The sequence below is a fragment of the Suillus paluster genome (assembly GCF_016628075.1).
Source record: "Suillus paluster strain FC165 chromosome Unknown EDB91scaffold_54, whole genome shotgun sequence".
In the NCBI taxonomy this organism is placed as follows: domain Eukaryota; kingdom Fungi; phylum Basidiomycota; class Agaricomycetes; order Boletales; family Suillaceae; genus Suillus; species Suillus paluster.
The window spans coordinates 79,013-281,604 of NW_024537614.1; the positions used below are offsets into that span (position 1 = coordinate 79,013).

At 46.5% G+C, this 202,592-nt stretch overlaps 50 protein-coding genes across 50 annotated transcripts; 24 read left to right on the plus strand and 26 right to left on the minus strand.

The window, feature by feature from the left end:
* Positions 1 to 2,398: 2,398 nt before the first annotated feature.
* Positions 2,399 to 4,828, minus strand: EDB91DRAFT_1300720 (laccase; the record flags this gene model as incomplete). Its single annotated transcript, XM_041324979.1, has 12 exons — positions 2,399 to 2,706; positions 2,758 to 2,822; positions 2,875 to 2,898; positions 2,956 to 3,104; positions 3,156 to 3,176; positions 3,229 to 3,961; positions 4,014 to 4,041; positions 4,094 to 4,167; positions 4,224 to 4,384; positions 4,438 to 4,506; positions 4,558 to 4,609; positions 4,659 to 4,828. 12 exons carry the CDS (start codon positions 4,826 to 4,828, stop codon positions 2,591 to 2,593), a joined length of 1,662 nt encoding a protein of 553 aa, XP_041174226.1. The 3' UTR covers positions 2,399 to 2,590.
* Positions 4,829 to 14,436: 9,608 nt separating this feature from the next.
* On the minus strand, positions 14,437 to 16,628 carry EDB91DRAFT_1251446 (uncharacterized protein; the record flags this gene model as incomplete). The annotated part of the gene is made up of 10 exons (XM_041323382.1): positions 14,437 to 14,579; positions 14,632 to 14,791; positions 15,104 to 15,263; positions 15,318 to 15,466; positions 15,517 to 15,552; positions 15,610 to 15,682; positions 15,733 to 15,840; positions 15,916 to 15,926; positions 15,975 to 16,346; positions 16,398 to 16,628. The coding sequence occupies 10 exons, from the start codon at positions 16,626 to 16,628 to the stop codon at positions 14,437 to 14,439; spliced, it is 1,443 nt and encodes a 480-aa protein (XP_041174227.1).
* A 1,588-nt stretch (positions 16,629 to 18,216) lies between these two features.
* EDB91DRAFT_1251447 (uncharacterized protein) lies at positions 18,217 to 19,017 on the minus strand (the record flags this gene model as incomplete). The annotated part of the gene is made up of 4 exons (XM_041323383.1): positions 18,217 to 18,346; positions 18,398 to 18,740; positions 18,796 to 18,910; positions 18,982 to 19,017. 4 exons carry the CDS (start codon positions 19,015 to 19,017, stop codon positions 18,217 to 18,219), a joined length of 624 nt encoding a protein of 207 aa, XP_041174228.1.
* A 1,054-nt stretch (positions 19,018 to 20,071) lies between these two features.
* EDB91DRAFT_1084484 (uncharacterized protein) lies at positions 20,072 to 22,353 on the plus strand (the record flags this gene model as incomplete). The annotated part of the gene is made up of 7 exons (XM_041315772.1): positions 20,072 to 20,276; positions 20,472 to 20,715; positions 20,770 to 20,898; positions 20,948 to 21,054; positions 21,104 to 21,525; positions 21,730 to 22,180; positions 22,343 to 22,353. The coding sequence occupies 7 exons, from the start codon at positions 20,072 to 20,074 to the stop codon at positions 22,351 to 22,353; spliced, it is 1,569 nt and encodes a 522-aa protein (XP_041174229.1).
* A 735-nt stretch (positions 22,354 to 23,088) lies between these two features.
* On the plus strand, positions 23,089 to 23,743 carry EDB91DRAFT_1084485 (uncharacterized protein; the record flags this gene model as incomplete). Its single annotated transcript, XM_041315773.1, is given in 4 exon segments — positions 23,089 to 23,160; positions 23,300 to 23,401; positions 23,431 to 23,460; positions 23,480 to 23,743. The coding sequence occupies 4 exon segments, from the start codon at positions 23,089 to 23,091 to the stop codon at positions 23,741 to 23,743; spliced, it is 468 nt and encodes a 155-aa protein (XP_041174230.1).
* Positions 23,744 to 31,911: 8,168 nt separating this feature from the next.
* Positions 31,912 to 32,505, minus strand: EDB91DRAFT_1084486 (uncharacterized protein; the record flags this gene model as incomplete). Its single annotated transcript, XM_041315774.1, has 1 exon — positions 31,912 to 32,505. One exon carries the CDS (start codon positions 32,503 to 32,505, stop codon positions 31,912 to 31,914), a length of 594 nt encoding a protein of 197 aa, XP_041174231.1.
* A 425-nt stretch (positions 32,506 to 32,930) lies between these two features.
* On the minus strand, positions 32,931 to 33,475 carry EDB91DRAFT_1251452 (uncharacterized protein; the record flags this gene model as incomplete). The annotated part of the gene is made up of 2 exons (XM_041323384.1): positions 32,931 to 33,172; positions 33,361 to 33,475. The coding sequence occupies 2 exons, from the start codon at positions 33,473 to 33,475 to the stop codon at positions 32,931 to 32,933; spliced, it is 357 nt and encodes a 118-aa protein (XP_041174232.1).
* A 303-nt stretch (positions 33,476 to 33,778) lies between these two features.
* On the plus strand, positions 33,779 to 34,787 carry EDB91DRAFT_1084488 (uncharacterized protein; the record flags this gene model as incomplete). Its single annotated transcript, XM_041315775.1, has 5 exons — positions 33,779 to 33,848; positions 33,885 to 34,048; positions 34,233 to 34,513; positions 34,565 to 34,677; positions 34,756 to 34,787. The coding sequence occupies 5 exons, from the start codon at positions 33,779 to 33,781 to the stop codon at positions 34,785 to 34,787; spliced, it is 660 nt and encodes a 219-aa protein (XP_041174233.1).
* Positions 34,788 to 34,875: 88 nt separating this feature from the next.
* Positions 34,876 to 36,237, minus strand: EDB91DRAFT_1084489 (uncharacterized protein; the record flags this gene model as incomplete). Its single annotated transcript, XM_041315776.1, has 4 exons — positions 34,876 to 34,977; positions 35,037 to 35,096; positions 35,362 to 35,910; positions 36,169 to 36,237. The coding sequence occupies 4 exons, from the start codon at positions 36,235 to 36,237 to the stop codon at positions 34,876 to 34,878; spliced, it is 780 nt and encodes a 259-aa protein (XP_041174234.1).
* A 10,131-nt stretch (positions 36,238 to 46,368) lies between these two features.
* EDB91DRAFT_1149479 (uncharacterized protein) lies at positions 46,369 to 47,135 on the minus strand. The gene is made up of 3 exons (XM_041319369.1): positions 47,068 to 47,135; positions 46,745 to 47,011; positions 46,369 to 46,698 (listed from the first exon to the last, which is right to left on the minus strand). The coding sequence occupies exons 2-3, from the start codon at positions 46,869 to 46,871 to the stop codon at positions 46,526 to 46,528; spliced, it is 300 nt and encodes a 99-aa protein (XP_041174235.1). The 5' UTR covers positions 46,872 to 47,011; positions 47,068 to 47,135; the 3' UTR covers positions 46,369 to 46,525.
* Positions 47,136 to 47,683: 548 nt separating this feature from the next.
* On the minus strand, positions 47,684 to 49,920 carry EDB91DRAFT_1057636 (laccase; the record flags this gene model as incomplete). Its single annotated transcript, XM_041314095.1, has 12 exons — positions 47,684 to 47,799; positions 47,851 to 47,915; positions 47,968 to 47,991; positions 48,049 to 48,197; positions 48,249 to 48,269; positions 48,322 to 49,054; positions 49,107 to 49,134; positions 49,187 to 49,260; positions 49,316 to 49,476; positions 49,530 to 49,598; positions 49,650 to 49,701; positions 49,751 to 49,920. 12 exons carry the CDS (start codon positions 49,918 to 49,920, stop codon positions 47,684 to 47,686), a joined length of 1,662 nt encoding a protein of 553 aa, XP_041174236.1.
* Positions 49,921 to 52,670: 2,750 nt separating this feature from the next.
* On the plus strand, positions 52,671 to 53,195 carry EDB91DRAFT_1149511 (uncharacterized protein). The gene has a single exon (XM_041319370.1). The coding sequence runs from the start codon at positions 52,756 to 52,758 to the stop codon at positions 53,113 to 53,115; it is 360 nt and encodes a 119-aa protein (XP_041174237.1). The 5' UTR covers positions 52,671 to 52,755; the 3' UTR covers positions 53,116 to 53,195.
* A 2,726-nt stretch (positions 53,196 to 55,921) lies between these two features.
* Positions 55,922 to 57,413, plus strand: EDB91DRAFT_646522 (uncharacterized protein). The gene is made up of 4 exons (XM_041327979.1): positions 55,922 to 55,955; positions 56,012 to 56,179; positions 56,270 to 57,324; positions 57,390 to 57,413. The coding sequence occupies exons 2-3, from the start codon at positions 56,133 to 56,135 to the stop codon at positions 57,117 to 57,119; spliced, it is 897 nt and encodes a 298-aa protein (XP_041174238.1). The 5' UTR covers positions 55,922 to 55,955; positions 56,012 to 56,132; the 3' UTR covers positions 57,120 to 57,324; positions 57,390 to 57,413.
* On the minus strand, positions 57,331 to 61,674 carry EDB91DRAFT_1149532 (kinase-like domain-containing protein). Its single transcript, XM_041319371.1, has 23 exons — positions 61,496 to 61,674; positions 61,027 to 61,439; positions 60,787 to 60,966; positions 60,706 to 60,736; positions 60,611 to 60,648; positions 60,509 to 60,557; positions 60,362 to 60,450; positions 59,953 to 60,300; positions 59,848 to 59,904; positions 59,601 to 59,786; positions 59,520 to 59,550; positions 59,433 to 59,470; positions 59,168 to 59,386; positions 59,022 to 59,117; positions 58,860 to 58,969; positions 58,646 to 58,805; positions 58,541 to 58,597; positions 58,304 to 58,489; positions 58,222 to 58,252; positions 58,133 to 58,170; positions 57,865 to 58,083; positions 57,537 to 57,748; positions 57,331 to 57,474 (listed from the first exon to the last, which is right to left on the minus strand). Exons 2-23 carry the CDS (start codon positions 61,174 to 61,176, stop codon positions 57,450 to 57,452), a joined length of 2,550 nt encoding a protein of 849 aa, XP_041174239.1. The 5' UTR covers positions 61,177 to 61,439; positions 61,496 to 61,674; the 3' UTR covers positions 57,331 to 57,449.
* A 595-nt stretch (positions 61,675 to 62,269) lies between these two features.
* EDB91DRAFT_1149546 (uncharacterized protein) lies at positions 62,270 to 64,081 on the plus strand. The gene is made up of 3 exons (XM_041319372.1): positions 62,270 to 62,498; positions 62,551 to 62,762; positions 62,871 to 64,081. Exons 1-3 carry the CDS (start codon positions 62,489 to 62,491, stop codon positions 63,978 to 63,980), a joined length of 1,332 nt encoding a protein of 443 aa, XP_041174240.1. The 5' UTR covers positions 62,270 to 62,488; the 3' UTR covers positions 63,981 to 64,081.
* Positions 64,063 to 65,385, minus strand: EDB91DRAFT_646646 (UbiE/COQ5 family methyltransferase). Its single transcript, XM_041327980.1, has 2 exons — positions 65,095 to 65,385; positions 64,063 to 65,036 (listed from the first exon to the last, which is right to left on the minus strand). Exon 2 carries the CDS (start codon positions 64,974 to 64,976, stop codon positions 64,146 to 64,148), a length of 831 nt encoding a protein of 276 aa, XP_041174241.1. The 5' UTR covers positions 64,977 to 65,036; positions 65,095 to 65,385; the 3' UTR covers positions 64,063 to 64,145.
* Positions 65,386 to 66,325: 940 nt separating this feature from the next.
* Positions 66,326 to 66,733, plus strand: EDB91DRAFT_1251463 (uncharacterized protein; the record flags this gene model as incomplete). The annotated part of the gene is made up of 2 exons (XM_041323385.1): positions 66,326 to 66,459; positions 66,517 to 66,733. 2 exons carry the CDS (start codon positions 66,326 to 66,328, stop codon positions 66,731 to 66,733), a joined length of 351 nt encoding a protein of 116 aa, XP_041174242.1.
* A 361-nt stretch (positions 66,734 to 67,094) lies between these two features.
* On the plus strand, positions 67,095 to 68,944 carry EDB91DRAFT_1251464 (uncharacterized protein; the record flags this gene model as incomplete). The annotated part of the gene is made up of 4 exons (XM_041323386.1): positions 67,095 to 67,326; positions 67,386 to 67,616; positions 67,673 to 68,311; positions 68,367 to 68,944. 4 exons carry the CDS (start codon positions 67,095 to 67,097, stop codon positions 68,942 to 68,944), a joined length of 1,680 nt encoding a protein of 559 aa, XP_041174243.1.
* Positions 68,945 to 70,888: 1,944 nt separating this feature from the next.
* On the plus strand, positions 70,889 to 71,872 carry EDB91DRAFT_646737 (uncharacterized protein). The gene is made up of 2 exons (XM_041327981.1): positions 70,889 to 71,760; positions 71,810 to 71,872. The coding sequence occupies exon 1, from the start codon at positions 71,182 to 71,184 to the stop codon at positions 71,698 to 71,700; it is 519 nt and encodes a 172-aa protein (XP_041174244.1). The 5' UTR covers positions 70,889 to 71,181; the 3' UTR covers positions 71,701 to 71,760; positions 71,810 to 71,872.
* Positions 71,873 to 79,255: 7,383 nt separating this feature from the next.
* EDB91DRAFT_1057566 (uncharacterized protein) lies at positions 79,256 to 79,662 on the minus strand (the record flags this gene model as incomplete). Its single annotated transcript, XM_041314087.1, has 2 exons — positions 79,256 to 79,432; positions 79,480 to 79,662. Coding segments are annotated over 2 exons (360 nt in total), but the record flags the coding sequence as incomplete, so codon positions are not given.
* A 2,332-nt stretch (positions 79,663 to 81,994) lies between these two features.
* EDB91DRAFT_1084500 (uncharacterized protein) lies at positions 81,995 to 82,685 on the plus strand (the record flags this gene model as incomplete). The annotated part of the gene is made up of 3 exons (XM_041315777.1): positions 81,995 to 82,252; positions 82,306 to 82,395; positions 82,533 to 82,685. 3 exons carry the CDS (start codon positions 81,995 to 81,997, stop codon positions 82,683 to 82,685), a joined length of 501 nt encoding a protein of 166 aa, XP_041174246.1.
* An 808-nt stretch (positions 82,686 to 83,493) lies between these two features.
* On the plus strand, positions 83,494 to 84,179 carry EDB91DRAFT_1084501 (uncharacterized protein; the record flags this gene model as incomplete). Its single annotated transcript, XM_041315778.1, has 4 exons — positions 83,494 to 83,551; positions 83,646 to 83,797; positions 83,827 to 83,977; positions 84,064 to 84,179. 4 exons carry the CDS (start codon positions 83,494 to 83,496, stop codon positions 84,177 to 84,179), a joined length of 477 nt encoding a protein of 158 aa, XP_041174247.1.
* Positions 84,180 to 84,588: 409 nt separating this feature from the next.
* EDB91DRAFT_1031608 (uncharacterized protein) lies at positions 84,589 to 85,118 on the minus strand (the record flags this gene model as incomplete). Its single annotated transcript, XM_041312734.1, has 2 exons — positions 84,589 to 84,799; positions 84,847 to 85,118. Coding segments are annotated over 2 exons (483 nt in total), but the record flags the coding sequence as incomplete, so codon positions are not given.
* Positions 85,119 to 91,358: 6,240 nt separating this feature from the next.
* Positions 91,359 to 92,502, minus strand: EDB91DRAFT_1251470 (uncharacterized protein; the record flags this gene model as incomplete). Its single annotated transcript, XM_041323387.1, has 3 exons — positions 91,359 to 91,424; positions 91,475 to 91,790; positions 91,901 to 92,502. 3 exons carry the CDS (start codon positions 92,500 to 92,502, stop codon positions 91,359 to 91,361), a joined length of 984 nt encoding a protein of 327 aa, XP_041174249.1.
* Positions 92,503 to 93,706: 1,204 nt separating this feature from the next.
* EDB91DRAFT_1348868 (uncharacterized protein) lies at positions 93,707 to 94,055 on the minus strand (the record flags this gene model as incomplete). Its single annotated transcript, XM_041325992.1, has 2 exons — positions 93,707 to 93,865; positions 93,927 to 94,055. 2 exons carry the CDS (start codon positions 94,053 to 94,055, stop codon positions 93,707 to 93,709), a joined length of 288 nt encoding a protein of 95 aa, XP_041174250.1.
* Positions 94,056 to 99,901: 5,846 nt separating this feature from the next.
* On the minus strand, positions 99,902 to 101,814 carry EDB91DRAFT_1084504 (uncharacterized protein; the record flags this gene model as incomplete). Its single annotated transcript, XM_041315779.1, has 8 exons — positions 99,902 to 100,347; positions 100,400 to 100,474; positions 100,529 to 100,582; positions 100,636 to 100,827; positions 100,885 to 101,260; positions 101,322 to 101,387; positions 101,449 to 101,582; positions 101,625 to 101,814. 8 exons carry the CDS (start codon positions 101,812 to 101,814, stop codon positions 99,902 to 99,904), a joined length of 1,533 nt encoding a protein of 510 aa, XP_041174251.1.
* A 114-nt stretch (positions 101,815 to 101,928) lies between these two features.
* EDB91DRAFT_1057609 (uncharacterized protein) lies at positions 101,929 to 102,792 on the minus strand (the record flags this gene model as incomplete). The annotated part of the gene is made up of 2 exons (XM_041314091.1): positions 101,929 to 102,420; positions 102,481 to 102,792. 2 exons carry the CDS (start codon positions 102,790 to 102,792, stop codon positions 101,929 to 101,931), a joined length of 804 nt encoding a protein of 267 aa, XP_041174252.1.
* A 153-nt stretch (positions 102,793 to 102,945) lies between these two features.
* Positions 102,946 to 103,122, minus strand: EDB91DRAFT_1057653 (uncharacterized protein; the record flags this gene model as incomplete). The annotated part of the gene is made up of 1 exon (XM_041314096.1): positions 102,946 to 103,122. A coding segment is annotated over one exon (177 nt), but the record flags the coding sequence as incomplete, so codon positions are not given.
* Positions 103,123 to 103,209: 87 nt separating this feature from the next.
* Positions 103,210 to 103,398, minus strand: EDB91DRAFT_1016673 (uncharacterized protein; the record flags this gene model as incomplete). The annotated part of the gene is made up of 1 exon (XM_041312494.1): positions 103,210 to 103,398. A coding segment is annotated over one exon (189 nt), but the record flags the coding sequence as incomplete, so codon positions are not given.
* A 4,653-nt stretch (positions 103,399 to 108,051) lies between these two features.
* EDB91DRAFT_1238630 (uncharacterized protein) lies at positions 108,052 to 111,516 on the plus strand (the record flags this gene model as incomplete). The annotated part of the gene is made up of 12 exons (XM_041321747.1): positions 108,052 to 108,391; positions 108,445 to 108,959; positions 109,014 to 109,215; positions 109,265 to 109,410; positions 109,460 to 109,503; positions 109,551 to 109,683; positions 109,733 to 109,908; positions 109,985 to 110,045; positions 110,107 to 110,563; positions 110,734 to 110,774; positions 110,837 to 111,209; positions 111,233 to 111,516. 12 exons carry the CDS (start codon positions 108,052 to 108,054, stop codon positions 111,514 to 111,516), a joined length of 2,772 nt encoding a protein of 923 aa, XP_041174255.1.
* Positions 111,517 to 115,798: 4,282 nt separating this feature from the next.
* EDB91DRAFT_1057617 (uncharacterized protein) lies at positions 115,799 to 116,669 on the plus strand (the record flags this gene model as incomplete). The annotated part of the gene is made up of 2 exons (XM_041314093.1): positions 115,799 to 115,988; positions 116,047 to 116,669. Coding segments are annotated over 2 exons (813 nt in total), but the record flags the coding sequence as incomplete, so codon positions are not given.
* Positions 116,670 to 117,313: 644 nt separating this feature from the next.
* Positions 117,314 to 119,929, minus strand: EDB91DRAFT_1251479 (uncharacterized protein; the record flags this gene model as incomplete). Its single annotated transcript, XM_041323388.1, has 6 exons — positions 117,314 to 117,891; positions 117,947 to 118,585; positions 118,642 to 118,872; positions 118,932 to 119,467; positions 119,519 to 119,737; positions 119,796 to 119,929. 6 exons carry the CDS (start codon positions 119,927 to 119,929, stop codon positions 117,314 to 117,316), a joined length of 2,337 nt encoding a protein of 778 aa, XP_041174257.1.
* Positions 119,930 to 122,107: 2,178 nt separating this feature from the next.
* On the plus strand, positions 122,108 to 122,647 carry EDB91DRAFT_1226207 (uncharacterized protein; the record flags this gene model as incomplete). Its single annotated transcript, XM_041320982.1, has 3 exons — positions 122,108 to 122,248; positions 122,311 to 122,544; positions 122,594 to 122,647. 3 exons carry the CDS (start codon positions 122,108 to 122,110, stop codon positions 122,645 to 122,647), a joined length of 429 nt encoding a protein of 142 aa, XP_041174258.1.
* A 3,773-nt stretch (positions 122,648 to 126,420) lies between these two features.
* EDB91DRAFT_1057620 (uncharacterized protein) lies at positions 126,421 to 128,245 on the plus strand (the record flags this gene model as incomplete). Its single annotated transcript, XM_041314094.1, has 4 exons — positions 126,421 to 127,031; positions 127,079 to 127,724; positions 127,779 to 127,894; positions 127,942 to 128,245. 4 exons carry the CDS (start codon positions 126,421 to 126,423, stop codon positions 128,243 to 128,245), a joined length of 1,677 nt encoding a protein of 558 aa, XP_041174259.1.
* EDB91DRAFT_1300774 (glycoside hydrolase family 92 protein) lies at positions 128,207 to 131,648 on the minus strand (the record flags this gene model as incomplete). Its single annotated transcript, XM_041324980.1, has 16 exons — positions 128,207 to 128,816; positions 128,868 to 128,962; positions 129,015 to 129,131; positions 129,183 to 129,205; positions 129,264 to 129,551; positions 129,618 to 129,726; positions 129,775 to 129,793; positions 129,849 to 129,979; positions 130,036 to 130,049; positions 130,108 to 130,141; positions 130,195 to 130,287; positions 130,336 to 130,428; positions 130,482 to 130,958; positions 130,996 to 131,054; positions 131,112 to 131,467; positions 131,527 to 131,648. The coding sequence occupies 16 exons, from the start codon at positions 131,646 to 131,648 to the stop codon at positions 128,540 to 128,542; spliced, it is 2,307 nt and encodes a 768-aa protein (XP_041174260.1). The 3' UTR covers positions 128,207 to 128,539.
* A 1,463-nt stretch (positions 131,649 to 133,111) lies between these two features.
* Positions 133,112 to 133,963, plus strand: EDB91DRAFT_1149640 (uncharacterized protein). Its single transcript, XM_041319373.1, has 4 exons — positions 133,112 to 133,287; positions 133,355 to 133,724; positions 133,778 to 133,892; positions 133,941 to 133,963. The coding sequence occupies exons 2-3, from the start codon at positions 133,595 to 133,597 to the stop codon at positions 133,846 to 133,848; spliced, it is 201 nt and encodes a 66-aa protein (XP_041174261.1). The 5' UTR covers positions 133,112 to 133,287; positions 133,355 to 133,594; the 3' UTR covers positions 133,849 to 133,892; positions 133,941 to 133,963.
* Positions 133,964 to 134,759: 796 nt separating this feature from the next.
* On the minus strand, positions 134,760 to 136,051 carry EDB91DRAFT_647618 (Chloroperoxidase). The gene is made up of 2 exons (XM_041327982.1): positions 135,671 to 136,051; positions 134,760 to 135,614 (listed from the first exon to the last, which is right to left on the minus strand). Exons 1-2 carry the CDS (start codon positions 135,862 to 135,864, stop codon positions 135,005 to 135,007), a joined length of 804 nt encoding a protein of 267 aa, XP_041174262.1. The 5' UTR covers positions 135,865 to 136,051; the 3' UTR covers positions 134,760 to 135,004.
* A 2,051-nt stretch (positions 136,052 to 138,102) lies between these two features.
* EDB91DRAFT_1149657 (uncharacterized protein) lies at positions 138,103 to 139,209 on the minus strand. Its single transcript, XM_041319374.1, has 3 exons — positions 138,577 to 139,209; positions 138,292 to 138,525; positions 138,103 to 138,239 (listed from the first exon to the last, which is right to left on the minus strand). The coding sequence occupies exons 1-2, from the start codon at positions 139,149 to 139,151 to the stop codon at positions 138,453 to 138,455; spliced, it is 648 nt and encodes a 215-aa protein (XP_041174263.1). The 5' UTR covers positions 139,152 to 139,209; the 3' UTR covers positions 138,103 to 138,239; positions 138,292 to 138,452.
* Positions 139,210 to 139,242: 33 nt separating this feature from the next.
* EDB91DRAFT_1149658 (uncharacterized protein) lies at positions 139,243 to 140,791 on the plus strand. Its single transcript, XM_041319375.1, has 7 exons — positions 139,243 to 139,408; positions 139,465 to 139,547; positions 139,605 to 139,738; positions 139,790 to 139,864; positions 139,924 to 140,114; positions 140,175 to 140,376; positions 140,427 to 140,791. The coding sequence occupies exons 1-7, from the start codon at positions 139,347 to 139,349 to the stop codon at positions 140,607 to 140,609; spliced, it is 930 nt and encodes a 309-aa protein (XP_041174264.1). The 5' UTR covers positions 139,243 to 139,346; the 3' UTR covers positions 140,610 to 140,791.
* On the plus strand, positions 140,792 to 142,241 carry EDB91DRAFT_1149669 (HAD-like domain-containing protein). The gene is made up of 3 exons (XM_041319376.1): positions 140,792 to 141,141; positions 141,202 to 141,675; positions 141,729 to 142,241. Exons 1-3 carry the CDS (start codon positions 140,868 to 140,870, stop codon positions 141,860 to 141,862), a joined length of 882 nt encoding a protein of 293 aa, XP_041174265.1. The 5' UTR covers positions 140,792 to 140,867; the 3' UTR covers positions 141,863 to 142,241.
* A 1,429-nt stretch (positions 142,242 to 143,670) lies between these two features.
* Positions 143,671 to 145,410, plus strand: EDB91DRAFT_1348877 (uncharacterized protein; the record flags this gene model as incomplete). Its single annotated transcript, XM_041325993.1, has 5 exons — positions 143,671 to 143,824; positions 143,883 to 143,938; positions 144,002 to 144,728; positions 144,853 to 145,103; positions 145,159 to 145,410. The coding sequence occupies 5 exons, from the start codon at positions 143,671 to 143,673 to the stop codon at positions 145,408 to 145,410; spliced, it is 1,440 nt and encodes a 479-aa protein (XP_041174266.1).
* A 123-nt stretch (positions 145,411 to 145,533) lies between these two features.
* On the minus strand, positions 145,534 to 150,061 carry EDB91DRAFT_1149677 (uncharacterized protein). The gene is made up of 7 exons (XM_041319377.1): positions 149,450 to 150,061; positions 148,738 to 149,163; positions 148,494 to 148,682; positions 148,316 to 148,436; positions 147,157 to 148,263; positions 146,522 to 147,102; positions 145,534 to 146,470 (listed from the first exon to the last, which is right to left on the minus strand). Exons 1-7 carry the CDS (start codon positions 149,815 to 149,817, stop codon positions 145,645 to 145,647), a joined length of 3,618 nt encoding a protein of 1,205 aa, XP_041174267.1. The 5' UTR covers positions 149,818 to 150,061; the 3' UTR covers positions 145,534 to 145,644.
* Positions 150,062 to 150,188: 127 nt separating this feature from the next.
* EDB91DRAFT_1149688 (uncharacterized protein) lies at positions 150,189 to 152,079 on the plus strand. Its single transcript, XM_041319378.1, has 6 exons — positions 150,189 to 150,347; positions 150,401 to 150,626; positions 150,658 to 151,108; positions 151,169 to 151,300; positions 151,350 to 151,726; positions 151,785 to 152,079. The coding sequence occupies exons 1-6, from the start codon at positions 150,238 to 150,240 to the stop codon at positions 151,944 to 151,946; spliced, it is 1,458 nt and encodes a 485-aa protein (XP_041174268.1). The 5' UTR covers positions 150,189 to 150,237; the 3' UTR covers positions 151,947 to 152,079.
* Positions 152,080 to 155,741: 3,662 nt separating this feature from the next.
* EDB91DRAFT_1149692 (uncharacterized protein) lies at positions 155,742 to 156,082 on the minus strand (the record flags this gene model as incomplete). Its single annotated transcript, XM_041319379.1, has 1 exon — positions 155,742 to 156,082. A coding segment is annotated over exon 1 (251 nt), but the record flags the coding sequence as incomplete, so codon positions are not given.
* A 1,443-nt stretch (positions 156,083 to 157,525) lies between these two features.
* Positions 157,526 to 160,167, plus strand: EDB91DRAFT_1348880 (uncharacterized protein). Its single transcript, XM_041325994.1, has 5 exons — positions 157,526 to 158,436; positions 158,484 to 158,706; positions 158,759 to 158,884; positions 158,938 to 159,510; positions 159,564 to 160,167. Exons 1-5 carry the CDS (start codon positions 157,711 to 157,713, stop codon positions 159,737 to 159,739), a joined length of 1,824 nt encoding a protein of 607 aa, XP_041174270.1. The 5' UTR covers positions 157,526 to 157,710; the 3' UTR covers positions 159,740 to 160,167.
* Positions 160,168 to 165,220: 5,053 nt separating this feature from the next.
* Positions 165,221 to 166,483, plus strand: EDB91DRAFT_1084521 (uncharacterized protein; the record flags this gene model as incomplete). The annotated part of the gene is made up of 6 exons (XM_041315780.1): positions 165,221 to 165,281; positions 165,358 to 165,470; positions 165,519 to 165,729; positions 165,780 to 165,973; positions 166,364 to 166,381; positions 166,409 to 166,483. 6 exons carry the CDS (start codon positions 165,221 to 165,223, stop codon positions 166,481 to 166,483), a joined length of 672 nt encoding a protein of 223 aa, XP_041174271.1.
* Positions 166,484 to 174,378: 7,895 nt separating this feature from the next.
* Positions 174,379 to 175,057, minus strand: EDB91DRAFT_1084523 (uncharacterized protein; the record flags this gene model as incomplete). The annotated part of the gene is made up of 4 exons (XM_041315781.1): positions 174,379 to 174,534; positions 174,674 to 174,736; positions 174,823 to 174,862; positions 174,897 to 175,057. 4 exons carry the CDS (start codon positions 175,055 to 175,057, stop codon positions 174,379 to 174,381), a joined length of 420 nt encoding a protein of 139 aa, XP_041174272.1.
* A 238-nt stretch (positions 175,058 to 175,295) lies between these two features.
* Positions 175,296 to 176,105, plus strand: EDB91DRAFT_1057582 (uncharacterized protein; the record flags this gene model as incomplete). The annotated part of the gene is made up of 2 exons (XM_041314088.1): positions 175,296 to 175,377; positions 175,906 to 176,105. Coding segments are annotated over 2 exons (282 nt in total), but the record flags the coding sequence as incomplete, so codon positions are not given.
* Positions 176,106 to 181,806: 5,701 nt separating this feature from the next.
* Positions 181,807 to 182,258, plus strand: EDB91DRAFT_1251494 (uncharacterized protein; the record flags this gene model as incomplete). Its single annotated transcript, XM_041323389.1, has 2 exons — positions 181,807 to 182,046; positions 182,133 to 182,258. The coding sequence occupies 2 exons, from the start codon at positions 181,807 to 181,809 to the stop codon at positions 182,256 to 182,258; spliced, it is 366 nt and encodes a 121-aa protein (XP_041174274.1).
* A 5,784-nt stretch (positions 182,259 to 188,042) lies between these two features.
* On the minus strand, positions 188,043 to 188,779 carry EDB91DRAFT_1084525 (uncharacterized protein; the record flags this gene model as incomplete). Its single annotated transcript, XM_041315782.1, has 3 exons — positions 188,043 to 188,207; positions 188,258 to 188,513; positions 188,751 to 188,779. The coding sequence occupies 3 exons, from the start codon at positions 188,777 to 188,779 to the stop codon at positions 188,043 to 188,045; spliced, it is 450 nt and encodes a 149-aa protein (XP_041174275.1).
* Positions 188,780 to 202,592: the final 13,813 nt, after the last annotated feature.

Consider the following 202,592-nt stretch of genomic DNA (forward strand, 5'->3'; position numbering starts at 1 on the left):
AGGCACAGATGAAAGACGGTTGGTTCATCGATGCTGGTGAACAAAAGGTTATGCAGTCCATGGTGTTTCCCTCTGATCACTGCGATCACCCAAATGAACCCAAGGGCATCAAGGTTGTTCTCGAAGAACGTGGTCTTCTGGAGGCGAGACATTGAGGCAGGTGCCAAGTAAAGTGTGCCGACGAAGCAACAAACTGCTGCCTCAAGCGCATTCTTGAACATCAACCAGATTTCGTGGAACAGAACCACTCATGCAAGAAATCATCGAGGCCGCTGGTCACTTGTGCATCTTCTTGCCCAAATACCACTGTGAACTCAACTTTATCGAGTTTTTCTGGGATGCAGTAAAGAGATATCTACGCGAGAACTGTGATTATACCTTCGAAACACTCAAGACCAACTTGCTGTGGGCTATAGCTCTGGTACGTCTCAGTACAATCTGCTTATGTGTAGGTACGGGGCTCCAGAATCCACACCATACCCGTACCTGCCACACCCGTCAGCGATACACCGCGGTTTTACCCGTACGCGTGCTCTATCCTAGCAGCCTGCCCTTATCCCTTAGCCACGCAGAGGTGAACAAGCCGTGCAAAATTTGAAGATAACACGCTGAAGTGTGTGCGCCATTGGCGGGAGACGTTGAAAGCCGTTGGAAGTTGTGGCGTAATCATGTGGGTGTAGTTCATAGTGAAGTTCGAGTGCAAGTGCGAGGTATTGAAAGAAGGTGAGAGGAATATAAAGGATCCCCCATTTGGGGAATTTCCGGAGGGGCGCTGCGATGCAGATGGCACCCGCGTGTTTTCAACATCATATTGTGTTGAGTCGGATGCCGCAAATAGCGTTCATTAGCTAAGAACAAATTTAAGGATGTGAAGTTTAGGCCCAGTGTGCGTAGCAGCGTACCATGGAGTCCGGCAAGACTCAATATGCTGTGGAAAGAACATGCGTAGATTCCTTGTTGTTCTTATACCAAAGGAGGAACCACAAGGAATCTACTCGAGTTTAATCTTTTTTACACAAGTCTAATTGGTTGATACTTACGACTAAGCTTTCACGTGCGGGCTTACCTTAGGGCCAGTTCCCTTTGCCTTTGCGGCACGCGCTCTGGGCGCTCTCGGCTTGTCGATGATGCCGAGCGATCTCAATGATCTCGACCTCTACCTGACATGACTGAGCAATTAGGAGGCAGCCCCACTTCTCATCTGCTCGTCGTCGTGTCAGGTACGTCGCTGGTATCAGTCTTTAGTTAGCGACTCTTCTCATCTGCTCGTCGTCGTGTCAGTACTTAACTTTTCGGCTACCCTCCCTATTTCCCACCCTTTCATTTGTGTGCACTCTCCACGCACAAATTCTGCACGTCTGAGATTCAAGTCTCGTTTTTTTCTCATATTCCGAGTTTCCCGTCGGTTGCTGCTTTGTACTTATTTACTTCGTTCAATTTTTCATAGGGTCCTTCGCTGCCCTCGCACGAGGGACCCTCTTCCTGGCTAATCCTCGCCGCCTGCGTTTCCGCGAGGCTAAGTGAGACCATTGCACGGTGATCGAACGAACACTGAGAGGAAGGTTCATATCTCGGTGGTTCGTGACGTCGACGACATATACAGGACCAGAACATGTACGGTCATCAGGCGAGAGACACGGTGCACGCAAGTGTTGGTACATACGAGCCTAACTTATCTGGTTTCTGAAGAATAGCCATCAGTTTTTTGTGGTCACATGAGCGAGAGGGAGGCGGTGAGATGACAGATCAGATATGCCAAAACAGAAATGATATCCACAAATCACAGGCAAAACTGGTTACTCGGAAGAACGAAGGTTAAATTCATCCGGCAAAGACTCGACGCCAGTGAAATGTATGACGGCACCATGAAGTAGCAGAATCGATCTTCCGGGAAGCATGAGGAAGTCTTTATAAATGAATTCGCCACCATTGGACGCGGGAGTCCACGAGGGCCTTGACGGAAAAAATTGGTAAGATGTGAGTCAGAGGGAGAGAGGACACCTGCTTTCGATGGGGAGGATCGAAATCAGTTTTGACCGAGGCTTGAAATGCTCTTGCTCTCGCACCTCATGTTCACTACTCATCATTGTGACTAAAGTGATTTCTACACCTCGAGCGCTGGCTGTTCTCGAAATATACTAGTTTTAAAAACCCCCAGTTGGTCAACCCCACATGGAGGTGTTTAAAGCTGCTTATTTTGCATGATATCCGCGTCAACGTTGACACTAGGTTATTGTGCATGTTAGCATGCAAAGTGTAATACTGTCTCAGTGCGTCCATCTGAAACTATTTATATGAGAATGCCCATGGATTGTTCGAACCAGTTCTACTCTGGAGATCTTCTCTCGCATCTCGTGTTCGTTGTAGCACTCGTTTGATCAACGACTTCTAATTGAGGAATCGAGTGTCTTACATCGAGCACAGGCTGTCCGCGACATGCTAACTTTGAAGCTTCGTTCGTCGTTTCACTCACTTAATTTCACTAGGAGCACTAGCCGAGGAAGTCGAGGAGTCCTTTAACAAGCCCAAGCTAACCTCCTTCTCAAAACACGCCAGTTTCGAAGGTTCCCGTCGAGGACTTCCATGAACACTACGTGGGGGGAAATAAGGATGTACTGATATTCTGTGCTTCCTGATAAGAATTCTCCGCTCCAATCTGGGCTGGGGTCAACGAGTCGAATGTCGGGCAAAGATCGTCCCATGCATCTATGTATACCATCAGTTCAAGAATATAAGACGGACATCGAAGATAATTACTAGGTATGTAGCCCAGATGCTGCTGAGTCTCCGATGGACTTTCGGCCATGACTACAGCGAAACCACTGGCAACATAGTCAGATTACTGCAGAATTTCAGAGAACTTGCAAAACGCACGCATCAAGATGCCAGTCGACGTGACTAGGTGGACGATAAGATTAGTGCTAGTGCTGAATCCATAAATGTCGCGGTGCTCACCAGTGAAGGAACCATGGACCGGAATTATCTGTGACAAATCTAATCACCATCTGTTGGTTTCGGAGCCCTCCGGATACTACATCCCTGCGGACGGGATTGACGTAATTGAAAGAGCTATTTCCGGCGCTCTGCACGACATCAAAGTCATGCTATCATTACAGTGAGCAATGAGGCGCAAAGGCGTATCCAGAAATACTCACACCGTGAAGATGAATCGGATGCTGGGAGATGCTATGAGATGTATGTAACGTTGCGAATGTGCGTGAAACTTACAGGACCACCAAAGGTACTAGTCAACATCGTCAGTTCGACGACCTTGTTGGCTTCTAAAACATAAACACTTCCATTCGGAAGGAGTTCGGTTGCATCTTGCGCGCCGCTGAGGATCTGGAGCAGCACGGGCACCGTGGGAGGTTTGTATGCTACGTTGTTGATGGAATATATTCCACCTGTGTTGCCGACCACCATCATCAAGTTGATGTCTGCCTGTCCGTACTCTGGAATCCCGGGTGCTCCGGGATTGATGAGCGCGTGCAAGTTGGTCTCGACTAACGGCATGGTACTTGTGGTCTGGTTCGTATTCGGATCTGCAACGGGTGCACCATTGTATCGCAAGATAGCAGAGTTCTGGCCATTAACGAAGCTTGAGCTTGGAGTGTCTGGGACTGCGCGTATCCAGTAGTTGTCGACTGGCTGAATCGCATTGAGCACAAAAGAGTATCGCTGTCCAGCGAGTATCTGGAGCGAGTCCACGAGAAGGGGCTCTGTCAGCTCACCGTCCGCTTCAATGATCGTCATGTTATGGTCATCGATAGAGAATATAAAGTTGGAATGGCAAGACATTGCTATCATGCGTAGGCGGTATCGTTTCCCGTACTCGACGTTGACCACCGCAAGGTCGCTGTTGGGTCCCCCTTGATATCGGCCGAGACCGTTGATGAGTGTCGCATCGCCATTGATGGCACCAATATTTAGATGGCTCAAGACAGGGGCAACCACATGGTACCTATGATCAATTAGTAACGCGGATTTAAGTCGCAAATAGTTCTGAGATGTACCAGTCAGCGAGGGTGATTACGGTGGTCTCTGTGAATGGTTTAAATGAGTGGATTAATTATTATGGCATCGATCACTATACCATCGTCAACATCGTACAAATAAGATAAAGGATCTTCAGGATCATAGATAATCAAAGGCCCACGAAGGCCATCGCTAAACCGTTTCGGGTCATTTATTGCAAAGTTAAAAACACTTGCATATGAACAAACCATTGTTGTACCGCATAGTGGCTATGATACCAGTAGGTTCCGGTCTGTTGCCCAGCATCGAAGGAGTGCAGAAAGGAGTGATTTTGCGCAATGGGACACTGTGTGACGAACGAGACTCCATCTACCTCGTTGGTCCCGTTCTGATGGATTCCATGCCAGTGCTAAACAGAGCGGGTAAGCCTGGCTTATGAGTGCTGAACATATATATACCCACCACACTGGTGCTTTTGAGCATTTCATCATCAGTGAGGCTGTTCACGACGTTGATCGCGAAATTATCTCCCTTCAACTATAGTCAGTTCCCGAAGGCTCGATCGAATGGGCAAAAAGAAACCTTTATGGCTGCGATAATTGGACCCGGGAATGTCCCTCCAGCGAGCGTTGCACTATAACAATAGTTAAGGTGCAGACAAGACATCAGACACAAACACTAACGAGCGCAGGAAACCGTCTGGAGATATGACTTGATTAGAAATTGTTAGATTGGTTATAGGACCTATGGTATTCGAACGAGCGTTGAGTGGATAGGAAGTGGATCGCGAGATGATGGATGCTCCATGTGCTAGATGAAGGCAAAGAAGAAAAATGACATTAAGGGAGAGCATTGTACGAGAAGAAGTAGATGCTGATACCAGCACTCAATAACGAGTACTCACCCCATCATGGTTGCTCTTATAGGTATCCGGCACCTGCTCTTGATCCCGACTTCCGCTACAAGGAACACGCTGAGATGTCACAGAAGTACAGTCCAGTATAGTCCATGTCAGGTCCCAAGCCCCGACGGGTTGGGTAGCATCTGCTGCAGAAGCTCACAACGTCAAGCGCTTGGCTATAATACCAACAAGGGAACAATGAAATGCTGAGAACGCACTTAAGTTCGGAAATGAGGCCGATAGAGGGGCGCAACGACCGCTTTCATGTTGGTAAGTTCTGGCCTGGAAGTTCGGGATTTGCCCGTAATCATTGTTCGACGGATTAAAATACTCGCCTGCCATCAGCCGGTTTGCAAGAATCCACACACACCGGTTCAAACCAGTGGTAGATCTCGGTAAAATCCTTGGAGCCAGGCTTAATCGTTCGATCTGGCTGCTCGAAGCTAACTGTGCGTGTCCGACAGGCCCTGATAAGTGTCTCCCTGAAGACCGTTCCCTGACCATTAGTATGAAACCCGGAATTTCAAAATGAGTCTTCTTTGGTTACCTTGTGATTGAAGGCATGATTTGATTGATTTTGCTCAGCTTGGGTCAACTAGTACACAGACCTTCGGGTTGGGCGAACATTAGGCTTTACAACCGACACCTGAGGATGCAACATGTCCATGTTACACAAGTCTACACAATGCGCCACACTGCTAAATGCATCAATAGTCATTATACAGTAAACCAAATACGGGCACCTGTGAACACAGCTGCCAGATGCCAGGAACTGCAATCTAGTGCAATGAAATGGATGGAACCAAGTGCTTAGGGCTGTACTCCCAGTGGCTTCCCAAGGTGGTGATAGTTGTGCAATAAGGTTTGAGATTTATGGCTATGCTCAAAAAGGAACTTCAGTAAGTGCTGCCCTTGGCCCCGCAGGGTTGAACGTGCCGTGCAAACTTTGAAGATAACCGCTGAAGTGTGTGCGCCATTGGCAGGGGACGTTGAAAGCCGTTGAAAGTTGTAGCGCAAAACCGTGGGTCTCGAGTTTATAATTCAGCGAAGCTCGAGCGCGAGGTATTGAAAGAAGATGAGAGGAATACAAAGAATCCCCCGTTCGGGGGATTTACGGAGGAGCTGCGATGCACATCAGTGTTTGGACCCGTCGAAAAGCTATCGTTGAACGACCCCTGTTTGGTATAGTCTCGGACTTCTAGTCCTCTCCACCAATGAGAGCGCTAGCTTAAGCTAGGGAAAGCTTCAAATTGTCAACGTAAAGAGAGGCCTCTCACAGATGCAGGCACCCGCGTATTTTTAACATCATCTTCGGCTAAGCTAGATGGCGCAAATAGTGTTCATTAGCTAAGAACAAATTTAAAGATGCAAAGTTTAGGCCCAGTGTGCGTGGCAGCGTAACATGAAGCTCGAGTCGACAGTGACTTCCGGCAAGACCAGAAGAACATTTGTAGATTCCTTGTGGTTCTTGTACAGGCAAAAACTCATGAGGAATCTATACAGATCCTTTGCGCACGGTGATTGAACAAACACTGAGAGGAAGGTCGGTACCTCGGTGGTCCATGAAGTTAATATTAACGACACATTATAGGAACAGAACACAATCGATCTATGTACAGCCATCTGGCAAGAGGCACGGTGCACACGAGTGCCGAAATGGTTTTCGTACATGCCTCGCCTTCGACAAGGGGGAAATACACTCAATAGGGAAGGAACTCAAGTGGAGTTCGCACACGCGGTCACGCAAATCGCCTCTGCAGAACCAAACACACCGTCCGTCCGTAAGATTAGTTAATTTGTGCTGATTTGGCGGGTGGGTTGCACGTACCATGGACAAGGAATGGCAAATGGCGGAGTATGATCAGAATGAGGACGAGATCGTATGAGATGCTGTAGTACGCAAGCGACATGGGGAAATGTTTCAGGGGGCTGGAACTGCACGTCGCGTGAGGCGACAAGCTTAGCTCCCCAGTATCCGGTCTCTGAAGAACAAGTATCAGTTTTGTGACCACGTAAGGGAGGCGATGAGATGAAAAATCAGATGTGCCAAAAGAGAAACGATATCCGCAAATCACAGGTGAAACCTGTTACTCAGAAGAACGAAGGTTATTGGTAAAGAGATACATCCGTCAAGCATGACGGAAGTGGAATGTATGACGCACCGTGATCACATCAGAAGCGGGAAAATCGATCTTTCCAGGAAGCATGAGACATTATTAATATCATAAGTGAGTCCGCAATGGACGCGGGAGTCCATCCTTATAATTAATGGAGAGACCATCTATGCATTGATAAGATGCGATATGGGAGACGGCGTCGGCCACGGAGGGAAAGAGGACAAGTAATTTTGATGGGCGAAGAAATTTTGCCATTGATTAATATTGTTTCGATCGGAGCTTCAAATGCTCTCCCTCTCGCATCCCAATATTATGTAATGATATGTTCGTAGGCGAAGGCCTGGTCGGAGGAGCCGAGCGAGTCCTACTTTTTTGTTTTTTTTTGTTTTTTTTTTTGTTTTTTTTTTTTAATTCATATTTATTGTCCGTTGGGGTCGTAGACCCTATGTTGGACATAGCCCTATTCGAGTGCGGGGGGCTTGCTCCCAGCTACCTATTGTAGGTGTATGTAATCTATCCCATGTGATGCAACACGTACTCTGTTGGCATAGTGTTGGGCAAAGGCCAACGCCGACTTTGTACAGTGGGAGGTGCTGCGGTATGAGGTGTATGTTAGGTAGGTTAGTTTCTAAGCAGGCGGTGGTTGTTGTCGTGCTCTCTTATGTTCATGAAACTGTCTCTTTCCTCGTCCTCTTTTCCCGCAGTGATTCTCGGCCTGTGAGTATCGGTTTCCCACTTGATGTACAGAGTGTTGGTTTGGTGTGGTGGGTGGTTTTAGTTTATCTGTTTGTTTTTGCGTGAATGATGTGAATTCTTTTTAATCTAGTGTAGTCTCACCGAATATTAACTTGAATCTACCGGTGCTGTTAATGTACCGCATCAGTGGTTGGGTGGCCTTTTTGGAGGAGAGGAGGTGAGCTATGGACATTGCTTGACGACGCAGGGTATTGGAGATGATATGGCATTCACGATTGTATTGGGGACAGTTGAATAGGAAGTGGTGAACGGTTTCGTTTGTCCCGGGACATAATGGACAGTGTGGCGTGTCGCTTTTCCCAATGTGATGAAGATGATGGTTGAGCGGGATGTGACAGGTGCAAAGTTGTGTAAGGATGCTGGTTTGGCATTTTGGGAGGGTGGAGACAAGTTTGAGATAGCAGTTCAAGGGCATACTAGAGTCTACGGTCTTGGCTCTTGCGTAGTGCGGCGATCTTTTCCACACTTCTGTCCATCGCTTGTTCAGTGCGTCTTGATGCCATTGTTTAAGTGCTGACATGCTGTCTGGTAGGGGTCCGTCTTGAAGGTAGCGAGGCAGCTTCCTTCTTAGGCTTGACTTGTTTTGACCTTTCACTGCTTCCTTTGCTTCTGCATCAGCTAGCTCGTTTCCCACTACTCCTTTGTGCCCCGGGATCCACCGAATTGTGAGATCAAAGTTGCGTTCTTGCTCTAGACACCTTTTTTCGAGGTGTCTTGTCATTCTGCAGAAATTTTCTACTAAGTAGCTGCCTGGCTTCGTGTTATTGCTCTCACCGGATTTGATTGCTGCCTGGTTGTCGATGAATATGGTGGCTGGGTACTCCATGTCTCGCTCCGTAGCTAGGAGTTTCGTGGCCAGCGTCAGGCCGACTACTTTTACTTTGTATACTGTGTGCGTCTTGTCCTCCCCCAGGTGATATCTGAGGGTGCGTGGTTCTCTTCCTTCCCGTATTAACACTGCGGCTGCGCCTATTCCTCCATCATGACCTGAGCTGTCCGTGAAGATCTGGACAGTGTGTTTGAGCTCTTCCTGTTCCTTAATCACTTGTTTCTCCTTTAGGGCTATGTGCGTTTTGTAGATGTTTTTGTGTTGTGCGTTTGATCTACGGATTGGGTCTAGTGTCTTGATATTGTCTGGGAAGGCTTCGAAGGTGGCAATTAGATTGTGGAGGGATGAGTGGTGACGATGGATGTTGTGGTGCTTAACAATGTGCTGTAGGTGCTTGTGCAGGGGGTGACATTGTGGGAGGGTGGCGTGTCTGAGTGCTGTCCAGTGGCAGATCTTTTGTAAGAGTAGGGAGACGGGGAGGAGGTTGGCATGGGCATCTAGCGTGTCTGTTGCCATGGTTATCATGGCTCTGGTGATGCTAAGGGTGGCGATTCTCTGTACTTTCGCTAACTTCTTGGCTACGCCTATTGATCCACGCTGCCCTTCTTCTGAATCTCCTTTGAAGGTCGGTTTGAACCAGAGACTGGCACCGTATGTGAACTTTGGGACGGCGACAGTGAGATATAGTTGGCGCATTAACTTGGCTGATACTCCGTTAGCTGGTTTTGATAGGCGTCTGAGTTGGAGCATGTATTCCGTGCCCTTAGCAATTGCGTGACCTGTTTGATATTTCCATGTTAATTCTTGGTTGACTAGTAGACATAGGAAGCGGTGATACTCAGCAGGGTTGATGGTGGTGTTGTTGATTATGAGGGGAGGTCGACAATGTGTCTTGCTGCGTGTGAAGTCTATCAGAGTGAATTTGTTGACTTCAAACTTTGAGTTATGTTCTTTTGACCAGTGCAGTGCACCATCTGGTCTCTCCATCATATCTTTGAGGGTGCTGTGAGTGTCTTCGAAACTGGGGCCTATTGCAATGTATGCTGTGTCATCAATGAAAGCTAGCGTGGTCTCATTGTATCTTGGTCCTTTAGCTATATCAATAAGGTCAGCGTTGTAAATTAAGTATGCGATCATAGATAGTGGGTCTCCTTGGCCTATACTGTTTTTGACATCGATCCACCCGGATATGGAGTTGTTGAATTTCAACTGGGTTTTGCGTCTTTCTAGCATTCGTACTGTAAAGTTGACGATCTCCAGTGGGAGGTGGTATTTGCGCATGTTGTGGGCGAGATGGTCGGTGACGGCGTTAGGAAATGCTCCTTCTATGTCTAGAAAGAGTATCAATGCTACCTTCCCGTTTCGCCGAGCATTCTTTACGGTGCTTTCTAGTATATGCAGTGAATCGGTTGTGGTCCGTCCTGGGCGTCCTCCAAAATGATGGTCTGGTAGGAGGTTATGGTGTTCCATTATTGTTGTAACTTGTTCGGCTATGATTGCGGTTAGTAGTTTACAGGTTGTGTTGATGAGAGCGATGGGTCGGTATGCCTTGGGTATTGAGTAGTCGGCCTTGCCTGGTTTGCACAGAACCACCGTGGTGAATTCACACCACGGATCGTAATAGGTTTTCAGCGTGAACACTGCATTGAAAAGTTGGAGAAAATACGGTACGAGTATTTCTGAAGCACACTTGAGGACTATATTGCATATGCTGTCTGGCCCCGGGGCCTTGTAGGAGCTGGTGTTAGCGATTGTTCTCTCGATTTGCTCCTCGGTAATGGGAGTAAATGGCATTGCTGGATCTGGATACTCGAAGTCTTGAGGGACTGAGCTTGTCGCTGGTGGGGGAGGGAAGAATGTTTCGGCGAGAACAATACTCTTTTCCTCATTGGTGATGGCTTCACGGGCGTTTCCATTTATCGTTGTAGTTTTGAGTACTGGGATGCTCATCCTTCCTCCATCCCCATAGGGCGTAGTGACATATCTGTTTGCCTTGTAGACTTCTTGTTGATCTAGTTCCTCCAGGTATGTGGTCCAATGTTCTTGCTTCGTCTTGTGGATGGTTTCGGTGACTTGGTTTCGATATTTGTGATGTTCCTCATGTACAGGGTGAGTGGGTAGTCCTCTCATTTTAAATGACTTGTCACTTAGCTCATCTTTCTTATCTATCATTTGCGTTAGTTCCCGGGTCCACCACCTTTTCGCATGCGGGCTTGGTTTCATTTGTGGAACCTTTTCCTCGATAGTTGATTTTAGGGCTGCACTAAGGTTGGCCACAGCTGTCTGAAACTGATCTATTGAGGTGATGGGCACTGGTCCGGGTAGTCTGCTAAGGTGATCATTTAGACTTCCGCGAAAGGCCTCCCAGTCCACGTCTTGAAAGTTGAAGGTTGTGGTGGTTGAGGAGCACGGTAGGTCTAGATCTAGGGTACTGAGTATTGGTACATGGTCTGTACAGGGGGGACGGCATCTCGGTGCTGTGGTACATGATGTGAAGGCATCTAGGGCATGCATTGTACAAAAGACATTGTCGGGTCTCGTCTAATTGCTGCTGCTGGTGGATTGGAGTGTTGGGTTGTCCCTCGGTAGCACCATCTGCAGATTGTTATCCGCTAGAAGCTCAATGATCTGTTGGGATGCTTCTTGTGGGTCGGGTGGGGTGCATAGGTGTGTGTTTCTGGCTTCTTCCCACAGAGGGTGGTGAGCATTGAAGTCGCCTAGCAGTATTATATGGTCAGAGGTTTGCAGGCAGATCTTCCTTGATTCATTGTCTAGATAGTCGGCTAGGACGGGTATGGTCTGTCGCTTCTTGCTATCATTGTAAACATTGAATATGGTGATATTCCCGAATTCCCTGTTGAGCTGGACCACCACTACGTCTGCTGATGGGAATGGGAGTTGGCGCCAGTTGTTCATATTGATGCGCTTATTGATGAGAGTTACTGCGTGTGAACGGTTCTGGTTGGTAAACTTGTATGAGGGGTATATTACGTTCCAATCCGCAGTCGCTTTCGTGTTGCCTAGAAAGTCGATACAGGGTTTCTGGATGGCGACCAGATCGTAGTCTTTCGCTGTGAATGGGCTGCTGAGTATACAATGTTGTGCCGTGCTAGATTTGTTGAGATTTTCTTGCCAGATTCGTAATCTTACAGCCTGATTGTCGGGTGTATTATACATATTGAGATGAGAGGGGGAGGTTGTCTGGCGTTGGTGAGCAGTATTGGAGACTGGGAGATTGTCGAGCTGAGAATCCCACGTTGCGGGGGAGGTGAGATGTGCCTCTTGCTGGTCTAGTTCCTCTTGGAGCGAAGTGATGTTCGAGGGTGTCCTGGGTCTGTCTTAATGGTTCTTGCTGAGGGGGGTTAGGACAGTGTACTGGGCATGTTTGCCTTTTCTAAGACTAAGTTCTTACCAAAGTTTCACTGTGAACTCAATCCTTTGGAGATGGTATGGGGGTATGGAAAGTATTGTAAGTCAGCTATCAATATTATTGAAACATCTATTGATGAAAGCTTAGGTTTTTGTAATGCATCGGATGGTAAATTCCCAACTGCAAAAAATTCTTGTTCCTCAATGGCTCGATCTTTGTGGTACCTTGACTATCTGGCATTTTTCCGCAAATCTTGGTGCTATATGGATGCCTACAGGTGCACTACTGCTTTCTCGTCAAATAACATATTTGTTGAACTCTTAAATTAGAAAAGGACTTGATGCTCGACAAGCTGCATTTGCTGTGAGGAAGTACAAGTCTCATTGATGCATTGGTATGACAGCTGAAGTCCTTGCATGTGTTAGCAATGCTGCAGGGGCACACATCAACCTCCTGTAGCTCTGTAGTATCATTTCTAGTCACCAGGTATGCCTCCTAGGCCTACAAACACTGATTTTCTTACCATGTTTCAAATTTTTGTGACAAAAATTTTGAATTTTGGTTTTTTGAATTTCTGACCAGCAAGCATCAAAGTACACATGAAATGGAGTAGATCTATGCTACTTTCAACAAAAATAAGTGAGTTTTCATGGTGCAGTAGTAGTTGCGCGTCAGCATTACCCAAGGCATCGAAAACCTTCTTCACACACTGTACAACGAACACATGTGTTGAAACACATAATACTAGGTTCTTGCAGGGAACTTCTAAGCTGCTTATTTTGCATGATGAGCATGCAAAGTATATACTCTCTCAGTGCATCCGACATCTGAGAATGGCCGTCAATCATTTACACGCTACCACCACACCCTGGCAGGTGTATAAATACTTACTGGCTATAGTAACAAGCCATGAATGCATACTTCTCGGTGCTGACCAGTGGCTTCTTGTATCAGTACTCTCCCTGCAGTACTGCCCCCTGGTGCCCTGTATTAATACACTCCCTGTAGTACTGTATCCATACTCTCCTGGGCACTTATCCCCAGTGTGCCCTGCGATGTGCACTGACTAAGATCATTCAAGATTGCAGATCTCTAGTAGATCACCTTCTGTCCATCCCTTCTTGACCATCAGGCTTCGCGATCCGTGCCCTAGCAGATCTCGTATCTGAACGACATGTTTTTTGACTTGTATTGATACTTATGACAGTTCAAAATTGCAGATCTCTGGTAGATCACCTTCTGTCCATCCATCAGGCTTCACAGTCCGTGCCCTAGCAGATCTTGTATCTGAACAACATGTTTTTTTTTTGTATCCATAAATGGAAATAATGGAAGTCACACAAATTTGTTTTCTACTGGCCAAAATGTGCAAATGTACACGTTCTCTCAGAAAACAAGTTGAATGCAATGATAATAATCAAGATTTAGCCATCAAATACAAGAAGTATATGAAAAAAACATAAAAGCATTGAAAAACATATTATGCAGTATAGGATGTTGTTGACTGAGCGAGGAGGCCAGGAACCACTCTCCACAAAGAAAGACAGTAGGTTCACGTCAAACATTGGATATTAGCTTGCCATGAAGCATATGCAATGAGTGCCTCGTTCTCCTGCACTGCAAAATCAACCCTGGCAACTGCACGTTCGTCCCACCACCTTCCTTGCCAATCAAAATAGGCAAGCACATGCTGCATCTCCTCCTGCACGAGATCAACTTCCTCAGCCCACCTGTTAGCACATGCGCGTGCTTTGCACCATTCAACACGCATGGCTGTGGAAAGCTCTTCCTCACCCGCACCATGGTGTTGCTTCCAAATCCAAGAAACCGAAACTAATCTTCGACCCTCTGTTTCAGCTTCTCCTCCTGCCTGTCCCTCTGTCATCCCTCGGATATCATCATCATTGAGTCTCGGGAACTCGACCTGCCAGGTGAGCTTCGAGAGCTTAACCCTGAGGGAAGCTAAGGCAGCCCAAGCTGTGCGATACTTTGTAGCGGCAGCATCTATCTTCAGCTGTATGGTATCGATAACTGCCCGTGATCTCATATGCGCCTGCTGTCTTCTAATCCAATCCCTCTTGAAGCCAGTGAGATGCCGTTTGAGTCGTAGATGTTTACGGAGTTCTTGGAGAGCATCATGTGCCTGGGCACAACGCAGTTTCCACTCGATGTCATAGAGGTTGATATCACAAGTCATACCCAAATTCGCCACAGCAGAAGGCATCCATAACTTTATACAGTGGACTGCCTCTTCACACGCGTTGGGCATATCAGGGGTGTCACTTTGCAGGCGGGCAACACATGGCATGTACAGTGTTTGTATCTGTACCCATTGTTCGATATGGCGGCACAGACCATTCGTTCATTGTTGTAGCAGAGAAAGCTGATTATCCGTGGTGTGAGTGCCAACATTGGTACTATCTATAGCTAGGCGCCATCTGAGAAATAAAATATTAATGAATGGTCAGCAGCCAGCGCCATGAAAGACTTACTGCAGAGATTTGAGATCAATTTCTACGGCTACTAACACACTCGGAGATATGTCTGGATGCAGGGAGGTGTTGACACCATGGCTAAGCTGTTGCCCTTCGAGTTGCGAGAGTTCAAGCCTCACAGAAGCTTGTGTGGCGACTGTGACAAGTGTGTCAGACCTCAATACACAACATGAACTTGAAATATGTACCCGATGCCTCCAACTCGAAAGGGTTTGGCTTTGATCGGTCCTGTTCCCATTCAGTGATCATGACCTGCCAGGCTGCAAGACTTGCTGGAGGAATTGCTTCTTCGAAGTCTTGGAGGTCAAAGATATGTTGGTCACACTCAGGAATTGCCTCTTTAAGTTTCTGTAAAAGTAAAGGACCTAAAGGTGACAAGTGAGTGCACAAGAGACAATTTGAAGAGAGATATAGTACATACCCAAGTTACATACTTTGCACCAGTTCCAATCACCAAAATGATCGTCCAGGATGTCGCATCATGATCCTGGACCCATTTCCCATGTACTCATAGCAATCAGATTGATATTAGACCAGCCACGTTCGATGGCCTTGCCATCAGTCCTTGCCATACCCTTGATGAGGTTGAGGGAATATGTGGTTTGGCAAGAAAGGATGTGTGCCAGCAGATGAAATTTCGGAACTACAAATGTGACTGACTTTGTTGTCGGGCTGCAAGTGGATCCTGGAAGGGTACCGCGACATCTGCATCCAAAGATGCTTGCTCCATTGGCACACGATATCATAAGAGATGTTGAGGACATGGATGTCACTCGCATGCTGTAAAGTTGAGAAGAAAAGATAATCCATATTGACATATCTAACCAAATATCTATCAGGATTCACATTGAGACAGAATAGAAAATATATTTACTTTTCACCTTTCTGTAGGTCACCGACCATGGATGGATGAGTCAGGTTATGCCGTGCACAAACTATGGCACCAACACCTGTGGCCGCCATCCCACGTGCATTTTTAGTGTCAGCAAGATTGATGGCATTATGACCTGCACAGGAACTTTTCTAAACAACAAAATCAACTCATCACACGTCACTAATTGACAGACACTCACCTCTTGTAGCTGCCTACTGGAAGCATCCAGTACCTCCTTGAATCTGGTTCATTCCACAAAATATGACCAGCCATTACTTAAACCTGGATCCACTTGGTCAGAAGACTTGTTGCAATGGCATAACCGAAAGTTTGTGTCAATAGCCAGAAATAATCCATAGAGCCACCTGTCAAAATGTAAGTATGAATGTTAAATAAATGAGAATATGAAACATACTTGACATTCGGTGGAGCATTTTCCCAGTCTTGTGGCAAATTTCTGCCTGGCTGAGGACAAGCTGGACAAAGTACCGCGAGCTCCCCTTCCTTTGTGCTGAGAATACCACTTGGATCGTGGCCATGTCCAGCTCATAAAAGAGATGTGAGGTGACGATGTTGGCGACTCATCCTTAAGAAAGACTCATAATGGTCCTAAATATATGTCAGTATCCCAACCACACCATAAAATCAGCTCAGTACCTTCGGTTGACGTGTCCCTGTATTGTCTGTCAGACGCGACAGTGATTGATAATACTCAAATGCAGATCCTTTGGATTCAAAGGTATACATCTGGAAATGGTCTAGAAGGTGGAAAGTAGCAGTCGTCCGTGGATTGGTAGTGGTAGCTGGGTACAAGCGTGCGTGCAACAGTTGAATATCATGTGTTTGTGCTGTAGTGCAGTTACAGAAATTCAGGGTGACACTATGTATGCCGTTGATCTCAAGAATGGTGAAATCATCGTCGAACGCAGAGGCTGGGTTACAACACATGACTCCTGAAGGATGGCCAAGTTGAACACATAGGCCAAGGTCATGGAGTGAAATACAGTGGAAATAGGTACCTGTCCATATCTGAGCAGGGTGAACAATGCAAACCAAAAATACAAATATAAAAAAACTTACCTCCATGTGATACAAAGGCGTCACAGTGTGCTGCATGACTGTGCATCCTTGACAGTATAGCTGAAGCCCTTCACAGTCCCTACAGCACACGACAGCTTCGTTCGGGCACCCGGGTAAACCTTGGCATGTTTGATACAACATAGTGTCTCCATGTCCTTTGAGTCTGATGAACTCCTTGAGGAATTTTTCTCGCTCAGGAATCCACAGCTTCTGAGGTTCATCCTTGAGCATGGTGAGCAAGATACGAACAGAGAAAAGATGACAAAATAGTTACCCCTGCTGTGCATTTCCTTTTGGCTTTAATAGGCTCCATGTCTGTGATAGTATCCGCGAGGAATTCTACATAAGATTCATTGACCACATCAAAATCAAAAGCCTCTGAAAGTCCTGAATTACTAGCTGATGGGGTTGCTGCAGGTAAAACAACATGTGGCAATGATATTGCTTGTGGTGCCCGAAAATATGAAGTCTTGACTGAGTGGCGGTCCCTTTGTGTGATGTCTATAGATGTGTGTGCATGAAACACACTTCCTGGTGGTGTGCCATCTTGAGTGTCATCATTATGTCGGTGCTTTGCCTCGGCAGCGTATCGAGCAGTGTTCTCCACAATGAACTGGCGGTCATACTTGTTGAGTTTTCAACAATAACCTTTACACTTAGTTTCTGAGACCATGATTTATGGTTGGTTACCTAGATCAAAATTCAACAATGTACATTTCATCACATGATGTAATCAAAGCACGGTATAGGGTATAGTAATCAAACATGCTGCCATACTAGCCCATCATTGAACAGGGCATGCTCCAGAGCTCCTGGCTCTTGATCCATCAGAGATAAAATTTGCTCCTCAGCTGCAAGCCAGAGACGTGCTGTATGAAGAAGACGTGAACATTCAGTTTTAAGATATGTGGTGCATGGACCCTCTAAATTTGCAACAAATGTCGACAGATCTTTTGCATCATTGAGCAAAGTGGTAGCCTCTGATACTTGCTCCAGAAACTCTGGTCTCACAACGCTCCACCCTCATGCATCTATATCCTGCAGAACAACACCAACACGGTCTTGGCAACCACTGTGATTGTGGCTGCCACTGGTATATGTCCTGCTCGATATCTCATCTAAGGTTTCAAAAGCACCAAGCATGGCCTGCAATAAAATTAGTATTATACATCAATAGATCTAGTTAGCATACATTGTTGGCTCCCTGTCTCTGCCTCCACCTGCATTGCGCTTTATTGTGTTCCCAACCGATATGCCTGATGAACAAGTTCCTTCCCAATAAACTATTTAACATATACAAATACTCACCACAAGTAATGTGTATGCTTTGTCTTCTGACGTGCTTCTCGTCGGTCTGGTGATGATTTGCGACAGTGTCCCATGAGTATTGAGAAATAGGTGTGCAATTGTGTGTGTGATGTGTGTAAGGAATGGGGCAAGTTTGTATATACTTGTTACCACTTACCAGTCTGTGATTGGTCGACTTACCCATAGACACAGCCACAACTTCGGGACACTTATCATCCTACACACAACTGACTCGGATGCTCCATGTATTATATATATACAATCATCTAAACAGATCCAGGACTATTGAATATTATTATTATGAACCAGAACTTCAATGGTTCCTGAAGCGGCTATGGTGCAACAGTTGTCATATCAAAATATTTAGTGTCAGCATTGGCAATCCCTGTCAAACTTGATTGAAATTCGCACACACAAGAGTGATAACTGAACAAGACGATATGGTATACATTGACGCAAGAACTTCAAGACATGCAAATTACATTGGTATCTAGTCTAGCTATGTAGCTACTCAAAACAGCAAGTGCGAGACAGAACCATCGTTCAACGCCTGTGCATATGCAGCCTGGGCAGCACTAAGAGAGGAGTGGCAGGCAAAACAGGCACCTGGCACGCCAATAACAAGAATGTGAACATTATGCCTAGCAAAAAAAGATATATGAAAAAACAAGATCAACGAGTGAGATACATACCACCCTTGAAATACACCAGTCTTGCGTCCAGCGGTAACTACATACCAGCACTGGGACACAGACATATTAGTGTGGAAGTTAGGTGCAGCTTGGGTGGCGGCAGCCATAATATGAGGGGCAGGAGCAATCAGAGCCACATTATTAATATTAGGTGCAGCTTGGGTGGCGGCAGTGATGACATGAGGGACAGGAGTGATCGGAGCCACATTATTGACAGGAGTAGTAGTAACAGCAGTGGTGGCAGTGATGCTAGGGATGGGAGCCACATTGTTGACAAGAGAAGAGATGGTAACAGCTGAGGAGTTGTTACTCTCGGTATTGGTATTGTCCGCTACATTGTTGGCTGCTGATCAAAAATTCAATGTTGGACTAACGAAGATCACATAATGAAGACTCACCATTAGTATTCGCTGTAGGGAGAGTGTACTCTTGCACACAATGAGAACATGCTGGGCAGTAACCAGACCAAAGGTCATCCGCAGCAGGTGTGTCTTTGTCAGCTTGTTGGTCAGCCTGCATGATAGCTAACAAAAGGGATCAGCACAGTAACATGCAAAGGTTACACAACCTGTCATATCCCATACCTCTGGATCCACTTCATTAAAGTCCAGTTCCTCCATCTTACTATTCCGCCCGGCGCTCCGCCTTCATCTCCGCACTCACCCCTAACTCCTTTTAGATTAGCTATTGCTCTGGTTACCGGTTATGTCCTATTCCGCTATGCTTACTGATCCATCCATTCTTACTTCATTTCCAACTTCACTGCTTTGATCTGTTATACTTAGTAATAGACTTTCCACATGCTTCGTACATAGCCCTTACCTTTGCTGACTGATTTACTTACATGATACCTACAGTATATAAACCCCTGTAATACTCCGGAACTCCTTAGTTTGAATATCATCTTAGTTCTGCTCATTCCTGCAATCTCCGGACTTGAGTCTCACCTCTTGTCCACCTCCGAGTCTTAGGAGTTAAACCTTAGGGCTACTTCTCCGGCTCTACCTTAGGGTAGTCTAACCTCTGTTCTGTTTCTACTCCAGACTTCCATAGTAGCCTTACTCCGTCCCTGCATAAACCTTCCAGAGTTCCGCCGAACTCCACCAACACTAAGTCCTCCAGAACTCCCCGGACTTCCGTTGGACTTCCCCTCTGTCCCCGGAAATTAAGGGCACATACTCAGGTAAGGGGCACAGCGCACGAGCTGAAGCCAAAGCCCTTTGAGCAACCTCTCCCTTGAGCACAACCTTAACACAACCTTACCATGTTGGCTGCATACCAGCTCCAAAGCACTAGCGAGCTCAGACAAACTGAAAGTTTCGTCCTTCGCTAAGGTGGGAAAAACTTTCATTTTGATCAAACAAGTGTGGCAGTGACAGCGGTAAGGGCAGTGGCGCAGAGTGGAAAACGTGTTAGGTGGGTAAAAAAAACCCAAGTCCAGCCTGGCTATTATAAGCTGTCAGCAAACTCCAGCTCTCTCAAGCTCTCATTTGTTGATATGAAAAAAATTCAGATTCTGTTGGCTAAATGGAGTATCTATACTGTTTACACAGCTCCAAGCATACTAATGCCGAGTCAAATGACCAGAAAAACACAAGGTATGTGTCACCATCAACCGGAATTATGACATTCATTTAGCCTTCCGCCGGTTGATAGATACCTGGAACGTCATGGATGACCCATGAGCAGTCTGACTTCCTGAAAAGTAAGGTGGATGGCTTTTGCCTCAGTCAGCTGCAAGGGGAAGTGGCTGAATACTGTACTAACGCCTACCAAGAGTGGTTTGAAAAATGGCCAGAAATAGCAGAGCATTTCAAAGATGATGTTGGTATTATGCTCATGGAAAGTCAGTTGATGAATGAGCAAATGAAGCAGTTGGGTGTGTACACCAAACAATGACACTCCGTATGTGTCATATTTCAATTTCATTTTGGTTCACTAATCGTAATTATACTAAATAGCAAATACGATCTTATTTGTACCATGCAGTTCACAAAGACCATCACCAAAATCATGGGTACAACTACCAATCACACTTGAGGTCCATCAGCTGTCGAACACTTTATTCAAACAGAGTACAAGGCCAATCCTGAAGTTAAGGCCGAGATCGTGACTCAGATGAAGACCAACAATGACCACAAGGACAAACCTTGTATCTCCGTCCTTCGTTCAGAAGCTGTGAAGTCCATGGCTGCTCGCAGTGAGGAGTTCATACATCACATGGAGATGGAGGCAAAGATCGAGTGTGCTCATCGTGCAGATCAGGTGAAGGCTAATCTTGAGGCTATCCACACACCCACTGAGGCCCTGAAAACGCAGTAAGTACTTCTTCATATGGTGAATGTTGAATCAGACACTGAAACTTATTGAAGATGTCTTGAAGGCCTTGGTGGAGTGGTTTGGCAACTCTTAGATGCTATTCACAAGATGACTGGATGGCACAGAAGTGTCTACCTTGGGGGACCTGATCCTCGCATGAATGGGGAGGTTCGTGTCTTCAGGTATGTGCACACAGATACTTTCTGGCCCTTGTTCTAATATATGGTACAGTTTCCATCATGGAAAGGGCTTTTCCAGTTTCAATTTTCGCGACACGCTGCCTGATCACCATGGATGCATTGTTGAGCCATTCACTGCCTTTTTGAAAGGCGCATTCAGTAAGTAAATGCTCTTCTGCCTCAGACATTGATACTGATAGTGCTACAGCTGTTAACACCTCCCATCTTTCGACAAATTCAAGCATGACTCCACCTGCAGGAGAATCATTGGTCAATGTGACTTTGGGCAGTGACGGCCCTGATATCACAGCTGTTAATGCTTCCCATCCTTCGACGAACTCAAGCATGACTCCACCTGTGGGAGAATCATTGGTCAATGAGACTTCGGGCAGTGTTGGCCCTGATATCACCGCACTAGTCGCTCCACAGAGTTTTACTTCCATCCTACAAGGCCTGAGTCATGATGGCATGCTTCTGGATGGGATCCACCACACCCCATCTGTGCCATTGTTGAATCCCTCGCTGTTGTTGGAGCACTTGCTGTCTCTGGATCCTGAGTCATCAGATTTTTCACAGGTGGATTTGGATTCATTCAATCTACCAAGGTTTCCCTCCCTATCTCCTTCACCTGTGAGTCGGGGTCTACTGATTCTTCCCATGGCACCTGCGAATGATCAGGATTTTCCCATCTCATCCTGGAATAGGGATGTTGCGCTTGGTCTGATCTCACCTCCGTGCCTTCGCAGAATTTAATCTAAGAGTCTGGAAAAATCTTGCCCACCTTGCCCACGTCCTGTGACCAAAGGGATGAGAATCACTTCTGTGTATGATCAGTTTGACCTTTGTCCAGTCGCCACATCTGTGGCACCTTCAGTGTCTGCTGAGGCACCTGGTGCTTCTCACCTTCCTGCAACTCCAATGGACCCGGAACCTCTGATGTCTGCTGTTACTTTCATGGACACAGCGCCTCTGACGTCTGCTATTACTTCTGCAGATGCAGTGCCTCTGATGTCTGCTGTTACTTCCACCGACGCAGCACCTGTTATTTCTCATCTGGAATCTTCTTCTGACCACCTGGCATCTCCCATGCATGTTCCTCTTCCAGCTGCTGTGGGAACTCCTGCCCAGATGGACATAGATGACATTATGGAGCTGCTTGATGATATTGTGAATCAACCACAGTGTCGCAGTACGCGTTCCCATGTGCCATCAACACACTTGGATGAAGCCAACCGCATTGGTGGTGATGTGCATGTTTCAAAGAAAGGGCAAAATTCTAGGGCTTGTAAGTCAGTCGCTTAGATGGACTCATTGGCGCTTCATGATACACTCATTTTTCTTATGATATCTTGCTGATCTTTTGTGGTATATTGCTTTTGCTTTTGCTGTATTACTTTGCTTTGTGCTGTCATAAAACAATCAAGTTTTTGAACATATTCATTGATAGTGGGGACTTAGAATGAATTTTTGCTTCTCCATCCAGGCACCAAATGGTAGGGTACAAGTCAATGTATTGATACAAGAAATATCTCAAAAATCCAGAAATACTAGGCTGCCATCTGTGTTTGAACTCGTCTTGAGAGACACTTGAGAGCGATACTTTTGGGATAGTTCAGGGACACTGTCGCCTAAATACCTCTCCACCAATGAGAGCGTGCACTTATGGCTGAAGAAAGTTCAAATGTGAACGTAAACTAGGCCGTCTCTCAGATCTAGTAGTAGGTATGAGTGAGTGTATTGATATAACTTGAAGGAAGTATCCCGACTCCTGAGGAAGGCAGAGGAAGGCACAAGTCAATGTATTGATATGAGGAAGCATCCCCAGGAAGCCCGAAATAGACACAAATCAATGTATTGATACAAGGAAGCATCCTGGGAAGCAAAAGGAAGCCAGAAATAAGTACGAGCCAGTGTATTGATACAACGAAGCATCCTGGGAAGCCAGAAATAGGTACGAGCTATTGTATTGATACAAGGAAGCATGAGGATCCTCGCAGGAAGCATTTATGCATACATTTGTGGGGGCTGAGGATCCTTGCTAAGTATGCATTCATGGTTTGTTACAATACCAGGACTTGTATTAATACTTATGACAGTATAGCCTCACGCTACTGCATCTTCTAAGTCAGACTCTTCAAATTGGTGTTTGGTGGGTGAATGCAGAATCATATAGTAAACAGAAGAAGCTGCAAGATGACCACTGGATTCTGCCTTGAAGCTGGTGTGTTTGCGCTGCTGTTCCTGGCAAGTTGGTTGTGGAGTATTGTTTGTCTCATTCCTCATTGCTCTTCCTGCAGCATCACTATGAGCAAAGACATTCCGCTGGAATTTCTGGAGTGCTCGCTGTTTTTGACTAGTAACCATAGTTGACAATGGTGTTGAATCAAATGGCAGATTTTTCCAGATGGGTGTTACTTCTAAGCAGAGTCCAGACTCCAATTTGAATGTGACTACACGCAGTAAAATAACCAACGCACGACTCATTCAGATGGCATTTGCAAGCCAAGTAAACCTGCTAACATAATGTCATCATAGGCTTCAGTACCACCCCAATCTATAAGAGTGGTGAGTTTCCTTTCTGCAGCAAGCCGTTGTGTTGTCAAACAGAGCAATTCCTCACACTGCTGCAATAGAGTATTGTGTCCGATACCCAGTGCACATAGCTGTCAGTCTCTGGCAGCAAGGTAACACGCTGGTGCAAATTGTGCATATAAGCACACACATCTTTGAGCTCAGGGGATATGACATCCCATCCTTCTGTGTCAATGCATTGGAGTACTGCGAGAAAGCGATTCTGGAGGGTATTATGCTCAGGAACTCCTGCTTTGTAGCCAAGCTCAATGTATAACATGTCGAGGCTGTGAAAGTTTGAGATGATGGACTTCACAAATCAGCAAAGATGTGCACCATGACCATCTTGAGAAAGACATACATCGCTCATATGAGACTCCCTTCACCAACGATTTCATGACTTGGCTTGCTCTGTAGTCTTGTTTCTAGAGCACAATGAATACAATGACCATTGATTCTAGAGATAGTGATTAAACCTAACCTTGCATAGTGAGCTTGTTTGCTTTGCAATCTAGCATTACAACAATCTTTCTTGGACTTGTATTTTGGTGGCATTAATGATATGGGTAAGTAAGGTCAGTGTTCACATACAGTTCACCATATCAAACACATCAGGAGCCACACTTCGGGACAGATGGATTTGATTTGTATATACTATATGATACCATGTACTCAACAACAAATAATCTCAATGTGCAGAATACTTGTACTGCTTGCTGTACTTACCTATATGTCAACCAGTCACGTCAATCATTTGGATGAACGAGAAAAAATGCACATTCACCAGACATTGTAGGGTGTCTCAGAGAGTTGTGTGTTTTGCACCGTGATATATCATGCTGCGCCCATGTCAATCACTCTTGGCATGCTGAAATACCTTTTTTTGTTTTAAAAAAAAATCCAAATTTTTTGTCTTTGAGAGCATAACTCTATGTAAGACAGTACTATCTAGTCATGGGGGCCCCTGTGCCCCCCGCGCTGAAATACCTTGGTACCAAGTGCACCAATATTATGGAGCATATCCGGGTTGAGTGCAAATGTTACCGGGATCAATCAATCAATGATTGCCTGTTCGGTGTTATAAGACTCACATCCAACTCATGCATGAAGGCTGATCGGATGCCAGATCTAGCAGCAACACACTGGAAAAAGGGTATATAAAGCTCATTGAGCACATCACATGATATTTTTAGTATACACGAATGACAGAGTATCTACAGTGCAGAGATATCAAGCTGCCTCACCGCACCATACATTGAAAACATCCTCGAAGTGTGCCTGGGCTTCATGGAGTGTAGTAAAATAATGCACTGATGTGCCAGCGGAGCAGAGTTTACATGCAGTATAGCTTAATAGGTATTGTTAGAGACAGTACAGATCAAATAAATGAAGGAGCCTACATGTCACTGAACAATCCAACTCCATAATGACTAACAGTTATGAACCACTTAAACTGATTGGCAGGGTCAATGTTGATGAGTGTTGGAGTGGTCTATACCACTCTCTATGGGACGGACAGGAAGACGTGCCGAACTACTCTACTACATCTGAGCTCTATGCCTTTGCCGTAAACACTGTTAAACACTGGCAAACACTGCCTGCTGCTCGACCCTCTGCCTAGGGGCTCCCCACTCCACGTGCCCCCCTTTAAAAAACAGCAATGCCCTCATCGCTACATCTCCCTTCTGTCTGCCATTTCTTGTTCTCGCCTCCTCTTTTTTACTCCTCTTGATTCTGCTTTTCTTCTTCCTCTTCCTGTTTGTCGGCTGACTCTTCATTGTCCATTTCTTCCTTGTCTGTGTTCTTGAACCATTCACTTGGGTTTCTGTCCGCTGTACTTCCTTCTTCTTCCTCGATCATCTGTCCTTCCGTACTTTCTGCCTCTTTTTGTTCCTGCTGCTTCGCTAACTGAGTGCCTGGTCTAGGTATGAAGCTTCTAAGACGGCGTGCGTGGAACTCTCCGTTCATGGGTGTGCCCTCTAACGTTTCGAGCCTGTATGAGTTGCGCAGTCGTTCTTCAATGCGGCATGGGGGTGACCAGCGTGGTAGGATCTTGCATTTCGCTTCGAATGTCGTATTGAGGCTGCTGTGAAAGAATTGAACTAGCTGTCTTTTTGAAAATACGACTTTCCTTGGTGACCTCGTGAGGACTCATTTATCAAACACTGCTTTCCATTTGAAGGCATGTCTCACTATCACATTGTAGCCATCTAGTTGCTGTTGGGCTACATAGGCCATATGGGTGCTTGTATCTGTAAGTCGTACTGCTAATGCACTATTGGCCAAGTCCATATGTGGTGTGTTAACGATTTGACCTAACAACAGTTCTTTCGGTGAGAACTTGAGAGCTGGTAGGATGCAATAGTTGAGTGCTGTCATATACCTGATCTGACCGCTCCGATATTGATATCCGCTCCACTTTCCAACCCCCTCTGCTCCATCCATCCTCCGCTCCGTCCAATCACAAGTCTGCATTCCGCCCTATGCTTCCGCTCAACCGCTCAACTGGTCCCCTTCCATAACCTCTCCATTCAACTGGATCTCTTTCCCCTTTTAGATAAATACTTTCCCCTTCAGTACATAGACCCTTACTTCCGGATCACCGGTAATTCCTATTACCACCCAATCGCTGATCCGACACGTACATATTGATATCCACTCCGACTTATGTCTTCGCCTGTGTAAAGTACTTACAAACTATATCCTTGGTACATAGCTTTACAACATAGTTATCCTGGTCACTGCCTCATACATAGTAGTATATAACATATCATGTACTTAGATATTTTCCTCAGTCTTAATATTACTTGTCTTCTTGCAGTTACATCTTGTGAGAATTCTCAGTAGGACCTTGCCTCCTCTGGACACAAGTCTCAACTTGTTGTCACCTCTGACCCTCCGACCCTCCACTCTGACTTAGAGCTGTGCTCTAAGTCTTTCCCTCATACTCCGCCCCTATCAAATTCTCCCTTGTCCCTCCGCATTATCCTCCACCTCCCCCGCCTCTACCAAACATTCCCCCTGCTCCTATCCACCCTCTGCATCACTCCCCACCTTCTCCGCTCCGCTCCTAGTCGGCCCGCCACTAGCAGCTCTTACTTCCTGACCCTCAAAGCGGACCAAAGCGGTCCACTCGTCCTATCGTCGGACAACGTTGGACCCACTCCAAATTCGGGGCACATACTCAGCTAAGGGCGCAGCGCAAGAGCTGAAGCCAAGCCCCGACCCCTCTGCTTCCTGAGTCGGCACGGTACCTAACAAGTGCCATGACTGCCTCGTCTAAGTGGTCGGGCCAACTCTTTGGCAACTTATCCCATGTTATGGTGCTGTAGTCGTCTTTGCCTAGATCTGGGGCGCATAGACATTTCAGTATGTGTAACAGGATTTTGTTGGTTCCCTCTACGAGGCTGTTAACCCACAGAGCATACACTGCAATGACGTGTTGTTTGCATGCCCATTTCATGCAGAAATCTTTGACTCCCTGGTTGTTGAAGTGTTGTCCGCCATCTGTCATGAAGGTTTCCACCAGTACAAAGTTGTGGAAAATGTTCCATAGGCTGTCGATGGTTGTTTTCGCTGTCCCTGCCGTCTTGTACTTGAAGACCCAGACGTGTTGGGAAAACATGTCGAGGTATATGCCTAGCATATGGTACCCTTTCGCTTTTGGTAGTGTGAGGTAGTCTCCTACTAATAATTCAAACGGGTGCCTGCGGGTAATTGGTTCTAACAGTGAGTGTAGGTGGGCTGCACCAAAGTTTTTACACTTAGCGCAATCTCCTATAGCTATCATGATGGACTCGTCAAGTCTTGGGCTATAAATTTTATCTGTTAGTGCAATTTGATCGCATCCCTACCCCAATGTCCCCCTTCAGCATGCTGCATTCTCGCTAACTCCTTTGCCTCTTCCCTAGTGATACATTCGACTCTGCTTCGTGCTCTTACCGTTGTTCCTCCTCTCAATCTCCAAAGTTTTGCATTGTCGACCATATATTGCGACACTTGGTGTTTTGCTTTCTTTCGGTCTTTGAGTGGTGCGTCTGATTTCATTTGTGTTATCGCTTTTACAACTTCTAAAAAAACTGGTTTGTTAGCGAATCTCTCCAGTAGACTTACCGTTGCTTCCGTGTTTTCTGTTGTTATTAACAAGATATCATTGGTTAGTCCCGATGTTACTTCCCAATCCTCACTGACTGTCCAGTCGCTGCCGTCTTGTAGATTGGCGTCTCGTGGTTGCCCCTCCCATTGTCTGCTCAAGCCGTCTGCAACTACATTGAGCTTGCCCGGGACATGACGAACGTCGACGATATTGTGCGCTAATATACTGTCGCGCCATCATGTGTGGGCTGCGTTAAGGTGGTCGTTTATGAGTATGTCTTGTAATGCTTGGCAGTCTGTTTTGATTTCTACCGGGAATCCCCAAATGATATCTGAGAACTTATCTAGACCAAATTTTAGTGCTGCGAATTCAAGTAAAAATAGTTTATATTTGTGCTCAGCTGCTGATGTGCGCTTCGAGGTGAATGCTATTGGGAGAAGTCTTTCTATGAATTTCCCTGACTGTTTCTCTGCTTGAACCCTTTGCGATAAGACTGCTGCGAGACCTTCCTGGCAACTGTCGGAGGTTACTATGAATGGTGAGCCATCGTACCGTGGGGCTTGTAGGATGGGTCTTGACACTAATGCTGTCTTTAGGTCTAGGAAAGCTTTGTTGTGTTCTTCGCCCCATCGTTCTGCCATTTTGAAGTCCCGGAGTATGCGGCGATACGTGGTTTTTGAGTATGGTGGTTTCAATGGTGCTGACTTCACCAAATCTCTTAACAGCCCTTCTCTTTTCGCATAACCTTGCACGAGGTCTCTGAAGTGGCTTGTGAGTCCTAAAAATGATTCTAAGTTCAGTGCATCTGCTGGCTTCTCCCAATTCATGATAGCGGTTAACTTCTCTAGATCTGGTTGTACTCCCCATGGTCCTACTGTAGCTCCTGCAAATGTCATTTCGGTCATGAACAGCCTGCACTTTAACAGTGACAGTGAAAGCTTCCTTTCTCTGCAGTGCTGGAATATTCGAGTGAGTTTCTCCATTATGTCTTGGAATGTGTCCGCTGAGCAGCCTCCATCATCTACGAATAGTTCTGTCATATCCCGTACCTCTGGATCCGGAATTCTGGATCTACTTCATTAAAGTCCAGTCCTCTGTCCTGCTACTCCACCTGGCCCTCTGCCTTCATCTCCACACTCACCCTTAACTCCTTTTAGATTAGCTATTGCTCCGGTTACCGGTTATGTCCTATTCCACTATGCTTACTGATCCATCCATTCTTACTTCATTTCCAACTTCACTGCTTTGATCTGTTATACTTAGTAATAGACTTTCCACATGCTTCGTACATAGCCCTTACCTTTGCTGACTGATTTACTTACATGATACTTACAGTATATAAACCCCTGTAATACTCCGGAACTCCTTAGTTCAAATATCATCTTAGTTCTGCTCATTCCTGCAATCTCTGGACTTGAGTCTCATCTCTTGTCCACCTCCGAGTCTTAGGGGTTAAACCTTAGGACTAATCCTCCAGCTCTACCTTAGGGTAGTCTAACCTCTGTTCTGTTTCTCCTCCGGACTTCCATAGTAGCCTTACTCCATCCCCACATAAGTCTTCCGGAGTTCCACTGAACTCCACTGACGTTTGTCCTCCAGAACTCCCCAGACTTCCGTCGGACTTCCCCTCTGCCCACTGGAAATTAAGGGCACGTACTTGGGTAAGGGGCACAGCGCATGAGCTGAAGCCGAAGCCCTTTGAGTAACCTCCCCCTTGAGCACGACCTTAACAAGTTCCATGGTTCTGTCTGCTATCATATTGTGTAGATGTGTTGCTGTCATGTCTGCAAATGTGGAGGGTGCACCGGTGAGTCCCATTGGCATTCTTTTGTACCAGAACCACCCTCTTCCTTCTACATAGAACACCATAAATGGTCGCGATTCTTCTGGTACTTCAACCGCATAGAATCCAGATGCGAAATCGAATACTGAGATGTATTTGTGTCCGCTGAGGCGTTGTTGCTTGGCTCTGATGTCGCCTTGTGGCATTGGGGCTATGATGGTATGTCTGTTGACTTCATTGAAATTCTGACAGATTCTCCATTTTTGTGGTTTTTCAGGTTGCGGTGGTGCCATATTGTTCTGTACTTCCCATTCTGGTAGTGTGAACACTAGTGGGAATCCATCTTGCTGGCATTGTTCATTGACTCTCTGCCTTAGCTCTTCCAATGTGAGTCTGCCCTGTTTGTGTGCTTTCTTCACTAATACAGTTGTAGCCGCGCATTTGACAAGGTCTGGTGGCACCTTTTCTATGATCCTGGCCTCTAGCATTTCGTCTATCCTGCCATGTAAGAATCTGAGTTGCGGTGGGGTGAGTGCTCACTGATGGACTCTTAGGTTGAACATTGTGCCCTCCGGGATGTTGAGTGTATGCTTTGCTCCCAGTACTGGGAGCACTTCTGATAGTGACCCTGCGAAAACGTCCGCAAACGATGTGACTAGTGCTTCTGCTTGCCTGCGTTCATCGACTGTTAAGTCATCGCCATAGTGGACTTTCTTTACAACGAATGCGACTTGGTTCAGATTCATTGGGTCCGTGAGGCGCGTGAATATGACTGCTTCATTTTCCAAGAAGTCGGCTGGTATTTCATTGAGAAGAGTTTTCAGTGGGTCGCTGGGTATGTTGCCTTCCTCTGTTAACACGCAGATTGATATCTCTTGTTCTGTAGGTATCGTTTGGTCAATTGCGGGAATTTGTGGGTTTTCCCCAGAAGGCAGTTTGACTTCCCTCAGGGGGAGCTCATTGCTCCCCCTTATGCGTCTTCGCTGTCTCTCTCCTATTAGGGCTTGACCCTTGCACCTCTTTGTCCCCACTTGTTTCGCAATTCCGTGCTTTGCCAGGTATACGCTGTTTTTGACTCTTTATGTTCTTCGTTGTTCACAATTCTTTCTTGCCTGACTTTGCGTCGATTGTGTAGGTTTTGATTCTTGTTCATCATTGATCTTCTCTTCCTCCTGGGCTTCTTCAATGGTCAACCGCGTGGCTTTGCTTTGGTTGGTTAATGTCTTGTCGCCCCCGATGCCTCTGATGTGTACTTGATCGGTCTCATAGTTGTGTATGGCCTTGAAACTTTGTAACATTGGTTTTCTGAATAAGAAGTTCCATCCTCCTGCGCTGTCGAAGACTTTGAATTCGCCCTCTGCTTGGACGCCTGTGATTGTGACTTTCCCTTTCCACACTGCTAATGACGGTACAATTGTGCTGTTTGCCATTCGTAACCGCTTGCTTGATGGTTCCCAGTCTCCTAGTCGATGTTTGACTTTGTGGAAAATTGATGTACTCATTGCGCTGATCATTGTGCCTTCGTCAAATAGGGCTTTAACTCAAACAACTTCTCCTTTTGGTCCTGCAAATGAGATATTTTGCAGGAAGGGGAGACATTTGGTTTTAGGCTGTTCTTCCTCCGCTGAATACAGGTTCACGATGTCATATTTCTCTCTATCAAGATGGCTGATGACATGGTTGGTACTGGAAGCAGTTTCGGCGGGATTGTTGTATTGGTCCTCGTGTGGTTCCTCTTCACACACGAGGACTGGTTGCTCGTTCTTGTGAGGTATAGCATTCTGTTGGGTTGTCACGTGGTCCTCTACACTGATGACCCTTCCCCTTTTCCCTGCTCTTCTGATTCCATCAAGTACGAGTTGTCGAACATGACATTGACTTGGGGCACTGTGGCCTGATTGAATGTTCCTAGGGTTCATGAGCACATTCCTCTCCAGATTGTTTTGTTCTTCGTCAGCTGTGCATCCTGCGGTACTTGACATTCTGGACTTATATGCTCATGTGCTCCGCATCTGAAGCACTCCCCTGAACATATTTGCGCTGTCCCCGGGGTTAGTGGGACTGGGGTATGCTCGCTACATCTCGCTCCATTTCCCCACTTGGCTCTCCACTGTTGGAGCTGCTCCTTGTATGCCGCTTGCCCTGCTGCTGTGTCCGGGTGATGGGGCAACTCATTGACCCTTGTATGCATCACGTCTCTTTCTTCTTGCATTGGTGGTTGACCTGCCCCTGGTTGGTTCCCTGTTACGTAGTGTATTTGTTGGCGAGCTGGATTGTGGAATGCGGTGGTGTTTTGTGGGTTCTGCAGCTGTGGTACATTGTATGGTACGGTTTGGTTGACTGGTGTTCCAATGACTGTTCGCTGCATCTGCAGATGAAGGATCTCTACTGGGTCATTTTGCCTGGTCTCGAATCGAGCGATACAGGTGTTTTGTGCTTTTTCTACTTCTTTTCTCTCCTTAGCTTGCTTCACTTTCTCTAGTAGATTGTCAATGTTGGCGTCTTTGATCTTATTGAGAAATGTTTCCCAATTTGGTGGTGCTGGGGATGTCACGTCTCTCAGCGTTCACAGAAGCGCGTCGCAAACTGGCTGGATCAGGATTGGTGCACTATCGACTCCTGCATCCTGTACCAGTTTCTTCAGTGTTCTGTGGAAGTGTACGTGTGACCATGTTTCAATTCCTGCAACTGTGACGTGTTCTCCTACTTCTTCCTCTTTTATGCGTAGCGCTAATAACTCTTTCTGGTACTCTAGTTTGGTTTTATCCGCTGCGACTATCACCAGCCATTTGTCGATAAATGCTGTACTGACCGTTGACCAGTTGGCCTTGTGCTTCACATCGAGGTTTGTCCACCATAGATCCGCCTGAGAGCCCGCTGAGATGAGGGTGCTGAATAGTGCCACTTTCACTGCTTTGTCTTTGATTCCGTTGATTAGAATGTACATTTCTGTACCCTGCAGGAAGTTCTGTGCATTTTCATCGCCTCGACTGTGGAATAGCGCTGGTGGGCCTGCGGCATTGGCCATGCGTGGTGTGGTGATGGGCGTTGGGAGCAATGAGGTCAGTTTATGCGGTGGTACTGTAGCTTGTGTTGCTCTTGGCTTCACCAGTGTTAGTACTGGTGTGTCAAGGGGTGATGAATCTGAGGAAGGTGTCATGGTGTCTGAATGTTCTTCATTGCTGCGTGTTCTCTTTATAAATTGGCTGTTCTTGTCTCTAAGCAGGGGTTCTCATAGAGGATGCAGTTTGGCTGTAATGTGGGTTTCAGCGTGAGAACTGTTATTGTACTGATTAAATGCTATGCTTGGTGCTCTTTCCTCGTGTTCTGACACGAGGCTCAACATTGTTCTAGATTTCAATTTCACTTTCTAGAAGCTCTGGATTCTGCTCTGGGCTCTGCTCTGGGCTCTGCTCTGGACTCTGCTCTAGGCTCTGAGGGGGAACCAAGGTAATGCTTGGTTAAAAAACGATCTTGCTCTGTTCACCAGTTGGAGTGGTCTATACCACTCTCTATGGGATGGACAGGAAGACATGCCGAACTACTCTACTACATCCGAGCTCTATGCCTTTGCTGTAAACACTGTTAAACACCGGCAAACACCGCCTGCTGCTTGACCCTCTGCCTATGAGCTCCCCACTCCAGTGTCTTGGCACTTGCATTGGCAGCCTCCAATTCTTCCCCCTCACTAGAATGATACTCGGGCTGGGAACCAGGCAGAACATCGTTGGTGGCATCATTGGTGGCACCAATCCAAATGTCTTCAATGGAGGTGTCAACATCTGTGGGGTTGTCACCTGGACTGTCCATCACATCCCGGTGAGAGCCTATAAGTAGTGTGAGTGGGAAAAAAAATGCAGTAGATACACTGTATGTACCAGATTGTGTGTGAAGTATGCATTCTTCACCTTCTGGTCGATAGGGCCAAGCAAATGGTTGTGGAGATGATGGAGGAATTTTGCAAAAGTGTGTCAGTACCAGCAAACCTTACAAAGAACCAAAGAAAATAGCTTACAGTGGTCACACTGAACCAACCGAATGGCCTCAATGAACTGTTTGAGTGTGAAACAAGGATGGGGTAGCATTTGGACACGGCGATTGCGGAGGCACTGAATATCTGGCTGGGACATGTTCACAAGTCTGAACAAAGTGGCAAGGTCAAGTTGCAGGGAAGAGAATAGTATTTATACTGCTTGCCGTTTGATAGGTATTGATTGGTCAACTCTGAAAAAAAAACTCGTGCTTAATAATGCTAAGGTGAAAAAATTTGTGCTTGGTCTAGAACCTGAAAGGAACCTGCTACAAAAGTGCACTGGACAAATGTGAGTGAAAAAAACATACAGATGAACATCACACTAACATTGCAAGTACAGATGGCCCCTCCGAGATGAACAAGTGCCAAACAGCTTACATGGCTGCAAAATGAGGTTCCAATGTACCTACAGATGCAAAAAGAGAAAAAGTTGGTTCGGTTTTTTGAGCTGCTATACCCCAAGTGGTTCAGTGAGTTCCCAAAACATATGAGAGTTTGGCCCATAGGATCAGAAAACTCACCTGATGACAATGATGCCAACATTGACCAATCTAGTCTTGACTCAGATGCGGCCATCAACGAGATCATTGCCAAGCTGGACCATGAAAATGCTATAATTCTTATCAGTGATGTTGAAAAACAGAGTAACTTGGATGCAGAACTTGCCAAGGTACTCAAGGACACCATAAAACATTGACATAAAGTGTGTTTCTTGATGCTGAGCTAATTATAGGTCGGAATACTGATTAGCCATTACACAGAAATTGCAGGAGTGGTTTTGAAACAACACCAAAGGAAAGACTAGACCAGGCAGGACTTTGACAAGCAAAGTCCTATTTACATTGCTTGGACAGCACACACAAGGCACTCAAAACCTGAAAGAAGTCGAGGTGTACTCACAACTTCACTATGAATCAAAAGTCAAGCCCTTGGTTTCAGATGACATCAGGGAAAACAAGCTTGCATTACCTGACCAGAGGCTTCGTGCTGTCTGGCACCACACGAGTGAATGTTTTGCAAAGGAGTCGGAAGATGTGAAGGATGGAGTTCACATTGAGACTCAACATATTAATACTGCCAGAAAGTTAGGTTCTGTCGCAGCAGGGAATGATCGAACAAAAGAGGAGATTTACCAGTAACTAATTCCTCAGGATTTGTTAGACTTCAACTGATTTCTTCTTGGAAGCACAATTCAAGAGCTGCCAATTGTCCTTGGTCAGATATTCAAGGAACTCTTGACTTTGACTGGTGGATGGCATTACTCACTCATCATGGGTGGACCAGATCCTTTGTGTGAAGGTAATATCATGACATTAAGGCATGTAGTCTTCCTTACATATTAGTCATATGGTTGATCTTATTTGCACAACTTGTCAGTTATCACCATGGCAAAACCCCAGATAGTCTAAGCTTCAAGGCATAAACACCTAACTTCCATGAACAGTATTTATTACCATTCAAAAGACATCTGGATTGCATCTATGGTACATACAATTTTTAGTTGGTTTGTAGGTCTACAACTGATATGTGAATAGGTGGGTCTTCAAAGGGAATTTCAGTTCCCACATCTATACCCAGTACACCTCCATCAACCACTGACTACATTTCAACATCTGGATGCAGTTCTCCTCCTTTATTTGCCACAGACCTCATCTCACTAGATGATCTGTTAGATCAGCAGCATGCATCCAATGTCGGCCTGCCACTACCTCAGAGGCCTGTACATTTCAAGGACATCGACTTCAACATCGCGCCACAATTGAACAGATGGCAAGGTTGCCTGCATCCCGACCTGTATTCTTATGATCCAGCAGCTCCAGTGCACCCAGACTCACCAATCACTGCCTGGCAAAAGGAGTTTGTGTCTGGTGAAAATCTGACTATGTCTACTGCACTCCCTCAAGCACAGGAACCATTCACACTGCCGCAATTTTCATTTTCAAATAATGCTAATTTGTTGCCCACATGCGATCTGTCACTTACCGGTACAACTCCACTACTCCATCTTTGCCAGCCTTCCCTGGTAGTTTCTTCACCACAACCCTCTCTGCCACTCTCTTTACTCCTGCTTTCCTTGCCACTCCCTTCACCTGAGCCTTCCTTGCCACTCGCTATGCCTGAGCCTTCCTTACCACTTGCTACACCCGAGCCTTCCTTACCACTCACTATGCCCAAGCCTTCCTTACTGCTCACTACACCAAAGCCTTTCTTACCACTTGCTTCACCCAAGCTTTCCTTGCCACTTGGCCCACTCTCCTTGCCTGAGCTTTCCGTGCTGCTCTCTTTGCCCAAGCCTTCCTTGCCACTTGAAGCTGACCAGGGCACATTGGCACCTGATTTGGAGCCATCAACACCTTTGGAACAGACAGTCACAACTAAGGCTAGGTGCTTGGGATGTGAGGGACATCCTTCAACCCAAGCAAAGGAAGCCAACGAAATTGGCAATGCCAGCCCACAGCAAGTAACAAAAGCAGTGCTCAAGAGGAAGCAGAACTCGGTGCAGCCTAGTGCTTCAGAGTCAAGGAAAAAATCCTATAAATGATGTTGATATGGGTCTCGTACTCATGCCTGCCTGCCTACTATACTAGTATACCCATAACCCTGTCCAAGCTGTTAATATTGAGATCGTCGTTGTGTCCCTGTGAACCCTGCCTACATCAATGAACTTTGACATGTATTGTCTACTGCTAACAGTCGGTATTATTAACATTTCACTGACATACAGTGATATATCATGCAAGCCTAGTGAGAGAAAACAGGAGAACCAGGAATTCAATGGAGGTGGCACACATATGAATGCAGGTGTTCTGTGTGCTGTGTGCTGGAGAGGAAGAAGGAGGACAACAGGGGGGAAAGCATTGTGCATCATTGAAGATGCGTTGTTCAGACTCCGAGCACACTAATTCCATGGGTCAGAAAGGTACTTGTGATATATCACCTCCTAGCATGCGGATGCATCCACGTGCTAGGAGGTGATATATTCACTGGCTAGAGTGCCGAGTAGGATGTTAAGACTAGATACAATGTTAGCCCTCAGTCATGATGGAACAGACTATATTAAGTACCTAGATACAATGTTAGCCTAAGTGATCGTCAGTATCTAGCAGTGGTTCAAGTAATCAAAAAGGCTTACCCTCAATTGCGATGGAACAGACTGAGGGAAGGTGAGAACATGAAAAGGTATATGTATGGTGGTTTGAATTCCAAACTTCAACTCCACTTATTGCATCAGCATGCTTAGCATCAACACTCCTCCTCGACACAATAAGCAACACTCCTCCTCAATTTCTCACTGTCAACCCAGGCAAATGCGCAAATGTTTGAAGTCTTTCCTTGGCAGGGCCTTAGTGAAGATATTGGCGGCATTGTTCAGGGATCTGACATATAGGAGTTTGAGTTGACCACAGGTGACACATTCATGGATGGAGTGAACGGCAATATTGATATGTTTAACTTTTGAATGATAAGACGCATCTTTGGAGAGGGTAATGCCACCAGTATTGTCACAAAGGAGAGGTGTTGCGGAAGGTTGCATGAAGTCAAGTTCAAGAAGTAATGTGCATAGCCAGGTGAGTTCCTTGGCTGCATCAGACACGGCGACGTACTCTGCCTCGCAAGTCAAGAGGGATACCATCTTCTGCTGCCTAGCACTCCAGGTGACCATGCCGCTGCCCATAGTGAAGCAGTAACCGCTGACAGAACATCTAGTATCAGGGCAGTTAGCGAAATCGCTATCAGTGAAGCCGAGTAAGCATGTGGGGTGCTCACCACCGAGGACGAGTTTGAGGGTACGGGTACCTTTGAGATACCGAGCGACACATTTAGCAGCCTCCCAATGAACAGGGCCATAACAATTGAGATGTCAACAGAATTGTTGTATGGCGTGAGCAATATCAGGACAAGTGCCAATAGCAAGGTACATGAGGGAGCCAACAAGCAATTGGTAAGGAGTACAAACCATAAGGTCACATTGGGCATCTGTAGTAGGGGAGTGTGTATGGCATGAAAGGTGAAGGCTTGTTTCCATTGGAGTGGAGACCAGGACAGTGTCGGTTAAGCCGACTTGAGTGACAATGCGATCAATAAGGGCAGTTTGGGAAAGGCTGATGGTTCGGTTGGCACAGTCACAATCGAGAGCAATACCTAAACAGAAACACGCTTCCCCAAGGTCGGAGACCATCCACTTAGTGCAAAGCTGGGATTTGAAGTCTGTGATAACAGCCTTTGTACTGCCAACAGTGAGGAAATCGTCAACATGAACAGCGATGAGGAGAATTCCTGCGTCAGTCTTGCAATAATAGATGCAATGTTCACACTTGAGACGAGTGAACCCCCAGGAAATCATAGTGTCATTCATAGTGCGATTCCAGACAAGTCTGCCCTGTTTCATACCATAGAGGCCCTTTTGTAGTTCCCAGACCCAGTCCTCCTTTCCTGGCTCAAGGAAGCCCTCCAGCTGGTGCATGTAGCACACTTTGTCAGATTCAAGCAAGCTATGAAGGAACACTGTCTTAATATTGAGCTGATCAATCTCCCAGTCCAAAGTGGCACCTAGGTGAGTGAGAATACAAAAAGACTCAAGTCGTGCAGTAGGCGCCAAAGTTTTGGTGTAGTCCTGTCCCCATACAGCTGAATATCCGCAGCAGATGTATTGTGCCTTAAAGTGGGCAGGTTGGCTGTGTTGGTTGTGTTTAAGCTTGAAGACAGGGCGTCCGTGCATGATCTTTTGGCCAGCAGGAATGGAGGACCGAGGGACAAGTTTGTAGACACTGAGGTCCTGTAAGGAGTCGAATTCATCCTTCAGAGTGGCGGTTCATTGAGGGGCATGCTTGGAGGCCATAGCTTCGGCGTAAGTGGAAGGGTCATCAGGAAGCTCATGTTCTAAATTGTCAGACATAGCAGCAAAGACATTGATGAGGGCTGCGAGCTCCTCCTCAGTAAAGACAGCTGCCAAGGTGTCTTCATCAGGAGGATGGTCCAGCGACAAGGCACGCAGGCGATCCACCACCGAGAGTGATTCTAGAACAGCGTGCTGAGTGGATGACACATATGGCTTACCATCCATGGCACAATGATGTTCAGAGGGTATGGAAGTTTGTGGGGAGCGCCATGATGGTTCAGGTATGAGAGACAGAGCGTGTGCAGCGCTTGGTGAGGGAGCATCAACGTCCAGAACTTCCTTGATGGAGATGGACATGCGGTGAGGTGCAGAGGGTGCAGAGGTGGCTGTTGTGATAGCTGACGAAGAGGTGGGCGTACTGTTCTGATGTGACTCTATGAATGAGACATGGTAAGAAACAAAGACTTTATGAGATTGTTGATGGTAACACTGATAAGCTTTGGAATCAAGCACATAGCCTATCAGAACACACTCAATGGAGCGACTATACACTTTAGGGTTGTGGCGATTCTGGACAAGGACAAAAGCTCTACATCCGATTTCACGCAAGTGAGATAGATCTGGTTTATGACCATACCAACATTCAAACAGCGTGTGACCATCTTGTGAGACCACAGGGGTGCGGTTAGATAGGTAGCAGGCAGTCAGCACAAATTTGTCCCAATGATTGACGGGAACATTGCAGGCGGAGTGCATTGCACGAGCCTTACCCATCAAAGTGTGATGTAGGTGTTCAATGCGGCTGTTGTGCACAGAGGTATGTGGCGCAGTGAATTGATGTTGAGTACCATGAGAGAGGAGCCACTCTTGCATGGACTCAGTCTTCAATTCGCCATTATCAGAGTGATATATGCCGACCTTGGTGCCAGATTTGACTTTGCAAGCGAGTGCCCAGGCTTGTAGGGCTGAGAATGCATCAGACTTAGCTGCGAGAGGGATAACCCAGGTGTAGGATGAATGATCATCGATAATATCCATGATGTATTTATTGCCGCCAGCAGACACAGTATCAGGGTGCTCCATTAAGTTCACATGAACAATGCCCAGCTTTCTGTTTGCTCTAACCCCCTGATGAGCCTTCGGAATGCTAGTCTGTGTCTGCTTACCAAGAATGCAATCGTCACACTTCAGTGGGATGGTAGAGAGAACAATGGGCATACCGATTGCATTACCAGAGCAAGCGAGATCATAGACAGTGCGGTAGTTGGCGTGTCCAAGATGACAGTGCCAGGATTGGAGAGTAGGCTTCTGGTGGGCCATGTAGGCATGTTCGGCAGAGAGCTGTCCCCCGGAGAGTGCATAGAGACGACAGGAAGTGAGAGTGCCGGAGAGCATGTGATTGCCATTGCGAGATTGGACCCAGCAGTTGGTAGTGTCAAATGATGCGATGCAGCGGTATGCTGCACAGAGAGCAGATACTGAGATAAGACGCACCATCGCACCAGGGATGAACAGGACATTCTTGAGCGTGATATGGATGCCTCTAGTGACAACGAGACACAGCGTGCCCACACCAACAACTTGAATGGACAAGCCACCAATGCCATTGACAGAGCGAGGGGGGATAGGATGGAGCCTAAAGAAGTCAGCCTCATCAATGCTGATGTGCACTGAGGCACCACTGTCGAGGAATAGAGGGACAACAGATGGGTCCATGATGGTGCTCTAACGTTGGTTGGGGGCCCCACAGGTGATACCGGCAAAGTCAACAGGGCGTGTGTTGGAGCGCCAGTCGAGACTAGTGGTGAGGGAATCAACAGAGGCAAGTAGAGTAGTATACTCATCCTCCCCGGCATCAGATAGCTCACGAATGAAGGCAGGCATGATAGAGTCACTGGCAAGGCCCACAAATTCGGTAGAGGTGATGGGGGGGTCAGTTGATTCAGGTGCTGAGGCGACATAGATGACCTGGTGGCTCTCACTATTGAGTAAGTACACACGTCCGCTAGTGTCATATTGCAGACCACCCTGTTTGCCAGTGGCAGCCATAGGCTTAGGAGCTGTGCCTTTTCCAGCAGTAGAGGTGCCTTTAGCCTCACGAGCTGTGCACTTACGGGCAAGAACCTCATCTTGTTTGCCTTCCATAGCACCACCTTTGCCAAAGCAGTCCTTTGTGGGATGGCTGGTGTTGCCACAGGTGCCACAAGGCATGCGATCACGGTGAGTACTGCCCCCCTTGCTTGTGGCAGCCAGTGCAACGTCCCCACCCTTAGATTTCTCAGTGTTGATAAGCTGTTGCTCAACGTCGAGGCGCGAGTGGATGTTAGATGGACCATAGGGATTGTTGGACATGCTGATGATGAGGGCATCAGCAATGTGGTTGTGCACATGGGGAAGATCTTCAGCCATAGCGTTAAGCATCATGATGGTGAGGAAGTCTTCTTCCTTGGGGATACCGATGGTGTAAATACGCCAAATGAGTTCGTTGAGGAGGGTGCTCATGGTAGAGAGTCGTTCAGAATGAAGGTATTTGACCACTAAGGTCTGTTGAATATGTAGGATCTGGGCGATTGGACCGACTTTTTCATGGCGAGATTTGAGAGCATCCCATGTGAGGTAAGTGTCAGTGTACCTGCAAAGGAACTTGTTCTCCTCAGAACTGGAGCGTGTGTGCAAGGCAGCCATGATACACCGGTTGTTGAGGTCCCAGTGACTTGCACTGGAGGGGTCCAGCAATGGATCAGGGCAAGTAACAAGGCCCAAAATATAACCACCTCCATGCTTGAGGAGAAGGTAGTTCTGCATGCGGTCTGACCAGACACCCCAGTTGTTCTTACTGCGGTCAAGGACTTTGATTTTATCTAAGTCAGTTTGACTAAGTGTGATGGCTGTAACAGATGCCTGTAGTGAGGGCATAGTAGCTGTAGGCGTTTGGCGGGCTGAGTGTCATGCTTTTAGCACCTGAGCTCCAAGAGCGGGTATGTGCAGTGGGAGGCATGAGGAAAAGAGGTGGGAGATGAATAAGTATCGACTTGCAGGTATATATACCTGCAGGCGACTGCGATTGATTCTCCTCAACCAAAGAAGGAAAGATTAAACATTACGATGATGTCAATAGAAGTTGATAAGATCCCCAAGAGTTTAATAACCTGGCGGGGTCGTTCCTAAGGCCCGCTGGTGTATCTAGTTTGGTAATTCTGCTCCTTGTTTTATGAGAGAGCAGGGCTCATAACCTGTTAAGACTAGATACAATGTTAGCCCTCAGTCGTGATGGAACAGACTACAGTGGCTAAAAAAAACTATCCACATGTTTGTGCTATTTTCACTATTTACATTATTGTATATGAATGGACAGGTAGACCAAGGATATGCCAGTGGGGTACTCTGTAGTACTCCTTTGGGGCATGAAGTTGAGCCCTTGCCCATGGGAATTCATGGTAATCTGGTGGCACTATAAGCCTTACAAAATGATGACTCATGTGGACAGTTTTTTGACCCTAGATTAAAATGATATAAATCATTAGTTATGATACCATAAAGTCATGCCACTATTAAATAAATTATGAAGTGGTGTCATTATGACATTATTAAACCTATCTCTAAGTATATAATGAAGTGTGTCCCATATATCATAGTCATAATCACCATGAAAACCATCTCCTCTACTCAAAGGGATAATATCCTTTCTCTGTCTACTGCTGGCCTCTCTACTTGTCAAATAGCCTCTAGAACTAGTGTATGCAAGTCTACTGTAGCTAAGCTCATCAAAGAATGTCACCCAGACAAGGAAAACTCCAGTGGAGGTCATCCATCCAAACTCACCTCTACTGATAGGAGGGTCATTATCCAACATATCACCACAGGAAAGACTAATAATGCTGTCCAAGTCATTCATCATATCAATTCCATCATTACTACTCCAGTTTCTTCACAAACAGTGAGAAATGTCCTCAAGGAAGCCAATCTTAGGGCTGTAACAAAGAAGAAAAAACCTCTTCTTTCCATCACTCATAGGAAGAGAAGACTTGCCTTTGCCCTAGCCCATCAAAACTGGACTGTAGAGGACTGGAAGCGAACCATATGGTCAGATGAGACTAAAATCAATAGAATTGGGTCAGATGGGAAGGTATATGTGTGGAAAAAGAAGGGGGGCCCTCTTACAGACAGAGAGATTAATGGAAATCTCAAGTTTGGAGGAGGTTCTCTAATGGTATGGGGAAGTATGGGGTAGAATGGTGTGAGAATGCTTGCAGAAGTTGAGGGGAGGATGGATGCTGAGCAGTATGTGGATATCCTCAACCACCACTTGCTGCCTAGCATGGCAGAATCAGGATTTGATGAAGAAGACATTATTTTCCAACAGGATAATGATCCCAAGCATACATCCAGAAGAGCCAGAGAATGGTTTGAAGAGCACAATATTCACCTCCTTGACTGGCCAGCACAATCCCCTGATGTTAATGTCATTGAACATCTCTGGGGAGTACTCAAGAAGAAGCTTTTAGCCTATGAACACCCTCTGGGAGAGAGTTACAGTGGAGTGGGGAAAGATTACAGCAGAGGATTGTCAGAAGTTGATTGAAAGTATGCCTAGAAGGATAGAGGTAGTAATTAAGGCCAAGGGAGGTCACATAAAATACTAGAACACCTAATTATCTATATAAAATACTTGGGTCAAAAAACTGTCCACATGAGTCATCATTTTGTAAGGCTTATAGTGCCACCAGATTACCATGAATTCCCACGGGCAAGGGCTCAACTTCATGCCCCAAAGGAGTACTACAGAGTACCCCACTGGCATATCCTTGGTCTACCTGTCCATTCATATACAATAATGTAAATAGTGAAAATAGCACAAACATGCGGACAGTTTTTTGAGCCACTGTATATTAAGTACCTAGATACAATGTTAGCCTAAGTGATCGTCAGTATCTAGCAGCAGTTCAAGTAATTAAAAAGGCTTACCCTCAGTCATGATGGAACAGACTGAGGGAAGGTGAGAACATGAAAAGGTATATGCATGGTGGTTCGAATTCCAAACTTCAACTCCACTTATCGTGTCGGCATGCTTAGCATCAACATAGGAGTACTATCATAGCAGGTTATATATCATAATCTCAGAAATGGGCCCACTTCTACTAGGGCTGATAATATATCATTCACATGGTAGTATGATGTATAGTGGCTCAAAAAACTGTCCACATGTTTTCACATTTTTCACTATCTATGATATTGTGTGATAATATCCAAAGACCTCAAGGACATGCTGGTACCATATTGTAGTACTACTTCAGGGCTTTCAATTGAGCACTATGCCGTGGGAATTGGTGAAGATAAGGTGGAGATATGAGGCTTACAAAATGATGACTCATGCGGACAGTTTTTTGACTCAAGTATTTTACAGTGATAATCAGGTATTCTAGTACTTTGTGTGACCTCCCTTGGCTTTAATTACTACCTCTATCCTTCTAGGCATACTCTTGAAACTATATCTAACTATATAAACCAGAATGTCTCTTGTGTCATAGTCAGAATCACCATAAAAGCCATCTCCTCTGCTTAAAGAGATAATATCCTCTCCCTGTCCTATTCTGGCCTCTCTGCTCATCAAATTTCCTCTAGAACTGGAGTATGCAAGTATACTGTGACCAATTTTATCAAAGAAAGCCACCTGGACAAGGAAAACTCTTGTGGAGGACATCCATCTCTACTCATAAGAGGGCTATCATCCAACATATCACTACAGGAAAGGCTGATAATGCTGTCCAAGCCACCCATTATATCAATTCCACCATTACCACCACTGTCTCTTCACAAACTGTGAGGAATGTTCTCAAGGTGGCTCATCTCAAGGCAGTAACAAAGCAGACATACCTACCTATTCTCTCTATTATACATAGGCAGAGAAGACTAGCCTTTGGCTTGGCCCATCAAAACTGGACTATAGAGGACTGGAAGCATGTTATATGGTCAGATGAGACCAAAATCAATAGGATTGGGTCAGATGGGAAGGTATATGTATGGAAAAAGAAGGGTAATTCTCTAACAGACAGAGAGGTTAGTGGGACTGTCACATTTGGAGGAGGTTCTCTAATGGTATGGGGCTGTATGGGATGGAATTGTGTGTGTATGCTTGCTGAAGTTGAGGGGAGGGTAGATGCTAAGCAGTATGTGGACATTCTAAATGACCACTTGCTGCCTAGCATAGCTGAATCAGGGATTGAGGGAGAAGACATCATTTTCCAACAGGATAATCATCCCAAGAATACATTTAGGAGAGCCAGACAATGGTTTTAAGAATATAATATCAATGTTCTTGACTGGCAAGCACAGTCCCCTGATGTCAATGTCATTGAACATCTCTGGGGAACACTCAAGATGAAGCTTCAAGCCTATGAAACCCCCCTAAAGGAGTATGGGAGCTATGGGAGAGAGTAGTAGTGGAATGGTGAAATATTACAGCAGAATATTGCCAGAAATTGATTGAGAGTATGCCTAGAAGGATAGTGGGAGTAATTAAAGCCAGGGGAGGTCACGCAAAGTACTAGAATACCTGATTATCACTGTAAAATACTTGAGTCAAAAAACTGTCCGCATGAGTCATCATTTTGTAAGCCTCATATCTCCACCTTATCTTCACCAATTCCCACGGCATAGTGCTCAATTGAAAGCCCTGAAGTAGTACTACAATATGGTACCAGCATGTCCTTGAGGTCTTTGGATATTATCACACAATATCATAGATAGTGAAAAATGTGAAAACATGTGGACAGTTTTTTGAGCCACTGTATCATAAAATTCAATATACCAATCTCTGGTGGTAGGTGATGTATCACCCCCTGTGACTGATAGTATCAGTGATGTATCATAGAATTCAATATATTGATCTTTGGCGGTAGGTAATGTATCACCCTCTGTGACTGATGTATCATCGTCTTACAGTTTCACTCAAAGGCCAGGATGTATTGTGTACCTTCTACAATGATAGGTAATTAATAGATCATAATGACACTATCGCCTGGGAGTCCATGAGGTCCATGATGGAAAGAATTGGTAAGATGTGAATCAGAGGGAGGGAGGACACCTGCTTTCGATGGGGAGGATCAAAATCAATTTTGACCGAAGCTTGAAATGCTCTTGCTCTCGCACCTCATGTTCACTACTCATCATTGTGACTAAAGTGATTTCTACACCTCGAGTGCTGGCTGTTCTCAAAATATACTAGTTTTAAAAACCCCCAGTTGGTCAACCCTACATGGAGGTGTTTAAAGCTGCTTATTTTGCATGATATCTGCGTCAACATTGACACTAGGTTATTGTGCATGTTAGCATGCAAAGTGTAATACTGTCTCAGTGTGTCCATCTGAAACTATTTATATGAGAATACCCATGGATTGTTCAAACCAGTTCTACTCTGGAGATCTTCTCTCGCATCTCGTGTTTGTTGTAGCACTTGTTTGATCAACAACTTCTAATTGAGGAATCGAGTGTCTTACATCAAGCACAGGCTGTCCGCGACATGCTAACTTTGAAGCTTTGTTCTGTTGAGCTCTGACAAATCGGGAGGATTGGAAGATGAACTGAAGAGGCAGTTAGCGATGTCAGAGTGAGACATGTCGAGCACAACCAAGCTGTATGATGAGGCGATGCAATGACGTCGGCCGAGGCTCATCATTATTGGACTACTTTATTTCTATGACATCCGTTATTTAGTGTATCCATACTAACTATGTATAAAGCTACGAGTCTGGCATTCAAGCATCTCAGTTTCTAACAGATACTGAGATGTAAGCCGTTATATTTTCCCTTATTATACAGAGTGCTAACGAGACGTAGAATACATTCTCTTATCAGGTACTATAGCTGTGCTACAAGTTTCTAACAGATACTGAGATAATACATTCTCTTATCAGCTCTTACCCCATTCCCACTCGCCTGTGATAACCACATGTTTGTCATTTCACTCACTTAATTTCACTAGGAGCACTAGTCGAGGAAGTCGAGGAGTCCTTTAACAAGCCCAAGCTAACCTCCTTCTCAAAACACGCCAGTTTTCCATTGAGGACTTCCACGCTGCTCATTTTGCACCATGACCGAGGAATCGTGATGATGACCATGCAAAATACAAAGTCCATATCATAGAAAATACCCTTGGATCTAGTACTGCAGAAACCAATACTCAGACCCTAACTGTACCCTAGGGATTAAATCTATATGTCCTCCAGTATGGACAGGGTATAAATCGGGACTAGATTGAGTCTGGATAGGGTATACAACAAAATTTATATGGTAGATCCTTCTACGTAGCTACCCCTCAACAAACTCTGCAGATGCTCCTAATCGAACCTCCATGTCGTGCACGTCCTCTCGCTTGTACCGATAACAGCGCCAGCCAGATGGTGCCAGTGCGGTGGGAAAAGAAATGTAAGCATTCCAGCTGACGTTGCTCTTGGAGTGCGAGTGTTGATCCCTGAACAGAGCTGTAAAGAATTGAGTAAGGGGTGTACCAAATGACTGAAAACGTACGTGATAAAAATATGGCAACCGACTGATAGACAAGTTTATAAGTGCGAAGACCGTCACAATCAAGTTCGCCAAAACCTGCAGTGAATAATGTGAGCAACGCCGCGAAGGAAAGGCACATAGCACACATAGTACGCAATAGTAAAGTAGATCAATCAGTCTCTAGATACTATGAGCTCAATAGGTTGGAGGGAATGTCGGTCGCGAGCACAAGTTTCCGGCCCATTAGACAGAAGACTGCAGTCACTCGCCATGCCAGAGTAAATGAAACTGATAGAATGTTGTTGTCCGTGCGCATTTTCATGTAGTTGGTTGAGTATACCCACAAATAAGCAATGTGTTCGTCTTCGAACGTGCGGTTGTGTGCTTGGATCAGACTAAAGAGTAGACTACGATCAAGTCGTGTTTCGATCGGAGCTTGAATGACCCTTGGTATTAGCACGCGCTTAACTCTCTCGGGTTACCCTCACTAGTACTGTAGGTCTCATCGAGGAGTCAGGCGAGTCCTGCGACGAGCACAGGCTGTCCTCCTCCCTCTAACATGCTATTCCCTGTGAAAGATGGGGCAACGGGGAATGGTTTAATATTCACAGCATCGAATTATGGGCCCAGGCCCCCGGGTCAGAGTAACGACTCACTATCTTTGAGCGTTTCTGGGCCATCACAGCTACCCGGAGGACTGTATCGCGGAATTTTGGCGGAGTGCAGAGAAAAGTACACTAGTGTAGTAGGGTGTGCATGCTTTTTGTGTTCGACTAAGCCCTCCTCAGTTCACGGTGACTTGTTCACGTATGCACAACATCGAACGTAGCCTGAAGTATAAATTACACAGAAGGGTGGCATATGGGATAGGCTGCGTTATCACAGGTGCTACAGCGTAGTACAAATGGCCTCCGTTATAGGAGTTCCGGTAGCGCCATTTCTACAAGTTAACAGTGAACACTATGTGGGGGGAAATAAGGATGTACTGATATTCTGTGCTTCCTGATACGAATTCTCCGCTCCAATCTGGGCTGGGGTCAACGAGTCGAATGTCGGGCAAAGATCGTTCCATGCATCTGTGTATACCATCAGTTCAAGAATATAAGACAGACATCGAAGACAATTACTAGGTATGTAGCCCAGATGCTGCTGAGTCTCCGATGGACTTTCGGCCATGACTACAGCGAAACCACTGGCAACATAGTCAGATTACTGCAGAGTTTCAGAGAACTCGCAAAACGCACGCGTCAAGATGCCAGTCAATGTGACTAGGTGGACGATAATATCAGTGCTAGTGCTGGATCCATAAATGTCGCAGTGCTCACCAGTGGAGGAACCATGGGCCGGAATTATCTGTGACAAATCTAATCACCATCTGTTGGTTTCGGACCCCTCCGGATACTACATCCCTGCGCACGGGATTGACGTAGTTGAAAGAGCTATTTCCGGCGCTCTGCACGACATCAAAGTTATGCTATAATTACAGTGAGTAATTTAGCGCAAAGGCATATCCAGAAATACTCACACCGTGAAGATGAATCGGATGCTAGGAGATGCTATGAGATGTATGTAACGTTGCGAATGTGCGTGAACCTTACAGGACCACCAAAGGTACTAGTCAACATCGTCAGTTCGACGACCTTGTTGGCTTCTAAAACATACACACTTCCATTCGGAAGGAGTTCGGTTGCATCTTGTGCGCCACTGAGGATCTGGAGCAGCACGGGCACCGTGGGAGGTTTGTATGCTACGTTGTTGATGGAATATATTCCACCTGTGTTGCCGACCACCATCATCAAGTTGATGTCTGCCTGTCCGTACTCTGGAATCCCGGGTGCTCCGGGATTGATGAGCGCGTGCAAGTTGGTCTCGACTAACGGCATGGTACTTGTGGTCTGGTTCGTATTCGGATCTGCAACGGGTGCACCATTGTATCGCAAGATAGCAGAGTTCTGGCCATTAACGAAGCTTGAGCTTGGAGTGTCTGGGACTGCGCGTATCCAGTAGTTGTCGACTGGCTGAATCGCATTGAGCACAAAAGAGTATCGCTGTCCAGCGAGTATCTGGAGCGAGTCCACGAGAAGGGGTTCCGTCAGCTCACCGTCCGCTTCGATGATCGTCATGTTGTGGTTATCGATGGAGAATATAAAGTTGGAATTGCAAGACATTGCTATCATGCGTAGGCGGTATCGTTTCCCGTACTCGACGTTGACCACAGCAAGGTCGCTGTTAGGTCCCCCTTGATATCGGCCAAGACCATTGATGAGTGTCGCATCGCCATTGATGGCACCAATATTTAGATGGCTCAAGACAGGGGCAACCACATGGTACCTATGATCAATTAGTAACGCGGATTTAAGTCGCAAATAGTTCTGAGATGTACCAGTCAGCGAGGGTGATTACGGTGGTCTCTGTGAATGGTTTAAATGAGTGGATTAATTATTATGGCATCGATCACTATACCATCGTCAACATCGTACAAATAAGATAAAGGATCTTCAGGATCGTAGATAATCAAAGGCCCACGCAGGCCATCGCTAAACAGTTTCGGATTATTTATTGCAAAGTTAAAAACACTTCAAATGAACAAACCACTGTTGTACCGCATAGTGGCTATGATACCAGTAGGTTCCGGTCTGTTGCCCAGAATCGAAGGAGTGCAGAAAGGAGTGATTTTGCGCAATGGGACACTGTGTGACGAACGAGACTCCATCTACCTCGTTGGTCCCGTTCTGATGGATTCCATGCCAGTGCTAAACAGAGCGGGTAAGCCTGGCTTATGAGTGCTGAACATATATATACCCACCACACTGGTGCTTTTGAGCATTTCATCATCAGTGAGGCTGTTCACGACGTTGATCGCGAAATTATCTCCCTTCAACTATAGTCAGTTCCCGAAGGCTCGATCGAATGGGCAAAAAGAAACCTTTATGGCTGCGATAATTGGACCCGGGAATGTCCCTCCAGCGAGCGTTGCACTATAACAATAGTTAAGGTGCAGACAAGACATCAGACACAAACACTAACGAGCGCAGGAAACCGTCTGGAGATATGACTTGATTAGAAATTGTTAGATTGGTTATAGGACCTATGGTATTCGAACGAGCGTTGAGTGGATAGGAAGTGGATCGCGAGATGATGGATGCTCCATGTGCTAGATGAAGGCAAAGAAGAAAAATGACATTAAGGGAGAGCATTGTACGAGAAGAAGTAGATGCTGATACCAGCACTCAATAACGAGTACTCACCCCATCATGGTTGCTCTTATAGGTATCCGGCACCTGCTCTTGATCCCGACTTCCGCTACAAGGAACACGCTGAGATGTCACAGAAGTACAGTCCAGTATAGTCCATGTCAGGTCCCAAGCCCCGACGGGTTGGGTAGCATCTGCCGCAGAAACCCACAACGTCAAGCGCTTGGCTATAACACCAACAAGGGAACAATGAAATGCTGAGAGCGCACTTAAGTTCGGAAATGAGGCCGACAGAGGGGCGCTTTCATGTTGGTAAGTTCTGGTCTGGAAGTTCGGGATTTGCCCGTAATCATTGTTCGACGGATTAAAATACTCGCCTGCCATCAGCCGGTTTGCAAGAATCCACACACACCGGTTCAAACCAGCGGTAGATCTCGGTAAAATCCTTGGAGCACGCTTAATCGTTCGATCTGGCTGCTCGAAACTAACTGTGCGTGTCCGACAGGCCCTGATAAGTGTCTCCCTGAAGACCGTTCCCTGACCATTAGTATGAAACCCGGAATTTAAAAATGAGTCTTCCCTGGTTGCCTTGTGATTGGAGGCATGATTTGATTGATCTTGCTCAGCTTGGGTCAACTAGTACACAGACCTCTGGATTGGGCGAACATTGGGCGTTAAAGGTGATATTTCACAACCGACACCTTAGGATGCAACATGTCCATATTACACCAGTTTACACGATGCGCCACACTGCCAAATGCATCAATAGTCATTACAGTAAACTATCTTATTTGTAAACCAAATACGGGCACCTGTGAGCACAGCTGCCAGATGCCAGGAACTGCAATCTAGTGCAATGAAATGGATGGAACCAAGGGCTTAGGGCTGTACTGCCAGTGGGTTCCTAAGGTGGTGATGGTTGTGCAATAAGGTTTGAGATTTATGGCTGTACTCAAAAAGGAAATTCAGTAAGTGCTCTTGACCCTGAACGTGCCGTGCAAACTTTGAAGATAACGGTTGAAGTGTATGCGCCATTGGCAGGGGACGTTGAAAGCCGTTGAAAGCTGTAACGCAAAACCGTGGGTCTCGAGTTTATAATTCAGTGAAGCTCGAGCGCGAGGTATTGAAAGAAAGTGAGAGGAATACAAAGAATCCCCCCGTTTGGGGGATTTCCGGAGGAGCTGCGATGCAGGCACCCGCGCATTTTTAACATCATCTTCGGCTGAGCTGGATGGCGCAAATAGTGTTCATTAGCTAAGAACAAATTTAAATATGCGAAGTTTAGGCCCAGTGTGCGTGGGAGCGTACCATGGAGCTTGAGTCGATAGTGACGGCCGGCGAGACCAGGAGAAGAACATTTGTAGATTCCTTGTGGTTCTTGTACAGGCAAAAGCTCATGAGGAATCTATACAGATTCTTCGCGCATCGTGATTGAACAAACACGGAGAGGAAGGTCCGTACCTCGGTGGTCCATGAAGTCAATATTAATGACATATTATAGGAACAGAACATAATCGATCTATGTACAGCCATGTGGCAAGAGGCATGGTGCACACGGGTGCCGAAATGGTTTTCGCACATGCTTCGCCTTCGATAAGGGGGAAAGGCATTCAATAGGGACGGGGCTCAAGTGGAGTTCGCACACGCGGTCACGCAAATCGCCTCTGCGGAACCAAACAATCGTCCGTAAGATTAGTTAATTTGTGCTGATCGGCAGGTGGGTTGCGCGTACCATGAACAAGGAATGGCAAATGGCGGAGTATGATCAGAATGAGGACGAGATCGTATGAGATGCTGTAGTACGCAAGCGACATGGAGAAATGTTTCGGGCGGCTGGAACTGCACGTCGCGTGAGGCGACAAGCTCAGCTCCCAAGTATCTGGTCTCTGAAGAACAAGCATCAGTTTTGTGGTCATGTAAGGGAGGCGGTGAGATGAAAGATCAGATGTGCCAAAAGAGAGACGATATCCGCAAATCACAGGTGAAACCTGTTACTCAGAAGAACGAAGGTTATTGGTAGAGATTCATCCGTCAAGCATGACGGAAGTGGAATGTATGACGCACCGTGATCACATCAGAAGCGGGAAAATCGATCTTTCCAGGAAGCATAAGACGTTGTTAATATCATAAGTGAGTCCGCAATGGACGCGGGAGTCCATCCTTATAATTAATGGAGAGACCATCTATGCATTGATAAGATGCGATATGGGAGACGGCGTCGGCCGCGGAGGGAAAGAGGACAAGTAATTTCGATGGGCGAAGAAATTTTGCCATTGATTAATATTGTTTCGATCGGAGCTCCCTCTCGCATCCCAATATTATGTAATGATATGTTCGTAGGCGAAGGCCTGGTAGGAGGAGCCGAGCGAGTCCCACTTATAGCAAGCACAGGTTGTCCTCCTTTTCGCAACACATTAATTTTGAAGCTTTGTTCGTTGTTGCACTCATCTGCCCGCTAGAATACATGATTCGGGAGGCCCTGTAACGATCTTCTCGAAACACGCTAACTTTGAAGCTTCGTTCGTTGTACTTAGCATTCGACCGAGGGTGGGGGCGTTGGGCGGGTTCTACAACAAACAGATGTGTTGAAACACGTAATACTAGGTTCTCGTGGGGAACTTCTAAGCTGCTTATTTTGCATGATGAGCATGCAGAGTATATACTCTCTCAGCGCATCCGACATCTGAGAATGACCGTCGATCATTTACGCGCTACCTGGTCAGCCCCTTGGCAAATGGAGTCTAGACCACCGAGCCTTGCTCCCTTGGCTCGTCAGCCCATCCCGTCAGCCGTGCATTGCGATCGAGCTTCTGCTGTCCACCAGGTAATCTACATATTATGTTCTCTGCTCGCGCTTCTATCGCCGCACTTAGTAAAGCCTTCGTCACCGTCCTATTTTCACTACCCCTTCGACTATGCACGCCCACATCATGCATATCCGCACCGCATCTACCCTGCCCCATCGAACGCTCGTATCGAAGAAGACATCCTATCAACTGGAAAAGCGCGAACGCCAGGGTCGAAAGCAACTTTCGCCGACGCTCCGTACCCTCGCTTCCTGTACCTCAATACGGACGCATTCCCCAGGCACATAGACCTGCCGTACACGTCTTCCTCCTTCCTCGCCATTCCGAACAACACACCCTCTACCACCTCACTCCCTCCGCTCAGGTACGCTCAGCACGTCCAATGGCGTAGGATTGCACACGCAAACTCGGCCAGGACTTGTAGGTCTCTGTTTCGAAGGCCTAGAGGCAGAGACGGGGTATTTGGAAGGCTCAGCGACTGGGTTAGGTCATCCGATTCCTCATCTAGCAAGAGAATTCTCGCCGATCTAGCGATCCCCCACGCACAGGTCCAAAGCGGTTTAAACACGGCCCAAGAAGAGATATGACGTGTTCCTCCCGTGCCTGCACCACTTTAGGTCGTTATCGCCTGCATCGTTCCTAGCACAGGCGCTTCCCAACACTGCAACGGTGCAGTTCTGCATTCGCCGTCGTGTTGAGGCTGTATCACCTCCACATGCTCCTCCGTTGAAACTTCATTCGTTGTAGTACTCGGGTGAGTTCCAGGATCAAGAGTACAGGAGTCAAGCGCGTCCTACAACGAGCACAGGTTGTCCTCCTTTCGAAACACGCTAACTTTGAAGCTTCGTTCGTTGCTGCACTTGCCTGATTTCTCGGAGTACTAGTTCTAGTTGAGGAAGTCGAGCGAGTCCTGCCACGAACACAGGCTGGCCTCCTCAACGCACGCTAGCTTCGAAACTTTCCGTTGAGGATTCCTAAGTTGCTTATTTTACACAATGATCGGGTCAAAGTTGGCACTGTTATCGTGCAAGATGAGCACGCAAAGTCCAACACACCCTCAGTGCATACATCTGAACTATATCATAGATATCGCCCTTGGATCATCTGAACCAGTACTGTAGAAATGAGAAAATGACCATATTCAGACACGCTCGCACCTTAACTGTCCTCTAGCATGGGTTGCCAGACAGACCAGGGAATCAAAAATATATCATGATGTCCTGAAGTATCAATTAGTCCAGGGATAATGGATAATACCTAGTACTTATGGCATATCCTTCTACGCAGCCGCCCCTCGTGCACATCCTCTCGCTTTGTACCGGTAACAGCGCCAACCAGATGGAGCTAGTACAGCGGAAAAAGAGACGCGTGCATTTGAGCTGACATTGCTCTCGGAATGCAGGTGTCCGCCCCTGAGCAGAGCTTTACGAACACATAAAAGAATCAAGGGTTGTACACAAGAGACTGAAAAAAAGATGTCCCCTACCGCATGGACACATTTTATAGGCGTGAAGACCGTCGCAATCAAGTTCACCAAAACCTGCAGTGATTCAAATAATGTGAGCAACGCGAAGGAAAAATATACAGCATACACAATAGTAAAGCAGATAGACCAAGCAGTCTCCAAATACTATGAGCTCAATAGGTTTGGAGGGACTGTTAGCCGCGAGCACAACTTTCCGGTCCGTTAGCCAGAAGACTGAAGCCACTCCCCATGCCAGAGTAAACGAAACTCATAGGATGTTGTCGTCCGTGCACATCTTCAGTTGAACCATGTAGTTAATTGAGTATACCCACACACAAGCAATGTGTTCGTCTTCGGACGTGCAGTGTGTATGGCGTAAAACAGATCGGAGTAGACTATGCTAACCGTCTTTTTTTCTTCATTTGCAGATGAAATAGTACTTGAGGATGGTTTCGCACAATGCAAAGTGCCCTGCAGAGTTGAATATGCCGTGCAAGATACAACACACTGAAGTGTATGTGCCACCCGCAGGGGATATTGAAAGCCATTGCAAGGGCGTAATACTATGGGTTTCGACGAAAACTGTATGGATTCGCAGTGAAGCTCGAGGTATTGGAAGAAGGCCAGAGGGATACAAAGAATCCCCCATTTGGAGAATTTTCGGTCCAGAGCTGTGATGCGTGTTTTTAACATGTTTCGGTTGCGTTGGATGGCGCAAATAGTGTTCTTAGCTAACAATAAAGAAGGCCCGGTGTACGTGGCACCATGTCATGGGGCTCAGTGACGTTTAGCGAGACTCGATGCAGTGGGTAAAGGACATGTAAGATCTTTGTGAAAATTTGCTCTTCACACATTAACGCACATATTCTTTACACACGGCGATTGGACGACCACTGAGAGCAATCTCTATACCTCGATGTCGCTGTCCGTAGACCGTGAAGTCAATATCGTATACAGGAACAAGAGACGGAGATGTGACCTCATGGAGGAGTGTCTTGGGCGACTCGAACTGCACGTCGTGCGAGGTGACGATAGCGACAAGCCTTGCTCCCCAAGTATCCGGTTTCTGAAGAATAGGCATCAGTTCAACTTTGACGCGCCTTGGTTCCCAAGATCCGCCTCAACACCAAGGACATCTGAAACAGTGTGATGGAGAGAAGACGACAGGATCCGTGATGAAATTATTTTCGTGTCTTTTCACAGCTCCGTGGCTGCTTGAGATTCGGAGGACTGGTTGTGGTGAATAATACCAACACCCTACAGTGCGAAGCTGATGGCCATGTTGATCTTGGTGACGGTATCCATAGGACTACTCATGAACGGAGTTCTGAGAACGACATTACGAGTGACTCTAGGGACTATCTGGATTCTGCGATCACATCAGAAGCAGGGTTTAAGAGAATTTCAGTCGTGTTTCGATCGGAGCTTGAATGGCCCTTGGCACTCGCATGCCACGTTCGTTGTAGCACGCGCTCAATTCTCTCAGGTAGCCCTCAATGTAGGTCTCATCGAGGAGTCGAGCGAGTTCTGCAACGAGCGCAGGTTGTCCTCCTTTTCGCAACACGCTAACTTTTGAAGCTTTTGAAGCTTCGTTCGTTGAAGCACTCGCTTGAAGAGTCGAGCGAGTCCCACAACGAACACAAGTGTCCGAACACGCAGGTTCTCGGGGAGAATTTATAAGCTGCTTATTTTTCATCATGACTACGTCGAAGTTGGCACTGTCGTTGTGCATGATGAGCATGCAAAGTACGATGTCTATTCTCTCAGTACGTGAATCTAAGAATGCTCGTGGATTATTTGAATTGAATCTAGTTTGATCTAGGTCATCGCTATGATTTTGCTCACGTGATCTATACGCGCTTCCTGGTCAGCCCTCAAGAGTCTGGGTCACTGACCATCCTGTCAGCCTTGCTCACTTGTCTGGTCAGCCCATCCCGTCAGCCATGCATTACGGCCAATACATAAGAGCTGCGCTTCTGCTTTCGACCAGGTAAGCTACCTTTTTCTGTATCTTATGTTCCCTGCTCGCGCTTCTATCGCCGCACTTAAAGCCTTCGTCACCGTCCTCTTTCTGCCTCAGTTTCACTATCCATCGACCATGCACGCCCACACCATGCATATCCGTACCGCATCTACCTCGAGCTCTCTCTTGGCCCCACCGAACGCTCCTTGTATCAAAGAAGACATCCTATCAGCCGGAGAAAGCGCGAATGCCAGGGTCGACAGCTACCCCTCATCCGCGATCCATACCTTCGTTTCCTAAACCTCATTACAGGCGCGTTCCCCAAGCACCCAGACCTGACATTCACGTCTTCCTCCCTCCTCCGCCATACACCGAGTCTACATCCTTCCTCGCTGTTCCAAACAATACACCTGCTACCACCCCACCCCTCCCTCCACTCAGCAGTAGCAGCAGCTCCGACGACTCAGTTGCGCTCAGTACTCCCAACGGCGTGGGTTTGCACGCGCAAAGTCGGTCAGGACTAGTAGGCCTGGGTTTCGAAGGCCTAGAGAAAGGCCGAGGCGGGGTATTCGACGGGCTCGGAAGGCTCAGCGACGGATTCAGATTATCCGATTCCTCATCTAGCCAAGACTCTTCACACCGATCCAGCGATCCCCCGCGTACACAAATTCAGTCCAAAGCGGCTTCAACACGACCCAAGAAGAGACACGACGTGTTCTTCCCGTGCCCACACCACTCTAGGTCGTTGTCGCCTGTATCGTTCCTAGCACAGGCGCTTCCCAACACTGCGATGTTGCAGTTCCGTATTCGCCGTCGTGTCGAGGCTGGATCACCTACGCCTGCTCCTGATATGAAGTTTGATCCTAGTAGGAGCACGGTGTCGACTGAGCTGAAGCGAGCTGCGGGAATGGAACGTCGGGTATCATTGAGTCGGTATGGCAGTGGACGAGTTGCATGGCGGGTGTAGGATAGAGATGATAACACCTAAGGACAAATAAGCAAGTTGCAGTGTCACAGCCGGATTCATTTGAGCAGGCATAGTCTTTCAGGCAAAGCCGGTCTTCAAAAAACGACAAACGACGTCCAACGAGCACATACAACGTGCCGTGACTCATGAACCACCACGGCAGCCTGACAGACGGCGTTGCTGCAGATGGCGAATGTGCACAAAGGTAAACTCATTAGTTCATGCTTTACGTATACTGATAATATGCATATGCACTATTCCTATCCGCAGGGCAAGCACCCGTATTGTCTTGGTACCTGTTAGCATACGCACGACAAGAAGTCGGAACTGTTACTCCATTCGGGACTTTGCGCAGCTGAGCTAAGGAATTGAGAGGACTGCGTTTTCCCTGAAGAACACTTGCTACCAACTACTTACACGACAATCGTAGCCCGTTCCTCCATAAATGTAACAACTTCCGTGCTAGAGGGCCGAGACGCTGCATCTACCGACCAGCATCGCTGGATGAAATCCCAGTCGCCATCAATGATAACAGGTGTGTCTGGCCTTCGAGGCGTAATTCCTTGTAATATTTGGCGCATTACGCCACCGTTGGGGATGTAGTGGTATGGGACCTTTCCCTCCAATACCTGAAGCTGTGGGTGAGCATTTTGTGTAACCGTAGATTTGCACCTTTAAATGTGGGTGTGTGGAAACGGCATTTGGCGCAGGTGCAAATACACTCGGATGGCAATCGCACACGCACCTGAAGCATGATCCCCCCGAAAGAATACACATCGCTTGCCTTGAAGAACACAGACAGCATATCGCTCTCATCGGGCATCAGGTTTTCAGGTGCCATCCATCGCGGAGTGCCTCCAACAGCAGTAGGCAATAAAGCTTGGCTTGCTCTAGCTGAAAGGAAAGCAGAGAGACCAAAATCGGTGAGACGCGCTTTTCTATCATCATCGATAAGGACGTTGAACTAAAAGGCTTAAGTTAGGGAGTCACAAGTTTGTTGAAGGTGCACGTACGCCACTCAAGTCTCCATGGACAATCGATTGCGAATGAACTACCAGATCTTTGTCAGCTGTGTCGTGTTAATTGCAAACATTAGACTTACGATACTGAAGGCCACGAGCTACATCCCTAAGCTAAAGCATCATCAGTACTATGGTCGCTGCGGGGCGACGACTTCAACGTACCAGTGCAAACTTATCGCCACTGGAAAGCTTTTCGTGCTTATCCTCCAGATAGTCGGTCAAGGTGCCATTCCTTAACCACGGTGAAACCAAGGCCGGAAAAACTCCAAATTGACGTGTGACACCCCAGAGAGGAACAATATTGTCATGATTGAGTACGGACGATATTTTAATCTCCCTCAACAATCGCTGGTGAAGTAACAATCAGTGCAATGGGAGCACAAAATATTTTCAACCAACATTGATCATCCTGGGTGTCTCGGCAGCCCCCATCGGTCTTAGTGCCTTGACTGCGACCTAGACTACCGTTGGAAAAGTAGGAGGAATTGTTTGTTTAAGGCTCACGTCAACACAACCAAGAGTAACCTGGTAACTGGAAACAGCTTGCTGTATGAGCACGGTCGTCGAGTCCAAGGCAAGCCGGCACATGTGGATATCCGCATATCCCCCGCAGTTCTCGGGGTACTTGTTGTCCCGAATGATAAAGTTTGTCAAGTCAGTAGCACTGCGGAAAGTAAGCAGTGAGTATGAAAACAGATGTGCATGGGAGATGACCTACCCAACATTCTGGACTACGAAAAAGCAAAAGACATCCTCAATTGACGGACGAGCGTCGCTCTTAACTGACAGACATTGTTGTCCAAAAGTCAAATGCGTTTCATTGGTCTCCTATTCGTAGCCGGCGTCGGCGCTCCAGCACAAAATTCTGTAGGAAACGTACCTGTGTAAGGCGGAAGGGCTGTGTGCTTTTGACTCTTTCTGGAAGTACTTCGTTGGGATCATGAATCCACTCGTAAGGTATCTTTCCTGATAACACCTAGGGAACGTCAGACAAAATGGCTGGCTTCGAGTAGCGCAGGAACACACCTGGATCATGAGACAGCCAAATGAATAGATATCTCCAGCTCTACTTGGTCTCGAGGCTCCTGCATCTGCAATAGGCGCGAGCAATTCGGGCGCAATGTACCTTAATTCGAAGGCATTAGCTGAGCCAGACGTGGAAGTTTGTGTTTGCGCAAAAATCTTGGATAGGCGACCGAAGTAAGCAATGTAGACCCTACCAGAGCCGTCGAGGAACACATCATCCTGAGAATGTGGTCAGCGCATGACGAATAGAATCCACACGATTTACACTTGTCAAAGAACCATGAGTGATACCACCGCCGTGCACTAGACAACAACCTTGAGTCCATGGTTGACGTTCAGGAATACCACTTACAGTGCTTAAGCCCAGCTACCACTTGGTTTAGCTGTCATCAAGCTCAGAGACGATCATAATCATGCTACTTGATGGGCTTACGATATCCAGTTTCCTGGTTGAGGATAGACGGGAGAACTCCCGGCGTAGATAGTCGGACAACGAGCCATTGGCCATCCAGGGAGACATGAAGGCGGGAAGAGGTCTGAAATAAGGGATTGTGTCATACAGCGGCAATATATTATCGTGTGACGACTTGGCCCAGGCGAGAGCCTCTTGAGTAATCATCTATCAAATAAGAGGTATAGTAAACCCCGTTTTATCGAGCGCAACGCGCCAAAAAACTAACCTTAATTACTTCATCTCGATCGCCTGTGTGAGGAATTCTGACTGATTTGACTGCAACCTGAAATGAGTGAATTTTGGCTTCGGACATATAAAAGAGTACACTGACTTTAGTCTCCTCTGAGTTCTTGCACCAACTGCATTTCCAGATATCGCCGAGACCCCCTGCCGCAGTGCCGCGATGTTCATATGCTGTGATCACCTCGTTAGGGAGTTCACGAAGGCTGTAGAACGCAAGCCAGTCAGGAGCGCCTGGTAACATCTCATTAATGATCGCCGTAGTCTTTTCTACCGATGGGCGAATTTTGGGTTCGATTGACCAGCACCGTCGCATGCAATCCAGGTGATGTGCTTCAATCTTCACGCTGCTATCAATGGGCTCGAGGTCCTTGAACCTAGCTGAAACGACGTGAATGGGAGTCTTCAACCACCAATAGGGTTGTTTCCCGTACAACACCTGTTGCACCATGTCAGTGACACAAACAAGATAAATACGAGACTGACCTGAAGCATGATACCCCCAAAGAATATATGTCACTGGATTCGGTAGCGCATTGTATAGGCTGATCGTCCGGAGCGTTGAGAGCTCTGGAGCGGACCCAACGAACTGTACCAGGTGTGATAGGAGAATGCCGGATTGGACTGTACCATGATATTCGAGATACCGAAGTCTGCCAAGCGCGGGGATCCATCGGCAGCTACCAGGACATTGTACTACAACCACGATCAGAATGATAGATACACAGCGTAAGTATGTAAACTTACACTGGATCAGGATCACCGTGAATCACGTTGTTGTCATGGACTGTCCACAATACAACCATCAGTTACGTCGATTACTTCCCAGTCGATTACTACTCACGATACTTGAGCCCCTCGGCGATTTGTCGAAGCTATTGAAACATGGTAAGTTCTCGCAATCGGCTTCGTAAATAAAACTCACCATGGAAAGCCTGTCCATTTCCGTGAGATCCGCATGATTTAGGTAGGAGTCCAAAGTCCCGTTTGGCATCCAGGGGGTGACAAGAGCGCAGAATGGACCGAAATCTCGTACAGTGCCATACAAGCGTAATACATATGGATGCTCTAATACGGCCCAGATTCTGATTTCGCGGTCAAGGCTCTGCGTTCAAAGTCAACGAAGTTCAGACACTTGGTAGTTACAGACGCTATCCAAACACACCTTGTTGATTCTGACGACCATTTGACTATCAATTTGAGTTGGAGATCGTGGAGATTTGACTGCAACCTGAAGATAAAGGTGAGCACATGTACAGAGAATATGAATATCCGAAGTACTTCTTCCGACCCTGCACCACGGTTCCATGTACATTTGTAAACATCTCCAAGACCACCCGAAACGGTCGGGTAATTGGTTTGCCTGATGATATTACTTGATTCGATACAAAGGACGTCTGATGTCCGAAGAGTTGTTTTCTGAACTGAAGAAGCGACTGGCGATTTCTTTGCGACGGGGCTGCGTTCACTATGGTCATTGTCAGACGTAGAGGTCCTGCTTACAAAAGGTGGATCAATAGAAACTTCAGCAACAGATACTTGGCCTCCGCGCAACCGTAGCCAAAAATAAAATAACATCTGTCATTTATAAGGGTGAGTTGAGTCAATTGAACGGTGGATTAGACTCGACATACAAGAAATATCAAGCAGTTTTCAATCGTCGGCATCCTAATATATGACAAATGCAGAACCAACTAAAAGCTAGTTCAGAACTTAGGCCTGTAGTGTCTGAAGTGATGACAGTCGCACAGCAAGATTCAAGTGGGACCCACTCGAAGCTTACTCAGCTCCCTCAACGCATCACTGCCTGGTCATGCCAGGCTGCCATGAGGCGGCGACCTATCCAAGAAAGGCCATCATGTCGAATCACGTCATTCGAGCTTCAAATCGTACAAGCTCATCCTGTATATAATATATGTAGTATGTACTTATTGCACAACATGAGCATTGACGGTTTGCAACAAGTTACTTATTCGGAACGCTCGAGGATGCTAATCGGAGCTTGCTCGGTTCCCTCACTCATTGGAATACTGTTACGACATTCAATCTTTGGATGAAAGTCGTATGAGATCGTTGTTCCGCATCCTAAACTTCACTATAGACGAGCACCCAGACACGTCTCCCAGTCCACATCCTTCCTCACCATTCCAAAGAAGACGCCCGACCTCCCTCCACTCAGACTCAGCGACGGATTCAGATTAACCGATTCCTCATCCAGCCAATTCTGGCCGATCCACCGATCCCCCGCATCGGTCCAACACGGTCCAAGAAGAGTTCTTCCTGTGCCCGCACCACTCTAGGTCTGTATCGTAGGCGCTTTCATATTCGGCGTCATGTTGAGGCTGGGTCATATCCTTATATGAAGTTTAACTGCAAGGAGTGTAGTCTATAAACAAAGACAAACAATGGAGTTGTGTGTGGTTGTCATGGGAATTTGAATTCATTGCGTGGTGTACTTGAGTTGTTTCAACTCTTTCAAAGTCTTTTCGACTGTTTTCGTGTATTTTTTGCATTTTCATTGAGCAGGTCAGACAAAGCAGGTCTTTTGTCTGAAACGAACAAACCACGACCGACGAGTACTTATAGTCAAACCTTGCTACGACTCCTACGAAAGCATACACAACGAGATGGCGAGAGGTATGTAATGTACTTTATCCTGATGCAATAGTCATTTCCTAAATAACTGTAGATGCTTTGCGTTCTTCACCACCATTCCCTTCTCCAGGTTCTTCTTTTCTTCCCCCGCCCACTCCAGGGCCACATGAGTTCGCCCGCCCACCTTCAGCAGGCAGGAAATTATCAAAGAAAGACTTGAATGATTTGGCTGGCGTCGCTTCTCATACCGCTGCCAATGGCCATACCTGCAATGGTCAGGCTAATCCAACCACACCCAACGGCGCGGTAAGTCCCCCACGAGCGTCTCTGGCTTTCTTCCGCTCCTTCCTTCCCCGCTTTATCATTTCCATGCTGAACGTACCTCGCTCTCTCTTCCACGTCATCTCCTTTCAGGAATCACCACCGCCCATTCCTACCACCGATTCTTTCCCTGGAACTTACTTAGACCCCCGTTCTCTGGGCTTGCGAGAAGGTCCTTCTGCACCCGCAGATCCACCCCCACCTCCCCATAGACTCTTGATCAATCCAGAATCTCACGATGTAGATGATTCTAGAGTATCACCACAGCCTCCACACCGCCTTAGCACGCAGTCTGTCACATCACTCACATCTTCCCGTCCTGCACCCCCCTCCCCAGCAATCTCCCGCCGTGCCTCAGGCCTATCCCGCACATCCTCCAAATCCCGTTCTCGCCCAGTCTCAGGCGTCAATTCCCGCCCAGTCTCTAGTACAACTCGCCCCATATCAGGCGCACTCTCCCCCAATGCAGTTCTTAGCCGCACCCCGAGTGGACGTCGTGCAAAAGATGTCCTCGGTATGTCAGCGGTCGTAGAGAAAGAGCCAGAACCCGCACCTGCAGACTCCAAAGTCCTTATCAAAATTCGCGACTTTGCATTTGCACCTTCAGATGTCCGGTTCTCAGGTGAAGGTCCAAACGTACCTCGCCCCAATCGTCCCAAAGTTCTAGCCCGCCGTTTACGCGGGTCGTCCTCGTCGACGTCCTCAATGACCTCCAAGTCGTCGACAGAAGAGGAAGACGAGCAATGGGAGGACGAGAATGATAGTAATGGTTGGGGAGGATTCAAGTGGGGACTTCAGAAGTTGCAATCTGGTTGGGGATTCGCCTCAAGCTCCTCCTCTTCTACAGAGGATTTTCCCTCTCGGACTGATTTTGCAAGGAACTTTGGAAATGGTGTTGGAGATGATGATGAGAGTGAGGTGTATGACGAGCCGGATGATTTCTTCGAGAACCAAGAGGAGAATGAGGAGATGGGAGAGCCCACATTGCACCCTGGCCTATACCGTGCGCTGTATGCTTTCGAGCCAGAAGGAACGGCGGAGATGAAGCTCGAGGAGGACCAAGTGGTCCGTGTCGTCGGACGAGGAGGCGGGGTCGGATGGGCCGTAGTTGTGAAAGATGGCCTCAAGGATACAGGTGCGCATGCTCTCGTACCGGAGAGTTATCTCGAAGTCGTGAGACTCGATGGGGATGAAGAGGACTGAGTGTTCGTGCAGGCGCGGGCCACGTTGATTATCATCCTAGTTCTCGCTTTCTTACGCTTACTATTTCTGTTGTATGTGGAACTCCGTCATTTATCTGCTGTTGTTTGCATTACATTCCCCGCTCATATTCTGATAATGATAATCGAGTTCATGTATACGATGCCCTCAATCCACGCGACAGATGATTTCGCCGTTTAAGATCGCGAACCAGCCATCCTCTGATTTCCCCCACTCCATCCACGAAGCTGCGATTCTATTCAGCTTCTCCTCGTCCGCAAGCCCGCTCTTGAGCGCCGTCGTCTTGAAATTCGAAGAAAGCGTCCGATCAGCCCACAATTTACTCCACCACTCCCTCTCCTCCGGCGTACTAAAACACCACGTCCCAGCCGAAGTCATAATCTCATCCCTAGCAAACCCCGCCTTCAACGCCCAACTCACCAACCTCCTCCCCGCATCCGGTTCTCCCCCATTAGCACGCGCCACAAGCTGATACGTATCCCCCCACTCCTTCATCCCTTCTGAAACAGGAAACCAAGTCATAGCCGCGAAATCCACTTCCCTAGCTGCGATAATCCCTCCAGGTTTCGTAACAGCCCTCATCTGCATCAAAGCCTCAGCTACCCTCTCTCTATCAATATGCTGCAACACCTGATGCACATGCACGATATCAAACTTCCCAGTCCCAAACATCTCTCGCAGCTCAAAGATATCCCCTTCTTTGAACTCCACGTTCGAGATCCCTCGTTCTTGGGCTATTTGACGCGCTTGGGAGAGGACGGCTCCTGGGGAAGGTTCGATTCCTGTTATATGTCCTTCTGGGACGAGTTGCGCGAAATCGAGGGTGATGGTTCCGGGCCCGCAGCCTATGTCGAGGATGTGCATGTGCGGTTTGATGTATGGGAGGAGGTGGGGGGCTGAGTTTTGGGCGGTGCGCCAGCTGTGCGAGCGGAGGACGGATTCGTGGTGTCCGTGTGTGTAGATGGTGTTTGAGGACATGGCTGGTGGTCAGTGTGGTATACCTTGGTAGAGATACAGTAGCGTACAGGGGTTATGTACCTTTATTTTGGGCGGAGTTAACTACTTTCGTTGCCGCGTCAGCGCTACTTTTACTCACCGTCATGATTGGTTTTCGCCGATAGCGCCAACGCTAATCGGATTCAGGGATTAATATTCCGAAGATAATACTGCATGCAATTAGAGTTGGCGCGGGGTGCTCCGTAGTGCTCGCTCCTCAAAAATTCTTTGTAGCTTCTGTCCCTTCAACCCTCAGGTCATCGAGGACGGCTTCATCGAAGTCCTAGATAATGTCCTACAATATGAACTTATCTGGTGCTCGATGATGTCGGACTACTACCCTCCTGCCAACGTTGAAGCGGGTGGCACAGCTGGTTTTTGAAACGGTGAGTATGGCTCAAATGTGGCTCATCGCTGAGATCGATCTACGTCCGACAGGGGAGATAATGGAGGCCGGAGAATGTCGCAAGCGTCTTCGAGGTGATCATCAGGTATAAGCTACAGGGAACACTAGAAGACGCGAGGGTCAAAGAGGAAGAAATTGTCGAGCGGCTTGAAAGAGCTCAATAAGCGTACAGGAATCCGGGAACCTTCATCCGCCTATACAGACTGTGCCTCATTCAACGAGTTCGAGACCAGCGCCTTGTAATGAAGAAGGTTCCATTTGGAAGGCCCAGCGCTCTAGACCCTCCGCATGAGTGATGTCCCGAGGATCTCAATGAAGCCCAATTTACCAGACATTAATCTGCCAGCCATGACCCGTAGTAGCTCCGTCCAAGCACACCAACTTGCTGCATGGGCAGAATTCTTCTGCGAGATTGTTTTGCTCACGTTCCGCTGAGCGCAGAAACAACCAGTCCTTGTTCTGGCTGAATTCATTGAGCGATGCATGCAAAAATGAACAATGGCGCAATTTGGGAGATTGATGTCTGATGTCTGAATCAGTGAGAAATAATCGACTCACTCGTTGCAGAAATCACGGTGGGCGATCATGTGTGCGACATCGAAACTTGATGCATGATGGTAGTGATGCTGATAATCTACAGATGTGATTCTGTTAAGCATTCAACAAAAAGAGTACGATTAGAGACATCATTCACGACCGGCTCCGCGCGCTGAACAAAAAGAAGCTCGATGATCATGCTGGGCGTCCAAAAAAGTTAATGATAGTGGCTGTGATCATGATGGTTTGGTTCGAACCGTGACTGTGGCTCAACATCAACGTATCGATTGTGGCCTTGAAATGTCTAAACAATAGTACTATTGACCTGGCTTATAAGCAAGCCTCAATCTGCATTTGCTTGTCTTCAACGAGTTCGCAAAGATTTCTCATGGTCAATACTCCTGGCGCCACTGCGCCAAAGACGCCTCCCCACGGCGTCGACGCTGTCCCCCAGCTCAAGTCCACCCCAAATGCAGTTGGTTCTGCTGTTGTTAGCGAACATATCAGTACTCTAGGTGTCGAGTGCGTGCACTTTATCTAGTCACCATACACTGGTATTAAACTCTTTCATTCGCGCAGCGTCCACGATATCCGTCTATGGATTACGCGGGACGTTCAGGACTTCAGCAGATGCGAATTCGATGAAATGCTGCGGGAGCTCCTTTATCGCTGCAGAGATCCCTCAAAATCCCCTCCGACTGACAAGTCGACACTACTTAACGATTCCTTCCAAGCCGTCCTACCCCTCTGCCACCAGACCAGCGCCGCTCAGGACTATCAACAGACATTTGTCTGATTTGTGAGTCAAAAGTTCAAATCGTGCGAAAGGAGATTAACGCCATTGTCAAAGTGTCGAATGCACTACAGAAGTGCCCTCTTACGCGCCTTTTATCCGAGCTGCCAATCGTGCACTCCTTGAACTGAGTGACCTGGACGCGCCCGGATTACTTTCTTCCAAGACTCACGACGACTCTAATGATATCTTATTTCATGCTAAACGACCCGATGTTCATGAAACAAACGCACCAAGGCGCAGAGGCCAGACGTAAACCTGACGTCGTCATCGTCTCTCGCGAAAGCGCTCGGAACGTGCGGAAGAATGGAAAGGACTGCAGCAAGGAACAGATGTACACGTGAACAGGCGTGCCGCAAGCCCGATGTCAACTTTCAATGGACGGGCGTTCGATCGATACTGGAGTTCAAGCGGACGAAGACTCGTCTGCAAACGTCCGCCTTCGACTTACACAGTGAAGGATTACGATGCCTCTGACCAGAAGTATATGGAATATCACATTCGGAGTGAAACGAGCGACCCCGCTGAGCCAGCAGGTTCAACGCCTGCGCCTGCCGACGGTCCCACTCAGAGCTCACACGAAACATCGAATACACGTAAGTAGCTACTCCATATGTCTGGCTGCTACCTCCTTCCTTGCTGACATCCGCAGCAGAACCTCCGACTCAGTCTGGGCAATCTAAACGCAAAGGAGACAAGAAGCGTACTTCTGGTCATTTAGACTCCAGCGAGCCCAGCAGCAAGCGACCCAAGAGCAACAATGAGAACCAAGGCAATGAGAAGGAGCCGAAAAGAATTCATCCCATCGTCCAGAATGGTGTGTACGTCGCGGAGATGTTCGCGGCTCATGTTGCTCGGCAGCACGTCATCTCCTGTGTGGTGAATGGTGAGTTGATTGATGGGATGACGCAGACCTCACATAACATTGATCGCTCCTTTCAGACGACATGCTTTACCTCTGGTATTTTGATCGGCAAAATGCAATTCAATGCTCTGGCATCAACTTCGTTCAGGACCTTCCCCGCTTTATGGTCTTGCTGCTCGCCATGCAGCGAATGGCATACGCGCACTGGGGTTATAATCCGGTATTCGAGCCTGAGCCTGGATCTTCGGGCGAGATTCACCACGTCGAGGATCCAAAACATGGCCTAGTCGACCTCAAATTTGACTTGAAGTCAGACGATCGCACAACTCACTTCGGTCTGCGCGGACGCGCAACCACCGTCTTTCCAGTGGAGAGCATCAAGTTATCGAGTCTGCTATCGGATTCTCATAACACAAGCAGCGACCTGGTTGCCAAGCTGTATTGGCCAGAAGAGTCGCGTGAGAGCGAGCCCGAGATTCTCAAGAAGGTGTATAAGATTGCGGAACGCGAGATGAAGGTGAAGGGTCACGTCCCAGATATGGTTTGGTTCCACAAGTTTGAAGGAACATCCACGGCGAACATCCGGAAGGCGCTAGGAATGGACGATGCTGAACGAGGCAGTCGGGTCCTGTACATCATCGTATTCAGAAAGCTTATCCCGATCACGAAGTTGAGCGGGATGGAGTTCCTCACCGCATGGTGGCAAGTTGTTGTCTGTGGGTGTTGCTGCTTTTTGCGCTTCTTCTTGTCCATTCATATCCGCGACACCAGGCCATCATGTCCTTTGGGAAAACGGCGTCTACCACCGCGACGTCAGCCCTAGCAATCTCATGGTATACAAGACCTCAGATGGTCGATGGATTGGCGTCCTCAACGACTATGACCTATCATCGACCAAACACGATGGTCCCAGCGGCAACGAGCGTACAGGGACAGTACCTTTCATGGCGATCGACCTTCTCACCCCGGCTGCCATCAACGGCGAGGTTGAGCACCTCTACCGACACGATGCTGAATCGTTCATCTGGGTCCTTACCTGGGTCTCTCTGCGGTATGAAGGTGGCGAGCTCCTGAGCAAGGGCAGACCCCTTGATGACTGGCTGAAAGTGGACGCTACAGGATGCTCGAAGGAAAAGTCCCACTTTCTATTTGTGAGGCTCAGGGACAACACTCTGCGTCCGTCGGCATCGCACCAAGAGAACTGGACAGTTGCGCGATCTTGCCTTCTCAAATTCGCCTCGTTCTTCTTGGGCCAAACGCCCGCACTGGAAAATGAGTTTGTATTTCAGACGTGGCTGCTGGAAAAGATACCAGATGAGGCAAAGATACCACCGTCGTTCCAAGACTAAAGTCTACTTGTAATAGAAGCAATCTTATAGCAATGCTGAGATACTCAACTTTTTACATGTGCATGCGTGTATTCGAACCATTCCAATGTTCTTTCTTTACATCCAATTAGCCTAGAAGATCTCTTAACACACTAACAAGGCGTGTGCGTTATCTGAACAACTATGATGTGCAGTCGTAGTGATTGCATTGATGATGTTATCCAAGGGAACGAACGTCTTCCTTCTTCTATAGTTTAACTAATGACAAGCTTGTAGCTTGAAAGAGACCTGGTCAGGAATACTCGTTGAGAACGGGAAGGTGCGACCGACAACAACCGGCCCTAGTTTTCGCACCTCCCGTACGTCAAACAAGACATGCGAGCATCACCCTCCCAACCAATCCCAAAAGACACATCACAGGCATCAGTCCGCGCTGATAAATTGTCCACCTGCACTCGAACTCGAACTAGTCGTGAAACTGGCTAGTTGCAGTCGTGTTCGGGTTTAATTCGGCATTGGCGATGTTCTTGGGGGCATTGCCAGCGCTGGGACGCGGATGGTACTAAACATCAAAATGTCGAACATCCAAAATGACCAACGACTTCAATTTTAAGATGACCTCTAACTCGTCGGTGCTATGAGGGCAGCAGGTAGATAGGCGGGTGGAAAGGGCAGGTCCACGGTGAAGATTCAAGACTGTCCAGGCTTGAAGCCTTCGCTCATCGTCAGCGAAGGCTTCAACTCTGGAAAGTCCCAAACGGTGATGGGAAACGTGTCACACAAAGTAGCTATTGTGGTTTTTTTGATGCGGCGTAGCTCGACCTCAGCGGTCTGATCGCTCCGCAGTAACAAATCAGTCGCTCAGCCAGCGACGTTAGCCATTTCTAGCCAATAACCTTCAGTAAAATTAAGCATACCATAAGGTACAAATGGTGCGGGACTCACGCTCAGGCCATCACCAGGAGTGCTGAGCAGACGAAATGTATCATGGAAACTAGTGCAAACAATTAGCACCGTAGCAGAAATTGCTAGGTTTCACATCACCATGAATACAACTTATTCGCGAGGACGTTTAACGTAGCAATTTCTCAGGTGGATATCATTCGAAGTTACTCGTAGATCGATCTCAGCTATGGGCCACATTCGACCCATACTCACCGTTTCAAAAACCAGCTGTGCCACCCGTTTCAACGTTGGCAGGAGGGCAGCGATGGAGCCGTCCTTGATGACCCGAAGGTTGAAGGGACAGAAGCCACAAAGATTTTTTTGGGAGCGAGCACTACGGAGCACCCCGCGCTAACTCTAATTGCATGCAGTATTATCTTCAGAACCCCGAAGATATCACTGAATCTGATTAGAGTCGGCGCTGTCGGTGAAAACACAGCATGACGGTGAGTAAAAGGAAGTAGCGCTGACGCGGCAACGAAAGTAGTTAGCTCCGCCCAAAATAAAGGTACATAACCCATGTATGCTGCTGTATCTCTACCAAGGTACACAACTGGCCACCAGCCATGTCCTCAAACACCATCTACACACACGGACACCACGAATCCGTCCTCCGCTCGCACAGCTGGCGCACCGCCCAAAACTCAGCCCCCCACCTCCTCCCATACATCAAACCGCACATGCACATTCTCGACATAGGCTGCGGCCCCGGAACCATCACGCGTAACTCGTCCCAGAAGGACATATAACAGGAATCGAACCTTCCCCAGGAGCCGTCCTCTCCCAAGCGGGTCAAACAGCCCAAGAACGAGGGATCTCAAACGTGGAGTTCAAAGAAGGGGTCTTTCCAGTGGAGAGCGTCAAGCTATCGAGTATGCTATCGGATTCTCATAACACAAGCAGCGACTTGGTTGCCAAGCTTTATTGGCCGGAAGAGTCGCGTGAGAGTGAGCCCGAGATTCTCAAGAAGGTGTATAAGATTGCGGAACGCGAGATGAAGGTGAAGGGTCACGTCCCAGATATGGTTTGGTTCCACAAGTTTGAAGGAACATCCACGGCGAACATCCGGAAGGCGCTAGGAATGGACGATGCTGAACGAGGCAGTCGGGTCCTGTACATCATCGTATTCAGAAAGCTTATCCCAATCACGAAGTTGAGCGGGATGGAGTTCCTCACCGCATGGTGGCAAGTTGTTGTCTGTGGGTGTTGCTGCTTTTTGCGCTTCTTCTTGTCCATTCATACCCGCGACACCAGGCCATCATGTCCTTTGGGAAAACGGCGTCTACCACCGCGACGTCAGCCCTAGCAATCTCATGGTGTACAAGACTTCAGATGGTCGATGGATTGGCGTCCTCAACGACTACGACCTATCGTCGACTACACACGATGGTCCCAGCGGCAACGAGCGCACAGGGACAGTACCTTTCATGGCGATCGACCTTCTCACCCCGGCTGCCATCAACGGCGAGGTTGAGCACCTCTACCGACACGATGCTGAATCGTTCATCTGGGTCCTTACCTGGGTCTCTCTGCGGTATGAAGGTGGCGAGCTCCTGAGCAAGGGCAGACCCCTTGATGACTGGCTGAAAGTGGACGCTACAGGATGCTCGAAGGAAAAGTCCCACTTTCTATTTGTGAGGCTCAGGGACAACACTCTGCGTCCGTCGGCATCGCACCAAGAGAACTGGACAGTTGCGCGATCTTGCCTTCTCAAATTCGCCTCGTTCTTCTTGGGCCAAACGCCCGCACTGGAAAATGAGTTTGTATTTCAGACGTGGCTGCTGGAAAAGATACCAGATGAGGCAAAGATACCACCGTCGTTCCAAGACTAAAGTCTACTTGTAATAGAAGCAACCTTATAGCAATACTGAGATAATCAACTTTTTGCATGTGTATGCGTGTATTCCAATGTTCTTTCCTTACATCTGACTAACGTAGAAGATCTCTTAACGCCTTAACAAGGCGTGTGCGTTATCTGGGCAACCGTGACCATCATTCACTATGATGCGCAGTCGTAGTGATTGCATTGATGATGTTATCCAAGGGAACCAATGTCTTCTTTCTTCTATAGTTAAACTAATGGCAAGCTTGTAGCTTGAAAGAGACCTGGTCAGTGCCCTCAAGTACTACTCGTTGAGAGCGGGAAGGCGCGAATGACAACAACCGGCCCTAGTTACAGTTTCGCACCTCCCATACATCAAACAAGACATGCGAGCATCACCCTCCCAACCAATCCCAAAAGACACATCACAGGCATCAGTCTGCGCTGATAACTTAACCACCTGCACTCTGGTCATCAAAAGCAAGTATATATACTATGCTCATTATATATGAACAGGTTGGATTATGGATGCAAGGGTAAGATACTGAAAAACATCAAAAATGTCAAAATTGCAATTTGCTATGCTTTTGTTCCTGTAGAAGGGTCCTATGTGTGTCCTGGGCTGGCTATATGATATATCTGCTCCAAATATGCACAGGAACAGACCCCCTACTGTCCTTGAGGTCCGGTCCTACATGAAAAATTTCCACAGGGGGTAAACCACCAGGAGAGGGGGGTACACTATGCAATAAGGGATTCTCCTATGGTCCTGGGCTTCTGATACATTGTTTCTATTGCTGAATAGATGATGGGGATAAAATTTCAAAGTATGTTCACCTAGAAATAAACAAATGAGAACACATTTTGTATTTTTATGTATATATGCTATATCTATTGATGTAGGCCGCTTCAGGGGGTCAAATAAAGTTGGGAATCTCTTCATATATACTCCTAAACATGTTTTGAATGCCCTGGGACACTTCCTTGTCAAAGGAGCAAAAGTGCAAAAATGTTTTGTATCCTACATCATTTTGAATGGGTCCTGGAGGAGCAGGCATACAAATAGACGAAAAAGTTTTGAGATCACGATAGATACAATATTGATTGTTTGACAAGCAAGAATGAAAATATTAGACTTAGAGGCACATGACAGTGGGCACTAAGATTGCTCATTTTATTTGGATATGTCCATGCAGGTTATATATACTTTGTATTACCGCTGGGCTATGTAATCTCCGATATGGCTGACGTGTCCTAGGTTTGTTCAACCTCGACACTCCCCCTCAAACCTAGGACATCCCAAGTTCTCGTATATGTTGGTGATGTGCAGGTTTGGGTAGTGCCTTTGTGAAGATGTCTGCTGTCATTTGTGCAGTAGGACAATATTTCAGTTTTATTAGTCGACTTTTAACTTTGTTTCGGATATAGTGATGTTTCAAATCAAAATGCTTCGTTCTTTTATGATATTGTGGGTTTTGCGCAATCGCCAACAAGCCAGAGTTGTCACCGTATAACAATGTAGGTTCTTTTTGCTCGTATCCTAACTCCAAGTATAGGTTTTGGAGCCATACTGTTTCTCTCGCTGCATTGGAGAGGCAGATATATTCAGCTTCCGTTGTTGACAAGGAGATGGTGTTTTGTTTTTTTGATCCCCACATTATTGCCCCTTCATTCAATAAGAAGGTATACCCCGAGACAGAGGTGTGATCATCGTTATTTGCGAAGCTTGCATCTGAATATCCAATGAATCGGTTTTCGGTCTTTCCCAAGGGTTTAGTTGTTTTATAGGTTATTCCTATATCTTTGGTACCCTTGAGGTACCATAAAACACGTTTTGCAGCAGTCCAGTGAGTTATTCCGGGATTCACTGTATATGATGCTAACCGATATACAGCATATGCAATATCTGGACGTGTTGCCATGGCTGCATACATCAAGGACCCTATGAGGGATGCGTAGTTGTTGCTACGATTTCCTGTTTCAGGTGAGCTGTCTACTAGTTCAAGTTTGATACTTGGATCGAGAGGCATCCCCACTGAATTTGCGTCTGCAAGGCTGTACCTTGCAAGAATTGCCTCAATGTATTTGGTTTGGGAAATATGTAACTCCCCCTTTCCTTGATCCTGATCAATTTCGATACCAACAATTTTGCTTGGATCACCAAGGTCAGTGACTTCAAACATTGTTTGTAACTCATGTTTCAGCTTTTCAATTAGTGCCGTACTGTTCATAAACAGGAGTAGGTCATCAACCCACACAGTAATTATTTCTATTCCATCTCCCGTCTTTCTTATGTATGCGCATGGGTCGCTATACAGTCTATTGAATCCCTTTGCTTCGAGCTGTTTATTTAGCTTGATATTCCACTCACGACCTGATTGTTTAAGGCCATATAATGTTTTTATTAGACGGCATACTCTTGCTGTTCCATCTTTGAATCCTTCTGGTTGTCTCATGTAGAATTCTTCTTTTAGAATACTGTTTAGGTAAGCTCCTTTCACGTCCATTTGCTGTATGTCCCAATCTTCTGATACAGCCAATGCTAGTATTGCGCAGATTGTTTCAAGACATATGATGGGTGAGAATGTGTCATCATAATCCATCCTTGTGAGTACCCTTTTGCTACTAGTCGTGCTTTGTGTTTGACAAGCTCCCCATCTTTATTGTACTTCCGGACTAGAACCCATTTGTTTCCTATGGGTATTCGTTCTTCTGGAGGGTCTACTAACTCCCAGGTTCCCATAGTATTAAGTTGCTCTAGCTTGGTGTTCACAGCCTTCTCCCACTGCGGCCAATCTGGGGATATCATTTCGGCTGCTGATGATGTAACCTCCCCTTTGTCAGGGTCATCAACTAGTTCAGCTAGTTCTAGTGGCAGATCATTTAGCACTCAATAATCGTGCTTTATTTTTGTTCTGGTGCCTCTTCTTGGTTCATCAGGTACATTTTCATCCTGTTCTTGCTTCTGTTTGAGATTAACACTTGATTCACCAGTTTTACTGGTCTGCCTGCCATCAAATTGTCCAGTATCTTCATCAGATTGTGGTGTGTCAATCTCTCCCCACTCCCCCTCACACTGCATATCTGCCGCAATTTTTTCTTGGGGTTTGACTTGTAGGAAGTGATGATTCTGTGATGATTTAACTTGTTTTGTGCACGTGTCGTAATATTTTACAGCTTTCGGCCCATCTAGGAAGCTGACAAATGTATGTTTTTCAGATTTCGCTTCAAATTTTGATATATTCTGACCATCTCTCAATATCCATACAGGTACACCAAATTCCTGTAGGTGAGATACATTTGGTCGTGTTCCTGACCATTTTTCTTCAGGTGTATACTCTTCGAGTGCTCGTGTATGCGCTCGATTGCGTAAATATGCTGCATGAGTCACCGCTTTGGGCCATAGGAACTTAGGTAAGTCATGAGCTATTAGCATTGCTCATGCTAATTTGATTAATGTTCTATTGAAGTGTTCTGCCACCCCATTTTGTGAGGGCGAATATGGTGCAGTTGTTTCCAACTCTATCCCTTTTTGCTGACACCAGTCTTTTAGTGCATTATTTATATATTCTGTACCGTTATCGGTGCAAATATGTTTGGGGAGTTTTTCCCAGTGCCACTCAACATAGGATAGGTAATCTTTCACCTTTTCAGTAGTTTTGTCCTTCGTTTTCATATATTTGACGACACACCTTCTTGTGCAGTCATCGACAAAACTAATATAATATCTTGCACCTGTTATAGCTGTTGTTCGAGCTGGTCCCCAAACATCTGTGTGTGTTTGTTCACCTGGTACTCGAGCTCTATTTTCAGCTTGATTTGGGAATGGGTTTTGAGAGTGTTTGACTTCGATGCACGCCTCACACTCTGGAATAGGTGAACTTTGATCTACGTCAAAGCCATCTACTAACTGTTTTTTCGCTAGTTGTTGTAATCCTGTGACGCCGATATGTCCATAGCATTTATGCCACTCTTCCCAAGTAAGCGAGTCATTTGCTTTATTTGTTGACTCAATTTGGGGCTGAATGGTCTTGGCGTCTAGGATATATAATCTATTTATACGGCGTCTGGTTGCTATAGTCCATCAATTCTGATCAAGCAATGTGACTTGTCCATTGTCAAATTGGGCTCTTCCCCCTTGCTCGTCAAGCCAACTGATTGATATGAGATTATTTACTGCTGTTGGTACATGCAGTACATCTCTTAATTGTACCTTCTTAGTTTGTCCTTGACTTGTGTTTGTATTTTTACTGATCCATGGCCTAGTGCTTTGATTGGCACATTTACGATTCCAATTATGGTCCCGTCGCTTATTGGACGGTACTCTTCAAACACAGATCATTGGCTCACAATGTGGGAAGTAGTGGCTGTATCAGCCACCCACGAGTAAAAGGAAACACGCTCATTGGCATCTTCATTCATAGATACATTCTTGGTTACAAAAGCCTCATCTTCATTCATAGGCTCGTCTTCCTGCAGATCTCTCGCAATATTGGCACATTCTTTCTGCTGATGTGGCTTTTGGGATGATGATCCTGCTTTTCCCCAGCAGTCTTTGGTCTCGTGTCCAAACCTTCTGCAAGACATACACTTCGGCTTGCCCTTGAACTGGCAATCATCTGTGGTGTGATTATTATGTCCACACACATTACACTTTGCTTGGCTCTTAGGCATCTCCACATGCTTTTCAATCTTCCTTTTCTTTCCACTCCTCTCAGCCTTGGCATAGAACCCCTTTTCTTGGGTGTCCTCACCTTTACAATGTTTATACTTGTCGATGATGATGGAGATTAACTCCTGGGAAGTATATCCCTTTATTTTATTGGATTCGACTTTTTCGGCATGTGCCCCTAAATAGGATGCAGTCCAAGTTCCCCACGATTTTGGTAACAACATTATGAGAATGGCTTTGAACTCTGCGTCTGGTATCTTGCACCCCATGGTGTCGAGTTGGTTACGCTTATTCACCATCTCAGTAATGTGCTCCGTAATATTGCAGCCTTCTTTGGCTTGCATAGCATAAAAGGTGTGTTTCGCCATTAACGCACTCAACTGACTCCTCATCTCATGGATTGTCTTTATATTCTCCCATGCCTCCTTTATGGTCTTCACACGTGACACATGGACCACTTTATCATCCTTGATATTGTTCAAGATGAGTGTCCGCACCACATAGTCCTGTTTATCCCAGTATGCGATCTCATCCTCATCTGCCATGGGCCTTTTACAGGTCCCATTGATGTGCCCATGGACTCCATGAAGATTGAGGATAGTTTCAATCCTTTCCTTCCATGTGATCCAATTTATGTCATTTAGGGCCTTGATTTGTACGACGTGACAGGTCCGAGGTTAATAGCAGGATGCGAAGAGGCATGAGCATCAACATCCATGCTTGGGTTTGGGTTGTTAGGATCAGTCATTTTAGATAGGAGTATTTGTGCAGTGTGTTTTGATTATTTTTGATTTCTGAGGCTCGATATGCGATACAACAGGGCTCGTAACCTTTTGAGATCACGATAGATACAATATTGATTGTTTGACAAGCAAGAATGAAAATATTAGACTTAGAGGCACACGATGGTGGGCACTAAGATTGCTCATTTTATTCGGATATGTTCGTGCAGGTTATATATACTTTGTATTACCGCCAGGTTATGTAATCTCCGATATGGCTGACATGTCCTAGGTTTGTTCAACCTTGACAAAAAGCGATCTATTGTATTATCATCAGTGAACCAATGAACATATTAAAATGTCATAGTATACTATATATTCATAACAATCACGCCAATCCCCATAAATGTGGCAGTGGGGTTTGCATATAATTATTTGACCTTACTTGGGAACGATGCATTTTCATGGCATCCAAGCAAGTTCTCCTGTGCTTGATGTACCATCTTCTGCTTAGATCATCCTCCAAACAAATATATGAATGCAGGCCAATGAAGTGAAATGCAAGTCTGTAAGCGTCAGAGGGATGCAAAAAGTTGCAACCAAACATTCATGCAAGGTCCTTCTGTCTCGCAACAATCTGTAAATCAACATGCCTGGTGCGAGAGCTGGAATTTTTTATACTAGTCATGAATTGCTGGTGATAATATTGGACCGGATAATGAGAAAAAGCAAGGTTCACTTTTGACAACATGTTCACTTAGTAAGATACAGGGCACTTCACTCCTAAGCAGTAGGCACTTGCCTAGGCGGACTGAGATTTCCATCATATACATCACGCCCAGTCCTGCAACTGGTTCAGAACATATCCATCATTGAAGTATTGCGTCAATGATGCATTTGCGATGCTGCTCACAAGATTATGGCCCCCATACGATACCAGAGGTTTTAAATAATGTTGCTTGTGACAACCAAATGTCACAATCACAAGGTGGGTGATTATTTGTAACCTGGTTGATCTAGACTGCGTATTGGACGGGAAATTGCCAGCCTGCCACATCTAGCCAGATATTACAGTGTTGCTCAGCCATCTACTTAGCATTATAAAAGTCAATTATCCTTCATGTAGGAAGGAATCTGGACACTCTACCTCAAGGCGTTCAATGAGTGGGTGGAGGAACTGCAGTAGGTGTTTGCACATCAAAATACATACCAGATGATAGGACATTTGCCACCGAAAGTACATACTATGCGCAAGCCTGATGCTGGTACTTACTTTGGATAAAACATACAATATCAGCCTATTTCAAAAATAGGGCAAGTACTAAGCCCAAAGCCCTAAAGTACCAAATTCATGCCTGTTCTAAACATGACCAGAAAGTTCTTCTGCCAGTAAGCCTGGCAGAAATCCATATGAAGCCACATGGTTCTGGGATTGCGTTTGCAGAGCAAGTTGCTTGGTACTGATCAGCCTTGGCGAATAAAAATAATGGCAGCAACAATCATTCCTTTGTCCCACTGGTACACTGGATACATCAAATTGAGTGTGGCAGAATGGTTTACTGCTTGGAGACTGAACACTATGATGATACAATTACATGATCTGCTCAGGTGTAATTGGATATACCAATATCTGCATGAGTTCTGTCACCTACTAAAACCGCCTCTCATGTGTAGTATTTTCAACTGATAGTCTTTGGTTGGAGACTGCAGATGACCTCTCCCACCAGGGGCATTCTACATGGGCAACTTTCTGCCATATGAAGACAACATAATGTTGGTTGTAGCAGTCATGAATACAATGTTTACATACAAAACATCTCTTTGAATTGGTAGAATTGAATGGCATGACAAATCTTGCAGTAGATTACATGTTAAGGAGTATGTACTATGATCTCTGAAAATCATTCCTTCCAATGCACGATCTCAAAACATAATAATGAATGTGGCATTTATGATTGCATTAAAAACATGTATTGTAATACATTGGATAGATAAAACTAGGATCAGGTTAATCTGAGTCAAAAGCAGCATCCTCTAGCCTCTTTCTCTGCTTGGCTAGTGCTGTAACAGACATCTTGGATACAACTTCCGTGTTAGATCCTCTCGATGATTTTTTCCAAAAATCTTCCTAAACAACAATGTTAGATATGATACATAGCGGACCTCAATACTCAATACCTGGTCCACCATTCGAGCAGTTTGGTCACCCTACATCGCGCCACAGGTCCTGGGACATCCTCGAAGAAATCAACGATATTGATCCAAAATGCTTGATAATCGAAGTCACCATCAACAGTGTGCCAAGACAAGACACTGGATAGTGCAAAATGAACTTGGATGATTGTAAGCTAAACATCAATGGTGAATAATCATATGTATTCACTTGACAGACCACATAAGCAATGGAGTGAGGGGTAACTTTCTTCATGTTGATGATCAAGGCCACACATGTTTTAACCTTGAACTGGTTTAATGTGCGCTGGGCGCGCCAGTTATTCTTGAGGATGTTGGCTCCATCACCATCACCATCAACTTCTCTTGCAGAAGATGGAGACGTAAATATGGCTTTGAAAGCCTGGCGCCACAACAGGTTTGAGTAATGTTCCCATGACTAGTATGACTCCATCATGATGTACTGACCTGAACAAGGATCTTCAACATAAAAAGACCCCATTCCAGGTTGCTGTTGTCGAGAGAGTAGCTCTCATACTGTTAAGGTCATGCTCAAGGGGAAGACAACTCAAAGGGCTTCAGCTTCAGCTCATGCGCTGTGCCCCTTACCCGAGTACATGCCCTTAATTTCTGAGGGGCAGAGGGGAAGTCTGATAGAAGTCTGGGGAAGTCTGGAGGTCAGACGTGGGGGGAGTTCAGTGGAACTCCGCAAGACTATGAGAGAACAGGGTAAGGCTACTATGGACAAGTCTGGAGTAGAAGCAGAACAGAGTTTAGACTACCCTAAGGTAGAGCTGGAGATTTAGTCCTAAGGTTTAACCCTAAGACTTGGAGGTAGACAAGAGATGGGACTCAAGTCTGGAGAAGCAGGAATGAGCAGAACTAAGATGATATTTGAACTAAGGAGTTCTGGAGTATTACAGGAGTTTATATACTGTAGGTATCATGTGAGTAAATCAGTCAGCAAAGTAAGGGCTATGTACGAAGCATGTGGAAAGTCTATTAGTAAGTGTATAACAGATCAAAGCAGTGAGGTTGGAAATGAAGTACGAACAGATGGATCAGTAAGCATAGCAGAAAGGATATAACCAGTAGCCAGAGCAATAGCTATTCTAAAAGGAGCTAGGGGTGAGTACGGAGATGAAGGCGGAGCACTGGGTGGAATAACAGGGCGGAGAACCGGACTTTGAGTGGGGGAGATCTGGAACTGCGGATCTGGAGGTATAGGATATGACACATACACAAACAATGGCCAAGAGTTTTCTGATACGATGAAATCTGATGTTCTATTATGGATGCCAGCCTTCACACTGCCTAGGCTTCAGTGTCATGTAGTAGCTCCATGAAGGTAATGGCTTACCAGTCATCACTCCAGTCCCACTCAGCAGGGCAGAGCAACTTCCCACAAACATCATGTGCAAAGCCATGCAAGTGCTTGTCATTGGACCTAAGTAGAGAGGACGGATGAAAATCCTGATTAATCCAAGCGGCAATGAGGTCCTTGAGAGTGGAAGTATCGTCACCACAGGCTGCATTGGCTCCTCTTTTGATCTATAAAATTATGAGTATGCAGCAAAAGTATAAGTATTGAGAGCACAAACCTTTTTCAACATATCTTTGGATTCATCAGCATCAAATTCTGCAAGCTTAGAATGTAGCCATGGCAGAGCCTGTGCAAGCGCAAGGTAGCCATGCTGCAGGTGATCTTGTCTGAATAATAAAATTAAATGTGTCATGAAAAAAAAAGACCTACTTTGTGGTGGTGCCTTGCACCATGCTGTCCACCAAGCCTTCCTCGTACCTGTGATCGTTCTCAGCGATCAAATCTTCCAAGCTAGTATAAAGGACGGCCATTCGGTGAACCACCCTGCCTTGAGCGACATAGTAGGTCATCTTTCTGTGAGCATCTATGAGAAAGAGGCAGTGAGGAAAATGGTATGTGATGAACCTCTGCTTTGTTCCTCTTTCTTGCTTCATCATCTGTAATTCATCTTCCAATGCGGCGATGTGGCATTTGGCCCTGGCCTCTGTGGAGGTAGGTACTGCTCCAGAGAGGTCTGGAAGTGGGAGGGCATGTGTCCCATTTCCAGGCTAAGTCGCGGGACTGAGACTTATTGAGAAAAGTAGTGTTAATGAGTGAGTAGAGGCAGTGCTGGCAATTGCACAGGTACAGAGCATTGCCAGGGCCCAAAGAAGGTCCAACAGAGTCAGATAGTAAAACACTATTCCTTATAAATGACTAGAAATTATACTTGGTGAGTGGTGATTGAGGTCTTGACCCACTCTGCTGACGCGTACCTCATTTACCTTGAGATCTGGGAGTTGCATTATTAAAGTTAGGAATGGAGCAGGGTTGCAGAGTAATAAGGCTATGAGTTTCGGTGTCAGTGGTGAACAACAAAAACGAATGGAGAACCGAACTGCTTAGCTTTGTTCAGAGGGGAATTCAGTTCTCTAGTACTAGTGGAAGTTTGGTTAGAACTGCCAGTAAGGTCTGACAAAGATAATACTCTGGATCATCATCTTGACTTACAAAAGCATGGAGCAACCACAAGTGGCGAGTTGCAAGTCCAGGTCTGAAGAACTGTATATTGCAATGCAGCATCGAGAGGAAATTCTCAAAAGAATTTCTGTAGCGGAGCATTGTGGCATGGGAGTAACTTAGTCCTGACCTCATGGCATGATTTATATGCCCTTATCTTCCAACCCCTCTGCACAGTGGAATGGACACCATCATCATGAAAGCTAATATCGACCTCGAGGCTCCTGGAGCCAGCCCAGTGGATGGTAGCTCGTGGAGCTCAACTCCAGAAAGTCATGAGGCCTGCACTGGATATCATTCGCATGGACAAGGGGCCCCTGTGTATTCCTACGGATGTTATAATTTTGGGAAGGTCAGAAGGTTGGCGTGCACCAAACCTTCTACCCAAGACCCAGAGCAGACCTGTCAGCTTGCACATAACTTGGACACTGAACAATACAAACCACTGGAGCTGGTATGCAATCTGTAGAGTATAACCATTTGTTATTCTAACTGCCCTAATTCCAGGAATCAAAAGTTAGAAATGGCGACGAGAAAGGGGTTGATAAGTTGCTGTCCAATCCAAACTTGAAGAGAAAGGCATCTGACTCCAGTGATGTATGTGGACCTAGTTAGTTTTCTCAACATTAGTGCAACGTGCTCATGGCTGCAAAGACTGCATGAAACTTTGGCCAAGATATGACCAATGCAGGAGAGACATCAATGCCAGCAGTTGAAGCTCCATGGAAGCACAGGAAGCTAGAGAGAGAGAGTTCCAATCTGTAGCTAAGGTTGAGCTGGAAGTTGCTGCAATTCTTGAAGCTGTTCACAGGATGGAGGCAGCTGTTGAAAGACAAAGCAGAATTCTTGTGGAGGTCTGTAACACAATTGAAAACAACGGGATGTAAATGCAGCCTTGTACTGGATCTATATCAAGCGCGCCACAATGTAATAGTAGCCAGTTAGTAGCTGTTATATGCATCAACAAAAGTGTCCCTGGCGTGTAAGGCCTGTTGCTGCCTTGTATGCCTTACAAACCCCGAACAGAATTGTAGAGGGTATGCAAGGGCTTGTATTGCATATGCAAGTACTAACAGAGATTTATGGAATGTAAAGTTTGTACATGAATTGCGTTAAATGTAAAGGTCGTATGTGAAATGTGACAAATGTAAAGCTGGTACATGAAATGTGCGAAGATTGTAGCATGTGTGCAAGCAGTAGCAGAAATTTGTCAAAAACAGGTAATGCAGGTGGGATAGGAACAGTCAGTGGTCGGGGACTGTGCTTCTTGGGAGCATCAAGCATCATCTCAATGCTATCCTGGCTCTTGATGGTAACCTTGGATGTAGAGCATGCATCCGCCAGGAACAAAGTCATAAGTATTTGCATTAAGGTGAGGTGTGTTGGCAGTGGGGAAGATGCGGAGGGAGGTGGTTGAGGTGTATGAGGGGGGTGTGGGATAGCATGTGCCACAGCGGGTGTGCCAGGTAATTGGGGGGCTGTGGGACAAGGTGACGTGGGAAGAGGTCCAGGTTGATGGGGAGGAAAGACATGAGGGATGCGTTGCAGGTGAGGCTGTTGGCGCATATGTTGGGAGGGCATAGTGTAATATGCCTAAGGAGGTTGTGGTTGATATGGATCCATATACTTGGATCATGTAAAACACAGTCGATAAAGGTATTTAGAAAAATAGAGTACTGACGTAGTATCTGTCCCATGACTTGGGCTGCATGGGCACCTGCGGTGCTATACCTCCAGGATGCACTTGATGTGGGTGTGGAGCCATTCAGGGACTGGCAGGGATAGGTGAGCCGCCGGGACCCCCTGGGCCAGCTCCCTGTCAAGACTGGCCTTGCCGTTGGGCACAGTGCAAGAGAATGCAGAGAAACGTGGAGGGTGCCAGAAGGCTGCTATGGTGGGCGCATGCTATTTGGCACGAACTGCAGATATGAATGCATGCCGAGTTGCGAGGGTTGCTCTGGCTGTTGTGACAAAGTTGATGATGGCTGGTGATGTGGAGGTAAATTAGATGGCCAATTGGAAGGATAGGATGTGTCAGAAGATGACTGGGAAGACGACGACGAGGGATTATGGAAGGGCTTTGCAATGTCTGCTCTAGATGGTTTAGGCATAGATGTGGTTGATGTTGCAGCTGTTGAGGATAGTGCACTGGGGTTGAAGGGTGTTGATGATAGGGAAGGTCATGGAGGCTGCTTTGACGACCTTGTGGCTGAAGCAGAAGCTGAGGTTTTGCCATTTAGGCTATGTGGTTGGAAGATGTACCAGGTAAAGACTTTACGACTTCAGTTTTTACAGCAGGAATGGCAGTTGGTGATGAAGATAATGGGGCCAAAGCATCATCTATTGATCCAAATGCAACAGATGCTAAGAGCAACAGTTAGAACTAGAGATGGTTTTGGAGTAATAATAAAATCAAACCTGGTCGTATGGCTGATCCCGCATTATTTTGAGGGACTGAGATGCCATCTTTTATGGACGCACCCTGGCCTAACTCACTTGGACATCTTGAGTGAGAAGTAGCTATTGGAGATGCAATATGAGTAGGAGTAGGAGATTGCGATTGCGGAAAATGAGCTGCAGATGAATTGCTCTACAGTGGGCCCTTTATGCAAGTTAGCAGCCAAGGGGGCAACATTGGAGTCTTTCCAAATGTAGTGGAAACTTTGGTGATTCTACTATAAATGCAAGAAACACATGTAGAAGAGGCACATCCAAAACCAAAACTCAAGCAGCAATGGTTAGAAGACTGGATTAATGCGGATGCACTGTACTTCAACCAACTACTACTTATTATTCTGGCAGGGCCCCTCCAGCTGTTCTCTTCATCCAGCGGCGCCCCTGGTTCTTTAAGAAGTTAACAGAATGGGCAGGACTAAAGAAAACATTGCCCACGTGGCCAGGCATGATGCCTCCCTTAGTCACTCCACCCTCAGACTCCCAATTGCCAATTGAGTGGTATAAATCACCTGCGCGGAATATAAGAACATCTCCAGGGTGGTATCTAGCCACTGGTCAACTCCAATGTGCAGGAAATGGGGATGGTTATACCTGAGTTTGATTTGGAGGTCAGTTAAGTAGCATTCACCACCGCTATATTGACCCATGCAAAATATGGCCGCAGGCCCAGCATCCAACCCATTGCAGTGGGGAAGGACATTTAGTTTCCAAACAATGGCCCTACCCAGCCAAGGACTTGGGTCAGCCTCCAACCAAATGCCAGCCGCAAAGGCTTTGCAGTAAATCTCAAAATCCTTCGGAAATGCAGCTTTGTACATAGCGCTGATGGACATGGCAAGCTTCCGCATGCGCTGCATGTACCATTCCACTGCCATTGAGATCTGGGCATTTCTAATCATGTCAGAAGGGGGCTTAAAGGGACTCTGGCTGTGCTAGCGCCATCTTTAGAATGAAAGTTGGGATTGGGATGCAAAGAGTCACTTACATCACGGCCTTGGTGGCCCCTCATCTGCCATGAATGCATGAGGTGCAAGACTCCAGTCCATTCCGAGGTGTTATTTTCATCCACATACTCATATTCCAAGCCATCATAAGTAAATTGTAAGTGCCCACCATCATAGGATGGCAACTCTTCTGCTTCTTTCATTTTGCTCCCATCTCGAGAGTACCTCATTAGGAAATCATCCCAATTGTGACGGCCATCATTTGTGCTTTTCAATGGTTGGAGAAAGTGATGCAAAATTTGAGTTGCCCACAGTGCATCCTCAATCAACTCCGGCTGCCAAGCCATTAGATGCACCCCTAGTCAGTGCATCTAAACTTACCTTAAGGCCATCAAAGATTACAGCGGGGCCGCCTTCTTTCTCATCTTGTTGGGCCTTCTCGAGATCAGACACTGAGCGGCCAAGCTGCAATGGCATTTGCTCATGGCCTGCATATTCTGGAGCATGCTGTTCTTGCATCAGCCACAGTCAATGTGATGCCAAAAACGCGAGCGCACCTTGCACTCTTGCTCTTTCAACTCAGGCGAAAGCAGCACATTGTGAGTCACAATGTGGATGGAGAAGTATGCCGCCATCAGTGTGCCATCTGTATCACAAAACTTGGCAGAAAAGGCATTAGCTTCCCACTTCTTCATTCTATCCATGACCTCCTACGCCTGGTTCTTGTGAGCCTTGCAGGGCTTCTTTCCGGCAGCAAGTTGTGATAGGCAAACTCCGGGAATGCGGAAGGCGTGAAGCGTGACCAGTACTTTGCCCCAGTTTGGGCATTCTGCTTAAAGCCCTTCTCTTCTTGGTTGATGGGTAATGAGGTTTCGAATACACGTGTTGCATTTTCCAGCTGTGGAAGCGGGACAGAAGCCCCAGCCAGAACTGCACTCTTTTTGGACCCTTTGAGGTTTGCGGCTGAGGTCGCCACAAGCTTGGCATCCATGATGACTTCATCAGTTTTGGCCTTCTGGATGCTTGAAGAATCAGAGCGTGCTCGGTGATATACAAGGCACGCTTACCTTCTTAGCGCAAGAACGCATACTTGGAGCGCAATGAGAGTGTTTGGGCATGTTGAGGCAAGCAGTTGGAGAAAGCAATAGGGCAGGGGGGTTATCACCTCAGAATGCGCGAAGCTAGGATGTGCAGAATCCCCAGCTGATGTCTGGCCAGCTTTGAGTGCTGCCTCTGCAAGGAGTTGCCATGTCTTGGCTGTTAACTGTACATAGGGTTAGAATAGATTGTTAAAAGAAGAGTAGGTAGACATACAAATGTTGGCAACACATTGCTCTTCTTCAAATGCTAGCCAGTCCCTCTGTACTTGAGTCAGGGTTGCTCTAGTAGTCTTTGATGATCCTGTCTCGAGAACACGGGTCTCATGCACCCACATTATTGTAGAGAGGTGTTTCCATTTGCCAGTATTCATTGTCAAACACCTGCTATAGTGAGGGTTGAGAGGAAGGGACTGTGGGAACACTCACCTTGCACATCATGACCTATTGTTTGATGATAGCAGCAAGTAACAGAGTCATGGTTGAAGATGTGTAAGAGATTAGTCAGTAATATTTCATGATAGATGTTGTATATCATACATTACCACTGGTTTGAGGGTGCCATGACAATGGGAAAACAAGAGAGAACCATTAGAAAGAAGTCCAGAAAGAATCCACCAAGAAATGGGCAAGAACAAGGCATATGTTGAGCCTGTCATTGAGGACAATGAGCAGCTAAGTGGGTGATAAGTGGAAGCAGTGACAGCGGTGGGAAACAGTTGATGCTAACACTATTCAGGATTAGGCAGTGGTGACTCATTGTGGCCAAACAGCCATGACCACATTAAGTAAGACAAGGAGGATACTGAAGAGCTAAGGTACTGCTGGTTTACTGGTTTATTTCCTGGTACAGTATAACATAGCTACATGCTGCTAGTTGGTAACGGGATCAGGTACCTGACATAATTACTTATTAGTAAGATAGATAGTGCCACCCAGGTGCGAGCTCTTGAGCAAGCTCAATCAATGACCAAAAGTGGAACAAGGAAGGCAAGTAGCTTCTTATTGTTCTTCAAGCACAACCACAAGATAAAACTCTTGGCATTGCCCCAATCCAACTAGCAAATCACATTATCTTACCTCCACTCTGTTTAGGCTAGATGAGTCTACATTTCAGACCTAATTTAAGGTGAAGGCATTGTCAGATACTTGGAGATATGTAGAGTGGCAATGCTCACTGTGGGTCAATTGATGACAACTAAAGCATTCTAACGCTATTGAATGGGCCGAATACTATGCAACCAGCTGGAATGTAAGCTGCTGCACCAATGAATTACAAAAGGAGCTTCTATACTCTTATGTGCATAATTCATCTAGTCAGCAGTGTCCTTCAAGACAAAAATGTAATGGTTGCAATGAAGAGGCAATGCACCACACATCAGCAAATCACTTTGCCTCTGTGGGCTCCATACAGCTCTGTACAGAAGGGACCAAGCTGTGGCCAGCCATTTTTTTGTGGTGGGAAAAAAGTGTTTTGCTGATGCACAAGGTAGCTGCTGTGGTCTTGATACCACAGGCATAGTTCAGCATCACAGCTCCTCGTGGTGCAGGTTAGCTAGCCCAGTATGGAGTACCTCCAACCGCCAGGGTGAATGCTGGTGCAGACATTTCACACTGTAGCATAGCAGAAATTATTATGTTTCAGCATTACCGCCATGAACACATATATCCACAAGGATGCCAAACTAGCAATTTCTCAGGTGGATACCGGCCACACAAAACAAACAAATAACAACTCTAGTCTCTTCGAACAGAGTATGTGGTGCCCTGTTCCAACTCGGAGCCTCATTCAGTTTCAATATTTGGTAACATTCAAGTCCAAACATCCGGAGCCTGAAACCCCCCCAACACCATGCATTACCCAATGCATCTTTAATGCATCCCACCACCGCATTTTTTAGACTGTGGGAAATTTATTACTACACCCAAAATATAGCTACTTCTGGTCATCTCCTGGATCTCAACATTTCCCACACTCCTCCCCAGCACATTCCTGCCCACCACCATACCATATCCACCTATTTACTGTAGAGAAGTATCAGTGTATGCTATGTACATACAATAGGTCACAATAGAACACTTTTTTGTCTGTTTTTGTCCAGACCCCACAAACTGTGTCGGAGAAAGGCACCAATTTTTTTTTCATGTATTATCATCTTTATTGTCCTAATTAAATGTCTTTGTTGTCTTACTTGTCAAGCTTGTGGTCTTTGTGCACAGCGTCCTCTGCCTTTTTCTCCAATCTTAGTGCCCATGAATGCTGCCATCTCTCTGCATCCTACCTATAACCCTTGACACCAATCCTGCTCCTGCTCCTTCCTGCAGCCCAGCTATGCCGTCACTGCCGGTTGATTTTTTGGAACAGCACATCAAGACTGGGTGGCACTTCCGTGTCAAGATCCAATGCCAGATCACCATCATGCTCATAGTTGACATTTATTGTCTCTTCCCTTCAATCCTTGTCTGTGCCCACCAGTTACCACTACCTGGCATCTTTGCATTCTGTCTTCAGTGATTTCCACTTTTTTTCGTCCTCTCGTACCTTGCAGCTCCACCTGGTACATACTACCCTACTATGTATCAGTGCCTACATACATGTTCCTGTCATTGATAGTCATAATTTGAATATTGCAGCAAACCAAAGACACGGGGATTTAAGTTGGTTTATGATTAAAATTTGTGGTATGTAAAGAACAAAACACTGTCAAGGATATGCTACACTGCACACCCAAGTTCTGTATGGGAGATGGGGACACGAGGATGCTTGAAGAAGCCAAAAAGTGATACATGGAGATTCGAGAAGTGGTGGTTTTTGTTTGTGGCGTCAGAACTGGTAGTACCATGGAAGTTGAAGTCAGGGATGTCAATGTTGAGTATTGGAGTAGCTTGCTGATGTGATGCAGGAGTGGCACAAACACAGGAGAACAGGGCAGAACAGGTATGTGCAAGGGCGGCGACCTTCAACTTAAGAATGACCAGGAAATGGGTTTACCGAGCAGTGGTTGAGGTCTTTGCCACTGATGTAATTGATGCATTCGGGGACTTGTGTTTCCCACTCTGTTGGGAGCCTAAGTATTTCGGAATGGTAACAGGTCACCATATACTCTCAGATATGCACATCAAGATAGTCTGGCACAACATACTCCGATGAGGCTAAAGTGAGCAAGTCTAAGCTGTGCTTGCCTGGTAGCGAAGGATGCAGAGACTTGAACAGAGAAGTCCTGATATACATCAGTAAATTCTCACATTCCTTAATCAGCTTTTCTGGCACTTGCCATTAATTAATTTCCCACAAGAAGCAGATAAGTCCCTGGCAAGGACATGAAAAACCACTTGCCACAAGCCGCCACAAGTTCAACAAGTAGATCCCTCCTCTTGTTTTGCACTTTTTCGTTCTTGTCACAGACTTATTTTACACTTATTTTACACTTACTATTCAACAGAGTTATTTACAAGGGCTGGCAAGTACTTGACAAGCATGGCACTTATTTTCACTTGCTTTTACTTGTGCTCACTTAATTCATAAAAAAAACAGTGGCAAATACTGCATTTCAAACTTGGCAAGCGGACAAGTTGATATAATGTAACAATCAAGTGCTGGTAAGTGACAGGAAAAGTGGGATAGCGATGGTTCAGCTTGAAAATGTGTGAAATTAGTGCTGCTACTACTGCTATTAGATGATGAGAGATGGACAACAAGAGACGGACAACTTGAATGAGAGACTGATGACGAGAGAACAAGAGACGGATGGCGAAAGACAAAAGACAAAAGACGGACAATGAGAGAATGAGAGATGGATGACGAAAGACGGACAATGAGAGAACGAGAGATGGATGATGAAAGACGGACAATGAGAGAATGAGAGATGGATGATGAAAGACGGACAATGAGAGAATGAGAGATGGATGATGAAAGACGGACAATGAGAGAATGAGAGATGGATGATGAAAGACGGACAATGAGAGAATGAGAGATGGATGATGAAAGACGGACAATGAGAGAACGAGAGATGGATGATGAAAGACAGACAATGAGAGAACGAGAGATAGATGACGAAAGACGGGCGACGAGAGATGGACGACAAAGAGCAACAGAAAAATGAGTGAATGTCCTAATATCACAACACAAAATCATAATAGTCAGTTGCAAAACAAGTAACATAAAAAAGAACTGCACTGACTAGCAGATGAGGGCGTGCTCATCCTCTGATTCCTCGTCCAGATCCCTTCGCACACGGCTGGACATCCTCTTCTGAATCCGAAAGCATGATGAAGTCATCAGCATTGTTGTTTCCAATGACATCAAGCTCCTCAGCCATCAGAATTGCAGCGTGTTGTGCCGTTGTGGGTTTCGGTTGCTACTGCATTATCAGCACGACTGCGGCCGATTCAAGTGCGTTCGACCCTATAGGGGAAGCAGTGCAATGCAAACCACCAACAACAAGTTGTATTGTCCAACCTAATAGTTGATGCCAATGCCAATGCCAACTTGGCTGATTGAAGTTGAGCAAAGAGAGAGTGAAGTGGAGCGGTCCTGAGTGATAAATGAGTGAAATAGAGAAGGTGTGTGTGTAGTACGATGAGCGAACGTCTAAGAGAGTCAGCCGACGACTCAATGAGAAATCACACAAGAAATCGTTCCAAGTGAGAATTTGCTAGAGAAACTACTAAGAACATGGGCGGAATATATAGTAAATGAGACTAAGCGATGAAAGGGAACTTCGGGTCGCTTAAGATGCCTCATGGATCGCTAAATACTCGTTTCTCTGCGTCCATGTAATAAGGTGTGAGGTGGGGCGATAAAAGGCCGATAAGCGGTCCGATTATGCGAATGGGGATGGAAAGCGATGAAAGTAAGCGATATACGTACCAGTAGGCGACAGGCCAATGACATGAGATGATGGATAGTGACCAATTGCATGTGCAGACAATGTCCGACTTGGATCAAGTGCAACCGACTGGGCCAATCATCGGCTGACGTTGATGTGGAGTGGCAGCACGGGAAAGTGGGTCGGAGAGGATTGGAAAGATAGGGGATACTAGCTCAGTAGTGATCGGCTTCCTACACCATATTCTGTGGCTCCTCCTTGTCGTCGAGATTGATGGGGGTGATCTTGATGTTTGTACCCTGAGGCATTGGTGAATGTGTGAAATAAATTTACAAATAATTGAACTCACCGCGAAAGCCTTGACTTGTGCCCCACTAGAAAAGCCGTACTCGTTCGATTCATCATCGTCCTCCTCGTCTTCATATAGGTGCGAGTGTTGAATTATTGCGCCATCGTCAGGATCGGGAGTACCTTGAGGAGTGAGTGGGGGTGCACTATTATAGCTAACAGTGCTCCCCTTGGTAAGCCTAGAGGAGGGGGCGGAATTAGAAGTGATAGACCGCTGGACAGAAGATGCAGTAGAAGGTGCGGCCTTAGAAGTGGGAAGATTTGACCTCCAATCTGGAATACGCCCAGCGAGGTTGAACTTTCTGGCGGGTGTTTGGCTAGTAGTATCGATATCATTTATTGCAAGATTGAAAAAAAAAAAAAAAAGAATTGTTTCAGTCAGATGAAGTTTCATTGTTGTTGAACGTCGTTTAAACAAAAGACTTACGCCTTGGCGACAGACATCTGATGGATATCACCATCACATGCCTTTGTTGATGGATCGATAAGGCTCTCAGCGCCTGCTACCGCTCGAATTGCATCTCTCACTGGGGTCTTCAATGCTTTCTTATTGCTTTTGTCCTTCACAGGTTGTGCATCTAATTCCTCGTCGCTTGCAGGGTTATCAATGTTCGCACCGGCTGCCAACATACCTCCAGACCCGCCACACTTGCCCTTGGCGCCAACAACCTTATCAGCAGCGACCTCTGCACCTGCCTCCCCATTAGCCATACTCAATTCAGAGGTCGCTGAGGGCTTCGCTCCCTTTTTTATGGGGCGAGCGCAGGGACGTTTAGGCTTCGGTGCGTCGACACATGCAGCAGCTTGATCTGTTGCCATCTGTTCCTGGAGAGTTGCTATATGCTGATGCCCTTGCTGTATAGCTTGTTCACTTGCCTCTTCTTCCTCGAGCTTGCGCTGCCAGTCAGCAATTATTTGAGCTTTGCTGCGTCTTTTTGTACGACCTTTGGCCTCAAGCACAATGCGTCCTGGATGTTGGGTTGCATTTTTAGGACGAGTTCCGATACGCTGCGAAGCTGGCTGAGACATTGTATCACTGGAGGGCTTGAGACTGAAGGATATGGAGGCAGTGGTGACGAGTGAGTCTTGTAAAAATTTCTAGCCTAAGCTGACTCTGAATACATTGAACTTTATGTGTCCTAACGTACATTTGACCTTACTACCACAAGATTTCGGGCTACATCTTTCTGGAGCTCTCAATTGAAACACTGGGCGGTGCTTTTTTGGCCCGGCACTAGCGTTTTCCTTACAAGACTGTGATGCTGTTTGCCGAACCTTGTCTGAGGACTTCAAATCAGTGTTTCCCGGTTTTCTTCGACATACACTACATCGATGTTCACCAGTAGTACCTTTCCAGTGAGTTGGCCAACTTTTTGACCTTGACAACAGCAATAATCGGGTGCTCTCGTTAGGTCTAATATCGCTAAACCTTGTTAAGTGCCGAACACCGAACCTGGAATATTGAGCCATAAAGTTCTCATTCCAACAGCCTACTAGCCTGTGCTATGACTAACATCGCCCTCAACCCCTTCCAAATCCCAATTTGCATACTTCTAGTCCCTCCTCGCCCTTCACCGTCTCACCGCCTCGCCTCGTTGCGTCTCCCTCAGGTGTAGTAGACATCAGTGTCTACTATCTGTCGTCGACGATCTCCGAATCCGAATGGGACCAGATGCTATCGATTGCGTCAGCATCTGCACCCACACACATATGAGACGGTCCTTACCATGTTTGCAAGGTTCATATCCGAATGATCAAAGTAAGTGATGTACTAGCTAGTAGATGATATGATATAGTGCTGAAGACACTGTTTACAGGTGAATTGTTCAAATTAGTGAAAATTTCACACGCTCGTCGTTGTCCAGAACAGCGAGCGCAACCTGCCGCATCCCCGCTATTGGACTCGATACAAACAACCCGTTGGACATGACGTGAGTAATAGCATTTGTGCACACGTGTTTTTGACCTTATAAATTTGCAGACTGTTGTACAGAGGTGAGATTAAAGGAAAAGGCAGATCTAGTACTAGTAGTACTATACAATATTGCACTTACTCACTTTTTTGTGCTTGTGTGCCACGTGTTTAAATTGCCAGCTTTTTTGTCCTTGTCTACCTTGTTGGCTTTGGCAAATATTCAGTAGCTTGCGAAGGTCACAGCACAAGTGAGTAATTAAAAACAAGCGAAAATAAGTCTCTATTTTTGTGGCAAGTGCGGTTAAGGAGTTTGTGAATTTACTGATGTAGGTCGGATGCGTCCGAACCGAGCTGTGGATTGTATGGGCCTTCGTACAAGCCAGTTCCCATATCCTCACTGACGTTGTAACAGTACCCAGTTGGGCAAGACTGGATAGCAATTACGATCACTATCTCCTTGACGTTTGTGGGCACGATCTGGGAGTGCACGGGTCTTAATTGTCATGACGCTCTAAAGGATATGCGTTTGAAAGCTTACCGCCATGCCTATTTGCACAGTAAATTTGGTACTGGCAGTGATATTGGAGCCAGGCGCAGGCTGGTTAATGTTGGCAGATTGAGCACATGCAGACGCTACCATGAGAGTGGTAGCAATCAGCGCTTTCATTGGGAAGTACATTGCAACTGTAAGTACGGGTGAGTGACAATGCTTGTGCAGTTTCTGGAGGGATAGTGAATGTGCCAGAGGTGTCAAAATTTACATGTGCCGCGGGGGCGCTACATTTGGTGGTCCTTAGACTACGAGCAGCATCCATAAGTGCTGTATCAACGCCCCATGCAACCGTATAGCACTATAACAGGATGCAAATGCTGCGAGAATGAAGTGCTAGCTTATGGTTAACCTGTGAATCCTTGTCATGTTAGCGATGTACGGTTTTCATACTACTTACCTGCCCGACCCCGGTGTCCGCCATATGCAGCAATGAGGCTGAGTTACTACAGTCCATGTCATGAGCTGATCGAGGAAAGGGGAGGGCATTAGTACATGTCTGGAAAAAAATTGTTATGCAGGTGCTGCCTTGGCAAATTCAACACGAACATAAAAATTCGGTCAGGTACTTACCTCTATGGACTGATCAGAGCTGAATGAGTTTATGCTCCGCAGGCTGGTAAGCCACGCAGTCCCGGCGAACGACAACCGTAACACTATTTGGTTAGGCTCAAGAAAAGATGATTGTACATGCATCGCCCATTTCCGTGCATGCAATGAAGGAGTCCATTGTTCTACCTTAAAAAAATGCGATTCAGACGACGAGCGCTCTGTGTTCGGATTTGAGCATGAGTATGAAGCGATGTTACTTCTGATGGGCCATCGTCGGTGCACGTTCGTAATGGTACCCAGCATGATTAAGTGTCTAAAAACCACCTGAGTGACACCTATTCCCACACTTGTTAGTAACGTACATAGTATAACATATTTGTTACTAACGAGGGGGGCAAACCTACGCTGCAGTACTTCAGTGATAGCTGCAACAATCAGCAGTGACTTCAGGAATATTAAGAGGGCGGGTAAATAACATATATATAATATAAATAACATACATTATATAAATAACATATCAGGCTATTGATTTGTCATCTCCCTGGATATCTCCCTTACAACACTGCCGCTATGCCTTCTGATGGTTCCCACGCCCCTCTCTTTCCATCTCCACATCATCCTTGACGACGTGCTCGCTATCCCACTCATCCCTCTCCCAACTCTAGCCGATCTTTTGGTTTTCGGGATCCTATGGACCATCACTCGCTCTCTCAATGGATGCGATGACGTTCTCATGCCGCTCCTTTTGATTGCTCCAACCTCGTGTTGATCGGTCTTTGCCGGCGCTTGCTTTTACTCTTCATGCGACATGTCCCTTGCTCAGGTTCTACACTACCACCATCATGGTTCCCCCGAGAAAACGGATGTCAACATCGTCGAGAGTTACCATGACTCTTCTCAGTAGTTCCATGGATCTTTGTACTTCCAGATCATCACTCTCTCAAATACGAGAGTCGCGGCTTCGCAGGGAGTGAGAACAGCGCCAGATTCGAGGTATGTCACTTATTCTCATGATGGTCTCTTGCTCACTTTCATCAGATGATTCTAGATGCATGCAGGAGCTGCTCGCTGAAGCCGAGTTGGAGGCTGGGCAAGATTCCTTGGAGACCATGGACTTTGGAGGCGAGATTGTTGATGATAGCATAAATGAGTTCGCTGAGGACGAGCCTGTGGGTGGTCCGCTTTTGTCTGAATTTTTCAAGACATGCTCTCAAGAACGGTAAGCATTTTCCCCCCTCTACATAGGTATCTAACATTTATCTCTAGGGAACCTCCTATACGTGGGCGCATTGATGTGCGGACCCGAACAAAATGTCGCCAGCATGCCAATGCCGCTTGGAAGGAGCAGATGCCCACCCTTGTTGATGGCTACTTGGCATGGAGACATGAAGCGCCAACTGGTGAAGACAATACCATGGCGTCTAACATGTTTCACGTTGATGTTGTTGGAATTTCCGGTAAGGTTTCATTCCTTCAATACATGGCCCTTACTTACACTCAACCACATTCAAAGGTTTTGCACATGCCGTCCCGAACTCGTGCACTTGGGCCAGGTTCGGCTTCGCATGACGAACAATCTCATAGGGAGTAGTACCAGGGGTTGCATGGGAAGGGAGTCGGTTCTTTAGCCAAGTTGTGTAGCTGATCGCTTCCGCCCACAGGTACTTCGGCAGATCCTTGGCAATGAGCATTGCACGGGCATGCTCGACAAGTGTTCGATTGAGGTGTTCTGCAATGCTGTTCTGTTGGGGTGAGTTGTGTACCGTTAATTGGCGCTCGATCCCTTGCTGATGCAAGTACTTGTTGAACTCAGCGCTCAGATACTCTCCCCCTCGATCCGAACGGACTTTTGCTAGGCGGACTCCAGGCAATTGACGTGCTAGCCACGCTTCATAGCCTTTGAAGGCGGTGAGGGCTTCACTCTTGAGTTTCAAGAACTGAAGCTTCGTTTGGCGGCTGTAGTCGTCGGTAAAGCTAATGTAGTACAGGCAACCGCCTAGACTTGTCGTTTGTGCTGGTCCCCACAGATCCGTGTGCACCAATTCGCCGTAGGTGAGTGCACGGTTGCTACTCTCGTCCGGGAAAGGCTTGCGAACTGACTTCGCTTTGACACAAACATTGCAGAATTCGGGTTTAGAGCTACTATCGAGTTCTACCCCTGTGATCAAGCCCTTCTTGACCGCGTCTAGGACGGCAGTCTGGGATACATGACCTAGCATGCGATGGGCCTCATTAACAGTAAGCTTGGTCATTGCAACGTTTGCATGATGCTTCTGACAGCTGGTGACGATGCTATATAGCCCCTTGACCTGAGGGATTTCAGCAATGATGCAACGGGAGGGTCCCTTCAATAGGATCTTGCACATGCAGCCCTCGAATAGGACGGCTAGGCCACCTGCTGTGATGTGATTGGTCGAAATGAGGGTGAAGGCCATGGTGGGTGCATATAGGGCATTCTTAAGCGTTACTGTGGTACATCTATTGCCAAGTGGGAGGTCGATTTCGACGTCTCCTCGACCTATCACACTAAGAGTTGAACCGTCCGCGGTATGGACGTCTTGGGGAGCAATGCTGACGAAGTTGTTAAACTTTGATCGATCTGGGCAGAAGTGCGACATTGCACCCGAGTCCACAATCACTCCTCTCTTCTCAATGGGTAGGCCCAAATCCCTTGCTACACTTGCCAAGTCTGAGGTGACAAAGGTGTATTGGTCCTGCGGCTCGCTTTCTGCCGCTGAATTCGCCACCTGCTTAGGTTGCTTCTCCCCTCTCTTCCTCTGCTGGTTGGGGCCTTGACCCTCTTTTCCCCCTCCAGGCCTCCAACAGTCCATTTTATAGTGACCCTTGCGGTCGCAGTTAAAACAGGTGACATTGGGGTTCGTCTTATTGGTGGAGGAAGGTGAGGCACACCCTTTTCCTCTCATCTCCTTCGCAACGAGGGCAGCACTAGCTCCCTTCTTGCTGGGACGTCGATCGGTGAGTTGCCGATGTTCATACTCTTCGGTTATAATGGTGACTAACTCGTAGGAGGTGACAGGGGTTTTCGTGATCTTTGCAGCTGCAGTGATGGAGGATAGGAGTGGGCGGTATGATTCAGGGAGAGAGCCGAGGATAATGGCATGGAAATCAGTATCGGCAATCACTACACCCATGCCCACAAGTAATTCGCGGAGCCTCATGAGGTCGGCGAAGTGGGATCTAACATCTCCTCCCTCGTTGCACTTGGTCTCCTGCATTCAACGTCATAAGTCTATTTGCACAAGCTCCATCTTGCCCTCATGGATCTGACACATTTCTTCCCAGATCTTGGATGCGTCTTTCAGCTTCTGGACACATAACAGCAGCTGATCAGTGATGGTGCTGAATATTTGCTGTTTTACCAGCAAGTTCTTCTGGTGGTACTCATTGATTCTCTTATCGAGATCATCGTAGTCCGCCTGTGTTGGGGTCGTCCCATCTGGCTTCACAATGGCCTTCGTATCCGGGTGAATCGCGAAGGGTTTAGGTTCACTTGCTTGACCATCGGTATACCGCATCAGACCTCTTGCCCCTATGGCTGTTAACGTCCGTTCCTTGTAGGTTATCCAGTTCGAGCCATCTTCGGCAAGCTTCAGGACGTTAAGCAGGGTTGTGTTGGAGCTGGGGAGCGAAGTATCCATGGTCGAGACAGGGCTCATAACCTGTGGTGAGTTATAACGAGTGGGAGCTGACCGCACGCTAATAAAACAAGTATAATCTCAGTCTCTTGAAAGAAGCTCGGTATAACGAGCTATGTACATAATAAAACAAGTATACTAATGACTCGTTAGTTTAGTTTTCTAATCGATATAACGATACTAATAACTCACATCTCAGTCTCTTGAAAGAAGCTGAGATGCGCTCATGCTACTGCTGGCGTTTATATAGTAAGTTGTATAGAAACGGAATATATCAGAACAGAAAAGGAAAACATATTGTAGGACATGAGCTGATGTCAGTGTGTTGCTCGTCAAAGTCCCTTTTGGCTTGGGCTCGGACTTATCACTCTTTCTCTTCTACTATCTCGGATTGTTCGGTTTTCTTCGTCACTGATCCCTCGGATCGTTCGGACTCTAACAGCACCAGCTGTGCGAGCGGAGGACGGATTCGTGGTGTCCGTGTGTGTAGATGGTGTTTGAGGACATGGCTGGTGGCCAGTGGTATACCTTGGTAGAGATACAGTAGCGTACAGGGGTTATGTGCCTTTATTTTGGGCGGAGCTAACTACTTTCGTTGCCGCGTCAGCGCTGCTTTTACTCACTGTCATGCTATGCTTTCACCAATAGCGCCAACTCTAATCAGATTCAGTGATATCTTTGGGATTCTGAAGATAATACTGCATGCAATTAGCGTTGGCGCGGGTGCTCCATAGTGCTCACTCCCAAAAAATTCTTCGTGGCTTCTGTCCCTTCAGCCCTCGGGTCATCAAGGACGGCTTCATCGAGGTCCTAGATAATGTCCTACAATATGAACTTATCTGGTGCTCGATGATGTTGTACTACTACCCTCCTGCCAATGTTGAAGCAGATGGCGCAGCTGGTTTCTGAAACAGTGAGTATGGCTCAAATGTGGCCCATAGCTGAGATCGATCTACGAGTAGCTTCAAATGATATTTGCCTGAGAAATTGCCAGGTTAAACATTTTCACGAATAAGTTGTGTTCATGGTGATGTGAAACCTAGCAATTTCTGCTACAGTGCCAATTGTCTGCACTAGCTTCTGTGATACATTTCGTCTGCCCAGCACTCCTGGCGATGGCCTGAGCGTGAGTCCTGCACCATTTATAACTTGTGGTATGCTCAATTGCATTGGTCAGAAATGGCTAACGTCGCTGGCTTAGCGACTGATTTATTACTGAGCGATCAGACCGCTGAGGTCAAGCTACGCTGCATAAAGGAAAAAATCACAACAACTACCTTGTGTGGCACGTTTCCCCTTGAATATTCATCATAGACCTGCTCTTTCCACACCCGCCCATCTACCTGCTGCCCTCATAGCACCGACAAGTTAGGGGTCATCTTAAAATTGAAGTCGTTGGTCATTTTTTATCTTCGACATTTTGATGTTTAATACCATCCGTGTCTGAGCGCTGGCAATGAACATCACCAATATGGTGGGCCAAATGCACTATAATTAAATCACGTGCACGCACAATTTTCATGCACACGCATGCAGAACAAAATGCACGCAGACACTTCAACATTTTTCGTGTAACGCAGCAATGTATAATAGTTTGATGTAGAGTCAAATATAAAATAAGTGCTTGGGTAAAAACAGTCTAGAGGATTAGGATATAAAGGAAAAAGTGATCAATGTTCAATATTGTCATTTCCTATCCCAGGGATTGGCCTTTGGTTTGACGAGCATCCTGAATACCGATTGAGATAATGCGAGTCAGGGTACGTTGCCCAGTGCCTGCAGATTCCGTGGATGGCTGGAACCAAGATCCCCAGGCCCATGCGCTGCATGAGTCGAAAAAACTGAGATGGAAGCACTGGCAGTACTCATAGTTGTCGAGGTACTGCTGGACTCGGATGCGGAGGGTACTAGCATATATTCCCTGGGAGTACCAAAGCCAATAGTATGATCAGTGTAGTAATCATTGTAGTATTCGTCCGCTGGTGTGACACTGGCAGGCAGTGTGCTTGATTCTGAGTCATCCAGTGGCATGTTCAAAGTTGGTTTGTCTTCAGCTGGTGGGATCAAACCAACATCTCCCAACATCCCAGGCTCTGATTCCAGTTGTGTCACATCAATTTGTGCCACACTGCTCCTCTTGTCGCCATCCAAATTCTTCAAAGTGGACATTGCTGCAGGAACGTCTAACATGACAGGTGCCACTGAGGTTTGTGTTAAGTTAACACCGCGGAAAAAATAACGGATAAGACTTACATTCTATACCTGTGTCTGCCAGTGTAGTATTTCCCAAATCTGACGCTTCTAATTCCATCTGACGGTCAGAGATGACTTCAAAATAGGTAGTAAGAATGCAAAATAATAAACAGAGAACTTGTCACATACCTCGGCGGCGCTTTCTTTGCGGCCTTTTTGTCCTTTCATGCCCATGGCTATGATCTTCCACCAGTACAACATCGGAATCCAAGTCGGAATCAAGGAAAGTCACAAACAGCTTGGTACCACTGGATCGAGTTCATTTTTAAGATTAGGAGAGGGTGCGAAACCTTTTCCCTTTGGGAGCACCGGCGCCTCATTCTCGGACTCATCCATATCATCGCTTCCAACTGTGTCTATGTCCTCCGCCTCTACAACTTCGCTCATTGAATCATCGAAAGAATCCGGGTCCACTTCGAGCATTGTACCTGGACAATGGTTTACACATATACAACATGCCTGGGTAAGTTTCTATCAGGACTCACCGAAATAAATGAACTGATCAGTCCACTTTCGTCCAGCAGAATGGTGAGTCCTTAAAATGTCACTGCCTGTGAGTCCCTCCTGACTGCTCTTGACCATATTCTTGCCACTTTTGACAATCAAATACCAGCGAAACCCATCTGCACCTGCCAGTGTCGAGTTCGAGTTCTTTCTGTCATCATTGTGGTTCTCAAGGTAATCAAAGAGATGAGGGAAGAGAGTGCGCAGATATCCATCAACGTCGCTTTTTGTCATGCCTGGCGCAAACTGCAGATCATCGCCATCAGGTCCCTTGGATACAGCAAGTTTGAGCCTTCGTAGCTCTTCGATCTTGGCTGTGTCAGGTGCGATCTTTCGTTTCATGCAACCCTTTCTATTCTGACCCAAAATGCTTCATGTCAGTGCCCATTTGCCTCGAGGCAAATAATCAGATACTCACAACTCCAACAGTCACCATCACAATTGATCCAATACCCGTCTTTCGGAGGTTTGCTGCAGCCATCTTCTATACACGAATTCAATCAATGATTGATTAAGAGCAGCATTGATATACTAGAGGGTCTTACTACCTTGATAACATCCTTACTACCACTGGAGTGCACCCCAACCTTCGCTGTGCGATTTGTTGCAGCAGACAGGGCTAGGTCTTGCTTTCGGAACCCTACATTTGTCTCTCGATGGGCAATGTCTTCTGACACACCTGTTTTTGACAACAGGTGAGAATATTTGGACATAATTGAACCAAAGCTAGAAGATGTTGGTGGCTGTTGCGGAATGACTTCCTGTGGATGTGATGTGTCATAATGGCCACAGTTTACACATATTGCAGGCTCGTTGTCCTTTTGATCCTTCCTAAGCTTAGGGCGGAGGCATGGACACTGGGAACCATCATTGGTTTTGCCTCGGCATGTTTGTCCGTCAGCCGGAAGCATAGTGCTAGTGATGGTAAGTGATGAGGTGGTGGTTTTGTGTCAGACGAAATTGATTTTTAACTATTCCCTCAGCCACTTTATTTGGTACGTATTTTCAAAGATATTCAATAACTATCATAATTCTAGCAAGTAATGTAATACTGAAAGACCTTGTGCCCAAACGAGAGCCCGTGGCATCCATATTTCGGGTGGGAGGCCCATTGATAAAGTCTTTGTCTTTCGAAAGCCGACTGATATATCCTCGTGAGTTTCATAAGTATCAATAGCCCACTCCGATGCAGCAAAAAATGTGTTATCAGGCCTCAAACCCACAGACTGCACATCAGCAAGGGCTTGGCAAAATATGGCCTCCGCTTCAGGAGAGGGGAATGGATTTGAATGATCAGGGACCGGGACTGGCTGGTCATGAAGGTTTGATTGCACGTCAGCAGCAATCTCTTCTCGTAAGGGAGTCCAAGAATTGTCAGTGTCTTCTTCCGAGTCATTGATGTGAGACAGTGGTGGACCACTAGTACTGTAGTATCGGGTAAGTATATCAGGGTGTACATTGTGAAGAGGATCAGTGATATAAACACCGTTCTCAACTTCGGAGAGAAAACACATGTCCTGTGAGGTAAGCGATGGAGAGTTAATAGACAAAAATAAATAAAAGATTCCTCTACTTACTAGCGGAGATTGGTGGTTTGTTGTTGGACCAGAGATTGGATGATGATTCCATTCCTCCATAAATATTTCGCAATCTATGTTGATCGGATCAAGGAAAAGAAATTGCAGGAGCCACAAGTGGTGGGGATTCTTGCGATTTAGGCCATGAAGACATTCAAGGCGTGTGAAGAATGCCTTCCATCGTTGGGCAAATTGACGGCCAACCTCCACCCAAAGGCGTTCAATTTGGGTGTTATGTGTCGAGCTATCCAAATCATAAGTATCATGTCCAACTCCCACTGCTAGCTTACTAGTATCACTCACGATCCCCATAAAAACGAGCCTCTGTTTGGACCACGGTGCATCACCATCCAAACAGACACCTCGATGTTTTCACCCCCTCGATCCCCTCTCATCCGAAGAGGGACTCCATATATTTCTATTGTTTGGAGAAAGATGGTGAGGACTGTTGAAGCACGGTTGTTGTTACTTGCTCGAAGAGCTACAATCTAAATTTGAGATCAGCGAATTTATTAAATTGTTGAAAAAGTAACTTTCTGTTCGACAGTAACCGTCAATAAGCCCATCGATGACAATTCCCCAGAGGATAAGCTTGTGATGCCCATCCAAATGCCAGAGGTGGTTGGACCGTGGCACGGCATATTTCCATCATGCAATCACTTTTCGCCGCCGCAACATCTGACCAATAATGTCAACTCTATGCATCGAGCTTCTCATTCAATGCCGCGGAACACGAACACTATGGGCTCTTAGAAAGCCAACTAGGTAATGAAGGCCAGAATCTGGTTTATGTATCTTGAAGGTCTTAACAAGGATATCAAGATCAGCATTGGAGATTGCTGAGAATCGCTGATACACATTATGCTTTTTGAGATAGCACCGAAGAGTATTCTGATGCATGCCCAAAGCAGCCGCCAAGCGTTTGAAGGTAATTTTTCGATGAGGAGAGAGAGCATCTTCAAGCCAGTGACTGTCAATAACTTTGCGAGGACGTCCACGTGTCCGGTGAGGTGGTATCTCTGTACTGACAGGATTGACCTTTGCATATCTAGAATTTGTGCTAGACGAAAAGTTCATTAGATTGCTTTCATGTGACATTGTACTGGGAAGACCATTACAGTACACTTTTTCATAATGCATGGCCCCATAATGCATAATTTTGATAATGCATCACCTTTGGGTGGGTCCCGTTGTGGGACGTGGGCAATATGCATACAAAACGCATAACACATAACGCATAAGCCTCCGGGCTGATTTATGCATTATGAGGAGCCTTGGTAACATCAGGCCATGTTCGGGTCAGCATCAGTCACTGTCAGCACCTATGCTAATGTAGTTTAGACTATATAAAGTGCATAGCGGTGTCAAAATTTGTCTTTGTTCTCCTCTCGCATGCCCAATAAGACCCACAAACCATGGGAGAAGCCAGCTCCCTACAAGCAGCGCTCACAGACAGTCACAAATAATAAAGATGCACCCACTACCTCAGCCAAACCTCATAAGGTCACAACTCGAAAAAATCTCACCTTAAATGACTGGCTCGCTGTCTTCGCATACATTGATACCCATCCCCATCAGTCACAAGCCGAAATTGTTTTACATTGCCTTCAATTTGGTGAACTCGAGCTCTCATTTGATCTCTCAAAACAGCTGTGGGCATTTAGGGCTTGTGTGCGCAGAGAGGAAATTCGCGGAGCAAAGCAGACAACAATAGATTCGTACTTCGGCGGTAAATAGAAAATGATATGTTTTGTACCGCTCTCAGTTGTCACACTCTTGAGGGAGGTCACATGGCATCACAATGTGTCACATATGTCACACAACTTGGTTATGCATAAGGGGTGATAATGCATAGCCTGGGAGGGGTCCCGACATTATGCGTTATGAAAAAGTGTACTGTACTGACATATCTCCAGCAGTATCTGATGCCTGCCTCAGCTCGACTACTGTCATAGCCAGCGCCCGAGCACATTCGTCTGTCCATATAGCATCCTGAATTTCCGAGTCCAATGCTTCGAGCACAGGGAGTGAATCATTCAAAATCTTCTTGGCTATGGTCTGTAGTCGGAGTGGGTCATGGTCCTCCTGTCGAAGAATTCGGGTAGCATGATTGTAAGTATCAGAAACTATTTCATGTGCTTTTCTGATGTCATGAGACCAGTGTCCTTGTGCAGGTAGTTCCGGGAATTGTAGAGGATGGCCTTCAAGTTCTGACATGATGCTATTTGCCCAAGAGAATTTCTGAGGCTGAGTCAATTTACTATGACACATAAATGGTCAGTGGCATTTCAACCATGTGCCCATTTTCGTGTTCCTGAAACTGTTAATGCTAGATTTTTAACCTAGTACTGCTACCTAGACAATGAGTTCTAGGGCTCATGAAGGGATACTATGAAGGTACATGCCACTATGCTGCTTTTGCTTGTCATCTGAGTCGACTGTGCTGACTGCTGGTGGTACCACATCAGGAAAATCACAAGTTGCTTATATCACTTTTTTTGTCACTTAAAACACGAAAAGTGACTGATAAGTTGTTTGAGTGAAAAAGTGCAAGCCACTTAATAAAGCCCACTCAATTTCTGGAGATTCGCTTTTTTCACTCTTTTTTCACTTAAAAAAAGCAAACAAAGTGGCACAAGCCTGTCATTAAAAAGGGAGCACACACATAGAAAGCATAAAAAGTGTATATTAAGTAAACTCTGAGAAATGAAAGGCAGGCAAAAAACAGCAGTGGCATAGATGATGATGGCGATGGATATATACTGCAGGACAGCGGAGATGATGGTACAACAAATTGAAGACAAATCCTGCAGCGATACGTGATGTTAGCGGGATGGAATCTGGGTGAATAAAACTTACAAATCATGGCGCGCTCATCCTTGTCCTCGTCGTCCTCGATGAGTGAGCCCGGTGTTTCGATGACGTCCTGTAAGGCAGTGCGTGCCATCTTGACAGTAGCCTCTACATAGCCAGTGGGCTTGCTAAGAATTGACTTGATGTAGGAATTAGTTGCTTTGGACCAGCGAGCCACTGAAAATAAGAACGGCGCATTGGTCTTCTTCCCCGTAGCCTTGTTGAGAACTTTTGGTAGCTTGATCGTGAATTTTCCTCTCGATGCCGACAGCAGAATATCTTGAACTTTGAGTTCCTTGCGTGCGATCATTCCGAGAGCGCGCTCGAGCTAAAAAAAAAATGAGTTTGATTATGCCGTTTGAAAATAAACCTACCGCTGCAGCAGAAAGTGCAAGAACGCGTGACATCCCGATCATGTCAAGTGCTTGCATGTCGAAGGATGGAATCACTACATGACCGTTGATGGCGTTGAGGTGTGCTCTACCATACAGCTGTAGTATGAATGGCAAATGGTAAGCTGTGAGGGGATTGATATTGTCAGGATCCTCATATAAGAATGCCCAGTTGGCGAGAAGGAAGGATGCGAGTGTGCTGGAATCGCAGTCAGCATTGCATGACAAGAAGTCGATGATTATAACGATGCCCGTTGAACCGAAGTTACTGCGCCATTCCGATATACGCTGAGCAGTCTAGTTAAAGATGACATTAGTTAAAGCTAGATGTAAAAAAACGGACTTACAAGTAGATGTATCACACCACCGTGAACTATAACAAGCTTGAGTTCAGGATAGACCACATCAAAAACAAGCTGGACGTGATGGAGGAGGACGTCGTCCGGAATGCTCCAAATGTCGTCATAACTTCCAGCCCACATCATTATGGTAGGAATGAATTTTTTCGTCCAGCGCTGGTCTGCTTGCATCGCCGGAGGCAAGTCGGATGTGCGATATGCACCGCATGATTTCATGTGCTCTGGTGCAGTATCCACGTTCTGCCTGCGTTTTTTAGCAGGAGCCTGATCACCATGGGCACGCATGGTGCCGGAAAATTCAATCTTGACCTTTTTAGCAGCAGGTGGCTTTTTGTCGTCAGTGGTGGTGGTCGCAGATGTCTGCACAAATGTCAGAATGAACACTATTGAGTTTTTGAGGGTACTTACCGATGTCGTCAAACACTGCTTTTTCTCCTGCTTGACTATGATAGGGTCGGGCTGTGCTGGTTCGCTGTCAAAGTCCTCGATCAAGTCGTCAGAAACTTCCACCACATCATCACGATCGATGTCCATGGACCACTGGGTCTCGGCATCACTGTCTAAGACTGAATCTGCACTCGCTTTCCTCTTCAGGGGCGCTGTGGCCATGTGATCGTAGACCTGCTGCGTGAAGGAGGCCATAAGCTCATCGTCTGAGTCGAATTCAATTTGCAGTATCTGCGTGAAGGGAGCCTTGGGCCCTTCAAAGTCCGAGTCCTCTTCAAAAATTGAGGCTACCTAAGCAAATAGTTAGTGGACTGGACCAATTAATCACACTCAAATACCTTAGATTTCCCCTTATTTTGCTTGCTTTCCAGGCAAGCAGCCTCACGCTCCAAGGAATCATCAATCTCATCTGCAAAGCTACCAGTAAGGACATCATCTTCTGGGATGCCATCAGCAATTTTAGCTGGGGCTGTGGGAATCTGAATCTGAGGCTGAGCAGCCGAAGTTGCCGCAGAGGAAGCAGCATCATCTGAGAAAATTGATGTTGGAGGTGCCCAAGTTGAAGCACTGGATTGGCGGGATGTTGGCTCTGATTTTCCAGGCCTGACTCCTGAGACCCAATTGGTCACTCGCCCACCTAACACGAATTTGTGAGTGGTCGCATTGATGCTAGAAGTGAGATTGAGAAAATAAAGAGTTGATTCAGTGAGGAGCAGCATTGTGATGGTGGGAGAACTTAGTCATACGATGATGGCATGGAGCCTTTCCCATCAACACGTGCCTTATCGATATCGTTGGCATTATCACCTTCCGCATTCAATGATGACTCGCTGATCTTCTTTTGCACGTTACTGATAGCATCTCTGACCAACGTCTTTCCACTCTTCTTTGCAGCCTTCTTCCCTTTGCCCGAGGTTCCATGGTCCACAGCCTCAGCAGCATCCTCTGCCGCATCAGCCTCTGGTGCATCATCTAATGTGCTGTTAGTGTAATTGTCACCACTCTTTACAGCACACTTTCGAGCCTTTGGCTTGGGCCGAACGGGAGTCGCCTTGTTGGTGAGTAATTCCTTTTGTACCTTCTCCATCTCAACCTGCATACTAGCCAGGCACTCAACTCCCTTTTGCACTAGTGCTTCTTTAGCTTCTTTTGCTTCTTTGATGGCAAGATCGTCAGTGGCCTTCTGCGCCTTGGTGCACCTCTTGTTCTGCGCATCAAGCACTATTTTGCCAGGTCGTGCTGTTGCATTTGATGCACGGGTGCGGCGGGAAGCTTCTGTGGTGGACATTGCGACTAGGCAGATGAGGGACGGTACTTTTTCTGGAGCAAGAAGGAAGTGACGGAAGTTGGTTGAAAAAACTCATAAGTCTCACCCCCAACAGGCGCCGCCTGTGGCGCTCGCTCACTAATCGGGATCTGTTGCAACATCTCTGATTTGAACTTACTTTTAGTATTAAACACCCCCAGCGCCTCTCTACCAGCAATCGTTGAGTGCTCACATTGTTGATTTTACAGCTGGGATGTCTCAGCGCACTCGTAGGGACCACAACACACTTCAAATTCCATGCGGCTACTTACACTGTGCTCACTACTTCAAGACTCAGGGAGGGCGCAAAAAACACTGGAATGTTTCCCACCCAACATTCAGACAGGCCGCCGTCTCGCAAGATGAGCCCGAATTACTGGTTGACGATTATCCTGCAGGTGACAACAACCTTCCTGCAGGTGATGATGGGCTTCTGGCGGATTCTTTTGACCTGGGTCAGGCTTTCAACAAGCCCGACAATTCGGTTGACGCAGACACGGGATTTTTCGGGCCAGGTGATAGATTATACCGCAACTATCACCCCGGATTGAACGGTATGTTCGTTAGATTTTTCAAGCATGTTGAAACTAACAAGGATTGACATAAGCACGTCCATGTGATGCAACAGGACACTTCCTTGAAGATGGAGTACCTCCAGCGCCACCTCCAGACAAGTCACCTGATGACTGGACTCCATACCGGGATCATGTCGAGTTCGAGACTGTGGAGTTCCTGTACACACGCAACCAAATGTCCACCGGGGACATCAACATTTTGCTGGATCTTTGGGCCACAACCCTCCTAAAACACAACGACAAGCCACCGTTTGCAGACTGCCGCGACTTGCATAGGACTATCAACAGCACACCACTAGGCAACATCAAATGGCAGTCATTTAAGGTACGGTACACTGGGGAGAAGCCAGCAAATGCTGTACCACCCTGGATGGACCAGTCCCATGATGTGTGGTACCGCGACCCCCACGAGGTGATACGGAACATGCTGGGGAATCCAGACTACGAAAAGGAGATGGATTACCGTCCTTTCCGCGAGTACTCGGCTGACGACGACAAACGACAGTGGCAGGACTTTATGTCTGGTGACTGGGCCTGGACCCACGCAGTATGTTTTCTTTCGTTGTATTCTCTAGTGATACATACTAACAATCCTTGGTAGGATATAATTTGTCAAGATCCAGACACTCTCGGCTCGACGTTCGTGCCAGTTATACTCGGAAGCGACAAAACTACAGTATTGGTAGTGACAGGCGCGAATGATTACTACCCATTGTATGTATCGATTGGCAATGTTCAGAACAGTGTTCGGGGCGCACATCGTGATGCCGTTGCCATTATTGGCTTCCTTGACATGCCAAAAAGTAAGTTTCGTACTCCTACTGTTGTTCTGTGCTAATCACGATCGAGAAGCTACGAAGGAGCACGCCGCTGACGCAAAATATCGAAAATATCGCCGACAATTGTTTCATTTGTCTATTGCCAAGATCCTCGAGAACTTGAGACCGGGAATGACCAAACCAGAGGTCATTCGCTTTGGTGATGGCCACTATCGGCGCGTGTCGGCGCGTGATTTACGGGCTTGGACCGTATATCGCGGATTACGAGGAGCAAGTCCTTTTGGCTTGTATAGTGCGCAGCTGGTGCCCCAGGTGTGTTTTTATATTCTGCCTCAGTACTAACTACTAATGTACTACAGGTGTATGTCCAACCGCAACAATTTAGACGAGAAGTCGTTGTGTCGGTGCCGTGACCACACAGAAGCGCTAATCGAAGAGGTTGCAACCTCCCTCGCTCTGTGGGACGAATATGGGATTGTCAGCGACCTTGTTGTGAGTCCCTCATGCTTCTCTAATGCAGCCGAAGTTCAACCCTTTCTAGCCATTTACCAATGACTTTCCTCGTGCTGATATCTACGAATTGATCGCGCCAGATCTCCTTCACCAGCTGATAAAAGGAACCTTCAAGGATCACTTGGTCGAGTGGGTTGGTAAGTATTTGACGCACGTACATGGTAAGAAAGAGGCAGAGAAAATACAAGATGATATAGACCACAGGTGTGTCAATTTGCGCTGGTTTGATGTTTCAACGCTCACGTCAATCAAAGAATTTCTGTGGTTGCCTCCTTTGCAGGCCTTTGCAGGGTCGAGGCTTCAAGCAATGGACTGGCAATGATTCAAAGGCGCTGATGAAGGTAAGTTTTTATTTCTGTGCACTATTATGACGTCACTACCATCAGACTAACATTGATCTAGGTTTATCTACCCGCCATCGAAGGTCACTTCCCAACCGATGTGGTGCGCACCTTTCGTGCATTTCTCGAATTCTGCTATCTCGTATGGCGTAGCATCATTACAGAATCGACACCACTTCAAATTCAGGACACTCTCGACCGATTCCATCATTACAGGACTATCTTCGAGTCCACTGGCGTTATCTTCACATTCTCCCTCCCTTGCCAACACTCATGCTCCCATTACATCCTCCTTATTCGACTGTTTGGTGCGCCGAACGGCCTTTGCTCGTCAATCACCGAGACGAAGCACATCAAAGCGGTGAAGGAACCATGGAGGCGATCGAGTCACTACAAAGCGCTCGGTCAAATGCTGGTAACAAACCAGCGGCTAGATAAGCTTGCAGCAGCACGCGTGGATTTCAAGAGCCGTGGAATGTTGAATGGCACCTGTCTGTCTGCAATACTTCAGAGATTAAGTGAGTTTGTTTTATTGCGCTGTACATTTTCATTGTGTGCTAAATATTTGTGCTAGAGCATTTGCGCTTGAATAACGACCCTGCAGCCACCAATGAGCCCAACCCAACCAATGATAGTATCTTGGTGCTACCCTCCAACACTGACATTACGGTACTCGGCGACAACGAAGAGGGCGAAATTGATGACAGCCCAACGCTGGTGCAGGCTCACGTTCAGCTGGCAAAAACGATTCATAAGTTAGCTCACACTTTGCATTGAATCCTTTCTAATAGAATCCTCACCATTGCACAGAGCGCAAACGTGCACGCACTGTTCCCAATTTATCCACAGAACTCGCTATTCCCCATCTCTACACCCTCCTCTGCCAATTCTTATTCGAACAAGTGAACCCAGATGACCAGCGTGCTCCCTCCGATATCCCACTCACACAATGTCCTCGATTTGACGGCAAGATTCAATTGTTCAACTCGGCATCTTCGATGTTCTATGCTCCCAGTGACCGCAGCGGGATTGGAGGCATGTGTCAGGAACATATCCGTGCCTGTCCTGTTTGGAGAAACGAGGCACCCCGGTACGACTGCATGTTTGTTAACACAGATGCAGGTGTCGAAGGGATGAGGGGCATGGAGATAGCCTGTGTCATGTGTTTTTTTCATTCACATTTGAAGACACCGTGTACCCATGTGCTGTAGTACACTGGTTCGACAAAACCGGTGATGGGCCTGACGAGGACACAGGGATGTGGGTTGTCGAGCCCTTGTTTGATACTGACAGTTCACCATTTGTTGGAATCATTCACATTGATTCGATCTATCACGCCGCACACCTCGTCCCAATTTATGGAGTGCAGGTCATTTCGCGTGACCTCAAGCACTATGATTCATACGACGCTTTTCAAGTGTTCTACATGAACAAATTTGTGGACCATCACGCATTTGAGATTGCGTCTTAGGAATTTGGTGAGTACAACTGGACTGCCTTGCCTACCATCACTCACAAGCAAGTGATTGCAGGATTCAACGAGCATAACTGGACCCCACCTACCATCACTCACAAACAAGCGATCAAGGAATTCGGTCAGCGTAACTGCCAACTGGACCCCCCCCCACTACCACGGCTCACAAACGAGCAATCGAGGAATTCGGTGAGTGTAACTGGCCCACCTACCATCACTCACAAGCAAACAATTGAGGAATTCGGTGAGTGTAACTGCCGACTGGACCCCCCCACTACCACGGCTCACAAACAAGCGATTGAGGAATTCGGTGAGCATGACTGCCAACTCCCCTCCCCCCCACTACCACGGCTCACAAGCGAGTGATCAAGGAATTCAGTGAGCGTAACTGCCAAACGGACCCCCCCCCCCCCACTACCACGGTTCACAAACAAGCAATCGAGGAATTCGGTGAGCATAACTACCAACTGTACCACCTCACCTACCATCACTCACAAGCCAGCAATCATTTTCACTTGTCAGAACTCATCACCAAATCCCCCCGTTCACTCGATTTTCACTCATCAGAACTCATCACCAAATCCCCCGTTCACTCATTGGAACTCATCACTGAGTCCCCCCGAAAGCAGAATCCAGACCGGCCATGTAATACTTATTTGACTTAGAGCCAGTTCGTCAACGAGATGTTGACAAACATCTGGCAAAATAACATCACGTGTGAAGGTTGTCGGCTTGGGCTGTCCCGAGGGTCGGAACTTGAAATCTGAACCTTGCTTCATGTTTCACCTATACATTTTATCATCATGAATTCGTATCCCTTGGACGATCAACGTCGTAAACAGATCTGCACTTGGGCGGCCACTATTACCGCCATCTGTGCCCATTATACAACTGTTCTCATGGCCCAACCAGTTCAGGCTGCCAACAAGGCACAATGGAATGACCTCGAGATTAACACACTACTCGACTACCTGATCATAAATCGTGCAGAGGGTGGTGATGGAGGAAATTTTCCACAGGAAACTTTCAACAAAGGGGCAGCTTTCCTGAACGCTAATGAAAACCTTGAATCAGTGGGGCCGCTGAAGACTGGGAAGAAGGTGAGGACTAAGTGGACAACAGTAATATGTTATCTTGATCTTAATCTATTACGAACTGATGGTTGTTTTTAGCTCAAAAAAACATTCTCTAGCATTGAGACGTACCGCAACCAATCAGGTTGTCACTGGGACAACAACATGGGAGCATCGATCGAAGGTACAGACGCGGGAGTTGTGTGGAAGGCCTACGTTGATCAGCAGGTAAGCTATCATTATTGTACGTGTCTCATATACAGGGACTGATTACAATAGTGTCATGCTTCGGTGCGTCCCTTCCGGAACAAGGGCTGGGTGTTCTATGACAAGATGTTGGAGATCTTAGGGACGAACAGCGGCGCTTGTGGAAGGCATGCCTTCTACCCTACCTCTGCAGGTCCACCCCCCACCTCGTCAGCCAATGCACTTGAAGCCGAAGAAACAGGGCATATTATTCTAACAGCTGCCAGCATGGGTCCCATTGGGGACGCTGTCAGCACCGCCCCACATGCAAGTGATGACGTCATATTCCCACCTAGCACCATCGTCCATGAACCTCCTCTTTCCACTGTTACTACAACCTCTCAGTCCTCTGGCAACAAGCGCTTGCGCACCGACACTTTTCTATTCAACTCTACTGACTCAACATCTTATGCCTCCACGGCTGCTCCAACTAGTTACTCTGACAGTCCCCAGCTATTGTCCCTCCCGCTTTCCTCAACCCTGGTGTTGTCTGCACAACCAGCCATAAAGAAGGCCCGTGCGTCCAGACACAGTGGTCAGGAACTCATGAGCAGTGCTGCCAGGGCAGCCAAGATCACCCCTGCAGCCACTGTCATGGGTATGCAGGGTGCAATCAACCGCCTGACTGATGTTCTTGAGAAGTCATTGACTACCCCATCCACGTCTTCTGCACCATCACTCAACGCCAGCACAAACACCATGACCTGTGCCTTGGAGATTATGCATATCCAAGATGGACATCTGTCGGTCACAGAGAGAGCGACGTTGATGCAGATCTTCGGCTGTCAGGGAAATGAGAATACTCTTGCTGCTTACATTTCGCTTGATGGGGACTTTGAGACACGTTCTCAATATATCACCTTGCTCATGGCGAAGCCATAGATATCATGTACCGCTCGTGTTGTGTTTAACATGTCTCATACTCGTAACACCATGTAGTTCCTATATCATGTACCGCTCTCATATCATGTCGCTCGTACGCTCGTATCATGCCGCTCGTATCAATGCAATCGATTTCGCGCAAGTGCCAGTTACATGTACTTGATATCGTCTATTCTAGAACCAACCCAATCCATCCTCCTCATCCTCCGATAAAGCCTGGTCTGATAGATCATCGTCCGAACCACCTTCAAGAACACTTCTTTCTTGCAAAACTCGCTGATAATCTAACCACATCTGCTCCACAATGTGATCACGAGATGCATGAACATCTGCATCAGCAGGTTCATGGTCATCTGCTACTGCCAGTTGCTCCCAGTCTCCAGTGCGCACATCACCAAGGTCATTGTCTGCATCAACAGGGATGGGGCCTTCTGTAGGGTCATGGAAACGGATAAAGTTATGTAGGCTGCACAAAGCGGCAGGGATCTGTGCCTGAATCTCCATAGCATATGACGGCGATAGAAGGAGAATGCGGAAGCGCTGTTTCAAGACACCAAAGATGCGTTCGATGACGTTGCGTGCTGACGCATGACGCAAGTTGAATAGTTCTTTTTTGTTAGCTGGTCTGTAGGCAAAAATGAGTATGCTCCAGTGGCTGAAAAAAAAAATCTCACCTTATGCTCGCACAGCCCCATTCCGCGAGGTGGTAGCGGACACCACGATATGGTACAAGTAACTCAGGCCATAGAGGAAAGCCAGCATCTGCGAGAAAGTACTTTCCTGGAGGTATGCGAAGGTCATGAGCACGGGCATCCTCATAGATGCGGGCATCTGTGGCTGACCCTTCCCAGCCAGTAAGCACGTATGTAAAGTTCATCCCGAAGTCACAAGCAAAGAGGCAATTTTGAGATACAGATCCCTTGCGATTACGATAAGGCCCACGTTCAAACGCCCGAGGTGACGCGTGAATATGGCTTCCGTCAATGGCCCCAACGGTATCCTTGAAAAATGGCCAGAACTTGGGGTTCTTGCGAATTTTGCATGGGATAGATGCATCCGGCAAGTGAACATATTTTGAATAGAAGGGGGGGGACGAAAAGATAAAGAGCATCCTGCGAAAATAACTATGTACAATGAGATATAGCGCGCAATTAAAAATATCACCCTCACCGAGATATAGTCTCATTCGAGCGTTGAAATCTTTCACCGGTGTGTCTGATAGGTAAGCCCGTGACTACTGTGTAGAGGAAAATTGCTAGTTGTTCCTCTAGCGAGACGAACTTGGAGTCCGTGTGCCCAAGGGTACAAATCTCTGAGATGAGTTCTGCAAACACATGCACATGTACACCAAGCTCGCATTGTATACGCTCGGGGTGACCAGTTAATAGTTCTATGACCCACGCTTCTCCCGAGAGAGCAGATGTGTGATATGGTTCTGGATCTTTTGGATAGATTGAGTGTAAGATACTAGTTGTAGCGCTAATCAAGATGCTGATCAAAAGGATCGTGTATCGTATGAGACGTTGCTGAACTTTGGGACGATGGGGCATGAATAGTGGGACATCCAATCGAAGGTCGATGGGAGCAGGGACTGCTGGTAGAGCATCCATTGTCAGGAATATACAGTACATACATTGTACTAGTACTGCAACGGCTAGATAGTATGTTCAAGTTCCGACCCTCGGGACGGCCCAAGCCGACAACCTTCGCACGTGATGTTATTTTGCCAGATGTTTGTCAACATCTCGTTGACGAACTGGCTCTTAATAAACTTTTGCCGCTTTTTTGAATCATCGTGACTTGTGAGCTTGAGCGCACGCTGAATTGACTTTTGAGAAAGTCTATTAAGTGTAAAAAGCAACGCTTCGGTTTCATTTCTCAGAAATAAAGTGGCATTAAGTAATATAAGTCCAAAAAAGAAACCGGTGGTTTTCCTGATGCCACAAAAATAGATCAACTGTTCCACAACGCTCGGCAGCTCATTACTACAGTAGTGAATTTGTTGTTCTACAAGTAAGTTCAACATGCCATGGCATCGAACTGCACCCTACTAACTACATGGTGTTGGTTGTTGCTAGGTTCAGTCACAGCTCTATCATATTCCAGCTGACATTCTTGCAAGACGGTCCAATGTCTTTGCAAATCTATTTTCATTGCCTCGCACTGGAATCCGTCAGGATGAGGGCCGTTCGGATGAATCCCCAATCGTACTGGATGGACATTCCAGTGTAGATTTCGATTGTCTTCTCGATCACCTTTTTGGAAGGTGTGTCATTTTCTAGCTTCTACCTTACTACTAATTCCTTATAAGATTCAAGAATTCAAGCTGATACGGATGAACCTAGTCCTGCAAACACTGAATCTGTTCCCTTTCTGATCTCGCTCCTTCAAATGGGCACCATCTTCGACATCGAAGTCGCAAAGTCTCACGCAATCCGTCGCCTCGAAACCCATCCAGATCTTGAATTGACAACGAAACTCCAGCTTTGCCACCGCTTCAGAATCATTACGTGGCTTTCTCCGACGTTCAAGGCACTGGTGTCCCAACCCATCGAAAATCTTGATCCTTCAAGTTTGGGACGAATTCCTACTCATATCTTGCATGCTCTTATTCAAGTAAAGCATCAGATCATGACACACAGGTTAACACTAGCAGCCATCGCACCCCCTGCAATCGGAGGATTTTCTTGCCTCACGCCAGCAACATGTGCTCTTGAATGGGAGTCAGCTTGGAAGGAAGGGCCGGCAGAGATGTTGCGTCATCCAGACATCTTCTATGCGGGTCGTGATATCCTTGCTGAGCTTGTGTCTGCTGACCTGTCACCTGTTTGCCTAGATTGTGTGGAGATGTCCGTCTTTAATGTCAAGGACAGTGGCTGTCTGCTCATGGAGGAAAATTTTGTCGAAGACATGCTTGTAGTATTGACAACATGGTTAATGAATCAGTAGAGTAGGATCTACTTTTCGTTATCATGTCTGATATTATACATCGCTGCGTTACACGAAAAACGTTGAAGTGTCTGCGTGCGCGCGCGCAATTTGTGTGCGCGTGCGTGAAAATTGCGCGTGCACGTGATTTAATTATAGTGCATTTGGCCCACCATATCGCCAATGCCAAATTAAACGCGAACACGACTGCAACTGGCCAGTTTCACGACTAGTTCGAGTTCGAGTGCAGGTGGATAAATTATCAGCGCGGACTGATGTCTGTGATATGTCTTTCGGGATTGGTTGGGAGGGTGATGCTCGCATGTCTTGTTGGACGTACGGGAGGTGCGAAACTGTAACTAGGGCCGGTTGTTGTCGGTCGCGCCTTCCCGCTCTCAACGAGTATTACTTGGGGGCACTGACCAGGTCTCTTTCAAGCTACAAGCTTGCCATTAGTTTAACGATAGAAAAAGGAAGAGGTTCGTTCCCTTGGATAACACCATCAATGCAATCACTACGATTGCGCGCATCATAGTGAATGATGGTTGTTCAGATAACATCAGATGTAAGGAAAGTACATTGGAATGGTTCGAATACACGCATGCACATGGAAAAAGTTGATTATCGCAGCATTGTTATAAGGTTGTTTCTATTACAAGTAGACTTTAGTCTTGGAACGACGGTGGTATCTTTGCCTCTTCTGGTATCTTCTCCAGCAGCCACGTCTGAAATACAAACTCATTTTCCAGTGTGGGTGTTTGGCCCAAGAAGAACGAGGCGAATTTGAGAAGGCAAGATCGCGCAATTGTCCAGTTCTCTTGGTGTGATGTTGACGGACGCAGATTGTTGTCCCTGAGCCTCACAAACAGAAAGTCAGTCTTCTCCTTCCTGCACCGAATAGCGTCCACTCTCAGCCAGTCATCGAGCGGTCTGCCCTTGCTCAAGAGCTCGCCACCTTCATACCGAAGACAGACCCAGGCGAGGACCCACATGAGCGATTCAGCATCGTGCTGGTACAGATGCATAACATTGCCTTCAAGAGCATCTTCTGTGAGAAGGTCGATCGCCATGAAAGGTACTGTCCCTGTGCGCTCTCTGCCTCTGGGACCATCGTGTGTAGTCGACGATAGGTCGTAGTCGTTGAGGACGCCAATCCATCGACCATCCGAGGTCTTGTATACCATAAGATTGCTTGGACTGACATCGCGGTGGTAGACGTCGTTTTCCCAAAGGACATGATGGCCTGGTGTCGCGGGTATGAATGGACAAGAAGAAGCGTAAGAAGCAGGAACACCCACAGACAACAACTTGCCACCATGCGGTGAGGAACTCCATCCCGCTCAACTTCGTGATCGGGATAAGCTTTCTGAATACGATGATGTACAGGACCCGACTGCCTCGTTCAGCATCGTCCATTCCTAGCGCCTTCCGGATGTTCGCCGTGGATGTTCCTTCAAACTTGTGGAACCAAACCATATCTGGGACGTGACCCTTCACCTTCATCTCGCGTTCCGCAATCTTATACACCTTCTTGAGAATCTCGGGCTCGCTCTCACGCGACTCTTCTGGCCAATAGAGCTTGGCAACCAGGTCGCTGCTTGTGTTATGAGAACCCGATAGCAGACTCGATAACTTGATGCTCTCCACTGGAAAGACGGTGGTTGCGCGTCCGCGCAGACCGAAGTGAGTTGTGCGATCGTCTGACTTCAAGTCAAATTTGAGGTCGACTAGGCCATGTTTTGGATCCTCGACGTGGTGAATCTCGCCCGAAGATCCAGGCTCAGGCTCGAATACCGGATTATAACCCCAGTGCGCGTATGCCATTCGCTGCATGGCGAGCAGCAAGACCATAAAGCGGGGAAGGTCCTGAACGAAGTTGATGCCAGAGCATTGAATTGCATTTTGCCGATCAAAATACCAGAGGTAAAGCATGTCGTCTGAAAGGAGCGATCAATGTTATGTGAGGTCTGCGTCATCCCATCAATCAACTCACCATTCACCACACAGGAGATGACGTGCTGCCGAGCAACATGAGCCGCGAACATCTCCGCGACGTACACACCATTCTGGACGATGGGATGAATTCTTTTCGGCTCCTTCTCATTGCCTTGGTTCTCATTGTTGCTCTTGGGTCGCTTGCTGCTGGGCTCGCTGGAGTCTAAATGACCAGAAGTACGCTTCTTGTCTCCTTTGCGTTTAGATTGCCCAGACTGAGTCGGAGGTTCTGCTGCGGATGTCAGCAAGGAAGGAGGTAGCAGCCAGACATATGGAGTAGCTACTTACGTGTATTCGATGTTTCGTGTGAGCTCTGAGTGGGACCGTCGGCAGGCGCAGGCGTTGAACCTGCTGGCTCAGCGGGGTCGCTCGTTTCACTCCGAATGTGATATTCCATATACTTCTGGTCAGAGGCATCGTAATCCTTCACTGTGTAAGTCGAAGGCGGACTTTGCAGACGAGTCTTCGTCCGCTTGAACTCCAGTATCGATCGAACGCCCGTCCATTGAAAGTTGACATCGGGCTTGCGGCACGCCTGTTCAGTGTACATCTGTTCCTTGCTGCAGTCCTTTCCATTCTTCCGCACGTTCCGAGCGCTTTCGCGAGAGACGATGACGACGTCAGGTTTACGTCTGGCCTCTGCGCCTTGATGCGTTTGTTTCATGAACTTTGGGTCGTTTAGATGAAATAAGATATCTTTAGGGTCGTCGTGAGTCTTGGAAGAAAGTAATCCGGGCGCATCTAGGTCACTCAGTTCAAGGAGTACACGATTGGCAGCTCGGATGAAAGGCGCGTAAGAGGGCACTTCTGTAGTGCATTTGACACTGTGACAATGGCGTTAATCTCCTTTCGCACGATTTGAACTTTTGACTTACAAATCAGACAAATGTTCGTTGATGTCCTGAGCGGCGCTGGTCTGGTTGCAGAGGGGCAGGACGGCTTGTAAGGAATCGTTAAGTAGTGTCGACTTGTCAGTCGGAGGGGATTTTGAGGGATCTCTGCAGCGATAAAGGAGCTCCCGCAGCATTTCATCGAACTCGCATCTGCTGAAGTCCTGAACGTCCCGCGTAATCCATGGACGGATATCGTGGACGCTGCGCGAATGAAAGAGGTTAATACCAGTGTATGGTGATTAGAGGAAAGTGTACGCACTCGACACCTAGAGTACTGATATGTTCGCTGACAACAGCAGAACCGACTGCATTTGGGGTGGACTTGAGCTGGGGGACAGCGTTGACGCCGTGGGGAGGCGTCTTTGGCGCAGTGGCGCCAGGAGTATTGACCATGAGAAATCTGTTAGCGAACTCGTTGAAGACAAGCAAATGCAGATTGAGGCTTGCTTTTAAGCCAGGTCAATAGTACTATTGTTTAGACATTTCAAGGCCACAATCGATACGTTGATGTTGAGCCACAGTCACAGTTCGAACCAAACCATCATCATCACAGCCACTATCATCAACTTCTTTTGACGCCCAGCATGATCGCCGAGCTTCTTTTTGTTCAACGCCCGGAACCGGTTGTGAAATTTACATCATACGTCTCGGTGGATCATACGATATGACTCGCTGTGATGCATGATGCGTCTCGACGTCCCCCACCCTAGCTACCCATTGTGATTTCTCTAATCGTACTCTTTTTGTTGAACGCCCAACAAAATCAAATCTGTAGATTATCAGCATCACTACCATCATGCATCAAGTTTCGATGTCGCGCACATGATCGCCTACCGTGATTTCTCCAACGAGTGAGTCCATTGCTTCTCAGACATCAGACATCAATCTCCCAAATTACACCGTTGTTCATTTTTGCATGCATTGCTCAATGAATTCAGCAAGAACATGGACTGATTGATTCTGCGCTCAGCGGAACATGAGGACACAATCTCGCAGAAGAATTCTGCCCATGCAGCAAGTTGATGGTATTCCTAGACGGATGATTATTTCGTTACTATGGGCCATGGCTGGCAGATCGATGTCTGGTAATTTGGGCCTCATTGAGATCCTCGGGACATCACTCATGCGGAGGGTCTAGAGCGCTGGGCCTTCCAAATGGAACCCTCTTCATTACCAGGCGCTGGTCTCGAACTCGTTGAATGAGGCACAGTCTGTATAGGCGGATGAAGGTTCCCGGATTCCTGTACGCTTATTTTGAGCTCTTTCAAGCCGCTCAGCAATTTCGTCCTCTTTGACCCTCGTGTCTTCTAGTGTTCCCTGTATCTTATACCTGATGATCGCCTCGAAGACGCCTGCGACATTCTCCGGCCTCCATTATCTCCCCCGTCGGACCTGCATCTGAAAACGCATGGTGACATGTATGTCAAATATCGCTTTTGCCATGTTTCTCAGACCACTCTACCTCCCTGTGTCCTCCGTGTCATCTCATTCCTCATTGAAGGCGAAGTCAACCTCACAAGGATACGTTTTAACTCACTCAAAGCTAATTCATACTCATTTGATGGTGGCGTCGGTCCCAAAGTGACCTGACAACTGAATATTTGAATATGGACGAAACATACCTTGGGCGTCAATGCTCCATGGCGGGTTATTCAATCCCACGCGACGGGTGACGTTCAAACTCCAAGGGTACAGCCTTTGCCTCAAATTGCCGTGCCTGGTTTTATCGCAGATGATGGCTTCTGAGAGCCAGAGATGTGAGCGCTATTGCGCGCTCACTCCCCAGAAGAACAGGACATCGTTGCTCACCTCGTTTTCAGACACCTAATTATACTGGGCGCCATTACGAACGTACACCGACGATGGCCCATCAGAAGTAACATCGCTTCGTACTCACGCTCGAATCCGAACACAGCGCTCGTCGTCTGAATCGCATTTTTTTCAAGGACACGACGTTGGACTCCTTCATTGCATGCACGGAAACGGGCGACGCATGTACGATCGTCTTCTATTCCCTGGGCCTAACCAAATAGTGTTACGGTTGTCGTTCGCCGGGACTGCGTAGCTTACCAGCCTGTGGAGCATGAACTCGTTCAGCTCTGATCAGTCCATAGAGGTAAGTATCTGACCGAGTTTTCATATTCGTGCTGAATTTACCAAGGCAGCACCTGCATAACAATTATTTTCCAGACATGTACTAATGCCCTCCCCTTTCCCCGATCAGCTCATGACATGGACTGTAGTAACTCAGCCTCACCGCTGCGTATGGCGGACACCGGGGTAGGGCAGGTAAATAGTATGAAAACCGTACATCGCTAATTAAGTTTGCATGACAAGGATCCGCAGGTTAACCATGAGCTAGCACTTCATTCTCGCAGCATTTGCATTCCCGTTATAGTGCTATGCGGTTGCATGGGATGTTGATACAGCACCCTATGGATGCTGCTCGTAGTCTAAGGACCACCAAATGTAGCGCCCCCGCAGCGCATATAAATTTCGACACCTCTGGCACATTCACTATCCCTCCAGAAACTGCACAAGCATTGTCACTCGCCCGTACTCACAGTTACAATGTACTTCCCAACGAAAGCGCTGATTGCTACCACTCTCATGGTAGCGTCTGTATGTGCTCAATATGCCAACATTGACCAGCCTGCGCCTGGCTCCAATATCACTGCCGGTGCCAACTTTACTGTGCAAATAGGCATGGCGGTAAGCTTTCAAACAGCACATCCTTCAGAGCGTCATGACAATTAAGACCCGTGCACTCCCAGATCGCGCCCACAAACGTCGAGGAGATAGCGATCGTAATTGCTATCCAGTCTTGCCCAACTGGGTACTGTTACAACGTCAGTGAGGATATGGGAACTGTCTTGTACGAAGGCCCGTACAATCCACAGCTTGGTCCGGACGCATACGACCTATATCAGGACTTCTCTGTTCAAGTCCCTGCATCCTTCGCTACCGGGCAAGCACAGCTTGGACTTGCTCACTTTAGCCTCGTCGGAGTACGTTGTGCCTGACTGTCTTGATATGCATATCTGACGCACGTTGCAGGCGTCTTATCAGCCATACTTCCAACTTGCAAATCAGACTGTTTATGTTGTTTAATGGCCCTGCACCAAGTATTCTACGTGGTTGATGTAATGCATGATTCCGGAATCCCACTGCGTTTAAAGAGACTAGAGTTGTTGTTTGTTTGTTTTGTGCGGCCGGACGTTGCCGGCAGGTGGCACCATTGATGACTTGGACTTGTTGCTACGAGCAGCTGATATCCACCTGAGAAATTGCTAGTTTGGCATCCCTGTGGACATATATATACAGTGCGAAATGTCTGCACCAGCGTTCACCCTGGCGGTCGGAGGTACTCCATATTGGGCTAGCCAACTTGCACCACGAGGAGAGCATGAGTCCTTCATATCATTGACCAGAGATTACTTATTCGCGTAGTAGCAGCCTTAGCTGCTAGTCCGCCCAGCGATTGGTTCGTGACCGTAGAGTGATCAGACCGCGATGCCAAACTATGCCACAAGCATCGAGACCACAGCGGTTACCTTGTGCGGTGCGTTGCCTCTTCATTGCCACCGTTACATTTTTGTCTTGAAGGACACTGCTGACTAGATGGATATTATGCACGTAAGAGTATAGAAGCTCCTTTTTGTAATTCGTTGGCGCAGTAGCTTACATCTCAGCTGGTTGCATAGCATTCGGCCAATTCAATAGCGTTAGCACGCTCTGGTTATCATCGATTGACCCGCAGTGAGCATTGCCACTCCACATATCTCCGACTCCCGAGTATCTGACAATGCCTTCGCCTTAAACTAGGTCCGAAATGCAGACTCATCGTCTAGCCTAAATAGAGTGGAGGTAAGATAATGTGATTTTCCAGTTGGATTGGGGCAATGCCGAGGGTTTTATCTTGCGGTTGTGCTTGAAGAACAATAAGAAGCTACTTGCCTTCCTTGTTCCACTTTCGGTCATTGATCGAGCTTGCTCAAGAGCTCGCCTTCTTTACTTATATCGAAGACAAACCCAGACGAGATCGGGGATCCGAGCCCTATCCCGTAAAGCCCACGCAAAATCGGGACAACCAACTAAATATTTCGTGAGTTTCGGTACTCATAAATTACATCATCCCCTGCTGATCGTGAACCTTGGCATCCTACCACCGCCGCCGCAGCCGCCACCACCACACCTGACCAAGAAAAATGGATAGCCGTGCAGTAGCCAACCTTCCCGTTGACGCCGACTCACCGACGCTCGAACAAACCATGTTCTAACGTCTGATGCAAGTGTGTAAGTGTAAGTCGAAGTTCGACGCGTTTAATTCTTATATGGGTTGCGCATTACAGCTCTGTTCTCGAGGATGCCATCCACTAGGACACTATCCTTTCCAAAATTGGGGGATATGAAATTTCCCCTCATCGTGATTTCTCTCATTTTAGCACAAATGGAAGTATATTCAATCCTCGCTATATTGCTTCGAAGGTACACTTGCTTGGCTGCAGGGAACTGCGGCACCGCACGGCGCAACGGATAGTCTTACTTTATGAAAATAGAGTTTCTCCCTCACGCAGAACAGAGCATGCTTCAGAGGGTGCTTGATAACTACGCTGTCATCCATCGCTGCTGTGGCGGTGGCGTGCCGCATGTAGTCGACTACAGCTAGGGAGACTGGCTCTACATGGTCCTGCAAGACGTTAGGCCAGATCTAGCCACTCTTCAGCCTACGGGCACTCGACGAGTGGCTGAAAGTGGATGCTACAGGATGCACGGAGAAAAAGTCCTACTTTCTGTACAGGGTTCGGAAGGACGACGACGACATCAGACCCTCGTCGTCTCACCGGGCCCACTGGCTAATTGCGCTAGTTTGCCTTCGCACTATCTACTAGGCTACCGATGTGCCAGGCGATTTCGGACGTGGCTCTCGGCGAACGTATGGTCGTCACTTACGAACGCATTATCAGTAGTAGCAATCTTGGAGTTACTCTCTGGTGTGAACACGTCTTTTAGATCACACCTCGTGGATGTGCGTTTTGCCATAACGCTCATTACCGGTCAACACGTGAGTTTCGCCGATCATCAATATTTGCTCCTCGAACCTCCACCACGTCCACTTCTTTAGTATTTGCCCCTGTTGCACCGTCTCTCAGATACTCGGCGCAAAATGCAAGTCACACACCTGTATCATACCCACTTATCAGCATTTGACGAGGCTGCCGCCATTTATCCACCACCGTGTTCAGAAAATTTCTCCCGATCATGAAGTTGAGCAGGAAGGAGTTCCTCAGTACATGGTGGCTAGTATAGTCTGTGGGTTTTCTTTCATGCGTTCTCTATTGTCCATTAAATGCGGCAACAGGTCATCGTGTCCTCCGGAAAAATGGTGTCCTATCACGGCAACGTCAGCCCTAACAATATGATGGTAATTGGCGTCCTCAATAACTATGATTTATCTTCGACTCTCGAACGTCATGGCCAAGGACAATACCATTCATAGCGATAGAACCTCTCGCACCGAACGCCATCGAGGGCAAGTTCGGACACCTCTACAGACATGAGGCTGAATCATTTATCTGGGTCCTCGTCTAGGTTTTTCTTCGATTCTTGAGTAAGGTCAAACCGCTCGATGACTGGCTAAGAGTGGATGCTATTGGATACCACACGAAAGCATTCGAGGATAACCGCAAGATGACACTCGTCGTCGCATCAATCCAACTAGCAAATTGCGACATCTTGCCTTCGTTCTGTTCTCTTGTTATATGCGAAGGTTACACCTCCGCTAGACAATGAGTCTGTATGTCGGGCGTGGCATGAAGCGAAGGTATCATCTTCGCTTCTAGACTTGTGATAGTCACTTGACTTGCCCCCTTTGGGTTTGTCAGATACCTCATAGATATGTAGCAATGCTCACTGCCGGTCAATCGGTGACAAGTAGAACGTGTGTGGCGCTATTGAATAGGCCGAATTCTATGCAAGCGGTTGTGATCAAGCTACTGCGCCAATGAATTGAATTCTATATCCCCACGTGCATAATTCATCCATGGACTTTTTTCAGGTGGCAGTAGTCAGGTTCGTCAGCAAGCTTCAAGTCGAAGATGTGTGTCACAAAACGGCGACACTGCAGAGACAAAAGTGCCGCACCTTCATTGATGCGGCACAACTCGGCAGATGTCACGTTGGAGTTCATCCATTGTAATGAACCAGTCGCTAGGTAGACCAATATATATGCGAGAGACATCGAATCATCTCTCCTCATAATCCTTCAATTAAAATAAGCACGCTGCAAGGTACAGATGCATAGAAATTACGCTCTCCTCGCATTGAATGTTTACTGGCCCAATATGGAGTACCTAGGCTACCGCCAGGAGTGGGGTAGCGCTGGAGGAGGTCCAGCCCTATCATTGCAAGTCGATGACCCTGTAGCAGAAATCGCTCGGCTTCACGTCGCCCTGAATGTATCCTAAAAATGGATGTCTTGAAGCATTTGCAGCTGTTGTAGACACATGTCAGCAACGAGTCACATTCAAGCCGTCGATAGTCACCACTTCGCAAATCAGTTGCGCCTACCCACCTCAACTCAGGCAGCCTAAGGGCCGGTCCATGAGGGTGGTGATGTCGAATCTGACATCTTCAAGCACGAAGAATATCCATTCACCATCTTCGGTAGAGAATATTGTAGTCGCGTGCTTCTGTTGGGAGCACTCGCCTATCGTCGATCGAACAGGCTGCAGCGAGCAGATCGAAATGACTATATTTGGTCATCTTCGCGAGTCTAAACTCACGTGCATACTCACGTGATAGGCCTGGGATAGTGGACGTGGAACAAGTTGAAGTCCAAGATCTCTAGAGTCAGGCTCCTCTGACTCGCTCACTGTCTCGTTATGCGACTGCACCGTTTCGCTGGACTACTATTATTGTTCGCTGGTCCCGTTTTATCAGACAGCTCGTCATCCGGGCTCGCTCCACCAGGGCTTCATCCTCTCGTAGTCCGCGGTGACGCCTTGCTTTCTGCTGGTCAATTTAACGATGCAGCGAAAACATACACAGACGCCATCTTACTATCCCCTGCAGACTACTTACTGTTTTACAAGCGAGCTACAGCTTACTTTTCGTTAAGTCGCCATGCAAACGCGCTGGATGACTTCACCAAGGTTCTGGAGTTAACTGGCGGAGAATTCGACCGTGCTATTATGATGATGGCGAAGATCCATACCAAGGATGGAGACTGGGCTCGTGCCAAGGAATTGCTCGCAACATATAACATGAAAGTTGCTGGTGATGAAGCTGCGAACGACATGTTACATGACATCAAGGACGCCGAGACAGCAGCTTCCAAGGCTCTTAAGGCAAGACGCGCTCAGCTGTGGACAGTTTGCTCAGAAGCCGCAACTCAAGCTCTACGGGTAGCTAGCCATAGTTCCGAGCTCAGGCAGACAAAAGCAGACTGTAACTTAGCCAGTGGTGACGTGCAAGGAGCTGTGCTCGACTTGACGTGAGTTCTTGTTATGCATTCACGTACACATACTAACACGAACTTAGTCGACTTTCGTACTTATCCCGCCCTACTACCATCTCTCTTATGCGTATTTTCCGCCTCTCTTATTTCCTGCTCCCACCTTCACATTCGTCCTCACATCTTTCGCCTCTTAAACAATGCCTCCATCTGGACCCCGACTCCTCTTCGTGTTTACCCGCCCACAGACTCGCGAAATCTCTTGACAAGGGTTTCTCGAAATTGGCGAAGCTTATGGATGCCAATGATTGGAAAGGCGTTCTCAAGCATGTCGTTGGAAGTGCGAAAGACTTTCCTGGCAATGGCTTTGCCCGTACTTTCCAGGACGCACTAGTTGAGAATGGCGCTCCAGACTTGCTGGTACCATCTTCCTCCAAGCTCCCACTTCCCGATGTTCTCTCTTCAAGCCCACGTCGCGCTCTCATCCTTCGTGGAGCATGCAGTGCTTATTTGAGGCTCAACAATGCAAGGAAGGGCGAACCTTGGTGTGATGCTCTGCTTGCGATGTCTGAAGATACCCTCCGAGCCCTGAATGAAATGGGTGGCGATTCCAATGTGGAAGTCGACGCGTGGGTGGTGAAGGGTGAGGCATTGCTGATTCGCGAGGAGTGGGATGAAGCAGTGCGCTCTTTCGAACGGGCGTTCGAGAGTAGTGGTCGCAGCGACAGAGACGTGAGCTGCACCGCTTTTTCTAAATGTTCAGAACTCTGAATTGTCGCTCAACAGGTGCTAGGGCGCTTGCAGAAAGCCCAACGACTACTAAAGCAATCCAAACAGAAAGATTACTACAAGGTTCTTGGAGTCGCTAGGGACGCGGACCCGAAAACTATCAAGAAAGCCTTGTGAGCCTTGTGTTCTCTCTCTTGTTGCTTGTCAATAACTTTCCCAGCCGCAAAGCAGCTATGACAGCCCATCCTGACAAGGGAGGCTCAGAGTCAAAAATGGCAGAAGTGAATGAGGCGTACGAGGTGCTGAGTAAACCAGGCAAGCGACATGTCCAATCAACACATTTGCGCCCCTTACTCAATTTACGTGTAGAACTCCGTCAACGCTTCGACAATGGGGATGACCCAAACGATCCCAACTCTCACGGAAATTCTCACGGATTTGGTGGCTTCGGTGGTGGTGGAGAGCATCCATTTGCGCAGTTTTTCCAACAAGCTGGGCAGGGTTTCTCATTTAGAGGCCATTGAATTTAACTCGATACTTTCGCTGTCGCAGAGCACTGCAACTCCTCTGAATTGTACCAGTATTATATCCATAATGTTCTGCACGATGTACTTACCCGCTTTATTGCAATAATCCCACGCACAGGACTCTGTCGTGCGGAGGCAATGATGATTTCCCTTTTGTCGTTGATGGTGTCAGATAGCTCAACTTGTTGGACGTGTGATCGATATCATAGGGTGCCCTCAACACAGCTGTCTACTCAAGGTGTGCTCTGTAGTATGTACTCGTTGGTCGGTTACATCCTATCGTTAACTGCGTTAATGAACAGGCTGACGCACAACCTCGTGCGACCCGAATGAGTTGTTCTTCGGGAACAGTATGCTACTCCCCCAGGCCTGTGGTTGGCTGGACATTATGAACTCGAATCTGCTCCCGTCGAGTAATTGGTTGTGCGAGATAATAGGGCTGGATATATCCTCGCCATTGATGGTGAACGAATTTACGTATGGCTTTGAAGGTGCATCCTCTGAGATAATTCTAAGGTTGGTGACGTTTGATGACGGGAATCGGATCTCCACTTCATCGAAAAATGGACTGAAGGTTCCGAGATTAGTGGTAGAGCTTGAACAAACCCTACGTACTTACGACCCGACCACGTACAACCCCGACACAGGGTTCACAGGGTAAAATCCCAAAGCACTGAACAGATACCACGCGCTCATCTGGCCGCAATCTTCATTCTGTGATATACTAGTCAAATGGACTGAAAGAATGTTCAACAGCATAACGTACCCCAGATAGGCCATTGACGGAAGCGTTATAGTCTGACTCTGCAATCTGGCGGATACGTGATTGAGACCTTGATGCAGCTCCAGCGAGGGAATACAGATAGGGAATATGATGAGATGGCTACAAGAATGGGTTAGCAGCTTCGATACCACACGAGTAATAGGCACCGACCTCGTTGGTATGATCATTATGACCTAAAGCAACCAAAAAAATTAGTAAAAAAATACTATTCGGATCATAGCTAGAATTGACCTCCATCAAAATGCTCGTCCAAAAAGTTCACAAACGTCGCATTTCCGCCTTTGTGAGCAATTAGTCCCGGTACATCGTGTACCACGTCAAATGTATAGGCCCATTTATCGCCTTCCGTCCAGCCGTTATCAGGACCAGCCCATGCGCCGCTTGCGTTGCGCGCTTCCATAAAACCAGTCAAGGAGTTAAAGATCGTAAAGGGATTTTGCAGCGAGCGATTTCGGAAAAACTGTTCCTCGTCGCTTTTATTGAGGAGACCCGCGAGCACAGACACAGCAAAATCGTCATCTGAATGGATCAAACGAAGGGAAGTGGTAAGTGTTGACCATACAAAGAGTTAAACAAGAACGTCACAGGAATAATCTAATGTTCGAGATGCTGACTCGGAATGGATGTCGTCTGCAACCCAGCCCTTTTCCTCATAGACCGAGGTCAGGCCGGCACGAACTTCATAATCGACATTCTGTGACAATCAAAATCTCTGACATTGCAAGAGTTGAGGAATTCTCACCTCCTCACGATCAAAGTATCTATAAACATTTAATTCGGTCAATCATATAGCAGCAGAAACTTGTCAAAACTCACACAGTGGTCGTATCATTGACCGGAGGCACTGTTGCATCGCCATACACGGCATCCCATGCGGTCTCTAAATCAAACCCGGTTATTCCTTTCAAAACAGCCTCTGCGATGAGGGAATCCGCATGAGTCCCGACCTGTAGAGGCATGTTCACTGATCCGCGGAACAGCATAGTGCAACGAAAGGCGATACCATGATGTTTGTCTCTGACAAGAGAAGTCGATAAGTTTCATGACTGAGATCGAGATCAGCACCAAAACCTACCAATGATGTTCTTCCACATTGGAAGCCGACCGCCCTGTGCGCGCAGGTGAGAACAACTTTGATCGAACGAACCGTAATATAACCCACTTCTTTGTAGTCCTGCAACATACTCTGTACCATACCCGGTATCCTTTCGGGCGCAAATAAAATAAGCCACGCCCATTCGGCGCGATACGTGTCCTTGTGAAATACATCAGACCTCCGTCATGCCTAGAGCCTAATGCTTACCCAAATCGAGTATCCGGTATATGACACTCCCTGATGTACAGCATCATCGTATCCCGAGTAGTACTGACCATATTCACTCTGCTCGTAAGGATACTACAAGGAGATGTGAGCATTGTCCGTCCACGACGAATAATGAAATACTGTGCCTGCAATGTGTGATAAAACGCGGTATAGAAAGTTTGCATCTGATCCTTGGTGGCGCCTCTGATCTTGATTAGATCCAGTTTCTCGGCCCATGCTGATCGAGTCATCATCGCGGTGTCTTCTAGAGTATTCCCATCAGGTATTTCCATGTCCAAGTTCTTTCTAGCTTGCTCAATGGAAATGAATGAAACGCCGATCCTGACACTGACTTCCACCACTTCTGGAGAGAAGGTGGCATATCCTGATAGCAACGTGCCATTTCCGCTCGTCTGGCCATCGAAAAGAGTATTGTTTTGTGAGACGCCCCATGAAGCAAAGGGCTGGTCGAAACGCGCACAGAAATATCCACTCCAGTTTTTTGCAGGCGTTGAAACAGGCGCGATAATGAAGTCCTGGCGTTCAGGGTTGCTGCCCGAAATTTCGCGAGTGTCAGGATTAATGAATATGGACCCGTGAGGATAAGTCAATGTTATTGGGGTCTGAAGACCCAAGGACGGAAGCCCGAGTAGCCTCAACAAGAACGTAAGGTTGACGGGTATCCGTGAACGTGAAACGGAGGTGTCCGACGCGAGAAGCTCAACGCAACTCAGCATAATGGAGGGGCTGTCGATACATTTAAATAAATGACGTACTAGCACTTTGTTCAGCTAAGATTTGACCACCTTCGACGGCATTCAAGTCCACGCTGTAGTAACTAGCAGTGATAACTTCGTTCTCGTGAGTGAAGCTCATGCCTCGATCGCCGAATTTAGGTTGCACCTGGCCAGCGCCTGGAGATATTACCACCTGACCGCTCTCACCCATCCAAATGGCTGGTTGGTGAGTTGCTTGGAAGCCATGGATTGATGTCGCAGTGTAATTATACGGAGTGACAGATACGTAATTCTCGCGTGTTTGGGCAACCCAGCGTGTCATGGCAAACGGTGGAGCAGTTGAGGGAATCATGCCTCCGGATCCATTTGGGGAGTCCCCGCCATTGCCAATGAGCCTGAGAAGCATGAGTTGGTGAGACAGAGTAATGGGCATTGGGCAAGAGGTAATGCTGACGGATTAACATTGTCCACTGCTTCACTAGCCGGGCGTCTGAAGGCGTCTGGAACTTCTTTGTGTGTTGTGAATAAAAATTGGCCATAGAGAAGAAGAAGAAGCCATTGAATGCTACTAATCATACTCTGTATTCCTAGAAAGTGGAACAGGCAGACTCAGGATTTGGAGGTGCCAGTACTAGTCAGGACTCAGCTTATTCGACGAAATTTACGCGTCCATACGCCACAATGTGGTCACGTGAAGATCCTCCACGCGTGAAGCACACGTCGAAGTTCACCCTCACAAAAAGGATACGAGTCGCAGAACGACGCCTCACTCTCTCTTCTTCTCAACGCCCATCTCCTTTTACGCGTCGCTCACCAACTTTTGTCCACCCACTCACCTCCCTTCTTTCAATTCTAGTGTGTTTTAGTCTGGTTTCTTATTTCCTTCAGTCTGCGACTCTGCGCACGTCGATATATACTCCGAAAGTTTGCCTTTTTATCGATACCGAAATTTGTTCTCTCTGTCGAGAATCTGATGTTCTCGTACTGTCTGAGTGTGTGGGACGTATCCACAGACAGACTAAGTTTATTCACTCTGAGGAGGCGACCATCTTCTATTTCGGTAAGCTCCGCTCGTACTTTATGTATTACGTATAAATCCGATACTCAGATTCTCCGCTAGTCACTGCACGGGCCATGTCCACTGATTGGCCATTTGCCTCGGATCTCAACACTCCGGCTTTTTCGGGATCATGTTATCAGTTCACGTCCGTCTTAATGATCAGAGTTTTCTTTAGACTACGCGATCATACAAAGGTTACGAATAATTGTCTTCCCGAATCCTAGGTAAGTGTACCCAGGTTGGAATCGCTTGTGTATGCTAATATTCATCTCCAAGTATGGTGATGGTGAAGTTTTGTAGATTCAACGAGCCGTTGAGCAGGGTTATAAGCCTCCCAAGACGCCAGAAGAAACCTGTCAGACCGGTTTTGTGTCAGGGAGAGAGGTCAGACTGCGGATGGGCGTTTTCTGCCACACGAAACTTCGTCTAGTCAAGATCTCGCCGGGGATGCGCTGTCGATGCATCGTTTTCGCCGCATCCGATTCTTGCGAAGGCTTACCAACTAGCACGTCACCGGAGGAGGAATACAAGGCCATGAAGGAACTGCTGCAAAGGCTGGCCCGCCTCGCTGGTTCTGGGATACTTGAAGCTTCTGAAGCGCTACGTCATTAACTGTTCACATCGATGGAGGCAACTAATGGGTCTTTCGCCTACAAAAACAGATTCCTTTCCGTTTATCGTATTCTCATATATTGGTCTGAGCATGGGAATCCACAGCGCTGCTAGTTACCCTCCGTTGTTGTCATTGAAATGTCAGCATTGTCTCCACTGAGTACACCCGTTCAAAACGTGACGCACGATAGTGCAGATTCATATTTGCACCCTGACCTACACATTTACCGCAATCTCAATCGTGCATACGCCCTTTGAGTACTATAGCATGCATCTCGGACACGCTTACATATGCCACTAGATGAACACTGCGGGCCTGCGTATGCTGACCGTATTTACACGTCAAATATATCCTGTGATATTCAACTATTCGCCGACGGTTCCGACTGGACACTACCACCAGTTTCAACAGCATATACTCTCATCTCGTCCTGATCGAGGGCAGGATCTTCTCTACAAGAGGCCTAACGCTCCGAGTGAATGATTCCCGTTGAGAATGGTCGTGCAAGAGAAGGAGGCGTAGTCGGAAGTTGAGTACACACTGTATGCCTGTCTGGTCGCACTCGCTTTCAAATTCTAATGTGCAGCTGCGCTTGTTTTCACTACTTAGAATTCAGGGCGCATAAATATGACTGATCCGATCAACAATATGTGCCGTCAACTATCTCGTCAGTTGTCCCACGATATGTTTGTGCTGTCCTCACGTACCAGCACGTACCTCCATCATGCAGGGTAAGAGATCACAAAGCTAGAGGCATCTGGGCAGATATCTCGTACCGTGGGGGTAAAATATCTCCTCCTGTCATCATATATCCGGTAGCTCCGTGGCGAATTGGGGTTATAAGTTCCGATGCCCAGCTCCGTCGATCTATTTCACAATATCTGTCCTACGCGAGGGTGCCTAGCCAAAGTGACCCTTGAAAACAGTCTCAGGAAGAAGATGGGACCTGGAGGAACATATGCCTACCTCACATCACCAGGTTCGCATATTTACACGGATGTAGACTTGCATTCACTTAGCGATTTTTCCAAGATCATATTGTAAGAGCCGACATCGAATATGTCGATAAGAGCATCAAGATGAAATTACCCCAGGTTCTCTGAAAGCGAGTCAGACATTTTCACTGCAACATCGGTCTTTACCTCCTGTAGGTTGTCCGTATACGCTCCCGCCTCACAGACACAGGCTGCAATAGACCTTTACCAAATGGACAGAGAAGGCATGGCTCCTCCGGAGGACATAGGTAACGACCTTCCCTTGACCAGGATCTTGCACCTGTCTGTTCTCAGTCCGACAGTCTTTCTGTATGTGATAGGTTTTCACCTGAATTCCGATTACTGATGGTCTTCGAGCTCGGGGACATATAATATATATGAATATATACATAATACTTGAATGCACCTCTCCAATCGAGCCTAATTACCGAATTCCGAAATCCTTGGCAACATGCCAGCGGCGATCAACTTGATGGAGAGCCAGAAGCTTTGGTCCAATGTCTCAATGTTCTCCTTATTATCTCTGCAGCTCGAGAGTCGTCGGTGCTAGCCTTGTCATGAACGTTTTGCGTTTCGGTCACGAGACTCGTTGTGTACGCACGCTTGCTCATTGGTACTTAGTCAAAGTCAGTCGGATTCCTCCTTTTTCCTTTCCAACGTCGTGCTGGTCTTTTCTCTCAGGTACTATCTAGCATTAACGATGTATTAGTACTCATAAAGGTCTTTTCTCTCAGCATTCAGGTCATTGTTGGTTGTGTTTGAGTCGCGCTTCGATTCTGAGACGTCTGACAAGCCTTTGTCATGGTGGACGCCTGCGGGTACGAGAGGTGAAGGTTAACGTTGAACGTTGATGTAGCGAGATCATGTATTTGATTAGTGGCCATCACATATGACATGTCGAAGCCAAAGCCCGAATCTCCTTGATATTTGCGATGGAAATGAATCGATGACATTTCGGGCTTCAAGCTTTCAAGTCTTAGATCTTACTGTTCGTGATCCGGCAAGTACGATTGGCCAAGGTCGTCTGTAAAGTCGCTGAACCAATTGATCCTGTGAAAGCATAGCGATATATTGACAATGGTGTGAGTGTAACTGTGATGTAACCGAATGAAACAAGTATGGGATGATATTAACAACACTCATAATCCGTGATATAGTACCTTTGTATTGAACAACAGATATACCGATGGGTATAATAAATACGAATATTAATAAAGCCACAGAACATTGGACGAAGACAAGTGAAAGAGACAGGAAACCAACCCTATAGATGCGACTTCTCTGGCGTCTGAGATAGCTGTTGCGCTTTGACCTGTCTCATGTGGTCCCTGACATACTTCGTCATCTTGTACGTCTGGTACAAGCCCTGAGTGTGATCCGGCTTCCACCCTGCAGGTAGACGTTCATGACGCATCCACTCGTGTAATGCGCTCATGTTGACTCCGTTCGTCGCCGCGTCCTTGCCACCTAGGACTCCAATAGCAATGGCGATTTCACCCCGAGCTATCTCGGCATGTACAGCATCCAACTCTCCGCACTCTATTTCTCTCTTGATACGGATGCGCGCGGCATCCTCGAGAGTCATTCGGTTCGGGAGCACCTTTCCGCCCTCTGCACAAAGGGCTGCTAATAGCCTCTTGTCCACCCTGGTGGGCGCATATTCGGCACCGTTGGTGTCGTCTTTGTGTGCAAGTGATGCATTATGCTCGATCAGGTTATGCCGAGCGAGATCTGAGAGCGAAATGGATCTGTACTGCCCGAGTAGCAGCACACTGCCAAACGATAAGAGGCAGGCTAGCACTGTCGAGAGGTTGTAGCCGCTTTTTAGTCCGCGAACAAGGTCCATTACACCAATGTTCTTTCCATCTCGTGGCCTAGACGATAGATTATTAGTTCTGATGTGTCTTAGGTTCCGAAATGTAGTACTCACAAGTAGCCATGATTAGCTAGGGCATTCAGCGCCGGACATGGTGATCTTACGTCCCCAGTCTGCGCGGGACAGAATTCGTGCGTTTGGCCCGTGACTGGACACGAGCCTTGTGCGTGTTCATGATGCGAACTTGTAGAGGTTTGTGTGGTGGAAGATTTGGAAGACATGATGTGACTGCTCGTAACTGCTGCCATTGATGATCTGTGAGTGATTGGATTGATCTGTGGTCTGCTTGGCTTTATAGGTGTTAAACGAAGCAAGGGGAACGGTGGGATCGCAAGGGGCAAGGGAAATGGAAAGGGCAAGGGAAAAGGGGTGGGGGTAAACGAGTCTAGACTCTAGACAAGTTACAATCTTCAACGGGTGCAAGTAAGTAGCGACGTTTATCGGGCCCTGATAAACGCTATATATGTGTCTAGATGGCAGGGTTCCTGTAGTTCCTGTGTGACTTTGTGACTCTAACGTACGAGCACAGATAAGATGGCTTCCTCGGGGTTGATATGACGACTGGCCTGCAGGCTGTGGTTTTATACACTTGGCGAGGTGTAAAACATTTCGAGATCAACATATAGACTCACATTCTTCGGCGCGGTACCGCCAGTAGTAGACTTGATGACGTTGCAACTACAGCCACTGACCAGGGCGATGCGCGTGAAAATTGGTAGGAATGCAGCCACGCTTTGCTGTGAAAAGGGCTTCTTGAAGCCAAGACGCCCAGGCCTGGTAAAGCATATACACGAGCCTAGAGTCACAGAACTTCAAATGTCACAGCCTTCACTAATTTAGGCGACCGCCCATCGGCAGACTTTCGCCTCCACTGCCCAAGCGTTAACGGCCATGACTCATCTCCGTGATCAGTTGACCAAATTCCCCAGCCAATTGTATCGACCGTGGATGCATCGATGAGGTACGTATCGTGCAAATGAGAGAAAGTATCTACTATTGTGGAGGACTCGCGCGATACTCAAGGGAATACCTATGTGCTCTCTGTAGCACAGGGATTCGGCCCTGTTTCCGCGATATTCAATTGTTGTATGAGTGGTATGGAATGCTGTAACTTTGCAAATTTTGATGCGCTCAGCTAACGCCCGCATCGCCTCGCACCGCTTTTGTAGATCACAATCTCCTGGCCCTGCAGGCGCATCATTAATTATCAAAGGTCAAAGCCTCTGACAATCATGACGAGGCTTCATTCGGAGGCCACCATGTGGAGTAGGTTGTTAATTGAACCCCTTGATTGTCATACGTGTCCACACCGCCCTGTCTGCTTTCCCATGGCTGAATCTTGATTTGCGCTCATACTTATTAAACTTATTCTTACCCGCCCGGAAATAGCACCCTCCGATATCCTGATCTCACGCGATCAATCTTTGAAATGAATACTGACGGTGAGCAGCCTTCTCGAGAGCGGTGTTCTCTAGGCAGTGTAGGCAGCATATAACACTCTTGCTTCTTAGATACGGAAGTTTCCGATCGTTCTGTGGATTTTTACTTCGAACATGTCGAAGTTAATAAGTTTCTCGAATCTGGTACTTCTTTACGCACTAGAAAGTACTTATCGTCGCTTTATTTTGTGTGTGGTCAGTTCCCTGATCACTTCAGCTTTTGTCCAGCCTTGTTCCATGGCAACTCTGCTTCTCTTGCGCTAGATATCTGAACTCCCGGTTAGACTAGAGAAGGGAGAAATTTATGGAACTCGAACCCAAAACACAGACGTGATTCGATATTCACTTATCAGCTTGCGTCATGCGATGTTCGCATGCTCATAGATACTCATCCTTCAACATTTGACTGTCTGAATTAGTCTCCAGCTGGCCGCAGCAAGTCCAGATCCTGGTGTCATTGGGAAAGTCGAGTGTGATCTGAGAGATGCAAGCGCAAGGCGTAGTATGTCGACAATCCCCGATCATGGAATGGAAACTGGTGCACAAATCTTAAACATCATACATAATGAATGATTCTTGTGGGTGCCATCGTTGATACTGGGCGCAGATCTAGTGGTTCACCTAAGTATAACTTACGTAGCCGCAGTCAATGTTCAGTGCTGCTTCAAGCATCACAATCTCTCGTTGGAATATGTAGTCCTGAACATCGTTTGGGACCTGAGAATTTGTCATGTTCCTGTATAGGCTTGTTGGCACGGGGAACTACGAGGACGGGGTGCCCCGGATCTCGCATGAAAGATATGAACTTCGTTCACGTCTGGAGAGCGGCTCTTGCCGGTCTGATTCCCTTGATATGAATTTCGGTTTGAAATGCTTCTGCCCAATCATGCGCAATTCATATTCATAGTCAGGTATGCTAAAAGCAGTGTTAAAAGCGTGATTGGCAGGCCTTTAGGAGAAATCCCGGGGCTTGTTCTGCTGACAACCGAAACTATTGAGCTATGAAACACATCAGAAAGCATAGGGTATGTGAGGCGAAACACCGACATGGTAAATTAAAGCCCGACCAGAATATCCTGTCAATCTACGCACAGCTTGCGTATAGCAGCTGGTCCCCGGTAAAACATATTACTACTCTGTATCAGTCTCAACCACTGCCTTAGTCAAAACCCGGCGTCGTTTCTCTGGAGAAGGGTGTATAAGCAGGCTTCAGGTACGAGTAGGAAGTGTTCTCACTTGGTGGCCTTCGTATACGCACAGTGGGTTGCTGAAGAAAGGCGTCCTCGTGCCTTTCTGAGAATTCAGCCAAAATGGATGTACGAGATTCAATGCGCCCAATTCTTGACAAAGCTGACGGGCGGTGGTCAATATGAAACCGGAGAGAAACTTGAGAAATATTAAATACCGATATCAAGAGCCGTGGATGGGCCATATATTGAAGACAGGCGCTTGTGTGCTGCAGAGACGACGCTTGCGAAGAATTGTAAGTATCAGCGAGCCTCATGAAAGACGGTAGCTCACGATCTGTCTAGAGTCATGCCCGATATTAAGACTCTAAGGACCCCTTCCCAATTAAATGCCCACATCCTATTTTGCATACTATCTGCTACAGCTGGCCGCTGTTCGAGAATGGAGTCCAGAACGCATACCAGGACCTTGGTGGCTTGCCAGACCAGGGCTTGGAAGAGACTTGGTGACAAAGGATCCAATTCCTCGTCGTCAGCTTCCTCCGTATCATCATGAGATTCCGATTTGTAGATGCCATGTCCTCGAGATCGACACTTAGTTTTGAGCTGATGAGCGACCGTTTCGGCAATAGATTTAACTTCGTCTTCAACCCGCCATTCCGGAATGGAGCAATCTATCAAAGGCCAGGTAGTCCAAGTATCTCTTGATTTTGGCTTTCCCTTGCCTTGACGGGCATTTTCAAGATCGACACTGCGTTGAGCGTTACCATGGCTGTATAATTGGCGAGTGAGATTGAGGATGTGATTTGTGCGGATCGTCTTGATTAACATGGCGTGTTCTGTGAGTTCCGCATGGAGTGCAGCGGGGACGCGCCCCCTCTTCCGCGCACGCTGTGATTTGTTCTGCATATTTGCTGCATGCAACTGTCTCTATTTTTTAGACGTAATCACAGACAAGGCTTAAGTAGGTTGTTTTTCTATGTTTACCTTTAGCGCTCCTCGATGACATCACATCATTGATGCTTCCATGAACCACCGTTGTTTGCTTCTTGCAACCATCTACTGTCAACAACACAAGAGTTTTACAACGTTACATCCTGTGTCATGGATTCATTGCCTCTCGATATTTCTCATCCCGCAGTGAGGGATTACCTGTCCCTTGTGAGGTGTGTATCGTATCTCAGCCCCTCTGGACCACAATGGTAATGAATTAGTTGCACAGGCTGCAGGTCCTCACTCCTTTGTCACTTCTGATAAACATCGCGGCACTAGTTGTGTGCTCGGTTATTGTCAAGCCTTCAGTCGGCGAGCATCCTACTTATGCTTCGTTACTTTTGGAGTTCTCATTCCGTTGGTGTTTAGGGTCCATCATCAAGTTGCACCCTACATCAATATCTCCTTCACCAAGCCTCATCGCCGCTTATGTAGTCGCTATTTTTCTTGGACAAATAGGCTACTGCATATTGCTTGTCATGGCCAGGAAGCCGGAGACGAAGGTGAGCAACGCATTGTCTATGAGTGCTTGAGGCGTTCTTAGCATACTACAGACAACGCTTGTGAAGGGAGTTGGGCTTTCCCTCGTTTTTGCAAACTGGTTGATGGCTCTTTGGGTCATAACTTGGGTACGTTGTACATATACTTGATATAGAGAACCTTGAACCAATCCGCTATGCGCGAACAGGTCCTTGAGTTTTTCTTGCTCTCCACGATACTTCTTGGGTTTCTCGTTCTATGTTTATTGTATTCGAACATCACGCTTCTCATATATCATCCGCCCACGTACTCCCGCCCTCTTGACATGGCGCTGATTCACGCCCCACTACGTTTCTTCCTCGTTCTTCCTCTATCATTGCTGTTTCCCTATTCACTATTGTAGGCGTTTTGTCTTTGAAGGTGAGAGAAGTTGCATAACTGATTGTATATACCTTTCAGCATTACATTGGGGTTGTTCTACTCGCCCGGCAACCCCGAAGATTACGGAAGTTTTGCGTGGCCTGGGTTTGGAGTCACATTTGGTGCAAATCTCGTCGGCCTGATCGTAATACTGATGCACCGTGATGTTGTGTGGGCTGTCGCAGCTACTTGGATTTGTGCAAGTATATGGAGCGCGAGGCCAAAACCTGCACCTGTTTATGTGAGCCGAATTATATGACATTCTTGCTTGATTTTTGACTTTTTATTTAGATTACCGTTATTTTGTTCACGGTACTTCACCCCCTGGCCCTCCTTGGAACACTCCTCTACCGCCGACTTACCAATCGAGAAGGGAGAATTGCACTACCCAATGATGAAGAACATGATACAGCATCATCGGGTAGGCGTGGACCGCGAGAGGTGGATGCTGAAGTTCTCTGGGGTTCTAGCTGAGTAGTGAGTAGGACTTTTTTTTCTTCTTGGTCAGGACGCTATGTGATCGTTGCGTTTGGTTTCATTCCTGTTGGATTACATACATACTGCATACAAAGGGCAAACTGGTAGCGAGGCAATACTTACGAGAGCATTTGGCCGCACGTGATCGAGATGGTAGTCTAGACCGTCTGGCGTCACAACGTTGCTAGTCACCAACGTGAACCGCAGTTCTATCACCATCATTGATAACGATAAAGCAACGCGCCCACTTCCACCATGGCTGAAAAAGCAAGACCAATCATCCGTGCATTGCTCATAGACATTTCTGGCACACTGATGATTGGATCGATGCCCACGCATCGAGCTGTTCAAGCTCTTGCTGAGTTGCGGCGCGCTCGGTTCCCCTTCAGGTTTTGTAGCAACACCAGCAAAGAATCTACCTCAGTCCTTCAGAAGAAGATGCTAGATGCTGGATTTGACGTGCAAATAGGTGAATCGCAAGAACTGTGGACCAGCCTTAAGGCGGTACGGAATCTTATCCGGACAAGGGGTCTCAGAAGGTAGCGATCAATCCTGGTATGCAACTACTTGAAGCTGAAGCCGTTTCAAGGCCGTATTTCCTCTTGTCCTGAGTCCGCTAAAGATGAATGCATTTCCGCAGGACTGTACGATCCTAACGTCCCCTATGACGCGGTAATTGTTGGCTTGGCTCCTACGTTCTTCAACTATGATCATCTCAACTCCGTATTTCGCATCCTTGTTGGGGAACATGATTCGCAGAAGCGGTGCAATGAGGATCCGAAACCATCGATTCCCCTCATCGCCTTACACAAAGCCAGATTCATAGAATCCTCGGGCCGTGGGCTTGCGCTTGGTCCAGGACCATTTGTCGCCGCTCTGGAAAATGCTACTGGAAAAGAAGCCGAGGTGCTTGGAAAGCCGAGTAAAGCTTTCTTCCAAACGGTGATTGAGAGCCTCGATTGCGAGGTTGACGGTCCTGACGAATGCATTGCGGTGATCGGCGACGATATTCAAACAGACCTTGGGGGCGGCGCCATGGACCTACGTCTATGGAGGATCTTAGGTACTGACTTGAGCAAGTTGCCGTGCCAAGAGTTGATTAATGTGGATTCCCAGTGAAGACAGGAAAATACCGAGCAGGGGATGAATCCAAGGATGGTGTCCATCCTCCCGATGAAGTCTGTGATTCGTTCGCAGATTTTGTGGACAGCTTATTGTCTGCTCATGACGCAGGACCTTCGAAAGAGTAATTCTAGTGCTCTTTCCCTTTAAATAGAAAGTGTACCGCTCCTGCTTTGCTAACGCGGTACCGATGATGCCTAGATCAGAAGTGCTAAATGTGTTTCTAGTGTCAGTTACCAGGCCGAGCACATGGTCTCGCATGGTTCAATGATGGTTTTCCCACTGATTTTATTTTATTTTTTTGGGATGGGATTCTGCAAGGTTTTCATCGCTAGCTGTTGTCGGTATTGGCAACTGTTTGATCGATAACGCAATTAAAGACTTAATGCAGTGAAAATCCGGCCATCCAACCGGCGGCAAGCATGTGCCCTGTCGATCTCAACGGCGAGTTCCCACAATAGTAAGAGAATATTAAACATAGCAGGACTAAGAAGGAAAGCCACCGCGCCAATCCGAAAATCAGTGTCACAGTTGCGGGCATAGTTAATTTATAGACAAGCGGATCGGTTTATTTTCGGCGGTGGCCATCATCCTATTAATCCACCATGAATCCACCGTGCAACCCCCATGACCAAGAGTCCGCTTGGAGCGCTAGTAGATCGGAAGCTACGATTTTACATCCGACGTGTGCGTAGGACCGCGGATAAAATCCACTGGGGGACATCTACTTTGTTGTTGACACAGACTCTATCGTTAGTATTTACCCTGTGGTGTGCAAACTCTATGTCCACGGATGTAAGAGGACAGTATCACCTCGGAGAGGGTTGGCGCAAGTCATGTGGACGTAAATGGTGATGAAAGGTGACCACGATCTGTGGCCACTGTCAAATAAATGTATTAAGAGTGAGTCACTGTAGAACCGAAGGGGTGCAGGTGAGGACCAGTACCATCGTGCGAGAGTGGCCTGTATAGGTATAGCAGAAATGAAGACACGTACTGTAGAAAAATTGCGTTAGGTGTGCTGTGAGAAGGGGGAGGTATTAGCGGGCCATTTCAGGAATGAGAATCAGGATAGGTGTTGTACATTCTCAGCTGACGATAAGATCGGCGGATAAGTACATAAGTAAGGAGATTGAGAGAGAAGGTATATGCGGAGATCAGAGATCAAAAAGGGGAAAGGATCATCGTATATAATAATGCGGTAAGTAAGGTGCGGTAAGGCGGATTTACGAAATTAGCGACCGGCGGCCGATTTAATATGGAATGAACAAGTCTGAAAATGACAAGATTTTCAGGAGGGAATTGAAAGAGCTGAGACATGATATTTTCTCCTAGTAGTGGATGATATTGAACATCTATTAGTACTACCGAGTTGATGAGATCGGGAAATCCGAGGGACGTACCAAGCACGGTCACGGGAGGTTCCAGAGCTATGCAATACTATATGAAAAGTATGAGTCATGATACTAAAATCGGATGTAGTTGTACTACCACATGTAGACATGGTCAACCGCGCTTGCTAGTGAGCTGCCATCTCGTGGCCTATGCTAGTAGTACACGAGTACTTTGCGTGTGTTGGTTAGAATGTTCAGGGTAAAGTGTACGCGATATGTCGGAGGATGTAATCGGTTCGGTTCTATTTCCCTATTCTGTAGATGACAAGGCTAATCTTTCACTCCAGATCCCGTTCGCTTCAACGTTTCTTTATTATTATCTTATCGATATATACACAATATTTTATTGTAAACGGTATTTTCTATGAATCCCGAAAACTGATCCTGAATTCTAGGATTCACTATTCCTGCTGCGTCCACGGTGATGTCCATTACAACAAGCTAATCCTCGGCGCTCGCATCAAAGGGCGCTCGGCCCTTCTTTAGAACACCGCATTTCATCACCCATTTCAGGTTCTTCCCTCATTCGTTTATATATAAATATGGCCTCAAATCCTTTTAGCCCCCAAAGCCCACAGCAGGTGCAACCACCCTTGACTGCGCATCCGCTCGCCCTCGCAGTCTTTAAAGACCCTAACAATCAAATCATGTCCCACCAGAGTGTACCACTCCCTAGCATACGCGACATCTTCCCCGGTACCCCACTTTCTTATTCTCTAGTTTTATAACCCACTCACTCTTCTCCGATGTCTAGAAATTTCCATTCGGACACAGACTTTGTCTCAGGACTCTGATTTATCACTAACTTCTGTGAGGATACCGACCTTAGCTTTACACGGTCGATCTTAGCTCATACTCTTAATTATTCACCAGGATCAAATCCGCCGCGGCAGTATAGCTCGTCACCGCGGTCCAAAACCGTATCGTCCGGTTGATTCGGCACTAGAACATACATCCTCCGTCATTCGTAGTCTCCCATCTCCACCCCCATCTAGCTCCAGTTCAGAGTCTGCCCCGAATCGTCAATTATCATATCGTACACCACAGGGTTTAGACACTCTTCCAACTGCCGCTAGTTATTCCTTCAATGTCCTTCGTGCTGACCCTGTCACTTCCTCACTCGAGCATGTCGCTTCTAGCACTAAGTTGCGTAGTCGCGGATCATCATCCTCTCAGGGAAATCCAGGGGCGGGGATCGCTAATGGATCGACACCAGCTTTCCGCGTTTCTATGACTTCCTTTGTTCCCCCTCGGCAGTCACAACAACGCCATAAACACAGATCACCTGATGCTGTATATGCTCCCCAAAGCCCACGGAACGATGCCTTCAAGGTCCCTAGTCCAACCCAACATCTTCAAGACACCAGACCACAGCCTTCGTCTTCCGTCTTGTCCTTTTCTGTATCAGACCCTCCTAATTCTGCATCCACTGTCATGACAAATGACGGAAGGAGACCATACCTAAAATCATCTGACCACCTAAGCACGATGCTGCACGGAGAAGGGCGCGGTAAGAAGCACCAGTGTCCTCATTGCGGCAAGCGCTTCAATCGCCCCAGCAGTATGAAGATCCACGTAAACACGCACACGGGAGCAAAACGTACGTTTATATCTGATTATCTCGGCGTCGTCCGTCTTAAAGACAAATCGTGTTTGCCTCGTTGCATCACTTCTTCATTCGTCCGCAACGCCCCACGAAGACACAAGCTGACATCCACTTATAGCATATCAGTGCCCATATCCAGGCTGTGGCCGCGAATTTAATGTCAACTCCAACATGCGTCGCCATTGGCGAAATCACACGAGACTGTCTGCGGGCCATTTGGCTGACATGGATGGGCGTGGTCCATGTGACCAATCGCCGTTCCCTTCGGATAGGTTGGGGCACGGTCAATCGCTAGCCTCGCCACCCGCAACAGACTCGGAAGAATCAGATGACGATCTTTCTGACGACGATTCCCACTACGCAATGGATGTGTACGAGGGCTGCAGTAAAGAATTCAAGGAGGTTAATCATCGTGGTGGATCAGGGTCGCACAGAAACTCGTTTTGGTCGCGATCGCCTTCCCCAACCCGAAGAACTTCCACTTATAGTTATCCCCGCCCACGTCCGCCTTCTCATCTCGGCCCGTCGCCACCGCACGCCACAGAGTACCTTTATAGACCATCAAACCCAGCCTACGTTCGCTCTTGCACAGATTCACGGGTTTCCACAGCTCTACGACCTGCATTCCCGTGTGACACGTCGGGTCGCGCCGTCGGAAGGCACAATGGTGTCTTGACTCGTTCGTAATATTTTAGATTGGCATATTTCTTGTTTCTCGTTGGTCGCCGCCCATGCTCACTACATACCAACACGTGTATCACTTGATATCACCACCATCATGTAGCATTTATCTTGGATTGCAAACAAAGTTCACTAGTTTCATTTGACCGCGTGTTACATGACAGATAGTACACATTACAAACGTAGGTAGTAGTAAGCATCAGGAAGCGCAGCACCACCAACGTGGTAGCTACCAAAGCTGTTGCCTATTCGCCCTCCTTTGCTCCGCTTGGATTGCCGGTGTCTGCTCCTCGTCCAAAAATCCAACAACATCGTCAAACTGCTCTGCTTCGTCCACGGCGAGCTTGTCCTCTTCTGTCCAACCATGCCATAATTCCGTGCCTTCGTCGCACGGCTCATCATCGGTGGGAGGCGTATCGATCGAGGGGTCAGTGGCGTCTCCGCCCCTGGACGTACAGTCATCCACAACGTCATCATCTGGCTCCATTCCCGGGAACACCACATCTTCATCATGCTCATCAAACTCCAGAGGAACAGATGCCGAGACTCTACTTTCTGGTCGAGAAACAAGCTGTGGAGAACGAACTCGATTGATCTCCCTTCGGATGCGACCAAAGCTTTCCCCGACGCCCTCGGTGATGTTCGACGTCATGGCGCGGATGGGAATGGGGTTCTTGAAGGACCGTGGTTTCAGACCTGGCGCCCCGTTCGGAAGCATGGGGATAACAGACCGAGATGAACGTGGGTAGTCCATATCGGCAGATATAGCAGATGCGATTGGTTCGTCAAAGGAAGATGCCGTTCGTCCCATATCGCGGGGAGAGAACCCCTCGACAAAGGACTCTCCAGTGCCTGCAGAATATGCACTAACTTCGACCTCCTTGCGCACTTCGATCTTGGTCCCTGTCATGTCTAGTTGATGGCGGCGAATGAGAGCGTGGTAATCTTCACCCAAAGTGCAAAAGCTGAATTGGTGAGCGAGATAGATGCAACGAGGTACCAAACTCGGTGATCTGGAACATGTAGACAGCTCCGCGTGTGCAAGGGAGCTAACACTGATACAATCCGCGTTAGAATCTGAGTGACTTGTTGATAGAAGGGCATACTTGGCATTGTGCGTTCGTCCCGGAGATCTTGCGCTCAAATGTTGCACGTGTTTAACTTCGCTCCAATCTCGGTGCCGTCTGAGCTGCCAAGTAGCGATCATAGTGTCCCGCCCATGTAATTCGCTAGCTGCTTCCAACATCATCTGGGTTAGACCAGAAGTCTTTGTCGATGTGATGCCACGATTCTGTGGCGATGAGCTGAGACGACCAGTGGTGCCTGTTCCGGGAAGTGACATGCTCGTCGGCAAGTTGGCCAATGAATACGAAAACGTGCCCGCATCCCGAGGACGCTGTTCAAGCATGACACGTCTCAAAGATAGCACACCATCGGAAGGATCAAATAGAAGAAGATCCTGGAAGTTGGCTGTCTTTCGCGTCCGAAGCGGAGAAGGCAGGTCAGATCGACTTGAGGACGTGCTGGGAGATGAAGTAATGGCAGAAGGTGGAGGCTGAAGGCTGGTAGGCAGTGGCGTGTCACTTGGAAGGAACGTAAAGGTGATTCCCGGCCAGACGCCGCTATGAGCGGACAGCTTGACGGATCTGAGACGCACAAGCGATGACAATTCAACCGATAATGGCTGCTAATACAATTTATGGGCCAAACCGAACAGGTCAGGAAGAGAAAGATTGCTTACGGCTTCGTTTGTATTCCGAACCCTGTTCTCCATATGGCTGCGCAAGTCAGGCTTACCGCCATATGGATTGATAGCAAAGACGTGAACTGTCGGTCTCTTAGTCCCGACAGCAACCCACCGCCCGTCCGGCGAAACCTCTATCTCATCAATGATGGCGCTTGTTCGACCTCTGCGTAGATTGTACATGTGCCATGGTGAACTCGGTTCGGCATTGGACTGTCGACCGACGAGTGCGGTTTCACGCTCGCCAGAATACTTCTTGGAGTCGACAGGGAGTAAAACACTAGGCGTAGGCCGGATCTGGAAGGTGCGAACAACTTGACCATCCCTAGGAGATACGAGCAAGGAGTTCCCATCAGGAGTAAACTTGAGAGCAGAGAAGGGCTGGTGCTTAAATGCGATGAATTCGGAAATGGTGCGTACGGACGGATTGTCTCTGGCCAAGAGGGAAGCCAGATCCAGTACTGTAATATGATGGCCCGGGGATAGGGTCGACGAATCTGCCTCCTCTTGTCGGTCTTGGGTATTTGGAAACAGCGCCGCCGATGGAGACGTAACTTCGCTCGTGTCTGCATGACCGCTGGTTGCCGCAGGAGCACTCCGTGAAAAGAAGAGGTTACTGACGCCACTCATCACTGATGACTGCCCCTGAGCAACGCGCGACTGATCTCCTCCCGCGCCCGCGCGAGATTTCGCATACTCCGCAGCAGCGGAATATGCCATTCCACCAAGGGACTTCACCCCGCTGAGGACGGTTCCCCCGACCTTGAGCGCAGTGGCATGAGATATTCCTAGGGTACTTGACGGGGAGCGGAGGTGCGTACGAGGCTGAGAAACGGCTCCGGCATGAGAGTCTGCTCTAGGGGGTGGGGAAGCATATGCCAAGATGCGATGAGAAAGGGCAAAGATAGGGACGGGGTGATCGTGAGAAGCGTTGTTAGTGTTGATGGAGTCTATCGCTGATAATGATACAGTGTTATTGGTATTGGCTTTATATGGAATTGATGATTGGGTGTAAGAATGAATAATAGCGAGAGAAGAAATAGTATGTAGCTCTGTAAAGGATGCTGAAGAAAGAATGTGTAGAGTTGGTGGATTTGTGGTACTCTGTCGTTCGTTAGTGAGCAAAGTCCGGTCAGTAGACAAGGTAAACACTTACGATAACAATGAAGTGTACACTTGAAGCAAAGGTTGACACATTATGAAACGGAAGATGCTTGATGACCTTGTGGGCCCGCAATGAATAAATAGACATCGTTGACTGATCTTTCGACCTAGAGCTGCACGTTCCGTTGATCAGAGGTGTATGTTATGTACTTAGCAGAAACTTGACGCACACTACACCAATCAAGGACCCGGAACTGTCAGAGTCACGCTCCCTAGAGGAGTGCGGGGTTGCAAGCACACCAGCAAAGGCAATAGACCCAAAAGGATAATCAGTAAGATTCAGAATCTCGGACACTGATCCCAGGATTGTGCAGTCCCAAATCTGAAGACCATTGGTATAGCCAAGGATAAGTATACGCCTGAATGATGACACATCTGTTACAATACCGTCTTGGCCTGAGACAATTGACGTACCGAGGTCGCGAACCATTCTCAATGAGGGTGTCCCAACGGGACCACATAATGGAGTCGCCTTCGGCAGCCGTAGGATAAGTCGTCAGGGGCTGGTCCGAGAATGTAGTTTCAGAGTCCTCGTCCTCAGAACCGAATATAGCAGGTTCATTGACGTCAGCTGAATCAAGTTGACCACCTGTTCTCATTCTCCAGGTCGACCGATTTCCGTCTATGCCAGTACCAAGAGGTTTTCTGGCCGTTGGGGAAACGATGGGTATCTTGGGACCTGGTGGAGACAGACTTGAGGGACCAGGAGGGGCCATGAAGCTACCGAAAGAAACAGGTTTCGATACCCGCGGCGGAGAGGGAGCAGAGGCAGGAACAGGAATGGAAGTCGGCACATAATTGCGCACAGTACGGGAGAAGGTTTCAAGCATGGTTGGTTCTCTAGAAGTATACAATCTCAGCTCTTTTGCCTTTTGTGTCTAATGAAAGAAAGGAGTCGGGGAAAATGAATGAGAAGTCAATGTATGGAATATAGGCGCACGTGGGTGTTTGCTGTGCTTGTCGATGGAATGTGTTAGGACACAGGAAAGTTGATGGGGGCATTAAGCGAGGATATAGTGTGACATGAAAGACAACACTAGGCCACGCCTTGCATTTCCTTCAAGTATGAAAGAGCTGCGGTGCCCCAAAATGTTCCGGTACAGACAAAGAAAGTGAAAGGGCTCACCGGGCAAGCACAGGAGATCGCGTGTGGCCAAGCGTTACTTGCTGAGATGTAAAATTGTCTTCTATTGGGGGAAGCTTAATAACATCTGAGCGCACAGGCGAAGGACGAGACTCTGGGGTTGCCAGAAGAAGGCCACCCTCATGTTTGATGGGTGAAATTTCGTCTTCTAATGCTACCACTGGAGGAAGGTCGAGTTGAATTTGAATAGTAGGATCAGGTGGTTCGTCTAGTTCGAGAACTAGAGGAGACTGTTCTGGAGACCAACTTGAAGTTGGAGAAGGAGAGTCGATAGGGAGGAGAGCTGGAGAGTAATTAGCAGGAGGACGAGCTGATTGACGGGTTGCATTTCGGTTCTTCCTCGATGGCATTAAGAGATGTGAAAGAAATAGTCCTCAGAAATGCTTTAGAAGATAGATAAGCAATGAAGTATGGACGGAGGTGGCGGCTTGGATGTCTTCAATGTTCTTGTAAATGAATGCAAGAACTAAATCAAAGATATACCAGAGATATATGAAAGAATATAAGAAATGAGTATAGTTCGAGAAAGACACTTGTTGTTGTTGATGGTGGCTTCAATGTACAGGAGAAGCGGATACCCTTCTTACCCAGAACCTGACACGAGTCACTATACCTGACTTTGCCTTTTCTGGTTCTGACGCCATGTACTGGTCCCGGGACTACCCGTCATTTACATTCGGTCCACGCGTGACTAAGTACCCTTGCTCAGTCGATGAGCTCGTCTGTTACTCCAAGTCGTCGTTCTACCTTTTCACAGCTTCTGCGCTCGTATGCTTATACTCCAATTGATCCTTCACCAAAGAGGAAACGTGCTCTCACCTTACCTGGAGATAGTGATACCCTTCCAGCTACTAGCAAAAAGCCTCGGGCTTCGAAGAAGGTATCTGAGCAGCATGTCTCTCATCCAACAGCAGGCCAATCCAAGCGTCCCAGGAGTAAATCCGCAGCTACCGGTCAGCAGGTTCACGCAGGAGAGACTTCTATCTCAGGCAAGAGTGTTTCTGCCAGTGAACGCAGGCGCAGCGGTCCTCGCAAACTGCTTGATGCAGTAGAAATTGTTGTCAAGTCTGAGCATGCAGACCCACCGCTGTTGATGCGTGACGAATTAGTAAAGGTGCGGAAGAGGGCGAACAAGAAGCGCAAGCTCCAACCTACTTGTGTCCGTTGATGCTTCTCGTCAAACGCACCAGCCTCTCGCAAAGGACGATGTATGTGTCGAGCCACCAGACGTGGAGATGAAGATTCCAATCACCAGATGCTACCTGACGCCTATGCCTGGTGAAGTGCGGTCTACAATCCCTACCATGACACCCTCTTCCCAACCTCGAAAACGTCGCAAGGTCGAGACTCCTATCGTATCACTCCTCCAGTCTACCACTTTAACCAGTAAATCAAAGACGATAAAAAAGGTGTCTACGCAAACAGACGTCATCCATAGAACCAGCCCAGATACCACCACCCCGATAACTTCGAAATATTTTTCTAATGTCACACAACTTGGCAAGTCATGGGTGCCTTCTTTTTTTCCGTCGGAGGACCTCTTCACACACAAGAATATGTCCGCGTTTCCGACTTACCATCAAGATCTTTTCAACGATCTCATTGGATACATCGCAAATGCCAAGCCGATCTTGATACAAGGTGCTTCTTTCGCGATGTCTCTTACCAGTATTTTTGATCTGTCCTGACTTATCATTTCAGAAGCTGTTTCTGATAATCCATGGCAGCTCTTGATCGCCGTAAAGCTACTGAACGTGACTACTGGTCGATACGCTATTCCTGTCTTTTGGAAGCTCATAAACCATTGGCAAACTCCTCGGGACATGATCGAGGGTAGGCTCGATATTCCAAACTCTAGTATGAATTCTGAATTCGTAACAAGCTGATAATGACGAGCTCGTGAATATTCTACGTCCACTGGGCCTTTACAACAAACGGGCAGCATGGCTAAAGGAGATGTCCCAACGATATCTAGATGATCCTCCTACCGACGTTCTTCGTCCATCCAACTGTCGCGTAGAAATTCCTGCAAGACGTAAAATCACCGCTCCGACCTATGTGAATCCGAGAAAACGTAAAAGTCCTGGATCCGCGAAAAGGACCCGCAAAACGACCATACCATATCCGCCCACGCCCGTCTCACATTATCCAGGCGTGGGCCGGTACGCCCTGGATTCGTACCGAATATTCTGCACGAGCTACGAGAGCGAAGAGTGGAAAGAGGTCATGCCTGAAGACAAGGAACTGATCCGATATCTGGTGGGTCATCTTTCTATCACCACGTGGCTGACTTCACCTGATCTGTATTTATCTACAGCGATGGAAGTGGGCCTATGATGAGAGGAAGATATGGTATCCTGATGGCGTCGGCGTCGTTAAAGATGTCGACATCCCTTATCTGCTCATCCTGGTGGATGAGTTAATGGAAGAACTTGAGCCTGATGAATTTTGGGGCCCGAAAGATTTTATTAACGGCTGAATGAGTGATGGTGTGATAGAGATGAGTTGATTCGTTGCTGTATATTTTGCTTAATCTAGTGTATAGGGTACAGCTACTTATTGTATATTCACATAGTCTTCGGAACGCGAACAGGGATGATGATAAGGGATGATAGCAAGCGAAAGTAAAACGCAATACAGCCGTAAACGAATTTCTTCCGCAATGGCGCGATGTCGTATCTGGCCGAGTGGCGACACTGTCACGCTGCTGGCAAAGACAACACTGCCAAGCTGTCGCTGACAGCCGACGCCGCTGCCAGACCCTTCTCTGAGGACTCAAGAGCCCGACGAGCTCAGGGCCTTGTCACATCGGGATTACTTCGCCGAGGAAATAAAAAGGCGAGAGCGCATTTCAATTACAAATCGAACAGATAAGAACAAAATGAAAATCCACGACATCCCAATTAATCAACAAACTATCATTAATTTACGAATGAACGAGGATTGGTCGACTGATCTCGAGCCCCCCCTAATCCAAGCGTGAGTCGATTTTGCGAGTCGGAAGAGGGTACGCCAGTAATACACAGTTCGCTGGAAGATCGCCTGCCCGTTAAGTCTCGTCGATATGATCTCTCATTGGATATCTCAATTTAGGACCTAGGTTTCCCGGGAACTCTGCATTAGGAGTCCTTGGAAAGGAAATGGGTAGACGACGCTGCCTGAGATGTTCAGGGGGTGGTGGAAAGCACGAGGTAGTCCTGGGACGTGGCGCACAAACTTGCTAACACGCGCAGGACACGAGGCTCTTCGACACAGATTTGTCTCAGAGCGTGTAAGATCGAGGACATGCACGACGTGCGAGACGATGGCAGTGGAGCGCTCAGGACCGCAGTCATAACGGAAGCCTATCGCGGGGGGCCGGGGCCATCTGCTTGGGCTGCATATGCGTTGGCATGAAACTGCATGTCATGATTTTTCGCTGTTTGATTACTTCGTTCAGCTGAGCGTGACTCGTGATATCATAACATCGCATAGGGATGTCAAGGATACACGGAAATCTATCAGATCTCGTGATAATCCGAGTCATCGGCTGGAGCTTGATACTTTGCTTTGGAATCAAACTGCATTCGATAATCTTTTTAGCTGTTCACTTACTGCGTTCAGCGGTGTGGTACGACTTGTCAAATCCTGATTTCGTCAAAGAGGGATGACAAAGAACAGACATTGATGATATCAGTAGATCTTCTGATCGTCGTCATCATCATCATCATCATCATCATCATCCAAGAACCTGTGAACCAGACCAAAAAAACTAATCCAAAAATCGACTACCGCGCCCTTGACCTGGGGTTAATCAAAATTCAGCGACCGTAGAACAAACAAGCAACCGAAGAAACAACGACTAACCGAGAAGTACCCGCCTCGTAATTACGCCCTCCCGCGAATACGGCCTAAAATGGTGTTGCATCTAAACTGGCGGATATGCAGCGGCCGAATAATGAATCACGAGAACAAGAACAAGGCGCAAAAACGCCCCATCGAGGACAATAATGTCAAAACAATAGTCAAGTCAGGGAGAACCAAAGATGTAAAAGGAAGTTTCAATGGATGAAGTGGCCTATTAGGAGCGTTGCAACCGAGTACCAGTAAGGCAGGCGAAGGCGGGACGAGTCTCATCGCTAGGACTGCCATCACGGATCTCTGTCACTTGGCAAGGTTCGCGGCTAGCCGCTAGAGCCCCTTTCGCTTCGACAGGGGATGCTGTCTCTTTATGGCGTAGGTATGGCAGCTGAGATGTCCAGAAGTGACCTCTGGGAAAGCCAGTGACGAAATGCCAGCGAATACGATGATGCTAGGCGGGATACTCGGCTCGCATCCCTGTCGAAGTCCAACCCCTTTCCCATTCCACCATAGTTTGTTACAAAAAAACAACGGACAGTGGCGTTCCGTCACTCGAGACGTTAAAGTTCGAGTTCTGGAGAAGCAATCATATACGCCTCGATCGGGCAGGACTGACCTTCAGCCGAGCTTCTACATTCGGCGATGATCGTGTTAGAAAAACTATCGGGAGGACGGGTTCTTGACATCCGGAGGTCACTTGATGAGGGCTGTATTACTTGACGTTTCGATGTCTTCGGAGGTGTTCTATGTTCTCGAGTTCTGGTGAGAGACCAGTGGACAACTTGAAAACATGATGGATAGAATTAAATCTTGATCATTCGTAGAAAACTTGATGGAGCTCTGGATCCCATTTTCTTTAAAAACATTTCCTCGTTTCAGCCAAGCCAGCCAGATAAATCGTCCACGAATCGTCCAGCACCAACGCACCACACGCGCAGCCACAGTTGATCAGATAACACAGAAGCAGACGAGCGGTGGGAAGTAACACCGCACGAGCGCCCATCCCCACGGGCCACGGCCCAGGTGACGTACATGCGCCGAACACGAGGCAAACGACGTCACGCCGAAGTCCCAGCCCAGAACAAAATCCGCACGGTGGCAGGTCGGATTATAAATTCAACAAACCAAAAACAACGCCCGATGCGTGGTCTGATAACGAGTCCTTCCACAAGAAGTAATGAATCATTCTGAGCGTTGAATTATAAGAAGTCCGGTATGAAACGTGATACATGCGGTGTCTGGATTATGAACTTACTTATGTCATTGGCAGTGATGGGAGGCGTGAGTTAAGATGAAGCCTTGGGGTAGTTGCATATAGCTTGGGCTCCACGGCGCACCGAAAGCGGGCAAGCGTTGTCTCAGCGTTCTATTACTTTTGTGCAACGCGCGTGCGGCGATGCAGCAATGATGTGCGTGGCTGCCTGGGCTTGCCGAGATCGGAGAGAAAACGGGTTTGCTGTGAGGCAAACAGGATCGAAAAGGCGAGTCTGAGGTGTGTTGCGCAACTTGGATAGCTTGATGCTGTATGTAGATAGAAGGCACAGGAAGTGCAGCTGGGAGCGAGTGGATGGATTTGGTGAGCTCCGGGATCCTCGATCGAGCTTAGGGGTCATGTGCCGTGCCGTAGTGGGTCCACGATAATGTTCGCGGCTGAGATTGTTGTTTTTAGACGTAGAGGTTTGGGGGTGGAAGGTACGTATAACGTACACATAGTGAGACTACACATGGTCAACGCTATTGAATGTCATCAAGTCTGCCCCACAAAAAGTCTAAACGTCGAGATCAAAACTTTGGAGCAATAGCGACCGCTTCTAAAACCCTGCACTTCAAATTCCATTCGAGCTGGACACGCATCATATCGAGGCCTGTCAAGAGAAGCCCGGACAAATAGATTGGAGTGGGATAATACGTCGAGACGAGCGTGGCTGCTAGGCGTGCGACCCCAAGGTAACTCCACATGTCTCTAAATGAAATCATAACGTTTCGTAATTCCTCGGGTTGATTGAGCGCCAGAGTATCTCGAGGCACACAGTAGCAAAAATCAGAGAAGTAGCGACGACGTCGGAGGCTTGGTAGTACATCCAGTGCGTGCGCTTGCGCTCGGGGTGCACTGCCCATGAATAATCCAAGTCAGCTGAGAAACGCCTGTTTAAGTTATATTGTCATGCGCTCACATCGTGATTGTGGTGTGTTATTATCAGTGTTGAGGCGTCAAGATCGGCGAAGGCATTGTTATCAGAAAATCATCTAGGGCAGAGATCGGATACCGGTTGGCACTGTGCGTGTCGGTGTGTCATCAAGTTGTGGATGGTGTCCATGACCGCGGTGCCGTTGAGGTCGCGTATTTGAGTTCATTAGAGACGGGGTGTTGGAGGCCGCATCAACTATCGCCTAAATTCTGCTGTTCACATGCAGCACGCGCCCAAAATTACATTGGCATCTGAAAGCTGAACGTCCCTGAATTCTAGACAGTCTTCTGGCCTGGAGAGGTGGCAACTGCAAGATACAGCCGCTCATTCATCAGTATGCCATGCCACCAGAATCCAGTAAAATGGGGGTAAAAGCTGCGAGTGCAGGGTTGATTGAAAGTTCAGTGGAATGATCGTAAAAGCTGCAAGTGCAGTGTTAGTTGACGAGAAGTAGAAAATAACCCCATTTACTGCGGGAATCGATGCGACTCTAACTCGTTGGGTTTGTCTGCTGCATTCGGCTGCCGCTAGCCCCCTACACGTCGGGTGTAGCCATGGAATACAAAGCACATACGGCATTTCATATATTGAACGGAACGTAGATCGAAGGGCACAGTGAGATTCTATTGATTGTACTGAATGGCGTACATAGCGGAGAGAACGCAACGTCACCGGTATAATTCAGTGCAAGCTATGTAACTTGCCGAATCCGTAAAAAGGGATTAGAGCTGCGGGCTATGTAACCATCCTCGATGGCAGCACAAGTGATTGAATGTGTCGAGGAATACGTAACCCGAGGTTTGAGGACGGTGTACCGGCGAGAAAAAGAGTAGATGCAAATGTTATCGCCGACGAGCGGAGAATCGAAGCCAGAGTAAGTTCGGCGGCGTTGTATGTAGGGTATTACGGGGTGTCAAAATTACATGCGTTACGCAGGATCACCGTGACAGTAGAGTTACACAGCCGCCGATAAGTCGAGAACGGCATTCTGCAAAGAGGATGGTGAGCAACGTTCGTAGTTGAGGGAACCTCGAGGATGACACGAGCTATGAAAAATGAGTTTGGACATCATAGTTCTTGGCGTCTCGAGGACATGCGAATTAGGGAGGTTGTATGCTGTGCCGGTTGAAGGAAATGAAAATTCGGCTGAATATGAATGATGTCAACACTGGAAATTGAGCCCTGATGATGATGAAGTAGCATGCGGTGAAAACACTGGTAGAATCAAAAGTGGACATGAACGGACCGCTGAGGGTAGTAACGCTGGATACGACCCTGTACGAATGAGGATTGGAAAAGAATAACTTATTGATGAGACGCCAGGCACAGGATGTGACGAATTGGGAGTGAGGAAAAAGGAAGTTGAATGGGAAAGCGAAGAGGGGGGGGATAGCAGCAGGTCAAAAACAAAGTTTAAGTTATTGAAGGGAAGAACTTCTGGAATTCGTCGGGCACGCTGCAGTGGTGCGGTGTCAATGTGTGATTCTCTTCTTAGTGGGTGAGATGGGCGGATTGATTATATTGGAATAAACGGACCGAACATCAAGGGCGGGTGTAAACATAGAACATACGTGGAAGCGGGATGGGCGGTGCGGGGCCTCGTGTATTGCCTCGTGTCATTGCCGAGGAAAGGAGAGCGAAGATCGGTTAAGATGAGAGACCGACGAGTAGGGGCGGGAAGAATCGGGAGTAGTGAGACTTACACGAGGCGGGATAGTACCGAAGAGCGCGGGAGGTAAGAGTAAGTAAGTAGTTAGTTAGATAGATAGATAGATAGATATGCATAGATATAGATATGTATAAAAGTATACAGAAGAGGAGATACGGGGGAAAGATTTATAATGGGGGCCGCGGTCGTGAGGTTCAATGAGCGCCGACACGAGGCAAGACCCCAGAGGCGCACGAATCGGCGGGATGAAATAAGTGATCGGGGTCCATGGCGTTAAAACTGAATTAGGTAAATGGGTTTTACTTTAAAAGGAAATGATGTGCGTCGGCAACGTTTGTTCTGGGAGTTGAGCGGGGGCATGATGCTATACCTACGCAAGATTAACCCGGCCGAGACTGCTACCGGGATAACAACTGTGAGAGGTGACAAGTGACCGTAAGTGTGACAGGGAAGTCGTGTTCACCGACAGTCTCTTATCAACCCAACTCAAATCCAATAATATGAATCCCATCATGCCCCACTAACGCGACACCCACCCACTAGCTATGTCTGTCTCACCACAACCTCCAATGAACTCCCCCACTCTACCATCTCCAAATGGAATTATAAATAATCATTCCAACGCTCAACTAGCAAATCTACTTCATCAAAGTTACTGCGACAACGACAGGCTCACAAAAGAATTAAACAATACAAAGAAACGTTCCGAAAAAGCAGAACGTCTACTCTCAGAATTTCAAGCTGCCACCGTTAACGGTGCTCCACTCACAGCAGAGGCACGCCGTGTCATCGAAGATGCTGAGGCACGTGTTGCCCATGCTGACAGACAAAGAGACGAGGCAGAAGCACGCAGACGCGTTGTTCTCGAGTCTTACGAAGAACTTAACAAATATCTCGCAGCCATCGAATCTCGAGCTGCAGATGCACGGGCTGGCTTTCAACGAATTCTAAGGGATGCAGGTGGTCATCTCGTCTTAACCCCAATCCCAAATCAAATTCAACAAGAGCCCATTCACACACCCTACTCTGCCAATCCTAGCATCACCGTAGAACCCCCACCACGTCCATATCATCGATCTCATCGCTACACTTCATCACTTAGTTCAACTGCTCTTCCTCCAGGTCCACTCCCCCCTCCCCCCTCCACTCGAGGAGTACGTCCTCGATCAGGAAGCTTCGATGACCCTTCTTATCTCATCGCACAAGTTCAGCCCCCTTCCAAACGACCACGCAATGACCGTGGTGAATATGACCACAGGCCCCCTCTCTCCGTAAGTTCCCCTTCCCTAGCACCTATCTATCTCCTCATATTCCCCAGGCTATCTCCATGTCCCGCGGTCGCGTTTCCGACCTCGATCCCCACCCTCAACAGCTTCCCCACATACAGCACCCCCAACACCCTAATCACCACCTCACCATCCATCCCACTCATAAATCTCACTCTCGCTCCAGCAGCCGCTCTAGTGTCCGTGCTACTTCACAGGACATCGAGGATCTCCTCCTCGACGCTGCTACTGATGAAAGGAGCGCTCTCAACTCACGTGACCAACAGCCACAGTCTCCCCGCGCAGTATTGGCTGCTCATCAGTCCAGAGGTATCCCCTGTAGGTCCATTGGATCAACCTGGCGAACTCAGGACTTATCAGACCCATATTTTTGCGCCCCCTGTAACGGGTGCCCCCCAAAAGAAGGGCAAACCAGGTTCCAGCGCAAATATCGGTGCGTACCTTTTTTTAATGACCGGACATCTTCCGCTGATGACGCAGTGCCAGCTCACAACGGATCCCCACTAACACCCCCCAATGCGATCGTCCCTACCATCGCACCAGTACCCCCGCCCGCTATCCCACCCACTACCTCCTTTCCCCCCACCAACGCTGTCGGCCAACGCATCTGCCGCCAATGTGGTTTACCAGGGCGCTACAAAGATAGCAAGTGCGTCGAAAAATGGGGCCCAGGGCCAGAAGGCCCCGGTACCGTATGCGACCGCTGCAGAAAAAAAATGAAGCGGGTCGAACGGCGGGGAACGACCGATGCCAATGTGGGTGGCAGTGGCAGCAGCGCCAGTGCCGCGCGATTGCACCGTACGGATACCATTCCTGTCGGTCCGATTGGTGGAACACAGAGACAGACGCAGACGCAGTCGCAGATCTTTACAGGCTCAGCCTCATTTATGGCGCCTTCTGCGCCTTTACAGGACAAGAAACGCGGTGGTGGATCTGCAAAGGACCGTGAACGAGAGAGGGATCGGAACCGAGAACCGCCCTCTCCACCTGCGATCGCTACTCTACAGACCACGGACGACGAAGATCCGGGACGACGACGACGGGGTGCGGTGTCTTCTGGTGGGTGAAACCTACTCCCTTCTATCACCCCCTAGTTGACACACGCCTCTCAGCGCAACACCTCCCTTCTCCCCACTCCGACCCTAACCCCGACACAGATCCAGACGCAGACGGTGAAGGTGATGCAGATGTAGACGCGGAATTGAGAGAAGCAGCTGATGCTGCTGCTGACCACCGCAGTTCGTCTTCGAACGGCATGAAAGAGGAGGACATAGAAGTTGGCGAGTAAGCACATGTCCATAACAGCGGAGGCCGAGAGAACTCGAAACAATTCGTGAATGCTCGACGGCGAGAGGATGAATGCTGATCTATTCATGCGTGGCTTTTTTGGTTCAATGCTTCCTTGATCGGCGGCGCCTCCTCACTCCGTGGACTCCGCTGCCTTTGCTATCTCGCTGTGGGCTCTCGCTATTGATTATCGTCTCATCCAATCTCTTCACATCTAATGCAAACAATCGAATCGGATTACCCTACAATTCCAATTTTACGTTTTCCTCTCATGATCGTCTCGCTGTCTGCTTGCTGTGTATCTTTTGTTTTGGTGCTCCGTTTTTCTTTTTCATCTTTCGTTTTTCGTTCGTGCGGTTTATCGTTTCGTGCTATCTGTATCAATTAAACCAGACCGTGTGGAGTTGATCAGTCCGCGTCAAGGCGACCAGTCCGTGTCGAGTCAGTCAGTTCGTGTCGAGTCAACATATCTTCATCGATCGACGATCGTCAAACCAGCCTCAAATAACGCAACTCTTGCCCCCGTGCTTCATCGACGCTTATGTGCTACGCTCTCGACTGCTCTTGATAACTTCATCCACCGTGCCACATACGCGTAAAGTAAGAGATGTAAATGTTGTTTATTTGATGCGTACGTTCGTGCGACGTCTGAGGGTTATGCTTGAACTTGACTATGTTGCACTAGGTGTAGTTATGGACGTGCTTCACCCTGGACCTCGTGGGTCCTACGTCGTTTCGAATCTCGATGAACTGCGAGTGTGTATTGATCAAGGTGCAGCACAATTTACAAAGAAGACCCTAGTATGTAGTAGTGCGCTACTGTAACATCATGTATACGTCTATGGACTGATAGGTTGTGCTGATCTGGGTCGGGGGGAATATCGACCTCGACCTGTTCTTCGCCAGGCCTGTTCGTCACAGAAGCAGCAAATAGCAGGTCCAGGAACAAGGTCATTCGGTTTCGTGACAATGGGCTTGTGGGTGTATTGACGGTGCATTAGAAATCGCGAATGCCAAGAAGCTGTTGGTCGTAAGATTGGATCGTACTCACGCCGTGTCTCACCGAACAAGTCATCCCTGGCTGAATCAGTTGGTCCCGTCATCAGGCGCCCTACCTTGCGGTGGATCAGACACATCACCGTGGTGAAGGTTAAAGCCTAGGCGACAGGTTGCTGTAAGTCACTGGTCGTACTGTGGGAAGTAAATACCCTGAAAGTAAACGTGAGAAACCCTGAATGACAAATCCCAGTGACTACGTCACTGAAAAAAAAACCCGTTATTTTCAGTGTTCACGTGAGAGTCACGTCCATCAGTACTTGTGACACTGACTAATCGAATTGATTTTTCAGTGTTCCCTTGGCCAGTGCTGCAAGTACTGAATAATTTCTTAATGTTCAATGCACTGCATTTCTCTATACTGCACATTCCATTGCATTGTTACAGACTTGATCCGCTCTATCACAGATCCTGAGCATCCCAGCTGTCTCGAAGAGCTCATACTGTGTGTCCTCAGAGCTCTGCCCACCTTGCCGTGTAACTCCCTTTGGTGTGCTGGGGGGTGAAAAGCATAAAAGGCAGAGCTGGTTTACCTCAGTCAGTACCACTGGGATCCCGCTCATTCCAGCTTTTTATTTTGTTCTTATTTTTCATGTTTTTATTCTATTCTGTTGAATCGGTAAGTCTCAATCTAGTATTTGCTCCTTTGCCTCCCCTCCTTACCATGAGGCTGGTATGGCCTGTTTTGCCCCAAGCAGAATGGTGGAGTATCATGCTGTTGTTCCCTCACCCATCACCAATTTTTTTTAGTTATATTTATTCATTGCACTAACGCACTTGACTCAGGCCAAATTGCAACATGCATGCAGCTGAAGCTCTCTCTTCTGGCATCTCACACCTGTCAACAACCTCTCTGTATCACTGACTCTCCTGGCATCTGAATATTGTAGGATATAGACCTACCATCACACTGTTGACGTTGACTCTGTTTGGTGACATAGTCCATTGCCATCCAGCCCTTGTTATTGGGCCACATTTTCAAGGCCATTGCACTCTGCACCAACGAGCAGCTCTGGGATGTGACAGAAGCTTTTGATCTTGCTTTCATAATTTCTGATTGTGATCCAATGACCATCCATCTTTTATTATTGATCAAGGTACTCTCCTAACTGCTTTTATAGTCAGTCTGTCATACTAATACTTCAATGTCATCTTGTCCAGGCTGTTGTACTTTTCAATGCCGGTCGCCATGATGAGGCGATGCAGTGAGTTCAAGACCTTGCCACCGCTTGTCATCACTTGGATACACTTCCGTGCAGTGTTATCAATGTGAGCTTTATGCCATACCTGATGGATTTTCTTACTTTCGAACACACTCTCCAGTCATATCTACGCCTGCAGCTTGCAATAATTGCTTTTGATGACGGGCAGGTACAGTGAAGCTGTCGATCAACTGAATGATATCACACCTAGTATAACCGACGTGTCCTCTCACTGAATGCCCTTTGAACCTACATTGAAGGTATTCACAGTGGTACATCATTATGAAGCCCACAGGACACTTAATGATTTGCTGCTTTACAGCTCTTTGGCTGGGACTTGAATTCACTATGGCAAAGTGCCAAACAAAGGAGGTGCAATGCACTCCTTCACGCTGATTGAGTGATCGAAGCGGTCAAATCTCACCAATACACTATGCGCATGACTGATGAGGATGTGAAGGACAGCTACCTCGCATGGTCCACTGGTGGGTACTTTGGTCCAAGACTTGCAAGGATGTGGCTGCCATACCCTACAAGTTTGTTAAGGATCAGATGGTAGTAAGCATTTATGGTTTTGCGATCATGAGTCGAACATTTGACAGGCTGCTGGCATTGCTCTAACGTCTTCAATGGGCAATACAGCTAACTCAACCTCTGTCTCCCACCGATTATGCACACTCGGGGCATTCCATGTATACACGTCAGCCATTTTGGCAGCTATCGCTTGAAGGATTTTCATCAGGTGAGTACACTTTGAATACATCTGATGTTGTACTCATTTTGACTATCGGTTTGCTATCCTTTCAGCTTCCTTATTCCCCTCTGGTATATTACTATCTATTTACCTGGTACAATATGTATACTCCTTACCATGCAATAGATCTACTCGTTAAAAGCATCGGACCACCGGTGACTACATTTCTTTCTTTGCAACTTCCTTGAGGCTATGTGTACTTGACCTGGAGTCTTGACGAGTTCAAAATTTCGGTTGCAATGATCACGTGACCATTAACACAACCAAACATTGGCTTCAGTTGATGCAAACAACACATAAATAACCCCTACTGCTTACCACTAACCATGCCTCGCACATGCACTAACAAGAAGCCTACTCCAGGAACCAAGAAGAAGTTCCAACCACTACAGAGGCAAGTCAATGCCAATGAGCGGGAGGTACAACATGTGATGTTACGGCTGTGCTTATCTTGCTTCTTTTTCCCTCGATCCACGCTTACTACACATGTCTCTTATCATGCTATATTTAGTTTGGTATTACTCAGACGCCTCATTGCTTATGCATGTGCTTACTGATACATACCTATTATTACGTCACACCCTGTACCCTGTATACTATATAAACCCTGGCCAGGTGACACTGATTCTTCAGCTTAACCTACACTGGTTTTCCTCTGAACATTCTGACTTGATTCTAAGTTACCTCTTCGGTACTTAGTCTTTACTTGAACTTGGACGTTCTTTAGACAGTTGTCTAGAACGTAGCGACAGACCTTTGGTCTTATTGGTTATTGCTTGCCTGCGTTATACTTCTGCATAACACATGATGCATAAGTCATGTTAGCATTACTAGTCAAGTGTTCTAACTGCAAAAAATCTAGGTGAGAAAGAAGCCCGCAAGAAACTTAAGGCCTGTCAGAAGAAGGGCGCAATTACACGTCCCTGTTAAGGTTGTGCTCAAGGGAAAGACAACTCAAGGGGCTTCAGGCTTCAGCTCATGCGCTGCACCCCTTACCCGAGTACGTGCCCTTAATTTCTGAGAGGCAGAGGGGAAGTCCAGAGGTCAGACGTAGGGGGAGTTCGGCAGAACTCCAGAAGGCTAGGAATGAATAGAGCAAGGCTACTACGGACAAGTCCGGAGTAGAAGTGGAACAGAGTTAGACTACCCTAAAGTAGAGCCGGAGATTTAGTCCTAAGGTTTTAACCCTAAGACTCGGTGTTAAGGTTGTGCTCAAGGGGGAGGTTACTCAAAGGGCTTTGGCTTCAGCTCGTGCGCTGCGCCCCTTACCTGAGTATGTGCCCTTAATTTCTGAGAGGCAGAAGTCTGATGGAAGTCCAGGAAGTCTGGAGGTCAGACGTCGGGGGGAGTTCGGCAGAACTCTGGAAGACCATGAGGGAATGGAGTAAGGCTACTATGGACAAGTCCGGAGTAGAAACAGAACAGAGGTTAGACTACCCTAAGGTAGAGCCGGAGATTTAGTCCTAAGGTTTAACCCCTAAGACTCGGAGGTAGACAAGAGATGAGACTCAAGTCCAGAGAAGCAGGAATGAGCAGAACTAAGATGATATTCGAACTGAGGAGTTCTGGAGTACTACAGGAGTTTATATACTGTAGGTATCATGTAAGTAAGTCAGTCAGCAAAGTAAGGGCTATGTACGAAGCATGTGGAAAGTCTATTAGTAAGTGTATACGGATCAAAGCAGTGAGGTCGGAAATGAAGTATGAACGGACAGATCAGTAAGCATAGCGGAAAGGATATAACCAGTAGCCTGGAGCAATAGCTATTCTAAAAGGAGATAAGGGTGAGTCCGGAGATGAGAGTGGAGCGCCAGGTGAAATTACAGAGCGGAGAACATGGACTTTACTGGAGTGGATCCAGAATTCCGGATCTGGGGGTACAGGATATGACACTTGGAGGTAGACAAGAGATCAGACTCAAGTCCAGAGAGGCAGGAATGAGCAGAACTAAGATGATATTTGAACTGAGGAGTACCGGAGTACTACAGGAGTTTATATACTGTAGGTATCATGTAAGTAAATCAGCCAGCAAAGTAGAAGCTATGTACGAAGCATGTGGAAAGTCTATTAGTAAGTGTATAACATATCAAAGCAGTGAAGTCAGAAATGAAGTACCAATGGATGGATTAGTAAGCAAAGTGGAAAGGACATAACCGGTAGCTGGAGAAATAGTTATTCTAAAAGGAGATAGTTGAGAGTACGGAGATGAAGGTGGAGCACCGGGCGGACAAGAGGATGGAGGATCTGGACTTTAGTAGGAGAGATCCAGAATTCTGGATCCGGAGGTACAGGATATGACAGTCCCAATGGTACTGCCAGACGACATTTTAATTTGCAGCACGCTATGAATTTGGATGATAAGGATACTGTGTATAAGAAAATTTGGGTAAGCACATTTTTTCCTATCTATATGGAATCTCACAGATGTTCTGAAGTACAAGATAATTGAAATTGCCAAGGACAATGGTTTATGACTCAAGACCACCATCAGATACCAGCCACCAACACTACTGGGCACCATAATTACATTGGTACGTGTTTTTTGTGCATCATACATGCATATATGCGCTAATAATAGCTAGGCCATGCTCGAAATCCCATACCTAGCACACTTTAAGGATGGGTGGCCTGTCAAAGATTTTTTGCAACAATTCTTGAGAAATCATGCCAACTATAGGAGAAGGATAGGATACAACAAGCTGACTCAGAGCTCAAACAAGGTATGTGATGATGTCCCATCATTTGACCATTGACTATCTGATTTGTAGATCACGCTCTCAAAGTTGACCCAGGCACATATATCCACTAGCCATGCTAAGTTACCAGCTCCCGCAGCTCACTCTGACTCAGATGATAGTAGCGAAATGGACCCCAGGTCAGATAAAGACTCAGACTCGGAGGAGATTGGGCCAGGGAGTGAAGGAGGGCTGCCTGCTGATATTGCAGAGCTCTTCAAGAAGCAATTTGAGGATTATTTGAGTGAGTTTGCACTCCAATACACATTACCTGCACTAAATATTCACTTCCAGAATCCAAAGGACGTCTCACGCAAACCTCAGCACCTACTGACCCTAACCAGACCGCCAGAGTATCCAAGAAGAGTACTACACTGAAGTCGCAGACAGCAACAACTTCCAGCAAGAAGATCACCACCGCTGCCATCACACAAGTGTGTAGCAAGAGGGCCAAACCACCAACAGTTATGACACAACAACTGGAAAAGGTGAGTGTGGCACAGTGGCTGTGTCTGCTGGGGATGAACTGGAAGGCCCCATCAGAAGAAAATGCACCCGGCACTGACAGTACTGACCTTTTTTCTTCAACTTGTCTTGTCTCACGAATGGAGGCCACATGCACCTTGGATTGCTGGCAGCCTGCTATTTGATATGCTCTGGACTCATGTTCTTGCTGGACCCTCGATGCTTCGTTGTCTTTTTTTTGGACCGCATCATGTAACGCTTGCCCACTCCGAGTCTGATACCAATGTACTATTATTGCAATCATTATTGACATTGTGCACAGTGAATTTTCAGTGTCCTGAGAAGTGTCTGGAGTAGAGAATCTTCAGTACTACAGACTCTTAATTTGCAACGTCTCAAACACTGTTTTTCAGTACCGTGAACATCACAATGTCAGTGTTCTATCAACTGCTTTTCAGTGTGCTGTCAATCTCAGTTCAGGATTTATGACACTGAAAAATGTCACTTTCAAAATTCTAGACACTGAAATCTAGCCCATCCTATCTTCTGGCTCCGATGTTAACTGCAGTTGAAAGATGCAAAAGCCTGAAAGTCAGTATTTTGAACCCTGATTTTCAGTATTCTAGACACCTATTTTCAGTGTTTTTACTTCCCAGTGTCATGCACACACAGTTGGAAAACTCACACTGTTCCATCTTACCAAACAACTAATCTCTGGCTGAATGGGATCTTGTCACCAGCCACCCTATCTTGCAGTGGGATTGAATGCCAGACATATCATCGTAAAGGTTAAAGCCTAGGTGCCTGATCACGGCCAATATGTAGTATTTGCACTTGTATACTTCACTCTCACGCAGCACCATGGCAAAGCCTGGTCCTTTTATATTGCTTGGAGGTGGAGTGTGATGAAAAGAGCAGTCTGCCTTATTCTGGGACTAGCGGACCTTCAACATATGATTACTATTTGTCCGTTTGCAACTTTATTCCTTGCTTTCGTTCTTATCTGTTCTATCACCACAGTATAATCTACTTAGTTCCTTCCATCTGGAACTTCACCAGAACTCTCAGATCTAACTTAGGGTGTTGCTGACATTAGAACAAAAGCAACCTTCATCATTAAATCACCTCCGTATAACAGCCCCTATCATGTCTTCTACCAACAACTCACTTGATACCAACCAAAACATGGCCTCCCCTAATGGAGGCAATGCAGGACGGGAGTCTTGCTTTAGCAGCTTCTCATACAACTCATACAAGGACAACAGGACCTTGGGCAAGTGGTAGCTGTTAAGACCATGCTCAGGGGTAAGATGGAGTCTGAGGGGCTTGGCTTCAGCTCGTACGCTGCGCCCCTTACCCGAGTATGTGCCCCTAATTTTGGATTGTAAGTTCGACTTGAGTTCTACAAGCTCTGACAGGACGTTGGAGTGGAGGTCCTCTGAAGGAGGACCAACAGACTACTAGGTAAGCGCAGGAATGTTGGGTGGAGATTGGTCCGCCCTACAGGGGAGAGTCAGAGGGCTACTGCAGTCAGATCTAGCAGTAGGAATGGAGTGGAGGAGACTGCCTGGATGAAGTCCGAAGCAGAACAGAAACACAGAGGACAGAGGTACAAGAGTATTGGCTACAAGTCCAATGCACAGGAAAGGTGGCGGAGGCGCAGGAAGTTGGACAAGCGGAGAAGGTGGCCAACCTAGGGAGTCAATCCCCTAGGCCGGCAAACAGGAGTTGTCAGGGGTTTTGCCCAAGAACAGGGACAAGAGAGCAGGGCTTAGAAAACGTAATATTCAGACTAAAGATCTACAGACAGATGTAGATATGTTTATATACTCTAAGTAAGTAGCATAGCATAGCATAGCAGAAGGCTATGTGCTGAGTGTACAGAATTACTAGAAAGATGACTGAGACATATGAGAAAGGGCTCAGAGAACAGTATGTACGTGACAGATCAATAATTGCTTGGGTATATGGATTACTGGCGATCTGAAAGGAGGAACTATGATACTAAAAGGAGATAGGACCAGTTGAGTGGTTCTTAGTCTAGGAGTGGACCGGTGAGGTGGTTGGGTGGACTAATAGTTGGGTGGAGCAACATGAGTGGAACTGAAGGAACCGAGTGGGTCGGAAAAGCAGAGGTGGTGGAGGGAGTAGGAGTAGGATCGGGCGGACCGATAGGGCAGAGGAGCGGAGCTCCAGATAGGGTCAGATGGTAGGGATATAGTGTCGGAGGATATAGGGGTAGCATTGGAGGAGCGGAGCAGAGTTGGGTGGAGGTAGCAGGGCTAGTCCTGCTGAGATGCACTTCATGCATTGTCAGAGAAGGAGGGATGGAGCAGACAGGAAAACAGGGGGTCGGACCAATAGTAGGGACATCTATGAATGATATTGGGAGTGGCTGAATTGGGTATATGACAGTAGCCTAGGTCTTGGCTCAGCCACAACCAGCAGTGCCCCCTAAAGCATCAGTTGCGGAACCTGATGCCTATGATGGGAGATATGACACATTCAATCCCTTCTTGAGTCAACTCTATTTATTATTCTCTGCCAAACTGGGTGTCTATGTCAATGATCAAATGAAAATTGTCACCACCTTATTGTTCATGAAAAAGGGGTTTGCAGGCACCTTGGCCACCAATATTACAAGGGAGTTAAGGGAGGGAGAAGTTACATTTGCGAGTTGGGGAGCATTCAAGAGGCAGGTTGAAAGAAATCTTCGACAACCCGAACAAGAAACGAGCCGCACAGGTCAAATTACACACATTGAAAAAGAGCCCTGGACAATCTGCAGATGAGTACTTCGCGAAGTTTGATCAACTTGCAACTCTTGCAGGGTTCAATGACAAGGCTTTGCTTGACGTGTTACAACAAAACCTTGACAAACCAATCTTTGAGGCAATAGTAGCTGCACTGCAGGTTGATTGAACCTTGATGGCCTGTAGGGACTATGTAAAGAGGTATGATAGGAATCGAAGAGCAAACAAGAGAGGTGATGTGGGAGAAGCGTTGGGTGCTAGGCAATTCAGAGAAGGAAGGGCGGGACCAGGATGGTTCAGACCAGGAATCCCACTTGGTGGACAAGGTGCTAATCCAAACATGGGGGTGGGTCCGACGGCAGGGGTCAACACAAACATGGGGGGTCAAATGAGCAGTAGGGGTGGACATACCTTTCCTGGACAAGGTGAACCCATGGACTTGGACCAGGGTGCGTGGACGTGCAGGGCCAATGAAATGTTATAACTATGAAGAATTAAGTCATATTGCATGTAACTGTGCCAAGCCAAAGGGGTGGCAGACGATGAGAGTAATGTTTGAAGGACTGACCAAGGAGCAAAAGGGGGAGGTTGCAGAGATGTTCATGACTGAGAGAAGCTGAGGAACAGAATGAGATGGGTTTTCAGGAAAGCTGGGAGTAAAGGATGCTACCTCACTGGCCAAGTGTATGATTAACGAGCCTGTCAATAACAAATCCTGTGACTGTGGCTCATGAGCATCCAAAGAACAAAGTCGTAAAGAGAAAATGAAACAAAAGTACCAACAAAAGAAAGAGATGAAACAAAAAAAGAGGAATGAGAAATGAGAACAGATGGAAAAGGAGACAGAGGAAAAGAAGAAGAAAGAATCCCTTCAGTGGGTTCAGGAACACTTGCAAGGGGCAGATGACATGGTGCTTAAAGTGTTATGGTGGTGGGCCAATCGTCAATGGTCATTGGAGATACAACCCGAACTACTTCTCCAACTCCAGGCGATGGACATGAATGTACAAAGGGGCATTTGAGGGAATTAAAACACCCTCAAACCTGGATCCATCGAATCAATCAGAATGCAGTCGTCATCCCAATCCTTGTCAGCACCCTAGACAATCAATGTACCTTTGATCTTCAAGCTCTCCTTGACAGTGGTGCAACTGGATGCTATATAGACGAAGGCTTTGCAAGGGCCAAAGGAATTAATCTCAAAACACTTCCTCACCCAATTCCAGTATATAATGCTGATGGCTCCCATAATGGAGGAGGACCTATATGAGTGGTTGCAAAACTACATCTTTAAATTGCAGACCACATTGAAGTTTTCAATTTTGCCGTCACTAATACTGGAAAAATGGACATTATTATCAGATATGACTGGTTTTGCAAGCATAACCCATTTATTGACTGGCGTTTGGGGCACCTTACCTTTAATTGTTGTTCATTAACATGCTATACAAGCACTTGAGTGGAGGATGACTCGAAACCAGAAGAAGACACTAGGAGGAAGCAGGGGGGCAAGAGAGACAATTGGGCTTGAAGAGGGGGATTGTGTGTTTGTAATGAAGATAGAGCCGGAAACAGCAGGGGATAATTATTGGAAAGATGTACATGGACAAATGGAGATGTGAGCAGTGGAAACACGATCTCAAAAGTTGGCGGAAGAGGCACTTTGGAAAGGGGAGAAGATGTCATTAGAGGAACTACTCCCTAAACACCTCAAAGATTTTCTACCAGTATTTGAGAAGGCATCTTTCAATTGTCTACCCGAACGACACTGATGGGATCACACAATTGAACTCAAGCCAGGAACTGAGTCCTTTAATAGCAAAATTTATCCAATAAGCCTAGTGGAGCAAGCTGAACTCAATAAATTCATCAAAGAATATTTATGTACAGGATGAATCCAACCATCAAAATCTCCTATTGCATCTCCCTTCTTCTTCATCAAGAAAAAAGATGGAACTCTACACCCAGTTCAAGATTACCACAAGCTGAATACCACCACTATTAGGAATCAGTACCATCTTCCTCTGATTTCTGAGGTGGTACACAAGCTTCGTAATGCACATTACTTCACCAAGTTGGATGTTCGATGGGGCTACAATAACATTCATATTAGAGAAGGAGATGAGTGGAAGGCAGCGTTTACAATGAACTGTGGCCTCTATGAACCGTTGGTGATGTTCTTTGGTCTCACCAATTCTCCTGCCACCTTCCAGATGATGATGAACGACCTATTCTGTGAGCTCATCAGTCGCGGAGTCATCATTGTGTATATGGACAATATCCTTATCTTTATGGAATCCCTCAAAGAACATCAATGAGTCACACGTGAAGTCCTTCAAATTCTTTGTGACAACCATCTATATCTCAAGGCAGAGAAATGTGCTTTTGAGCAGACGAAAATTGAATACTTAGGCTTATAATTCAACATGGTGAAGTCTTCATGGATCCCACGAAGGTACGAGGAGTGCAGGAGTGGCCTCACCCTACCATGAAGTGAGAGCTCCAACAATTTCTTGGCTTCGTGAATTATTACTGTTGTTTTATCCACGGCTTTCCACAAATTGCCCACCCTCTGCATCATCTGATGGGCAAAGAGCAGTGGCACTGGGGAGTGGAAGAAGAAAAGGCATTCCAAGGACTGAAGAGAGCAATCACTATGGCACCTGTACTCATCATGCCCAAAGACGACTCACCTTTTTGTGTTGAAGCTGACAGCTCTGACTACGCTACCAGAGCTGTTCTATCTCAACTCCAAGATGATAACAAATGGCACCTTGTCACATTTTCATCCTGTGCGCTTTCAGATGTCGAACACAATTATGACATCCACGACAAAGAACTGCTTGCCATCATGCATTCCCTTGATGAGTGGCGCCACTATTTGATGGGAGCATGACATACCTTTGAGATCCTAACGGATCACAAAAACCTTGAATATTTCACATCTGCTAAAAAAACTGTATTGCCACCAAGCACACTGGGCCTTGCAACTCACCGAGTATGATTTCACCCTTGTTCATAAACCCAGCAGTGCTCACAGCAAACCGGATGCTCTCTTCGAGATGAGTAGATCATGGAAGGGGGGAGGAGGATAACAAAAATTGAGTTCTACTGAAGGAAGAATGGTTCAGAGTGGTGATGACAGAGATTGAAATGGAAGGAGATGAATTTTTGTCAAAAATTTGAGCATCAAAAAGGATTGAGAAGTTTGTGAGAGAGGCAGTATGAAGAAACAAAAAGAACTGGAAGGTCGAAGAATGCTTGTATTTGTGGAAGAATTGTGTTTATGTCCTGAATGATCAACCCCTTTGAGATCAAATTATCCATGACCATCATGATCCTCCTGTATCTGGTCACCCAGGACAGTTTAAAACTGTGGAACTCATATTATGAACATACTGGTGGCCATGGATTCACATGGATGTAATACATTGTGTGAGTGGCTGCAAAAAGTGTCAGCATACTAAGACTTTCCCTGCTAAGCCATTCAGATTACTCTCACCCAACCCAGTACCAGACCATAACTGGGAATCCATATTGGTGGATCTCATAACCCAACTTCCTATGAGCAAAGGAAACAACACTATTCTCGTTATCGTAGACTGGTTGTCCAAGATGATAAGACTTACACCAACAAATGGAGAGCTCTCTTCTGAAGGACTAGCCCAATTATACTGGGATCAGGTATGGTAGGATTTTGGTGTTCTGGAGCAGGTTATTGGTGACCGAGGCTCTCAGTTTGCCTCCAACTTCATGTGTGACCTTAATCAACTCCTCAGGATTCGAACTCATTGATCAACTGCATATCATCCGCAGACAGATGGTCAGACAGAATGAATTAACCAAGAAATTGAGCAATACCTTCATTTATTCACCAATTATCACCAAGATGATTGGGTGGAATGGCAACCTCTTGCTCAATTCAACTATAACAATAAAATCCAGTCTTCTACTGGGTATTCTCCCTTTTTCCTCAATTACGGTCACTACACTTGTAAAGGTATTGAACCTCAAACAAGAGTCAAAGTGGAGGCTGCAGATGTTTTTGCTTCACATATGAGCAAGCTCGCTCAAGAAGCATCTGCGGCTTTAAGGCAGGCAGCGGAAAGTATGAAGTGGTACTATGATGAACATCATCAAGAAGCTCCAGAATACTGACCCGGGGATTTAGTCTATTTGGAAGCAACCCACCTTAAGTCTAATTTTCCATCAAAGAAACTCAATGACCATCATTTCAGACCTTTCAAAGTCCTTCAGAAGGTCAGAGAGCATGCCTACAAACTGAGCCTTTCTCGTACATGGAAACAGATTCATCCTACCTTTCCATACTGTCCTTCTCCAGCTCTTATACATCACCCAAATCCCCATTACAACAACAACTGCCTGCACCCCCACCAATAGATCTTGGAGGGACACCAGAATATGAAGTTGAAAAAGTATTGGATAGTCGAGAAAGACGAGGAAAGAAAGAGTTCCTGGTAAAATGGAAGGGTCAGCCATGGGAAGAGAGTACATGGGAACCAGAACAAAACCTAAAAAATGACTATGGGATGAACGAAGTGTTTCAAATGTTTTTAAGGCACAAAGGTGGTCATCAACCAGTCAAGATTTGTGTTCCACAGCTGCGAAGACTGGATCTATTCAATACTGCAGAGGCAAGGAATATATGATTGGCAGATAGGTAGCTTTCAAAGGTTCGAGAGGACATCGGCCTCAGAAGGGGGGTAATGTGATGAAAAGAGTGGTCCACCTTATTCTGGGACTAGCGGACCTTCAACACATGATTACTATTCATCTGTTTGTAATTTTATTTCTTGCTTTCGTTCTTATCTGTTCTACCACTGCAGTATAATCTACTTGGTTCCTTCCATCTGGAACTTTGCCAGAACTCTCAGATCTAACTTAGGGTGTTGCTGTCATATACCTGATCCAACTGCTCCAATATTGATATCCACTCCGCCTTCCGACCACCTCCACCCCATCCATCCTCTGCTCCATCCAATCACAGTCCGCATCTGCTCCTATGCTTCCACTAATATCCCGTGTAATACGGGCCAGCGGATTATGGGCTGATGTTATGTATATTCCTGATGTTGACGGGTGGGCCGGGAGAAATATTATTTCCGATGTTGATGGGTGGGCCCATCTATGCTGATGTTATATATATCATCGACAATGGCGGATGGGCCGGGAGAAATATTATTATGGAGATGGGTGGGCCCATGTGGGTAATATGTAGAGTAGGATTGACATATATGATAGACCTGAGGAGAGATGTATAGCAAATATTATTATATAGATGGGTGGGCCGATGTATTAGTATTATTTTGTAGATGGATGGGCTGAGGGAGCGGTGGAATATTTATTACATAGATGGGTGGGCCGAATGTAGGAAAATATTAGATAGACGGGTGGGCCGATGTGGGGTATTTTACTTAGACGGGTGGGCCGATGTGGGGTATTATTAGGTAGACGGGTGGGCTGAGGGTGAGGCGAATTATTTATTACATAGACAGGTGGGCCAACGTAGGGGTATATTAGATAGACAGGTGGGCCGAGGGTGAGGTGAATTATTTATTACATAGACGGGTGGGCCAATGTAGGGAAATATTAGATAGACGGGTGGGCCAAAGTGGGGAATTTTACCTAGACGGGTGGGCCAACGTCGGGTAATATTAGACAGACGGGTGGGCCCAGATATGTATCATATAGACAGATAGGCCTAGGTATTGGTATAAGTACCGAGTACCGAGTTCTGGGCACTGAGTGCCAAGTTCCAAGTTCTGGGCATCGAGTACCAAGTGCCGAAACCCGGCACTCGGCACTTGGTACTTGGTGATTTGTTCAATTTATGAAATGTTTTATTTTAGTTTCGTGTTTCGGTGCTCGATGCCTGGAACTCAATGCCCAGAACTCGGTGTCTGGAACTTGGTACTCGGTACTTGGTGATTTGTTCAATTTATGAAATACCCGGAACTCAATATTAGTTACCCGGACGTTGATAGATGTTACCCAGAACTCAATGATGTCATTCTTTGGGTATGCCGGAGGTACAATGCATTTCAACAACATTTACAGAAATCTAACACTACCAAATTATGTAGACATTTCAACCTCACCCAGATGACCCTCATCACCACCTTCAACTTCAACCTTGACCTCAACATCCATGTCATCAGCAGAATTGTATTACAGGAAAAGGTTGCATGGATCATCCGGCACCACAATGTCTCCGGCAGTTGGGGGAGTAGGTGATGGGTCCAGGGCTAGTTGAACTTGGCTCAGCTCAAATATGAGACCCTCGATGGCAGAGGGATCCTCAATTTTCGAGGGTGTGGGCTCCATCCCTGCCATCGAAAGCTCCAAGCACTGAATACTTGGTACTCAGTACCTACTTGATACTCAAAACTCAGTACTTGGTACTTGGCACTCAGTTCCTAGTACTTGATACTTGATGCTGAATATATTGGTAGATCTTAACCTATTGATGTCATGAGACTACGGATAGACTCCCCTAGACAAGGGCTACAACTGTGGTTTTCATCGAAAAAGTTCCCACAGGTCTAGAATATCGAGTACTGAGCTCCAAGCACTGAATACTCAGTACTCGATACTCAAAACTTGGTACTTGGTACTAAGTTCCCAGTACTTGATACTCAATGCTGAATATCTTGGTACTCAATTGAGCACTGAGCACTGAGTACCAACTACTGAGCACCAAGCACCGAGCACCGGGCACTGAGCATCAAGCACCGAGCACCAAGCACTGAATACTTGGTACTCGGTACTTAGTACTCAGTTCCCGGTACTTAATACTTAATGCTGAATATCTTGGTAGATCTTAACCTATTGATGTCATGAGACTATGGATAGACTACCCTTGACAAGGGCTACAATTTTGATTTTTATCTACAAAGTTCCCACAGTCAAAGTGCTTTCTTGAACACTCCATTTGCAAGTATTTTGCTTATATCTTACTAGGATCTTAACCTATTGATTTCATGAGACCATGGATAGACTCCCCTAGACAAGGGCTACAACTTTGGTTTTCATCGAAAAAGTTCCCATGGTCTATGATATTGAGTCCTGAGCACTGGGCACCGAGTACCGAGCACTGAGCACTGAATACTCGGTACTCAGTACTTAGTACTCAGTTCCCGGTACTTGATACTCAATGCTGAATATCTTGGTACTCAACTGAGCACCAAGCACCAAGCACCAAGCACCAAGCACCAAGCACCAAGCACCAAGCACCAAGCACCGGGCACCAGGCACCGAGCACCGAGCACCGAGCACCGAGCACCGAGCACCGAGCACTGAATACTCAGTACTCAGCACTCGGTACTCGGTACTTAGTACTCAGTTCCCGGAACTTGATACTCAATGCTCAATATCTTGGTAGATCTTAACCTATTGGTGTCATGAGACTATGGATAGACTCCCCTTGACAAGGGCTACAATTTTGATTTTTATCTACACAGTTCCCACGGTCAGTGCTTTCTGTATTTTGCTTATATCCTACTGGGATCTTAACCTATTGATGTCATGAGACTATGGATAGACTCCCCTAGACAAGGGCTACAACTTTGGTTTTCATCGAAAAAGTTCCCATGGTCTACAATATTGAGTACCGAGCACCGAGCACCGACTACCGAGCACCAAGCACCCAGCACCGAGCACCGGGCAGATATTTATCTAAAAAGTTCCCATGGTCAAAGTGCTTTCTTGAACACTCCATTTGCAAGTATTTTGCTTATATCTTACTAGGATCTTATCCTACTGATGTCATGAGACTATGGATAGACTCCCCTAGACAAGGGCTACAACTTTGGTTTTCATCGAAAAAGTTCCCACGGTCTACAATATTGAGTACCGAGCACCGAACACTGACTACCGAGCACCGAGCACCAAGCACCAAGCACCGAGCACCGGGCACGGGCCAGATATTTATCTAAAAAGTTCCCATGGTCAAAGTGCTTTCTTGAACACTCCATTTGCAAGTATTTTGCTTATATCTTACTAGGATCTTAACCTATTGATGTCATGAGACCATGGATAGACTCCCCTAGACAAGGGCTACAACTTTAGTTTTCATCGAAAAAGTTCCCACGGTCTACAATATCGAGTACCAAGCACTGGGCACCGGGCACCGAGCACTGAATACTTGGGACTCGGTACTTGATACTCGATGCTCGGTACCTACTCAATACTCAATACTTGGTACTCAGTACTTGATACTCGATGCTGAATATCTTGGTACCTACTCACTACTCAATATGTACCTTAACACTTTTGAACCATTCATTGTCGAGTATTTTGCTTATACCTCACTAGGATCTTAACCTATTGATGTCATGAGACTATGGATAGACTCCCCTTGACATGGGCTACAACTTTGATTTTCATCGAAAAAGTTCCCACGGTCTATAAAATTGAATACCGAGCACCAAGCACTGAATACTCAGTACTCAGTACCTACTCGATACTCAAAACTTGGTACTTGGTACTCAGTTCCCAGTACTTGATACTCAATGCTGAATATCTTGGTACTCAACTAAGCACTGAGCGCACTGAGTACCCACTACTGAGCACCAAGCACTAAGCACCAAGCACCCAGGTATGGGGTCTATTTCTATGTATATTGGTAGTAGATACATCATATAGATAGACCAGGACACCTACATGATCCTTCCACAGGAACAACACTTGACAAATCACAATTGTGACATTTTGATATGTTTTACCACCCTACCCTTACACAGATTATCCAAGTTACTCATAGACTGGAAATTTGAGATCTGATGTAAAGGGGATATTTCTACTGATCAAAAGCCCACATGGTAAATGATAGCCTTAAAGGCTTAGAAAGATCCATCCAGGATTGAGTGAATGACAAGCAAAACAATATATGTGTGAAAAGTGAAAATTGACATCTGTTCACACAAAGTCACATTTATATATGATACAGGTTGAAGATTTCATTAAAAATGTGTAGGATACATGGTGGACTACCTAAGGAACCTATACTGCATACTGCCCTGAGGGTAGAGTGTTGGTGGGAGGGATGTGGCATAGAAGTGTTTGAATTGGTTGCCCATAGCCAAGGATACACCAACTGACCATTTTCGATGTTTGGGGCATTTGAGCTCTGACTGTCATATCCCATACCTCCGGATCCGGAATTCTGGATCTACTCCATTAAAGTCCAGTCTTCTGTCTTACTATTCTGCCCGGCGCTCCGCCTTCATCTCCGCACTCACCCCTAACTCCTTTTAGATTAGCTATTGCTCCGGTTACCGGTTATGTTCTTTCCGCTATGCTTATTGATCCGTCCATTCCTACTTCATTTCCGACTTCACTGCTTTGATCTGCTACACTTAGTAATAGACTTTCCACATGCTTCATACATAGCCCTTACCTTTGCTGACTGATTTACTTACATGTTACCTACAGTATATAAACCCCTGTAATACTCCGGAACTCCTCAGTTCGAATATCATCTTAGTTCTGCTCATTCCTGCAATCTTCGGACTTGAGTCTCATCTCCTGTCCACCTCCGAGTCTTAGGGGTTAAACCTTAGGACTACTTCTCCGGCTCTACCTTAGGGTAGTCTAACCTCTGTTCAGTTTCTACTCCGGACTTCCGTAGTAGCCTTACTCCATCCCAGTATAAACCTCCCAGAGTTCCGCTGAACTCCACTGACACTAAGTCCTCCGGAACTCCCCGGACTTCCGTTGGACTTCCCCTCTGTCCCCCGGAAATTAAAGGGCACGTACTCGGGTAAGGGGCGCAGCGCACGAGCTGAAGCCGAAGCCCTTTGAGTAACCTCTCCCTTGAGCATGACCTTAACACTGACGTTTCCCACACTCGATTTCTTATCTATTTCACTTCCCCAGCTCTCAATTCCTGGTGGATCTTTCTGTAATTTTAGATCCATCATACTGAATATATGTGAAATATACTCTAGGTGTCTGATCATTAAAGTTCAATAATTCAGAGATATGGGCCTTTCATCAGTAGAAATATCAAGTATATACACTATCTCAAAGCAACAGCATATTTTGAGCTGATCCTGGTCATGAAAAGCAAGTATATATGCTATGCTAATGATATATGAATATATTGGATTATTTATGCAAGGATAGAGCAGTCAGAAACATGAGAAATGTGAAACACATGATTTATCAATTTTTGTTGCTGTAGAAGGATCGTGTAGGTGTCCTGGTCCAGTGATATGATGTATCTGAGGGAGGGTACACTATACAGGTACTTGAGTATCAAGTAGGTACCAAGTACCAAGTATTCAGTGCTCGGTGCTCAGTACTTGATACTCAGTACTCAATACTTGGTAGTCAGAACTCAGTGCTCAGTGCTCAGTGCTGAGTACAGAGTATTGAGTATCAGGTAGGTACTGAGTGCCAAGTATTCAGTGCTTGGTGCTTGGTACTCAATACTCGATACTTGATACTAAATACTAAATACATGGTAGTCAGTACTCAGTGCTTAGTGCTCAGGTGAGTACCAAGATATTCAGCATTGAGTATCAAGTACCGAGTACCAAGTATTGAGTATTGAGTATTGAGTAGGTACCGAGTACTGAGTATTCAGTGCTCAGTGCTCAGTACTCAATATTCAGTACTTAATGTTCGGTACTCAATACTCAATACTCAATATACTAAATGCTCAGTAGTTGGTACTCAGTGCTCAGTTGAGTACCAAGAGATTCAGCATTGTATACTGAGTACCGAGGTCTGAGTATCAAGTAGGTACCAAGTACCGAGTATTCAGGGCTCGGTGCTCGGTACTCAATATTGTAGACCGTGGGAACTTTTTCGATGAAAACCAAAGTTGTAGCCCTTGTCTAGGGGAGTCTATCCATAGTCTCATGACATCGATAGGTTAAGATCCTAGTAAGATATAAGCAAAATACTTGCAAATGGAGTGTTCAAGAAAGCACTTTGACTGTGGGAACTTTTTAGATAAATATCTGCCCAGTGCCTGGTGCTCGGTGCTTGGTGCCCAGTGCCTGGTGCCCGGTGCCCGGTGCCCGGTGCTCGGTGCTCAGTGCTCAGTGCTCGGTAGTAGGTACTCAGTGCTCAGTTGAGTACCAAGATATTCAGCATTGAGTATCAAGTACTGGGAACTGAGTACCAAGTACCAAGTTTTGAGTATCGAGTAGGTAGCAAGTACCGAGTATTCAGGGCTCGGTGCTCGGTACTCAATATTGTAGACTGTGGGAACTTTTTCGATGAAAACCAAAGTCGTAGCCCTTGCCTAGTGGAGTCTATCCATGGTCTCATGACATCAATAGGTTAAGATCCTAGTGTGATATAAGCAAAATACTTGCAAATGGAGGGTTCATTGAGTATCAAGTACCGGGAACTGAGTACTAAGTACCGAGTACCGAGTATTCAGTGCTCGGTGCTCGGTACTCAGTGCCCAGTGCTCGGTACTTGGTGCCCGGTGCTTGGTGCTTGGGACTCAATATTGTAGACCATGGGAACTTTTTTGATGAAAACCAAAGTTGTAGCCCTTGTCTAGGGGAGTCTATCCATGGTCTCATGACATCAATAGGTTAAGATCCTAGTAAGATATAAGCAAAATACTTGCAAATGGAGTGTTCAAGAAAGCACTTTGACCATGGGAACTTTTTAGATAAAATCAAAATTGTAGCCCTTGTCAAAGGGAGTCTATCCATAGTCTCACGACATCAATAGGTTAAGATCTACCAATATATTCAGCACAAGTACCGAGTTCTGGGCATTGAGTACCAAGTGCCGAGTGCTGGGTTTTGGCACTCGGTACTCAGCACTCGGTGCCCAGAACTTGGTGCCTGGTACTTGGTGATTTGTTCAATTTACGAAATGTTGTATTTTAGTTTTGTGTTTTGGTCCTTGATGCCCAGAACTCGATGCCCGGAACTCAGTGCCCTGGAACTCAGTACTCGGTACTTGGTGATTTGTTCAATTTACAAAATGTTGTATTTTAGTTTCGTGTTTCGGTGCTTGATGCCCAGAACTCAATGCCCGGAACTCGGTGCCCGGAACTCGGTACTTGGTACTTGGTGATTTCTTCAATTTATGAAATACCTGGAAGTCGATATTAGTTACCTGGAACTCGATATTAGTTACCCGGACATCAATAGATGTTACCTGGAACTCGATAGATGTTACCCGGCCCAGTGGATATGATATCAACCATCTCGGCCCACCCATCTATATAATATACTACTACCTCGGCCCATACGTCTATATAATATACTACCACCTTGGCCCACCCATCTATATAATATACTACTACCTTGGCCCATACGTCTATATAATATACTACCACCTTGGCCCATATGTCTATATGATATGTATCTGGGCCCACCCGTATATGTGATATCCAACTACCTCGGCCCACCCATCTATATAATATCTAATAAATTGCTCTCTCAGCCCACCCATCTATATTATATACCCCCACGTCGGCCTACCCGTCTATGCAATATACAACTACCTTCGGCCCACCCGTATATATAATAAATATTTTACCGCTCCCTCAGCCCACCCGTATATATAATAAATATTTCACCACTCCCTTGGCCCACCCGTCTACAAAATAATATCAATATGTCAGCCCACCCGTCTACAAAATAATCTTAATTTGTCGGCCCACCCGTCTAATATGATATATATCTGGGCCCACCCGTCTATGTGATAACAAGCACCCTTGACATACCCAGCTATTTGATACACATCTACCTTGGTAAACCCATCTACATAATATCCAACTACCTTGGCCCATCCATCTATTGAATATTCATGTCCATCGGCCCACTCATCTACTCTATATATTCCCTACATGGGCCCACCCATCTCCATCGGGAATAATAACACTCCCAGGCCCATCCATCATAGTTGAGGATATATCTACCTTCGGCCCATGGTCCACTGGCCCATATCATACAGGATATTATGCACGTCCATTCACTCATATAATACGGAAATATGTTATTGTAATATGTGATCCTCCGCTCCTAGTTGGCCTGCCACTATTAGCACTTACCTCCCAACCCTCAAAGCGGACCAAAGCGGTCCACTCATCCTATCATTGGACAATGTCGGACCCGCTCCCAATTTGGGGCATGTACTCGGCTAAGGGTGCAGCAGCAAGAGCTGAAGCCAAGCCCCGACCCCTCCACTTCTTGAGCCTGGCATGGTACCTAACAGTTGCTGACATGGAGGCAGAAACCTTCAAGCACTCCATCATGGGTCTCTTGCTAACTGATCTGCCTCAGGACGTACTGATTGCAATTTTCATATGTTTGACTGTTGAGGACATTCTCTCTTTGAAACAGGTGAGTCATGTTCTGCGACTCTAGCAGTGCAGACACTGAATACACATGGCGAAACACGTAAATGTGTTGTGGTTTGCATACTATAGGATCCACAGACTATATCTGGCAGTGTGGGTACAACAATTCTGCTGGGTGCAGAAAGTGTTGGGTCTTGCTGCCTGCTGCTATACCTGCAAGGAGGTGCATTCAACCCTAGAGGGTTTCTGGACTAGAGCTAGGTAGTGCTCAGAGAGAAAGTGAATCAAAAGAGCACTGCTCATGGTGGTGGCTCAAGAAGATTGTTTGTTTACATAAGCAGTAAAATGTGTACATAAACTAAGGAAAGTAATGGTAAGTGAAACTAGGTAAAAACCATCAATACAAGCCCAGAGTAACATAACTCCCTACAGCAGAGATCTGTTAGGTACCATGCCGGCTCAGGAGGCAGAGGGGTCGGGGCTTGGCTTCAGCTCTTGCAGCTGCGCCCTTAGCCAAGTATGTGCCCCGAATTTGGAGCAGGTCCGACATTGTCCGATGATAGGATGAGTGGTCCGCTTCGGATCCACTTTGAGGGTCAGGAAGTAAGAACTACTAGCGGTGAGCCGACTAGGAGCGGAGCGGAGAAGGCAGGGAGTGATGCAGGAGGGTGGATAGGAGCAGGGGGAAGGTTTGGTAGGAGCGGGGAAGGCGGAGGGTGGGAAAAGGGACAAGGGGAATATTGATAGGGGTGGAGGAATAAGGGAAGCACTTAGCACACAGCTCTAAGTTGGAGCGGAGGGTTGGAGGGTTGGAGGGTCAGAGGCATATCAAGATATGACCTTTATATGTACTTAACCTTTTCCTTTTTACATACACAATCACTCCTCCTACCATGCGTCATACACATTCCTCATTGATTCTCCGTCTCAATCAATGTATTAATTCCTCTCCTCGTTGAATAATCTCCCTCAGTCTTTCGATCCAAGACTGAGGTGAGCTTTCTCGTTTACGGTTCTACTGTACCCTTTACTAACTACTACCCTACTCAGTCCATTCCCATCCTTAGGTATGATCCATAGTTAATATGAGTCTTTCAATCCAAGACTGAGTCCGTTCCCGTCCTGAGTTCCTAGTCCGAGTCTCGTCACCTCTGATAAGGCGACAACAAGTTGAGACTTGTGTCCAGAGGAGGCAAGGTCCTACTGAGAATTCTCACAAGTAGAAACTGCAAGAAGACAAGTAATATTAAGACTGGGGAAAATATCTAAGTACATGATATGTTATATACTTCTATGTATGAGGCAGTGATCAGGATAACTATGTTGTAAAGCTATGTACCAAGGATATAGTTTGTAAGTACTTTACACAGGTGAAGACATAAGTCGGAGCAGATATCAATATGTACGCGTCGGATCAGTAATCGGGCAGTAATAGGAATTACTGGTGATCCGGAAGTAAGGGTCTATGTACCGAAGGGGAAAGTATATATCTAAAAGGGGAAAGAGGTCCAGTTGAATGGAGAGGTTATGGAAGGGGACCGGTTGAGCGGTTGAGCGGAAGCATAGGGGTGGATGTGGTCGATGATTGGACAGAGCAGAGGAATAGATGGAGTGGAGGTTGTCGGAAAGCGGGGCGGATATTGATATCGGAGCAGTCGGATCAGGTATATGACAAGATCAGTCATCTACTTTGACTTACCATTGGATCTCCCAGGGGATGCCATTGTTGCTTTGCTCTCAAGCAATGAACTGCGTGATACAGTCATGAATGCCTTGAGATTAGATAGGAAGTGGAGAGATTCCAAGCTCTATCCATGAAAAGCATCATGTATCATTTCCCAATGTGATGCATTCATAGAGGCTCTGCAAATACTCCCAGGCAGAAAGTGGTTGATAACTTCTCAGGTTGAACACAGCTCGTGGACAACAGTTATGAGCCTCTGGTCATTACATAATATCAGTCCTGCTGCAATCACATTTCAAACAACATTGGGTGGCTGTGTTAAATCCCATTATGCTTTCCATGATAGGGTTTGCAAGGAAATCAGGATTGCTGTTGGTTTGAGGACTGGTGATGGTTGTGAGTAAGTTTGGTACTCACTTTTTCACCATCTCATGAACATAAAGTGCACACAGTTCAGTCAGGATATACAAGGTCTCAACTTGTGTACCTGAGAGCTTGCCTTACTCAGCACTTGTACTGGAAACACAACCCAGGAACTGGCCGATTTTGGGCTTCTATCAGAGGTCAAAATTTGCAGAGATATCATCACCATTCTATTTGACAATGGCATGAAAAGAGAGACACAAATATTATGTTTCAATACCTCTATGTGGGCTAGGATTGTCATCACTGGGCTCAATTTGGTGAGTCCAGCGTACATCTCTAGGCCACTGCTGACAGCTGCTGTCAGCTTCATGCACCTTCAGTGTATTTGCTGTTCCCACAACATTTTGCGTTGGTCGGATCTGGTAAATGTCAAGAATTAACATTGTACAACCTTCCCAGATCAGTTCTAGAATCATCAAATATTGACGATTCCCTGTGCAAAATTGGGGAACTGAGGGTGACATGCCACCTGATTCAGTATGTTGGCTCGACAATAAGTTTACTGCCATCAGATGGGCCTACTGACAGTAGTTCACCCCAATCCTCCTTCGTTCTTGCTGGGTTTCCATTTTTCAGTTATGATGATACATCAGAAACCCAGATGTTCATACTGCATGTTGCATTTCACAACATGATGAACTCAGGGCCATTGTTCTCTCCAACTTATGCATCCTACAAGCCATCTTTCACCAACCAACAAGTCAGGGTTGGCAGCAGTGGATGCCATGCAGTATGGATAGTGAGAGGCCTAGATGTTGAGGGCTGCACATTGCAGAAGTTTTCTGCTGCGTGCGTCATGCGTGAACAGGTGTTTCCTGCAAGCACATCAAATTTGATTCTGGCATTCTCTGGACTGCTGTTCAATCTATAAGATTGCCAGTGTCTTGCATTTGATGAGGTCTCATGTCAACTTTGTGCAAGTCTTCTGTCAGGGCAGGTTTTTGTTTGAGACTATTGACAGATGAGCCCTTTTCTTTGCATCCAATTTCTGTCTTTGAGAGAACACTATGTAAAACAATACAATCTAGTCTAGGGACCATGTGTCCCGCTGTGCCTCTAGATCCATGAATGCCCTGATGATCAGTCTGCTGTTCCCGCTGGCTGTTTTAGACATGCAATCTAATGAAGGTGAGGTAACTTTATAGGTACACACATCTAAGTATGACTGAGGTAAGGGGGATCAACTGAATGCATACTCAATTGCAGAAAATGTGAATTGAGATAGCAATCATGTGAGGATGCTGTGGGTAATGTGAGGGAACAAGTTGTTAGTGACAACAAGTGTTGTTTCCTATTCTGACTGACCGAGATTGGTGTTAAGAGGTGATTCCATATAGGTGAGTAGAGTGTTGGATTAACTGGATTAACTGGGGAGAGTATGAGGATTATTTGTGTTAAAGTGGGTGGTGAACTAGGTGGGGATAGTGTAGGGGATGGATTAGCATGTGTGGGTGAGCTTGTGAGATCCAAAGCATTGATCTGCAGGACAATAAAGCATACTATCAGCCTTGGTGTTTGAACAATGTAGAAATTTCACTGAATGTTGCTCTGAATGTCCTGGTGGCATTAACATAATGGATTAGGTGTAGGATAGCATCTGGGTCTGTCAAGAAATAAATCAGGAAAACCCTCCCCCTCTAGTTAGAACTAGTTGTAATTGATTTGCCAAAATTATGTGAATTACTAGTAATTAGATAGATCAGATAGTTAGGAAAAGTTTATTAGTGCCTTTCCAATTACCATTAATTTTCACAATCCTAGAGGCAACTGGTAAGTCTAGAGTCAGTTAGTGAAAGTTTGGGAATTCTTAGATGGCACATTTTCATCACACTTAGCAATATGTGAGGTAAATTGAGTGTTATTAAATTTGGGTCTTGAGCACAAGTGAAGTAAGATGTAAGCTAATCAAAGGTGTAGCAGATACTGTTGGATTCCAGTCATATACTGACAAGTCTGGGATGCTGCAGGACAACTCCAACTGGCCCTGATGAACAAGCAACTGGACCCATAAGATAGTTTAACTCTGGAGATGCTAGGACACATCCAGACTAGGTGTTAAGACTGCTCAGGGGTAAGGTGGCATCTGAGGGGCTTGGCTTCAGCTTGTATGCTGTGCCCCTTACCTGAGTACGTGCCCCTAATTTCAGATGTAGTCCAACAAGAGATCTATGAGTTCCAACAGGATGTTGGAGTGGAGGCTTTCCGAAGGAGGCTGACGAACTACTGGATGAGTGCAGGAAAGTCGGGCAGGGATTGGGCTGCCTGACAGGGTGTTACAGTAACCTGAGCATTATGGTTTATTTCATTCTTCATTTTGCATAACCAATGTCACATAACCACCACCATATGGCTAAACTGTGCAGAGCAGAGCCAGATTGCTCTAGACCTGGACCATGGTTATATTTTCATTTATATCTTTCTCTTTTGATTGTGTTGCCTTAAAACATAAGAAGTTCTTGCTTCTCCCCCTTATCCTTATACAGATACCCTGTACCCATGCCCTTTGCCCTTACTGTTCCACTGGTACTTACCCTGTACCCTTACCACTCAACCGGTTATGACTCATACGTACCCTGTACCCTTACCGCTCCACCAGTACCCTGACTTACTTATATATATCAGTCTTCTCATAGATAGATTCTCTAACTTAAATCTACTCAGTTCTCACCTGATACTTGACTTTGGGTCTGAACCTCTCTTACCTAAGAGAGCTCCCTTCGTGCAAAGAATTATCTTCTGTTGAGACAACACTCTTCAGTCGAACTCCGATCTCTTGGATTGTATCCTTGAAAATCTTCAATTGACTCTACACAAGTAAGGGCTTCAACCCTTACTCAGACCGTGCAGGCAAGCTCCTTGCTGGGCTAGCACTAAAAGCCATGCTATGAACACCCATTGCTGGGTCTAGCGCTGCCGGATCTCATCTGAGAAAGTTTCACATAACACAGGGGAGAAGTGAAGGACTACTGTGGTCGGAACCAACAGTAGATGCAAAGTGGACAAGGCTGCTTGGACAAAGTCCAAAGCAGAAAGAAAACAAAAGGGATAGAATGACTAGAGCTCTAGGCTCGAGTCTGAAGGGCAAGAAAGTTGGCCAATGCGTGGGAAGTCCAACAGGTGGAAAGGGTGGCCAACCTAGGGAGTCAATCCCCAGGTCGATAAACAGGAGTTTCACAAGGGCAAGCCCAAGTCCAAGAACAGAAGAGCAGGGCTTAGAAAAGGTAATATCCAGACTGAGTAACTACAGACAATGTACATACGTTTATATACTCTAGGTAAGTAGCATAGCATATCAGGAGGCTATGTGCTGAGTGTACAGTATTACAAGAAGGATGATTGAGACATATGAGTTGGAGGCTTGGAGAATAGGGATTGGCATGGGTAAACCCATGGGTGTCGAAGGTCAGACCCGCACCCATACCCACCAGTTTTTTAGAAATATAATCTCAACAGCTCTAGTGTAGCTTACATAATCATGCAGACACAGCGCGTGTAGGTAGTCAACACAGTTGCTTTTCGCCATCGTTGTTGTCGACTCAACCCATTAAACATTACACAGTTACCCATACCCATACACCCAAGGGTACAAATGGGTACGGGTCTCACAATGGGTAGTGGCAGGTAGTGACGGGTAGCAATGGGTATGTGAGTACTTCACGGGTATGATATTAAAACATGCTGTAGATAGTACATAGGTCAAGTCAATAAAATGTCATCCCAGCCAACCTCGAGATCAGCCTCTTCTCCCTTGAGGTCTGGCAGCCTTGCAACAGACATAACATCACCATCTTTCACTAAACCTTTCAAGCTCCAGCAGCCTAGGCAAAGTGCAGTGCATGTAGTCTCAGCAGAAAGTCATGACTGGACATGAGACAAAAGTAAGTGGCCCCACAAGAAAACACATTTGACATCAACATGTCAATTGCAGCTCAGTACTTGATCGCAAATTGCAACATATCAAAGGTTGAGTTCCACCACATTGAGACGTTGCGGAGCATGATTCTTTCTGATAGCTTCAACTTGGCCAAGGTTATTTTCCATTCTGAAAGAATTAGTGTCATTGAATAAATCATTTTGTAGGCAAGTTTTCGGAGCTGTTTATTGTGGTCAGATGGTTGTAAGGTACATGTTTGATTGTACAAACCTTGATGAGGAGCAATCTAATGGGCTGTATGTTTGTTTGTAGCTCTTCATGCTTAACATCCATCAACTCAGATGTTGTGTCAACCCACCCTTCCATGTTATCAAATTTGTTGCTGTTTGGGTCCCCATCCCCATTTTCAGCTACTGTTATCTGGTCCTCCCACTTGATATCAGTTGTGAGTTCTTGTATATCCTCTTCAGCACTGCTAAGGACCTTGTCAGCCTTCTTCTTGGGTAAGTTGAACTCCTTAATCAAGCTTTTTGCAATGAGATTGACCACATGTAGAAAACAATATGTCCATGCAGATTTGTCACTGAAATGTGCTACAAGATCTTCAAGTGCTGTTGGGTAGGTCAGAAATAGGGGTGGAGGTAGTAGGGCTAGTCCTACTGAGATGCACTATACTCAGGTAAGGGGCACAACACATGAGCTGAAGTCAAGCCCCTTAGATCCATCCTTCATTGAGCACAACTCTAACAATAGGCTACTGTACTTGCCAGCTTCAGGAAGCATAGCAGACATGTATCAGAGCCAGTCAATGTGAAACAAATCTGGTTAGAGTGTAATGGGGCTGGACAGAGTGAATCAGAGTAATGGGAACAAGTGGAAACTTCTTATGCTAATAGGAGAGACAATATTTCAACACCCTATCCAGTACATACAGTAATACTCTGTACTTATAGTCTACAACTAATGCTATGATAATACTGCTATTCCTGAGTAATCCAGGATACCTTTCATCCCAGTATGCAATGTAGAGTGCTTTATGCAGTAAAGCACTACTCTGCAGTGAATGATTTAAATAGGGTTTATAATGCTAACCTAGTGTCATATCCCAGTTTCTGGCACTCTCACTTCCACTTTCAGAACCTTCTCCAACTGGACCACTAGTTCTGATCTCCTATGGATCCATTCAAGTGGTTACTTCTTCATTTAGCTAACCCCTTTGTTTCTGGCCCACCAGCTATGTATATTCCCATCTGCTTACCAATCTGGTAGACTATTTCATTTCTGGCTCCATTTTACTTATGATCTGTCTTACTTTATTAATGATCTGTTGTATTTATCAATGTATGTGTTAGGTACCATGCTTGAACAGAGAAGCAGAGGGGTTGGGGCTTGGCTTCAGCTCTTGCACTGTGCCCTTAGCTGAGTACATGCCCCAAATTTGGAGCAGGACCAATGTTATCCGACAATAGGATGAGGGGACCACTTTGGTCTGCTTTGAGGGTCAGGAGGTAAGGGCTTCTAGCAGCAGACTGACTAGGAAGTGGGGTGGATGGAGTGGAGGAAGTGTGTTGGAGCGGAAGGGGTTAATAGGAGAGGAGGTAAGGGTTTACTGGTTGGAGGGAAGTGAGGATGCTAAGCTGGCTTGGCGGTTCACTGAGACATGAACTTGTCTAGAATGGAGGGGTGGCTATCTTACCATTGATGGCTTAACTATAGATGTTTTTATCAAACCTGCTTATTTTGGTAAGACATTTTATAATACAAAATCCAACTATTCCCTTGGCTGTCAAGTAATGTGTTTTGATTTATTGTCATGGACAATTAGTTAATTTATTCTGGGCAGTCATTATGCCCCCCACAACCTCATGATTGTGGATTATTCTTTTGGCCAACCTAGAAGTGTCTATGATGCATATGCTTTTTTATCCACTTGCCTCTATGAAGAGCATGCCAACCTTCTGCCAGATGGTCACGGGTGTGGGCAGACAGTGCATATCCATTGGAACCATGGTGTATCCCTCCTTCCAAGAAGCCTCACAATAGATGGTTGATGAAGAACCGGAAGACATTTAATTATCATCTTTTCAAGGTATTTTTTGTATTTTTTTTTTGCTATTGATGAATTTAAAGATCTGTGTACATATTGAACATGCATTTGCTGTTTTGAATGGGTGGTTCCAGTCTCTCCAAGAGCTCTGGTTCAATATTCAGACAGAGAAGGACCTGCAAATTGTTGTGCATTGGATTAAATGTTGTCTTATCCTGCACAACATGATCATCTGCTTTGAAACCCACCATCGCAAGCAGGATGCAGACTATGAGAAGTCTCTGGAGTGGGCTTGTGTAGAGGGTTGAAGCTTTTGTTTCTCAAGAATTTGAGGATCTAGATGGTGATGAAGTAGTGGGTGACAGGTTGTCACGAGTTCCATGTACAAATCATTTTTCCTACCTTAATGTTGTGTCTAAATCTAAGTGCCCAAGTCACATGACCACTTCACCTCTTCACACTCATCACATCTATCACACTTCACAATGACCACCTATCACAAAGTCACCCGTGCCTTACACTCATATCTCTCCCTTCACATCGCTGATTCCATCACCGATCAACGTAGTGATTGATCTTCCCCCTCAACCCTATTCTCGATAGATCTCAGATAGATCTTCTATTTAATCTCTGTCTCCTCTCTTCCATTCTCAGATGCAGATATCTTATCAGAACCCTTATACCTGAAGCTTCTCTTTCTCATGCGCCTTCCTATTTAGTCAGTTACCTTTTCTGATCTTGGTCTGTGCACAATTCTCTTAGTATATAAACCCTAGTCAGTAGTCAGTAGTTCTCTAGTTTAAACTGCTTGTACTTTCTGTAGAAAATCTACTTGATGTTTATCGCTCACTTCCTCTCCATATGAGACTCTAGACTGAACCCCTCTTGACATTTGTCTTAATGGCTACGTCATGACACTTCTCCTTTATCCTCTTGTCTATTGTTTGAGTCCTGGTCTGATTACTTTGAGACTACCATTGTCAAAGAGTCGTCAAACAGGTCATATGAGGTAACTCTGGGCCAGGCCACCCGTGCAAGGCTTATGGATGAGCTCTTTGACAGTCCTCATTCAAGGGCACAACATAGGGAAGGATGAGGACTAACTATGCTCACATTGATCAAGAATGCATGTAACATGTGGATAACACATGTAACATCAATCTAACAAATACTATGATAGCAAGAAAGCATACATGTAATCAGATAGTGATAGCGGCAGAAAAAACATGATAGCAAACAACAGCAATGGTGACAAAAAAACACTCTAGCAACAATAAATGACAATAGCAAACAAGTTAGGTACCTCCACTAGATGTAGAAGCTTTACTGTCACTTTGTGTCATTTGGTGAAATTGAATCTTGAGACACCGAGTCTCCACCTCCTTGTCAAGCACTAAGTAAGGCCTGTGCCTTATACACTTGAACATTGGTCTCATGAAGCTGAATTTCAGCATCCTTGGTCTCTTGCTCTTCTTAATGGTTGGCAGCAGCTTACATGGCCTCATATGTATGTGCATCATGAAGCCACTCATATTTCTTTGTCTTATGATGGTAGTCCTGCTTCATGTTGAGCTTTGCAAGGAAGCATTTGTGCTTGTAATCATGGTGTGACGCAGCATCAAACTGAATGCTCTCAATCTTACTATTGACCCTCTTAACCTGCTCCTGAATGTCTGATTCTGCTTTCTTCTTCCCTGTGCTTTTTGATTGCACTGATAATGAGGTCTGGGGTGTTAGAGAAGCAGGAGAATCTGACAATGAGGTGTTATGAGTTATTGATGAAGGAGTTGATGTGCTGCAGGTCATTCCCAGCGATGACACAATAGATGATGGTTGGCATTGTGAGCCACGGCTGGAGGGCCTCTGAGCACCAAACGCCACATAGCTGTCATAGAAAGGAGTAGGAGACTTCTGTAGCACTTCAAAAGGGATAGGGGGACAGGAGGGGGAGACAACAATGATGGGAGTTGCTGTTTTTTCCTGGCAGCTTTTGGGGGGCTGTTGAGTTGAAATCAGGGCCCTGCTGGGTATCATTGTACCTTATACAGTTTTCATTCAAATTGCCCTGCATATTGCTAGGGTCATTATCCATATCATCCTGTGCAGCCTGTGTATTGCTAAGGGGGGCACAGAAAGCAACAGAATACAAATTGATGTTGTAATCAAGGTCAGGAATGTTGTTGTTCATGGTGATGTTGGTGTGGGTACAACAAGTCCTATGAAAGGTAGGACAAAGTTGGGTCTGACAACATCTAGCTGTTATATCTAGAGAGTAGACAATGTTTGACCCAAAAGAGTTTCTGACTAGGCTCTCTGGCTCAAGAGATAGAGGGAGGATAAGGATAAGGAAGGAACAATCACTGCCAAAACAAGGTGCAAGAATGTATTTCAGGAGCTAAGTGGTGAGCTGAAGAAGCTACCACTAGAAAGTTGCCAAGGGGATGCTACCAAATAACCCAAACTAATGGGGAGCAACCAGAACTGGAAACCAGGTATGTTAAGTAAAGACAGGTATAGAGTTTAGGTAAAGAGGAAGATCCTTATGTAAGCAGTAAAAGTGCGAACATAACCTAAGGAATGTAGGTATAAGAGTAACTATGGGAAAACAGTCAATACAAACCCACAGGGAACTAGTTTCTCACATCTCATAGGGGCTTTGAACACTGACTGTCCTCAGTCATCCCAATCATAGTCAGAATCAGCATTTCCAAATGCTTAACCTCTTCATAAAGCTTGTTTGTTCTTCGACTGGTCTGCTCCATGATATTATTAATGATAGTTTGGAGGATAAGATGCAGGGTATCCTCAGTCAAGGGCTCAGAGTCAGAAGGTGACAGAGAAGGAGGGGTAGGATGGATAGAAAATGAGGTGGGAGTGTCCACAGTGAGAAGGGAGACAGAGTGAACAGGTGGTAAGGGTACTAAGGGGATAGAGTGATCATGAGCTTGAGTAGCACAAATATAATGTCCAGCACAATGAGTCTTCTTCTTCCTAGGCAAGGGGGGTGAATGGGATGATGAGCAGTAGGTACATGTGATGGGGGAAGCACAGGGAACAGTCTGGGGAAGTGGGGTAACAGTTAACATAGCTAAAGTTCGAAGAATTTCAGTAAAAAGTTGAAAAGGTTGAAAAAGCAGATTACAAGTGAGGTATTAAGACCATGCTCAGGGGTAAGGCAGAGTCTGAGGAGCTTGGCTTCAGCTCATGCGCTGCACCCCTTACCTGAGCACATGCCCCTAATTTTAGATATAGTCCAACAAAAGATCTATGAGCTCTAACAGGACATTGGGGTGGAGGCTCTCTGAAGGAGGGCCAATGGACTACTGGATGAGCATGAGAAAGTTGGGCAGAGGTTGGACTGCCCAATAAGGGAGAAGTGGAGGACTACTATGGTCAGAACCAATAGGAGAAGTGGAGTGGATAAGACTGCTTGGACAAAGTCTGAAGCAGAACAGAAACAGGAGGACAGATGTACAAGAGCTCTAGGCTTAAGTCCAAAGGGCAGGAAAGGCAGCTGATGTGCAAGAAGTCCAACAGGCAGAAAGGCGGCCGACCTAGGGAGTCAATCCCCTAGGCCAGCAAAACAGGAGTTGACAAGAAACAAACCTAAGTCTTAAGAACAGAAGAGTAGGGCTGTTAGGTAGTGTGCTCAGACGAAGAAGCAGAAGGGTTGGGGCTTGGCTTCAGCTCTTGCGCTGCACCCTTAGCCAAGTATGAGCCCCGAATTTGGAGCAGGACTGACAATGTCCAACAATATGACGGGTGGTCCACTTTGGTCTGCTTTGTGGGTTGGGAGGTAAAGGCTAATAGCGGCAGACTGACTAGAAGCAGAGCAGGTGAGACGGAGGAAGTGAGTTGAAGCGAAAAGGAGTAAGAGGATTGGTTTATTGGGCGGAGAAGTAAGAGTGATGACTTAGAGCACGGCTCTAAATCAGAGCGAAGGAATGGAGGTAACAACAAGGTAAACTTGTGTCCGGAGAGAGCAAAGTCCTATAAAGAATTCCCACTAGTAGAAACTGCAGGAAGACAAGTAATATTAAGACTGAGGAAAGTAGCTAAGTATATGATATGTTTTATATACTTTTAAGTAAGGAGGTAGTGATCAGTAGTCCATAATATGAGACTATGTACTGAGTATACAATTTATAAGTATTACCACAGGTGAAAACATAAGTTGGAGCAGATATCAATATGTATGTGATAGATCAGTAATTGAGCTGTTATAGGAAATACTGGTGATCTAGGAAGTAAGAGTTATGTGCCAAAGGGGAAAGTATATACCTAAATGGGGAAAGAGGTTCCAGTTGAATGGAACTGATACAGAATGTAACCGATGAGATGGTCGAGCAGAAGCACAGGAGCAGATGCAGAGGCTAACTGGATCAAGCAGAGAGCAGATGGAGTGGAGGTGGGGGGAAAAGCGGAAAGGGTGTAGGGTTAAGTGGAGCGGATATCAATATTGTCGGAGCAGTTGGATCTGGTATATGACAAGGGCTTAGAAAAGGTAATATTCAGATTGAGTGTTATGCCGAAGTATAACGTGGGCAAACAATCAATAAGACCAAAGGTCTGTCGATACGTTCTAGACAACTGTCTAAAGAACGCCCAAGTTCAAGTAAAGGCTAAGTACCAAAGAGGTAACTTAGAATCAAGTCAGAGTGATCAGAGAAAAACCAGCGTAGGTTAAGCTGAAGAATCAGTGTCACCTAGCCAGGGTTTATATAGCAAACAGGGTACAGGGTATGACATAATAATAGGTAATGATCAGTAAGCTACATGTGTAAGTAATGAGGCGTCTGAGTCATACTGAACTAAATATAGATTGATAAGAGTCATGTGTAGTCAGCATGGATCAAGGGAAAGAAGAAAAGAAGTTCATAGAATAACACAGCCATAACACTGAGTATCTACAGACAAATGTACAAATGTTTATATACTCTAAATAAGTAGCATAGCATAGTAGGAGGCTATGTGCTGAATGTACAGAATTACAAGAAGGATGACTGATATATATGAGAGGAGGCTTGGAGAACAATATGGATAGGTTACAGTACACACTGGCTTCAGGAAGCATAGCAGATATGTAATGGAGCTGGGCATAGTGGGCCAGATCAAATGGAAACAAGTAGAACTTGTTAGGTAAATAGAAGAGATGATATTTCAGCCCTCTATCTAGTTCATGATACTCTATACTTATAGTATATAACTAATGCTATGATAACACTGCTAATCCTGAGGAATTGTCATATACCTGATCCGACTGCTCCCATATCAATATCCACTCCGCTTTCCGACCCCCTCCGCTCCATTCATCCTCCGCTCCGCCCAATCACAAGTCCGCATTCCGCCCTACAGTGTCTGCTCAACTGCTCAACCAGTCCCCTTCCATAATCTCTCCATTCAACTGGACCTCTTTCCCCTTTAGGGTATATGCTTTCCTTTTCGGTACATAGACCCTCACTTCCGGATCACCGGTAATTCCCATTACCGCCCGATCGCTAATCCAACACATACATATTGATATCCACTCCGACTTATGTCTTCGCCTATGTAAAGTACTTACAAACTATATCCTTGGTACATAGCTTTACTACATAGTTATCCTGATCACTGCCTCACATATAGAAGTATATAACATATCCTGTACTTAGATATTTTTCCTTAGTCTTAATATTACTTGTCTTCTCGCAGTTACATCTTGTGAGAATTCTCAGTAGGACCTTGCCTCCTCTGGACACAAGTCTCAACTTGTTGTCACCTCCGACCCTCTGACCCTCCGCTCCGACTTAGAGCCGTGCTCTAAGTCTTTCCCTTATTACCCTGCCCCTATCACTATCCTCCTATCACCCCTTTTCCTATCCTCTGCATTATCCTCCGCCATCTCCACTCCTATCAAAATATCTCCCTGGTTCCTATCCACCCTCCGCATTGTTCCCCGCCTTCTCCGCTTCGCTCCTAGTTGGTCCGCTGCTAGCAGCTCTTACTCCCCGACCCTCAAAGCGGACCCAAGCGGTCCACTTGTCCTACCGTCGGACAATGTCGGACCCACTCCAAATTCGGGGCACATACTCGGCTAAGGACGCAGCGCAAGAGCTGAAGCCAAGCCCCAACCCCTCTGCCTCTTGAGCCGGTACAGTACCTAACAGGAATCTGGAATACTTTTTATCCTGGTATGCAATATACTGTGCTCAATGCAGTAAAGCACTACTCTGTAGTGTATAATTAGAATAAGGTTTATAATGCTGACCTAGCCCAGATGGATCCTAGCATCTCTGGATCTAAACTATGCTACATGTCTGGTTGCTTGTCCTATTAGGGCTAGTAGAAGTTGTCCTCCAGAGTCCCAGACCTGTTGGTTTGTGACTGGAGTCTATAATCCTGTCCCAGTTTTGGATAGCTCCCCCTCATTGAGTTATTAGTAGCTTTCTCTTTGTATAGATTTTTCAGCTCACTAGGTAGTTGCTGGTATTTGATTCTCTGTCCTTGATTCTGGAGTGACACACACACACTCTCTCTCTGAACACTACCAAACCTAGTCAGAAACCCTCTAGGGTTGAATGCATCTCTTTGCAGGTATAGAAGCAAATAGCAAGACCCAACATTATCCTGCTCTTTAGCAGATTTGTTGTACCTACAATGGTCTTAGGAACACAATCTCATACATATCACTGGTCATCCATGGTATAAAACTACTTGGGTGCCAGCAAGTAATGATGACCAAGGAAAAATAAAGAAGCATGAAGGTAGCAATGAGTACATAGCATCAATATAATAATCAATTGAACTCACAGTGTGAGGCAGCACTGGATTTATGTTGTCAAAGTAGAACTGTATGCTGCTCATGCTTAGCACTGAGGAACAAAGAAACTATTACTAGCATTAGTGATTTGATGTATGTTGTAATATTTCAAGGATTAGGATGTTCTTGAATATCCACAGCAACAGTCAGTCAAAAGTTGAATATAGAGCTCACATGGCTTCAGCTGTGAGCTGGAAGAGTTAGTGACTAGATTTGGCAATGAGAGTAGTTGTCATATCCTGTATATAGACCCCTCTGGACAGTCACCAGTCATTCCCTAGTCCCCTCAGTAGGACAGCCCTACTTCCTAGCTTCATCTTCACCAATACATACTCTACACCTCAGCAGAACCAGCTCTGCTACTTCTAACCCAATCTTCAGAAGTCTGGACCTTTGGACCTCATCTGCATCAATTTCTGGACCCTCACAGCTAGCCTGCTCTACTCCTATCATGTACCTATCCCTCTGTCCTCTCTAAGCATGTTCCCCTCAGTCCAATGTCTGAACCTTGCCTTCTCTAGAAATCTGGACATCTAAACCTTATCCAAACCTATTTCTGGACCTCTGGATAACATCGGTACCAACATCCAGACCTTAGCTATATCTATCTCTGAACCTTCTTCCACCATCTGTTTATAGCTATACTCTGTCCTTAGTTAGATCTCTTATTACTTCTCATTAGCTCTTACTCATTCTTCTCAAACTTAGGCTGAGCTATTATCAACTCCTATCTTAGGCTTAGGGATTAATTCCTCAGGCTAAAGTTCTGCCTCTCCAGCTTTTGTCTCCCTCTGGACTTGAGTCTAAACTCTTGTTAACTACGCTTCTCTGTTATATTCTGCATACAGACTTCCCTAAACAGTCACCAATCATCATCTAGTCCCCTCAGCAGGACCAGCCCCATTACTCCAGCCCCAATCTCTGGACCACATCCTCCTATATCTAAACATTTGGACCTCTTAATCTCATATGTACCTATCTTTAGATCTGATCATATATCTGACCCTCCTATCCTCCAGTCCTCCAGTTCTTTTTCAGACTTTGTCTCTTATAGCCTTTCCTCTATTTGCTTCTACTTGAGACTGGTTCTAAGTAGCCTTTACACTTCCCTCTGTCAAGCAGATGCATATTCACTGTAGTTTCCTACACTCCTTCAGAAGTTCTTCAGCTCTCCTTTAAAGTAGCCTTCCCTTATATTCCTACTGAACTTTATTGGATACCCATAGGCTTCATTTGAAATTACAGGCATATACTCGGATAAGGGGTGCAGCACATGAGCTAAAGCCAAGCCCCTTAGAATCAGTCCCTCTCTTGAGCACAGTCTTAACAGGAGTGCTGGAAACATAATAGCCACAATGATAACCTTGCTAAGCTAAATATATCTTAGTTTTGAAAGAGAAAAATAAATGCAATGACATACATTGGCTGTTTGGACAGATTGCATGGTGATCTGGTGGAGTAGGATGAGGTGATTTTACATAATGTACATTGTGGCTATTCTGTCAGGTTATATGAGAAGCTGCTAAAGTAGGACAACATGTAGAGTCATGCTGTGAGAGAGGTTGAATAACACTTACTGTATTGATAGTTATAATATTGAGGTTTGAGTTGGGTTTCATGAAAACTGTTTAAACTAAATGTCATGCGAGTACACACAAACATGTGCAAATGCCTTAGAGAGTTCATCACTAGCAACAAGCATAATGATAGCATGCACAAATCATTGGGTGCTCAAAACTTAGATGAGAGTTATAACTTGCAACAGCTTGATGCTCATCATATAACTTCTACAGGACACTTTAGTACTTACCCTCAACAACTACAGGCTCACCTTCATTCTGTTGTTTAGTGAGAGATGTTTTGGTAGAATTTGTCGTCTCTATTATCATGTCACTAGTTATCTGCATCACTCTTTAAGTTAATTGTCTTAGAACCAAATGAGGTTTTCCTGATGAAGAAAGCAATAAAGTTTTGCATCCAAGCACATTGACTAGTGAATATCTCTTTTGACAGTATTAGAGATAATCAAATAGGAAGTGGTAGACAGATTCTGTGGTGTGCATGCAATGTAGGCAATATAAAGACAGTACTTTACTGATGTAGTACAGGTGCTTATCAAGGGGTACATGTTGGGTATGAAGAAACATAAAAATACCTGTGAGGCATTTTGGAAACATTTTTGTTAGCTTAATAAAGAATTAGTAAAGGACACCAGGATCAATACTATGGGTGTGATGATAGCACAGAGACTTCTTTCATATTCTGTCCCATCAAGTTTGGGTATCCTTCTAAATATAGGTAATGAGGAAGCTGGTTCCATAGACTATTGTGCTGCCATTCTTCCAATGCTAGCTTGGCTTCTTTATTGACCTATTCATTGTTATGAATATCAGAGTGGCTTTTAAGGTTGTGCTTAAGGAATGTTAGATCTGAGGGGCTTGGCTTTAGCTTGTGTACTGTGCCCCTTACCCAAATATATGTCCCTAATTTCTGAGGGAGCAAAGAGTAGTCCAGTTAGACTAGTGAGGGATTGTCTGAGGGAAATGGATCCAGAGGATGTGATAGTACAGATTATAACTACTAAAGGTGGACCCACTAGTAGGGATGGACAGAGAAAGACTTAAGGGATCAACCTAAAGTCTCAGATGAAGGTGATAAAAGTAAGACTTAAGTCCAGAGAACAGAAATGAACAGGAACTAGATATAATATTTAAACTGAGGAGAATACAGAAATGTACATAGACTTACATATATACTGTAGGTAGTCTGGAGAATCAGTTAGCAATAGGATAGGAGGCCATGTCCATGTATGTGGAACATACATTGGTAAGTATAGCAGATTATTAGTAAGATAGGATGGATTATAGGTAAAATGGAACCAGAAATGAAATAGATTAACAGATCAGTAAGCAGATGGAATATACATAACTGGTAGGCTGGAAACAAAGAGGTTCACCAAATAGGGAAGGAACTAGTTGAGTGGATCCATGAAAGATTAGAGCTGATGATCCAGTCAGAGGAAGTTCCATAAGTAGAAATGGGAGTACTGGAAACTAGAATATCAGGCAGGGATCCATTGGACCATCACATCAAAGTCATTGCAATCATTTTGCTAAGTTATTCCTGCTTGCAAACTAAAAGAGTTTGAGGTGGAATGTAGTCTGTAAGCTGGGATCAACAATTTAATTTCATCAGATATAAATAATAGAGAAAACATAAGTAAGGCAACAAAGAGAAGAGTAATAAGAGGCAATATAATGTCTTGCAGCTTGTTAAACTGGGCTGAGTAAAAGCCTACTACTGGTCTGACCCCCTGTTTCCCAATCCGCTCCATACCTCCTTCTTCAACGATACTACTACATAAAATGAGTATGACACAATGACTATTGATAGAGTACCCACCTCCCTTTGTGAGATCTCCACCAAATGGAGCGGACCAAGTAATCAGCATTTACCTTTGAGCCAATTGTAGATGCAACTGGAGCAGCCTCGTAAACTGTCAAGTCTAGTGGGACAGCCCACTTAGGACCGCAGATGCTCTTGGCGGTCTGGTTGAGCTTTACAGCCATATCAAGGTAGTGGATGGAGCCATCATCTAGGATGACTAGGAGGGTTGTCTGGAGATCAGTGCGGCTTTGGAAAGAACCGAGGATGGGAATGTTAAGTTTAAGTGCCTTTGCACCGACATCACCTACACCGATACTGCCTGACACATTGAGGCAGATGTAGAGACGACAACAGTGCCAGGGGATAAATAGCAATGGTTTTGATATAGCTAGCTGAGTCCCGGGGATGACCGGCCTACTGTCAAGTCAACAGATTCTACTCCTGTATGTAGTTTTGGCCTCCTGAAAAAAGGCGTGTACCATCAGGCGTCCATGCGAGTAAGTGGCATGAATCAAGATCTCTGATTTTTTTTTACTAAGCACACTTGGCCATTGCATTCAGTACATACTATATTGACACATGAATTTTTGAATGTCCTAGTCATATAAGAAAATATTTATCTAGGAATACCTCTCAATACCCAACACCTTTCTCCATCTGTGCCTGACACCTTTTGGTAGAGCCCATGGACTTCAGAACATAGCTGAGTCCATAACTTAGGAAATTCATCTTTTAATGTTGCTAGAAATGTTCGTGCTTTCTTCTCTACTTCATCAAAGTGGATGATGACATCAACATCTGTTTGTAGAGTCAAATCATACTCATACTCATGCTCTTGCTCTTCAATAGCTTGTATGATCTTGGGAGTGACCTAAGTCTTATGAAAGGGATGAATATTTTTAACTCTCACCTAAACTACTGCACGTGATATATTAGTAATCAGGTCCCCTCCTGGAGGAGGATGATCAAGGACAGAGGGTTTGGAATCACCAAATAAAACCACATATAATACGCACCAAAGCACTGCATCACCAATTATGCCCTGAGCAAAGTTATATGAGAACTGAGCTGATGGTTGAGGTTCCTTGCTTACCTTTTTGAGACATATGTATGGTGCAGCATCTAAGATGCCAGCCGCCTTCCTTGACATAGCAGGCAAGTGGGCATTGTATAGATTATATTCTTCTCAGATGCAAAGCCTCACTTCCTTCAAAGCAAGGCTTGCATGCTTCAGGTGACTCAGAATGGCTGCATTCCCATCCTCTAGGTGATTGTCAGAACACCATAGCCCATATAACGACTGCATGGCATAACTAGAGGAGATGTATTTCTGAGCCTGTTCAAATGACATCCCTAAAGTAGGGGGAATATGATATGAAGGTCGGTGGTGATTGCTGCCTGCCTTTTGAACCAGTTGCGCACCTATGGATTCAGATTGAAAGAGAGAGGGGAAGAACTGATGGTACATTGCTGTGACTGCATTTTATAAAAGACCACATGTTAACCAAACATTGAGGGAGGACATGTGCGCCCACAGTGCAGCATTGACATCACTACCAGTCCAAATGTGAGGGAATTCAAGGCAAGTCATAGTGAATGTATGAGAAAAGATATATGTCTGGTGAGCTTGGCTGACATGATGAATAAGGCCCAAGATGTGAATCACAGGAGGTCGTACTATAGCCAGATAGAAAGAGATGAGTGGGGCAAGGGTAGGAGGGAATGCCCACAGGCACTCTTGTATGACTTGATTGCTTTGCTTTGCCTCCAGATTCCCCATAACAAGTTCTGACCCTAGTAGATAGAGATTACAAGCGCTGCCAGTACTGCAATCTGACTGAAATAGTAAGGATTAAAATTGCCAGTGATGAGGAGGAACACTGCATGTTAGAAGAAAGGTGACGATAATTTGACCAAGAATTCATTCATTGAAATCTAGCCACTGCCTTGCACACTCCTCATTGATTAATGAGGAAGAACACATGATGTAATGTTTGGATTCTTCTGGATCCATCAAATGTTGTAACATCACATCCAACAGAGGCTGAAGGAAAATGGTGTTAGGACTACTGAGGTCATCTACTAGCTGGCTAAAAATGCCATAAAACTGTTGAAGAAGGCCCTGGCAACTGTCTGGTAAGCACTCTATTATCTGCTCTGATACATCAGCTATTGCAGTCTTCACCAATCTCCCAAGATCTAAAAACAGGATACTCTGGGAGATATCATCACCGTCTCACATGGTAATGGCAGTGCTGTCTTCAACAAATATAAAACCGTATTTTCTTGACTTTTTGAGCACTGTTGGCCTTGCAGCAAGACAGTTTTGATTTGAGTGTATGGTGTGGCAAACAAGAGATGACTGGTAAGCA

Coding starts and splice junctions, on each gene's coding strand:
- EDB91DRAFT_1149640 (XM_041319373.1), top strand. CDS start 133,595: ATGCCCAGCTCCGTCGATCTATTTCACAATATCTGTCCTACGCGAGGG. Junction 133,725..133,777: donor TGCCTACCTCACATCACCAG/GTTCGCATATTT, acceptor GATTTTTCCAAG/ATCATATTGTAAGAGCCGAC.
- EDB91DRAFT_1149479 (XM_041319369.1), bottom strand. CDS start 46,871: ATGTGTGCTATGTGCCTTTCCTTCGCGGCGTTGCTCACATTATTCACT. Junction 46,699..46,744: donor GGTTGCCATATTTTTATCAC/GTACGTTTTCAG, acceptor AATTCTTTACAG/CTCTGTTCAGGGATCAACAC.
- EDB91DRAFT_646646 (XM_041327980.1), bottom strand. CDS start 64,976: ATGTCCTCAAACACCATCTACACACACGGACACCACGAATCCGTCCTC.
- EDB91DRAFT_647618 (XM_041327982.1), bottom strand. CDS start 135,864: ATGGCAGCAGTTACGAGCAGTCACATCATGTCTTCCAAATCTTCCACC. Junction 135,615..135,670: donor CTAGCTAATCATGGCTACTT/GTGAGTACTACA, acceptor TCTATCGTCTAG/GCCACGAGATGGAAAGAACA.
- EDB91DRAFT_1149658 (XM_041319375.1), top strand. CDS start 139,347: ATGGATTCATTGCCTCTCGATATTTCTCATCCCGCAGTGAGGGATTAC. Junction 140,115..140,174: donor CTGTTTCCCTATTCACTATT/GTAGGCGTTTTG, acceptor TATACCTTTCAG/CATTACATTGGGGTTGTTCT. Junction 140,377..140,426: donor CAAAACCTGCACCTGTTTAT/GTGAGCCGAATT, acceptor CTTTTTATTTAG/ATTACCGTTATTTTGTTCAC.
- EDB91DRAFT_646737 (XM_041327981.1), top strand. CDS start 71,182: ATGGTGTACAAGACTTCAGATGGTCGATGGATTGGCGTCCTCAACGAC.
- EDB91DRAFT_1149657 (XM_041319374.1), bottom strand. CDS start 139,151: ATGCAGAACAAATCACAGCGTGCGCGGAAGAGGGGGCGCGTCCCCGCT. Junction 138,526..138,576: donor GGCATGACTCTAGACAGATC/GTGAGCTACCGT, acceptor ATTCTTCGCAAG/CGTCGTCTCTGCAGCACACA.
- EDB91DRAFT_1149688 (XM_041319378.1), top strand. CDS start 150,238: ATGCTTATACTCCAATTGATCCTTCACCAAAGAGGAAACGTGCTCTCA. Junction 150,627..150,657: donor GCAAGCTCCAACCTACTTGT/GTCCGTTGATGC, acceptor CAAACGCACCAG/CCTCTCGCAAAGGACGATGT. Junction 151,109..151,168: donor CAAGCCGATCTTGATACAAG/GTGCTTCTTTCG, acceptor TTATCATTTCAG/AAGCTGTTTCTGATAATCCA.
- EDB91DRAFT_646522 (XM_041327979.1), top strand. CDS start 56,133: ATGCATTACGGCCAATACATAAGAGCTGCGCTTCTGCTTTCGACCAG. Junction 56,180..56,269: donor GCGCTTCTGCTTTCGACCAG/GTAAGCTACCTT, acceptor TTTCTGCCTCAG/TTTCACTATCCATCGACCAT.
- EDB91DRAFT_1348880 (XM_041325994.1), top strand. CDS start 157,711: ATGTCTGTCTCACCACAACCTCCAATGAACTCCCCCACTCTACCATCT. Junction 158,437..158,483: donor ACCACAGGCCCCCTCTCTCC/GTAAGTTCCCCT, acceptor CATATTCCCCAG/GCTATCTCCATGTCCCGCGG. Junction 158,707..158,758: donor AAGGAGCGCTCTCAACTCAC/GTGACCAACAGC, acceptor TCATCAGTCCAG/AGGTATCCCCTGTAGGTCCA.
- EDB91DRAFT_1149511 (XM_041319370.1), top strand. CDS start 52,756: ATGTTCTCTGCTCGCGCTTCTATCGCCGCACTTAGTAAAGCCTTCGTC.
- EDB91DRAFT_1149677 (XM_041319377.1), bottom strand. CDS start 149,817: ATGCCATCGAGGAAGAACCGAAATGCAACCCGTCAATCAGCTCGTCCT. Junction 147,103..147,156: donor TTCGGAATACAAACGAAGCC/GTAAGCAATCTT, acceptor AAATTGTATTAG/CAGCCATTATCGGTTGAATT. Junction 146,471..146,521: donor GGACGAACGCACAATGCCAA/GTATGCCCTTCT, acceptor GGATTGTATCAG/TGTTAGCTCCCTTGCACACG.
- EDB91DRAFT_1149546 (XM_041319372.1), top strand. Junction 62,763..62,870: donor CAACCACACCCAACGGCGCG/GTAAGTCCCCCA, acceptor ATCTCCTTTCAG/GAATCACCACCGCCCATTCC.
- EDB91DRAFT_1149532 (XM_041319371.1), bottom strand. CDS start 61,176: ATGTACATGGAACCGTGGTGCAGGGTCGGAAGAAGTACTTCGGATATT. Junction 59,551..59,600: donor CAACCAGGAAACTGGATATC/GTAAGCCCATCA, acceptor GCTTGATGACAG/CTAAACCAAGTGGTAGCTGG. Junction 59,471..59,519: donor GGTAGCTGGGCTTAAGCACT/GTAAGTGGTATT, acceptor GTTGTTGTCTAG/TGCACGGCGGTGGTATCACT.
- EDB91DRAFT_1149669 (XM_041319376.1), top strand. CDS start 140,868: ATGGCTGAAAAAGCAAGACCAATCATCCGTGCATTGCTCATAGACATT. Junction 141,142..141,201: donor GAATCTTATCCGGACAAGGG/GTCTCAGAAGGT, acceptor AGCCGTTTCAAG/GCCGTATTTCCTCTTGTCCT. Junction 141,676..141,728: donor ACGTCTATGGAGGATCTTAG/GTACTGACTTGA, acceptor GTGGATTCCCAG/TGAAGACAGGAAAATACCGA.